Genomic DNA, 271,970 nt, shown 5'->3' with positions numbered 1-271,970 from the left:
TTGTAAGTGCCTTTGTGTCTTCAGGTTTATTTGTTTATCTGTTTGTCCTTCAGTCTATCTGTCCTCCTGCCTACCTAATGTTTATCCTCCACAGTTGTCTCTCTCTGCTTGAATCTCTACATGGCTTGCCTGTCTGTCTCTCTGTCTTTTTGCTTATCTGCAAGACTATTAAGTGTGTGTGTGTGTGTGTGTGTGTGTGTACTGAATGGATTTGCATGAGAGCCAGTGGGGGTGACCATGCTCTCTCACGCTAAGGCTTCTGTGGAACAAATAGGACTAGTCGGATGTCGTGACAGCACTCACATCAGTTTAAATAAGAGTGCTGTGCTGCAGCCGTGTGTGTGCGTCTGTGTGCGTGTGTGTGTTTAAGCAAGCAGCCAGGCACGCATTTAGTCAGAAAAGCTTTGGGAGGCTCTGTATGTGTGTATGCAAGTGTGTCTGTGTGTGTATATGCAGGACTGTGCGTTTCAGCCATTGCATTTCAGCGAATAAGTGTGCAATATCTTGTTAGGTTTGAGGTTTTGTGAAGAAGAAAACAGACATTAACAGTTTAATGAGCTCAGTGTGGTTCACACACATCGACACATGCAAAATGCTCCACAGAGTTCCTTTGAAAAAGGTTTGTCCTGGCTAACCTGCCTTCTAAATAAATGAACACTGTCAAGGGGTTAAACAGAGTTCACATCAACATACACTGCTGCAATATAAATGAGTGCCAACCACAATTATGAATTTAAACACTTCATTAAAGGTATGATGCCTGAAAATATAAATGGCTGGGCTGTTTAGCAGGTGCAGTAAGGGACTGCTAAATGCTAGATCCAATTAAGTTAATTATTTTTAGATTGTTTACCTAAACAAGGGTTGATTATACATGTTGCATCCTTATCTTCATGCTCCCATTCTGTCATAGAAAATTACTTTAATTGAATTTCCTTGAGTTTGCCACAGAGCTGTGAATGTGAAACATTAACACACTTTAACACAAGTGAAAATGTATTTTATCAGCTTCCAAGAAAAGTCATGGAAAAACAATAAAGTTCAAAAGACAGCATGTTTTTGAGGAATGATTTCCTGAAGAAGATTTTCATTTAGTTCAGTATGTTAGGTGATGCACAGTAAGGACACAAACTAATGCTCACACTGATATAAAAAAAATGTCATTCTACCAGAGTTAAATAATGATACGATTAAACAAAGCCATATTCATGTTTACTGCATATTTAATGTGATGGATTATGTATGTGAGGTTACTCGAAACTTTGCAGAAGGTTTCTTAATATTATACAGAAAGAAGGAACCCTGATATATTTAACAATCCTGTATACTGAGAGTGTTAATCTGAGGGTGTCATCAGTATGTGTTTGCATCATAACTGTTGTTTACTATGCTTTACGACTGCTGGAAAAATGTGCACTTAAATGCTTAACGATGATTACAGTTTTTGTCCTTGTGGTACTGTTGCTACATTTTCTAGTTTTAGATTTATTGTACTACGTGTTTTTGTGGCAAAACCAAACATAAACATTTTATGTGCTGTTGGTTAGGCAGAAGGAGTGGTTAAAGGGAGTGTTGCATGAAAACAATGAAGCTGGCAATTGCAGAGTCAGTTGTTCATCATCAAAGGAATTCATGGTCATTTTTTTTATTATGATGATAGGTTCTTACTATCACGCAAAAGCCTGGGATCATCTGAAACAATATAATGTGTGAGGGAAAGGGGAGAAGGGGAAAAGTAAAGTAAAGAAAAATAATTAAAGTCACATAGTCATAAACTCAAGATTGCAAAGGATAATTCCAGTTTATTAGAATGGGCCATTTACAATAACAATGTATTCACCAAAATAATTGAATTGCTGGAACAAACTACATATTTGAAGGTAAAACCAAAAGCAGAAGCACCCAGAATGTTAGTAATATTCCTTCATTGCACTGAAAAATTGGATTTGTGCGCAAGTATGGTAAGTACAGTAAATCTTAGTTAAATAAGTTGAAGCACAAAGTCAGCTATAAACTGTGATGTATGCTTGTAATAGACAATTTAGGCAACTATTTGATTCTACATTGTTTTTCACTCCTGAATCTATGTAACAAAAAATCTGTATAATTTTTAATCAATCATCTTTCTAACCTTATTTGACTATGTTTTTGGGTGTTGCTGCTTGGTAATTGTTTTTTTCTTTTGCTACAAAGTGTAGCAAATATGAATATGAATGAATGAATAGGAATATATCCATTATCTTTCTTATCAATCATATATTATACTATACATATAAAATATCTAATCATTTACATATTTTGAGACAGAGACACATTCATGTATGTAACACATAACTATAGGTATGTACATACTATAGGTAAGTACTGTACACTATACTTCTGCACATTTTTTGTATAATACATAGATTTAGATTATTGTTTTTTGTATACAGTGGGTACGGAAAGTATTCAGACCCCATGTGATATTTCAGTTTTTCTTTTTTAATAACAAAAATTTCTACATTTCTGTTTTTTTCTGTCAAGATGGGGTGCTGAGTGTACATTAATGAGAAATAAAATGAACTTTTTTGATTTTGGCAAATGGCTGCAATGACACAAAGAGCGAAAAATTTAAAGGGGTCTGAATACTTTCCGTACCCACTGTAAGTCATGGTCTTTTATAATTAATTGAATTAATGTCCTTAGTGTTACGTGTTCTCGTTTACTGTCCTGCATTATTGTTTTGCACAGCCTGGGAGTGTTGCAATCACATTTCACTGCTGTGCATGTGACAAATAAAGGATCTTGAATCAAATATTTGACAAACCTATATAATATAATATATTACTTTTTGTTTTTGTTTTGTTGCATTGGAACATAAATATCTAAATAATATACTGTATAATAAGAATCTAATGGTAATAAATCCCAATAAACATTTAAGTTTAACTGATTATTGAATCACTTTATAGTCTGCAACTTATTAATCAATGTCTATATCTTAAAAACATTAATTTGGGTTTCCACATAGCCAAAGAAATAAAATTGGTCAAGTCTTTCAGTGAGGACCTCTTAAATTGACCCACACGAATCCAATCGGGTAGTCTGGATTTAGGATGCCCACCATGCGTCACAACACTCACTCTGAGTCGTGATGATTGTTGAAATACAAGGAAGACATGCGTCACTGTGACAAGATGGGGCAGATGCGTGCGAGGAGTGCAGAGGATGACTCTCTCTTTCACTATATGGTGAGTCATGAAAGCATTTACGTCTTTTTTCACCCTGAAGCTGTGAAGGGAATCCTTTGAGCTGTGTGTCTGAAGGGTAGTAGCCCCAGTGCATTTTAGCAACATGTCTCACACACACGCAGTCAGCCATGCTGAGACAATCACGACTCTGGTGTTTTGAAGAAAAATGAGAGAAAGAGAACTAAGGAGACAGGGAGACAGGGAGTCAGTGTGTGTGTGTGTGTCTGTGAGTAGGCTGGCATTGGGACATAATTATGGCAGATTAGTGAAGCCACACTGAGAACCTGAGTTGGAACTGTCTGGACCCAGAGACAATAGGTGCTTTTCCACCAGAAGTTCCAGGAACTTTAATTTCACAGGGGGAAAAATGTCATAAACAAACATTTCTTCAGCATGTTGTGATATATATTAAGAGCAGAGGCAAAGCTGTGGGACAGTTTGGTCAATTAGCCTACAATCAATCAAATTCCCTCTGCAAAAATCATAAAGCCTGGAATTAATTGTCAGCCATTGGCTAAAAAATCTCTTGGGCTGATCCATCCTGATAATTGTCAGCCAAGCAAAACAACATGTTTGCACTTGTGGGTTTTTAAAAATGGCTGTTGTACAACAGTGCTGCAGAAAGTGCTAGCGCAACATTCAGCAATGCCAGCCTCAGCACTGAAGCTCCCAAACTTTCGCAGAAACACGACTGCATCAGCAGGGAGTAAAAGAACATTATTTAGACCCTAGTTACTATAGTGGAAATATAGGTAGGAGATAGGGGTTTCTCAAAAGGTTGCTTTTCCCAGGGAAAAGCTCCTGCAGCAAAAACTGAAAAAGTTTGGATAACTTAATTTTCTTCATTCATTTTATGCTTGTAAATTGCCATTTGTTTTCACTTTGTCTGCAAGGCTGCTTACACATGAAACCTAGAGGTATAACAAAGTTGCAACATCAATATCAGTAAAGCAATAAAAAACATTATGCTACTGAATCATCAAACAAATGGCACAATTTGTTATTAATTTATGAAATGAGTAAAAAATTAACAGGTCATGTTACATACATATGTTACACATTGTAGCGTCCATGTTGCAAATGTACTTGTCATGTACATGTCACCTGCAACACTGCAATACTAATGATACTGTCAGTGCCTTCCTCCAAGTGCAGTCAATATTTCACATCTGAAGAAGAATACAATGCCAAAGATTGGCATGTACAGGTCTGAGACCTTGCCTGACACCACCCAGCTTTAATTACATTATTTGCACCTGACCCTAATTGCTATTACTCCATCTGAATTGAAGTCTACTCTGTTTACTGCAGTATGTTGGAAGTTCAATAGACAGTTCTGGTAAGTTCAGGTTATGGCGATGTGTTTGTTTGAAAGAACAAAGAACTTCCAACCTTTTGTTTTCACTCACTTCTTCTCCCTCCATGAAAGACAAACAACAAAGAATGCAGATTTTTCTTCCTTTCCTTTCCACAGAATGCCTTTTTAATTTCCTCCTCATTACTTTGTGTGTATAGGTGTATGTGTGTGTGTGTGTGTGTGTGTGTGTGTGTGTGTGTGTGTGTCTGGGCAGCACTCCAGTCTGTCATCTCAATCTGATCTCTATCACCCTTGGCTGTCTGGCTGGGATTATCTAGCCAGAGGACCACCCTGACTGAAGGAAAGAGGAGTGCAACACTGGAGCACCACTCATCCTGCCCGCATTTTTACGTAATCCTTCCTACTTCCTCTTTTACTTCTTTCTTTTTGTTCATCTACCATCAACATCACTCTCCTCAGCTGTTCACCCTGCGTTTATTTTCCTACTTCAACTCCATTTTTCATCTATACACGTTCTTCTTGAAGGTTTGATGGAAAGATCAGTAAGACTCTTAACATCTGTTACTTAGATATGAAACTACATCCAGGAAATGTTGGTTTAGTATCACAAACGTGTTTAATATCTTGTTGTTTAATCTTTGCAAAAGTCCAGTCTTTTTTTTTTTTTCCTCATTACTCCAGGTCTCTATGCAAAGCTAAGCTAAGCTAACACTCTTTTGGCTGTTCATCGTTTAGGTGTGATAGATAAATACCATAGTTTCTATTTAGTATGGTATCATAGTCTGGAACTTAGGCCTCAGAATTACTAATGATGTTTTTAATATAAGGAAAAAAAGTGAGATTCTTATATTAATTTATAGTTTATGTTACACAAACATTTAGATTTATCTTTACAAACTGGGTGAAATAAAAGCAGTAGACTTTTTAAACTAATAAAATACTTTGATTTTTGATTAGATTTGATAAGGGATTTAAAACAATTTTGGTGACTGGATTAATATTTCCCAAATCTGGAATGACCTACAGTGAATTGCATAAATTTAATTGTAAACCCTACAGTTAATGGAAAACTGCATAAACCAAAACACGGGTAGGTCACGTCACAAGTGGCCCACCCTTTGTGTCAGCGTTGATGGTTCCTTCCTCACGTCCTTGCTGTGAGATAAGGAGGTGGTCTGGCCCTTTTGAGGGGCGTGTGTCTTAATCAAAATCACTCGGAAACAGAAACACAAGCAGACTTGGCAGCAGGACTGATTTAGTACATGGTTATGGCCGCCTGCTTATATAAAAACTATCCATTTTAATTTCACTAGTTACATTGTTTTGTCTGTTGATTGTGTTGTGGCTGCCAACATTCAGGCATAGCATTTCCTTTCTTGATAGAGTAAAGACAACATGTAAAAGTAAGGGAGAAAAAGACCAAATGAATTCCTTATAAGAAAAAAGTTAAGGTCAACTTAAAATACACACTTCAGTTTCTTTATATTTGCCTTTTTAAAACTGCCTATTTCATTCTTTGCAGTTAACATCTGGTAAATTAACCTTAAATTTATCTCAGGCTATGATCCAAGATAAGATTATAATCCTTTGATCATTAAATCTACCAGTGGAAGCTGAAATTGACAATTGTCAAACTGATCTTTTGCATGGCTGAGCAAGGTGTTTGCATTCTAGCTGTCCCAGAGCCATTTTCCCTTTGGGAAGGCTTACTGCATATCATAGTTAATCAACACACACAGCTAAACACACATAAGTAATTGGCTGATGTTGCATGCACACACTGGGGTGAGCACTGCCTTTTATACAAACATACACAAAACCCCTTTAGCCAGCCATGAATGTGTCTCTGTCTCTGTACCAGAAAGTTCACATTAATGCATATTTGAAACCTGACATTTATCTCACTCCATCTCTCAACTCCCCTTCTCAAAACTGTTTACTATATTGGCTGTGGTGTTGTTGACTCCATTTTAATCTCCAGCTACTAATTAGGCATTTGTTTTGAATTTTTCTCTTGATTTTGCCTGGTCATTACTTTTCCCACATTTGCATGTGAAGCACAGGCACACCCAGCCATTAAAAGTATCTCAGGGCTCTTGGGGACAATGACACATGAAAGATACATGGGAAATAAATACAGAGAAAGAGAGACAACAGATTATCAAAGCCACATTCTTTGGAGGTTAAGAGGAGGAGCAACATAATGATAAACATCTTATAATTTAGAATAGAAGGCGCTGCTCACAACAGACGTTCACATAATCACAAAAATTTGTTATAAGATGAAAGACAGATCAATATGATCTTAATATAAATTCTATTTGAAGTTATGGTTTTCAGGTTTAATGGGTACACTGAGTGATACATCATTTCCATTTTTCTGAAGTCTGTGTTAAAGTAGGACACTAGCTGTGAGACTAAAGATATAGCATTGCATAAATAAAACTCGTGACACAGTGCCAACTTTAGATTCCCACTCATCAACTGAAGTCGTGAAAGGTTCCTCAGCTCCAGCCTACAAACTCGCTCATGCTGCAAACAACTATGGTGACGTATTCATCACACATCTGAGCATGTGTACGCACAACAAACCGCACACTTCACCTGTGTGTGTGTGTGTGTGTGTGTGTGTGTGTGTGTGTGTGTGTGTGTGTGTGTGTGTGTGTGTGTGTGTGTGTGTGTGTGTGTGTGTGTGCGTGCGTAGCTCCTGTGTTGCCTTGACAACCTGCTGCCGTTTCCCTTTTTGTTTGCCCTTGGAGCCGAGAGCAGACTCCCACCAACGCAGGAGCAGAAATCGGAACAGAGGTAGGATGGAGAGCGACATCAGCACAGGCTTTTCATCTCACCTCTCGAGTGAGCAACACCCACGGCTCTCCCACCTGCTCTCACCTGTCAAGCAGCAAATGTAGGCTGATCGTGCTGATATGTCTACAGAGGGGAATGAGAGAAATGTGTCTCATCTGTGAACTCTGTGTTCTTGAGAAGTGGTTGAACTGTTAAACTGTATCCAACAGTAAATCCAGGTTTGAGATGAATCTTTGTATCTGGCTTTGGCTTAAAGTAAATATGTGATCCAGTTCAACATTGTGGAAAAAATAAGCTTATTCACTATTCATTGCTTTAGAAACGATGATAGATAGCCCTCTCATATCTGTCCGGTAAAAGGTAAGAACCCAGCTTTTTAGATTAGTATAAAAATGAGAAAACAGGCCTGAGCAGCAAACCTGCTCCTCTCTGGTGGTAACAAAATCCACCAACCCTTATCCTGAGACAAATAAAAAGTCATTTGTTTAATCTCCACAAACACAGGCAGGACTACTTCTTGGAACTTCAGATGTTGCATGAACTAAAGATATAACGTCATATATGAGCTGTAGAGGTGCTGCTAATTATATTAATTAGGGACAGAGCCAAACTAGCTGTTTCTCCTATTATTATGCCAAGCTAAGCTAACGAGCTGCTGGATTCAGCCTTAATATTTATCAGCCAGAGAGGAGAGTGCTATTGATTTTCTCATCCAACTCTCACTGAGAAAATGAATAAGGTTATTTCCCAAAATACTGAGTGCCTTAGAATTTAATAAAGGCAATGTATTTTATTCTTTCATTGTCATGTAATGACAGCAATGAAATGAAAGCAATATATTTCAAAAGGTGCCAAAATCCTCTGACTAACAAACTATGCAGTGATGAGAATGTATATTTTGCCAGTTACGCTGCTTTGTGTCGGAGCATACAATCTCCATCTTACCAAGCAGCTGTGTTTGATAGTAAACAGCAGTTGGCTAGTGACTACAAACAGCTTAATACTGAGTCAATGAAAATGACCTGAAGCCATCACCATCCACCACAATAGAAGTGCTGAAAAAAGTTTGGAATAGAAACAAAGCAGAACAGAGCCAAGCAGGTAAACCTGTCCCTGCTGAATACAAGGATCTGTTCTTTTAGGTCTGGTGTTTATCTCTTTCCATCTCCCTTGTGTAGCGTGTGTGTAGGATATTTACCAGAGTACCAGACATTATAGCTGTGCCATGTCCTGTAGCCCCTCCCCCCCCGGCACCTTGGCAAACTACAATGTGTGCACATATGTGACGTTCAATCAGGCGGGACGTCGTGAAAAACAGTATCAGATGACTGGGGACCATGACGGCCTCAAGCCTTGTTGCCAAGGTTATGAGAGAAAAGAAACAACAAACATTTAATAAAAATGCTGCAGTCAAATGACAGATCCAGGCTGTCAGTGCAGTGCAACCGCCTTTTGTTTTCAGCTAATGCTGAAAGTGTCAGTGACAAAGTCTTCATCTTGAACCCAAGTGTTAGGATGTTTTCTTCCAGGGCACTTGGACAATAAATCTGATGATCATTTTCTCAATTAAGTGTTTTAGTCTATAAAATATCAGTAATATACAGTCATGTACAAAAAATGGTCTTGACAATTTAATATAAATATCAAATAATGAAGTAATAAAAATTGACAACCAAAAATAAGTGAATCTGTTAGTTGCTGCTCCAGTTGACACTGATGATCAAACTTAGAACTTATCTCTATAACTCATTTATAATAGAGTCTGTGACCGTCATCACTAGCAGAGCTGAAGCTTGGTTGGCCTTCTTAAAAACTCTTTTTTCTGTCTTCTAATTGGGAGAAAGTAAAACATTGAGCAACCCTGAAAACTGAATGTTGACATTTTTGTAACTCTTTAGAGTGTATCAGAAATGATATGGATCAAAAAAACAACAGCCACCCGGGCAGATACCATTCTGGTCTCCTGTCTGCTTTCAGACAAAGTGCCTGGAGGTGGTGAAAGTCAATCGAAAATAAAGAAATTATAAGCAGAGCCTGACAGCAGAAAAAAAACTTGTGCTAATATATGACTTTTGCTCTAAACACTGCAATTATTATTATGCATCATGTGTCCATTTCAAACCCAGGACTTAGTGAGTAGTTTTCATGAAGGAAGTCACTCTTGTGACCCTTTTACATTAAATCTGATGAAGAAACTATTCAATACAAGATGTCGGTATGGGGCATCACACAGAGTCACACAGTAGGTTAAAAAGGCAGTCACTGTTCACAGGCTCTGACATTTCAACAACTACTAGTTTCTCTGCAAAATATTTTGAGTTTATTGTTTTACTCCTTAAATTAAAAAACACATCTACAGTATTAAAGATAAAATGTTCTTGGTTCCAATTACATGTGGCCTTTGACAATGGCCACATGTAATATTTCTTTTTTCACTGAACAGTCATTATAACACTGTTGCTCTGTAGGTCAGTAGGTAGTTGGCAAAAAAAAAAAAAAAAATCCAAGCATCCATTGCAGCTCATGAAACTACTGGATGGGCACATGAAAGGTGAGTCATTGTAGCTACAAATTGCAGCAGGGCACAGAGTTTGCAGGGCTGACTGCAGAGGGTTGGAATGCAGGCCTGCTGCGGCTAGTTAGCCAGCCAGAGCTAAGGAGCGTGCAGCTCAGTAAATAAGGTCTGTTCTGTTCTGTTACGTGGTCTATTCTGTTCTGGTCTCCAGGATAATCAGGATGAATGGGGAGCAGCTGGGTTTTTTTTGTTTTTTTGGGAAGGAGGGTGCAAAAGCGAAATAGAGGAGGCAGAATTTTTACATGGGAAAAGAATGTGGATGAAATGAATGAGAAAGGCCCACGCCTGAGGCAACATGTCAACAAACAGATCTGGTCTAATGCATAGGGGCTGCAGTGATACATAAGGAAAAAATCCAGGTGTAATGCAAAAGATACACTTGCAAGTCAGATGTGGAGGATGTGGATTATTTTTATGTGCTTGAATGCCCCCGAGATTCTTTGGTCTGTGACATCCAGCACTAACCTGTGGAATCACCGGCTTTGACTTGTTACTGGGAGTTTGATAACGTGAATGTTCTCTCTTGCTTCGATCATTCGCCTTTCCAAGGCAAACTCTGACCTTTTTATTGCCCCAGTTCTCAAAGGCCCTTCCTCTCCTCTCTTCCTGTTACCAGTCTCTTTTATTTACGTCCTCTGTCCTTTAATTTTCCTCACTATCTCACTTTACAGATCTCCGTCTAGCTGCCTGTGTGCCTGACGTCCCATACAGAGAGGGAAGAGACAGCAGGAACAGAGGAGACTGAGGGAAGGAAAGAGGGAGAAAAGAAAGAGGTTTAGAGCCAGGAGGGAGGGATGAGTTTCACAGACATGCCACCAGGCTGTACACATTCCTCAAAGGCTATGCATCCTGTTCTTTCGTCCCCACCTCCATCAAGGCCCACACACACCATGCTGCACGTACGCACGCCTCACACACTCTCAAACACGTACAGTGGTGCCCACTCTTCTTCCGGCATGGTCTGTACATATCATGAGGACTTATTTCTTTCACCAATATGCTGCATTTTCATCTTTGCCCCGTGAGCTGTTTTCCATTTTACCTACATATTCTAGCCTGGGTGATGGGGTATAAAACAGTTTGATAAGCTGAGCCTTTACAGCATCTGTGTCTGGATTAATGACATCTGAGTTTGGAATATTTAATTGATGTGTGGCATTAAATGGTTTCCAGCCTTAAACCAGTAATTCTGCCCCATTAATTGTTTAACACGAGCAAGCCATATGTGGACCTCCATATCATCAGAGGAGATGAAAGTGCACATTTAACAATGTCCCGGTTACTTTGGTACATTTTTCAATAGGACTGTTTCTCTGGCAGAAAGTATTTCCGATGAAAAATGTTCACAGTGAGATCTGAAGATTATGGATAGACAAGTTGTTTTGTTTTTTCTTTTCAAAATGCTGTGGGCACCAGCCATTTTATTTTATACACAATATATTGAGGATGGGAGGTGTGAGTAAGGGACCTTTTTTTTTAGTTTAACCATAATTAATGACACTAAAATCAACCACTATTTAATCTTCACTAAAAATATTTCTTGATTGTTCCAATGCTGACTTTAGATAAAGTAGTTCTAATATATCTTTATCTGTTTATTAACAGTAATCAGGCTATTGAGAACATACACCTCCTTTCTTTCTTTGATTAGTGAATGTGGCCATTGTCACTTAATGCTGTTTCAAACCAAAGAAAGCTTTCTGTAAATCTATCAAGGAAACAGGAAGTTAGTTCCAGTGTCTTGTACATCTGTAACTTGTTGCTGAATTTTAAAATAAAGCACACAGTGCTTTTATTTAAAATAAAAGCTTGTGGACATATTGTTCCTTCAGCAGGGCAGAAGAGCTTCTGTTCCTTTCAGGGACAAAAATAGGCTCTAACACATTTAACCTCAATTGCCAACTTGGATGGGTGAACGAGACATACAAGTTCATTTATCATGCTGGGAACAGCCAGACACATTTTGAGCCTCAGCCCATTATATTAAGAACATGAAAATAGGATGGATGGGTACACTGATTCATAGCCAGTCATCATTTGGCAACAGCTGGAATTTAGTCATAATGTAGTCCAAAGGTGTATACATATCAGATTAAATAAGAGGTGGAGAGGGTGTGAGACTTGCAAAACCAAAGGTTTTGTGTGTTTGTGTGCACAAATTATAATCCTTGAGGCCTTGGGGAGGTGCACACACATTCAGTCTTTTCCTGTTGCTTTCCATTAATTCCACCTGTATACACTGAGAATGAGCCCCTGCTGGCCCTCAACCTTCCTGCCTCCTCCTTCCTTCCACTCCTCCCTGACTCTAAATCCCCCGTAGGCTTACTGAACACCCAGAGCGGCCAGGCTGCTTTCTTCTGTTGCACGTTGTTCCTCACCACACACTGTGTTCTCAGCCACAGCTCCACATATTACACTATGAACGGATAGGATGAGCATTTTTATTCAAATCAACATTTTGCTGGAACATACAAGACAGCTGCCACATGGCTGCTGAACTTATGATAATGTTGCCATGGGAATGAGCACTGGCACAGTGTGCAAGGTTCAGAGAGCTGAGGTGTTGCCAGCTGCATTGTGTCTGCCTGACACACAGAGACAGAGACAGAGACAGAGACAGAGACAGAGACAGAGACAGAGACAGAGACAGAGACAGAGACAGAGACAGAGACAGAGACAGAGACAGAGACAGAGACAGAGACAGAGACAGAGACAGAGACAGAGACAGACACAGAGACAGAGAGACACACAGAGACAGACACAGACACAGACAGAGACAGAGACACAGACAGAGACACAGACAGAGACACAGACAGAGACACAGACACAGACACAGACACAGACACAGACACAGACACAGACACAGACACAGACACACACACACACACGTTTTTATTTGTCTCAGGGACTTTACACTGACATTCATTTCCTGGTGACTTGTACCAACTTTAGCCGGAACTGCTATTTGCCTAAGTCTAAGGGTAGGATAAACTGGTCCATCACTGTAAAGCTCAACAGCTTCTCTTCCCCACCAGGAAGCCAAATCCTCACAACATCGGTGTGTAAACAGGTTTTAGTAACCACAATGTCCATAATACAAAACACACACGTTCATATGCTCAAGGAAACTATAACATACTGCTCATTTAAATGGCAGCCAGGTTGGGTATAGCTGACTTTAATCTATTTTCCATTACAGTTACATCATCTGTGTTGTAATTAGGTCACAATTGCCACAGCAGTCTGAATATTCTGGCTTTCTTCCAGGTAGTATATTCAGTTTGGCAGATTTCAGATATAAAGCTGTATGACTAATTATTGTTTTTATATTCGTAACCTATAAACCATGCAATGCTTTCTGGTAATACGTGGCCTCAAGAAGATCTCAAACAATGAAAGAATCCAAGAGTGATGCTAATAAAACATCATGTTAAGAGCTGTGTTTCCATTTTACATTTAAGTGTCTACAAACTGGCAACAGTGACCATATCCATACAGTACAATTAAAACCCTACCTTCTAACTTGTTTCTCTTGCCCTTACTGCTGCTGTCTCCAGATAAAGTAATGCTGGATGACATTTACCTATTTTGAATTTGCTACCTTTCACTGAAGAAGTAGCCTAAGTCTGACACAGTCTGAAAATACCTTTAAAAACTACTTATTATTCATTAGATGCAATCCAGCACAAAAAAAGATAAATATTGCAAATAGTGTTATCCAACATGTGAAGTGGATAATGATGGCTGCTACAATCATGTCCAAATAGAACTAGAAAGCGATCTGAAATGTTATTACCAATATTACTGACTTTCACATCCCTTTGAATCTCTGGTTGTGCCGACTAGTGACTAGGACAGAAATTTATCAAGATGCCACTATTTGCAGATAAAAAGTGTGTAGTCATGCTATGAACATGACATCAGCCTTATAGTTTTCTAGGTGAGTTGAAAGAAATTTTATACCTTCCCTGTGAGGAATATGTGGGTGATGACTAGGAGGTGATCAAGCAAGTGTGTTCCTCCTTCTGTACTTTTTGACCTTTTAAAATATACCAAATACAATAAAAAAAAGGTTTATAAAAAACATAAAAATACCCAGTAATCACCACTGAAGATGACCTATACTAGGTAAGTGTTAAGCTGTGGGGCTTTTCTTTATTTTGTTCTGCTCTCATGTCAGAGCCATGACTAAGTCTGAGAGGCGATCACGACGTGCATGTTAAACTTCAATTATTAAGGGAAGTTGCACAGCACTGTAGCACAGCTAACCTTTTGAACTCAGCACAGACAAGCTCAGTTTGCATGCATACTAGCATACACCAGTTTGCATGCACCCACACTCCCTATAACCTTTTGAATTTCAGACACACATTCAGATGGATGCAAATGAACATACATAGATACACACACATGAAAGGATATTTAGACTTTGTGTGAAAGATCCTAAAATGAATGCCCAGTGCCACAGACAGAAAGGGTGGTCTTGGGAGTTGCAATATATGTAAATAGATGGCGCTTAGTAGGGTTGTCATAACTATTCTACGTTTTTAAAAAGGTTTTTCTAATTCATGTTATCAGATGGATAGTATACATGTAAACATTTGCTTTAATGTTTAGTACCTTACATACCTTGCAGGCCTTGGGTGCTCAAGAAGCTCTGCCCTCAGATGTATAACGTGAATGATGATTCAATCTCCAACCACCACATCTAAAAATTCAACAAAACAAAATACAATGAGACACACTAAAGGTTACGTTCCGAAATGTGTTTTAAATATATTTTAGGTTTATTTTCCATTCACTTAAAGAAGTGAAATAGGTGATTTACTGAATATACTGTCTTACCCATTACACTACTAGTCTTTATCCAGGACCAAAGAACGCTTTTCCATGCAAAGCTCACATGTTAATGGTAATTGCTAGTTGAACCTCCTTTCTTAGCAACAAAAAAAACAAGGCTAATGCTGCCCAATATACACCAACACTGCCTTTGTTCTGTCTGACTCCATGATTAGCAACAGGTGAGTGGTGTCAGAGTGAAACTACATAGCTAACAGGTGAGGTGTGCATGTGTGCAACTATTCTATCACTTTCAAGGCATTTATTGTTAACTCACCAGAAAGCACAAATAAGGAGTTTTAAAACATCCCTGAAGGCAAACATTTCTATACAACATCTTCATCACTGTCTCTTATATAAACCAGGTGACAGTCACATGACCCTCACATCTCATCACATGATCATTGGCCTGTCAGATATTTCCAAAAAAGGAAGAAACACAAAACTATACATCCCTCACCCCAATATAAGATACTATCTATCTGCTAAAAAGTCGGCATTTAACATATTAAACTTTAGTGTTGCAGCTGGTAAAGGTGGACCTAATGTTTACTATTGTATATATTTTACATACTGTTGGATAGTGTGTGAACTCATCAGTAAAGTTGTATGATTGTACTGTATTTATTGTTACTGTTTGGAAATCCTCAAGAAAGCGCAAATGTCTTAAATTGATGTTGAGTACATGATTTGATTAAAGGTATCACTAACATTTTAATTAAATGTGGCAAAAGCAGACTGCTCAGAACGAACTAACAAAATCACAACCTAAATATTTAAATGTACATCACTTAAAGAGCAGGTGGTTTTTAAATCAATTTTAGAGCCACTTAGTGACTAGATTACCCTGCTAATGTGTGTTTTCCCCCTTGATTCTTACAATATCTGTATTCTGAATAATGTAGTGCTAGCACGTCCATCAAGCCCTGATTCATTACTGGACTCAAAAGTAAACATGGGCACCAAGAATCATTCAGTAGGTTTAATATTGCAGATGTCCTCCTGCACTCCCAGACCCTAATGGTGCTGACCAGAACTCTAAACACATTCGTACACTTTAATTTGAATTTTACCATGTGCTCAGACTCCAAATAGGCCTGCTCCTGAAGCCTCTTCATCTCTTTGTCGCTCCCTGCCTCCTCCTCCTCACCATCTCCTGTCACCCTCCCTGCCAGACACAAGTCCCCTGAACCCCAATTAGATAAACAAGAGATGACAGCAGGACTGGTGGAGCACAGGCAGAGAGATAGAAGATGATAAAAGAGAGAGGTAGAAAGAGAGATAGAACTGGGCATCTAAACAGATACAGGGGGCCTTGATTTGGTATCTGTTCAGCTCAAACATGATGAGAGGTCACAACTATTGTTTTCTTTTTATCAGAGGTGGATTTTTCACTAAACCTCCACTTTTGGTACTTCCATGCCTACTCATGACATTGCTTGCCACAACTTGAGAAGGGAATGCACTAGAAAGAAATGTCAATAAAACTCAGGAGGCTCAGAGGAATTTTGGTGTGATTATGGTATCCACCTCACATGCCAAATCTTGGTGCAGGCTATGGTGTTAGCTGATATTTACTGTGGTTTCAGGTGGCAAAAAAACAAGATGTAGCTCTTGTCTGCGGCCTTTGGGAAATTTCAAAGTTCCATCTTCACTTTTCAAAATAATCAGCCAAATTGTGGTGAACCATTACCACTTATGGATGATCATACTGTATATTTGTTTGGCTTGTTAGCTGTCAGGTTGCAGCACCTGTTGGAAAATAAAACTCAGTGGCTAGGGGGAATTACCCACTGCAACACAGTTCCACATTGAGGGGAAGTAATAAACCGTCAGAGAAAAAAAAAGAATGAGAAAACAAAAATAAATGCTGGAGATAATTAAAAAGCCATAAACCAAGGGTGCAGAAACAACAAAATGAGCCACTAAATGGTCAGAAATATTTAGTAAGACACAGGTCATGAACTCTGCCTCAGACCCTCAGCAGTGTGTACACACACATGCATATATCTGACTGCTTTCCATGGTCATGCAAACGGTGCCTAAAGCTCACCCTCAGGCAGGGTCTTAAAGGTCATGATCTCGATGCAGCTTTAGAAGGTCACACAAAGTTCATGACTCGAGCCGTACCATATTTGGCTGCTAGCTCTCAAAGACTTAGGGTTGAAATTTGAAATGATGGAGAGGGAGGGGGGAAAAATGGTAACTGGAATGTTCATTGGTTGCAGCTGGGTATCGTTGGAGCAATATGGTCATGGGTTTAGTGCAGGAAGTGTGTGTGTGTGTATGTGTGCCTAAGGGTCAATGTGCATACATATGTGCATGCATGTCAGTGTGTTTATGCGTGCATGCGTGCCAGAGAAGAGAAACAAGATATTTGGTTAATACAGACCACAGCTTAGGCATTTCCAGATACATGTGTCTGCGTGAGCGTGCTCCTGCGTGTCTACATGCATGTCGGCATGTGTGTGAGTGAAAAAGCATAAGCAAGGGGCCAAAGAGGCCAGAGAAGATGTGAACAGAGCAAAGACATGTGATTCTTTTAAATAAGTAATCAGCTAATTTTGAAATATAATCACTAAAGTGACATTTCAACACCAATAAATTTCAACATGACACTCAGAAGTGATTACTTTTTATAATTAGCTGCTCAGCTGTGTATAAAATGTTACCGTGGTTGTACGGTAGTTGTATGAGCTTCCTGTGTAACTGTGAAATAATGTGTCTGGTTGGTTCACTGTGTGTAGCAGATTAACAGCAGTAATGTTCTGCTTTCCTCTGTAACACCATCGTTTATTAGAAGCTAAAATAGCACAAGTCTATTACAACCTTTGATTGAAAAATCAGCAAAGGCAATTTTGCACACATTCAATCATCACAAAACAGTGTGTTACAAATCAGTGTGGGAGTGTTTAACTGTCTAATGTCTCTACCAAGCAAACCCCGTTTTACACACTGAATAATTTAGATGGGAAAGTTTATAAGCTTGATTCAAAGTGATGCCTGTGTGTGTGTTGGAGCATCATTGAACCTAATGCACAATGTGACTCAAATAAATTATAAATCCATCCAAAATTATTTAGATGTGTTTGAGATGCCTGGTCCTCATTTGGTCTTACACACACAAATATATGGCAGCAGTGGGGCTACATCAAATATCACACACAATAATCTTGACTCTTCTGAATAATTCAAAGCTCTGTCAGTCCTTCTATGAAGGCTGCACTTTACCTTTCTCTGCCACATACACACAGTCCTCTCATCTCTCCTTTCCCCCTCATTATTTTCCTTTGTTTGTATCTCTACCCTGTGTTTCCATTGCCTCTCATCCCCTACACCCTCCCTCCACATCTGCTCCTTGCATTCCTCCTCTTCCTCTTCTTCTTCTGTCTGTCCTCTACTAACTCCACCCAGCAGGTCTAAAAGGGAGTGTGGCCACTTTCTGTGTGCCGGCAGCAATTCCTGGAGGGCAGTCAGGCAAATAGACCTAGCCAGTGCCTGCTGCATGACTCACAGAGACACAGAAACTGAAAGAGAAGAGGGTACAGTCATTAAGATGAGAGGGCGAACGTATTTTAAGCTGTTAAGAGCTGATGAGGGGTGGAGGGGGTGGGGGCAGGTTGGAGGAGGAGATTGAAAAAAAAGTAGAACGAGAACGAAAGGCTGTAAGAGAGATTAAGAGGGGGAAGCTGGGAGAGAGAGACTGGAGATAGAGAAAAAGAGATGAGGGCAAATAGAGGGCAACCCGTGCGATCTTGCATGCACACGAGAAGAGCAGACAGGCACGCAGCTGAGCCAGGAGGCACAAAGAGGGCAAAATAACTCTACCTCCCTCTCTCTCCCTCTTCCCCTCCCATCTCTCTATCTCTCCGATCCCCCCTCCTCTGCCATAAAGCAACTCTCTGACAGTGTACATGACACACTGACTGAGGCTGAGCAGAGAGCAACACTAAGGGACGCAGAGACTGAAGAGTGCAGTGGTGGAGAAAGAAAGTAGAGAGGAGCCCAGAAAACGTGCTGATGGATGAGGATTATCACATAAAGCTGTCACTCCATGTAAGGATGTCTTCTGTCTGATGACGTTCTGACACAGGTTGCATCACATACTCCCAAAAGCGAGCAAATCAAAAGCTAAAGTCATCAGAGTTTCGTGGTCCACAGTAAATTTTCATGTTCCATAGAAATTCTTGTCACATACCCATCACCCTCAGATACATTTGACCAGAGACATCAACTGTACCTCTATTCTTCCAACAGACTTCATGAATGATGACATTGTAAGTTTTCCAGGTAACAAGTTCAGACATCACAACCTTGGTGCATCCACTGATGAAACACATAACCAGCCACAGAACCTCAAGTAGACATTTCTACACTTTGTTTATGTGCAGATTAAATACGCACTATACAACGTGTAAGCTAGTCCTCTATAGGTACTGCAAGCAGACTGTTAACATTACAAAGATCCAGGCTGGCTGCGCCTCCCTTTCATACTAAACTAACAGCTGCTTCCTGTAGTTTCATGTTAAGGGTAGTGACATGAGAGTGATATCAATCGTTCCATCTAACTCTCAGCTGGAAAATGAATCAAATCAAATGAGTCAAATGATTCCATTAATAAGAAACACTGAGAACATGACCTCATTGTCCTCATTGGTAGATATGACCCTGGAAACAAATACCTGCAAATAAGACAAGCATGGGTTAGAGAAAGGAAAGCCAGATAAAAGGATTAGGCATTTAAGGACAGCTGATGAAGCCACCGCACAGGAGGGAGAGGTTCGTTCAAAGAATGGTTGAGGTTGAGAAGGTGAAGGTGGGGAGGGGAGCAGAGCTCTGCTGTTTGCTCCATATGAACTGTCACTGGGCTGAGATAGACAGCTACCTCTGCCAGCTTACCTCTGGACTGCATTAGACATGGCGCTCAGATGACACACTTATTGCTGGAGAGGGTGAGCATGGGACATTTATTTTGTGATACTGGATCAAGACAATAAACAAGCAGGACATAGCTGAAAGTTACACCAAACTACTACTTTCACTGCCCTTTGTATTGGCCAGTTCTGTAACACAATGTGAAGCTAGAGGCAGGAAACAGAAGGGTATCAATTTTCTTATCTAAATCTTGGCGAGAAATCTTATTTTCCCAATCAACTGCCAAAAGAGCAAAATATTAAAATTCTTTTTGGAAACATTTTGTAGAAGAGTGGGATTAAAGTGGCTGCTGTAATGGATTCTCTATATTAGTTTCTAATGAATAAAGTCTACATTATGCTAATTTTTCAGTGATCTAACTAAATGTCCATTTGACAGCCCTGAACCTTTAGGAATAATTACTAATTCATCTGAATTGACATGAATAAAGCACAAGTTGGTCAATTAATCATTTTCACTTTTAGATTCTTTATTTAATCAATGTTACATTAAGCTAACATAAATAAACATTTTTATGAACAAAAGGCACACAGTTCAAATATAAACAAAGAGAACATTTGTACAATTTGTCTGAATAAAATGTCTACTGTCTCTGAGCGAGAGAACGGTCCAAGAGAGATGAGTTTCAGGGAGTTTTTGACAAAACGCCACAGCACTGCCACTGCTGCAGCAGCAGCATCGAGCCTCAGCGTGAAACTGTACACTTTTTTTTTTAAATCCCACATGAGGAACCAAAGTAAGGGCAAAAAAAAAAAAAAACGCCAACCGGGAACAGCGCTGGCTTCATGTGAAACATCTGCCTGGAGGTTTACAGTGTGCAGAAGAAAAGTGGAAAAGTCCCACTGAAACTCATGTCCATTGTTGGGTTGAAGAGGCCACAAGACTCGTGTCCACTAAATTAAAAGATTCAAACACGCATTACTTAGACTTAAAAAAAAAAAAAAAAAAAAAATGCATGGGTAAACACTAAGATGTTTTTAAGAGAATGATGGAGGGATTCAGTATTGCCATGGTATTTCTATGGAAGCCTCTAATTCACAGATGTCAAACTTTAGTCCTGGACGGCCACTGTCCTGCTTGTTTTCGAGATATCACAGCACTACCCAATGCTGATTACCTCGATCAGGTGTGTTCATCCACTCTGAAACTGCAAGGGCAGTGGCCCTCGAGGATTACACTTTGACACTCCTGCTTTAATTGGTTGGTCGCTGCTTCCACAGAATAAAACGGCCAGTTGGTCATTCACAGTAACGGCAGGACAATAACCATCTACTACAGCTTTTGTCCTGTTGTGAAGTTCTTATACAGCCATAGAACTAAGTCAAAATGATAAAAAGGAGTAGGTTTGGATTTTCTGCATCTTCTTCCGAATATTAATGTAGATAAAATCCTCTTGTGTCTGATGGTCACTAGACTCCTGTTTATGCTAGATGACAAAGTGTGGTCTATTAGTCCTGTCCGGTCTGTTGTAGCTGTCATCCATCTTTGAACATTAGATGAAGCAGATGTTGTCCTTTACTAGTCCAGTTCTGTCCAGTTCCAGTCTGCTCCACTCTGCTGTTTCTTTCTGCAGTCCAGTCTGGACCATGAGATATTTCAAAAATATTTCACAAACTTTGTTTTAAACTGTTCAGAGCAGCAGGTAGGTGGAGTTCAGTTTACCATAGAGTTGGTTAAAGCAACAGTGTCTAGTACTCTAAATTTCAACTTGTTATTGGTCTACTTACTTTTCAGCTTAAGTGGTAAACTCCAGCCATCTACCACATTAACAGGTTAAACCAAAGTATGAGTAAGTATTGGCAAATACAGATAGATCCAAGTCTGACCCAGGGCCTAGACAGCGACAATGCTGGGTACCTCCTCGTAGTGAATGATAAAATAAGGGTAGCTCTGGTCATCGTTGAAAATGACATATATCTGGGGGTCCACCCAGTTGTCCACACAGGAGTCATAAAGGTCACTGGAGGGGTCACGAGGATTAATGGGTGGAGGTCGCCGCAATGAGGGATTTCCTACAGTGAACCTGTACAGACAACACAAAGAAGACAAAGTCTGGGTTGGTTATGTGGTTTGTATTATGTATATTCACACAGGAGAACAACTGTTTTGACATTTTCATGAGGAAACATGTTAACAGATTCCCATTCAGGTCAGAAAGAAGAAGGTATGATAAAACAAAAGACTGCTGCCCCACTGCGTGTTGCAGGTTACCTTAAAAAACATGTATCAATGGTCTGTAAATATATGACATGAGCCAGTTCACAATCAACAGTTTATTTTTCCTTTCTTAATTATTCATGTCAAACCTTAAAGATGCTTAAGCTGTCAGTCTTTGTACCATTTTCTCTAGGGCCATAAATAAACATTTTAAAGTAAGAACACTTTTAGCTACAAACAAAGTGAGAGATAAGAGTCTGTATGCCAAATTTAAGACAGGAGAATAAACCACACTGTACAGAAAACTTCTTCATTAGTGGATATTCCTCCTCAGGTCTGCAAGCAATGTGTCCATCTGTGTTGTGGAACACATTAAACCCAGGTTTGGAGTGGAGGGGGTTTATGTGTGGCTTGTTTCCAGAACACCACACTATCCTCTGGGCACACCACCGACTGTCTTCTGCAGCATAACAAAGCTGTTGATAGATGATTCAGCCAAATCAGCTGTTTTACATGTGTGGCTCTAGATTTGCTCTTTAAGGAATGGGAGTAGTACGATTACATAGCATGACCTAATGACAGTTTATAAAAAAAGCACCTCAGGATTTCCATCATCCAAATTAATGCTGATGTGTTCTTTGTATGTAATGTGTAAAGCAAAAAGAGTTCAGGGGGAGAAAGAGATCTCGTTTTAGCCGAGGTGTATGAAAGAGAGAACTTACTTGTCAAACACACCATAAAGTAGATGACGGAACACAAAAACATGTAACCACAACAAAAAAATAGATGCATAAGGCTTTAATTTACCATTTACCAAAAAGTATTCTTCCCTGCTAACACCTCAAACCAATCTACCTCTGAAGGACAGCCTATAACACAAATACAAGAAAATGGTGGCTTTAGAAAATAATTAATCTGATTACGCAGGGAAAAAATAAAGTAGAGGTCAATAAAGTAAATAACCCATATGTAAGTGTACTGGAACATCTAGATACAAGTGATTATGTGCAAAAGTTGTAAGTACACACACACACACACACACACACACACACACCTGCCAGTGAGGACTTTGGCCAGGAACATGCAGTGGACTCCTTTGGGCGAGCGCTTAGAGAAGTTGTGGGAGTAGACAGCCTTCCGAGCAAAATAGGAGCCTTGGCCAAACATAGTGGCGTGTTTGCCGCTGACTCGTGGGTCGAAGTTGTGTTTGCAAATGCCTTCCACCACATCGGCTGAGGTACCATGGAAGAGGTGGCGCTCACTCAGTAGCTGGTCCATCTCTGACATACGCCGGGACATGTACTCCTTTTTCCTGTTACAGAAAATAAAGACAAATGGTGAGATGGGACATCAATGAAATTATGAGACATTCTGCTTTTCAGAGAAGATATTTCTTAATTTTAGTATACTCATAAAAAATGTAACTAGAAATCAAAATAAAACATTCTTTATGGAAACTGATGTAGAAACACAGATCAACATCTGATGAATTACTAAACATCTGATTGTGGTTTTGTTTTCCATTTAAAAGTTTTGATCACAATCTTGTTTGAACTACGTTTTCTGGTGGGAAATTTACAATGACATACATTTACTCCCTGAAGACCTACCCTAACTTTAACCATAACCACCCTAACCCTTACCTTCCTCTAACCTCATGGGGACCCACATCTTGCCCCAACAATATGTCTAAACAGGTTTTGGTTCCTACAGGACTGTAATACCAAGCATGTGCATTTGTGTGTGCGCATATGCGTACTTGTATAATACTTTATAATAACCATCACAACTAAATGGCTAAAAATAACTGATAACATACTCCAACATTATAATGCTCAAACTGGTCCTCACAAAGATAGAAGTACAATCACAGATACGCAGACACGCAGCTTGTTTGATGTGAGCAGATCAATCAGGCTTGCACAGTTTCGAGCCAGAGAAGCTCTGACCCAGGCATGACCTTCTGTGTCCCAGCAGCTTGTGGCCTGACACAGACTGACACTGCACACATCCAATCATGCGCACACAAGCAAACGCACACTTTAATTTCCTCCTATCCAATTTTAGGATGAAGCTGCTCAACTTCTTTTGACACACACCAGCCAGCCTTTCCCATGGCAATGCACACACACAGACACGCAAACAAGCAGTTATAGTTTCCCTGTCATAACTGGAGTGTGGGAAGAGGAAATCAACTGACATTCAGAGAGGGCATCACTTTCAGAGTTTTTACACACACATACTTAAACACATACTCTCAGTCATTGTGAAACCGTGTGGTACCAGTCAGTGTGGGAGAGTTTAACTGTCACAGCTGATAAGACCTGCCCTGCTCTAACCACAGTGGTTAGCCCAGTGTGTTTGCGACAGGAACGCCATCATCACCAAACATCTCTCCATCCGCTGTGTTCACACACCACTGAGGATAGGTTCTCACGAAGTCCCACACAGCTGGTCCCATTTGCCCTATTTTTCTCTTTTCTTCCTCTTCTCACGTTTCTTATTCTCCCTGTGTTTGTTGTTAAGACATGTTTTTATTCATGTTTCTGTCTGCAGAAACATATGCAGCTGTGTCTGAAACTTTTTGAGTTCAACATCACAGATCAGGATAAAAAAAAAAAAAACGGTTAGAACTGCGTTTTATGCTTCAACAGCAAAATATGTGAAACTTGGAAAAAAGAGGAACCAAAAAATGTTAACACGACTGAAACCACACTGCACTAATATTTGGGTACAATTTTAGTATCCCTTCGGGTTTGTAATATCATGCAGGTACATATATGACAGATTTGTTTGTTTTTTGGGTCTCCAAGTGAAGTTTTGACTGTTGAAAAAGTATTGACAAACCGACTCAATCCACCACTTTATACCATAGCACTGTAATGACACACTGGTGGTAATCATTTCATCAATTCATAAGATTTATGTTCATTGAAACAACCACAAAGGCATCAGTCAGATGCCACAGCTGCACCAAAAACTATTTAAAGAAAAAAAAAAAATCATGCAGAAGTACTGAAGACATCTAAAACTGAAGACAATATACTTTCCTGCATTGTACCCTGGTACCATCTATTTCCAGCAGTGTAAAAGCAGGTTATGATTATTGGAAATGATTCATGATTTGTGGGTAGACAAAGATTATATCTCTAGCAACAAGGAAGTGTTTTAAAAAATGCTTCTATTCTCACCTTTTGTACTTCTCCCAGAGAAAGGGGTTCTGCACACGCAGGATCTTGATTATCCTGAACTTGGTCTCTGACACGGTCTTGTGGAAAAGGCTGTACACTGTGCGGTAGCTGCGGTCTTCACGTGACACTGGCACCTGCAGGAAGTCCTGGCTCATCGTCATGGGCAACCATGTTTCGGGAAAAAGGCTCGGTGGGTTGGTGGTCGACGGCAAGAGGGTCTGTGGCGCTGAGAGATCCATGGATGAGGAGGACGAGGAAGGGGAACAGGGAAGGGGAGATGAAGAGAGGCCACCCAAAGTCCTAGTGAGAAAAAGAGAATGCAAAGGAGGCACAAAGCATTAGAGCCTTTATGATTTTTTACTTGCTACAGACAAGTACATGTGTAGAAATACTGTACAGTGACCTGTTTTCAACAAGGTGATTAGTCATTTACTGAACCATCAGCAATTTCTGATAACTATTTTCACACTTCTGAGTCCCATTTACTCAAATGTGAGGATTTACTGCATCTCAGTGTTTTTATAAGAGTTGATTAGAAGTAATAGTAAAAAGATTAATACATTTTTAAAATTGGAAATTACCATCCTAACTTTATGTGCGTAAATCTTTTATGGGTTATGTATCCACAATGCTGAAAATTACAATGTGGATCAATACTTTAGCACAATAGAGACAATATTCAATGAACACACGTTCAATGAACTATTTTCTTCCATTTAATAAAAAGGAATCTAACATTTCTTCTGTTGACTAACACACTTCAACATTTAGCATAGGGACTATTTTGGTTGAAATAGAGGAAATTTCTCAGAAAATCAGTGACCATAACTATTTCCTATAATTACTATCCATAGCAACAAAATTAAGAATTACCAACAATGCATTTACGTTTCCTGTCAACTCTGTGACAACCACAAGTTGTGATCAACTATATCTGTACTATATTTATTTCTTAGCTAGCAGCAAAAGCAATGCAGCATGCTGACTGTCCCAAATCCATCCTACAGTTTTATTCTCATGTGTTTTCAATTAAGGCTGCATCTTAATGTGAAACAAAACTGACACATCTGCGCTTCCAAAATCATATCCCACCAACTGTCAACAATGACATCACTGCACTGCAGAGCGGAGCCGCTCCACAGCAGCCGTCACCAACCAAACAAAACAGCAGGGCTGCGTGAAAATGAAACCCAGACACTAAACAACACAACGGGGAGGCAGAGTGAAGGAGAGACAGCAGCGAGAGCGAGAGAGGGGTGAGAATAAAATGCCAATTGTGGAGCTGTCATGGAAGTGACAAAAAAAAAAAAAAAAACAAACAAAAGAAAAAAAAAACAACTATTGTGTCTGATATTTGAGTCAATAACGGTGGTTTGGCTGTCAAGTTATGGTGCTCTGAGTGTAAATACTGTTAGTCCTATCAGCCATAAGAAAGCACACGTGTGTTAAGAGACTCTGATCACTGTGACTCTGAATCAGCGCGACAGTTTTTCTCATCTCTTTTCTATGTTTATCTCTCGCTCTCTCTTTCATCTCTTCCGTCCTGTGTTGATCTCTCCCTGCAATCGATGTCTCTATTCCCCATGTGCTTTGAAGAGACACACAGACGGCCTGCTGCAGAAAACAAGTGTGAAATGAAAAGAGGCAGATAACAAGAGTTTGATGGGTTTGGGGGAGAGGAGGAGTGCAAAGGAGAAAGATTAGGACAGATAACAAGGGAGGGAGACAGGGAGGAGATGGCTGAAAATAACATGAGGAGAGAGAGATGACAGAAGGAGAGAGGTGGGGAGGGAGTAAGGGAGAGTGTCAATCAAGCTAATAACCTCAACCTCTAAGCCTAGCACAGACTGTTCCTGACACACACACAAACACATGCTTCCTTTGCAGAGTCACTTGGGAGGACACTGCATTGATTTACATTCACACCCATGGAACAAAGAAGTAAAAGTAGGCAAAAACCAACTGTAAACATTAAGAATTTAAAGGTTTGCCTCGTTTGGGCTGTTTTTTTCTCCCCAAAATAAGACTTCGATATCATGTTTGCCCCAACTAAGTGATTAATAGAAGTACACACACACAACAAAGGGACAAATCCCTCAATCCAGATTCCAGCTGCACACAGTCACTTTTCACACTTGTTCACTCACCAGCTCTACTCTGCTGTGCACCCAGTCTGGAAACCATTTAGACCTTTCCCACTTCCTCCCACTCTGCTCTCCATCTCATTCACACTCTATTGCTATCTTTTTGTCCATTATTCTTTCTGTTTCCTGCTTCCTCCATCTAATTTTCTCTCTCCTTCGTCCTCCATCTCCTGCTCTCCATTTTGTCTTGTCTTGACAGTCTGGGCCCTGCAGGAACAGCTCGTACTAGCATTCGCTCTGTGTGGGACATTAGCAGGACACCGCTAGTGCAGCCTGCTCTGCAAAGGAAGTGAAAAAAAAAAAAATCTGTACAGGGGATGAGATGACTACATTTGTTTCAGGAATATCACTGTGCAGCAGGGAAAGTTACCCCAAATGACTGTGCAGAAATGAAAATTCCTGAAAAAAGTGAGTCACCAATTATATAAAAAAAAAAAGAATTTAAGCCCAATTTAAATGACTTTTTTCTGTCTGTCCTTTCAGTTCACTTTCCCCTCTGTGTATTTCTTGTCATTCTTCTCATTTGTTCCCGACTTACTATCACATTTTACATCTGGCCTGTATCTCTTTGACTCTGATTTGCTTAAAATCTGAGAATGCTAATATGGATTTCAAGCTTAGCTCAGGCTGCCAATACGCCACAATCTTGCAGTGGATTAAAAGGTGATGTGACTTTCAGAGGATTTTAAATATTCAGGCCTGGGTATGACATTGAGTACCGAACTCTGTGTGCCTGCCTGTCTCTAAACAGGAACACGGGACACAGAGCCATGAGGAGACAGTGTATCACATACTGAAGAGCCAACTTGAGTGTGTTACTGTGGACATATTGCCAGACACTTCATGTAAAATTTATGACTTTGTTCCAATAAGCAATGTAGGCTCATATCCAAAACACTAAACATTCTCTAAGAGAGATGAGGTGCTAAGGGTTGTCCAGTACAAAGGCAACTTTGGATGACCTCTAACTCGCAATCAAGAACTGACTGTTCCTTCTTCTTTGCCCCACAAATAACTGTAATTTTTAACCTCCAGTGCTTATCACAATGTGTTATTATCTGTCCCAGAAATCTAGATACTACTTGGACATAATACTCGATGGTGATCAGATCAGAAGTTAGGGAATCACCTCCACTTTGTCACAGCACAGGTAGCAGTTACTTTAAGTGCTAAATGTTTTTACTTACTGTAGGTGGGGTGTAAGCATCACAGATGACATGAACATAGGCCGCTTCTTGATCTGACGTCTGAAGCCGAAGACAGCGTTTTGCTGGAAGCCCTCCCTGATGTTGAGGATATACTGGTTCTGGAGTGTAATGAATCGGACCTCCTTAAGACCCCTCGAACTCGCCTCCTCTATGAGTTTCACGACTGGCTGTGAAGGGGGAGGTGGAAGAAGGCAGAAAAAAAGAAGTAGGAAAAGAAGAGGAGGTCAAAGACATAAACTAGAGTTCAGACTGATTTATAAACTAATTTAATGTTTCCTTTAACAAAGGAAGGAGGAAGGAACAGTTCTGAGAAAAAAAAAAATATCACTGAGGTGCGGAGCATTGTTCTGATAACAAAAAGTGTCATTATGGGGCACAGCCACACAGACACACACAAAGAAAACAATCTTTTCTGACTTGGTGGAATGAATTAAAATTGGCTGTGGACAGCTGTGTCACAAAGGTTCATTGAACCAATCACTGTAGCCAGACAACTGCTTGGTGAGGGCAGAGTTAATGCATCTGGCCTCATGTTCATAGAGTATGCACACAAACAAATCTATAAACACATGCATAAATGCACCAGCTCATGCAGTGGCTCACCTCAGAGTATTCCCTCCAGCCAAAGTTGTCTCTGCAGTAGTACTTCCACACTGTGTGACAGCTGGGGGTTGGGTTTGGGTTGGTTGTGGGTATGGGTAGAGGGCTGGGGGGTGTGCTCAGTCGTCGGACACGGTCAAACTCTAGGTCACACACCCGCATCGTCCCAAAGTCTAAGGAAAACACTCGTCCCCTGAAACATAAAATTAAAAAATTAAAGCCAATGTAAAAAAAAAAAAAAAAAGTAACTGCTACAGTCCTCATGGAAAAACATAACAGACTTTCATACTCCGCTAATATGTGGCTGTGACATTCTGACCTTGCTGTTAAATGGTCACAGTTTATATTTTCATCAGCAGCCGCATGACCAGACATGAGGTTGCTGATGGAAGCTTAGTTCAAACCCAAGTGCCCTGGAGCAAGACAACCAAACCTCTAACTGCTCACTCAGTATGAGTCACACAGGGTGACTGCATCAGTTGACTTACGTTCTACATACAAACATGCATGGATGAAAAAGATGAAATTTAAACATTACATTTACACATCCTGAAACAATTTTTTTTATTAAAAGATAAACCATAGCAGATTCTGTCAAGATTTAAACCAGAATTACAAAACGGAACCATCTAAGTAATCTACTGTTTCAGTATGTAGCGTGATGGATGGTCTTTGGACGAGTTTTGGGAATTCCCTTTTGGCTTCTTGCTGAGAGTTAGATGAGAAAATTGACTTTATACTCTTTATATGAAGCTGACTAGATAAACTTATATTGCGTTAAACGATCTTTAGAGGTTCTGGTATGGTAAATGTATTACCCATAGACAGAGCTAGGCATGCAGTTTCTCCCTGTTTCCAGTCTTTATTCTATGTTAAGCTAACTGGCTTCTCGCTGTGGCTTCATGCTTACTGCATGACAGGGTTATCGATTTTACATTTATCTAGAAAAACAACAAGCTATTCCTTTACAGGTCTGTCTCTAACTTTGATATACTGACACTGGTCAGAGGTGAGGTTCAGCTAGAGAACAGTGACACATCACATGATTAGCAAAAGTTCAACCCTGATTATGGTGACGTCCATTTACAGTTACACTATCCACTAAATACAAAAATACTAGCTTATGAAAACATACATAGTGAAAACAATTTATCATCCGCATACATGTAACCACATTTAACCCCTCTGTCTTGACAAAGAGGGGTCAAAATCCTGCTGTGTGTGTGTGTGTGTGTGTGTGTGTGTGTGCGTGCGTGTGTGCGTGCGTGTGTGCGTGCGTGTGTGTGCATTAGTCTCTCCACATTAGTCCTCCATAGGCCCTGTGGCAAATCATTTCTGGGTCAGACATACAACTCACAAATGTGGGCATCAAACACTGGCACGCTATGCCATGGACAGCAGACAGACACATAGGCACACACTCACGCACACAGGCACTCCGACCAACAAAACACACAAAAAAAACATAGCCTATCGTTGTTAATGGCTCATTGATTTTTGACAGGAAACTAATTGGATGTAATGTCAAAGGTTAGACATTGTGAGTGTGTGTGCGTATAAGGCCAAGGTTGTGTTCTGGTAATTTGGGTCTGTTCTATATTAAGCACACAAACTTAGATGTTCACTGTTTAAAACACAGAGAACCTGAGAGAACCTGATGAGTTATTAGCTCAGCTCACACAGGTAAAACCTCATGATATAATTGGGACAATGGATGTTGCATAGGGCAGCATGGTGGATGAGTGGTTAGCAAGAAGGTCACAACAAGAAGGTCGTGGGTTCGCAACCCAGCCTTTCTGTGTGGAGTTTGCATGTTCTCTCTGTGCTTGTGTGGGTTTTCTCCAGGTACTCTGGTTTCCTCCCACAGTCCAAAAACATGTATGTCAGATTGATTGGTGACTCTAAATTGCCCATAGGAGTGAGTGTGAGTGTGTGAGGTTGTTTGTCTCTATGTGGCCCTGTGATGGACTGGGGACCTGTCCAGGGTGGACCCCTGCCTTTCACCCAAAGAGAGCTGGGATAGGCTCCAGCAGATCTCTGTGACCCTGGTTAAGGAATAAACAGTTATAGATGATGTATGGATGGATGTTGCATAAGGATTCAGTTTCATCTACTGTTGAGTTTTACAGACACACAGATGTGCATCGGTTTTGATTATGGTAGTGATACCAAGAGGTGCTGACTCAATTTTCTAATTGCACACGCACTGATAAAAATACTAATTATACACTATTTACAGCCTGTACTTCTGCTAAGTCATACTGTGACTGCATTTCTGTAAGAGGAAGTGAAAAAAAAAAGAAAACAGAGTTCACTCACTGAGCACATGCAGAAACAAAACAGTAACCGTGGAGTAAGTCTGGTTATCAGATGACCAGATTACCGGAAAGAAGACGCAGATACCGCAGATGTCCACGTGAGTTACTGCTTTCTGAAATGTTTTCATGCATTCAAATGACTAACAAGAAACTCAAAAGCGTTGCGATTTACCTCAAAAGAATTTAACATTAAGAAAATAAGCAGAAAAGCTGAAAAAGAATGATGGGAATAGTCGCTAAAAGAAAGATGTAAACAGAAGGATGAGAAAAACTATAAATTTAACACTAAAAACATTGCAGCTTGTTTTTTTACAGACAGACTGCTCTCTTCTGCTCACTTGGATTTCTTAATTTTTTCGTCCTTTGTTCTGACATATCTGTTTTGTTCCCTGTTTCGCTGCTTCTTTCTGTCTCGCTGCACATCTCTGTTCTCTGTTTTTTCTGTCTAAAAGGAAAGTGCACTATATGCAACTGCAGGATCCTCTCTCTCTTTTATTTACTGTCTCTCAGTACAGAACACACATCGCCTGCAACTGTATGTTGCGATGACAAGAGATTCTGTGTGTTTTTGTGAACTCAAGTGTGACTTGATGCACACACTCACATTTTTTAAGTATTGATATGAGGAAGTTAAGTGAACCTTTATCGCACTTACAGGCAGCCTCCCCACGTCACTGATTACCTCTCAGTATCTGTGTGTCTCTCTAGCTCTTTCACACACTCAGATGAAAACAGGTCTCCAGAGAGGTCAGTCAATGATTTTCAAAGTCTTTCACAGAGTCATTTTCCCTCCCCTGCTCCCACACTAGTTTGTGCTGTTCTAAAAATAAAATTCCACCGGTTAAATTAAGTGCACTGACATTCAGTGCTTTCAACATGGAGGCCAATCAAAAGTTGGAGAGAGACATAAGGCACACCCTCCCTGGCAAGGTCGACGCTTTCAAGACCGCGCCTGAAATGCTGCAGTGCTCCAGGTTTACGCAACTGAACATACAAATTGAAAGAGAAGATTTGAAAGTGGAATATTTAGATTTAATAGATTTAACAAAAAAGAAATTTAAATGCTGATTTGGGAAGGATGTTAGTTTGCTAAAGGTGATCGCCCTTGAGCAAAGTACGTGGTGCTGAAAAGGCACCAGACCTGCTCTTGTTCTTGTACTGGGCAGCTCCCAGGTGTGAATGTGTGTGTCAGCGGTGAATGTGAGAGGAGGCTGTTCCTGGAAAAAAAAAATAAAGAGAAAGCCTGTTCAGCAAAACCTTTCCCTAGATAAATAAAGGTTAGAAAAACTCACTGCAATGTTAAAATGGCTGTTAATACCCAGGACAGTCACACGCACACACCTTCAAACTTTCTCACAGCTACACACGCACACAGGTTTCTGCATACCAGCATCCGTCAAGCTTCTGTGAACGTCACAGACTAGGAAAAAAACAAAAAACAAAAATAACACATACACAGACAAGTTTTTGATAGATGTACACACACGCAAACTTCGTCCAGTCACGCCTAGATAACTCAGTCAACCAAATCTGCTGATGGAGGCTTTTTACACACACACACTACCTTGATGTCATGAGTTTATTTCCTCATTTTAGAGCTGTTCACTTTCAGTGTATCTATTTTTGCTTTATTTGACTTTGTTTTTTTACCTCTATAGGCTTTAAAAAACATGAAGTCAGCCCCACACATGCACACACACACACAAACAATTGGAAAAAATGTACACCGTCACCATGTCCTAGATTAGTCCTATAAGAGTGGATCGCCCTGTTCTCCTTTACACTGCATCATTAAAGCTCATAGTTCAGAGTGTCCTGTCTCTCAGGCCTTTTAAGCTTCTCCTTTTAAAACTACTCACTCAGGTTTAAAACATGAGAGAAAAGGGCGAAGCTGGGAAAAATAAATGAGTCTAACATTTAAAATTATACTTGAAAAAGATTAGAGCTGACTGAAGAAGAAGGGAGAAAAACACAAAGAGTGAAAAAGGATACTGCATGAGTGGAGTGATGAAGCCCATGCGCATTTTCACATCTCTTACATTTCTTAAGGCCCTCAAGGGACAATTGAGGAAAGAAAAAAATTATACAGAGAGAAAAGAGGGTGAGACCTTGATGAAGACAGACCCAGCAAGGACCGATTACAGACAAAAAGAAAGACGGGTTAGAGAAATATAAAAGATTGGTGAATATAGGAAAACTGAGTAATAAGAGGCAGAGCGACCCAGACCTCGCCTCTCTGATTCATGGCATAGTCTGCCTGACACGCTAAAGGCACACGCATACGCACACACACTCATAGCCTGATTATTTGACGACAACGCCTCTTTTCACAAACACAATCACCCCCATGCAAACAAGCTCTCATAGCCAGAACCATCCTCAATTTTCTTTGATTTGTGATACAATGAGGTAACATGGAATCCCCAACAATGTAAACACACAGACACACACGCAAATGCACACACACATACACAGAAATGCATGCACACACCTTGGTGTCAGGTCGCTCTGCCCTTGGTACTCAGTGACTCTTTATGTCAGTTAATGACAAGTAAGGCTTTTATCACCTGGCCAACAAAAGACTCTCTCTATTGCTCTCTCTCACACACACACACATGAAAAATGTGTGCTACATCATGGTTACGCAAAAACACAAATATGTTTTTTAAGTCCTCTCTTACACACATATTACAGGAAACTGATCTAATTATGAGAGATTTGCTTGCTGATGTGTTTTCCTGTAAATAACCAATGTCACGCAACTCTCTTAAAATAAGTCAAGGACAAATAATAGTAGAGATTATTTTTTTCATATTTTCTCTCCCCCCACACACACACACACTGCAGCACTGTATAAATCTTTTAACAAGCAACTGTACAGCAGAGGATCATTACACTATAACTTTCAGAAGTGATGACTGAGGCGATTGCTCGTCGCTGCTGAGTTCATGACTGGGGTGGATTAACCGGACTTTCATTCCTGCTTATCATATGGATGGGATTAACCTGCGCTATGATCACACACATGGGAAAAGTTCAGTACAGAACGCACATTCACACACACATACAGTACAATAGGCTGCATAGCACATAATCAGATGCAGACACACACAAAAAACACACACATTTTCTTTTGTGTCTGCTCTGTCTCTTCCGCACACATTCATTTGGCAGAAGGCAAAACAGGCCTGGGTTACAATACCAATAGTAGAGGTTCTTAAGTCACTCACGATGTGATCATTTGACTGTGGTAACCACGGTAATACCTTCGGCCTGTGATGTGTGTGCAAGAAGAGACAGGCTGGACTGCAGCTCTAAAGAGCAGTATCAAAAGAGCCCTCACACACACCCAGCACGACACAAAGCTTTGAGCGAATGTCTGAATAACGTGATCACTGAACACATTTTACTGACTTGTCTCTCATCGTGCGACAGGCTGCTCGGCTCTCATAGCCCCAAAGTGACCAGTTTTCCCCAGCGTCAACAAATCTCTGAAACTATTTAATAATGTTCACGTCCATCAGGGGAATGTCGGCCATGCATTTTCTAACCTGTGCTGTAAACAAAACACTGGATTAGAAGAGCGAGTGATTGCAAAACCATGTGTTTCAGGAATGAAAATGTTTAACGTCACGTCAAATATTTTAAATTACGTTTTCATCCTACCATTCTCAAACAGTCAAACCTGATTACAGGGTCACGGTGAGAAAAACTGCAAATGCATTCTTGAGAGATTTATTCCTTTGATGCTTGAAAGAAAATGTAGAAATGCACAATGGCAAGGGTTAAAACAATTAATACCTGCTATGAAAACATATTTGGCAGTTACTGGCCTCTAATCCTAAACAAACCCACAAAAAAAAAATAAATAAATAATATATATATATGTGGTATGTCAGTAAAAAATTAACATAAATATATTGTATTTAAGTTAATCTAATTGTAAATTAAGCAGAGTGTCAAGGTGCCTTAAACTAACAAAATACTTGTAAAACACAGACAAGTAAAAGAATTATCTCTAATAGTCTATGTTCTATTCAATACATGAATTAATACAAATGTTTGTGCTGGGCTAAGTGCACATTAAAAATGAATCTGCTCAGTAACTAAAGTCACTATAATGACAGCAGATATATGTCAAACATACTAACACAATTAATGTTGCATTTCTAGTTTCTACTGAAGTTTCAGTCAAAATGAACCAGATGGTCCTGTCTGACTGTATGAGAGTGTAGCACAATCAAAATGCTGCTGAAGAATTAGGGTTGACACCACCAGGTGCATATCCTGCTTGTGGAGCAATATGCACTTTGCATAGAATTTCAGTTGAAAACATGAGTCAACAAGTCAAACACAGACGCAGACAAACGTTTTTACACACACCCAAACCCGTGTGTTCATATATATGCGTGTGTGTCTACTGTTCACACAGATGTAAACAAAGATGACCACTCAAAGACCTCAGTCACGCTAAGGGTCTCAGGATGTAATTGGGGGTGTGGATGTGCTTGATGGTTCGAGGCTACAATGCTGTATCAGTGACTGAGTTCACATGCACTACATTTTTAGCTCCAGGCAATAATGTGACTAAGAAAGTGACTAAGCAAGTACTCAAATTTTCTGATTGCATTATAACACATTATAGGGGTATAAAATTATTAAAACATGTCATTTTACAACATGGACTGAGTTTTAGATGTGTCTACACCTTAATCAAACAATGATTACCCATGTTTTTTAATTTTAGAATAAGTAAAACAGTTTAACTGCTTGACAATGTCTGTTTTTTGCAAGTACAAATGTTAAAGCCTAAATGATGAGTCAATGAAAAAAAGAAAATGTATTAATATTTCAAGCAAACAGGCCAAAGGTTATCTTTCCAGCTTCTCAACTGTGACGAGCTATTGCAGGGAATACTATGGAGGGTATAAATAGAATAAACATTAAGCAACCTTTGTTTAGAATAAGGTCAACAAAGTCCATGTAGATGTACTCTGTGTATGAGTACTCATGTGTAAATGTGCCTGAATACAGTACAGTTTCACAGGAAGGAGTACATGCTCATTTATGTCACCCCCTGGGGCTTGCCAAGTGCTTGCATGTGTGTATATCTTTGTGGGTGTGTGAGAGTGAAAGAGACGTCTATCTCCGTCTGCTAAAAGGCGTGCGTGTGAGCAGTGCAAGCCACTGAGCTGCTCAGCGCAGCTGATTCGTGCGAGCGTCTGCGTGCCAAGCACTGTGTGTGTTTGTGTGTACACAGCAGTGTGCGTGTCTATGACCGATGGAAGGAGAGAAGCTGCCAAGTACGCCTGTGTCAGTGACTGCACAAGGCAACTGAGGGTCATGGAAGTTCACAGCTTTCTGCCATGCCTGCTGTAAAGTCCAGTCAATCACTGGGCAGGGTTTGGGAGCAGGGAAATACAGGAATTAGATAACCAATATCAGCGCTCGGTGATGGCGTGCCATGCCTCCACAAGGGCACAATATCTGATATGATAGTTCCTATAAAGTGATACAGGTGGGGTACACATTAACTAGAAGACACGTGAAGGCCAAACTCACAAACGCAGGGTATAAAAGCACTAATACACACTTTCACACATGCATAAATAAACCATGTTTGCTGTATTAAGAGTTGTGAAAGTCACATTCACTTGGCCACAGTCCATCAGCTACACATGTACAGAACAGCTGGCGAGTCAAAGCTTTCAGTTAGTCACTGATGGTGAAACCAAAGAGGAAGCTCAGGCCGAGGTCTACTGTTTCCAACACACTGAACCAGAAGTGGCTTAGCTTTCACCAGGAGCCTATCAGCTTACTGCACCATTGTTGCCATATCACAAGTACCTATCAGTTTACCACACAGTAGCCTTCTCAGCAGTACTTACAGCACAACAATGTACTGGTGCAGCTGCAATGCAGTGTACTTTCCAACTCTATTGATTCTGTAAGAGGATATTTGTCAGGATTTGAGATCTGTGCTGCTGTTATTAAAAGATCTATATTGTTATTGATAAATGATCATAATGTGTAGTTTTCCACAATAAACAGAGATGTTGAAAAGTGATGCCCTTCAACAAGTGCACGAATTATCGTTTCTGTTCCCATTTTGAATTGATTGAATTGAAAGTGAACTGACCCAATACCCAGAGGCACAGACACAAAACAGAAATACAGAAGAGCCATGTACTGCTTCTCCTCACAGGATCCTGTATGTAACCAGGGGCACACACAAACAGTACAGAATAAAACAGCCTGCAGGTTGCAGAAAACACTACTTACTGAAACTTGAGCTTGACTTGCTCATTGTCCGGGTTGCAGTACAGCCTCTCCAGATGTTCCTGGGAGTCGTCTGCTATGCTCTGCCACTTCTGACTACTGGTCCTGCAGATCTGCCAGTGGTAGGGCAGGACAGTGTGGTGGTGGGCACAATCACTGCCATAAACACATTGTCCTTGGAGGAAATCCACACAAATGTCCACTGAGTCTGACTGGTGTGTGTGATACTGGAGCTGAGTGAGCAGCTCAAAAACCAGGTCCAGGGAAGCCTCTTCACTCTTGTCCTGAAACAGCACCCCTTTGTCTGGCTGCAGGAGGAGGGGAAGAGGGTCTTGGACTCCAGTGCTGTCTTTAACTGGAAGGTTTTTCACCCCAGGGGTTAAGAGGTCATTGGCTTTGATGGGCCCCTCTTGATGAGAAGCCTGGGGTGTGACTATGGGAGGTATATCCCTGCTAGGGGTTGTTATTGTCATTGTGCTGCCAGCTGCCCTGAGGCCAGGTTTCAGTTGAAAGCAGCGGCTGTCAGGGGTCGGATCAGTGATCTTGGGGCGCTCCCCTCGCCGCTCGGTCTCCTCCAGCTCCGCAGTAGTATCAGCTATTTCCACATCGCCCTCCCGGGTCATCATACCCGGTACCCCAGTCGCAGTTGTGGCATCATCAGCAGCTCCCTGGTCTTTGAGACATACCTGGCCCATGCAGCTCTGTTTCGCCACGGCTGCTGCGCACAGGTTGCTCGGAGTCCGACCAGGCTGGTTCCGGGGAACAAACACCCCATCCCCGGAGACTAGCGTATCCGTGCTGAGTAAAGTAGTCAGTATAGGGTCCTCCAAGGCTCGGTGGAGGCACTTAGCGTCCAATTTCCTCTGCTTCTTTTTGAAATAAGGTTTCACCAGAGGTATTTTGTCCGAGAGCCCCACGATCTGCTGTTCCCGGAAATCTTCCCCTTCGTCCACATTTAAACTCATATCCAGGGAGATCCCAGTCGGTACGCCGTCTGCGGATTTCTGGAGAATGTGCAAAGTTTTATCCATGATCCCCTCCTAAACCCCGACAGTCCTGAGAGAAAGAAAAAGAGAGAAAGAAAGGAGGTAGTCATCGGGGATAACACCTATAATCCTATAATCTCAGTTTCCAATGTGAAGTCATCCTGGCGCATAAAACGCCGATTAATATGTTGCTTAAACGAGCTATTATGCCATAGAAATAGCTGAACCCTCGCCTTTCCTTTCCTGGAAAGGGAAACCCTCGCCCCACTGAAACGAAACCTGCTCAACCCTGTCCGATAAAAACTACAGATCTGATCTGATCCCACCATGACCCTGCAGACAGGACGCGCACAGCGACTGCAAACACAATGATAATGACAATCTGCTGTCTCAGGCGCATTACTGGTCATTTTACACACCGGCTGTGGTTTGGAAAGGAGACAAAGCTTCACGCAGCCTGAAAAAATGTTACCTAATCCTGCTGAAGGAGCTCAAGCACGTAGTCACCAGCCCCAGATTAGTCATAGAAATAATGAACAAAAAAAAAAAAAAAAAAAAAAGAGAGTATCTACATAATTGGACAGTCTTTTGTTTTATTTTCTGGTGTCTTTGGTCTCTCGCTAACGTCATGGCTGCAATTACAGCTGCGTCTCGGAGCAGGAGCGATAAAATCATCGCTGTAACAAAACCTCTCTCTCTCGGGACCATATATTTTGATCACGGGAGTCCGATACGCTGCCCCTGCCGTCTACGTGCCGCTCACATATCGCCGCCCGAGCAAGTTTGCACGTAGGCTACAGTCGACACACACACACACACACACACGCACACACACTACACACACGCACCTACACACAGACACAGACACAGACACAGACACACGCACACACACGCACACACACACAGACACACACACACACACACACATACAGGGCAATGCGGCGGAGCAGCGACAAAGAGACAAACTGGGCATCCCGGAGCTTATTTCACCGTAAAACTGGTTTTCTCTCCACTTCTTCAGCGGAGCCGGCGCCTCTCCGGCGGCGGAGTTGCAAAGCTTACACAAAACAAGACAGACCGAAGCACTGCAGTTTAGCCAGCAGGGCTCAGCTTTTCTCGGGAAAAGACGGGAAAAGCATAGAAACACTGAGACGACAAAACCGTACCTGCGCGACAAAGTCCGCCCTGTCCCCCGGGTGTCTAGACTCTTTGGTGGGTAAAATCCAACGCGCACATCGGCGGACAGCTTCGTATCCAGTCTGGAAACAATAGTATCCGTGTGTGCACTAAACTGTAATCCGGTTAGGTTGGTCGTGTCCCTCCTCTGCCCCCGCCGCTCTCATGCCCTGTCTCTATTTCATGCTGTCTGTCCCTCTCTTTGTATCCTTCTGCCGGATAGAAAGGCGCAGGGAAGCACAGACCTCCGCAGTCCGGAGCACAGCTGTGGCGAGAGACGCTCTGAATGCATCCCGCCTCCGCACACCCAGACCCCGCCCCGTAACCCGGTCACAGGCGGAGCTTCAGGGCCTTTATCTCTGGCCCCGGAAGTAATAAACACTGGCCGGTATCAGCTTGGGACCCAAACTAGAGAGCAAATTACACTTTGGACCTGCAACTAAAGTGTCATATAACATCAATTTAAAAACCTCACTAACATTCAAATGCTTTTAAACATGGATGTTAGATTTTAGAGCCTTTTTAGGGGTGTTCAAGCACACCCAAACTTCATCTCAGCACCCTTACAAATGATCAGAATAATTATCATTAAGATATGCATTTTATTCTTTTTAGTTTATAAATTAGAGATTAAATACCAAAGCCGAGCAGTATTATTATTCTTCATCAACAAATAAATGAAATTTATGTTCAGTTTTATGCTTACATTAAAGGTAGGATATTTTTTTTCCAAAGAAAACAACCAGGTTCAGATGTCAAAGTGAGGTCAAAATGACATTACCTGACTGCATTACCCATAACAACCCAATTAGAGGAATATAAATCTGTACGGTTCTATTTAGGCCTTTATAGGTTTTGTGACTAGGTGTTATGTTTTCTACTTATCTGACAGCACAGAGAAGGAGAGAGGAGGACAGTGATGGAGACAAGGGGAGAGACCCCTGGGCATAAGGTCCTATATAAATGCACATTCTTCTTTGTTTTTTGTGTGTCAGTCAGTTTGGCTTTTGTAGAAATAGATGTGAGCCCAAATCTTAACATTAGATTTAGACAGGACCTCCTCTACTGAGGAGATGGCGAACTGCCATAGTTGTGTAGTTTTGTGGTGACAAGTCATTAAATCACCAAAGCATCCTGACGTGCAGAGAACTGGAGTTTTAGACCCATAGGGCCCTGAGAACCTGGGGGAGCTGCTCCCTTCAACTGGTTGGTAATCTGCATTTAAGTAGAGTAAAAGTACTACTCACCTACTAATTAAACCTTTCACAACTAGCAATCCAAACCTTGTTCATATTTTTGGCCCATAATTACATTAATTCATAAATAAACAATTTAATCAATATTATCAATTGAATTAGTATTTGTATCTGATTAAGTGAAACTGAAAAAGTAGCATAAAATGTCAACACTTGAAGAGGGGAACAACATAAATGCCTGAGCAAATGCGCTCATTCATTTTTTCCATCACTTAAAATATGCAAATAAGTGTTTTATAAATAACCTGCTTCACACATGAGATCATTTGAGCATACAAGAAATTTGGTAACTCAAATAATCTGTTAATTAGGTTTTGTTTGAAGATGATTATCACGTCTCTTCTGACAGTTCCTGCAAAGAGGTAAAACTATGCTGCTCAAAAGTTATGGGAACATTTAAATCACGCTTTGGATCTTGATGAAAGTCTTTACTAATGTACACTGTATAATTTGTTCAGAGCAAAATGACATTACAACACTCAGTAGAAACCAAAATCATCTGCACATGGAGGTCTGTATTAAAAATTACCCCATTAATCAAAGTGAAAAATTGAGATCACAGGCTCATCCAAGCTGCGTCAATTTCATGACAGCAACTCATAATGGCCCCCACATGTCTGTACGCTCAGGCATGCTCCTGATGAATCAACACATGGTGTCCATTGGGGATCTGCTCCTATTCCTGGATCAGGGCATCAGTCTGTGGCGGTGGTTGGTGGCTTCAGACTGAGACATAATACTCCATAGGTGCTCAACTGGGTTTAGGTGAGGGAAACATAGCAGCAGATACTGGGTTGTTGCTCTTCAGGGGCCCTGCCCAGCTCTCCTGGTGTAGCGGTCAGTCTCTTGGTATCTCCTCCATGCCATGGAAACTGTGCTGGTTGATACAGTAAATCTTCTTGCGACTGCACATCTGGCATGTGTCACCTTGGACTAACTGGGCTACATGTGCAAATTGATTGTTCTGCAGGTGCTGTCTCATTCTACTGGGAGTGACAATTACAGTTGCATAACACAAAACCTGAGAAGAATGAGTCAGGATATCCCTGAAGTTGACCTGACTTGATGCTATACTGTGATGATTAAGTGTTCCCCTATTGTTTGAGCAGTTTGGATTTTTTTATCACACCAGATTATTTTACAAAATACTGTCATGATACCTCATGAGGCTTCAGTAGAATTCTGCCAAAGCAGATACAAAGGGGATTAGTCATTTTTATTGTGCTCATGTAGTATCAATTCCTTATAGTATTTAGAAGGCCTGGCTGTCCTGTTTAGCTGATTTGTCACATTTCCATAAGGGAGTGTAATGTTTACTGACTGCGCATTGAGTCAGCTTCCCTCACCTCCCTGTTTTATCAGAAGTAGTTTTTAGGAACCGGCTGGGCTTCACTGCCTCCCTGCATGAGTTTCATTATTTGCAGATGAGCCTGCTCAACCAAGTGGTTTCTAGTTTCTAAAGAGTGGACTTCTCCAAAGAACTAGACTTTAGAACAAAATGCAAACTTCTTCCGTAGTTGTATATGCCAGAATGTAATGGAGAAACTCATGAGGGATTCTTGTCTATTATGTAATAGAGGTATTACTTTATGCAATCGCTTTCCAAATATCTACTACTTACAGTATGTGACGTTAGATGAGTGCCTTTAAAGATAAGCCTGCTGTGACAGTCACAAGCTCCACTGTATTGTTCCCTTTCAACTGGAATAACAGACTGAAAAAACAACTTTAAGGGCACCCTACAATATACATGCATTTAACGCATTAAGGTTTAGTGCAGTGTTTGTCTCTATAAGGAGAAGCATTCAGTCTTGTACATTTCCTATTGTTCCGGAAAGTGAAATAACAGGAAATTAAAGCAACCCTCATTTCCCACTCAAGATCCCTGTGGGAGACACCATAGAGGAAACACTAAATTTAATTTATTATTCATAAGATTATCTTTTAATACCACTTTCAGCATCTCTCCATTAACCTCCTAAACTTTAGTGACAATGGTCAAATGGACAAATCTCCTACCAATGTGCCACAGCTATTTACATGCAACCCTTCTATAACACCCACAAACCATCAGTGGCTCTCTTCACTTAGTGATTTACTTTGCCATGTACAGGCCACAGGTTGAGGCTCAAGAGGCCAGAGATTACCAGAGATGTGTACAACCATCTTCCAGACAAACACTGATGCCGTCAAAGTCGTTCCAATGACGGTTAGTAATTTGGAAATTACAGGCCTGCAGCTGAAGACACAGGAGAGCTGACGTATATGAGAGTAATTGCCTGGTTGCATACCAACAGATCTCGAGCATTCCTCCTTGGCTGACATGCATAACGATGTCCTATTGTTCAAGTTTGGACTTGTCTCAGAGGACGCCCTATAAAAGACATACCTGCCTGCCAACTCCAGTTTGCTTGTTGTCTCGCAAAAGTCAGTGAGTGATCGTAACACATGAAACAACAAGTTCTCTGATGATCCTCTAATACATTTGGGAAAGAATGCTGCTTTGAAGGGTAAAGAAACATTGCAATAATATTTTGGTCATATCGCTGTAGAATAAAGGTAATATTTGTACCATATGGTGTAGCTGTTTCTGTACTGGGAGTATTATTTTGCTTGCTTTTTTTGAGTATTTGTTTGACAAAATTAATGCATTATTAATCCATGTAGGCACATTTCTCTTCCCTCACCTTCATGATAAGTAGGTCAAAGGTCAGAGCAGCAGGGTGGATGCATTGAATAGAAGGAGCATAAATTCAGATGTGTTTCTGAAGCCATGGCAGGCATGCTCGGCCCCAAATAAAACAGCCAGTAAACAAATTCTATGAACCACATCAGATGAAAGGGCATTAGGTAGGTCTTTGTAAGTGACAAGGTAAGGGGTGCTGCGTTTCAGCCCCCACCCTTTGAATTTTATCGATTCACATGCCAGCACACAGCACACTTACTGGAGGCAGATTAGTTAACCCCAGTGACAGGCCTTCAGCCTTGACATGCCTGTTTTATACACTAAACAGTTCCACAGCATGGAAACATAAAAATACATTTTATGGAGATTGGTGTTGGACTGGAAGTGGAACCCATGGGTGCCATAAACAATGATGAAAGTCATGCTGTATAATTATTGCCATTATGGCCAGTAATTTTGTGTCTTTCATGTTAATCATAAGAGGAAAATTTGAGTTTTACACAGCTTTGCAGAATGTGTTGTGTTGTATGCTTTAGAGGTGGAAAGTAACACATTTTCTTATGCATTACATTCTCCATACAAAGTACTTGAAACTAGTTTTGTTGCTTGTAGTTCTCCACTTTTGCAGAAGTAAAACTTTGAATGCAGAACATGCAATGGAGTGTTTTGCATTGCTGTTAAGGACTGTAAAGTAAAAGATCTGAATGTTTCATCCATCACTGGTAAGCTTTGCTGATATGATAGAAAGCAGTGTCTTGAAACTATTTGCTTTACATGACTAAAAGTACAGATATGTGTAACTTCCAACGCCCATAACAGGTGCCTTATTTTGTGAGTCTGTGACACAGCTTTCAGAATGAAACTGGTTCTGTATGAGTCTTATGCTACCATTGGGCTGTGCCAAGACCTCTTTTTATGACTAATTGTTTTCTTATGACAGATGGAACACAATGCAAATAAAAGAGTTAATGGGCTGTTTAAAATTTCCACATGAATACTGAAAAATTCCCAGTAATTATGGTATATAAGCAGGTGTAATATCTATTTTAATGATCTATTTTCTCTCTTTAAGAATAGCCAAGTACAGAACACAACACATGAAAAGACAAGACCAGATGAGATATGTAAAAGTGGCACTGATAAAAACATGCCTGCAAACACTTGCCTTACACTGGTTGCTTTCCACTACGTTTCCAGTTCAGTGGTTTAGTGAATACACCTCCTTTGTATTGCTTGTAGTATGACTCATCTGACTATACTCATTGAGTCACTGAGCTGTCAAATTAGTTTTTAAATGAAATTAATTAATGACTTTTAAATGGAAACAGCCTTTAAGAGAGACAGTATCAGCAGTGAGCTACATGCAGCCAGGTAGACCTAATGCAATTTCTCTTTGACACATAATTTTGTAATATAAATTTACAATTTTCCACAAAGGAGGTACACAAAATACATTTTGCAGGACAATTGCAACGTGTGAATGAACACACAGAGCTATTTGAGGTACTGTAAGTGCACATGTAAACTTTATGTAGTCCTCTGTATTGGTCTGTTGTCTTAGTCTTAGTGTATTTTTTATGTGTGTAAATATATGATCTATGTAGCACCTTGGTCCTGAAAAAACATTTTGTTTCACGGTATATGGTTACAGTCGCCACGTGGCTTGACTTAATCTATGACAAAATGTTTTGAAATGATTTTGTCTTCTGTGTTTTTTTTGTTTTGTTTTTATTTTTACAATTGCACACATATAAACAAACAGGAATCCACAGGAAGAAAGATATATTTGCAAATATTGGTGAGTTGGAAAAAGGCACTGTGATGATGTATCCAGGTAACTAAAAGAGTTCAATGGGATGCTAATGACCCAAAGTGCCACAGGGAATGTCTGTGTGGCACTGACCCATAATGGGACTTCTATCTTTGTAGGAGTATAAAGTGACACCAGGAATTTCTCACATCTATTCAGCCTTCCTTTGACACAGCTTGGGATCACTCTGCACACTGAAACACACACACCAGACCACACCAAACCACACACTCACACTATTGTTATCACCTTATATCCATCACAGACACCACTCTTTAAACAATCTAACCAGTTAGGTTACCTGTAAATTTGTTTCTCATTCTGACCACATGGAGCTCGAAATAGCTAGAAACGCTGTGACAAGCATGTTATTTTCAATGGATTGAGTGGAATCCTAAACACCTTTTAGTTTTAGTGTGTTTGTGTGTGTGATTGGTTTTGCACGTACATTCCCACGTGTTGTCTGCACATGGAGCAGTCCATCAGCTTGCAGACATCAACTGTTGTACACAGTGAACTAATGTCTATGTACTTGTATACAGCTGAGTCAGTAGCATGTGTGTTAGGGATGTAGGTTAAATGCATGTTGTTTCAGAAGTTTACACTTTGGTATTAAATCTTTATGATATCATTTTATGGGAAAAATATTAAACAAAGCTCAGTCGTAAGCACCTTTATGTTATCTAGTAGAGCTATAAAATACATGAACTTGAACAAGAGTCTTTATAAATTGAAATCCGGCTAATAATAATTGCTGAAGTACTTAAATCTGTTTAGATTTATTAAAAGTGATGGACTGACAACCAGACAGAGACTAAAATTATGAAATCTGAAACCTGAAGCCTGAAGTCATTAACATGGCTTAAATACTCCCATGTCTCTCTGTGTTGATCACTGACTAGATAATTCACCCTTTTCTTTAACTAAAATGTCAGTGAGTAGAATGCATGCTGCCTTTTCTTAAGACTTTTCAGGCTCCTAACCATACATTAACCTTTAGAAGGAACCATCTCAGTGTCACGTCTGATCTGTCTGAGTGGACCCCTAAAGGTGAGAATGACCTACTCGCATACAGGCTCAAAGCATGGTATCAGGGACTGGTGCTGCTATGGCAACATAACAGGAATGCAGTGTGTGTGTGTGTGTATGCGAGAGTGAAACAGAGTGTGTGTGTTTGTGTGAGTGTGTGGTCTATCTGATGATCAATTCCAAGGCTTAGACATTATTGTATGTTTGAGGTTCAAGGAGAGAGGGGAAAAAAGGTTGAGAAGAAAGAAAGAGGCTGACGGGGAGATGGGGAGGGGCAGAGGAGAGGTTGAGGGTCAGCTACACAAAAGGCTCTTTGGCCCTGGTTCACCCAGGTCAGGGCTTAGAGGGCAAGAAGTAGCGCAACAATATCCGGCACTTCAGGTTAGGACCTCCCACCCCAACAAACTTCAGAGTCTCCACCTCACACACACACAGGTCACCCAGTGTGCCTTGACAATGTATGTTGATCAAAGGCATGCTCTGCTGAGGGGGAAGGCAGTATAGGAGATTAGTCTGGGAGGGAGTGTGAACTTGTGTGTGTGTGTTCATTCATGGGTACTGTGGGTCAGCAGGTTTCTCCAGAGAAGTAGGCGTTTTTAGTCTTATACAGCCAGAAATACAGGGACGTTTACTTTCCTTAAGAAGCACAGAAAGAATTAGTGGTAGATACTGTGGTTAGATACTGTAGGAAGTACTGGGTTTTCAGTTGCCATATAGAATGATTTGCCCTTTATCAAAGCCAAATGGACTAGACAGAGATTTTTTTAATTTTCAGAATTAAAAAATATAGTATATACATTATTTGTTATTGCTGAGTCTGAATCCAGTATGTTACCTGAGTATACTAATATTTAGCAGTAAATAAAATAGGAAATATTTAGCAGTAAAATGGATAGTTCATTGTCACAATTTGACTCTTAAGTTGCTGGGTTTCTGAGTGTATTTAAGGGTTATGGTAAAGTTGTAGTATAGTATAGATATTTGTCAACATCATTTCAACATGGAGCCTAATTGCTTCTCTTGGAAAGCCAGAGCTGTTTTCATAGTACTTATTTTCTCTGTAGGTGACATTTAGAAGTGTTTGGAAGCTCAGGTTGCCTGTACATATTTTAGTCGGGTCATGGATGTTTTTGTTGTGGTTGTTGTTGGCAGGGGGTACTTAAACAAGAGGTAAGGAGTCTGGGCAGGTTTGATGTTTACTTTGTTTGCTTCATCATCTCAGATTTGAACAGAGGTGACACTCCAGAGAAAACCACCTTATGCGCTTCAGTGGAGAGAGGGCGAGCAGACACCGTGGAAAGAAGAAAGTGAGGGGAGACAAAGATGAGGCCCGACTGTCTAGATCTGCGCCATCAAAGAGGATTTATTATGCTCACATCTGGATGTGGAAGAACGAAGGAAGGAGTGACAGGGAGAGGGAAATGCAAGGTAGTCAGAAAATCACCAAAAGAAAACTTCTTGAGAAATTTGTCTTTCTGGCAGATGGAGACGTCAGCGTGCTCTGCAACAGCTTGATAACAGAGAGAGAAAATGGAAGTGAGGAGGCGAGGCCGAACAGGTGGACATGAGCCAACGTGTTGCTGGAGACAGAAACTGTGGCTCCTGAAGGGAGAAGTGAGTAGAAGTGAGGAAAGGAGAGGAGGAATTTTAATGACCCAGAAACCAGCCTGGCAGGTCTTGAGGGGTGAAATGCCACAGATACCTCCCTTGTCCTCCTCTAAATCTCCTCCTACACTTTGGACACATTGTTGACTTAAAAAGCAGTATTATTTTCAGGGATCATTATCATTATCATTTTTACCCACACCTTTATATTTAACCCTGTTAGGCTTTTAATTAGCTGTTAACCTTTAATGCTGTAGTAGTGACACTGCATAGTTTCTGTCTAACTCTATTTTGAATCCCAGAGGCCTGTTTCTGTTTGTTTAAAAATTAGTTAATGATTCTTTAAGTTTCTGTTTACTAGTGTCTTTCCCTTTCCTTCTTCCCTCCCTCTGAAGCTTAACTTTGACCTGTGTGTTGATGTGATGTGTGATTTGTTTTTTTCATTAGACTCTGTTTCACTCAAGCCTCAGGAATCTTTCTTTCTCTTATTCTAATGACTAAGAGCTGATGACTGTCCTGCTGTAGTTTTTGAGGACTCTTGTGTGCATGTGACTTATGTATGTTTGTGTGTGCTGGGTGGAAAGGGGGTGGGTAGAGGTTTTGATTTTCATTCTCTGTCCTCGTTTTGGTCCTAGGTGTGGTTGTAGCCAATGTTATGTAAGCTTAATGTGCAAGTATTTGATGTTATTTACACACTTCTGTAATTTAGCACTATCATTTTAGTCAAGAACAGTCTAGAAAATATGTTATTGTTTTACTTTTAGAGCTTAAGATTTTTTTAAGTCGTGATTCTTTTCACCATATTTTCTCCTTATCTGGTTACACATATAAAATCAGCATTAAATATTTCATTGTACAATTAGTTACACTGAATTTAATTATCTTGGGAATGAGGTTTATTCTGTTGCTGCACCAGGTTGCTCTGCATATCATACTCAGCTCTGTATTTTTTGGAAATCATTAAATAAAAAATTTTTATTTGGCTCTTTCTCTAAGTCAGTCTGAAGGTCAGTTTCAGTGTCAGTAGTCTGGTTAGCTATTACCATTGTGTCTAAGACACTGTTCCAACTCTTGACCAGGGAATGAACTGGACCAAGTGGTGCCATCAGTTCCATAGTAACCAACCAGCACCTCCTATGGCGTGCAGGTTTTAGCCACAGAAACTTGAGGTCCCAGGAAACAGACAAGAAAAGAGGACATTAAAGATCTCTTTTTGTTCAGGAAGTGGCAACAGTTGCTTTGCTTGCAACTCTAAAAATGGCATAAATTGTGGCATTTGACAAGAACTTCAAGAATTTCTGTTTAACTGTGCAAGCCATCACATATTGCAATCAGTAACTGTGTGGAAACATGTAATCTGTATCTATATTTGGTTAACTTTGGGACATATTCTATTTATTCCAGTTTAGAAAGAGCAACTTGAACTATACCTTAGTCTTTACAGCATGTGTCATCCCCTAAGAGTGATTCCCATTGGTTTTGTTGACCCTTTGACTTTTTTTTTTTTTTTTTTTTTTACTTTGAATATTTTGATTATTTTGTGACCTCTTTCTACCATCAAGCCACACTTAAGTACTTCATTTGTGCTCTTCTTGTGCCTAACTGCGAACTTATTGCAGCAGAAATGACACTTTTTAGGTAAATTACAGCAAATTCACACTCCCAAGAAAGAAAGATTACAGTAGCACTTTGCTCAGTGTAATTGCACTACTTGTATATTTCTCCACATTATTATTTTTACCATATACTTTTTTTTCGTTTTCAACCTCTGTGTCAATTATCATCTCATCTCCTACTGATCTGTGATACTCCTTTAGCCTGTCATATTATGTTTCCTTGTTCTCCTCCCTCACTGACCATCCATCACTACAAATGACAAGTATACAAAGACATCAGAGGACTGGAGAGAGCAACAGAAAAAAACAATGAAAAAGAAAGCTAAGGGGCTAGTGTTAAGATTTCATCTATAGTGACTGATGGAGTGGTGGGGGATGATAGAAAGAATGACACACCACCATTTCCTGACTGGAAAAACAGCTTGGCAGAAGCACACACACACACACACACACACACACTCATGCAGAGATACAGCACTGTTGACAGGAAAACAACTTGTTGCCAGGACGGAGGATTCATTTATTGTTTCCCCTCTCTCTCTCTCTACATGCACCATACGGTACTGACACACACACACACACACACACACACACACACACAGTTGTACTTCTGTCTTTGTGAGGACACTCATTGACATAACACATTCCCTAGACCCTTACCCCTAACCATCACAACTAATTGCCTAACCTGAATCCTTCCCATCCTTAAGGTACACATGCATTTCTGTCTGTGTTCATACTGTTCATGGCAACCACAGTATTTGTGCAGTAAAGCAGCAAAGAATGTCAGAGATGACCTATGAAGTAATGGAGCTAAAGGTGAAAGGTTTGTGTGTGTCTGTACAATATGCACGTGTTTTCTGTTTTATGTGTGTGGACCCTCAACACAGCAGTGTGCTTGTGTGTGCATTTGTGTGTGGGTTGTACAACAACTGACTCACATTGAGGATGAACTTTAGCCCCTGTACATTCTTCACAGGAAGCATGTGTACAGCAGCTGCCTTTGTGTTGCAGCAGGGTTTGAAATGGAGTCAATCACCTCATTTCCTGGCAAAGAGGCAAAGTGGCATGAGAGGAGAGGAAGAATCAGAGTAGAACAGTAGACAGAAAATAAATCAGCCTTTTATGACATAAAGCCCAGGAAGAATAGGCAGCAGGGTGGTGTTTTGAACAACAAGGCGTTCTCCGTCCATAGTTCATGACCTTCTGAGGATAAACACACTCCTTGCTGAAGTGTCCTTGAGCAAGTCTCTGAGTCCCTAACAGCTCTCTAGAACTGTTATGCTGTACCTGACCCTAAGCTCTAACGTCCAGGTGAAAGGAAGCACAACAAGAGACAGCTTCTCTACAGGGACCAACCAGCTTTCTGATTCATTTTATTAATATTATCACTAAATTGTGCTTCTAATAGAGAAATATGAAACTTTTAGCTCCACCTCCTGGTCTATTGCTTTTATACATCAGTTGCATCAAGGGAGACAGAAGGAAAAGATTGTGTCAAAACCAGATCTGAGTGACTCAGTTCCTGTTAAAGTTCGAAGGTCTTACAGACACACACACGCAGTCATAAAGTTCTGCATTCTGTAGTCTAAACATGTGGGTATGAGGCTATTCCCTTCCCAGAAATTATACTCCATACTAATCTGGACCAGTTGGATTGTTTCTTACTATTAGAACATACGCATATGTAGACTGTCTCTGTCCAAACAGACAAACATACTGTTGCAGACACATGAGTTAAAAGGATAGTTTGGCTGTCTGGGAAATATGATCATTTGCTTTCTGTCCTAGCTTTATATAAGAAGGTAATATAGGTAATTTTGTAATGGTCCACTGCCACGACCAAGAAAATGATTAAATAATTCCCAAAACAATGAACTATGCCTTTAATAGAGTATAAAACAAAAAAGAATGGAACACTGTTGGAAAGTAAAATGTAACACCAGAAAGTGTAATAGAAAGTAGAGAAAGTGAGATACAGAGGGGGACAGAGAAAGTGTTAATCAGTTAGAGTGAAGCAAATGTGTGAGGGGAAAACTAAAATACAGGCCTAGGTGGGAGCAGTAGGGAGGTGGTAATATGGAAAATGTGCTGCTTGCTACTGATTTTGTGTGAAGGTTGATACTGTGTGATTTCACTGAAAGTCTCCAGACCCATCTGGAACACAGCTGCAAGTGCACTGGGTGTGTGTACATGTACACGTGCCTGTGCACACATTAGTGTCTGTACTGCCTATGTGAAGGGAGATAAAGCCACCATGTGTAAAAACTGAGTTTGAAAGGGTTTATCCCACCCACCTTTTTATAGAAGTCCTCTAGATACACATACACTCACTACAATCAACCAATGGGCCCGCAGCCTCAGACGACACCAGCAGTCAAGCTGTCATTGACAGGAAGACCATCCTAATCCTAAACTTTCATATGACTTCACCGGAAAAGTAATGAGCAGATTACTCTGTTTTGTGCCCTTAATGGCTGTTTTCTTCACACAGGCAATTGCTCATGCCTTTTTCTTAAAATGCAAACTCAAAGAATAACATCTCAGTGAGGGGCTATGGTAGGATTGGACAATAATGGTTTTAGAGAGAGCCTTAGGTAAAAATCACCTGTTAAAAATGTAAAATGCACATTTACTTACACATTTTAACGTTTTTAAATATATTTCAACATATGTACAACTAAACCTAAACCTGCCCACATACACACACAGATATTGCAGTCATAGTGAAACACACACACACCATTGTCCTGGCAAGGGAGCATGTCACTGTCTGCTGGTGTCAGACACATCTGCCCTTCACGCCGACAGCTTCATGGCCTACTGCTTAGCCTGTGTATGTGTATGTGTGAGTGTGTGTGTGTGTGTGTGTGTGTGTGTGTGTGTGTGTGTGTGTGTGTGTGTGACCAGAAGGTAGCCCAGCTGCCAGCTGTACTATCTACATGCTCAGGAAGATAGAGGATAGAGAAGGCAGGAGTGGGGATGGGGCAGAAGTAACTTGGAGGGTCACTTCTGGGAACATGTTTCATCTTGTGTTGACAGAGACAAGGAGAGACTGATGTACCAAAAGCCAGATGCAGTTCTGAGCGTCAGTGTTAAACACTACAGTGAAAAAAACACAAAAGATGAAGAAAATATTCCTTTTAGTGAGTTATTAATCTTGGCATTTACATGGTTTATTTACATAAACCAAGTATTCAGCTTCAAATGAGTTATTATTATGAAACAAACATGACTATATCTAGTGATATAATACCTTAAAATAACACAGCAGACTGTTATGAAGTCTAATATATTGCTTTTCTTGTTTTATTAAACAATATACATTTATGATATGATACCTTTTGACACATGCAGTAACACTTTTACAAACTAAAATCTTAGCTGCCAAACTATAAATCTCCCTTTTAAGACAATCAGATGAGACTGAACCTCTCATCAGGATCAGCACTACCTTAAAAGACCCCCCTTGACCAAAACATAACAGTGAGAATTGCACCCAGCACCCAAGTAGAGCTGTCTACAGTAGTGCTCTGAAATATCAAACAGTAAGCTAATAAACCCCTCATCTCCTGAATGGCAACTAGACCAGGAGACAGATCCTGCCACCTTTGATGCCATAAACCCTTGATGAGGATCAACATACTATTTGCTGCCACAGTGAAAATTTGGTACATACACACAAATGACATGCATTTTCAGTAAGACAAAGAAGAACAATGAAAGTAAATCCATGCTCTCTTACATGTAGAAGCAAGTGTTAATGTGGTTTATTATCATGTCATGTTTAGTATCAAACTTCAAAATGCTTAACCTAAAAATATAACTTTCAGATGTAAATGTTACCTGTCAATGACAAAGTATATGAACCAGGACAATCTATCAATTGTTAGGAGAAGTTAAAGTTTAAAGGCCCAGTCTGTATTTTCCTGAGATAATTACCATGTGTGAAAAAGTCCAGCTAGATACTAGTTGAAATTTTCCCAGTCAAGTCTTTAAGCACATACAGTATGTGACACCATAAAACAAGTAGGATTTCTCAGACACGTCTTTTATCTACATCACTGCACATTTCCACTACTTAACAGGACTGACACATGTATTTGTTGTCTGCTGTTGTGATATATTTTTGCATTCATTGATAACATTTTAGCAATGAACATGGTAAAGTGGCTACTGAGTGAATTATTGCATAGTCTCTTAAAAAAAATCCCACATTTAGTCACAAGTCACAAGGTCTCTGCACCCTTTACTTCTTCTGCACTTTGCGCAGCGCAACTAAAAATAAACTGTATTTTAGAATTGTCCAATAAAACGTAATTGTGAGATCATGTTTAATAAGAGAGAAGGAAAATGAATATTGAAAAGGATATGCCAAAAGATACCTCAAACAGTCCAGAACAGGGAACAAGACAAATAGTAGTTGAAATGCAAATCTAAAATCTGACAGAGTCAGACTTTGTTCCAGAAAAGAGCTGGTCTTTAACAAAATCTAAATGTGATGATAACTGTAGCAGAACCAGACAATCTGCAGCAGCAGCCGTGCAGCTTTGATCCTGGTTTTTATATGGAGTAGGTCAGACATGCAGTGTCTAAGAAGAATTCCTGTTATCTCACACATGTTCTCCAAATGCACCATCTGATCACTCATACTACCCATATGGTGTGTTGTACACATCAAAAAACATTACCCAAACACACCAGGGATGTTCTCAAAGGCACATCCCACTGCATATGCTCCTCAGTTAACACTTCATTTACTAAAAATCTTTATTATTTGAGGTGTAGCAGGCACCTAACTAACATTCAGTCTTACAGTCCCTGTTACCACTATTCTTTCACTGGTGTGCAGTTACCCACTTTCCAATTGAAAGACTTAAGCTAATGCCCCCTTTTCACTTTCACATTTGGAAGGAGCAAAGTGTTCCAGGTTAGGATCCAGAAGGATATTATCATGTACAAACAAACATGATGCTATTCTAATGCCACTAAACTGGACACTTTCCAGACCTTTCTGGCATCTTGATTCCTCATCCATGACCATCATAAACGCATCTGACACCCCAGCAAGAAACAGCTTGATATAAGTCCAAGAATGCAAACTCAGCCGTCACACCTTGTGTACAAAAACTGGTTAAATTCTTCTCTTACATACTTGTCAGTGGATACCTTTTTTTTTTAGTCTTTGACAAATAAAACCTGGCTACACACATAATTTATCTCTGAGAATGTGAAAAGCTGGTCTGTGGTTAAATGACTCGGCTTACTCTATGCCATCATTATGAACCTGACGTTCTGCACTTGGTCTGAATCGTGAGTACACAGTGACCACCAGGCCGTGAGGTCCTCATTTACGCAGATGCCTGGGTCACCACTATGACATAGCTTCCCGCAGCTGCTTTCACAATAACAGATGAACTGCCAGACCTTCTCGTCAACCTCCTCCGTCACATATTAAAGCATTCCCAGAATATCCTCGCACTATGTTTGTGCATAGGAGGCCTGTTATGCTTCCTGCCATTTGGTTCCTTATATCTGTTGCTATGGTCTTTGTACACAGTGTCCAAATTTGCATCTCTTTATTCCAGCCATTAGATAATTGGAGACTGTGAGGCATCTCATCCCTACTCCAATTTAAAACCACAGGGTAGGTCCATTACAAAACTGGAATAATTGTTGACTATCTTAATGGTACACAGTCATATTTCAATAATGGATCAAATGTGTAATGTGTAGGAAGTCACTGACAGTGTGTGAATTAGCGCCTGAAATGTAGTTCACCTCACCTCTATGGAGCATTTTAGCATCTTTCAGCACATTGTTTTGATTTGGCACTACACAGTTTTACTCTCACAGTTCTTATCAACTACTTTCAACCACAGCAGTCAGCTGTTTACAGCAAAAAGGCTCTATAATAAAAACTGTGTCTGTGCTACTTGCCAAGAATCACACAGAAAACAATCAACTTGCTATAGAACATAGTGGATGTGTTAGCAGCTAAAAAAGCAGGTATTTCATTCAGAAGTTGAATAGAGTAGAAGCAAAATTCCAAATTAATGCAGTGGTCCACATTTGGTAACTACTAAGCCAAGTCAACTTTAAAGCTGATAGTATGTCATTAGTATGTGCATAGCTTGTGTCCTCTGCCCACTGTACACCATAAAAGCTTATATGTTAAGACTAAAAACAAAAAAACTTATCTGTACCGTTGGAACAATGCCTTTTAGTTTTACTGAAAGTTAGTAGATCTCCCAGCTTTTAGTGGCAAACAAGATTAAACAAGTCAGATATTTTATTCATTTCCCAAGATGTTCGAATTTTCTTATAGGTCTGTTTTACTAAAAATATGTGGTGTTTGCTGCTACCCTGTTCCTACATAGCCAATAAACCTCTTCCAGGATGCATTTGTGTGTACAACTGTATGTGTGTGTTTGTGTGAGAGAAATGTGTGTGTGTGTGTGTGTGTGTGTGTGTGTTGGGATGAGGATTCCTGCTATTTTGTTTGTGCTGTGCCCAACACTTCCAGCATCTTTGTTTATAGCTCTCCTCTGCTCTTTTCACACAGAATTGATGAGAAAGACACACACATTAAACGCACTGTTTTTGGCAGGCACTGGGGCGCACACACACACACACACACACACACACACACACACACACACACACACACACACACACAATACAGTGACCTTTCAGATGCAGATGGAACAGCAGCTTCCCTCCACTGCCAAAATGTCAACATCTTCTGCTCTCTCTCTGCTTCTAAGACAAGCCAAGTTGGCAGCAGGTTAGCCTTCATGTCCCTGCACATCAGCTAAACACTCACAAACACACAGTGTCCTGTGCACAGAGTTCTCATTATTAGATTTGTTGAAGGATATAAATTCCCACGCAATTCATTCAAGAGCAAACAGCTCTTCAAGCAAACGACCAGGCTACGATTCACTCTCTCTGTAGCCACACATTGAAACAGAGAAGTACAATCTTATCTATTTGTTTCTCTTTGAGTACACTCTGAAATCTGGGGTTTGTTGAAGTAGAGGAATGGGACCACGTGAGCGTTTGTTTTGGGACTGAGCTCTGCCTGGAGGGTCACCATAACTGTGCCAAGGGAAGCTTAGCCTGTGTCATCGCAGTCCGCATACTTATAAATCTGTGCCTGGGACTAGGTGACCCGATAAATATCGTCTGTGATCATAGTTACACCCCCACATGGTATCAGTGCCATCACTGTGGGAAACATATACATGCATTGCAAAAGAAAAATAATCTACTGACACAAGACAAACACAGATTTCTTCATTATAACTGTATCTGCCTCCTATTTTCAAGACTTCAGTAAATTATAATTGATAATAAATGATAACATTGATAAACTGTTCAAACACTGTATTTGCACAGAAACAAAGCAAATCTGATCTGGATATAATGTTATAATGTTAAATGATTGCTTAGTTTGAAGCTTAGGCTTTTGTATAATCAATGACTATTTTTGGTAGCTGTATGTAGAAGAAGAAGAAGTGTATGTACGCTGCTTTGTAAACAGCTAAACTCTCTAAAACCCATATTTATTTATAAAGAAGCAAATAATCTTTTGTTCTGGTTTCATGTGTACATTCATGGTGTTTGTGTGTGGCATGCACACATTTAATAACTTTAACACCATCACGTTTTCCAACAGACGATGAGGAAAGAGAGTGGAGAAAATACATCAAAGTTCAATTTTGATCTCTGGGGTCTCTGCCTTTTTTTCCTGTCTCTGTCTCAAACACACACAGACACACACAGACACAGAGTCATATGGTTGCATGCAGGTTCACATGCAAGTGCTCAACCCCGAGGGTGAGGAAACTATTTATGGTGAAAGTGGGCACAAAGTGTAAACACATGTCTGGCATCCTTTAAAACGACAAATATTTCACTGCTTTTCCTCCTTATTTGTCTCTGAGGGATCCGTCCTCCACCCTCTTTCTCTACCATATCACATTCTCCTTCATGTTTTTGAGCCGAAAGGGGAACATGAATCATAGGACATGGTTAAGATAAGAAGTGAGAAGCACATGCAATCATTTGAGCAAATGCCTGTGACAGGGAAAGACATTATGGCTGAGGGTATAAGCAGGGTGTGACTAGCTATGACAGTGTCATCAGACACTGAAAGAGTTTCATGGTGACTCCATTGCCATCACACAGGTGCTTCTGTCTGTCAATCCTCTCTTTGACTAATCTGTTCATTTTACAACATCTGTTCATCCCAAACCCTGACACAAGAAAACTGTTGTCATTTTCGGTATTGCTGTATCATTCACAGTGGCCTGAGCTGTGATGGTATGTTAAAAAAGGTAGAAGCCACCAGTGTTCTCTCCCCTTCTATATTTCCTCCTTCTGTTTCAATTTTCTTTTAAGTTGTAACGCAGAATGTAACACACACTTTCTTGGAAGACAGCTGTTTCTTCCCATTCTTTTTGTTTTTTTTGAGAAATTTCATTTAGGGTCAGTGGATGTCACATGGTCTGCAGTTCTGTCTGTGGTCACTCTGCTAAAACTGTCTAAGTGCTCTGTGCTGTTCTTGGGGGCTTGATCCATACAGTGTAAATAATAAACTGAGACCTAAAACCAGGGAAATAAAAACAACAGGCTATTCCTTAGCTGTATCAAAACTGTGAATTCCACCTATTCTCTCATTTATGCCAACACTTTCAGTCAAGACTAAATCACACTACCTCAAAACACTTCTGTTCCTCTCTCTCTTTCTACCATTTAGGACTGCAATATTGTTTTGTGGATTGCACCTTGTTTAATTTAATAGTTACTAAAAAGGATGGAAAAGAACAGACAAATATATTCTCAGAACGTGCTAGTTTTCTATCAAACTCTCAGTTCGCAAGCTCACAAATTGGTCGCTAATGTTAAAATTTCACAAAAGTTAAAGGTGCAATAGCAAGGATCTCTACAGTCTCATCTAGTGGTGAGAATGTAGAATGCAGCCCCCATTTCTAAGCACAAGGGAGGGTACAATAATCATTACATTTAAAACAAAATAAAACCCAATTCCCTGTGTACAGCCAGTGTTTGGTTTGTTCGTTCTGAGCTATCCTACAAACATAGTGGCCCAACATGGCTGCCCCTGTGAAAGGAGACCCACTCACTAGTTAGATTTGCAGATTTCTGTTAATAGATCACTCTGAATATTACACATTGAACATTTAAGCAACTTTTACTGTTCATGCTTGTCTCAAAACGGTCTGTATGCACCTCTGTGTGGAGCAGTTTATACTGAGACAGAGGAAGGTAAATAAAGGTGTATGGCGTGGTGCAGTGGGAGTGCTGGGATGTTTTGTATATAACATTTCACTGCAGTCAAACAGCTTTTTCAGCTGTAGTTTGCAGCATAAAGAGTGTGTGGTGAATTGCTAACTTGGAACCATCACCAAAAGGAAATTGAGAACTCAAGGTTTTCCATCTGAAGAAAAAAAAAAACCTATAAATCAATGAACTCCCACTCTGTATCCTCTAACTTACATACACGCTACATACCACTGAAAAAACATTAATAAACGCTGTTCCTCTTTTACCACCAGAAGACAGAGGATGTTGTGTGACCACACTGAGTCATACTTTGTACCATTTGTGAATTATTTTTGCAGCAACAGGAGACTTCCATCATGTCCAACACTGTGGAACATTAACAAGTTCTGTGTCCATTTTTAGACTTTAGGTACTTTTTTAAATCCAATAAGCAAAGACCCAAGAAATACACACATAAATGACTGTCACACTTGCTTCATCAACTTCCTTGTCATCCCTTCCCTGTTTTTCTCTTGAGCCTGTGAGTTCATATTATACATTTGTGCAGGAATTAAATGGCTGTATATTACAAGTAGCACTTGAAATAAAAGACATTTAAAGACCATGTGCTAAGAGATTCAGTTTGCCTCGACACATTACAGCTATTTGTGTACTGGGTCATTACTACACAAGCTCAAACATATAACGTTGAGGCATGCAGATAAAGGAGACGTAGGGCTTTTAGAGCTTAGCTTTTGGCAAGGGAGAAAAGAATAACTCAAAAAGAATTTGTCACTGTGATGGGTGATATGTCATATATACTTAGGGTACGATCAGTGTGAGCTAAAACATACCAGCGCTGCCAGGCAAACTGCCCAAGTGAAGTACAGCAAGTACCAGTATGTGTGTGTGTTTTAAACTTATTCTCTGTTGCCTGTGGCTGGTCAGTATATGTGTGTTTGCCTATGTGGCTATGTCTGTGGTGTCACCAAAGCCAAAGTAATTTGGCACAAACATACGCACTCACACACGAGGGAGAGAGAGACAGAGATCACCAGCCTTGCCTGGTGTTGTGCTGGCAGGCCTTGTGGAATCAACCGCCTCCCTCCTGCTGCTCCTCCTCCTCATTGCCTCTTTCCTGCACCCCTGAAGTGCACGCTTAATCCCTAAGCTCTATCCCCATTTAAAGACATGGACATCACGCAAACCTGCCGGTCTGCATTGCAGTCCTGACACACACACACACACACATACACACAAACCATACACTCAGTCAGTCACACGCACATGCTGCTTGCTTCTGCAAACAGAAAGAAAGAACAGCTCAGCAGAGGGTTAAGCACTGCAGGGGCAGCAGCAGTCGGCTGAATAGCCGTCTGGTTTTTCCACAGTCCTAAAATGTCTCCTGTAGAAGGAGTGTGACAGGCTTGGATGACAAGATAAGGAAGAGAAGGCACTTCTGCAGATGCTCATCCTCTGCTAATGGGTTATGCATCTGTAGCTGCTCAGTCACACTCTCATGCACACCATGCACTGTGGCATGCTTGTCAGTTGAGGATGTGTAGAAGAGTTTTAAATAGACCTTGAATATCTTTGAGAAATTTGCTCGTGAAAACTGAAAGCAGGCAGTGGTTAGACAGAAATCATATTGACTTACATTTGTAAGGAGATTTGAGTTGTCCTTATGCTTTTAAGGTATATATATATATATTGCTCACTTATATCTGTCATTAAGAGACAACTTCCCAAACTTCTGCTGCCAGAGAAAACACGGTTCTCATTAAATAATATCCAGCTCTCTGCACAATGTAATTAGTGTTTAAAAACCCTAAAATACTAAATAAATACCATTTTATGTGTCACTATAAACTCCATATTCACTGTGATGGTTTATGATACTGGTCTTTAAAGACCTGCAGAGCTACACTGCATCTATTACCAGTGCCTCAGGAAATGTGGTGAGCTGAAAACATAAACTGACAGGTAAATATTGACCTCTAGTGGGCATATTGTGAATCTAGCAAGTAAACCTGCATTCTGCTGGAGCCACTTCAAAAGATCCTCTCATTCTTCAGACTTTCACAAACATTTGCCTGTGGCAGTATCTGGTTCTTTAAGTTGTACTTCTTTAACTGGCTGTGAGCGATATGAGAGAAGTACTTGGTACAAAGTCAAAGACAAAGAGGAAGGTGGAGATGAGAAGGAAAATAAAACCATTGATAACAATTTTGACAGAGGCAGGAAGGAACCTGCACTACAAGAAAAAGCGTTAACTTCACTAAAGTAATTAAGTGTAGGTTGTTCAAAGGTTCATGTGGTTCAAAGAAGTGCACTAATGTGGCTGTAAATAAGACGGGATGTGGGGGAGCAGTGAGCCTGGGTATTGAAGAACTAAGGATTCTACAGAAAAGAGGAACAACCCATTTGATTTTTATATCTTTCTTTAAATTAGCAGCTAAAATAATACTTTTTTTCTTCACTTTGACCTTCAGCTGTATTAAGATGTGTAAAAACACAAGACAGGCAGCAAAAGGCCCCAAATATAACTCACATAGGGTTGGCAGGCTAGCAGTTACGGACAAACTGTTTATTATATTATGACGAAAAAACGAAATCCTTACATTTCATTCAGGCAGGCCAGATGAGTTAGGCCGGTCAGAGGCAGAACAAGAGTCCAAACTTGGGTTAAAGGCAGGCAGGCAGTCCAATCCAAACAATACATCCAAGGAAACAGGCAGGAGACATCCAAAGGTATGGAAGCTCCAAAGAGCACATGAGACAATCTGGCTAGGAACAAATAAAACAGACAAGACATTTTACTATGGGAGATAATCAGGGGCAGTGGGTGTGGCCAGGACACAAGAGCACTGAGGAAACAAGAAGCAGGTGAGCAGTGAAACATCAGAGGGACTGGATGGGGAATGACATTTTCTAGAAAAGCCTGACAAATGACAGGGTCAAGAAAGCATGAATAACATTCAGAATTTTGATTTTTGTTGCCCACATTTTTAAGATCCATAAAATATAGGCCACAATAAGCTTTGATAGGGACCAAGTTTTTTTTCTTCATCTTGAGATACAGTATTAAATACCCAAATAAACTGAACCACGAACTAAATTGACTAACATACTTAGGGTTTTGGGAGTAAAGAGGAGTTTTGTGACTATTTTTTGAGAACTGATTAAACTTTCATGTATGTATTATATAGACACAGACATCCAAAAGCACCCCACCTCTCCACAGATTGAGCCAACTGCCATATCATTCTGTGTCTTTTGATCTCTTTTTATTGTGCATCTATTTTTATTTATTTTGTGTATTTTGTAGCTATTTTGGTTGTATTTGTTTTTTGTCACTTTATATTCATCCATCCATCCATCATCTATACCTGCTTATTCCTTAACCAGGGTCACAGGGATCTGCTGGAGCCTATCCCAGCTCTCTTTGGGTGAAAGGCAGGGGTCCACCCTGGACAGGTCACCAGTCCATCACAGGGCCACATAGAGACAAACAACCTCACACACTCACACTCACTCCTATGGGCAATTTAGAGTCACCAATCAACCTGACATACATGTTTTTGGACTGTGGGAGGAAACCAGAGGACCTGGAGAAAACCCACACAAGCACAGGGAGAACATGCAAACTCCACACAGAAAGGCCCCTGCTGGGTTTCAAACCAGGAACCTTCTTGAGGCACTTTATAGTCATTTTGTTTTGTAACTCTTTGTAGCTGTCCTGTCTCCTTTCTATTGGCTTTGGTTCTCAATGTGGACATTTTCCATCTGTTTTTACTCATTTTGTGTCTCTTTGTATTTGATCAGTTGTTTGATTGAGATTTCAACAATAAATACTGACCTCATACTGAGCCTCTGGTCCAGCAGCCTCCTGACCTCTGGGGCCTCTTTGATAAATTTCAGTGAAGAGCAGTTTCTTTAGCCTCCTGTTGAGGGCAGCCCTGAGCTGCAGCGTCTCCTTCTTCGTCTCATGGAGGAGGAAGAAGAAGAAGAAGAAGTCGTGTATTTCCGAGTTTATGCTGACGCGTCTCTCTTCTTCTCCTGTACCGACGTGTCAGTCCTCTTCTGTTCCCGGAGCAGAGCAGCAGACAGCCCGGTCAGTCCACAGACATGCCTCCTAAAGGCAGCAGCAAACAGCAGTCAGAGGAAGACCTTCTCCTCCAGGACTTCAGCAGAAACCTTTCAGCAAAATCTACCGCGCTGTTCTACGGAAATGCGCTCATCGTCTCTGCCATCCCCATCTGTGAGTAGCTGGCTGCAGCTAACTAGCTTAGCCACCGTTAGCACGGGATAGATGAAAAGCTGACTTCAAATATCAAAGTTTCAGAGTCGCTACAATGAGCCTGAACAGCACAGACTGTTTCTCTGAGACAATAATAAAATGATGTTAGGGCAAGAAAGCTGTGTTATCGCAACACTGGTTGTGGTGGAAATGCATGGTAGGACAAAAGTAAAAATGTTTAAGTTACATAGTTGTATTTCTCTCATAAAGTATGTGTTGAAATGCAAAGTAGAAAACAAGTAACTCCCAAATGATCAATTTTCTGATCGTAGTTACTGGAGAAGAGTAAGAGGGATTTAGCACACTGCACACACACACACACACACACACATGCACATATGAGTTGAATTGATTTTGAAAATATTTGTAACTTTGTGATTCATGCCCTTTCTAGGGTTGTTTTGGAGGATCTGGCACATGGATCTTGCCCAGTCTGCAGTTCTGTACGCTGTGATGACTCTGGTCAGTACCTACCTGGTGGCCTTTGCCTACAAGAACGTCAAGTTTGTTCTCAAACACAAGTAAGTTGGGCTGACTTTGCTTCTGGTGGTTAAAAAGTATGAAGTTTTGACAAACTTGCACATATGTTGTATTTTTGATTATTAAAAAAAAAAAATCAATATGGATGTTAAACATCTGTTAGACGTCAAATAGGTGGATTACTTCTTGATAACTTACAGAACCATGTACATCTCTGGTGTAATGTCTATCAGCTTTTTGACAGTACTCAGCTTTTTTAAGTTTGAGAATAATATCTTCCTGACACGGTTTTCTCCTACAGAGTTGCCCAGAAACGAGAGGATGCTGTTTCCAAGGAGGTAACCAGAAAGTTGTCTGAAGCAGACAACCGCAAGATGTCCCGGAAAGAGAAAGATGAGAGGTGAGATTTCCCTCATCTTACAAGGCCATATCTCTATACAGTGTGTTGTGCTGGAGGATCTGACAGACTAATTGAGTCAGTTGTTTTGGTTGGGAAAACCTAAATGTAATCTTCAAGCTTGACCTCTTTTTAAACAAAGGCAAAAGTGTAAGAGGCTCTCCATGTGTTTCCACTTTTGCTGTTGCAGAATAAGTCAGATTTTTTTTTTTTTTTTTTTCTTTCTAGGATCCTGTGGAAGAAGAATGAGGTTGCAGACTATGAGGCCACCACCTTCTCCATCTTCTACAACAACACTCTTTTCCTGGTCCTCGTCATCATCGCTTCCTTCTTCTTGCTCAAGAACTTCAACCCCACCGTGTATCCTTTTAGTCAGACATGTCACTAAATGCTGATCGTTCAACGTTTTCTGAATGTGTTTTTGCCTTAATTCAATCTTTCCAGCAACTACATTCTGTCCATCAGTGCTTCCTCAGGACTCATCGCTCTGCTGTCCACTGGTTCCAAGTGAACGAAGAAAAGGGTGTTGGGTTGGGGTAGACTTGGGTTGGAGTAATGGGTTTATTAAAGTTGTACGCTGTTGTTTTTCACTTGAGGTAGCAATGAGGGTTTAAAGGGGGGGGACTGAAATATTTCAGCTTCATGAAATTCATGATAAAATGTCTGGAAGATGTTTCTCCAGGTCTGTTTTCAGTTTTTTTGTAACAAATAAAGAATCCAGGTATACTTGTCCTCTTTGTTTATCTAGTATGTTTATGATTTAGTCTGCCTCACAGCCCTTTAAAACCAGATAACCGTTGTAGGTTGATGGGCGATTTACACACATTTTAACACAAGATTAGTAACCTAACAAGCGAAGGGGAGACAGAAGTTTCCATTGGCAATGCATTTATTTATATTCACACTTTCATAGGGACTATTTACAGAGAAACCAATTCAGGAAAGGAGTTATTACACTTACGAGGTGAATCCCAATTCCCTAATTTTATTGCTTCTCAGTCGACCTAAAAGTCGTCCCAGTCTGCCATAATAAAGGACAGCCCAAAGCTCTTATTTCCTGTCTCAGGCTCAAGGGGGCTGTGTGTAGAAGTTTTAACTGAGGATACACGTGTGATAGTGCAACCACACATCACATTAGAATGAGATAGCAGCTCAAGTGTTGTGCGCATTTTTTTTTCACAATAATTCAGACAAGCCAACATTAAATATGTCTAAGAGCAATAATATACATGCAAGACATTACTCCTAAATATGGTCATATTAACGTCTATTTCAACAATTTAATCATAGCCTGTTACCAGTCTCTGTTTAGTCTTGTTCATGTGTTAATGCAGGCTCCAGCTGTGCTGACATCATCAGAAACAGACATTGCCTGAGATTATGGATTGGATGCCTCATGTCAATTAAAATGTTTCCTCAGCTCCTCTGCCCTTGCATCTTTGCTTTGGAAACTCACGAGTGTAACCACATGCAAGGAAAAGAAACGAGGGAAATGTGGATTCAGTTAGTGGAATTGGGATTCACCCATGGTCTGCATGTCATTTAAACATAAGAAGTAAACTCAATGTCATTCAAGTCCTTTCCATCCACAAATTCACATGTAGAAAACAGCATTGATCTGTAGAATAGATTACTTTCACAGCTTTATCAGAGCTGATAATGCTTTTTATACCACAACAGGATCTTGGGTTAAAGTTTATGTGACACATTGCAACTTATGTGACTTTAATGTGATCTGAATCAGAGCTGAAAAGTTGAGCCACAGATTAATTCCTCTTGTATTTTATTGTATTGCTTGTTTCCCTCTTGAGAGCAGTCCGGAGTTTGTTGTAGAGCCTGTGGAGTTGGTAAAGTCCAGCTGGCTCAGTTTGAACTAATGTTGGATGAAACCAATGTCTGGTTGCAGGAGCAGCCATTTGTTTTCACGAAAAGAAGTAACAGATTAGGCAATAATGTAGTAATACAATAACCTGCATAAATATTTTCTTCTCACATTTTATTACAGTATCCAAACACCATTTAACAACTAATAATGAAAGATGTCCCTGAATATTTTTATTCCTGTAGCAGGACTCACGTCAAGGCACTCTGTCTGGTGGAGAAGTCTCCACACTCACCAGCAGCTGTGGTTCAGCATGATCACTGACTTACACTGATGTGCAACATGTTGACTTGAACACAAACCAAAAGTCCCACCATGATGTATGATATTGCACCTATTCAAATTTGCTTTGATCTGCAGGGCATTTGTGCTACATGTGTACAACAAATGTGCACCGAGAACAAGACAGTGACAGCTGGAACCTGGCCAACATTGCTGATCTCTGTGATGGCTTGTTTTCCAGATGAACAAGAACAACGATGCAAGAACGCGAGGACCGTGAATTATAAGCGCTGAGCCACCTGGTCTAGTCATAAGACAATGCAAAGCTCATTGTCGGTTTCTCATAACAGAGACTCATACTTTAAAAATGCCATAATTAATACAGATTTTATAATCTAACCTCACAATGCAAAATAAAATAAATTAACCTTTGTTTGTTACACGTATTTAAAAATCCTTCAGGAGACGGAAATGAATTTTGCGACAATGTAGAGTCAGGTTGTAGGAGGAGGAGGACATGTTGAAGAATGGATTCAAACACACCAACTGATGCAGTAACACTGCAGAGGAGCAGCAAACACTATTTACATATTATTTATATATTAGCCATACAGTACAGTGAAGTCCTTCTATGCAAGAGAGACTTAATGGTTTTACTTATGTTACAAGGTATACTTTAACATTTTATGTACATTTAACATTTTCAAAGAATGTCTCAAATTTAAAAATAAATTTACTATCTATTAACTACACTAGAATAACTACTGTAATCTTTGCCACATCCCAAATAACTCACCTATATGCCCATTGTGCAATTAACAAGCAGATTTTGCAGTTATAACCATTACTAGCCAGGAAGTCAGTTGTCCTGTCAATACATAGATTTCTTATACGCCTTAGTCCATATCTCCAAGGTTCATTGATTTAATCAGTGATGCAGGTTCAGTTCACAGGCTGAGACAACTGTCTTCAAAATGTACCTAAACAAAGAGAATGCTAGTCCACTCTTTTTGCAAAGTGCTATTTCTCTCTTCTGTAAACTAATGAAGCAGGGCAGCAGCTCCATAAAATGAGCACATGGGGGCGACATGCTTCAATCTCTCTCCCCTAACAGCCACAGTCTTACTATCACTCAATGTCCCAAAATCCTCTGCTTCACAGGCTGTCACAGACAGTAAACAAGCTTGGAGTACTTTCAATCAAAGTCCTTTTTGTTGTTTGTGCTTTGCAGAAAAAAAGAGAGGCACACTGTAGCAGGAAAACATGCATCTGTTGGTTAATATGCTCAGGATTTGCAGCCCATAATATTTTCTGAATATTGTTCTGTGCTAAATAAATATGGGACTGGATACATTTAGTAGGTAGTTAATTCTAGTAGTAAACTGGTTCATTGAGTTATATGTAAAGCTCTTACTTCAAGAGTCAACTTGTGATTGCTAAACCTCACGTTTCAGTACATCCTGTGAGTTCAACATGCAGTGCCGGCACAAGAGGTATTAGCATTGAGCTCATATGCTGATTTTGTTTTCTGCACCACATAATTTAATGAAAGCATTGCCTAACTGACTGGGAGTGTTCATGCAACTGAAGCTTCTCAATGTCCACTATCCAGGGGTAGCTATAACCTGTGTATATATATATATATATATATGTGCTGATGCATTCAGCTGTGGTACAGTAATTCTCATAAATAAAAAGTGCTCAATATGAATTTTGTGCTCAAATTAAATTGCTTGTGGGTGGAAGTCTGGACATTAGAGAGGAAGGCTTGAGGTTCTGAGTCATGAGCTGAGCTGGATGACATGAGTGGGAAGGTGAGTAAGTAAAAGAGCCATCAAAAATGACTTCCAAGATACCCTTAAGCAAGGCACTTTTACTTCAATTACTCCTGCAGTGCTTCTCCATGGTCATCTAAAGATGTGCATAAAGGTGGATTAATGAGGAGCTGAAGTTGAGTAGCTTCCCATATAATTAAAATATTTAACTAATTCAAATCAAATAACGCAAATCAACTAACTGCATATGATGCTGCAAAAAGCTGAGTTTGTTTAGCGTTTCTTGGCTGAGCTGGACTACACCTGAGATGAACCTGGTAGAGCTGATCAGAGCAGGCCAAGTCTCAAATGCAGATGCAATGCTGGGCTTAGCAAAGCTCTTTGTCCCAGTCTGACGTGGGCTGGAGCTGGAGATGAGTGGGGCCCAAGAAGAGAACCATGGACTTAATGAATGGTGTTTCCATGGTGGAAGTGTGGATAAGTAGCTAGATGCAGCGAGCCTCTCCGTAGTCCACCAGCCTGGTCTAAGAGCGGTAGTCCTTCTTACCGTATGGTCTGTTGCCCAAGATGTGGTCAATTTCAGACACCACATGAGAGGTCATCTTGGGAAGGACCTGGGGACAACAAAGCAAAAACTGAACATGCCTGATAGGAAGGAAGTGACAAATACAGGAAGGTAAAATAAAATCCACACACATGTAAAGAGAGAGTCAGATAAAATCAAAGACAGTGGAAACAGCAGTGTGTGATATGTGTTTCTGCATGTTCCCACCTGTATAGCTCCAAGGTTCTCCGTAAGCTGTTCAGGGTTGGATGTTCCCAGAAGGACTGAGCTCACGCCTTCATTTCTTAGGCACCAAGCTGTAGAGAAACAGACACTGACATTCAAAGACCACTTGATGGCGCACTGCTGCCTATTATTGTCTTAGCATTAAAAGTCACTTGTACTCCTTACATTATTGCCAGACACCTTTTAGACTCTCAATGCAACACTGATTTTTTTAATTTAAAGTTTTAAACACATTCACCTCTACTGCCCAGGAGCTCAAACAGATCTGGAGAGTCTCTGTGTTTATGTGTCATTGAAAAACTGAAGGGGAAATCAAATAATAATCCAACACAGACCCTGCATCCAAGGGTGTTGTGAGTGTGGTCATGTTTGACATTAAATAGATCAATGCATGACAGCCCTGCTGCTTCCATAGTATTTGTCATAAGCACAGGCAGGCAGGCATATCTTACCCACAGCCAGTTGAGGCAGAGTGCAGCCTAGCTTCTCTGCAATGTGATTGAGCTCTTTCAACTTGGCTTGTTGCTTCCTTCCATCCTCGCTAATTATTTTCTCCTTCAACCACTGATATGACTGTCAGGAGAGAGGAGGACATGGAGCAAATCAGAGAGTGAGGAAGGAAATGAGAGGTTATAAGAAAGACAGATTGGACAAAGAAGAAAATAATCACTTCTAATCACAGAAAAATCACGTATGTATGTAAGTATCTTATCTGGGTGTAAGAGATAAAAACGGGAACAGGTGGGGAAGTGAAAGAGAAAAGTCAAGGAGAAGGCAATACATGGAGTCATAGAGAAATAATAAAGTGCACACAAGGGACTTGTTGTATAATGTAAAATGGTCAATTGCACAAAAACAGGAAGCTAAAGTCCTGACCTCATTTAATCCTTAATTTTTAATTCTGTTTATTCTATAGACAGCAGGGACACTGCCATACTAGTCCACAACCTTGGAGTTTTTTCTACAGTCACATCAGGCTGCAAGGCGTGTTCAAGCAGGTTGGAACGGGTGGAGAAAAGTGTCAGGTGTGATGTGGGACAAAAGAGTGTCAGCAAGAATGAAAGGAAAGGTGGACAAGACAGTGGTGAGACCAGCAATGTTGTCTGGTTTAGAGACAGTGGCACTGAGACAAAGACAGGAGGCAGAGCTGGAGGTAGCAGAGCTGAAGATGTTGAGGTTCTCTCTGGGAGTGACGAGGATGGATAGGATCAGGAATGAGGACATCAGAGGGACAGCTCATGTTAGATGTTTTGGAGAAAAAGCCAGGGAAGCCAGATTGAGATGGTTTGGACATGTTCAGAGGAGGGACAGTGAATACACTGGTAAAAGGATGCTGAGGTTAGAGCTGCCAGGAAGGAGGCCTAGAGGAAGACCAAAGAGGAGGTTCTTGGATGTAGTGAAGGAGGACATGAGGATAGTTGGTGTGGGTGAGGACGATACAGAGGATAGGGTTAAATGGAGGCAGATGATTCACTGTGGTGACCCCTGAAGGGAGCAGCTGAAAGGAAAAGACGACATCAGGCTGCACCTGCTGCACCTGCTGCACCTGCTGCTGACTGTCAGATCCAAACTATGTGGTTTAAACTGTTGTTCATTCTTGCTTCTGTGTGTGATGTGCTGGACTGCCAGTTGTTGTTCTGCATAATAACCTGTTTACTTGATGGTGGACTGCTGCAGACAGACACAGCTGAAGCTAAAAACCTGCAGTTTATATATTTTCATATGTATAATATATACACATAAATGCTCCTACAGTATATACCCAGTTGCTGGTTCTGCAAGCTACTGAAACATTTTGGCTTCAATATATGTTTTACAAGTTTAATGGTTTAGAACCAAGGGTCTACTTCTGACGCTTGTCACAAGGTACAACCTTAGTTTGTGAGTTTTTTGGACTCTTTAACTTAAGTGTCAACTATATGACCATAAAAAAGAACAAATTCAATAATTCTTCGTCCTATTTATTATCACTGTTACAAATCTAATTTTATGAAGCTTTTACTGTTTATAATTAAATTGCAACAAAATAATTTCTCCTAAAACAACAAAAACTTGTAAAAGTGAGGCAGGTACAGTAAAAAGAAATTTGTATTAAAAACTTTCTAGAAATGAATGTCAGGTTTCTTCTATTGTATGAAGAAAATAAACATATACTGAAAAAAGCGTAACTGTTACTACCCCACTGTAGTAATATACTGTGACTTATGGGTTATGCTGGAGTTTCACAAAAAGCAGTTCAGTACACAGTAACTCTTCACAAACCAGCACCTATAGAAACAGGCACATATGTTGTTTGCCTGTCAGCCATAGAAACTAGTTGTGTCATTTAGAAAAGCCTACCTTCATGGATGCCCTAGAAGTTTCAGGAATGCCATTTTCATATTTTCCAGTGATGATGCCACAAGCCAGTGGTGACCACGTCATTGCGCCAACACCTGTCACCACAGAAACCATAGGGAGTTAAATGTGTTGACGGAAGAGGTGTGAGAAAAATGTGTGAGAACAGGCCAGGAAAGTGAAAACGCTTGACAAGTTAAGATTTAAAAAGACAAATTGTTTAAAACTTCCTAGAAAACCGGAAACAGAGAATGATAGAGATTGTTTATCTGCTTAATTTGTTACTTTCTTGCTCATTCACGATAAACTGAGTGGAGGAACGTCATGCTTGTGTTAACTTTTTCTTTGACCAGGGGACAGAAAAACAGTATTTCAGCATCAAGCATATCTTTGAATAATAAAAAAAGCACACATACACAAAAACAAAAAATACTTGCCTATTTTGTGGTAAAGTTCAGGCAATTGCACTTCTACTTTCTCCCTCTGGAAGAGATGATACTCTGCCTGCTCACACACTGGAGGGATCAGATTGAACTGTCTTGCAACCGAATACGCCTCCTAGAGTGAAAAAAAAAAAAAAAAAGTAAAACCAGAGAGGAGAGGTCAAAATGAAGTATTAAGTTATGTTAGATCTCAAAAAGAAGTGGTAGACTGTGGTGGGATGAACTCAGATGGGAAAAGGGTTGTGTTAATCAGCTTGCGAGTGTGGCACAAATTCAAATGCGCAGTGCACATCTTATCAGTATTCCAATTTACAACTCTCGAGGCATAAAATTCAAATTTGCTGTTATCTGAAATTCCATGTTTCTTTTACAAACACACGAGAAAACACACACACACACAAATGCGTTGTGCCTGTTGCTTCTTTAAACACTCTTATTTTGACAGTTTCCTGCTGTGAACACTTGCTACGATTAGAGTAGTAGGAGGGGGAATCTATTCAGTGTGACTCAAAGATAATGGCGGTACCATCACTCAACATACAAATTACAAGTTGCCCTCCTGTACTGCCACCTGTGACATGCGCCTCCAGCCTGTTTGTTGGCATTGCATGTGTGTGTGTGTGTGTGTGTGTGTGTGTGTGTGTGTGTGTGTGTGTGTGTGTGTGTTTGTGTGGATACTGCAGTGCTGCCTTGTCACGTACACTGAAAACCCGTGTTTACCCCTCCTTCATTATTGATGCTATCTAAATTACATGGCTTTTATCTGGGCTTGTGTTCTATGACGATATCTGCTCCCTTTCCGTGTGATCACAGACAGAGGATGTCAACACATCGTGCTGCACTTAGATGGGGGTGGGGAGGGGTGATAAAGAGACCAGAGAGACAGATGAGAGAATGGGTGTTAGGCCTTTGAATATCATTTTAGTCATGCGCTTCCTTAAAAACTCTGCTGTATTTTTTCATTAATGTAGTGAGGGTTCAAACATATGGTAGATTATTTCTGACAGGAAGAGTCAATAACACCAGAGCAAACCAATGTACCTCTGTGGGAACTGTTCCTAACAAAGATGTTTGTTCTCAAACTCAAAGTCCATTTTCCCATTCCCCTCCAATTTCCTCTTTAGTTTCTCTTTAAATATCATGACTACGCATGAGCAATCTGTCCAAGATGGCACAAGATACTAAGCCACTAAAAATGGATCATAAAGTTGGTGGTGTTTTTCATAATTAGTGCGTCTTTCTTGACAGTTTATTCTATGGATCACTGAATCAACAGTCCTCGTAGGACAAATAAAAAGGTGTTCCTGCCAGTGTCTATAAACCACAATGGCTTTCCTCTGCTATGCTCTTCTGAAATCTAATCTGTCGAAACAGCATGAAACTTTCCACAGAAACTATAATACAGGAAAGAACTGACTTTCACAGCTCACTTTTTACTAGGTGTGGAAGACCGTGCACAAATGTGGTCAAAGTCAAGACAAAAGAAATATACCAACTATGAACTTAAAATTTATCTGAAATTAAACTGCTCCTTATGCCTTGTTCAGGCACAAATTTGTTGGGCTTGACTTATAGACCTACTTTGTTACATACAAAATTATAAATAGTAACTAAATTATCAACTTAAATATTTTCACTTTTCTATTTTACTGACCCCAGTTATTATAAGTGTTAATAAGGTTTATAACAGACATTACACTAAAAGGTCCTTGTTTCTTACCATGATCTCCATGGCCGTCCACCGAGACGTCCCCCAGTACATCGCCATGCCTTGGTTGATCACGTAGGTCATAGCCCGAACAATCTCTGTAGGTACATAAACAAATGGCCACATTATGTCAATCAACTAGATTAACGCTGCAGAATTAAATAAAGATTTTTCCCACTGTATACTGCACTAAAAACAAGACACATGATACAAAATATCATGTTTTGCCTTGACAGCTCTCAAGTGAGATGGGTGAAACCCACAAAACAAACAGTCAAAGAGAAAAGAACAATGGAAAAGGCCCCCCTGAGTCTTCCAGTCTCGCTTACCTGCTGACGGCTCATCATCCATCCCCAGGGACAAACCACCAAGTTCACATGCTAAAACTGCTCTGATCACGTTCAAGCCTCTGTATTTTTAATGATGCAATTAGCTCCAGCACTGCTGACTATGTGAGCCAACAGCAGTAAGGGCCAACAAAAATTCAGATTAGAACTGTCATTAGGGTTATTCATCACTGCCCTCCACTCACTCCAATTATAATGCAATCGTTCACTGTGGCAGGACCCTTGTACTTCAGTCTGCTTCAGTTTCTTGGCAAAAGAACAAGACATAAGTGATAAGATGGTTGGAAATATTAGCAGGCTCTCACAGATGATGTAGAAGCAGGTGGAAGAAAAGGGGAGTAGATAGCAACAATAATATATAATCAAAAAGACCTAAAAAGCAGGTTTTTATTTTCCTTTCAATTTGATAAGCAATAATTAGCAACCTGAGACATAAATGCCTTACTAATACCATCCTGACAAGGGAAATAATACAGTATTAAGACAAGTAAACAATTGTCTCTCTACTGCCACATGTTACTTCTGTCTTCCTCTCTATCCCTAACCCCACCCTCCTGCCAAGGCTTCAGCAAAATGCTGTGCTTACATTTAAATGCTACTTTCATCAACGTCTGGCGAATATACCAAGAGGAGAAAGAAGAGGGAGTGCAAAGCAAGTTTAAAGAAGTAAGGATAATAGATCTACAGTAATAGTTAAAGGAATTCAATAGGAAATAAACAGTAAGTGCAGAAGGTAAAGAACAGTAAGCTCAGTTTGCAGCACAATGGAAACCTATGAAGAGGCAGGGATAAAGAATCAAGACCTTTGTTTTTGGTCATTTTGGCATTTTGATAAAGAATTCTTCACCATTCATTCTGCAGCAATAATACGCCAACTATCATGTAAATATTAGAAAATACATTATCAATGGCACCTTCTTCATTCATTCATGTTAATCATATAGTGACAAAGGAATGTTCTTTAGACTTTATTGTAAGTTACTGGGCCATTGCACACACTCATAATTTAAAGTGAATTGAATTGAACTAATAGAGCGCCTTGCTAAGCCTAATTAAATATGTTCAAAATCACCACTGAAGAAAGAAAAAAATAGAGAATAAAACGAGAAAAATCCAGAGCCTACTTTCCATACAACGTCCCGACTGATTAGTTCTTAGGACTAATTAATAAGGTATCGTGAGAAACCCCACAGATAATTGCCTATACCTAAATCAATTTATAATCAAAGGAGCCATTACACTTCTAAAACTCTTGATAATAAAGTACAGACCCTGATGATGAACAATATAAAATTCAAATGGTAAGTTTTCAGAGTTTCAAGGTGTCCTAGGTATTTGTTATTTTGGTATTTTCTGATTCTAACATGTCTTTCAAGTATATTGTTGCCTCCTGGCCACTGAATTTCTTATCAAGCAACCCTCTTGCCCTAATCAAAATCAGATCAATCAGGAAAGAGGTTTTAAATTAAAAAAATCACTGATAAACACGGCCTAGTCTGTTGTTTCTGTTTTATAAGCAATAAGCAGCCATTCTCTATAGTGCTCCTATTCATGGGGGGCTGGAGCCAGTCTCAGCTCACACTGAGTGAGAGGGGTGGTACACCACTGACATATTGTTAGTTTGTCACAGAGCTGACACTCACTCACATTCACACCTACAGGCCAATTAGAGCCACCAATTAAGCCCACCTGCATGTCTTTGGACTGTGGGAGGAAGTCAGAGTACCTGGAGAAAACCCATGGAGGCACAGGGAGAACATGCAAATTCCTCACAGGAAGGCTTCAGGTTTGCACAGGGATTCAAACCCCAAACCTTCTCACTGTTAGGTAGTAGCGCTAACCACTGTAGTGCTGTGCTGCATTCAGTGTAAAGTTTAAAAACCAAAATGCCAACAACTTGCTTCGCTCTGCTTAGTTTAAATGAACCTGTGTGTTGTGCAGTTGGCACAAAAATACCACAGAGAGTGCAGAGAGGATTTCAGGATGCACCAGCACCTCTTCATCATCATTAATGGCAAATGCTGGTCACTCAGGTATAAAGCTGAAAGTTGAGTGACTGACTCACCCTCCATGGGAGTGTTGCTGTCTGGGCGATTGGCAAAAACAACATCTACATATTCCAACTGCATCCTCTGTAGAGAGCCTTTCAGACCTAGAAGACCAGAGATACAAGACACAAAGCAGAAGCCAATCAGCTAACATAATGAAGCACTGTGAACAACTAGAGTATAATGTTGTTGCTGCTGTTGTCTGGTGTGTCTCAGTGTGTCTCTGTGTTTACCTTCAATAATGTGTTTCCTTGACAGTCCTCTCTCTGTCTCTGCTCTGATGAGACAAAACATACATCAATGACCAGCTGTAAATCCTTGTGTGTTTTTGTGCACAATTTTACTTCCTTTAGTTCACTTTTGGGTCTTAAAAATTAAACATAAAAAATTAAAAATTGTCCACTTTCTACAATTTCTCAGTGGATATTCTATTTCTGAAAAATGCTGCAGCAGCAGTAAGTGACATCAACATTATGTGAACTTTCTTGCATTTAATCAGTTTCTTGAAAATACTACAAGACACTTTCTATCCCATTTTTAAAATCCCAGTCTGGTGACAAAGTACAAAAGATCAGAATGTGCATATAAGGCTGTTTTCTATAAATGGGTCAGCGTGGTTTCAAATGTTCAGCATCATTATGCCTCCAAACTCTGGAAGAGAGAAATGAAGCGCTGAATCTTCCTTGCAGGAATGCTTAGGAATAGAGAAAAACTTCATTCTTATCAACAGACCCAGTTGGACAGTCTCTGCAGAGCCTCTGACAGTCTGTGTGTGTGTGCGCGCGCGCATTATGAAACAGATTTCTTTATCCCTTTTCTCTCCCTTGACACATACTCAGGAATTTGTTGTTGCCTGTTGGTTGTTACTATATGTGACATGATGTTGCTCAAACTTTTAACAGAGAAAAATGACCAGGAAAAAAAAACAAAACAAAAATAAAAACATTGGTGTTGGCCAGAGTTTATATTTTCTAAAATACAGCTGAATGCCCCAAGAGACATAAAGACATAACCTGTTTGTCTACATGCCATTTGGTATTTACCTCTTATCGCTGATTGATTTTAGCTAATTGGTTTACTACTTGAATAAAGCTTAACTAAGTATTCACAACCTGCCTCCTAGTATGGAAATAATAGTTTAGAGAGTTTTTTTACTCACTTTCCTCCCCAGTAGAGTTTAGTTGTAATGACCAAACTGGATCGCCTGAGAAAGTGCAGGAAAGATACAGAAAGACAGTATGAAAGATGCAGCAAAGAAAGTCAATACATATTGCATTGTAGTGGTGTTTTCAGGGTTTCTGGAAATGTATCACCTCTTTCTTTCCTACCACATCTGATCCCATCATGGACGTCTTTCGTTCCTGCACTACTGGTCCTGCTCACTCTGCTAAGTTGTGCATTAACAAGCACATTCAGTTGCTCTTGCTGTCACTGAAGTCCATTAATTTCCAATCTAAATTAGTTGCATGTCACACTTTTTGGTACATACAAAAGGTGTTAATGTGCCACCTACATGTTGGGGAAGAAATCTGCTGACACCCTGTCATTACTGGGGCCTGTTAAATCATTAAATCAGCTCTGCATATTCCCCAGTACAACAAAAGTAATCAAGCAAATATGATTTTTGTTCTTACAGCATTAAAGGATAAATTCAACAGATTATTCTCAATCAGGTGACTGTTTCAGAGTTTTGTATTTAACGTGGTAGATGTGCTGCAGTCTGCGGGCTTGAGACACGTGACGAATCAATACAGGTATTCCTGCTGTGTATTCAGCACAGAGTTGTGTGTTACATAACCCATTTTTCATTTCACACAGAAACTGGATTAGTAGTAAAATGTGGATCATCATCCCTCAGTGTTGCCTGTTCTTTTGTCTGCCTATAAATCTGCTCTATGTCAAAACTCAGCCTTAGGTGTCAGGAATAATGCGTCTTTACTGCCCCAGCGTCAAACCGCCTCGAGGTGTAATGTAGTCAGCTCAGTACGTGACACTAAACTGCATAATGGTGGAAGCACTAGCCAATGCAGCGAGACTGTTACCACAGAGAGGTTCAATCAACAATATCTATTACTTTTGATTAAATTCATTTGGGTTTACACCTAATATCATGCTTTTACATCATAAGTAGTAAGTCACCATCTCTCCTCTGTTTCCTACAGAGGTGATCAATAATAAAAACTGTTTTAATAACTCCATGAAGGGAATATCTGAAATCTGTGGAAAATGAGAATATCTGCAGGCAGTAATTATTTCATGCTGCTCTATTGCGATACAGTGCGTACAATGTGTGTGATGCAATTAGTGAAAATTAGAAATGTGGTCTGATTTGAAGAATTGTCAGTATTATGTTTGACTCAAAGATCAAACACAGTTTTCTATTGCACACACACCACATAAAAACAACACCTCAATCACACCGCATTTTGTTCATTCATGCCCCTCTCTCTCTCTCTCTCTCACACACACACACTTATCTTGCAATATACACACATTGACCATCTCCATATTTCTCTCACACAGAAGTGATGAAGCAATCATGCACATTAATGTCACCATTACCTCCAGCATTTCTTCTTGATAATGTTTCCTAGGATGATTTCGGCCCTGCAAGCAAATACAAATGAGGTGGCATTTTAAATTACAGTTTGAATAAACATTTCTGCCACAATATCAACCCTGCTATTCATTGAACACTGCACTGAACATATCCTAAAGAAAGCAAACCAACTGGTTGAAGCATGAGCCGATATATTAAACAAGTGGTGCCAGTTTTTAGTGATTCTTGTTGGAATTAATTTGCAATGAAGAATCATGAGTAACTAAATAATTGGAACAATTTGGGAACATGGATGTATGGAAATGATAAAAACACTTTCTGAAACCAAAGAGAGGCCTTTCCCTGATCACAATAAAACAAAAATAGGTTAAAAGCTCAACACACCTGCCACCTGCGTAGACCTCAGCTGTGTCGAACAGGTTGACTCCACTCTCATAGGCAATACTCATTAACTGCTCTGCAACCTGGTTAGAAGACACACACACACACACACACGCACGCACGCACGCACGCACACGCACACGCAGTAACATTATTTGTGTTGCACTATTTCATTTGTTGTTTGAGGGGTTGAATAATTCTGAGTGCCACTGCACATGCAAGATAATCAAGACAGTGACTAATTCAATACAGACAAACACACCAAAGTCTCAGACAGCCACTAGAGACGACTCGAGGGACAGGAGACAGACTCAGCCCAGGCAACTCAATAATCCACAAATCACAGCCAAAACAACAGAATTACAGCAATATAACCACATTATTCATTAAACTGGTTTAACAGTGAAGTGGTTTTTAATGTCTGTTCCGTTTTTCACTTGATTTTGAATGTCTTTTTTTATTGTAATCAAATATTTCTGCAGAACATAACTAATTTACACAACACTGCAATGCACTATATTTTTTACTGATCTATCTAGCATATGGCACTTATATCACCACATATGCAAAAGGGATTATTACATGTCAGCACAACTGTGCTTAGTAAGTAATGACAAGAACGTCTGGCATGGAGGAACTTAAGGAAACCTCCTCCCCAGCTTTTAAATGTTGAAATAGGGGTTTTTTGTAGGTTTTTCTAAAACAATGTGACAATCACACCCAGGACACTGGGTGAAACTCTCCTTTTTCTGTGTAACACAATAAATATCCCCCTTGAGAGACTGAACATTTTGAGTCATACAAACTAATCTTGATCAAGCATAACTTGCCCCTTAGAGCCTTGAGGTGGATGCAGGGATGGAGGTGCCTTACTGCAAAAGAAGTGTTATACAGTGTTAACACTGCAGCAGCATAATCAACTTGTCTGCTTAAACTTGCAGAGCTTCTGTGGTGCTGTTGATGCACAGACTTTACTGAGCAGCGGGATCACAGTGTAATTATAGTAACTGTGAAAAATCATTTGACTCTATGATGTATGGTAGAGTCATCTCATTCCTCTTTAGTTAGTAAGTGTTCACGCTTTCTAAGTGTTTGTGTGTGACATATGTGCAGATACTCCTGCACATTATTGCAGACACAGTGATGATAAATCATCAGATGGAAATCCAATTTCCCAGTGATGACTTTATTACATGGGAACTCTAAATGAATTTGCCATCATTTCCCTGTAGAGTTTTGTGTGTTTGTGTTCAGATGTGCATGTCTTTTCCCCTGCTTTAGTGTATATGCCTGCAATGTGTGTGTGTGTGTGTTTTAGTGGTGGCAGACAGAGATGGGGGTTTTTCTAGAAGGATTAGATAATCACTCGTCTAAGAATCTGCCTCAACCTCCTCTCTGCAACTAACACACACTGGCCAGCAATTAGCCTCTTTGTGATGATGAGACAATAATAAAATAAAATCCAAACAATGTAATAAAACAAGGGTAGAGAAAATTGTGTAATATAGCAAATAATATGAAAAGAGCTTAAAAAATTATCTTAAAACATAAAAATAAGCACAAAAAAATGAAATGGAGAAAAAGTTCATAAAAATGAGCTTTAAAAAGTAATTTAAGAATGTTATTGCAGCTGGGGGAGGGCTCCCATGTGATGGTACTGTCTGAACATGATCAGTGATATCTTAAAATCAACTTTAATAGACAGTCAAAAAAGAGATGCTTTTATTGAGGTGATGTGATATCACCTGTTTGCAACAATAGCTGTCCAGCATAAACACTTAAAACAACATATTTATGTTACATACATTTAGTAGTAAAATTTTCACAGCATTGAACAAGCATTTCCCTAAAACACAATGGAGATGTTTCCTGGATCTTAACCAAGTAGTTTTAATTGCCAAAACTAGAAAAGAAGACAAAGATGCAGCACCAGATTATTGTGTCCAATCACCATAATGCAGCTGCTGCAGTCAGAACCAGTGGGGGAAACTTTGGCTCATATGGCAGCAAGGAGAAATGGATTTACATTTTCTGTTAACAAAAAGTGCAAATGTATTGGCAGCAGGGCCACTTTAGACACAATAAGCATCCATCCATACTCTACACTGCTGGAGACAAGCAGGTTAGAGGTTATGTTTGAAAACAAAGGACAGAATGAACAGTATCCACATTTTAAAATGGCTCATTCAGCCTATGAGCCCCAGACTGCCCATAAGGCAAACAAGAATTAAAAGAGATGGATACTGGAAAGGTTTGAGAAAAGAGGGGTCAGTTAGGGAGAAAGAGAAAAAATGGACAGTATGTTCTCTCTCTCTAACTAATCTCTGATGAGAGCAGAAACAATCTCCGTAACAACTGTTGGGGGCACCAGAGGGTAATTTTCAATAAAGCGAGAGAATGATGGAAATTTTCTTTCTCTCTTTTATAGGTGAGAAAACTGAAAAATGTCAGAGAAAAGTTGGTGATAAAGTGCTTAATAGGTGAAAAAGTAGCAGGAATTCAACTTTTTGCTGGTGAGAAACAAAGCTGACGAGATTGAGACAGACAGAGAGCCAAGAGGGTGACAGTGTGCGTTTTTAATGGGTGACTGGCCTTTGGTGACTGCTCATTCATGATAACTCTCAGGGTAGGAAAGGTCAGTCACTGTGACATTCACAAGGTCAGAAAGTTTTGTGTTGGTGATGAGGCATTGCTGATTAGTCAGATTTCTGACTATTTCTGACTTCTGCTTATTTCAGATGAACTGAATGTGACAGACGGTCTTCAAAAGGAGGAGCAACATCTGAAAAAGAAGCACAAACTGCAGAAACACTGCACCTCTACCTACAGAAAAGCACATTATAAACTGGCAGAAATACTTGGGCAGCTACGCTTCAGGGTTTCTTTCTTTCTGTCTGTCTTTTCTTTTTTTTTTCTCTGAGGCTATAAGACAATTGACTTTCCATACATGGAACAGACATAATTAGAAAAAAGTGTTTCTCTCTCAAAACCCCAGACTCAAGGCCGCAGTAACTTCCCACAGACTACCCACACAGCCTTGAGATGGTTTTATGACTGCAATGCTACCTCCCATCCATACTCACAACATGAAAGTTAATATCGACAGGAGGCACTTTTCTTCAAATTCACTGCATTGCTTATGGATCCACTTTTGACCTTTTTGAATGAATAAGTAGTGTTAAGCTGCATCCCACCATCACTCGTGATCGTTCTGTCTGCTCAGACAAGACAAAAGTGAAACTAACCTGACTGCACTTTGAACAAATGTCCTGTAGGGGTTTAGAAATGGTATATACCTGTGTCTGTTAGTCACGGATGGAAAACAACTGTGTGTATGTGAGCAGCCCTCACTCAGATTTTATGTAATACCTGTGTTCGTGTGCCAAAGTACTTGTACATTTCTTAACCAGGACAAGGACACTGAACATTTCTCAGGACATGTAATATATTTAGGATCCTTGTGATAACAGTGACATTGAACATGGGGCATTCAGGACAGCAGAGGGCTTTTCAACCCGACAGCAGTACATGTGATGGCAGTACTTTAGCTTCTGTGGAATCGCTTGCATGTCCACTGAGATGCTCATTCTCACACCAGCTTCTTTTTCTGGTTGTTTCAAAAGCAAGTTACGTGCATTTTCAAACATTTTCCTCCAAAACAAGTCAAAAGCTGTATGTCAAACTGACTTTTCTGTGAGGAGCATATGAAAGACTGCTGAGTTAAAGGTCTGAGTGACTGAAGTGCGGACATTCTGGATAATGGATGAAAAAAAGAGGTGCTGAGCTTTGAGCGCACCATGCGAGTTGATGGCACTAAGCCCTAAGGTAAGAAAAATAATCCTGTTATATAAGCTTACTGTTTCTGCATCCCACAGGGTGAGCTTTGTTCTCTTCTCCCTAAGAGTCACTCCAACTGTGTGTCTGTGCGTGTGACGACCAAGGTCATGACCCAAACAGCACACACCCAACATTTGAGCACGTAAGAGGACGTAAGGAAATGTACACACAATGTGTTCTTCAGTCCCATTTAGAAATGAGTAAAAACTCAGTCAGTCCAAAAATGTGAATCATTCCACCTAAGGAAGGCTGGGACTTTGGCCATTTTAAAAATGTCCTTGTTCTTTAATTTTAGCATGAATAAAGAGCAATAGCTGAGTCTGTAGGTAGTTGAACTCTGTTAGTCACTCAACTCTATGGCATAACTGAGGTTAACCATGACATCATGGATGACAGACGCTCCACAGTCACACTGACGGCGTTTGTGTTCATGTGTCATGTGGAGTGGTCATGTGCTGCTACAGACTTTGAAACGAAAAAAAGCCTGTTTATTATCAAAGAAGAAATTAGGCATCAAAACAAAAGCAGTTTTCAGATTTAATATTAATTTCTACTGTACACACAGTACAATAAGATCAGTCAACCAATAAGCTGAGTCCATGAAAATCAGATGATATGGGAAAATGTTTCCTACCTCGTCTGTTATCTGTCCTCCAAATGTCACCCATGTACCTGGAGGGAAGCAAGACACAGACACATTTTACCATTAGGAAACATTTAGACTCTGTCAGTCTTTTCCGTCAGTGTCTGTATTTCTGTGTGTGTTTGACATCCTGAGGTAAAAACTGTTAATCCCTGGGCTGTGACACCAGTCGAGGGAGGATTTCAAGTTCCCAAGAGAAAATCCTGTCCTGTTCAAGGTCACAGCACTGAAGAATCCCATTTGTGAGTGCCTGTTAGCACTTGCTGTTCTCATTGGTCACTGTTTGTGCTTGCTATGATCATCATGCATATTTGGAAGACTTTGTGTCCCCTGTCCTTATGTTGGTCTGTGTGCACATGTGTATATGCACCTCCATGCTCCTGACTGCTAATGAGACAGACAAAAGGTTAAGTCACACTGAAGAGGACACACTAAATCCTCTGCACTTTCCCTCACTGATCTATGCAGCTTTAAGTTTAGATAGTGTCAAAGCAGTTTTCACTAAATAATGTCAGTCTGGTCCAAACCTTTGAACAAAAAAAAATGACTTCACTGTTTTCAGCAGAAAACAACCGAAGTAGAAAAAGCCAGAGCCTTCCTTGTATTAGCATTCAGAACATTGTTTTTGAAAATGCAACACCTCCGCCACCTAAGTATTTCCACCTCTTTGCTGACGCTCTGTTCAAACTTGTCTGTGTTTCACCCACCTTGTGCCTTTTTGCCTACAATTTCACATCAAATGAAACAAAAATTCTTCTTCTCACTCTGGTGACCTCCATTCCTTGACTGCAATAAAACCAGTGATATACCTCAGACAGACCACTTAACCACCTCCTCATTTCACAGACAGGGTGTTAGATTCCAACAGAGCTCATTGCACCAAACACTGAAATGCCATAGACTCCACTGAGGTTTCACTTACAGATGAGACCCTGTGGGTAAATTGAATCTGTTGGTGCATAAAGATATTGTGTTTAGTAAAGGAGCACCAAGGTGCGGTTCTCAACCTGCATCACCAGCCGAGCCGTAATCAAAGTTTGCTCAGCAGAGATGGTTGGGCTGCTGCTGGGGGAAATAATCATCAGAGAAAAATTTGTTTTTCTGCATTCTTAACATCAGTAACTATGGTAACCTCACTTAGGCTTAACTACATTTATTGCATTTGTTGTACAGTATGTGCAAGATTTTTTGCTTTATTGTTACCTGTTTTGTCTTAGTGTTTATATATTGCATATTGTCTGTGTGTGCACGTTCAATCAGAGTTTAAGCAGTCTCCAGCATGGTGGCAGTTTAATTGCAGTGGACAATATCCAGTCAAAGTGCTGAGGTTTGTGCCTGAACAGGAGACGCAGCATGGGACTAACGCCCTGCAGCGCTCTAATGTCAAGGCCATGGCTCTTATAGAGTAGGTCCAACTGAACTTCCAGTTTGATTGAAATTAAGGCCTTGCCAATGATAAACGGCTCTTTTTTACTGGCAGCTGCTGGGGGAAAGTGCCAAAAGTGGCACTTGATGTTGCTATGCAACAACAGTAAATCTGACAACCTTGCAGAGCTTTTTCTGAATCTGAAAGGTATTCAATTCAAAAAGCGACCCCATACCAAGTTATTAAGAGGTCTTTGTTTGACTAAATTCAGATTTAGTATGAATAGTAATATTTCTGCTGTCTCCGTGTCCGCTCAAATGAGATGACAAAGTGAGAGAAGCCAAGCTGTATAAAACGCTGGAGAGAAGAAATAAAAGGGAAAGAAAATGGGCAGCATCACAAGCAATAGGACGAAGAGACAGAGTTTTAAATTTGGCAAGAGGTGTCATGCTTTCTTTCAGCTTTGTGAGTCCTTTTAACCTGATTTTTGAGACCTAAATCCAGTCCTGTGCCTGGCAGCACAGATTTAGATAAAACATTTCTCTCTGGAGTCTCCTTTTAACTGACCCCTGACTCTCTTTTACAGCATTTTTCAATTTTCTTCCTGCAGTTCAGTATTAATTTGCAGCTCCAATAACACAGCACAATATAGGACTCAGCTGGTTAAGTTTGCAGAATTTCACACAAACTCGGATTATTTAAAAAAAAAAAAAAAAAAAAAAAAAAAAAAATTGTATCACCTTTATTTGTATAATTTGTTTTGTAAGTTTTGTAACAATTTTTTTTAAATGGACAGAAAATTTAAATTTAGTGAATTGTATGGAAAGTAGCTTGAAGATCCTGTATGGCCACCTCATATATTTTGTAGAGCATATGCACACAAGCTAAAAGAAAAACTGCCTTTCACTAACACACAGACACCTATTTTTTATATTTGGTGCATGTCCCAGCGGCCTCTTGTATTGATTTCTTTAAAATTATTCCACTTGAATTACTTTTGTGTTCTGTTACAGCATAGCTGTTTCCGTCTGGTCTACTTTTTCGGATACAGACCTTCAAACAGAAAGTGGTTGTTGTTTTGAGGTCTAGTGCTTCTTGGGTTATGTCAAAGTAGGAAACAGGTAAGAGGAATGCAAGTGCTGCAGAATCAGAGTGAGAGAGGCTGCAGTACATCGTGATACATTTGGTTTCTTTAAAAAAAAAAAAAAAAAAAAAAAGACAATGACAACATGTAAAGGTTTATCCTCCTGGTGCCTTTTATACACTGCAGGGCTGCAGGAGAACCATTATTGGAATTCATCAGTCAGTTACATCAGTGCTGCAAGCATTTAGAAAAAATATGGACCTGCTTCACTCAGTTCACAGTGAAGTGCTGATGGTTTAGATGAACTCCTGCATGGTTATGCTTGCACATGCAAATACACACCAGTGATCTGTTTTCCATTTTCCCATCAATTTGCACCACTGGAATCAGTGTGTGTGCTGATGGCATAGAGAAGCCACTGCAGACGTCCCTGTGGTCACTCTAGGGACAACAAATTATCTACAGGAGCAGATGGTCTGTGTGAGAGGCTAAGATGAATTGACTAGTCATATCATTTATCAATGAATCCACCCTTCATTCCTCCATCCTGAGAATGTTTTTTAAATCAATTTCATTTTAATTAACTGGGAGAAGGTTTTTAAATTGCAGACAGACAAAACACATTAACCATTTAGATGCATGCAAACTGAACCAATATTGAATCATCTTCTGCCTGAATGTGAAATAATGTAAGTGGAATAGAAATAATTGATATTAAATTGAATTTATTTCTGTCATTTATGACAATGAACATAAAACTGAATTGTAAGACGTATGTGAAAGGTTTCTCAGTTTGGACTGCTGAGAGCAAAAACGTGGATTACATGCAGTGTATTACAGTACGAGTGTGAACTGGCATTTTTTCTAAAACTGAAAAATTAATGTAATCTGAATAAAATGTAAAAAAGTATATCCACAGAGAAAGGCACATTGTGGATTATGTAGTAGTTGCATCCATAGTGCGAATGGGATCTCCAACTGTGTAGTTTTATAGATAAGTAGCAGAACTAGTTAACCTAGCTCTGCACAGGCTGAACGAGACAGACTGTAACTGTGATTTTGACTGTAGCTACGGGATGATGCCGTCAATCTGACTGTGGCTGTAGCCATGCCTGTGCTTCACTTGTTATGATTCTGGCTATGACATATTATTGGTAACATAGGAGCATGGATACCACAGCCTCAGCCAGAGCTTCAGCCAGCACAGCCAGGCCGAGCAGCTGCAGCTGTGCTCACAGCCAGTGGCTGTTTACTGCTGGAGATCTGCCCTTTTGACAGGATCATCACTCCTCTCTGGAGAGTGTTTCCCTTAACTGGCAGTATATTATAACTGAACTGGACCTACACACTAACCATTCCTATGGATCACAGGGAATGAAAAAATATTGACAGGGAATGAAAAACTAACTGTTATTTAAGCACAAAAGAATGCCGTGTCTGAAAAATCCCTCTGAGTCTTACATCACTGCCTCTGAAATGAAAATATATGGCAGGGCAAGGGCAATGCTGCATATGCATTATATAATATATAATTTTTTTTTATTATAGACGGTATTATAAACAGTCAAGTAACCCCTAAAATTCAAAACTATATTTACCCTAATGGGATCACTTATTCAGACACTTTATTTCAGATGTTGCAGTTCATCAAATGAATTTCAGTTACTGAAACTGACATTAACACTAAATATAGGACTACATGGTCAATTTCACAAAATAATGTACAACTTACAGTATCATCTTCCTGAACAAGAAAGTTTTACATACATGATATAAAAAGGTTTTGCTGCCTTGCTCAAGTGCAAGTTAAGCATTGTTGCTCTAATTTTTAAATGGCATAGGATTCATTTATTAAAGGAAGCCCCATATCAATATGCTACGTTAATGTTACACAAATTTTATATATTTCATCTCAAACACATCTCAGTTGTGATGAAGTTTGCCACTTTAAGTTTTAAAAGCAGCCATGAGTCACAAAGCAAAGACCAAATTTTCAGGAATTTTAATGAAGAGCAACTAGTTAAACTACAGTGTCTATTTTCATCTAATGCTTTGACGTAAAAACTATACTTAGTTACAGCTTGAAACCAGCATAAAATTTGAATAATGTAGGTGGGAAACCTGAATGTTAAAACACTGATTTTCTATGAAAAAGAGGTCTTCAACTCATTAAACCATTACGTAAATGAGGCCGGGGCTGGTGAGATGCCGTTTCTCTCAGTGCATCATCATGCAGCTGCACACTGGCTCTTTAAAGAGTCTGACTCCCGAGACAGTTACATCTTCTGGATGTGATTCCAACCAATGATGAATAAACAGAAATGACTAAATCATGATTTAACATGAGTGAATGTGTGTTTTATGAATTGTTTACATCTACAGGCATAGTAGTCTGTTCTCAACTGTGCTTTAAAAATTGGATTGTTAGAGTATTTGCACACATGCACACCCACATATGGTACATATTATATCCACCTCTATCTTGGCAACACTTCTTGAAATGAAATGGTGAAATCATCCTGCTCTTTGCCCTTTCTTTTCCTCCTCTCCCTGCCAGCATCATGTCCGCCTTAGGCGCAGCATGTGGCAGGCAGCTGGAACTATGCTGACCTTTTCTGCACCGTGTAGCCCAGCCAGTCTGAGTCAGATTTCTCAGTCTGCTCTGAGCCACCTGGGGCAGTAGCGCTCAGAGGTGGACTGGATCCAGACATTATATGCTGAAAAACAACTGTTTCACATGACACCCACGAGCATCTTTCAAAGTAATCTACCAGTGACACCAGAAAAAATCTTTTCCAATATGGGTGCATCCCAATTCCCTTAACTAATCCTCTCTCGCTCTTCAGTCGTTTGTCCCAGATGTCACATTGACCTGCTATCTTACAGCCCATCCCAAAGCTGTTACCCCTGCTCTGAGGAGACAAGACAGCATCCCTTGCAGATGTCTTATAAGCCAACATACCCACTTATCAGAAAACAGTTAATAGACCAGAGAAAAGGATGTGTCTTGTCCCTAGATTCCGCTTTCCTCTTTTCCTTTGCATCCTTGGTGTGAGACACAAGTGAAGGAAATGTGGAGTGAGGCAATCGAGAACAGTGAATTGGGCCAAGCTGAAATCCATGCATGGGAAATCCTTGCATCTGATATCAGCAGGAGCTCCTGGATAAATATGAGGAAGCTTAGCAGCTGCAGAATTACAACTTAGGTATAATACAGGGATTTGTAGCATTAAAGGGGAGATACACAGGGCCGGGAGGAAGCCTAAAATTGAGAGAGCTGAAAAATCAACAAAATCAGGGGTGGAAGATTGGCCAAAATTACAACCACCGTGAGTGCAGAAAGCACACTTACAACACCAACTTTGATATTTTTTCCTGTCTCTTCTACCACTGCTAAACAAAAATCCCCAATCTCCAAGCTGTGATTAAAGCATCTCCTACCTGTGAACACGCTCCCATCCTTCCTCCTATGAAAATATTTAGAAATGTAGGTATACTTATACTGTTAGCCCAAATAACCTGAGTTACCTTCTTTTTGTATAAATAAAAAAGACTGGTCAAACATTTTCTTTCTGGAGGCACAACCCTCTGTTGTTTGAGAGCTCTTCATGGTGGCAAAAATGTGTGTTGTCGTCTCCTTCCCACTCTGAAGCTAAATACTGAAGTTGGGGGTGGGTTTGACACCTTGTGCAAGTGAAGAACCTTTACCAGCAACCCACACTAACATGGCAACGCACACACACGCACTAAGGTTTACACTACAAATGATTCTACTCTGTATTCTGGTGGAAAACCTCATGAATAGACTGCAGAGTAATTTTATCGGAAACAACGCTGGTATGTTTTCATGTTTGTGCAACACTTTGAGCGCACCACAACGAACCACAGTAGATTTTCTGGTGTGAGGAAAAAAAAAAAAAACGTCTGAACTTAATTCCAACCAATAATGAATAAACACAAATGACAATTCTCAGAGTATTTTGTGTAAGTACTTTTGCGTAAGACACTTTAATTGTGTAAATCACTTAATGCAAAGCTCCTCTATCACTACACACAGAGTGATGCCACGGAACAGAAAGAAACATCACATATTTGTTTAGTGCATGTCAGTAAAGGCTTGTAGTTAAGCCGGATACAAACAACATATGACAGAGAGTGAAGAGGAGTGCAGGATTTACTCACCCAGTCCTAAGCAAGACACTCTGAGTCCTGATTTTCCAAGATTCCTGCAAAAACACACACACACAAACAAAAGAATCAAATCTCAACCACTTCACCAGAAGATAAGTACCGATGATTCTACAAAACTCTGGATTATGTGGACAACACTTAAAGAGTAACAATCTAAACCATTACAAACAGCATTTACCACATCAAGAGTTGTATTTTGATGGCCATTAACTCTGTAGCAGACAAAATATTGTGCATGTAACATGACAGCAAGTAGATTGACAGTCAAGTGAATAACAAGCAGGCCTGTCATTCTCACAAGACGCTAGATGTGGCTTGGCTTCAGATCCTCACATGACAGCTTGACAGCAGTTCTGTCTGCCTGATTTCTTCAAGACAGGAAACCAAATTCCTCTTTTCTGGACCTCCAGTTAGGTGCTGTGACGCTGTACGCACTATAAGTGGCATGGAGCGGTTAGTGTTAAATGAACATTATCTGGCCTCTACCGTTACTTTCCAGTCAGTGACACAGAGAGAAATACTAAGCTATCAATAACAGAATGATGGAGGAACGACAGACAAGATGCAAAGAATGAAACAAACACACTAATAAAATAATATGCAAAACACTAATCACTATCTCAAAGAGAAGGATGAGGAACATTGGCAGTAGCAATAGTTACAACTTCTGTCCTTTAGGACGGAGGAAAAAAGAAATGTGTGCGTTATACCGACCACATATTATAAGCTATTAGCCTAATTAGCTGTCATTAACACTACAATCAGCTGTTTGTTTTTCTCTGCACAGTGCAGTATATTTTGTGCATGCATAGAGTAATCAGCCAATCCATTTACAATATACACCCACGTGCTGTCTTTGCAACCTCATTAGGTCATAAATCAAGGACTTGCTGACTATAGCGTCTGTAGCAGATGACAGTGAGTTACTGTCCTTGGCCGTCTGCATCTGAAGCTCCCCTATGGAATGAAGAACTCCAATTATAATTATTACTAGTCTTATTATGCCATTTACATTTTATGTGAGCCTCAATTTGTTTTCTATGACCACTTGGGGGCAGCACAACAAGCTGCAAATACTATACTGAAATATTAGAACCTTGTAAATTTTGCAAAAGTGTAAATTACATCTACTGCCTAATCTTTGTCTGACTGCCACTTAGTGTTGGTCAAGTAGTGTCAAATGGGTTTTTAGAGCTTTTCACTGAAGGTGATCCACATGACAGCAGTGACACTGAACCAAAACAGTAAAGCTGTGGGCTTGATCAGAAGTATCACTTTTTACCTGACACATTTAATACGAAAACACATTAATGTGACTAGAACTATGAATATTCATGGATGAGCCAAAAAGTTATGAGTGAATAACGATTATGGCTTAGAATATTAAAGTGACATATTGATTGCTGTAGTAATTGTGTTAAATGTGGAGAAAAGCAGACAGGTGTAAAGTGTTAAGGACTAAATCCTTATTTTTCTCTGTATAGCACAGGCTGTTCTTTCATTCTGCTTTAGCACTGTGGGTAGACTGGCAGACCCTTGAGGAACAATTATTCTGTCATTATTCTGTCATGTCAGTGTCCTGAGCGAGTGTCCACTGGACTGATGACTAAACTGATGCAACAAGACACACAGATACACACAAGTTTAAAGATATTTCAGTGTTTTGAGCAGGTGCAAAGTAAAACTGCTGCTCCAATTTATCAACTTGTACTCAATACAGGGGGCACAGGTTTCCTCAGGGAGGATTTAACAATATGTTATGTCAGCACTTTTATACTTCCTAGGAAACCTTATTTAGAGAGAATACTTTAGGTCTGGAGTTAAAACCTGCGTCATCATATTTATTTAAAAATTGCTATCTTTATCACAATTTCACAAAGTGTAGAAGAACGTCTGTGCTTCTCATTGTGTATACAACCTGAACAAAACTAAATTATTACTGATCTGACAATATGACAACATGCTTTGTTAATTATGGAATTATTCATGAAACATTTAATACAATACTTATTTACGTGTTCATTATATACATTAATAAATAGTATAGCTCTATGTTCTGCTGAACCAGAAGATAACTAAAACTTTGACCACCTCACTGTATGCAGCAGAAACACAACATACTGTATAATGCACATATAGTACTTATATTAACACTATAATGAAGTTCATGTAAATTACATAAATAAATGTAAAACAAATAAATGGGAATTTAAAATTTGGTTTATGCATTAACCCATTACACCATATTTTTGGATTTGATTTTTGGAGTTGCAATATTTCGTTGGAGCATTTCTATCTTCTCCCCTTATTTTCGTGCTCTGATTTCCTCCCACAGATTGGTACTGTGGAAGGTATTTAGCTGGCCACAGGTATTAATTAGTGTGACTGATACTCCATGTTGAGGCAGCGTGGAAACCGGTTCATTTTACTGCCCTCCATCAAATATTCACAGGACCAGGATCCAGCCCTCCCAATGACCCTGAACAGGAATGTGGAGGTCATGTGAAGTTATGTGAAGTAGCAATTCTTGCCCAAAAAAAAAGAAACATTTTTAAAGTTCAAAAGTTAAGGCCTGTCTCCAGTCAGAGTAACCTGCTGAATTTAGATCATCAGGACTAGATGTAGTGAGTCAGGCTATGGAGAGCCAGACGGCGATTAATGATTATGTTGCTGTTTTCAGGCCATGGCCAGGAATAATGATGATACAGATGCACTCTACTTCCAGTCTAAGAAGAAAAGACTTGGTTGCAGCCTAATGAGACACATCATCTAATCAAGCAAAAAGCTGCAGTGTGTCAAGTTACGTGAGAGCTGACAATCCACTTAGAGCACCTTTGCTCAAAATGGAGTCATGCCAAAGCACATGCTTATATCAACAAATGCATATGGTCTAATACATAAGAATTACAGTACTGGATTCTTCTTTTAAAACAATCTTACGAAGAGGAGATTCACAAAAACTGTGAGTGCAGCTGAAAACACACATGGACTCACTGCTTGTTCTGCTATAAAAGGGAGCAGTGGAAAGAAGCTAAAGTCATCTTCAAAAGGGGCTGGGAATGATTTTTATTCCCATGTATTTGATTTTCTCTCCCATGTTGATTGGAGTAACAAAACTTTTCTTTGATCAGCGTGGTTAGCCCAGGTATTGCTGAAAGCACACAGCACATCTCCTCATGCAGGTTCAGAGGGACAGATTGTGAGATGAGTTGAATAATGGCAGTGAAGAGGATAACAGGAAATGGAGAGAATGATGCAGAGAGGAGGAAATTAAGATTTCCCCATGTGGGAGAAAGTGATCACTCATTTAAAACCTCTTTCAAATGGCTCTTCATAGATATGCAAACGCTTATAGACATACATATGAATACTGTAATATAGCCGTCCTTGCCCATCAAATATTTATTGAAATATAAGCCCACCTGTAGCTGTTTTCCCAGATCTACCATAACAAGCCTTCTCCATCAATATGGCTATTCACCTCCACTTAAACATGTCTTTATTGCCCTGATGATGGGCAGTAATGAGCTCCTCTAATACCACTGGCAATATTATCCTCTCTTCATTTGTCAAAACACACACACTCACTCCTGCATGTCAACAGTCATCATCTGTCACTGATTATCTCCTTCATTACAGCAGTGAAGGGAGATGCTCAGTATTTAGGGGGGGAAAAGTATCTATCCCTCATTTAAGCAGGTATATCCCACTGAGGTTAGCAACCTCTTTTTCAAGCTAGTTTGACAAAGGACAATACACCACAAAACAAATAAGTAATACTATAATACTACAATATTCACTGTGAAGAGGGTCAGAGTGAGCATGTGGTATCTTGGCATTTTAGTAATGGTTAAAAAATTAATTATTATTTGTTTTGTCATCTTATCTCAAGACCAGTTCTTTTCATCCACCCATCCATCATGTACAGTTTATCCTGGTACATCCATGGTCACAGGGGGTCTGGAGCCAAGGGGGCAAGAGGCTGGGAACAGCCTGGGCAGGTCACCTATCACAGGGCTGACAGAGACAGACACTCACATTCACACCTACAGGATGGACACTTTAGAGTCTCCAGTGATCCAAACCCCAAACTGCATGTCTTTGGACTGAGGCTGGAGTACCCGGAGATATCCCACACAGACACAGGGAGAACATAAAAACTCCACACCGAAAGACCCCAGAGTCGAACAGGACTTGAACCGGGAACCTTTTTGCTGGGAGCTGACAGTGTTAACCACCAAACTACACTGCCATCTCACTTTATAAAAGGCTTTTTATTGATTCTTCCATGATTGTCTGAGTAGATTCTTCCATTATGTTTCTTTATGTCTCTTTTTCTTCATAACTGTGAAGTACTTTGTAAGGTTGTGCTATATAATCAAATATCAAACTTTGGGGATCACTTTATTTTGACGTGAGCAGACAGAAATGCAATATATGATATATGACAACATGGCTAGACAATAGTCAACATTTCTGGGTGTACTTTGCTTTAATGATTTTGTGGCTTTCTTCCCAGAGGGACTGGTTTCACTATTATGACTGATTTGAAAATGAAAATTGAATTGCTGTTTACAATACAGAAAAATAATTATGAACCACAAGAGACCTCCTGACATACTTTTCCATGGAGTGTCTGTGTGTGTGAGAGAGAGACAGAGAGAGAGAGAGAGAGGAGCATGCCTAACGCCACCTGAGGTCCTGCTAAAGTAGGCTAAAAGGTTACAGTAATCACCCAAATTCTGGCAACACAGACTCTTTGTCTTTGGCAACATCACATTAGCAGTTTGCTCGTCCTCCTGTTCTTCCAGAGTTGCCATTATAACTTACTTTGACAAGTTTTACTTCTTTTAGAACAGTAATGTATGTTACTGCCTTTCAGCCTGCCTCTGTTTCTTAGTTCCGGTTATTTTCTGGCTCTTTGTGATAAGAACCCAATGCAGCACAGGCGTCATAAACACCACTGTCACATGACTGCACCAGGATGTTCAGCAGAGGTCACTTAGGGACTTCATGAGGTAAGGTCAAGGATAAAGCTGTATAAGGAACTATATTTAAAGGGTTTGTGACAACTCTGCTACCACAGACTGTTATGGGTAAAAGTTAGTCTGTCTGTGTCTGCCCTCTCTGTCTTCCCTTCTTATAATTCAATGTAGAAATCAAATATGCAGTTTTGTGAGTCATTCCAAAGTGTACATTGACAGTGTAACCACTAAACCATTTGTGCATCCCTCTACGTCCCATCTTCACTCTCTTCTCTTGCCTTCCACTTATTCACTCTCTAGTCAACACACCCATGACTCCTCCACTTTTCATCATCTGTAACTTTTAAGGTGCCAAATTTATGCAGCAATTTGTCAACAACCTTGGAACATGGACTGCATTCAGAAATAAGCTACAACTGCAACTGGCTTGTTTTTCTCCTCTAAAAACCTTTAACCACAGATTCCTCCAACTCCTTGACACGTCTCTGCTGACTTTGTATCACCCAAGGGGATAACTAGGCCAAGTCCTGTTAGAGGTCTGCTCATGTGACAAGACTGTAGAGAAGGAGAGAGAGGCTGTAGGAAGCCAATGTAATCTAAACAGTGATGTGTGTAATAGCAACTTGTAAAAATATATTTGCATAAAACTTTTATTTGTAAAAAGGCTGCAGACTAATGACTTCATTTGAAACCATTTGTGGATGATTATGATGCTGTGTGGACTAATTATCACATATATAATTACCACGCCATATTTAATTGAATGGCTAATTACTGTAAGAGGAAGATAGTTGCAATGAGTAATTTAAAAAAAAAAAAAATCCTGAACAGATCAGCTGAAATAAACAGACATTTCAGTCATCCATGCAAAAAATTATAATTCAACACAATCTCTGTAATCTCTTATAAAATGTCACAAATTTCAACTCATTTAAGTTGTGAAGGTTTTTTGTAAATACATGTTCCAAGCTAAGTGATGATAAACTGCACATGAGATCCACAGATTAAATAGAAACTGTTGTCTTGACATTGGTTTACGGTCCCAAAGTGAGACACTAAAAACTGATCCATTGAAACTCTAAATCAACATGTACATACATAAGGACTCACGTCACATATAAGCAAACCATGTTTTTTTTAGGTTATTTTCTTTTACTTTGTTAGCACCTGCTATATTTAACACTAGAATCTGAAAGAAATACACAAGAAGAGAAACAGAGGCAGAGAAAATACAGACGGGCTGTAGCTGATTGTGATTTATGGTGACACTGTCTTCACATGTCTTCCTGCAATTTCTGACATTGCCATGACCTTTCCCTGACCCTGTTACACATGTCCCTCCATGCTTACTGTCAGTTCGAGGGAAATGGGGGATAAAAAGCAATAGAAACTGTGGATGCTGTTCTCTTCTATGGTCTTTTAATAGACGCAGTTATAACATGGCTGTGAAATAACGTTTGATAATGACTTCAGCGAAACCACTCCAATCTTGATCAGTCATTATGCCTTTCTCCCTTTCTTACCTGTTGTATCACTTACACCAGAAGGTATTGAGAACGACTGAACTGAAGCTATCAGGGCAATCAAGCATTATATCAACACTAAAGAGAATTATATTTAATAAAAGCATAATGTGATATTCTATGTAGTTTCTTATTGTCAGAAAATCCTATAAAAACACCAGAGTCCAATGATCCTATTAAGCATCATCAATGTGCCACAGTGTTGCACTGGGTGACATGTATGTCATTACAATTAAAATTGCACATGCTTAGCTATGCATGTGCATGCACCTGCAGGCATGTTGTGCCTGTATGTTCGAGTCCATATGAGCAAAACAGTTTCTGTGAACTAAAGAGCAATCTCAGCAGTGGGGCTGTTTATGCCTATCAAAACCTGAGCATGAGTGGGTGCGAGAAGAAGTGAGGGGGGCACTTCTCAAAACCAACATCCAGGGAGAGTAACACAGCCGCCTGTGTATTGGAAGTAATATAAAAGCTGTCACCAAAGCAAGTGAAGCGAGATAACACTGCCATTGGGACTGGTAAGAAGCACACTTTCAACCAGTCAGTCTTTTGACACCTTCACAGTTTCAGCTGCAATATACTGTACACTGAGATGAGAGCAGTAATTGTAAGTTTGGACTATGGAGAGATTTGTGATGGTGCCTGTGCGTACGAGTGTGCATATGATCTTGTGTTAGAGCACACAAAGTTGGATTGTTGGACAATAATTGTATATATATATATATATATATATATACTGTGCAACTATTGAATGACTGGAGTGTATGAAGTATTTATCAAAATTGTGTTGAGTCAGCGTTCAAAACAGTTACAGTCACCTCCTTTTTTACTTGTTTCTGAATAAAGATAGGAGAGCTCTACATCTATCTCTATGAAACAACCCCCAACTGAAAAACAACAAGAAAATATGACATTTGTTCCTTCAATTTGGTCTTGACTTTCTACAACCTACAACCAACACTAACGCTTCACCAACCCACAGCAAATTTTTATTTAAATGTACCTAACCTACAGTACATCAGTAAACATATTACCTCTGTTACATGTACATATGTCTCCTGCTGTACTTTGTTCAGTTCATAAATCTGTATTTAATTAACATCCAGATCTATGACAGCTGTATGTGATTATTGTTATAGCCTCCTTTTGACTTTTTTGGGTAAAAGAGAAGTAAAACATATTGACATTTTCTGTCTCTATTATACATAAAATCAATTCATTATTTTAGCAAAAATAAGCCTTCAACATCAACAACTCTGCTGAGGTCTGGAGAGAATCCATGTGGCTGAGGCTCACAGGAGCTGTAGTAATTTTTGGCTTGAATGCCAAATAGAATAATTATTTCCCATTTACTGCTTAAAGCTGCTTAAATTGTACTGCCCACTGTAGAAACAGATAATGACTTATCTTAAATGTTTTATTACAACTTTTTAGAAAGACTGACTGATGAAAAATATCTGCTAGGGGAAAATAGACTGAGAAATTAGTACTTAAAAAAAAAAAAAGCTTAACTTGACACAAGGGATGAATCCAGCTGTTTTACAATGTACTGTAATTCAACCCCCTGGTACAAACGTACCGCTGTTAGTCATAACGGATCACTATGTAGCCATGTCAAACCTTTCTGCTCTGTTAGAACTAGATTGCTGTTCTGATAGTCCCATAGTTAGGAAAATATACACATACCTCTTGATTTTTCTCCTGAGTTAAATTTGCACAGGGTTAGATGCTCAAAATGCTAATTACCCACAATTAGCATCAGAATAAAGAGAGACAAGTGCAGCATATTATATGTATATACACAGTATATTTACAACTCTACAATAGAGTTCCTGTAGTGAATTTGCTCATGACAAGAAAGGCACTGAGTGAATGTTTAGAACAACACGATTCACATGCAACCATGTAATGTGTGTAGGTCAGTAGGCACTAGTAACTGTGTGTGCATGTTACAGGCACAGCTGAATGGTTGCAGAAGGACACATCCAAGCTCAACCCCATGTACGCCTGCAGTGACTCAGAGTGGCTGCGTGGGCAAGAGATCCTCACATTGCTGGCCTGAATCATTCTGCCACTCTCATCTATTTGTCGTCAAGTGGCCTTACTGTTCAGCAACAGAGCCTGACTGCTTTCCAAAGCTAAGTACACCCAGTACATCTGAAAAAGGATAAGCAATTTCCCCAAACCAAGATCCATAGCACTATATAATGTCCTTTGGCAGACAGTCAGATAATTCTGTCATCTATAGTCCAATTATTTCTGTTATGTGATGCAGCTGTTGAGCCAGGCTGGCATCAATCATCCTATAACGGAGCCCCATCTGTCTTTCACACACGCACACATATACACACATACACAAATCAATTTCCCTCCAATTTTCAGAGATGCTGATGGAAATATGGGGCTTTTCAGACTATTGTCAAACACTGTACTGCCAGGCCATACTGTAGAAGATTATGAAACTGTTCTGAGGATGTGTAGTAACTTCAACTGCAAACTAAGGCCAGACAGAGGGACGTGCTGACGACAGAAGTGATGAAAGAAACCACTTTCTTGCTGAATTGCTTTTTCGCAGGCTACATGGATTGAGCATACTGAACAAAAAGTGTTTCAGAAGGATGAATGACACCGTTTGGTGTTCTTTCTTTAAATCTCTGCATCCGTCATAATTGTGAGAGCAACTAGCTATGGTTTAATTTTCCCAAAACTCCCCCAGCTGTGGACCAGCAGGACTGAGTGCCTAGAGGCAAGACAAAACAAATACCAAATGAGATTCTTAGAAAATCGCAGATCCACCTTTACCAAAGATCGCACTTGCACAAAGAAGCACACACATTTATTTCTGTCCCTTGATGAAAACTTTACCTTGATTTACACACATTTCCTGGAGATTTACTGTATATTTAACCATAAACACTACTTGCTAAACCCTCACCCTAATTTTAAAGTCAACACTCTGAAATTCAGCAATTAAATGGTTGAGATACCCACAGAATGAGTGTGTAAAGAGGTTTTGGTCCCCACAACATGACACACACACACGCACACACACACACACTATAAAGTGTATTAAGATTCTGCACCACAATCATTCTTATGATAAAAATGGAACTGTGTTCCCTTCTGAACAAGGGAAAGAGAGATGGACAGAGAGACTGACTATCATGTAGTGCATAATGTGAAAATGTCATCAAGCAACACATGAATACAAATGTTACTTACTAAAGAAATAGTGTTAAATATCAATAGGTTTGCAGTAAATGTGCTGTTAAGTAAATAACTATTGCTACATGTCAGATTGATATCATATAAACATATTGGATTCATTGACAACACTGCAGATTTGAGGTCAGTGTTATAACTCAGTCCAAATCTTACACCATCTACATGAATCTGATGTATGAGAGAGTGATGCCCTGATTTTATACATATAAATTGCACTACACATTACACAATGTGTACTTGTCAATTACATGGCTTTGCATTTGGTAGTGACCACTTTCACTATTGGACATGAGCAGGTGATCAGACAATCTGCTGAATGAGAAAAGCAAAATGTAGTAAGATTTTACGTCAGACCGAATCAGACTGCATGTGTTAACCGAGAATTCAAATTATGGGGGGGAGATTTGCAACACTTACATGTTCTTTCTGCTTGTATTTCTCTTCCATGGAATGAAGAGATTAAAAGCTGCTAAAAAATAATTTGGACACTGTAATAAAAAGATACGTGCTGTACAAGACGTAAAAGACTATTCTCAAAGATCCGTCTATATACGCATAGAGTGTCTCACTCTGCCAAACACATACACCCACAAAATCACACACAAGGCACACAAACAGGTGAACTTAAGCCTTAAGTTCAAAGGTCTGCTAGCAGTAAGTAAAGACATCACATTAATGCAGACAGACTGGAGTTCAGCTGCCAGTGGTGACTTTGCATTGTGTACAATTTGCAAATTAAGAGGAGAGACAAGCCAATGACTGAAATTAAACTCAGCACAATTTTCTGTCTGATGTCCAAAATTCTGTCTGCCTACTGTTGCCACCTGAGCAGCATCTCTTGTAAATGGGAAAACAAGGTTGATTTGTTGACCTGCGTTCAGAGTCACTGCAGAGCTCTGGCCAGGGATAGAAGGAGGTGGGGAAACAGACTGCAGGAAACTCAGACACTGTTAATAAGCAGTGGTGTAGCTGGGAAATTGTAGGTTTATATTCCTGAAGAGCAGCTGTAAACGGTAGCATCTCAATTCCCTCAACAACCTCTGCAAAGATACAAGGCAAAGTGTACAATTATCTGAATGCGAAGAGGGGAATATTTATGTTTATTTTAAACCAATAAGCCAATTGAGTTTTCAATCAATAAAGGAAATGACTGCACGGACACCCACGAGTCACATTCACACACAGACAGAAAAAACACATTCGCACACAAAACCATTTTCATCAAATGTCCAATCTCTTTTTTCATTCTCACTTGTCTCGATCTCAGGAAATTATTTGGAGTTGTGATCACAAACTAATCATGTTTGAGAAAAATCAAACAATTTCACTGCACCATTTACTTTGCTGAAATGGGAAAAAAAACAAACAAAAAAAAAACTGGAGACCTCAATTCTAGAAAGAATTTTCCCACAGTAAACAACAAATGGTATTTGTATGATGACAAATGACATGAATACCATCCATAAAAATAGTACAAGTCTTTTAGGAATTGTTTGGCACACAGGCTACATCCCTATCATTGAGCTGCTCGAATACATGCAGCCTATAACAAGGAAACAATGATGATCCAATGACGACCCAACAATGAGACCTAGGCTTCTACTTAATTATTTAAAGAGACAAATACTTCTTTCACCTTCTGGGTCATGGTCTTTCCATGAAGCACAATCTCAAACTAGCCTTTTAAATAAAGGGAAGAGTCAAGAGTGTTTTAAGAGATTCATCATTAGTAATGAGCAAATGTTAAGAGAAACAAATATTTAACCAAGGCAGCACTGGTCATTACTCTTACCTGTATAACCAAACCAAACTAAAAGACTAAGTCTTTGTATGCCTGACCCAAGACCCAAGGGAAAAAAACTACTTAGTATGGCCATGAAACATTATTTTCTATCTTGGAGCAGGCATGGATTTTAGGTAATTAGTTTTGCATTTCTCTCAATCTAGTCCCAGAAAAAAAAGAATATAAATCTTTGGTTGTGCCTTTTAAATAAATGATAACCCCTTTTTCCTTAAAACACAGTGACACTGTTACTGTTGAAGCGAGCAGACACACAGAGTCGTCGTCTAGATTAAAGGAGAACATATTTGGTCTCATACTGTTTAGGGGCCTTTCATCATGGGTAAAGCTTTAACTAAGCTGAAACAACTTTGACACACACTGAAACACATCCAAACACACACAACAGGCAAACACTTATATTTGCTGAAACACACACACACACACAAACCATAGCACAAAGACATACAAACCTGATTATTTGACTGGAGTTGTATAAACACTCACAGTAAGCAGAAAAATATATTGTTAAAGTCATACATACTAATGCATCATAGTACTGACACACTCATACACCCAAGTGAAGAGGATTAATTCATTAATTCGTTTTACTCATTGGTATGTAGAGAGAAGTCTCAGTGAGCAGATATTATGGCCATCAGGATCTATGTAGGGAGCTAAAGTGTGGGCCAACATATCCTACAGAACAGCAGACTAGGAATACTCCAAAGAATTCCCACTAAATTACTGCTTTATGGACACACACACACACACACACCCCACTAGCATGGTTCCAGGCACAGCACATGTGGATGTACACACAGAGAAGAGTCCTGCTGAGTCTCCAGCGTGTTATTATTACATTCTGATATATATTGTGTTCGTTACTGATTTGAGACTAAGCAGCCATGATTTAATTTTGTATTGGATTTTTCACCTACACCTGGTCTTTCTCAAGGCAAGCTGAATACTATTGTCAGAAAACCTTATGTGAAAACATATCTCGCATGTCAGATCAATCCCATTCAACAACGTTTTATAACATATGCACATCAAGACACACGACAAAAACAATATGTTCAAATATCTAATATCTAAATAACAACCAGCTCAAAAAAAGATAATCCACAGAAATGGCTACACTGTAGCTGTTTGTTATCAATAAATTGTCTCTGTATTTATTTAGCCATCACAAAAATCTTAAATCAGGCCAGAAACTAAACAATACCTCAACACCTTAAAAACGTCTGTGGTGATCACTCCTCAACAGGGAAAAGCATTTGATATAGTATTTAACTGTTGGATCCAAGACGATTCCTGTCTTAGTCACAGATTATCCAGATTACCACCACGTCTCAGGAAAAAGATCTATTCAGTGCCTCAACAGCAAAGATGAAATAAAGGTGATTGAGGTCGAGGAAATGAGCACCCAAGGAAGAATTCATATGTTGCGTTGTGCATTCACCACACTACTCTTCCGATTGGAAATGTCTTTTCAGGGGCAAATGAAAGCTGTGTAATTCAGTGCTGACTCCTAAAGGGCCATCAGAGGAAGAGAGAGTTTCTTCTTCCATAAAGGAAAAAGCAGCTGCAGCCTTTCAAAGAGGAGAAGGTCACAGAGTTCAGACTTATGTAAAACAACGTTGTTACTTTTCATGCCGAAACCTTGACATGTCTTTGATGATATGAACAATAAACATACAGATAGCCTGTCTTTATCTAATGAAAATGTTGGTATGTTTCATTATTATTTCAATGTTTTCCAACACTCTATATTACAATGACTAATGTGATTGTTTGACATTTAGAAAGCAGCATCAATCAAAGTGGAAGCTGAATCTGTGTGACAACTAAAGCCCTTCAGGGATCAACAAATGTCTGCAGCTCTTTGATTCACCTCAAAAGTAAATAAAGGTTAATGAAACAAAGCAAAACTTAAACACATTTTAACAAGATGACCTTTAACTGAATTACAATTATATTCCACAGTAAATTTTGGCGGTTTAGTGAACTTTAACGCATGTACATGGAATCACTAATCATCAGTACACTCATATGTGAAAAAAGAAAAATCTTATACAACCAGTACAGTATCTGCATGTTTTCCTGCTATAGTAAACCAGGAAAAAGGAACTGTTGTGTGAAGAGGCAACCACATGTTTTTTACGTTTAGTAAGTCCTCCAAACAAATAGACTGTAGTCCTTACCCTCAGATTCTGATACAATCACTTAAAATATTTCCTGAAACAGCACCCCCTCTCTTGGCACAGGACATGTACAACAAATCAGAGATGAATGATTAACAACTAACCTATTTATGATGTGATGATGTTATGTTGAAGAAATGAACAGGGTTGTGTAGGTTGAGATCTTTGAACAATTAAAGGACTAAGCGTTCTTACACACATTCACTGACCTTGTTAGGATGCGAAAAGATGAGCATTGTTACCTTTGTCCTAGTTTACTCTATAAACAGGCTACTGTCATCAATTTTATATGAGCTTACACTCAAAGAAAAGGATTAGCATGATACTGGAGCATCAAAATATATCAGGCCAACAGCTTTATCTTTAATAAATTCAGTTGAAATTCTCTTGCTTACCACAGCACAACTGCTTACCATTAAACCACATCATGGATGAAATTCATTATTTCTACTTTTCCCATTGCACCCAGCAGCACCTGCACATGGTCCTGTCAGGGATATGGACATTAATGTACTCCAGATTTATGTAGACAGAGGTCCCTAGGTGTGTTTGGCTTTGCCAGGTGTTTATTTAATATCTTTATTATATTCTCAAGGAGTGAATGTGATGCATTAAGCTTCTGTTAGAAAGTGCTTGCTAAGTGAAATAAAGTGATCACTACTGTGCCGGCTGGCTAAGCACCAGTGAACTCAAAAATCTTTTTCCTACAAGAAACACATCATTAAAAACTGAATCTGTGTTGAGTCTCTCGACCTCTTTGCTTCATTATTTCCTCTCTCTTTGTCTTCCAAAAAGTGCCATTTAAAATGGATTTTCACTGGGGTTAGATAGCAATGGGCAACAGGAAAATAAGGATGGAAGTGGGGAAACGAGGACATTTATCAAAGAAATACAGGAGCAGGAGAAAGGAAGGAGTCATTAGGCTGATTGCTACTAACCCAGAAATTAGCCTTTGCACATTTATAACGCATAAATCAGAAAAGTATCCACATACTGTGTACTATTTTAATACCTTTATCATAGAACTACGGTTTGCACCAACTGAAAACACAATCCACTTTTAAATAGAGCAGGGGGGCTCTGTGTGTGTGTGTGTGTGTGTGTGTGTATGTGTGTGTGTGGTGGGGGGGGTTATGTCTTTATGTCTCTTGGGGCATTCAGCTGTATTTCAGAAAATATAAAATCTTGCCAACACCAATGTTTTTATTTTTGTTTTGTTTTTTTTCCTGGTCATTTTTCTGTTAAAAGTTTGAGCAACATCATGTCACATATAGTAACAACCAACAGGCAACAACAAATTCCTGAGTATGCTGAGTATGTGTCAAGGGAGAGAAAAGGGATAAAGAAATCTGTTTTATAATGCGCACACACACACACACACACACACACACACACACTAGACAAACTCACACAACAGAGACTCGCTTGTAGCGTTTGCCATCGTTCACATCTCCATGGAGACGGAAGTCAATTATATAGCCTTCATATGGATACAAACTCATGGTCTTAATGTTTTTCACTTAGTACAGATGCCAGGGTCAAACTCCTTCTGTTTTTTTGAGAAACAATCCAATCACACAGTAGGAACAGTCGAGAGTTACATACTGCTGCTGGGAGCTAAGCCCAGGTCACTCAGATGTTTATTCAAAGTCAGAAATTTGTGATGACTATATACAGGAATTTACTCTGTATTGCTAACAGCACTGCACAATGGGCTTCAGTTTCTAGTCAGTCACCCATTTTTATTGATGAATAATATGCAGATTGTTTTCTTGATTATAACGTTTCAAAAAGTCCAAGTGATGTCATGGAATTACATTGATAGTTTATTTAACATAAAGAAAATCTCAAAAATGGAGAAATCAGAACTAAAGAAAATTAGGCATTTTCACTTAAAAAATAACTAATACCTTAAGGAATATTTCCTTTCGATTGACTAATCAATTCCAGTTCTATTTCACAGTGTAACCTTTCATGACTTTGTTCACTGACACAACAATAAAAGTTTCACCTGATCACTCAATTCATCAGCTAAGTGTGTAAAATGTAAATGAAATGTGATGAGCAGGCGGTCATGCGTCTGTATTTTGTGTGTGTGTCGTACAGGTCTGTAAAAGTCAGCCTGCCGTGCAGAATAAATGGCATCAGTCCACAGTTATGCAATTTTCTACGATATGGACCAAAGGACACAGCACAGCATTTAGTATGCCACTGTCATGTGTGGAGGGAAGGTAACGGGAGGAAATGTGAGAGAGGTTAAAAAAGGAAAAGGCATAAATAGAGTAAAAGAGAGAATGATGAGGTGTAATCTGAGGAAGAAAGAAAAAGATTGAAAAAGAACAGGAAGGAATAGTGTGTGTGTGTGTGTTTGTGTGTGTGAGAGAGAGAGTGTGCGTGCATATGTACATAAATGAATCTTCATCCACTGCTGTTTGGAGAGCCTTGGTAACTAAGATGTCATTTGCCATATTTCACACAGATACAAAGAAGTAATTCTCACACACACACACACCTCTCACTTTCTGTCTATTTTTTCATATGTCACTGCATCACGATTGGACAGGTAATTCCGCGATTATCTCCTCAGTAAAAGATAATGCAGAGAAGAAATCAAACACTCCAGTAGTCGGCAGTAAAATTGTCTTCATCAAGCTAGATGCTAATATTTTTGTTACGTAACGCCAAAGATCAAAGCACAGTCATGTTAAATTACAGCACAGTGAAGTCAGAGGTTGTCATGAGCTTTGATTTCTGACACCTATTTCAGAGCAAACAGGTAACATTTCCCAAGGATTTCTGAATCTACAGGGGGATGAAAAGAATAGATCACACACACAACATATGAAAACACCTGGCTGAGACCGGTTCATGAACATCGGTAAAAATGTCAACTGTATGTCAGAAATGATGTAATCCTAGCTTCTTGCTTTTGTTTTGTGTTCAGTAAAAACCTGCTCACTGGCAATAAAACAGACTGATGTGGTTATTAGATCAAGATGGATGGATAGATACAGTAGATCAAACAGATCAAAGCACAATATTTCACAAATGATCCACATTCTGTGGCGTTTTCATTTCTGTCTTATTTAGTCAAGTTAAATTAAACTCAGGTTTGTCTTCTCCCTTGTTCTGTTGTGTATTCGCCTATTTTCACGATCTTTGTACTCAAAAACAAATAAAATTGTAAGTGGAGAAAAGTTGTCATTTTTGGTTAAGGATCCCGTCACATCCAAGGGTGTGAAGAACAGTTGAGCTGATAAACATCCTCTAAGTCATTATCTATCTGCAGTCTAGTCACAGCTGCAGTTAAGAGAACACTGTGCTGCTGTTAAGTTTCTAATAAATAAAAAAGTGTTGCACTATGAAGTCAGTGTTTTTCCAGTGACACTGCTTCCATGATGAAGGATTACAGTGTAGAGTAATTACCAGCCTAAGAACAGGAAGAACGGATGTTCTTGGGAGGACAGCTGGAGAAAAATCTGCTATTTCAGAGGATCAACATGCATGGAAACCACAAATAACACAGTTGGGGTAAATGCCTTCCTTATTTCATGTGATCCATCTGTTTCATTTACTTTTGCATGTTCTCGCTTTCTTGTTTGGTCAGAGAGCCACAAATCTAGACATTAGCAACTCTTGCAATAAAATCTGTGATTATCAATTAGCTCATAGAGCTCTAAGGCCAATGACATATCTCTCTTGTCACACCATCAACCAAACCTAACAAGCCATCCTGACAATTCATTTAATTAAGAGCAAGTAAGTGCATTGAAGAAAGCCCTGAGTTTGAATGGGGATGATCCCATTATCCTTAACTTCACCATGAGACAAAGCTTCACAGTAAACCAGAAGAGCTGAAACAATGAAAAACTGGCAAATAACTTGTAGTAAGAGTTGTACTTAGTCTTGAATCCAGCTATGCGCTGAAAGGTATTCCTCTTATCAACTCCTGTCACAGATGATAAAAGAGGCTTGAACTCAGGGATGGTTTCAGCTGCAAACATGTCACTATAATTAATAACCGTATCAGTGTCTGTCAGGACAGCCAAGGGCACAGAAACAGTTCAGACACAAATTGGCCAACAACCAGCAACAATCGCTGTTTGTTATTTGCCCCGCAGTATAATCTGATCGGTATCATCATTTCTGAAAATTCTAACACACAAACTTTACTGTCCTTCGTATCCTGGTTCTTTCTCATTTGCTAAATTTGCTAGTGGTCCCCTGAAATAAGAAAATATAGTCACAAGAGTTCTAAACCTGTTTTTCTGAAATTCATGCAACAAAATCAGTTTGTTTAAATTGATTATCTAGCATAACATCTTGACAATGAAAACAATGATCAAAATCCAGAAAAAGGTGGAAAAGTGGGTACATTGAAGCACAACGCAGCAAATTAATACATGCAACATGTACATATGCCATAGTTTCACCATGTTTTCCAGTGTCTGAGGTTAGACACACACTGCACAATGTAGTTATAGATCATTATTAATAGCTCCTGACTGCACAATTACTCTCCTGAGTTTATTTTGATTATCCTACTCCTGATATACCTGAAAATGTTATGAAATCACAGCTTTGATCGCATTTTGCATCACATTTGGAGAGAAACCAAACTATAGATGGACTCAAAGGTAACATGATTCTTCTTTCATCACGCCACCATCCCTTTTTCCAACCACATTACTCCTGTCATTCTTTAGTTCAGCTGCCATTTAACTTTACCCCAATGGTTTCAAGCTATGTAGTGTTGAGTTATACTCAAATGTTTGTTTTGTTTGTGTGTCTGTTACAGATTGAACGATGCCACTACAGAGCTGTGGACACAATTACCATAGCAACAAGCAGAGACAATGTGTTATTTGTTGTGTGGTGGTTTGGAGCACAACCAACAGGAAAAAAGGATTCCTTCCTTGTTTCCCCATTACCATCTTTCTCATTCTATCCCATTTTTCCAGATATAATTGAGAACAAAGAAGAGTTTCCATGTTTCTGTGACAAATACACACATGCACAGACAGTTTATGGTATCAGTATCTCCCCAGCCTATAGCAAAATAAACTGTTCAAAAAGATTAAGGAAACACTTGATCATCCCTGTATAACACCATGTCAGTGATTTCAATCAGTCCATCTAAGAAGAGCAAGGGTTGTTTATCAGTTTAACCTGCTTTGGTGCAAATGAAAGTGGCAATAGGTGCAATAGAGAAGCAAAAGCAAGACAACCCTCTAACCAAACATGTGCTGTGTGAAAAGTCAGTGCCCCAGTAAGGTTAACTAATAGATCAGAGCACTTATGCAACTAAAACCACCATCTTAATGCTACACATATTTATGTGGGGGTTCTACTGACACACACACACGCACGCACGCACGCACGCACGCACTACTGATTTATTCATAGATTTGATATTAAGTATAGCACAGTCCCATGCCTCTGAATACTTCCCTCTATCAATTATACCTTCCTCCTGCTCCCTCTGTAGTCTTTCTCATCTCTACTCTTGCTCTCCCCCCCCTGCTATTTCAATAAAGGAAACATGCATAAAATTTCAATTCAACAAGGAGGCAATGCAAAAATCCCCACTGCTCCGACTTAGTTCAAATGCTGCCGAGCTACAAACTGATTCATAGCTCATTATCATAACTCACTGAAACATGGGGAAGGAGTGTCAGAGAGCAAGTTACATCCTGGTGTGACAGTGTGTACAAGCATATAGGAAGGTTTGAATCCTTTCCTGAGAGACATCCAAGTCTATTCCATCTCTCTCTGCTTCCTCTGTATCTGCTTTTCTATCTGATTGACTGATGCAAATGTTGTTTACTGGCCCAACTGAATGAATTCTCACTCACATCAGTGTGACTGTGCACGTTCTTGTAACAGACTCAAACAGAAGGCAAGTGTACCTTTTTTCTGCTGTATGGTTGGGCTGTTTGTAAACCCACCATTATCCAGCATTACTTACTGTATTCATATGTGCAGTCATTCACCACCCACACCATCCACACATACTCTCCCTCTACTGGTCTGTTGTGGTCGGAGAATATTAAAATTTCAATCATTTCTACTCAGTCAAGCTTGCATGGGGCACCAGTAAACAACATATTATATAAGCCTATCAATTAATGAGCCAAGTACTATAAAACTGTTAATGCAGTTACAGTGAAGGCTTCAACAAAACAGGGCATCAAAACTAAGCACAGATTTTCATCCATTATTCACTACTCTGAAGATTGTTCCTGTTAATACAAACAAATACAAGCTGTGCCATGCTGGTGCTTCTTTAAAATGTTATCAGGTATAATTAGTAATGTGCTGTCTTATCATTTTTGACATCAACAGGGTCTGTTCTTATGAAACACACATCATTGTTTAAAAAGGATAAGTAGTTTAAAAGTCTGATCTCACTAGTAACCTGTGTGTGTGTGTGTGTGGTGTGTGTTAGAGAGATGAAAGCCACTGTAACACACACACACACACACACACACACACACACACACACACACACACACCCTCTCTTGTCTCACCTACACTGCAGTGCCAGAGCAGATGGTTTGTGCAACCCTAGGATCACTAAATAAAAAGAGACAGGGTGAAACAGGACAGATTGTCCATCTTGTCTCATACTGCCTGTTTCAAAACGTTACTGTTACAGAAGACAACGCACCAGTCAATTCCTGATTTCCAGTCATGGTCAATAGGTCTAAAGCTGATCTAAAGTCTTTTCCAAACCTACATTGCAGTTGCACTCAGCTGTGATATGTTGATACCTCATCTCACACTACAGAAAAAAGATCTGCAATAATCTTTTTCTGGTTTGGGGCTATCCATTAGGACGTGTCTGGCACTTCACAATACAATCTGTTAGCTGCTAGTAGGACAATTTCCACTTCAGTAAATGTCACCTGCCAGGTGTAGCTCTGTAAATTTCACTTTTGGTTCAGAAATGTGTACTAGCTGTCCCCAACCACTCGGGATTTTGGTTTCCAACAACACTGTGACATGGCACAGTGCCACAGTTAGAATGCTGCTCACCTGTCTCCCAGCTCTCATTACTGGTCAAGCCACGTCACATTACATTACAGTCTAGACATATTGTCCAGACTGCTGCACAGTCTAGACAATATGTAATGTTAAAAAGAATCCACAGCAACTAGTGTACAGTTCTGAAAGCCCAAGCCAACCTATGATGTAATATTACTTGTATTATTTGGTAAATGACCATAAAATTAAAATTATGAATTAGCCTTTAAATGAGGGAGGGAAATCTATTTCCTTGCAAACACTTTTGCATCAATAACCTATTTAACATACCTGGACCACGGCAAGCAGGCAGTTTGCAGAACCTTCATTTGGCATCAACTGCTGTACTGCAAAAGAAAATCCAACAACAAAACAAAAATTTGCCTGAAGAAGCAAAACTGTTGCCAGGTTGAGACCTCAAAGTGATTTGATGCTAAAGAGTTTTATAAAGTGGCTTTATATATTAACAGCATCATATGTGCTGAAGAGGAAAGCACTACTTTTAGCCTGCAAACTGTCCCTGTCTTCTCTGTGCACCCACAAAACTTGTCTTCACACACACCTCAGTCTGATTTCACAGCGATGTGCAGAGCTTGGAAAGAAAGTAATGGCGCCATATTTTACGTAAGATTCACAGCTTGAGGCTATGAGAGTCAAACACACAAGTCAGCTGAGCAGCAGCACTGCTGAGGTCAAATCCGACACAGACACTCTGCCCACACTGCAAAGCTGTCTCACTGAACCACAGAGAGGCAGAGAGAAGAGAAAGAGGCAGAAATAAAGGTGTTTAAATGTGTGTGCATTTGAAAGGATCAGAACTTGGGTGTTTGAGTATTTATGAGGAAGACTAAAAAAACAGAGTGGTTTAACATTTGTGTGAGACAGTAAGTAAATGTGAGAATTATGTGAGTGTAAATGAAGTGCTGGGAACGAAACATGGTGTGAGGAGAGATAGTGACAGACCAGACAAAGAAACGTCAGTAAACTCTCACCAGGTAGCAGACAGCAAACCAGACAGGGTTTATTCATAAATCCTGCCAGGTGTGCTGGTGACATCCAGCCTGAATGAGCTACTACTGTAGAAGTTTAGAGACTGAGGGTGAAATTCAAAATGCATAGTGCAGGATCACTAAAAACATACTGCAGGCTTGACAGAAGGTGCTTTAGATGGTGCTGGCAAGAAAAGCTTTTTGAAATGACACAATATGACAACAACACAAGGCACATGAGGAAAAAAATGACAAAAAAGGGGGATTTTATGGATTTTAATGAGGCAGTGGATTATTCTAAAAGATTTAGAGAGGTCTAATTTACATAAATAATTCCATAGCAATACAAAACTTCCTCTGGGTTAAAAAATTCATGAGCAACAGTTGAGATATATAGATTTTTCTGATATTTGCATACATATGTATAAAAATATTCAAATGTTTAATGGAGTTAACAGTAGACAAAACTTTATCCTGTGTGTAAAACAAAAATTTAATTTGTATTTTTTATATTGCTATGACACAATTCCACTAAAAGTTGACTAACAATATTAATTATTGTCAAGCCATCAACATAAGTGCCTTCCTATGTAGAGTAATGACAGAATAATGGACGTGGTAGATTAAAGGTACCCTATAGCATAATACACACACACACACACACACACACGCTCTTCCAACTCTGACACACACCTGTACTTCATGCCCGTGTGTTTCCCCGTAGACTCCTTGAGTGAGATGTGGCGTGGAGTGAAGGAGCCGAAGCTGCGAGCGATGATGGCCACGGTACGGAACTTGGCCCTGGCTTGGTTCACCACGTTGGGGCTGGTGGTACTCTGCTTGCTGTGGTCCCCATTGCCCCTCTTCAGGTTGTGGTCCGTACAGGCGATGGACACCTGCATGGCTGAGCTTCAGCTGAGGGAGCAGAGCCCAAGACGTAGTGGAGAACTCCAGATGGGACAGAGAGAACAGAAAGAGACTGGCAGGGGAGCCTGAAGTCTCCAGGAGTGAGTTTGTCGTGAATCAGCGTCTCGTCCTCTTGTATTCAAACTTTAATCCATTACAAAATTAAAGCTGCAAGAAGCATGTCCTCTGTATCTTGCTCTCACATCAAATCTTCCATTTTCAGTCTTTCCTTGTAGAAAACAGGCAAAACCTGAAAAGAACAAAGATTCTCAGGAATTCACAGTTTATTCCTCTACAGGTCTTCTCTTCTCCTGTGCCCTGCCTCTGGTGCTGAGGAATTTTCTAACAGGGTCACAGCTGCAGAATGACAATCGGAGTGCAGGGAATAGCAGAGTGAAGCAAAAAGGGATGGAGAGGCAACCCAGGCGCTGCGCTCTCTCTGGTCTGAGTGTGGCAATAGAGCGAGTATTAGTGTGAGAGAGAGAAAGGAGAGGAGGGTGAAGGAGGAGGGGACAGGGTCTGAGAAAGGATAAGAACACAGAGGGGCAGAGAGGAAGGAGAAAACAAGATGGGGGGGGTGGAGGTGGGGGAAGTCACTGGCAAGTCCTAGCAGGGTGCACCAATACACTTCTGCGGTCAGCACTTTATCCCGTCTTGTCGCCTCTTCCTCTCCTCTCTTCTTGTACCCGTCTGCCGCCTGTTACTAATGTGCTTGTGCCCCAGTTTTCCCCTGTGTCTGTCCTCTCCCTTTCTCTTTCCCTGCCTTTGTGATATTTGTTCTCTATCTCTTATTATTTTGATGCTCTACTCTTTTCTACTCATTCCTGTTTTTTTTGGGGTTTTTTTTTCCAGCAGAGCAGCTTCATCGCCAACAGCGCACCTGCAGGGAACTGAGAGGCATGTGGTGCAACACAGCTTTCTCTCTCACTCTCTTTTTGTCACTCCCACTCTGTCTCTCTCCCTCTCTCAATCACTTTATCTCCCAACCTAACTGTCTCACCCACCCTGTCACTATGTTTATTCACCTGCCAATTGTTGAAGGTTCTTTCTTCCCCAGTCAGTTGTAGTAACCAGCAGTTGTAAGAGGATCCTATCCTGCCGCTGTGACTATGCCTCCTCTCGGCAGTTTTCTAAATAAAAAGCTTTGTCTAAAAATGCATTACGTATTGAAAGACACCTTACTTAGACACAGACTATAAAAGTCTCATTTAAGAAGCACTGTATTGGCCCATTTTTCTGAACACATGCAAAAACTATGCAAAAGCTACAGCTTCTGCAAGACGGAAACATATATTTGCTAGTATGAAGTCCCCAAATCCCATCACACACTGTACATGGAATCTGAGGCAGTTACTAATCAAGGGAACAAGAGAATGGACGAAGGAGATGGGGGAGGTGCAGAGAGATTGGAGAAAAAAACAACTAAAAACAGTGCACTGAGGCGTAACACAGCTGAGAGGGAATTAATGCATATGTTTGAACACATCCAAGTGTCTTCCTGTTTGTGGACAAATTTTAGTCCGATACTGTCAGGACAGCCCTGACAGCCAACTTCAAACACCTGTTCAAGGGTTAAGACTTGGCTTTAGGGTTAAGGTTGAGTTAGATTAAGAGTAGGGTAAGTGTTGGGGTCAAGCATGTAGTTGTGATGGTTAAAGTTAGGGAGTACAAATATTTGTTTGCAAGTACCAACACAGGATCTCCATTGGTTTGTACAAAACCTTGATCCATACTGAAACATCTGAATAACTATTGTATGCACTGCTGTGAAACCTGGTGTCAAGAAGATGAAGCCTACCTGACATGCATTTTTGATTTCATGTGAAATGTCTCAAGAATTATTGTACTGACATGCCATGAAATTTTATACACATATCATGTTGCACTCCAGGTGACAAATTAAAACTTTGACCTACATCAGATACCTGTAAAACTAACCCTCAGCATCAGCTGTACTGTATTTAGTCCCAATTAGCAAATGTTGGCATGTATAAATGCATGTTATGATAAACAAATTATCACCACATCAGTTCGCTTACATTGCAACTGTGATAGCATGTTAAAAAAGGCTCAGTATAGAAATTGCTAAAGAAAAAAATGTCTCAACATAAGCAACCAGACGATTCAATTATTTCAATACAACAAAATACTATATAAAACTTTATATAATAAATCATTGTATTATAAAGTACAAAATAAGTAAACAGAGTATAAGTTTGACCACCAGATATGTGACAATTTAATACTCAGTGCTAATGACATACTTCAGGGCCAAGGAAGTATCACTGATATTCAACCATACCCAGAAACTCTGCCAAAATTGTAATGAAGTATAAGGTACATTAAGGGCAGCATGGTGGTTAAGTGGTAGCATTGTTGCCTCACAGCAAGAAGGTTCCTGGTTTGAAACCCATCAGGGGCCTTTCTTTGTGGAGTTTGCATGTTCTCCCTGTGCTTGTGTGGGTTTTCTCCAGGTACTCTGGTTTCCTTCCACAGTCCAAAAACATGTATGTCAGGTTGATTGGTGACTCTAAATTGCCCATAGGAGTGAGTGTGAGTGTGTGAGGTTGTTTGTCTCTATGTGGCCCTGTGATGGACTGGTGACCTGTCCAGGGTGGACCCCTGCCTTTCACCCAAAGAGAGCTGGGATAGGCTCCAGCTGATCCCCCTAAATAGGTAAAAGTGGGTATAGATAATGGATGGATGAATATAAGGTATATTAGTTTAAGCTTGAACTAGTCACTCAGACAAATCTGTAACAGCTCTATAAATAACTTTGCAGGTTAAAAGAATAAAAAAGCAATCTATAAACGTGACATGATGAATTCATTCATGCTACTAACCCCATTATTGGAGCTCCTCCTGTTAACAGTCTTTTCTAAATGGGGCTGTGAAATCAAGAGTCTTTTGGGATGAACAGGCTAATGGAGCTAGAGTCACCTGTTATGGCAGTTGGTTATATCCCCCTGTGACTGAGCTGAAGATGGTCCATTTTTAAAACTGCCGTTTTACTACTGTGATCTAAATGTGATTTTATGCAGTACCCACTGTTTATTGTGTATAAAGGGCTGAGTCTAAGAGTACGTTTTATTTTTAATATTATATCATAATACCCCACCTCTCCTGTCGAATCTCTTCCACCTTACCAAGAAGATGCACACAGCCTCAGATCAATCTCTCACTTAATGGAAAAGCTATTCTTCTACAGCTCATTCCAGATCGATACTGTCCACCTCCTCGGGGGAACCGTAGATTCCTGACCAATTCCACATATGAAACTGGAGATGTCTTAAATCCACTAACCCTTAATCAGAAGTGTAGAAGTGGTGAGTGAAGAACTATGTGCAAGGTGTGTTACTGGTCCTACTGACCACATCTGTCTTCATTTATCAAACTAAAGTTTCTGGATTTAATTTCTGTAACTAAACAAGTAATTGTCATATGAATGTATATGTCCATTATTATGACACAGTAGCTATGTGGCACAATGGAGGCAATCCCTTCATCAGTAGGTCAACCACTGAAATATAATTACACAACTTTATTTCTGGTTGTTCTCTGAACATGACTACACAACTGGACAGAGCAAACACTCCAGACTGATTTGGCTGCAGATTAACGAAAGAGAAATGTGTTTCTAACTGGTCACTACATACAGGGGGAAAACATGAAACTCCACAAACAGAAGCCCCTGATCGAACAAACCTACAACAATCTTGCTGTGCTACAACAGTGCTAACCACTGCAGCACCATCTCACCGCATTTAAAAATTACTACATGATTTATCAGAGCTAGTATGCTCATTTTCCCACACCTGTGCCTGTGGAAGTCTGAAGCTTCCTGAATATACGAATTTTCTGCTTTTATTTGTCATACATGTCAGTAAACTGAGTTTCTTTGAGATATAAACTGATGGTGAGATATATATATATATATATATATATATATATATATATAGGAGACATCACTTTGGGCCGTGGGAAACTACCACCGGAGTTTTCACTACTTGACATTTTATAGACAAAATGAGTACTCAAAAACACTTCTGCCTGATAAGTGATCAAAATAATCAGCCCTAAAGTCAAACTATGTGTTTGGATTTCTGAGGTCTGGCGACGTTTGCTATCTCCTATACTTTAGCACACCCGTCATCTTTCTACTTTTATGACATATATATTTGAGATGCAGCGTGTAGGAGCACAGACCGCATAGGGAAAAAAATGCCCTGGACAAGCATAACCACACTGCATGTGGACACACGCTGTGGGAAGGAGGCAACAATTCAGTGACGATCAATACAAGCTTCACAAATTATTGCAAGTTTTGCAGCTTCACTGGTTCTCCTAGGGAAGAGAATTGAAGCTGAGCTCATAGAGCTGCTGAGAAACTGTATTTGTTGAGGAGAATCATAATGACAGCAACTTTTCTGGTCTTTAAATTACTGCTGAGTATTGTGTACTGTAAGTCTTCCAGCTTAGTGTCATTCTGCAATAGCCAATATATCTTTGCACTTGACATATTTCTCTTGATTGTGCATTCTGATCTGCATTGGATGCTGATGATTTCTAGTATTTAACTATGATGAAATATCTATAATATATAATTATACACACAGATCATATACACGTACCACTAAAGTGACTCGTTACCCTTTCAACCTGGGATGTCTGTCTCCTCAACCAAATTAAACTGATGCAGCACCCACTCTGAGTCTTTGCAGCTGCATCCAATAAATGGCAAATAGACTGTAGATCTGTGTAGAGATTTTAGAGCTGACCATCTAATGTTAGTAGCTGGTTTTATCAAAGTAAAATCTAGGTTTAAAATACACCCCAATTTCTATGACCTACTGTATTTTTCAGATTGCATATGCTGCAAGGAATTATTATGTCTGTTTTGCTCCTGTTTTCTGAGCAGCTGCCCCATAAGCAGCAAATGATGACATATAAGTCTGAACAAAAGGCAGTGACTGTGTCCTACTTTTGCACCTGGGTGTGTATGTTTGTGTGTTCCACTTCATGCTAGGTTGTGTGTTTTGTCAGAAAGAGTCAGCACATATTGAACTTGGCGTACTGCATATGTATATCTGTATGTACATGCATGACTGCACAGTTTGCGTACTGGAATCATCCAACCATGCCTACAAAACAGTCTCAAAGATAAAGAAATTGACAATTGTAGTAAAAAAACAACACTGTTGAGTTACAAAAAGGGTTGAAACACTCAACCAATGATTCTTGACAACCATGTTAACACAAGACTGCTGAAATGTCTTTATGGATATGTTTCATAAATGCTCATACACAACAGACATGCTGTGCAAGAAACTGTTCAGTAAAGTGAAAAGTCTGTAGTGCATTATTATATTTTTATTTTGTAACAAAGCACATTACTGCTTACTATACAGTATATTATTTGCAGCTGCTGTATGTACTGTCTTTACCTTATGCCTTTACCATATGTCACTAAACGCAGACAATGTGCTAGAATCACACCTGATCTCTCTACTGTCAGTATACTGTAACATACACAGCTGGTTTTCAAAAGCATTGCATCTCATTTTTATACTCTTCACATATTTTTCTATGTATTTCATATAAGAATGACAAGTGGGGGTTGCAGCTTCACTACATAAATGTATAGGACCCAGGTATTTGTATAGGTTGCAGTGACTTCATAAACCTGTGATCACTCTGCAAGTTACAGACACACTCATATTGTATACATATGTCTTTGCCTGCCTGCAGCTCTGCTCAGTGTCATGCTGTTCCACAGGGCAGCATCAGGGATGTCAGCTTTTCTTATTACTTTAAGCTCCTCTTCTCCTGAACAGCTCATAGCAGAGTTGTTACCAGGACTGAACTATTTGTGGCAGCTATAGGGGGGTTGTTATCAGAGAGATACAACAGTGTTGGAGAAAAACCTGACTGGTTTGTCTCCACCTAATTGTGCCAAAAGTGTGTGGTAAGCAAAACAAGAGAAGAATACACTATGTAGAAAAAAGGCATGATCAATATTGGGGTTAGGTTAAAAAGAAAACAATTTAAGACCTTATTTGGTCTTCACACCACCTAATGGCAATCCATGGAGAGTCAGGTACTTTAATAAGCTTCTCTCGGTGTAAGAATTAGGTTAGAAGAACTGTTATTCACAAAAATCTATGGGTTGAACAAAGCCTCAAGTGAAGACTTACACATTCCCTACACGCAGCAGTGTGGGTGCCTGCATGAACAACTATATCTGCATCATTTATTTACTCAATGCTTAACCCTAAAACAAAGTCTGAACCCTCAGACCGACCTTTGAAGACCACATTAAAATATGTGCATACACACACTCAGTCACATTATCATTAAATCTTTCCCAGTGCAGACCATGATGGAGTCCACAGCTCAAAAGGGCAGAAAGACAAAGAAAGTGGGAGAGCACCAATGCTTCAATAATCAATCATAGCCATTAAGAGCCATAAAAGCACCATTTTAATTTCACCCCTGTCAATGTAGTGGGCTCATTCTCAGTATTAATGGTGACACCATGAAGAGTAACCCCCCCCATCACATGCAAACTCTGCCTGAGGTTCTGGTCATCGTCACACAGCTTACAGTACATGCTATATTTTGTCTTTATTATTTCACATGTGATATTCATTTTTTTTCCTGTGGAATTATTTTGCATTAGTAGATCACCTTTTCCATGCACTGCCAAATACTGAATGATGTTATTCCTGTATCATTTCTGTCATTAAAGCAGTCAAGGATACTACAGCCAGGACCATTTTATAGTGATGAATCTTGGCCTTTAGATCACCCTAATAGCATCCTCAGGGTTTATACTTGGACAAGTTATGCATTCTGTATATGTTAGTCTGCGTCTTCAGCACAAAGCTTTATAAACTCAATTCCATCCATATAAAGGTGGGTGAACTGGGTTGCTTTACTTTTCAGTAGGGGCAAATCAGCAGAAGAACAATTCCTCTCAATAATTCCCCACTCTGCGTAACAGCATCCATTCTCTGAGCACTGAGGTGTGTCACAGTGGAAACATGCCTGACCCTCTGCAGCTGCCACCTCCACACACACTCAGACATTACCCCTTAAAATTAAACCACATCTCCTCTATGCCAATTGCAGCTTATGTAACAGAGTGATTAACTGCTGCAGTAAATGACTACTCATCGTAAAGAAGATTTCACCTTTAGGAGACCTTATAATTAGGCTTTTTGACATACTGTGATATAACTTCTACACCTTCTACAGTGGTATCAAATCCAAAATCATGAACACAACATCACGTATTATTTCTAGAAATTCACTGAGTGAGTGAATATATCTTTTAGAAACTGTTAGGTACTTAATGATATGAATCTAACTCTTTGTGATTTTACATCAAAACCAGACAGCTTAACAATAGTGTTCTTTACTATACCCAAGCAAACACACACAGGTCACCACTGGGTCATAAACTTGAGTGTATCAATTTCTGTGCTGGCCTTGTTCACAGTGAAGCATTAAATTACAAATAGTTACAGACTGTTTGTTAAGATAAGAACGGTCAAAGTGTCACAACCACCCCTGTGCTGAAAACTGGACCACAGTAGATTTTCTTTTCTCAAAAGAGTAAAAGCAATAAAGTCAAGGACTGTTAGAGTAAAACACATGTTGTAAATTTAGTATTTAGATATCCTAATACCGGGAGTCTCCTTTTATAATTAATGAAATAAATTTTAATTAACACTTTAAAAGGCCCGTTCTGGAATAAAGTTAATTAATGGGAGGACACTAGTAGTAGGTACAATGGAGACTGTATGGCTTTCCATTCAATCACACAATGTTGTTTTAAAAAAAAAAAAAAAAAAAAAAAAAAGTAAATAACCACAAATGTCACTAGTATAGAAAAACAAACAGAAAAACCTACTGATTTGTCACACATTTCATTATCAACAAAGATATTGTATTTTATTTTACAACTTACCCAAATTTAATGCACTAGTAAAATACAGTTTCATTTCAAATTACATTTAAATTTAGCTCAGACTTGTAGAAAAAGCAATAATGTCAATGGAAATTGCAGCATGTATGCTTCACCTGCAGTACAGGTATGTGCAACCACTGGCATACGAACTCTACTTCTTTCACTTGCATACTATTACTTTAAAAAAAAAAAAAAAAAATCTTTACTTTAGTCACCATGGTAATATCTGTGCATAAAACAATATGTGGTGTTAACACTATATATTGTATGTCTGAGGTGAAATGTTGTGCATCCACTAACAACAAAGGACCTCATTACAAAGTGCCTGCAAGCAAGGCACTGTGCTCTCACACTTTACCAGGAGCACTTTAGCAGTTCTGTGTTTGTACCTAGTGTTGTTATTCTCCTCTGTGTGTGTGTGTATACACGAGTGTGTAGGTTAATGCTTCCTCCCACTGCAGCTCAGGGCATTCCTGCATCCATTCAGGGTCACAGAAAACATGAACGTGTTCTAGGGGAATTATTAAAAAAAAAAAAAAAAGGGGAAATATTTTCATTTTTCTGTCCATCTCTGTATTTGCTCTCAAATAAATCAGCATAGAAAATTATTTCCTCTGCATATGAGAGAAATCATCTGTCCTAGATTCATAATTCTTCAAATGTTATGCTCTTGAAATTCTATCAAGATTTTTACACCCAAAATTCAGGACAGTGTGAAACTAAATGCAGCATTGGCAGGGATTTTCTGAGAGCAATAAGTCCCAACTTTGTTGTAAACCTTTGGCTGTTGTTCCTCCGTACGTGACATAATGAGGCTGTTCTCCAACTTGCACGGTGTAATAAGCACATACACCTACACTACCTGCACCACAATTAGCTATTTGTTGCAAAGAGCAGCGTACCTGACTGCTAGAGAGTCTCCAGATATGGACACTTGATAGTCAAGAGTGGTAACAAGAGAAAATCGTCATCTCAGTAATAGCATTGCTATGGAAACAGTATGGAGGCGTTATGTGTGTGGGATAAAGCAGCAATAAAATAACACCAGGAAAAAAAAAAAAAAAAAAAAAAAAAAAAGATGCCAGATGGCAGCCAGGCAGCATCTGGAGGAATGAAAGATACATGCATACTGGTTACCTTACTTGACAAGAAGGTAAATAGTGTGATGAAACAGGATTTTTTTTTTCTTTTACTATACAAGTGATCAATTCACTTCTATAGTAAGGAAGAAAATGAAGGTAACACTGGTTTGGTAGATCATTTATCCAATCACACTAAAACTTTCTCAAAAAAGTCTGACTTTTCATTAACGCATTAGCCAACATTGATTTTTATTATACTGCATTTTTCACCTTCAGAATGATATTTCCTTCAGTCACACATTCTCACTCTTTCCCTCTTACATGGAAACACTTCTGCTGCAGCTCTACCTCAGTTGCAGTTTTCTGTAAATGTATTGTACAGAATGTGTGTGAGGTGCCTGTGTACATATTTTAGACAATGCTGTAATCAGGAAAAAATTACAGTGGCAGTGTAATGTAATAAAAGGCTAAAACACAACATGTAACCTGCTGAACCTAATTCAAGTAATTATATGTTCCTGAAATATCGGAGTTGGATTAAGTGTAGCATTTTCACACACACAGATACACAAACTCACACAGTAAAGGTCACAGCATGGGTTATGCACATCAAATTAATTCTAAAGATTTCATGTAAGCTACAGTATTATTTGTAGCTTTACATGTCACCAATTTATTTTTTATACATATATACATGTTAAATTATAAACTAGTAACAATGACACTAAAATATTTATATATGAAAAGCAGAGAATACACACTATATTCATTCAGCATAATAGCCCATTGAAGAGAGAATTATTGGATTGTAATTGTTGACAGAAATGTATACAAGTTGCAAATGTTGCATTGTTATATACTGTACTGCTGGGTAGCTGCTGAATTTCCCATTGCAGATCAATAAACTCAAACTATTATTCACCTGAATCTCCAAACCTCCACTACAGACTTTACTCTAAGTTGTCAAATACTGTATTGATGGTATTTGCTTATGAACTGTCCAAGTAGAATTATGAAGTAGCAGAGAATGGAAATATTCAAGTGAGTATTTGGGTGAATGTATTTAAACTTACTTTGCATCACTGCAAAAATGGATATGCTTACAGTATGTATGAAACAAATTAACACAGCCCTGAGACAAGAGAACAAGAATCCTATTGCATACAGCATAGTTTCGATCTAGACTAATTGAGGCAAATCTCAGGTACAAGGAAAGGAGTTTCACATAAATCAGTATTGTCCAGTTTGATTTAATTCATATGAGCTCATTACAGTCATGTTGCTTTTCATCTACTAACAATGAAAGCTGGTGGACAGCGAGTGTCAGCAGTATATTAACCTAGGAACTCAGCCTGAAAATAGGCTTAAGCTGGTTGGCTGAGAAAGTGCATGCAGTCTACGCATTTCCTGGCATTTATGTAGCTAATCATGTAATAGTCATACAGAAGAGTATTACATCTTCTGGCAGTGTTTTAGCTACTTATTGCAGTGTTTAAACACTGGCAAACACTGCACTCAACTCCACAGTGTGTGTGTGTACACACAGGATCCACATTACACTAGTTTTTATTATGATGGCAACCTTTCATTTCCCACACTTTGTCCCTCTTCTCTGACCTCTCCGCTTTAAATAGGTCTCGAGGGAGACCAGTGTATCTCTTTCTCACACATGTGCACATGCACACACAGAGTCCAGCTCCACTTCTTAATATTACTAGACACATATTCACACAAAAGAAAAGTGCTGACCCAAGGAATCACAAACTTTGCTTGCATCACTGTATCTGCTTAGTGCTGTAAAACGGACATTTATGGTGACAATAAAAGTGGCCATTTAAAGTGTGATTGTCCAAAAATGTATATGGAGCATTAAAATTAATGACTGATATGAGGGAGAAGGTAGAGCAATGTAAGGAATGAAAGGAGGAATGTCTAAAGAAAACTACAAGAAGGATAAATGCATTTGGGTAAGTCAAACAGCAGCATGAAAACAGACAAAAAGGAGATCAGAGAAAATGGGTTTGGTGAAAGAAGGGAAATGAGAGGGGACTAAAGATGAGAAGGAAAAGGAGATGCACTGTAAGTGTTTATCATCTAAAGGAGCTGGGATGATGTTTTATTGCCCCCTCTTGAGCTGTGGTTCAAAAGGTCTCTTTACAAGCCACAGCAGGTGACAGACTGACTCCACTGCTGCACGAGCAGTGCAGCCCCTCTTAAAGCAACATTTCACTTAGGTCAAGCATTTTCCCTTCTCTGTGGCAAACACACTGAATCTCTAGGAACTCAGTTTACTGTCATCAAGGTGCACAAGTTTTAGCTTCTGATCTGGAGTCGATAAATACAACAAGGAATGTTGGTGCACAACAAGGAAAGTATGCAGAGATAAGACAATATCCACAACTGTGCTATGGTGCTACTGTTGGTCTTTTCAAATTAAAAAGTGGAAGTGACTGCAGACACTCATTGCTGTTCAATGTACTGTTCACATGCATAGATGGATAACTGAAAGGCCCTTGGGGCATCAGGGGGCCCTAGAGGAGATCCATGACGGGACTGTTAACCTCTCCACTGAAAAGTCTAAAAACAAAAATGTAAAGAAAAATAATGATGCAGAACAGCTACAGATACAAAACAGCTAAAATAGACAACGACTAGAGTGAAAACAACCCCAAAACAATACAAAACACGAAGACCGACAAAAATACAGATGCAAAATTACTAATGTAGGAGACCAATTTCTAATGATGCATCAAGGCTGAAAGTGTTTGCCATACTCAGAAACACACTAGCAGCCCCATGGGTTCATGTCTATTATCAAAGTGACAGCAGGTGCACAGCTCCCCCTAGTGGTTACACAACCAGTACCATCAAACAAATTACAGGACACTTCCTGAGTAGCTCCTGAGTTTGATATCTTTGTCTCCTAAGACTCTTATGTGGCATTTATTTGCCACTAAACACTGCACTTGTCTTGTACTATGAAACTGTTACACAGGTTTTACAAAAAGTGCATCCATTTCCCTTCAAAAGACATGAATAACCTACAGCATCACCCCTCCAGTGTTCTGTATCATAATTACACATTAAGCTTCAACTTAATTGCTGCTCTTATCTCAAATTATCTAAAGCAACTGAACAGAAAACAGTATCAGTGTTATCCTTGTTAAAAACAGACAGACATTAGTGGTTTCTAATTGAGTTACATGAACATGTGCTCTCACAGAATCTTTCTGACTCGTGGTACTTTGGCTGTGATCTGATTTGCCAAAGGTGGTAGAGACACCTTTATCATCAGTTAACAGATTTAAAGAAAGGGGATGTGAGGCACAGCCCTTTTCCTTTTTCTGTATGTGAAGCAGAGTGGGAGAGTAAGATGAAGCTCTACTGGGGCGTTATCCTCAAGCGACCTCACTGAGAACGAAGGAGAGCACTGCCTCTTAAATAACAGCTTATCAGTCCTCATCAATAATGGACAAATACCAAGAGAGAGGAGGAGCGAGGCAGTGATACCTAAAGACCAGAGTGAAGAGGGAGAATGACTAGCAGAGGGAAAGACAGATGAGTCATTTGTGTGACATATGAAGACATTCTGTCCTAATTGTAACAAACTGTAAAACAAGAATAAGTTACAAACATTTTAAAAAGCAAAGAAAAACAGGAAATGTGGGAAAAAAATTTTAATTTTTCTTAAACTATGATCATTTGTAAAGCTGAGTGTTTTAGGCACTAGCCCCCTAAACACTGTGATTCACAGTGACTGGTCCACACACAGGGCAAACTGATGCCCTATTGATTTACACTGTCAGCTCATGCTGACACAGGTCAAATACCAGACATCTGTGCATGTGTGAGTGTAAGTGCAGAGACTGACAAAGAGGCAGGGGAGAAAGAGACCGCAAAGAGATCATTCATTGATGAGAGTCATGTTAAGAACATGTATTATCTCACTCAATAGCTGAATAGCACACTAGTGTGTATCTATGTTAGTGTAGGTGCTGACTCTTGCTGCTGAACCTTTGCACCGCATTTATATCATCAATAAAATATACTGCAGTACATGTACCAAACACAGCATAAACTACATCCTCACAATGATCATAAAGTTGAATCAACACCCTCTATAGCTTAAAAAACCTCAACATTATGACCTTCATGAAGGGAGGATTTATTACACTCCATTAGTTTGACAAAATGAACTGGCAGTTGAGCTATGGAGGCTGTGCACCATGTGTATGAGTGTTTGTGCCTACAGGTGCACTGAGCTATAAACAGGCAGAGCAACTATAAACACCTGTGAAGGTGTGAGAGCCATAGTACTAAGTCTTTAAGGAGGAGATTAGAAACTCTGAAATGAAACAAATTTCAGTGGAGGCATGGCTCAGAAAAAAAAAAAAAATCTGTGAGGAAGCTAAGTGAGACAGAACTGGGATAATTTTGACAAAAAAGATTAAGCTATTATATCAATATATGAAACAAAGATATCTAACCTTTTGAGAGGTGCTGCATAAGTAAAGGTTATTATTATATTCAGATGATAAAAGCATGGCATCTGGCATCTGTTGTACCTTATGTTGGAAAATACTTTATGCTCACATCAAAAACCATCAGTACATGCATCAAACACAACTAACACATTTTAATTACCTAAAGCTAATAATAACCCACTGCCAGACCTTCAGTACAGATAAACTAATTAGAAATTTCACAGTGAATAAATGGCTTTACTAATAAAATTGCAAACTGAACAAATTAATATTAAAAGCTCCAACAGGTTCAGCTCTAACTACTGTGTCTTAATGTCAACACAACAGCTTTACTGCTCGAGCCAACCAGTCACAGTAGTTAGTTTGTAATGTGGCAGCTTTTCAACCAGCACACAAAATTTAGACAGGCTATGAAATAAAAGTGGATTTTTCTACTCACTCGTCTGTCTGTCCATGTGGTGTTGCCTCTGTCCATTTTACTGGGATGACACTGTGAGTGTTTTTTGTTTCAGAATGCTGCTGGTTGTAAAGTTACTACAGAGCGACACTGAAAATTACCTGCAAGATGTTTAACTTCAGAAACGAAGCTGTTTGGTTTGTAAGAGTCACACAGTCTCTACTAAACATTGCGACATCTCACCAGTTACAGCTTGATATTTTATTAAGCCAATTAAAACTTATTAACTTCACCTGGATTCCCCTTAGCAGGCAATGACATCTCTGTCCACAGGGGGTGCTGTTTTACCAGAAATAATTTTAAAAATGCCTGATAAAAAAACGAATAGGTTTAATTACTGATATTTGCTAGTTTAATAGAGAAACAAGGGGTAACTCAAAGAGTTACAGGGTCACAAGAGCATTGGCCAGTCCAGGCCCACCTGGGAAATACCCACAGTTTCCTGGAGTCTGGTGATTAAACCAGTGGTGGAGGAATTATTCAGATAGCCAAAAGCCAATACCCTCCATCCATCCATTATCTACTGATTATTCCTGCCATCCAGGGTCATGGGGGGAGCTGGAGCTGACTGGAGCTCATTGTCAGACTAGCACAGGGACGACACCGAGACAAACACTCACAGGCAAATCTAGGGGCAATTTAGAGTCACCAGAAAAGACCCAGGCACACACACACACAGAGAACATGTCAACTCCACACAGAAATGATCTGGGTCAAGGGGGATCCAAACCTGAAACTTTCTTGCTGTGATGCAAGAGTGCTACCCACTTCCCCACCATGTGGCCCACCAGTGTTAAAACACCCCCTTTAAGAGTAAAACTACACTGCATTGAAAATATTACTTACAGAATACATCCTCAAAAAAAGTATAATTAGCAAAATGTACCTAAAGTATCAAAAGTAGTCAGTGCGAGTCACATGGCTGTTGTGATTGTCATACTATCATTAGGATTTGATTATTATTAGGCCTTTTTATGCTTTAATGTGTTAATGTGTTGTGGATTAAAAACCTCATTGGTTTCTTGATGACTTGATTGCTTTTTATTGGTTTGTAAAAATGAAAGAGACTTCTATCCAAGAGCCCAAAGTGACATCTTTACAATGCTTGGATGTTTCAGTTAAATATTTTATTTGCATTTTTTATTTATCAATCTCTTTGGTGTATTACCGATAAGATATACTATTTAATAAGATTGTTTAATCACATATAATATTTCTTTCTGAAGTAGAAAAGCATTAAATGCATTTTAGTATAGTGAAGGCACTTAGTAACATTCCTCCACTTGTCTTTATGGAATTAACTGAATCATAAAACTCCTGGTAAAGGGATTTGCCTATTGGGTAAATACAAAATGAGGCGCTCTCTTTCTCTCTCTCTCTGGAGCAATTTATTACATGACTGCCTGTAAACCAAAGGAAAACCAGAGGAGCTATCACAGCAGCCTTAAAGCATTCATAATAAAAAGGGCTCTTTGCCGGGACATATACATACAGTTAAATACAGGTGGTTATTGGGCACAAAAGAAATTTGTGCAACAAAATGTACTTAAATATATTCAACATCACTTTGAGGTGTTGGCATATGATCACACTGATGTGAGCACAGACACTACTGAATATGTATCTTGAAGCTAATAGTTACACAATAAAACAAGAAAAGCTCACACATATACATGCATGCCCGGTTCAAACTGCAATGTCCTGACGTTTCTAATACTAATACTAATATAAAGGTAAGATTGTAGTGCAATACACAGACACACACGCACACACACGCACAGTGTCCTCTGGAGCAATTAAGTATTTAGTGAGAATACAGCTCCAATGTTAAATATTCACTTGTTTTCCAAGATGAATAAAGCATGAGCAATTGACGCATTTATCTGCACACGTATGTGTATGTCTGATTGTGTGTCTGTCTATGTGTGTGACATGCAAATTCTTGCTCTGAATCATTTTAACAAATTAGCTCATCGCTGCAGCTTCGTCTGACTAAGGACACACACACACAAACTACCTCACACACAAAAAGCGTATAAATGTTTTCTATTTTCTTTTTTCATTTGAAATGCTTCTTATTTGTTCTTTACCTCTCTTCACCATTTCATCTCCATTTACTCTCCACCAATTTTTCACTAGCTGTTTCTGTACCTAGCGAAGCTGCTCCGTAATAAATAACCTTGCATGCCTGGACAGCCTTTCCTTACATAGGCAGATGCCAGAGTCTAAACACTGTTAGTGAACACATGGCTTCTGTCCAGAGAGGACAGCTCTGTGACAGGCTGTAGACAATAAACTTTTAGTGTTTCACCCTTTTCTTTTACTGGGGCTTCAAACAGTCCTGTTGTGCTCATTGTGCTGGAGCTCACAGTCACAGAACAAAGTTTAGAGAACAAGATTGAAATCGCTGCCCAAACATATATTTGTATCCACATGTTTTTCACATATAGACGCATAATCCAACATAACACCTGGAGCAAATAATGATTAAACATGATTGATAAAATGATTCCAAAATGTGTTAGGGCATTTGTGTTGTGTTTCCTGCTGCAAGAGGTTTTTTTTTTAAATTACATTTAACTGTATCTTCCTCTTGTGGCAAAATTCTGTGGTTGAAAGCAAAGATGCAATGATTGTTTCTTATTCTGCTACACATTAGCCTCTCATAACATACCTCAACAATAATTCAGCTGTAAAACTATAGAGGGTTGATTTAATAGTGCAGCTCACACACATTTTGAATTAATTGAGCTTTTGCATCTATTTCTCACATTTTAAATAAAACTGCAGTAGTTATCTGAAAAAAAAATGGTTAAAACACAAAAACAATGACTGATGTACCAAAACAACAATATAGAAGAGAGGCACAAAAAAGTGAGTGACAGAGCAGTAGAGAAATAACTGTGGGGACACTGTAACTGTCACCTTCACACCACAGCTTATCAGCAGGCTGAGCTCATTTAATCAGATGGACTGACAAACATCCAGACTGTCTGCACACACACACTCTGGTACACCCAAGAGCACATGGCATATGTTTCATAATGTGGCCTTCTGCCCCCTGGAGGTCTAAATGCCCCTTCACTTTCACCCCCTTGCCCAGCATTCCCTGCTCTGCATCTAATAATATCACAGGCTTTTGATTAATCTGGTTCCCCACAGGGATTATTGAATTAATGTCCATTTTAATTTAGTGTCTGTGATCAAAAATCAGCAGAGTGCATTGGCCCAAGTAGTTTCACATTCAGGTTAAAAAGGGATGTACTAGATTTATGCTTTTAATTCTTTAGAGAAAAACGTCATTAAACAATTTGAATCGGTACAATGCAGCATTTAAATGTATCAAAAGAGCAGTAACCAAATCAATAAAACAATGACAATAAAATGAAAATTGTGTATCTGATCCTGTGTGATTTTCTGTAGAGTTTATTTCTGCTACAAATCAAGTGTTTCAACCAAAGAAGGAAAAACACATCCTCACAGTGACGTGAGTCAGAACTGTACCAGCTGTAGTCTCTTTAATGCAGTGAAAAAAGACTTGACAGAGAAATTATTAAGGAGAAACATTAAGAAGAAGAAAGACAGAGCCAAGAGAAACACCTGAAGGAATCTGTGTTGGATGTTCATACAGTGGTGACACCAATATCCACTGACTGACAGAATACATTTTTAAAACTTTCTTTAAATCAGGTCCTCTGATCTTTATTTTTCTAACATAGACAATATCTGGCCCGGGCTAGATAAATAGTGCTAACATTCTCCACATTATCCCCAAGGAAATGCTGAATGCACATGATCTGCACTGAACACAGTCATCAATGGCTACATGGCCCAGATGCACATTAACAATACATGAATATGCACACATATAAAAGCAACACATATAGACACTCCCTCACAATTGAAAACACACACTCATGACCTGCACTGACACACACACTCATGACCTGCACGGACACACACACTCATGACCTGCACGGACACACACACTCACATATAATAAGCTGTAGGGCATGGGAGGGCACAGCGTGAAACCAAGGCTCCTAAGTTTGTCTCATCTTACTCTGCCCATCACTCCCCTTTGTATAAATTAGAATTAACGTTACGGTATGTGCATGGACTAACAACACAGAACAGCCAGATAATCTAAGTTTTATTCAATAACTTATTTTTCCAATCTTTAGCTTTTTTTCTTGAAGAATGCTTTGGTGGAGAGACATTTCTTTATATTAAGGGGTTCCAAGCCTCTGCTTCCACAGAGCCAGAGCAGCTTTAAAGGAAGTTGTAAGGCCACTGAGGGCACTGTACTTATTTGCATTTCTCCCTTTGGGGAGTTCATATGTTCATAAGAGTATTTTGTTATAGACTCTTTATTTCAACACAGTCATTGCAAGTTTTGCCTGTTAAATAATTGCTGCTATAGAAAAGATTTCCATTTCAGAAGTTCATTCAAAACATTTTCTTTCCTCTGTGTGTGTGCCCAGCACTGATCTGGACCACTGATACATGGTCACCTGGAAAAAGATGTGGACCAGCTGTATTTTTGTTGTTTTGGGGTTTTTTTTAGGTTACCATGGCAATAACCACAAACTTTCAAACACACACATACACACACGCCCATGTACATATGTTAAAGTCCCAAGGCAAAATGCTGACAGCAAATGACCATATGAGCTCCCACAGCCTGGTTGACCCAACTATGATACAGACTGCCATCTCACTCCCTGCTCTCCACTTCTCCCTCTCTATTGGTGGACACAGAGGGGTGATGAAATGTCCCACTTTGTGCAGTCATTTCCTCTGTGCCAACAACAGAATATCTATAAGCCGTGTTATTATTACACTGGTTGTTGCACAGTCAAATATCTTAGCAGAATATACCCACAGAATCAGTGACCAGGGAGCCTGGGGAATGGACGGGCTGTTCAAATGACCAAAATACAGTTCATGGAAATGCTAAGCCAGCAGGCTCTCCAAATATAAAACACGTGTAGAGCCACATTTTTTAACCCACTCTGTGTAGACATTGGTAGACAATTCTTTTATTTGTTAAATGGCAAGATTAAATGATTAATGACTAATGGTGTGTTAGCTCCGTTCAAACAATAGGGAGCTTGGATTTTTGGTGGTTTTCCTTGTAGCTCAGAACTATGCAGATAAACAACACAACGCACAATGAGCTATTAATATATGTGGTTCCTGTGGTGCTGTAAAGTGCCTAACAATGTTTGTAGAGGACAGACAGTAGGTGAAAAAAGTATTTAGATAAATAAAGGTTTAACAATAATGACAAGCTACAGTCAACAACAGATATAAAATATTAAATTCTTTATTCTGGATCATTATTCTACTTTTTCTACACTAGAGACAACAACACAATGACTTTGGAGCAGATACATAATGCTTTCAACCCTGAGGGCTGAGCAGTGATCCACAATGTCCCAATCACACTCACTCCAACCGCTCACCAACATGATGCTTATTCACAGATGACAAACTAGAAGAAAAACAGCACATTTGTGGGTCATTTAGTGCATTAAACTCTGCAGGAAAATCATTTAATATTTAACATGAGCTATGTGAAGGATGACTTAACCCATATTTTGTATAAGATATTGCGCATGTATACATTCTGATAATGCATGGTGTGGTGCGCAAACATTTGCTGATACATTATATGTTTTAAAAATCTATAATGCACAGACAAGGCAGACAAGTGCTTCAGCTGTTGTTTATTTTGGACTTTATGCAATTTGTTGACATTTTGAGGTGTTTAACTTTAATTTAATTTGCCACGCCACCTGTAATACAGTTCAGAACGAAACATATGGCACTTCATAACATGAATTTAAAAAATGTAAATTTCATCTCTATTACTATTTCTATTTATTTTTTTACTGATTGTGAGAGTAATATTTAAATAATGAGACTGTCATAACTCATTGAGTAATAGATCAGATCAGAGTTACTGAGCTCTCTAAACAAGCACTGGTAGAGTTGAGAGTAGAGAGTTCAGTCTGTCACTGAGATCAATATACCCCATGATGTCAATGGGCATTGCATAATATAAAAAGGGTCACCTTAAAATAGTTATAAATAGAGATGCAGTCCATTGGACAATAGGTGTGCCATCTTTTTGTTCTGCGATTATAGACTTGAACTACAAGCCCCTCAAACAACAACCACCAACCCAAGCAACAAGTTCCTCTCCCACAACATGTAGAACTCTGTCAGCAAATAATTAAAAGTAGCCTATACCAACAAGACAGAACAATCCAGCACGCGGTGAAACATGTGAGCAACAACAGCCAGTCCACTCCTCAATAGTGATGCTGTTTGGGTTGCCATGACAACCAATTAGCATGAAACCGCGAGCCTCTGAGTATTAAGGAGCTACTATAAAATACAATACAACACAACACATTGACACAAACAAGAAATGTTACCTGTAAACCATGCTTGTCTGACTCTTCACTGTGTCGTGCAGCGACAACGAGTGGAAGTTAAGAAACTCCTCCAGCTGCTTGAGCTCCAACACACTGTTGGGTTTGTTTGACGTCCACAACATGAGAGGGGGGTAGAGCTGAGGCCCTGTCCCCATGGATGTCTGTCTGACGAGCCTCCCCTGGCCAGGGCCTTGGGCTTGGAGCCCGCCATGACCTCCGCCCTGACCCCTGGACCCCTTCTGCTTCGGGTTGGGGATCTCCGGGCACGTTGCTTTGTACAGGTACATCTTCCAGCTTTCTTCCTCACTTTATCCTCTCTTTTTGTCTGTCCCTTCTCCTGTGAGTCTGTCCCACTAACATGCAGAGAAATCCAGGTAGGCCCCTCGCCCACACAGCGCTACATTGGAGCAGAGCACCCCTTGTATGAGTGTGTGATTAAAGCTCAAAGGAAAGTATTCCACTGGATGAAGCGCCAAATAAAACATTCCACTTATTTAAAAGGAAAGAACAAATGGAGCAAAATTCAATTTGGAAAAATAAAATCTGAAAGATAAAAAACTGAAATCTATAGTCCATCATTAAACATGAGTCCAGTCTGAAGGCTGCACATCCACATAGGCTTTTTCCTTACATGTACTCCTCCACTGGCAGTGCCACATATGTTCTCGTTACACAAACACACATGCAGATACACACAAACACTCTATATCTATGTCTCTCCCTCTTTCCTCCTTTGCTCTGTCACACACTCGTGCTGTCACTTTGCCCTCTGCTCAGCCAGTCTACATTATAAGCTCAGTTTGGTTTTGCTCCCTGCTAAATGGCATGGGAATCTGGGACATTTTTCCCGCCCTCCCTCTCCTCTCTCTCCCTGTTTGTTTCTCTCTCTCCATCTTCATCTCTCCCTGCTTTTTTTCTCCAGCTCCCTCTTACCCTCTGCCCTATTCTTACTTTCCCCATCATCCCTCCTTTGTTTCTCAGTATTCCCTCTGTCACAATCCCTTTCACTTACTCCTGGTTTCCTCTTGCCACTCTTGCAGTATTTATGTCACCCGCTTATCCTTTTCTTCAACACACACACATAAAACTAGTTATGTGTACCTTATGTGTTTTAGTGCTCGCTTTTCCATCCCTGGCCCCTCCAATAAGCTTTTTGTTTTATTTTTATTTTATTTCATCTCTTTTGTCTTCCAGCTCTTACACTGCCCTCCCTTTCTGTTCAGTCTCTAAACAAAGTGTACTCTGGAGTTTTGCCCATAACAAACACCTAAACTAAACACACACTGTTTCACACACACACACACATACACACACACGCACGCAGCCCACAGCATGTTATGCTCAATTGCACGTAGTCCGAGGGCAGTGTTTTTGTAATGACATGCACCACAAAATAAAACGAGGAAACCTCTTTCTCTGCCCAGTTCTCTCTCTCTCTCTCTCTCTCTCTCTCTCTCAAACACACCCACACCAAACACACACACACACACACACACACACACACAGTACATAATCTCTCACCTCTGGCCTCCTCATGGGAGTTTTCAATGACATCATGTCTGGTCTTCCAGTAGATGGTGGGAATCATGAGGAATGCCATTCTCCCATATCAGGAAATTTGAGTTTAGACACAGTGTCACTGCATAAACACAGCAAATAATTTTGCAATTGCCATGTACACACATTCACCTTTTCGAAACAAATATAATCCCACTATATTCAACATGGAAGCATTAATTCACTAACTCATATCTTTAACCAGTTGTGAATACACTGTTGGCATCAAAATATAAATCCATCCATTTAGTTTCATTTTGCCTCTACTATATGTTCAACTTGTCCACGTATATATATATACACACATATATAGAGATTAATGTTGGATTAAGGTTCTTTATTTTCCTCACATAATTTGTAAAAAAAGACTGTGCAAATGAAAGATTTGCAACAGTAATGTTCTAACACAGTTTTTAAAAAACTTTGTTCAAGAGGGACCAGAGCTGCACCAGAGGTAACATGAATATATGTTCAGCTATTTGTGCTAAAATATCAAATTTAAAGTGACTGTACTATTAAAACACACACACACACGCGCAGACACACACACACACCAGTGTGATGGGTTTGTAAAGGAGCAGCTGTGTCCATTGTCCAGCAGTATTGGTGGAAAAACAGATCCTGCCTGGCAGCAGGAATGTCAGCTGAGTTTATGTAATGCCAGAGTGTGTTTACAGTGTATTTAGAGACGAACACACATGGAGTCTATTCATGCACACACGTGTAATGGATACACCATCTATTTTAATATCGGCACAATAAACAATTAGTGCTGTATTGCAACCATTTCTTTTCTTGTTTTTTTTATTTCTTTGTCTCACTGTTTGTTTTTCTTTCTCTTTTTTTCTGGCTGTGTTATTCTCTCTTTTATTTTGGCCTCAGGTGTTAACTACAGTCACATTCTCTTTGAGCCGCTCAGCAGGTGAGTCACAGGTTAAAAAAAAAAAAAGCGAGTGGAGGTAAAGAGGCAGAAAAGGGGGAGAGGCCATGGTGAGGACAGTTGGTGGTGGGGGGGGGGGTCCTAGCTGGGAGCTGTGGCAGTAAACCTTAGGAGAGACAAAAGTAACAGACATTTATTTCTATTCCTCCCCCCTTATCCACCTTCCTTAGTTGGCAGTTTTATTCCTAATTTCATTATTAATTTTCTCCATCAGGTTTCCTGAGACTAATTACTTGTCTTTTTCAGTCCCTTTCATTTTGCCCCCACCACCCCCCCATGCACTCTCTCCAGTGAGTGAATCCCTATATAATGATTGCATATGTCTGATAATTATCTAATGAGAACAGCAGGTAGAAACAGAATAAGTAGAGCAGCAAACAACAATACAACACTTTATGCCACTATTGCAGATGAACTGTAAAAGATTAGTCCACACTGTGACTTGTCACTACTGACATGCAGTGTTTAGAACAATAATTCTGTGCTGTTTACTTGAATGAGGAAGCTTTTTCTCTGCTGTCTGACTGTGTGGCAGCGATAATTATGCCACTGATCAGTCTCCTGCCCTCAGGGACTGTCCTGCTTCTGTTTAACACTAATGTGATGGCCTACATTCTTCACTAAATCACATTATTATTATGAAGTGCGAGGGGCTTATAGATTACATTGACTACATAGACTGTATGAAAAATATACTACGTGATGTGTTGCATAACCCACATTTCAGCTGTCCTAAGACTTCTCTGGTTTTCTTATCTTCTAAATTACTGAATGGGAGACGAACAAAGAGAACAAACTATTCAAATTCACTTTGGGAACCCAAGGAAAAATGGCATCTAGTTTAATATAAAAAATATTTCAGGCGTGGATACCTTCGACATGTTCTTCTGTAAGTGTAAAAAATGTCTGCTGTGTGAACCAAACATTAATCTTAGTAGCATCACCATGCTTCATTCATCAAGCTCTACTGGATCATGTGTTTTTGTTCTCCATGCAAAAGTATCATGTTACCACACCTTTGTCTCTGGTGTTATGAGGAAATATAACCCTAATACTGTTGGCTGTCATTATCATTTGAACCAGTCAGGTTTTACTGGAGAGAAACTGGGGCTTAGTGTTCTGGAAGAAAGGCTGAAGGCTGAAGAAGCTGTTTGATGTTAAATGTTCTCAACAATAGCAAATTTTCTGTGTTGCAAATACTAATGCGAGGCTTGTTAAAATCATTGCAGCATGAAGGCGTCATCAAGACAAGTGTCTCTTTCAGTTACAGTTAGTGGTGGTGGTAACGCCTGCGCATGAGGACTTGGACCATGGACTTAAGTCGCACTTACTGTAAATCTTACACACGGTGACTTCAAACTTGACTTGGACTTGTCTTCAGAAGACTTGGGACTTAACCAGATTTGGGATTTGTGTCAAGTACAGAACAATAAAGTAGGCACTGAACAGTGCAGTCCAAACACAGCATAAGTATCGTGGCAATAGCAATACACCCATTAAAGTCAGATTTATGATGTCTTAATACTCGTTTGTGACAGAAAAGTCAATACAGTTTACCTTTGGTAGAAAAAAATTATTTAAATTCTTGCACAAAAATAATTATGAGGGAATATTGTCCAAATATTTTGCCTTCATAGAAAGCAAGTTAGCATTAGTCTGTGGTATGAAAAATAATAGATATTTAAGGGAGAAACAAGGCTATTTTTAGCTCTGGTATAAAAGTCTGGGAATGCTGTGGTTATATTCTGCCCTGGTTTTTATGTAAAATCATTGGAGAGCTAAAGATCACAGCAATTGTTCTGATTCAAATTAGAGAGACGATATCCAGTCATGTTTGGCATTCACATCAAGGTTTCGGAGGGGAGCTGGCAGTCAGCATGTGCGTGTGCATGTGTGTGTGCACAAGGCACAAGTTGTCTGATTGGTAGGAAGGGAATTTTGGAGGGGGTTCATCTCATCCTCATGGCTTTTCTAGGTCAGAATCTGGAGTGTGCTGTTCTTTCAACTAGAAGACCGCACTCCACATTAAATAATGGATTCACACTCAGTCCAAAAATCAAAAGATCAATATTGATTCTCCACAGGGAATGAATTACAATATGTGGTTTTCTGTGATTGTGGTGGTGATGTGTGAAGGTGATGCTAATTTTATATTTATTTCCTGAGTGTAGTGCTTTTTTATTGGTGCTACAGGGAGCTCTTAACCTCTCTTACTCCACGTGCACCTGTCAGGCTCTCAGTAAAGCCACGAGTCTTTCATCGCATCTTCAGGACCCAGTAAATGAAAAGCATGTGAAGTGTGTAGCCACCAAAATGTCATCAAGCCAAGTCTTAAATATTTTTAGAGCCACATATGCAATAATAATCTAATACAGCAGTCAACCTGGGTTTTGATTTGACATGAGAGGTGATTTTCCTACATTTTTAGTTAAAATACACTACACAATATTCATTTTTGAGATAAACTTGCTAATGGGGGAAACCTACAGCTTTTTACCTTTTGGATGATTTTGTGGCAATTACATTAACAGGCTATTATTATTAACAAATTTTGCTGGAAAACAATGACTTGTCATGTAGACTTAAAGTAATTAACAGGAAAGTCTCTGATGAGTTACTATTAACATCCTCATCCTGCAGATTAATTTCAGACTATATAAGCAACAGCCAAATATTGTGATATTTACCATGTGTTCTGTTACTTCTCAAATACATAACACCAAAATGACATCACTCAGCATAGCTCAGCTGCCAAACATTTTTGCTACTACAAATGGAAAGCAGAATTACATGAAGCCTGTTTACATAAATAATGTATTATAAATATACATATTTGGAAGAAAAACCTCATCATTTTTCCACCACATTGTGCCCTTGCTTCTTTATAATCCACATCCCTTGTCACTACTCTGCTTTGTTTTCATAAATTAGAACAAGAGCAGAGCCAAAGCCAAGTGGGAAGTTAGAGAATAAAGGGAGAGGCATGAGGAGAAGATAAGAGGAAAGGAGAAAAGCTCAACTAAAGACCAAAGGATGTGGAGCATGAGACTTGAATGACTGGAATGGGACTCAGAAGGATTAGACATTAATGACAAGAAAGAAAATAGAGTGATGAGAGGGAAGAGTCGGCAAAGGATGGGGAGGGGTAACCCAATACTGAAAATATCCATGTGTGAGAAACAAGGAAAGGAGAGGGAGACGGGGAGAGATGAGAAAAAAAGATTAACAACATTTGCTGCACTAATAGTCTGACTTCCAAAAGTGGAGACAATGGAGCGGATCATAACCTGAGAACCAACGCTATTGGTGCTTTCTGTCTGCTATCACACAAACAAGAATCAAAATACTCCCTCCAGCCTCCTTATGTTTTGTCACCATGGTGTTAGATGATGTCAACACAGTCTAATGCAGCAAGACAGATGCTGGCTATTAGCATTACAGCCAGATCAGGTGACAACTGTTAGCTAAAGATCCTTATGACCAGCAATGACACACAACCGTTACAAATGAAATGATAGGGCAGGAGTGGAACCACTTGTCATCTGACAGGACTGTTGGTCCAGACAAATTATAGTTGAATAATCTGTCAGTGATAATGACGTGCAGAGATGCAAAAAGCCCTGAGTACTTGTGTGCATGTCTGTAAAGGAGCGTGTGAGAATTTGTGAGATTAATTGATCAGGCCAAATTATTTTGTGTATCAGCAAGCACACAAGCTGTAAAATACTTAGGCCTTCAGGGTCTTTGCACTGTGCTGAATACAGCCTGTGGTGGTTATTTAAACTCTGTCTCCCCGACACACATGCTCATGGGGCTTAACTGACCTGTAGGGCATGCCAGTCTTATGTGCAACTGTCTCCTCTTTTCCCAATCCAAACATTTTCAGGTACCAGTTGGTCTCCATCTCTCTGATCAACGCAGCCTTGTGTCTGTGCTGCGCCCCATGCTTCACAGAGGAGGAACTGCGCTTGGCATCCTGAGAGTTGCTGCGGTGGACTTTGGCTCCACTGAGAGAGGCCACAGAGTGTTTGCGATGCACGTGGGATGGCTGGTGTCCACCACCAACACCCCCGCCACTGCTCCGGGCAGCCAGCATGGTCCCAGAGGGTACCCACTCCCCTCAGGTTTAGAGCTCAGGGAGCAAGGTAAAGAGGAGGTTTCCAAGTGTTTGTAAGTCCTTTGTCCCCTTTTGAGTTTTGATCACTCCAAAATCATGTATGTGTAAGGAAGCTCGTTTTGTCTGGCCGTCAAAGTTCAGTCAGCGAGCTCTGTCTCACTTCTGTTTGGCTTTATTCTGCAACCCTCAATTTCCTGAACTTTGTTCTTCCAAGGCTGTTTTCTATTGTTACTAATTGTTCCAAGCTTTTTTTTCTTCTCTTTCTTTCTGTGTGTCTGAGCAGTGTGCTCTCTGCTCTCTTATAGCCTCATCCAGCCTGAAACAGGATCCTCGTCACGGACTGCCCTAGCCTAAAAAGACATGCCAGGGTGTCAACAATGCATACACAGTCTGTCACACACACTGAATACATGATACATCCAGGTGCTAAAACAATACATAAGAAATGATATACACTGTACACAGTAACTGCATACTGTAAATGTGACACAGTGACATGTAGGTAGTCAAAAATTAAACAAAGAAATACACTGTGGATTTAGACAATTAACATAGTGGAAATAGTTTCCAGGAGACCTATAAACAATTATTAAACACAACATGTGCACTGGCACACACAGTTTGCTTCTTTTATCTTTAGGGCTGGTATCAGCGAAAAGCTATATTTATGCACCTCCTGGACTCTACAGAGTCTTGAAGTCTTAACACCATTCTTTGTGTCATAAGACTCCACACTGGTGTGGGGAGACACAAAATTACCAGGCTTAACGATGTGGAAACAGACATTTGGCTGCAGCACAGATTAAAATGTGAGCACAGAGACATGCACTATGTTACATATTTGTAGTATTTCAAATGTCTTCCACAAACATCTGACTGGATAATTTGACAGTGTGACTTATAAAGCAAATATGGCATTGCAGTCTTACTTGAACGCATATTCACATATAAAAGCTTTAAGGTTTAGTTTTTCACTGTTTGCATCTGAGTCTGTTTTTTCTACTGGAAGTTTATAATTCAAGTACAGACAAGCACCAAACAGCCTTTACAGATTTGCTCATGACAACCTTCACGTACACTTTAAATTCTCCTCCACTTGCTACCAACAGACACAGACATAGAGGTACAGGTATTTTGAATAAATGTTACTTTGCATGTGACAGACAACTACAGACACCAGGTTTAGAAGAAACCAATACAACTAACATTTAGGTAAGTTCTTTCAGTCCACATTGCATCAGTACATGGAGCAGACTAAAGTGGAGTACAGGGCAGAAACAATTCAAAGCCAGTTAGGCAAAGATCAGGCTACCTACCAGGGGGAAATAAACTCATACATAAATACTGTAAACTGTACTGTATGTACTTTATGTACATATGTACTGTAAACTGTATTTAATACCCGAATGCACCAGAAACCATCACAACAGCACTTTTCAAAGCAAGGATAAGTATATGAACTGAAGGTTACTACAAGGAACCAGGAAACACATTGTTTGTGTGGCGAAGAGGAATTGGATACCTATGAGATTCTGGACTGCTTCAAGTACTGCAGGAAAGCAGAGGAACCATGTGGCCCTTTAACACATGATTCAAGACAAGTTGAATCAAACACATGCAGACGTTCAGTCAGCCTGTTAAAAGTATAACAGGAGGTTGAGGAAATGACGAAGAAGAGTGAGGGCCTCTCACAACTTTGGGATCAATAGGTCCTTGATTTTGTCAGAAGCTGACAAAGGTTGTCTGTTGTTTTTACTATGGAAATGACAGCTCTCACTGGCAGATTTTACCAGACCTAGATGTCTGTGTACTCATCCATTAAATGCCTCCTTATGGTTAAGCTCAGTGGTCTGAATATCCTCCTGATATCTAAGCCGTTACCCAGAGATTGGTGTCCTTAGAGGTCAAGTGAACAGATTAGTGATGGAGTGTCAGTCCTGAATTATTCAGCTAGTAATCAACCTAACCTGCATGTCTTCGGACTGTAATAATGTTTTTTTATTGAGTTAGTGTATCACAAGATAACAGTGGGACTGATACTGTGATTTTGCCAAAGCATACAAGCACTGGAACTAAAGAAGTTTACATTAACATCATTATTAGTAGCAGCATTTGTAGGAAGAGTAGTATGCATTATATTTGTTGTTAGAATATCAGAGCTTCCATGCTACCAGGGTTAGGGCTTATATACTGGGAACCTAATGTAGGTCTGTTTGGGTAAAGTGGTATATGGCATATTTGACACTGCATCACACAGGCCTGTGCACAGCACTTCAACTTGTCCCTCAGGTTTTCTGGCTGTGGAGATTCATCAGACAAAGTGAACCCAATCTGACTTCTCTGTAATGTCATTGTGACGAAGAGGGAAATTCTAGCAAGGACAAAATCCGTCATTCAAGTCCTTTATCCTGGAACCCTACGCAAACTGATACAGTGTGCAATGCAGACTTGCACTCCACAGGAACACACACGTACACAGGATGCATGGTACACCCAGCTCTTTCTCTTAATATTCTTTTCAATTAGTCTAATTATCACGGGCAGTTTGCCTTGTGTCGTAACTGCCTTTATCTTTTATCAGTAATGTGGCTATTTCCTTACAGTGCAATGGAAAGACTGTAATTATAATGTGTGGTACTACAGTAAAGTTGTACACAGTAGAGGTGGTATCATGCAAAAAAGTCAACCTATCACACAGGGTTTGAAATAAATACTGCATAGACATAAATAGATAAGTTCTAGGACCCTTCAGTAGCCAAATGCCTAATTATTGATGGAGCCTTTTTTATAAAGTATGGACTCAAATAAGACCAAACCAACATTAGTAGGTGCAGATCTATGCAAATTCAAACACAACCTCTTAACTTCAAGGTCAAAGGCCTAAATGTTTATTGGGCGTCTGTGTTTCCATGTCTCATCATCTTCATATATACTAATCAACTTTGTATGTTGTCTCTATAGAAAACATATTTTATCCCTACACTCAGCTCAGTGAAAATATTTCAACTATATTTTTTTCTCATTGAATCTTAAATATTTCAAGCCATATTATCATGGAAATTAAAATTAAACTCCTGGCACAAATAAATAAAAGAAGGGAGGGTTATAAAAAGAGGGAAGTAGAAGAGCTTAGAGATATTGAGTGAATATATAGATGCACGAGAGAGAGGCAGCGAAGGAATGGTGAGACGAGGTGAGAGGGTGACAAGGGATTTAAGAATTTAAGAGCGAGCGGGAAACTCGGTGGCGTCAGAGAGTTAAAGCTGATAAATGCACACAAACATACACAAGCAGACACAACCACACAAGCACCAAACTATATGGAGCAAAAAAGAACAGCTGCTATCAGCGGGAGCAAACTTGAGTCTCAGCAGCTCTCCTCAGTCTCCTTTTACACCCACAACCTGTTCAGTAATTATTTTAAAGCGTAGCAGCTATGCACACCGTTAATAAAAAATAAGCTCAACAAGAGGCTGGATGCATCAGTAAGGATTTGCCAACAATGTAATCATTCATTTTCTTAGCTATCACATAAGTGCAATACTATAAACAATAAAAATGCATTTTTGTAATGTTTCTCTAACTAGTCACATATTGCCACAGTAAATAAGTGGGGCTAAGGAGATAGTTTAGTAAATCTATTACTACTACCTGGGGTCTTTCAGCTCACACCTAAAACTGAAGTTGTGCAATTTATAGAAAAAGAAAGCAGTTTTTCATAATTTTGTGATAATGGTGCTGATGTCAGATGTCGGTAATTCAGCTGTGAAATAAGTCGGCTTCTACAAATTTAAATAACAGATTTAGGTCAGTTTTCAAAAAGTTTGTGCAAACTTAAAAACATTTTGAGGGCAGATCTTTCCTTGTTTCATAGCAAGAATTAAGCACATCATAGTTACTGACAGTTTATCCCTTCCATTAAACTCTGCATATCAAGAACAATACTGTGATCGTCTTTTATCCCAGTCCTCAAAGTAATTACCAGTCTGTATATCTAATGCTGGGGATGTGTATAATAAGGAAAATGGCAAGTACATTTGTCTTCAGAGCACAGAAAGTGTCTCTCTGAATAAAATGAAGTCATTCACACAACCTTATGATGTACGTACATACACACTTCACACTCTTCATGAGCTCAAAGATCCTTCACACTCCTTCACAAGGGCCAGATGATCAGACTGTGGGAATTTATTAAATGTATGAAACTAGCGAGGGAAATAAAGGACTGGACATCAATTCAACTTCCATGAATAAATAGAAATATAGTAGCACAGGAAGACATTTTCTGTCTGTTTAACTTAAAAATCCTGATTATGTCACTGATCTATGATTAGTATAAGGCTCTGGTGTGATGTTCTATTCTTATTGTAGCAGCATTAGTATCATTTAGCACCTCCCTCTGCTGGTGTATGTTGTACCTACACATTTTATTTCAGGCTGGCAGTAAAAAAAAAAAAAAAAAAAAAAGCAATACACACACAATTGTATGCACACTAAGCAGGGACACCGTGCAGGGCGGTCGCTGTCATTTTCAGTAACTACTCCTGCACACAACCACACATGCAATGATTAATGTTGAGGTCAGGACAGTGATTAATGAGGGTCCTCTATGCATCTCTTGAGTTTTTGTCTCCAGGGATGGAAAGTTGATTAGTTCCTGTGTTTCCGTTCATTAGGGCCCTGCCAGCAGTAAACAGTTCATTTGGAAAAGACACAAATGACATTAGTGCTTAGTGTCATTTTGAAGAAGACAGATGATGTTTTACATAAAAGTTCATTTGGGAATAGATTAACACAATTTTCCATTTTTGCATTTAAAGCAAAGAAAAAAATAAATATTTTAAAACAAAGGCTGTTTACAGAGATCATTGGAGTGAATATTATAAAAGTGTTAAGTGACAGTAACTTGCAGGTTACCATTACCATTAGTGTAAAACCAACACACACAGGCTACTGCACAAATGCAGTGATGCACGTGCATTTTGTCTTGATTTAGCATTAGTGTTCCTGTCTGCTCTCATCAGCTGACAATAAATTATCAACGCATTCCTCACTACCCGTCATCTGGAGATTTTATTATTGTCCACATTGACTGGACACAGTTCACATCGCAACAAATTCTTGGAAAGCCTCATGCTCACACATTCACTGCACCAGCACAAACACCATCTCAACCTCACAAGCACGGCCGTGGATAACAGGGGCAAGGAAATATTGCTTCATTGTATTTAGCATGATGGAGGTAACGAAGCCTGCTTTGATACATGAGGCAGTCAGCACACCCACACATTAATATCATCACTCTCTGGGCCTTGTTAGACTTCAGCATTGCACTACTATCATACTGTTTCAGTTGCTTCTTTTCATCTTATGTTGTCAACATTATCATCATCCATCACATGGTCTCCAACATAATCAATTTCAAAATTGTCGTTTTTAAACACATATTATTATTGTTATATTTTCTCAACCTCACATTAGTCTTTATGCTTGTTGAACATATGATTAGCCTGAACAACTGTTGGATAGAGCATCAGTTTGGAAATGTTGATTTGAAAAACCATAAAGAAGATTTTTGTCATAAATATACTACCTCCTTTATTAATGAATAGATTTTTTGGTGGAATCAAGTTATAAACACATCACACCATTGTCTTCTTGCCTTATAAAGTTATTCATTAGCAAGCAGTTTACTTTTTGCACATCCAGTAGGTAAAACTGGCAAACTGGTCATTCATTTACTATGTTTCTGTCCACCTGGTAAATGTAAGTCAAATATTCACTGTTTTTGCTTTGTTTTGGTCTCCATCAACTTCTGAGGGAAGACTCAGTCTCTTTAGTTGCTAAATGTGTCACTATCTTCCCCAATTAGCTGCTTAATTTGTTGTCTGATCCTGGTCAGAGAGTAGATGCACAATGTGGCATTTATCGGTGCTGAAAGGGTTTGAAAAGGATGCTAAGATTAAACAGATAACAGACACATATGGTAAAAGAAAGTTTACAGTGTAAACATTTTATACAAATATGTGAATATGCAGGACATATGCTAAAGGATGTAATTTTACAGTCAAATGTGTTTGTAACTGATTTGCAACTAGAGTAACAGCAGAAAGGTATTAGAGGTCATTTTAATTCCTGAAATGACTGAAACAACAGCAGCTTGTTAAAATGTGCTTCAGCAGGACGTTGAAGGCAGCGTAGTAAAGTAAGTAAAACTTACTAAGATCATCCATTTTATTTTCTGAAATAGTAATGTTTCTAAAAATGTATCCTTCAGATGTTTAGTAGTCACTGACGTAACACTTTTCTTTCCTCATGGATATTGTTTAATAAACTCAATCCTATATAATATGAAAATAAGCACTTGGGCTTGACACACACACACAGTATAAATATAAATATTTTGTAAATAATATATATTGTTTATCATTTAAGACCAAATATGATGTTTGCAAAAGGTGAATAACAAGATGAGGAAACCTAATCAGCTGGATCAGTCGGCCAATAAATCAGTGGCACATCTGCCATCTACATTATGTACATTTTCAATTTTGTGGCTCAGATAACTTCTTAGTGCTACTAACCCTAACCCTAACCCTAACCCTAATTATCAATAGCAGTGGTTGCAGTTGTAGCAAGTGAGGCTGAAGTCCCAGTCGAGACTCCGCCACGTGGTTTGGTGTGAGGCCTTAGCATCTCCTCTGTGTTGTGCTCAGGTTTGACCAACAGAACGTAGCACTTGGGCAGGAAGATGCAGGCCAGCAGGCCGAAGCTAGAAGCCAGGATGGCAAAAATCTGGACAGCGACCATGAACTTCCCACGTGTGCTGAGGTAAGCCGGGACAAAAGAGATCCATACAATGAAGAAAACCAGCATGCCGAAGGTCATACACTTCCCCTCACTGGAAGATAAAAAAAAAAAACGTACATTATGCCCCTGAAATATACAGAAAGGGCTTTTCAAATTCAGTGGTGGATCAATTTTACATTGTCTATTCCGTACTTTATGGAATGATGTAGATACATACTACATTCAAAATAAATGAGCTATACATGCACCTACAAGGCAGAGGTTTTCTATAAGATGTTATTTCCTTTCCCCACTGGCTGTGGAGATATTAATATACAGTAACTTCTTCACTAATGGCTGAAACCTTTGTGTTTCCTACCTCCAGTTGTCCTCCAGTTTGCGTGCTATGAAGGCAAAGACGAAGGCCAGCAAAGCCAGCAGGATGTCATAGCCGAATATACAACAGATGAAGACCACAGAGCCTACATCACATTCGAGAATGATCTTTACATTCTGGGCAGAGGTGTTTTTGACTGGGTGTGGAGGGACAATGATGAGCCACACTGTGCATGCTATAGCCTGGGTAGAAGGGTGATAGTGCCAGTAATTTTACTATGTAATATCTGACTGTTACTATTAAAAGGGTCAGAGTTAGATTCAAATTTGTTTTTACAAAGTATTTACCTGTATCAATGTTCCCACAGCAGCTATCGCCCTCTGGTGGGCACAGGTGAGAATGTCAACATCAGGGTTAGCACTGGCACTGGTGTCGTTGTTATTGGTGCTGGTTACAATGACATCAGGATTGCCGCTGTTTGCTGCTGCTTCAGCTGCTGCTTTTGCAGCCTTGGCAGCTGCTTTGGCTTTGGCTCTGGCCGCTTTTAAAGCCTGAGCTCTCAGCATCAACACTGCTGCCTTACCTGAAGCAAAGAAAGATCTTTAAAAGTGTACAATGAATTAACCCTTGTACAAATATATACCTCTATTGACAGTGTACCTACCCATGATGGAGGAGAGGCAGAGAGCGAAACCCAGAGCCAGGGCTACATTGCTGGTCATACAGCTCCAGTCTTGAGGCTTTCCGAGGAAGACGATGGAGCAGAGGAAGGTCACCACCAGCGAGAAGAGAAGCGTGAAACTCAACAGAACATCATTGGCACTCACTAGAGGGGTGCCGATACGCACAACAAACAACGCCTGGATAAAGAAGAGCACAGACACTGAAACACTGCATTTGACGTTACAGACTATTTACAGACTTTCCACAATAAGAATCACAAGGTTTTCCCTGTGGGAATCTCACCCCGACAGCGATGGTGGCTAGAGCACCAAAGGCAGAGATGGCTATAAGGGTGATCCCCAGTGGCTCTTCAAAGGCCAGGAACTCAATGATTTTTGGTACACAGATGTCATGGGCATCATTGGACCAGTAGTCCCCACTGCACAGGATACATTCACGTGCATCTGTCAGAGAGTAAAGGGGAGGGCAGTAAGAGGCCAACAGCATTATCTAATGTGATGGGTGTCAGTGACTCCCACTGATTTTCTGTTGGTAGCGTGAACATCACAGGCAAATGCATGATTGTATTCATTCTGAATCAAACTTGAACCTTGATGGATTAAAACATCATTTATCAGCAAAAATAAGATGGCTCTGAACTGATTCTGATGGCTTTTGAAGCAGTCAAGCAGATCTTATTATCACCTGTCTAAAGTTATCAATAAATGAATTAAACAGATTCCAGTATATCGGTGCTACAGAAAATACAAATGTGTCTGAACAGTATGTTTTTGTCTTTAAAGGTTGAGTTTCAAAGTTGAGTACTGACTGGTGGTGTTGCTGATCTCTCCATCAGCACATGGGATACAGTCAAAGCAGCAGACCGGCTCTCCCTGACGGATCCCCTTCCTGGTGCCGGGCTGACAATTCTCACTGCACACTGACCGAGGAGGCTGCAAAGCAACACATGCACATGCACACACACACAGACACAGACACAGACACACACAGAAATCACAAAGTAAACTTGGACACATGTGTATTAATTATTCTGACACATCTTGATGAGTGTGTGATAAATTGTTGTCTTTGTCAACATGATACTGACCTCCAACAATTCACTGTTCCATATAATGGAATCATTCTTTAAGCTCATCCTGTTTTCAAGAGCTCCTGAGGCATTATATTGTCCCACAGTGATGTAGGAGAGCTCCCCGTTACTATTCAGCTGCCAGTTAATGATGTCATAATATCCCTCCACATCCCCTTCAGTAAAATAGACGTCTTCATTTGTGTTTGGCATTTTAAAACGTACATTCTTCATGTAGTACATGAGCTAAGGAAGAGAGAGGCGGAGCCAGATTAAGGTCATATACATGTAAACAAATGGTTGCACACACACATACACAGACACACATGTATGTTTATTTTTATTCCCCATCAAGACTTCTTTACATTGACTTACACTAATTTCCTGGACACTTACCCTAACCTTACCCATAACCATTCCGCCCATAATCATAATGCATAGCCTAACCTTAAATCTCAAAGTTATCACCTTAAAATTCTGGGGAAACAGGGAAACTGAGTTCCCACAATGCAGTACAGTACAGTAGGAACACAGTGGACATATGTGCACAAACACACAGAGTTACCTGCCATGGCTCAAAGTTTGTGATGTCAGCACAGGTGTTCCCAACAAACGGCCCCTTTCCGTTCACACAATACTCCAGGTTGTGCAAGGCGTGGGCCACAGCATACACGGCTTTGTACACACTGTAGGGAGACATCACTTTGTGTTGCAGACACTTGTTTGTGGTGCTTAAAGCAACAACAACACTAGCAATACCTATCAGAAACTACTTTCTATCACCTTGCATTGTGTGAATAATTCTCAATATCAGCTGCTGACACACATCACTCCAGTTTTTCAAATACAATTTTACACTTAGAGTGGGAGCTAAACGTTGAGAGGCAGATATCTCATAAGCACATATAATCAAAACTACTAACATGGTTGTGCATCAATAATAGCCTACCTGTAGTGTGACTTGTGAGAACTGACCTGTAAGTGATTCGTAACTGGGAAACATCAGAGTAGGTGTTATTGAGCTTTGCCAGAGGCTCTTTTCCTGTACAGAGCCCGGCAGGAACCCCCCTCACTGCCCCAGACATGGTGCCATTAACATCCTGAGCCATCTGTTTGGCCATTTCCAGAGCTCTGCCATAGTTCAGTGTGCAGTTAAACAACTGTGAAACAAAAGTATTGTCAAACAGTTTACATCTATTCAGCTTTTAATACTGTCATTGAAAGTTTTTAGTTAATTGTCATGGGGACCCGCCAGTCCAAACAGAATGTGGGGGTACCGGCTGCATTTTAATTTAAATCTGATTTATGTGGCTAATAAGTGTCGCCCTGATAAACTCACCGTTTCCCAGAATTCCTCAGTGAGCGGGTCAGTGTAGGGGTCGATGCTCAGGAGGTGCTCCTGAAGACCAGGGATGTTAGCCCTCTTCACGCCGAAGCCAATGGTACCTCCCAGCAATGAAGTCACCTGATGAAAACATGCACATTATCAGTCTCCATTTAAACTGTGAAACAGTTTTTATTCGGACTGGACAGAACCTCTGGAACGTCTGTAACTGTTTTAACACCAGTCAGTCAGTGTGTTTTCACCATCAACCATCACTCGACTGAGCACTCACTCCAGGCTGGTTGATCAGGGCAGAGGTGACCCAGGCCTCGCTGGCGATCCAGGTGCGGTTGGTCACATTGTGCTGGACCAGCTCGAGGATGAGAGGGCTAAGGTCTACATCTGATGAGAAGACCACAATGATTTTGGCTGTGGACTCCACCACTGTTTTAACAATGCGCTGGATGTCCGCGTAGGAAGCCACCTGAATATTATACAAAGGGTATACATTTTTTTCAACAGGAATGAAAACACAGAAACGACACTGTATTGATGTGTTTCAGACAACTGGTGAGGTAGTGACATACTGACTGGAAAGATGATGTGATTACCTTGGGCAGTGTCTCAGAGAAGGAGATGCAAACACCAGCTTCCTCCACCTGCTGCTTGAAGTCCTTGATGCCATATTTCCCATAATCATCATCAGCCGCTATGGTGCCCACCCAGGTCCAGCCAAAGCGCAGTACCAGCTGGGCCATGGCTGTAGACTGGTGCCTGTCATTGGGAATGGTCCTCTGGAAGGTGGGGAACTGGAACTTACTTTCCAGGGCAGAGCAAGTTGAACAATAGCTGACCTAAAGATGAGAGGATGAACGTGTTGCCTCATTTTGTTCATTTTCCTTGTCTTTAATGACTTTGATATCACTCACTACTGGCCTACCTGTGGGAAATGATAGAGACCCAGTATCCTAGCAGTGGCGATGGACAGATCAGAGCCCCCAGCACCCACTAGAGCAGCCAGAGGTGGCCCAGTCCCACAGCGGTAGTTGGGCACAGCCTCATCTTGGCCCGTCAGGTAAGTGAGTGTTCCCTCCACAGCTTTGGAGATGGTGAAGCAGGAATCGTAGATGACATAGCCAAGGTCAGTGTTGGGCAGTAGGTCTTTGTTTTTGTTAATTTCATTGATGGCAAACAGCATGGTCTGGGTCCAGCGGAATGTACGGAAATTAAACCTGAAGGATAATGGGAGACTGATGAACAAGCACTATACATTATATTTCTAAAGATCAGTCTTCTTTTACTGTTTTGTCTTTCACAGCCTCAACACCTTCTGCAAAACCGTGTCTTTAGAAAGAAAGAAAGCTGAGAATCATTTACTTAATGAAACCTCAGCCCACCTTCACTATCCGTGCAAAATGTGTATCCTTGATGATTCAATGTATGTTATTTTAGTCTTTTCATGTTGTTACCAAAATTAGCCACAAGAGGACAGTTCACAGTCTTGTTGATTACTGTTGCACACTGCACTGTGAAGCCTGCCTGAACAATAATATGGCTTCTGTAGCTAATTGGACCCAGGGGTGCTGCTCTGCTCTGTCTTGATTTCTGTACTAAAATCATGAGGTTAAGCAATTTCATAGGCTGCTCATGAGCAACACTTACATGAAAACTGGTTTTCATTTCAGCAAATATGAAATAATTTAGGTTTGCTGGGTTTATTATCTGTGATAAATTAAAATCATTCTAACAATGTAAAAGAGACTAAAACAACAGTCGTGAAGATTAATAGATGTACATGAACAGTTCATAAGTGGCTCAACTCACCCCTCACACCCAGAGGAAATGGGCACTCCTGAAGTGTTGCCACTGCTTGAAATAATCCTCTTGTGAACAGGAAACATCCCTCCAATAACAACCTTCTTCTTTTCTACATTTTTGTAGCCACTCAGGTTGAACTTGGCCTTCAGCTTGCACGTGGACTCTCCTGATAGATATCCATAAAAGCAGAAAAAGGTCCATAATCCCACCAAGAGACGATTGATTTCCATGCTTTGAGGATGCTGAAAAGATTCAGGAGAGCTCTGTCTGTGGTAGAAAGCAAAGTGTGACAGGTGTCTTATCTTCTCTCAAGGGAGATATTCTGCATGAGGTAACTTGAGAACAGAGTCATTCGTGCAAAAGTGAAGAGGAGGATGTTGAATTACAGTGAGAAGCTAAGGGCATAAAAATTAAAATTAAAATTAAAAGTGAAACAAGAAAGATTTTGTTTAGTGAATGTTAGTAAAGCATCATTTTCTCATTACTGCTGCATAATATTAAGGTGTTACAGTGGTGTTGCATCCCTCCAAAAGCCCACACTTGGACCCCCAAGCAGACATAAATACACTTCTGCATAAAATAAATTCAAAGAAACATCAAATAATTAAATCTGTGCTCCCGTAGTTTTCTGACTCTCAATCGTTCTGTAAATACCAATCGGTTCATTAGTCTGTGCATGGGTCAACTGCAGAAGACAAACTGCCACAGGCCAAGAGTTAATTGGCAGCTGCATGTGGTAACTTGTACAGTCTTTACACAACATGATGGCATGGCTACTGTTCCAAAATTGTATCTTGTCCCCTGGGTATGGGTCTGTGGTGTGTTGATGGGTGACTGAACTTGTCTGCACTTGTCTCTCAGTCAGTGGGGACAGACACACCTGAACCCCCCACCATGCAGAGGAACATCTGCAGGGTAACAAAGGCCAGCTGCCCATAAACAGGCTCTAAACGTCTTTCAACAGTATGGTTACTTACTGTAGTTTTACAAATATGACATCAAACTGTGCTAAATGGAAGTTTTCACCCAAAGCAGCAATCTAATAAAAAAGGAAGAGGTCGAGATATCTCGCTCGTACAGGGACTGATAATTGATTACTTTCAGTGTGTGAGAGAGCATGTGAGTGATTAAGCCCTTGTGACCTGTCTAAGGCACATGAGAGACATCTGACTAATACTGAGTTCTTCAGGAAATCAATTATGTATCGCAATTTACAGAAAGTCTCATTTCAAAGGCCAGCTCTGTACAGAGGCACATGGGGGAATGAAAGAAGGGCACTCTTGTCCAACACACCCCAGAAAGTTGTGTGTCTGCTCTACTCTAGATCTGCACAACATTTGAACTAAGTTGAGCAAACTGCATGTTTTCCACTCAGGTGAGGTATGCTACATGGATCCAGTTTTAAATTGTGAAATTAAAGTAGAAAAATTATCAGACCTGATTTAAAAATGTGATTTTTGGTGCAGCACAGTTGAGATTTGAAGTCATTCACCTACATCCATATTAAATAAAACATAAAACAGTGCATTTCTTCACATTCTGCATTTTGCAACCTTTCTATCATTTTGGGGTTTAAACATTTTGGTGTTCCACTTCATTAGCAAGATATCAGTTCAAAACAAAACAAAACTTGAGATGCCAGCTTTATGCTTCCAACTCTGCTTTTGAGACAAAATATGCTGAAATATGACTGAAAAAAAGATAAAACAAAAACACATGGTAATATCTTAGACATAAAGTATGAGTAGAGAGTAGAGTTAGAAGCACGTAAGAGTTTAATGACAGAAGTGAGAAGTTTCAACATGGAGATCTTTATTAAAGCTCAGGTTTCCATTGTACAAATGTCATCATAGTTGAAACTGCATGCAGTGGCTTGGTTTGAGGCACATTACTAAGGAGAATGAGCATCGTTGAACAAAAATGAGAAAAGTAAAACAGACATAAAATTGCATAACTTAATCTTATCAATATTGCAATTAAATCCAACTAAAAAATTATATGTTTGTCATTATCAAGCTGTTGCTTTCTATGGAGATGTAGAACATTGTAACATAAAATACGCACATATAAAAGGCAGAACAGAGGGAGAAACACTGGTAGCAGTTAAGACAAGTTAGGAAAACCATTCATTTTGCATTAGGAGTATTTTGCCACTAAATGTTAGGGATATAACGGAGGATGAGAGGCACAAAGACAAATTCTGGAGGCAAGAGAAGAACCACATCCGAATGAAATGTTTCTAATGAGATACAATACACTTTTTAAAACTCAGTTAAACCTGAGCACTGTATTCAGTGACGTCTGAATAACAAGACTGAAGACTAGAGGTTATGATGTGCTGAATGTGTAGAGAAGTGAAACGAAGCAGTAATGTCTTTCTGAAACAGTGAATTTCTGTTAGAGATGGCAACAGACAGTGATCTTGTCCTGAACTTTGACACTACAGAGCGACACACTCAATAAGGAGAAGTTCCCACTGGATGTATGTTAATAAAGCCCCAATGCTTTATAAGTGGAAAAATAACAAAATGTGCAAAAGCTTTCCCCTGCACAACAAAACAGCAGCCAAATGATGAAGTGACAACAGCAATTTACACACCGTGATTATAAACTCTACTGTATAATTTTGTATTATTAGTCCTCTTGCCTGTTTATACTTCATAAAAAGCATACATATTGCAGCACGAGGAGAAACAGTGCTATATCCTCCTTTCTGGAAACAGAGTCCAGGGTCAGGTCATACCAAAGGTAGCAAAAACAAACAAACAAACAAACAAAAAAAAAAACAAAAAAAAAACAGAACAGGCACATAAAATTGCCTATCACATTGGCCTCCTGCTCAGCTGCACATCAGCCATCATACTGAAGCAAATCTTGGCCTGACTGCTGTCCACGATGGTTAGAGCAACAAGTCAGCAGATCTTGTCAACAAATGTAACTCAGATCGTCAGGAGCCCAAAATATATATATCACCACAGCATATTGTAGTTTTGGCAAAACAAAAAGCTTAAAAATTGGTGATTGGTCTCACTGGTTGTCTTTTCAGGTTTACTTCTGCACAGACAACCTTCATAGCACAGTATACAGGCAGAAAGTAAAAAATGAGAAATAGAGAGGATAGTCTTAGGCTGAGAACATTCTGACCTACAACAGTAAAATAAAAACATCTGACGAAGAAGGAAGGAAACACCTGCTGACAATTTTAAAACCCTCATTCTGCTGTTCGGTCTTTTTGTGACACTATTGTTTGCTTTCTTTTATATTTAGCTGATCCTGTAATGCAACCTCAGGCACAACATCAAGTCCACGTTCTGAACTTTCACAGCTTCTCACCACTTTCCTTTAATGGTTGACCTCAAAAAAGGAAGCAGCAATTTACCTTTTCTTCATAGAAAGGAAAATACATTGTTGTACATGGATCAAAAAAATGGCAATATATTATCAATAACCAACATTAATCAATTTCTATCGCCAAAAATATTAAGACCAGGAAGGAGTGGTGGGGAGAGCAGAGCGGTAGCACCTCTGCATGTGTGCCAGTCACAGTACGGTCTGCCTTCCAAGGGAATGTTGAAGAAAGCATTGGGTGAGAGGGGGAGGAGGAGGGGGGGGGGTGAGGGTGGGAAAAGGCTTGAAGGGAGGAAGGACAGAGTAGGGAGAGAGGAGTTCACCAGCCCTCTCTGATATCTGTTGAGTGTGTTTGTGCATTGCGTGAGTGTGTGTCTTAATATGGTGTGATGTGTTTTATTCCCACTCTGTTGTACCAGGTGGTTTGGAGGTCAGATCATACATGACTCTGGAGATGCCTGGGATCTTCTTGATCTCATTTACCATCTTCAGCACCACCTGATAAAAATAAAAAAGACAAATAATTCTTGAAATGCTGAACAAGTACAAAGAACAATTTACATAAATTAACCCATGACTGTAGGATTGCTGCAAAGCACAAAGAAACACTAAGACAGAGTTGAGAAATTGGATCACGGTATACCTCCTCTGGGATATGGTTGCCTGGCATGGCAGGGATGCCAGTCATGAAGTCACTGGTAATAAAGGTACGGACCACGACTGAGCGCCGGCAGGACGGCTGCTTTTGCAGAGGGTCCCGGTCAAAGTGCAGCGGGGTCAGGATTACTGGCATCTGGCTAATCTTACCAGAGTATCCTGAAAGAGATTAAAGTTCCAAATCTGATTTTTTTTTTTTTAAATTAATGCATCAGCTCTATCTATATGGGAAAACATGGCAGTCACAAAAAAAATATGAAAATTTCTCCCTGTATTTAGAAATATTTATGAAGTTAGGTTTGGTACTGTGACATATAGAACTTTGACTTAAATTGGCACCAACAGAAACCAGAGCAACAGTCAGGAGAGTATAGGCATATTTATTAAAGAAAAATCTTCTCACTAGACAGTACAGAAAATTGCTCAAATATTTGGCAAGTCTCTGGCAACATATGAGAGTACTTGTGTGGATGCAAGTATGCAAAAGTTTGGTTCTGTAAGTGGGTATATTTATGGCAGGCTTGGAGAAAGCAGAGATCAGCTTTTAGAAACTGTTAACTTGCCCTGTGGTTGGATCCTTGTTGTATTTACTTGGGTTGCTCACACACACTCACCAAACATAAACTCTCCCCTTTACACACACGCACTTACCAGACTCTCTAAGGATAGAGTGAGCTACGAAGTCAGCCTGTCTGAGTGTGCTCAGAACGCCTGTGGTCAGGAAGGTTGGGGTAATGTCTGTTGGTGGCTCCTTCACATGGGACCCAAATATATACACAACTCTGGACAAAGGAGAAACATGAATAGATGAACATGTATCAAATATATTATATTAATGAGAAGAGATGAAGAGTAAAGCAGTGGGCAAAGACGTGTGAAATACCTATTGATGTTATGGCACATGCGAGGGATGAGTCTGGCCAGGAACATGAGCGATTCCCAGTGTGGAGATTCTTTACTTGTAACCCCACATACGTAACTATAGGATCGACAATCACCCTGAGACAGACACCAAAAATTACTTTAATGTATTTTTAAGTATTTTTAACAAAACATCCTTATGATAAAGTCATTACATAGGAAAAAGAAAATAAACATGAAAACCTTAAGAAATGTCAGATTAGTGTATAGTTCAAGCAAAAAATGTTAGGAATGTGTGCCATTCCTAACATTTTTTGCTTTAATTTCCCTAAATAAGAGACGGCATTATTGTTTTTTTCTTCCTAAAATAAATTGCCCTCGCAGTGAAAGCTGCCTGTGTCTGTCTAACATTTCCTGTCTGCCCCACAGTTTGAGGTTTAGGCCAAATTTAAAACTCAAGCAAGAAGTAATAGGACACACCCTCCCACAGATGCATACAATCAGTATAGTCTGCGGTGTCTAGGTAAGGGCAGCAGACATGACCATCATCCTCTCCAGACAACACTCAAGGTTACTATGAACTTCTGTAATGTTTTGTTGCCATGTTTAACTGTTTCTACAGGGTACACCCTTCACAGGTCAGAGACGCATTACTCAACAAGGGGAAAAAAACAATAAAAACAAAAGTTGCTACAGATTTCTCCCTAGAATAGGAAAAGTAAAAGAAGTAAGAAAACTGAGAAGTGTTTTGTGTGTGGGTGTGTCTGGTGGTTAACCACTAAATTACAGTTAAAATAGAAGGAGACAAACAGGAATGCCACACTGTTTAAAGACCTAACTGCCCTTGAGGTATTTACTAGCAGTCTAAAGGATTCTCCACATACTGACAAGTCAGACACTCAACAAACAAACAAGCTGCATGGACAAAGCTTTAAAACAGAAACTTAATGTTTACTTGACCTTTTATGGGGGGAAAAAATGTCAGATGACTACATTTAGGCTCCACATCACTGTGTGGACGGTGAAAATGTGTAGATTTTAAATAGGTGTTTTTAGACGGTGTGCAGTTGCCATCCCCGACTCCACTGTTTTCATGGTAGGTGCCAGTGGCACAAAGAGATGGAGTGAAGCGGCCGCTCTTGTGAATACACACAGCTCTGTGCTGCTGCTGTCAGAGTTCACAATAGTTCAATGTTTTCAATTTTCTGCCACAGATGGCTGTGTGACCATGGCAACCACAAAGACTACAGAGAGGGAAACAATAACTTACAGCAGCATAATTTATACAGTGCAGCAACATCAGCTTCAAAGTCTGGTTACTTGCTCTGAGACAACAACGTTTATAATACTAGTTAGAAAAACCTGTTATAACCTTGTGTCATACTGTGCTGTGTCACTGTGTGATGAGATTAGGACTAGGTGGACAGCAGTAGTCTGGTGTAAAGCTTGGTGGGATCAGTACAAAAACCTCAAAATCCAAACTTGCTTACCTGGACGCCAACAGTTTTGATGGGCAGCAGGAAGGCATTGAGTGAATGAAGGCTGGTGATCTGCATGAGCTTCTCCTCCTCCTCATCTGATATGCAAGACTTGACTCTCTGCAGCAAGGCATGGGGCTGGAGGGGAGGCAGATTTTAAAGCAATATGTACAAGTGGAAAAGACCGATGTTTCTGATGTATATGGGCTATAAAGCCATTCCTTCAGTAGCAAAGTGGTAAAACGTGTGCTACGATACAAACTAGAAAGAAACTAACAACAAACTAGAAAACTCAGTTCTTTAGGCTGTTGGTTCAATATGGCCAAGCAAAGCAAAACGGCCTTCTCATTTGGTGTTTGAGCAAAGGTACTGGTATGGTTACTTGGCTACAGACAAACACTGCTGTTAACTTGGCAGTTTTATTGCTGGACTATTTGTTGACTTTATGACTAAGTTTTTATATATTTATGCTATACTGATTTAATGACTAAATATTTCATCAGTAGTTTGTGATGCTTAGTAGTGATATACTCTATAGTTTCTGATGGAGAGCAGCTGTGAAGAAAGAAACTTTCCAGAAAAACAGAAGGAGCATACTGTATCAGATGGGCTTATTCTGGCTATTGGTAGCAACTATATGAATGGGAATCAAGTTAGTCAACAAATGTTTAATAGCTCCACACATGTAGAACATAAGACAACCAGTCATTAAATTTTTTTAAACATATCTGTATCTATAGCGTTCCTACTTTTTTGACGCTTGCAGAGAAGTCTGTGATGATTTTCAGAATGTTGTTTGTTTCAGCAAAATCCTTACAGATGTAAGGTTCCTCAGCACAAATCACTCTGATAGATAAACCAGGACCTACAGCCAAAAAAAGAGAGGAGGAGCACTGAGAGGAGTGATGTGTTATAAATCAGGAATGTTTAGAGTCTTTCTGTTTAAATAAGCAACTGTGTACAAACGCTAAAGAGACAACAACACAGGAGATTATAGTAGTAGAGAGATCAAAAGCCAACATCACTGAGCATCATGCTAATGCAAATCCCTGCATAGTTTTGTCAGAGCAGTCACATCACAGGTGTGTATGTTAATGTACTTGCCAGGGAAGGGGTGTCGAGACACAATCTCTTCTGGTAGGCCCAGCTCTCTCCCCAGCGCTCTGACCTCATCTTTATGGAAATCCTTCAGTGGTTCGATTACTTTTCCCTGGACGATCACAAAAAAGTGGAATCAGCATTCCACCAGTGAGACAGTGAGCAACAGCCATAGATGTGCACAGTTTTGTATTTATTCAAAAGAGCTGAGCAAAACAGCGAAAACAACAAATAATATATGCGCACTAAACTGCAAATTATAAGGAATGTTAGTCACTCATAGGAGCCTCAGTTTGACTTTGAGTGTGGTAAAATACTGAGTGGAATATTAAGGACATATAGATCCACTTTTAATAGAAGGGGCTTCCTCATTTTCCATTGAAAGCAACACAGGATACAGAGGAATGGCACAGTTTGATTAGTACAACTGAAGTATCCAATTGTTTATCTGTTGTAGCTTGATACAGAAAGTTTTGGGGTCCCTTTATCTCTCAAAGTAGCAGTGCTATTAAGAGACACTGCTCACATTGTCTGTTCAAAATTATTGTTTTTATCTCATCACAGAAAGTTCAGAGTAGTTCTGGTTGAACACTAAGAAGACATGTTTTGTTAAGGCATGAAACTTAGCTGTTAGGATGACCTGTTGTGTTAGGATGACCTGTTGTGTTAGGATGACCTGTTGTGTTAGGATGACCTGTTGTGTACCTCTATGCATTTACAATTCTAAAGGCACAGTGGGTTTAACTATCTCCTGAATATCATGTATGTTCTCTGAAGCAGTGGAATGTATCAGAGAAATGAAAGACCTTCAATATGTGCAGGCATGTGCACAATACCTGATCTCTGAGTTTGCGGATGAGTTCAGTGTCATTGTGGTGAGTTTTGATGACCTCTGCCTTGCCGCTGGCCATATGAGAGGCACTCTCAATAAGATCAGGTCTCAAGGTACCCTGGGCCAAGAAAACCTCCTCTGGCTTCAAATTCATCTCTCCTATTACTTCATTTGCCACCTGCAAAGTAACACAGTTCAGAAAGTCAGATAAACTAACAAACTAACTAACAAATAAAGGGCAAATAATACAGCAAAGCATTGGTATTGGCAGAAATAAAATACTATAGTGCAAAAGCATAAATTAAACACTTTTCTTATAAGAATCATTTAAAAGCTAGTACTCACTTTGACAAATGTGTCTCCAATGATTTTCCTTTTCTCTTCTGGGTTGGTGGTCATGTTCAAGGTCTTACTGATGCGTTTCCGTGGTGTCCTGTCCTCCTCAGAGATGGGAAGAGTTGTTGTTCCGTTGTAAAATGTATGAGCTGCATTTACCACTGAAACGAGCAATGTTTTACAGGAGAAAAAAAGAATGGCACAAGACACAATGTGAGAAACATAAAAATTGTGACCTTCTTAAAGACAACATCTACCTAAACTGGCTTATTAATTCATTAGAGACTCCTACAATATCATCTACGCAGTAACTGTGTATAGCAAGAGCTTCATTCCTTCAATATGATATGACCCTATCTTTAAGTCATTCATTACGATCCCTACCTTTGAGTTTAATGCCCAACTTGGTGAGGGCCTCTTCCACACTCTGACTCTCTCTTTTTCTCATAAACCCATTGTCGATGTGAACCGCTATCACCTGGTCCTGGTTGAGAGCTTTGTTCAGGAGAGCTGTGCACACAGTGGAGTCAACCCCACCACTCAGGAGCACCTGAGATAACCATCAGAAACCAAGTAGATCCAGGTCAATTTTTAATCTTGTCAAACTAGGATCAAATCAGCCAGGTAAGAACAGCTGTCACCAGTGTAGCACAAAGCCAAATCTAAGGTATGTGTGAATTCTCTCATTTTATTAGTCATGTTATCTTTAACATCACAAGAGCGTTTGGTGTTCAATCTGTTGGCAGGCCTAAATATTAACACTTGACCCTGCTTTGCTTCTAATTAACTGACCAGCTCTTGGGAATCACACACCCAAAGTGTCACTGGCCAAAGGCTACGGTAAGAACAACCTACAACCTAAGAGAACAGTAACAAATAGTGAAGGCTGTAGCCCTGAACGTGATTGAAGAACAAGAAACAGTGGCTTCATGTACTCTATAGATCTAAATCCTCTCCTTTGAGCCTGTTTCCTACACTCCTTTATCCAACACTCCCCCGAGATGAAGCCCAGTTTGAAACCACTGAGGGAGTCGACTACGTCTTTCTAGACAGAACAGGGTTTAATTTGAGAGTTTAATTGGTTCTACTTAACTTCCCACCACTGCTGCTGCTGTCACCACTTCCTGGGCAGCTACCACACTTCACATTAGCGAAAAGCTTTAGAGATTCAGCCAAATGATCATGATCAAGTGAAAATACACTAAGAAACCATTACACTGTTTTTGTCTTTTTTAAAGTCATCTCTATGCAATAAAAAGGGTTTGGACACTAATCCCACACTCAGGAAAATGCAAACTTCACTTACCAGTACTTTAGATTTATCTACTTTTTCTTTGACCTCATTGATGCAGGCCTGCTGGCGGTTCTGCACAGTGAAGTTACTCGTGCATCCTGCAATCTCAAAGAGGAAGTTACGCAGCATATCCATGCCTCGCTCTGTCAGGTCGACTTCAGGGTGAAACTGGGTCCCATACAGCTTCTTCTGTTCATTGGCAATCCCTGATGGTGAATACACAGGATATGATAAGGGGATGCCTTTTTAAGAAAACCCTAAAGCTAAAGTAATAACAAACCAAAAGATTTTTTTCCTCAGAGGCTACATCAGATAAAACATACAGTCTGAGAAAAAACAAATACAGCTGTTTTCAGGGCATGGATATCAGTCTATAACCTAATCTGCAATTTAATTGTAGATTATACTAATCATGAAAATCTCTATCTCACACGCTGCTCACCTGCAATGATGTTCCCTGACTGAGCCACCACTTTAAAGCCATCAGCCACTTTATCCACACTGTCTCCATGGGTCAGCAAAACCATTTCCTCCTTCTGAAGGCCTCTGATAAGATAAACACACACACGTCAGAGGAAGATGTGTTCAAAAACGTAGCTGAATGTGTGCAGCTACTGTTTTCAGTGTGTGCATTTGAGTTAGTGTGAGAAGCAGACGCCTGCAGCCTTCTATTTTAGACTCTGCAGTGTTTGTGTAAAAAGCAGGGGAAATATGTGACTGCTGGAACGCTTCTGCAGTTTATATAGTAAATATGGCACAGGGACAAACCCACTTAGCAGCAGCTGTATTTTACATACTATCCACAGCACTTTGTACTCAGCTCTTTGGGAGATGGCACTGTAAGTTTGCTAGCTGAAGTGACTTTTTGAATTTGTGCTCACCTACTAGTGACAGCTACCACAAGGCAATACATAACCATGTAAAAATGTGTAGAGTAAAAATAAAAGAGAAATTTCTTACACAAATAATCTGGTGGGTTGGAGAATATTGTAACAATGTGGGCCTTCAGTCAGTGAGAGCAAATGGCTGCACAATGTCTTACACTCCATAAAACAGCTCACCAACAGCGTTCCACTGTGGCTTTACAATAGATATCGGATGTTCCATTGAAAAGCTTTGCATTGCTGTAGTAAATTGCAGTGTAGTAGATGCACCATACAGGCTGGCCACAAGAACACTATTGTCCTCTCTGCATTTACACACTGGAAAAAACTAGCCGAAGAGCCGATGCTGACCAATAAGGACGTTTTGCTCCACTGCCCAACACCCATACATTTCTCTACAATGTGTCTTCAAGAAAACAATCTGAACTATGGTTTATTTGGCCAGATATTTATAATATACTACCACACAAAAGACAAATTTTCATTTTGTCCAAATGAAAAACCATATTACCTGAATAGGGAACAAGTGTTGTCCAGTCCAATATTGAACACACCATCTTCCCTCACACTCTTTTTGTGTACAGTGCCACCAAAAACTTTATTCATCATCTGTAACACAAACAACGCACATAAAGGCAGAATTAATACTTGACCCAGGCTACATTTAGTGCAAGGCTACAACTGCATGCTATTTAGTGAAAGGTTCTAGAGAATGGATAGCTGCACATTTTAATATCCAGGCTATTTTGGAAAATTGAGCAATTAATGCTCTCATCTCCCTCAGCTAGTGTCAAAGTGCCCTTGAAGAAGGCGGTGAAGTCCCAGCTGGCCCAGTAGAGCTGCACAGCAGTCTGGTGTAGAGTGATAGTAGAGTAAATGATTGTAATGAAAAAGCTACCTTGAACAAAGGCGTTGTAGAAGAAGGATGGGTCTACCTAATCATTATAAGAGCCCCCCCTTGGTTTAATTTTGCTGTGTGTATGCATACATGTGCACAGTTACCTGCATCCCATAACAAATCCCAAGAACAGGCTTTCCCATAGTGAATATGGCAGGGTCAAACCAGGGAGCATCCTCTGCATACACAGAGGCTGGACCCCCTGATATAATGATTGCCCTAAGGAGTAAAAGAGAGTGAGAACAATTAAGTTATGACACAGTTAAAATACGTTTACATGGATAGAATAGTGTTATGATGTTTCTATGTGTAAAAAAAAAAAAAAAAGAAACAATTGGTTTTCGTTCTCACCTGTAGCCCTGTTCTCTGATAGCAAAGGCTGGGGTCTCTAAAGGAAGGATCTCGGAGCGTACACACAGCTCCCGCACCCGCCTGTCAATCACCTTGCCATACTGGGCCCCAGCATCCAAGATCGCCACTGCTCCCTCATAAGACCCATTCTGCTCTGCACTGCTGAACTCCAGCTGTGGACACACACAGTCATGTTTATAGTGCTAGCAGAGTTTGTACTGAGCTGAACAGACTAATAAGGACACAGAGAAAGTCTTGCACACTAGTGTGTATTTTAGTGAGGGGGACTGACTATCATACAAAAAATACAGACTTAACACTGGTCTCAGCATCTCAAGTGCAACACACTTCTTATAGATTTTCATGTGCTCCACCTCTGACTCAATTAGGCCTAACATAATTATAAACATGTGAGCTGCAATACAGTCACTTTTGTGAGTAGAATCACATGAAACTCACATGTTAGTCTGTGGTTATTATTAAATGCTGTTTAAACGGTATGCTCTCTATGGCTCTGACACAACGCCAGGATGGTTTTGCTGAAATATATCCGCAGATCAGAGGTTGGAAAACTAGTAACTGTTAATTCTGTGCAAGAACTAGGGGTAAGTCACATCTCTGACAGCTGATAAACGACAAAACTGGGTGGACAAGAAGAGAAACGCGATCCCACGTGGTTTCAATAAACAACTTGCGTTAGGCATCACCCACGATTTGTTACCTCGCTAAAGTAACATTTTAGAGTTTGACCGCTAAAACACAACCACAGCAGCTCTGGTAGTAAAATCATTAAGACAAATACGGGGCAATTTCACAGCAAACTTTACCAGAGCAGCTGGTTAACACATTAGTAGTTACTTCCCCCTGTTGTCAGACCGGTAACTCAAGTTGGCTCCAACTAGTTAGCATCGTGACGACGTTAGCAAAGCTGTCAGTTAACGCCAACTCAAAGTGCGTGACAGCAACCGAATGAAATAAACTAGTTTGCCACAAGCGCAATGTCACTTTCTAAAATCAACACCAGAGCTATCATAATGCAAGACTTAGGGTTAGCAGTGCTGTCATTACAAATACTGCCTGCCAGGCTAATGCTAGCTAGACTTAACCGTTCCAGCATGCTAGCTCACGAATAGTATAAACAGTAGTAATTAGCATTAGCCTGTTAGCAGCTGGCTAAGTTAGCGGGGCTATGCTAAAACCCACGCGGTGCTCGGAGGCAAAGGGTCTCGGGGTCGGCCACAAGAAGACTGCCACCACGTTTATTGGCGAAATATGTCAAAGGTTAGATTTGTGCTAAGCATCACCAAGACAGCTAATTAGCCGCTACGAGCAACACGTTAATGCAACACTGCAACAGGCATACACCAGCACAGTCGGTGCTCCTCAGCGGTAACGTTGATGCTCTCTAACTTTCCCCCCGACACACACACAGGCCGTGTTAAAACAGGAGAGGACTACACCGGCCACCGGGGTACTAACACGAAGTGACCCGGGCTGCCCGATACCGGAGCAGCGGATAGATCCAGCTGCACTGACCTTGCTGTCTCCGTTGCACAGAGCCATGGATGACTGCCGTGTTGAGGAATGAGCTCTCCCCTTCGCCTCGGTGTCCCCGGTCTGAGAGAGAGGGAGAGAGAGAGAGAGAGAGCTGCTGCTGCTGATTAGCTCCTGGCTCAGCACGCCGACTACTGTTACCAAAGCAGATTGGGTTGTTGGTTTGGAAATAGGATGTCTCTTCTGTAACAGACTAAAATAAATGTCTGTTTTCACATGGGTGGAGCGCAAAGTTAAACCTCCCAAAAAAAAAGAAGAAAAAAATGAAAGTGTGGAAGAGGGGCTCACAGGGCTGGGCTGACACAGCATAGTGGAATTTGACTGGACATGGTTAAATATGTGTAACTACTGCGTGATTATTTGGTTTTAAATTGTTTTGAGTTGAAGTTTGATAATGAGGTGGATCTCACAGGATTCGTTACTAATCCCAACTCATAATAGTTTTAGGTTTCAAATGCAAAATGAGAATATGCATCATTTTTAATTATTAATAGTGTATAGAAGTCTGTCCTGGCCCATTGTTCCTTTTTTCACAAAACAATACGGACAAATATTCGTTTCATAAAACAAAACTGTGGGTTAGAATAGGGGCACAGAGTAAAGCGGACAAGCTCTTGGAATAAGCTACGTTATTGTTACTATTATATGTTGGTATAAATATTTATTCTAAAACATTTTGTTCCAGCTCAATTGTGAGAAAATAAAACAAAAGACAAACAGATAGGTGTTGCCTGTTTTTGGCTTATCCACTGAAATATCTGGCAAATTATATTCTTAGCAGTACTTAATCCTTTGAATTCAGTATTAGCAATTATTATTTACAATTTTAACAGTGTTAACAGTGTCTTAATATAAATAATGTTTTTAAAGGAAGAATAATCATACCCTAGTGCATACCATACTCAGTCAAGTAGAAACCATTGGTTTGTGTGAGGAACTCCCTGTTCTTTCACACATGTATAGACTGTGTGTTCCAGCAGTGGATTGCATGGACTTGTCGTCCCATCAATTTTCATCAACATAAATAACAGCATGCCTCACCTTAATTCCCTCAGTGCTTGATAGCTTTCTTTGTTTGTTTATTCCCTGAAACATAAAGAAGATCACTATCACAGCAAAGAGGCAAATGACATTAAAACAAACAGAGACAGATATCCAATTCCACTTTCTGCTGTGCAGGTTTGTAGTATTTAAGAATCTTTAATCATATTTTTTTTTCAAACCTTGATAGTGTATGATTTGTCTGAGATAGATTAGATTAGATTAGATGAATATGTCACTGAAACGTAAGTTTAACACATTTTTCAAATCAGGCCTAGTCACACACAGGTTGAAACACACATAACTACTATGAATTGGAGCACAACTATGCAGTATTTTTAGGGACATAGCCATCATCAACATTATTCTACATGTGAATTTTGCTATACGTTAAATGTGAAAAATGGTCTTTATATGGGAACAATAAAAAAACTGGCTTGGAGGCTAAGAAAGTTATCTGGTTCTAAAGAATTGTTTCCGAAAGCTTTGGGAACCACTCGTCTTGGAGATCATAAGATCTTTTTCAGGAGTTGTTCACATGAGTCACATGGAAGAAAACACCAATTATACATGCCTGTGAAGGGATTTTGCAACATTTTTACACTTAGAAAAAGACAGAAGAAGCTCAGATAAGCAGATGTGATGAAATCAGCGCCATCCTGTGGAGAATGTAATGAATAACACTTTAAAACACAGGCAGTCATTATCATGGTACCCAAAAAATATTAATCTCTAGTCGGCGTGTATGTGTGTGGGAAAATCAGTTAAACTATAACCACGGTTGCAAGTCAGTGCACAGAGAATACAGTAAGCATAGCAGCAGTAGGTAGCAGTGGTGAAACAGACTGAACCATGAACACTGACTGATGTACTTATGGACTACAAAGTAATCATGATCTGCGGACTGTGCTGTTCACTCCTAGTTTCTGGTAATTTATTTAAGTATTATGTACAATGTATCTACAGGAAAAGTAATCAAGGCAGGTAATTAGTCTATATTGGTGTGTATTCACAAAAAAAAAAGTTAAATCTGTCGGAGTACCATGACTGAGATGTATAAATATTGACTTGTTGTTGGCCTTATTAAACATTTAAATTATTTTTTAAGCAAAAATAGAAAAAAGAAAAATAAATCATGATTTGCTAGTTTCCAAGTTTTGATGATAGTAAAACCAACATTTTTTTGACTGACATTTGAACATTTAAATGTTAACTTGCACTTCATGAAATAATTCTGAACAGTAGGCTAGCTACTATTTTTTTTTTCGACATTTTACAAACTGAAGTACCAATGAGTTACTGACAAAAAAAAAACATACCTGACATTTACCAGGTTTTAATCGCCTTATAACTGAAAGTCCAGTTTCAACCTTTAGATAACTACGTCTGCACACTGAGAATCTTCACTGTCACTCATTATGTCTAACTCAAATGTAATGTAACATGTGCGCCATGACGCTTTCCAAAAGACTGACTGATCCAGGAGAAGGTTTCAGCACAGTTTCTGTGCAAACATTGTTTTGGATCCATTATTTTCTCCCTGTATTTGATTTCACAGTGTTTTTATTTTAGGAATTATTTTTTATCCTCAGAGTTAAAAGTCAACAAGTCACAAATTACATTTTAGTGCATCACTGATCTGAATCCTGCTGATTATCTAGTATTTATTCATACCATATAGTACACTAGTGTGTACTTGCTCCGAAGCGGAACAGTTTTCACTTTTGTTTTGACACGTCAGCTGTAGGTGGCGGATACATTTAGATGTTGCACATGCTACGCTTCCTTCTTCTGTGTTGATGTTCGCCGATGTCACCTGTTTTAAGTCCAAGGGTAGTTGCTTTCTTGTCTTACTGTCTCTGTTCAAAGGCAATAATTCACTAAGAGTCTGTCTTCATTTCCTGCTATGTCGCTCAGTGGTTCGTTTCTTGATTTAGCATGCTGTCATCATCACCAGGTATGCGTGGATCTGCTGCTCGTGTAATTTCACTTGACTTTAGTCTGCATATCATTTAGACGTGTTTGGTTTTTACCGAAATTGTTTGTCCAATACCGTAATACCTGGTAAATTGAGGTAACATCTTCTAATCTAATTTAGCACGCGCATTCATGGATCTGATTTGTGATGATTTAATCAATGAATTCATTATTTACTGCTTTGTGTCAGTGTGGGTACAATACATTTGTTTATAATTCATTTTACACAGTCTGGCTCTTTTACTTTGTAGTACGCGAACCAGAAAGTTAATTAAATTCTCGGCCCTTGTTTTTCATTCATTACATGTCCAGAGTCCATGTCAACCTTGACCATCTTCACTTTTCACCCCAATAATGATTGATTGCTATCATTTCTGATTTCTTTACACTGTTTTCACAAATTCAGCCAAAATGATTTTTAATGTCGATGAATCTAAATGACCGAAAATATTCCTAGTAGTTTCAGAGGCTTTGAGTTGATTAGCAGTTTGTTATCTGTCGTCTTTTTTGCAGATTTGCTGAGGGCACAGCAGCTTTGATGCCTGTTGCTTCAACATGGAGCCCTCAGATATGATCACATACAAGAACGGGAGGCAGAGGAAGCCAGCAGGTGCCACCCTCCCACCTGAAAACATGGAGAGAGGAGAGATGAGTTCCTCTGAGCGAGACACAGAAGAGGAGGGAGAGGGTCTTATTAGAGGATCGGACTCGGAGGATAGGAGACACAGAGTCCGGCCCGGGATACGTGGAGAGTTGGGGAATGTGTTACTACTTCTTTTTCTCTATGTGCTGCAAGGGATTCCTCTGGGACTGGCTGGGAGCATTCCTCTGATCTTACAGAGTAAGAGTGTCAGCTACAAAGACCAGGCCTTTTTCAGCTTTGTCTTTTGGCCGTTTAGTCTCAAGCTTCTCTGGGCGCCGCTGGTTGATGCGCTTTACTTCAGCAGGTTTGGTAGAAGGTAAGAAAGATTCATCGACACTGTTTATGTTCATGTTTTAGTGTGTGTAGATTTTCTTGCTTGTCCTTTCTTCTCTCTTGTATCTGTTTTTTCTGATCATTTCTCCCTTTCAAACTTTTCTTTGCAGAAAGTCTTGGCTGGTTCCAACACAGTACCTGCTGGGTCTCTTCATGCTCTATCTTTCTGTAACGGTCAATTCGCTACTACAGAGTGAAGAAGGACCGAATGTGGTAAAACTTACTGCAGTCTTCTTTATGCTCGCCTTCCTGGCAGCCACACAGGTAGGCTCTATTCAGATAGATGATACATCTACACTGATTTCTGTTGCATCGCCCTAATTGCTCTGATCTCTCTGTATCAAAGGACATAGCTGTGGATGGCTGGGCTCTGACCATGTTATCCAGAGAGAATGTGGGTTATGCATCTACATGCAACTCTGTTGGCCAGACAGCTGGCTACTTCCTGGGGAATGTGCTCTTTCTAGCTCTGGAGTCTGCTGAGTTCTGTAACAAGTACCTCAGAGTGGAGCCCAAGGACACAGGCATTGTTACCTTGCCAGGTATTTTCTGCCCCTGACCTATGAAGTGTAACTAGATGAATCATTTTTATTAGCATTTATAATGGAACACTAATTTGTTGATCACTTGAATAAAGCGTATTTTCTGATGTTTTCTATTCCTCTGCTGCAGACTTCTTGTTTTTTTGGGGGGTGGTGTTCCTAGTTTCCACAACACTGGTAGCCGTCTTTAAAAGGGAAAATGAACACAGCAAAGGAAAAAGGAGAGTCCAGGAGGAGACAGACGGCGTCATGGAAACTTACAAGTTGCTGTTCTCTATTGTCAAGATGCCCACTGTCCTCACCTTTTGTGTCCTGCTTCTGACGGCTAAAGTACTTGATCATTATTTGATTTACTATTGAAATAAAAAAGTGGCATCCTGGAATTTTTGTTGCTTAACATCAATATCTTTTATGAATTTGAAGTTTAGCTGCACGTCCTCCCTATGTGTTTCAGATTGGTTTCTCTGCAGCAGATGCAGTGACAGGTCTGAAGCTGGTGGAGGCTGGAGTTCCCAAAGAACAGCTGGCACTGTTGGCAGTGCCCATGGTGCCACTGCAGATTCTTTTACCAGTGATCATCAGTAAATATACAGCTGGGCCTAAACCTCTGGATGTCTTCTACAAGGCCTTCCCTTTTAGGTTGTAACACACACTCACGCATATATACATTCAGTAAACTAAAAGCTAAGTGTTATTATTGTGTGTTGTAGGTTGCTTATAGGTCTGGAGTATGCTCTGCTAGTCTGGTGGACCCCAAGTGTAAAACAAGGAGGAGGGTTCCCTGTTTACTACTATGCCATAGTGCTGCTTAGCTATGCAGTGCATCAGGTTTGGTATTTTTCTTATCACCTCCTTTTTCTCTTCATTTCTTTCTGCCAAACTCCTCCATAAAATGCTTTCAACTGGTCCAGAACACTGCAGCCAGAATCCTTGTTAAGGTTGGGAAATATGATCATGTCATCCCCATCATTGCACTGGATGACTATCTGCTCTGAGACGATTTTAACATCTTAAACGGTCTTTGCCCTTCCTATCACATTCCTCTACGTCAGCACTAACTCACACCTCACATAAGAACCAGTACTGGGATGGTCATTGTTACCTTGACAATTGTTCAGCTGTAAAACACGATTCCACTGTGTTTATACCAGGTGGCATTGTACAGTATGTACGTTGCCTGTATGGCATTCCATGCTAAAGTGAGTGACCCAGTCATCGGAGGGACATACATGACCCTGTTGAACACAGTCACTAACCTCGGAGGAAACTGGCCCTCCACTGTGGCGTTGTGGATGGTGGATCCACTGACCTCTAAGGAGTGCCAGGGGGCTGTCGGGCAGAGCTGTGGCTCTCCAGAAGAGGCAGGGGTAAGTGATAAAGGAGGAGGTAGAGGAAGACAATGTTTATGTTCTCATCTAGAACCTATACACTGATACTAACCTTCTTTTGTCCTGGTCCCCATCTCCAGTTGTGTGTTAAGGAGGGTGGCGCTTGTGTGACGACGCTGGACGGCTACTATGTGGAATCTGTTGTGTGTGTCGTGATTGGGTTAGCCTGGTGGATTTGGTTAGGGAAGAAAATGAGGCAGCTGCAAGAACAGAGCCCTGCTGCATGGAGATGCAGAGCTAATAAGTGATGATGCTCAATTCTACAGACTTTTGTTTGGCATCCTGGAACTCTGCATATGCTGCTCCAAAAACAGCTAAATGCTGGACATACTGTTTCCATTCTCATCCACCTGATAGACAGGTGCTGCTCTGTCTGTTAGGTTCTGAAAACAGTCACACTTTGTCATCCTCTCCATCGTCACCTTGAAGTGCATAAATCTGAGGAAATGTACCATTGGTATCTTCTGTGGAGGTAAAAATCCTTATCATTAGTCATGTTACTGTACAGTGTCCTCCTAAAACCTGAAAAAACTGTTTGTATAGGAACTATTGTAGAAAATTAGTTTTTTCATCTTTCAAACCGTATTCTGCTGCTTCAAATAGCTTAGCCAACCCAGAGCTGGGTCAAAGAGTAGTTTCTTACAATCCTCTGGGTTTGTTTTAATTTGAATGGATCAGCAGATGGTCATCATCCAAAGAAAAAATATTAGTCAAAAATAACTTTCACCAAACCAAATTGTCACCCTTTAACATTCAGAAATTAGTAAAGTTATTTAGTGAAGATATTTTCATCTATCTTTGTTTACCTTCCCAGTTTATTTATTTTTTTTATGCTAGAGGGAAAAGTAGGGAAAACAAGTTCATTTGCTGGGATCTTTACATGGACATACTTAGTATAGTGTCATTAATGGGGATGTTACTTTGGTGTTTAGGCCAAAGTAACAGGAGTACTTAAGTCATTTTCCCCCTATACAGATCATGGTGCCTTGCTTAGCTTATCAGTCTCTTGACTTTGAAGACTACTATGAGTAGTAGTTAAATAATGAATGCAGGGTATGTTGAGATGCAGTTACTAAACTGACAGTTATTGTGTAAAGCAGGTATTGGTAATGTACTATATTTTGATTTTTGAGTACACAAACATGGTTCCTTTTGTAAATTCTGTTTTTTATTTTGCATACTCCATGAAACTGAGTACACATTCCTAATGAAGAATTACATTTGCACAGTAATTTATGCATATCAAACTAATATCATCAAAAGTTATATGAAGCAAGTGTGATGTGTAAAATGTAACTTTTTTTTGTTGGTACATTGTTTTTCCAAACTGATTGATCAGTTTTATGCATTATATTAGTTATCAATAGGGCCTTGCTGCTAATTGATTTTTATTAAGTTGCAAGATGAAAACTCATAGCCAGAAAAAAAACCCTATTTCTGCACTTTTTCAACCAGATCATAGTAGAATTGTGCAGCATTTTCTGTAGTTTTATGGTTGTATTTAGACACATTATATAAGAAAGGCCAATATACTGTACACTAACTCTTAATGTGACATTTTATTATGAGGGTCCTTTCAGTAATACAGGCTGTCAGAATTTGTGGTGATGGCATATCCCACCTGAGTGGGACATAAACACCTAGCCATCAGCGAACTATAATAGGTTTATCCACTTGGCAGGCTGCCCCCAGAATCCTCATCTTGACAGATAATTTTGTCAACACTTCACATCCGGGAGCAGCAGTGAAGCCGATGACAGGCTTTATCTTTAAAGCATGCACTGGAAGTTCAATTGCTGTCAGATATAATTGTGGAGTACATAATCAGGGTTTTAAGACAAGCGTTTATCTCATTTTGCATTCCCGTTATTTCTTTTGCATACTTTCTGAACCACAGGAACAAGGTTAAACACTTTTCCATTACAACAGTAGCTCCTCTTTTTTTCATCTAGCAACCGATTCATCTGAATTACACAGAGGTTTCTCATACATTAAACTCACATTGTGAGCAGCCTCTTAAACATACAGGTTTTAACTTCATACATAGCTCCAACGTGATGTTTTTGGCCTTTCATGTTCATGGTGCCAGACCGTCAGAAGTTTATGCTGAGAGCCTTTTTGCCATTAACAGGATGTACACTGTGTGACTTTTCTTTTTAGGAACCTATGCGTTATTTTAGATTGGGCTTCACATCAATTACTTGAGTCTGTTTAGCTGGTGCTTATGTAGTGGTGAGTGTTTTCTACAGCTGAAATTACCAATGTTTTTATCTTCCACTGTTACCTCATAAATCTTTTAACTGATTTTAGTAATGCAAATTTTGTCTTTTTTTTTTTACTTTTCCCAAATGTTTAGAATGAGTTGAAATCCCCAACCACATAAAAGCAAAGGATAGCACAGGGTGACTGTATCGCAAGACATTCAAATATGTTAGCAGCAGTGTTCTATAATGTTAAAATGAACTTTGACATTCATAGGATGCAATATTGAGATTTGAAACAAATCCTGTATGTAAATTAGAAAAAAATATATATGCCCATGTAAAGTCTGGTTGTTTTTTGTGAAATTTTGAATACAGATGATTATGGACAAAAGAAACACAATGCACCCTGTGTGTATGTCTATATTATAATTTTCCTTGCTTTTTAAGAATTCTGCAATTTCTTTACTCAACAAGTGAGCACTGATGCAAGAGGCTGTATATGTCACCCCAGGTCTTTGGAGCAGTAAACCTATTGGTGCAGACAGTGTCCACAGTCTCCAATATGGATAAAACCCATAGAGAAATACGCCTGTAGAGCAAATAGCTGAAGTATGGATCCCACATCAAATAAGACTATCCACAAGTTATCCACAATGCCAATGCTGAAAGAATGTAATGATTAAACATGTTTTTTTCCCCTTAAATTTAGGCTCCGTTTCATGATTAATGATTAACACAGTTGATGCATTCATTTCATTTCATAAAACATAAGACATAAAGCTATATTCATCAATACTGGAACCTCTGTTTGTCCACAGCTCACAATGAGTTTTGTGATTTTTTTTTTTTCAATAATAAACCTAATTCACATTATTCAGAGCCAGGAAGCGTGTTTTCTCTAGGGAGACTTACTGTCAACATGTTTCCAATGAAAACAATTTCCTTACTGGCATTCATTCAAATAGCACAAAGCACTTTGGACGTCATATCCTACAATAGACAAAGTGTATTGCCTGCATTCTGCTTGCCTGCATTATCACCTTTGACTGCCAGATCACACAAAGCCTTTAAGCCCCTCCTAGAATTTCCAATCCTATTAGTCCAGGTCACAAAGGAGGGGAAGGGGGTCAGACAAAGGCCATGAGACCTGAAGTGACAGAAGTGGTGGCGAGACGGTGATTTTGTCTGTAGCTCTTAACTGTAGGATGCTGGAGTCCCAGAACCACACATAAACTCCAGGTTGTGACAGTGTAGTGTGTCTGTGTTTGGATGTGCAATTTTTGATTTTCACTGTCTGTAGTATCCATATTGTTTTGCTTTGTTTCTTAAAAAATATCAACAAAGGAAGAAAATAGTCAAATAAACTTTCCTAAACAGACGTAGTACGTCATAGGTTCATACGTAGATGTTCGGGCCGTTTGGCCACGATGGGATAGGCTTGCTGTTTCATCTGAGCCAGGTTAACTCCAGCAGGCTGACGAATAGGAAGAGGGGCTGAGGCTTCAGAGCTTGTTGTAACGTCCATCTGCTCTGGGGTGGACAGTTCCATGGCCTGGTCCTGAGGTGACTGGAGGACGCTTGGTCCTCTGCTGAGGGGGCTCCGAGACCAACAGTCCATCCCTGAAAACTTGACTGGGCTGAAAGGACATAAGAAATGTAGATTTGTGTTCATGTGTCTTTTTGCTCTTCACTTGACCAGTTTCACCCAGCAAAGGCCGACATACCTGAGAGGTGTTCTTGGGCTGCCCATGATCCGTCGCGGTGAGCGGATTTTTGGCTCAAACGAGAACCTTTCTTTTATGTTTTCCAGGACTGATGGTGCGACATAGGTGAAACCCTAAAGGAACACAGTAAAGATACCAAAGGTAAACACAGGTACACTTGGTGCACACTCAAACTCTAGGGGTGGGTTGTACAGAGAGCACAAGACAAAAAATCTGTTAGTGAGCTAGAAGCAGCAGGTGTGATCCAGGTGTGACTTTAAATTGGCCATATGTTGCTCCACATAACTTGCCTTCTTGTTTTGGACATTTCAGTACAACCTCCCTGTTGCTACTGGTTTGTGTTCATAAAAACCTAAACTTTTAAAGACAGAAGTTACCAGAAATGCTTGGTTGGCGCTCTCACTGAGGGTTGAGTCATCAGGGCTATCAATTGGTGTCTGACTCGTGAACTTTGAATCAAACTGACTCACATCTTCAGCAGATTGCTGCAAAAACACAAAGACAAACACAAGTGAGGAAGTGCAGTGGATATGTCTAACAATATGAGTAGGACAAGGTGTGAAACACGAGAAGACCTGCGTTAGTAACCGACACTAATTCAACCGGTTTCATCAAGGCATGTAACCAGAACTGCACTTCCCATGAAAAACTTGATCTTGAGCCACTCGAGTAGGATTATTTGTGAAGACAAAGAGGCGATGTCAACATTAAACATTCTCAAATGTCCCACCTTAAACTACAGGAAGTAGCATCCAACACTGAGTTCCCTGTAGTCTTCACCTCTGATACTCACCAGGAAAGGTTTGAAAGGAGGCTCCACTTTCCGAGCCAACAAATCTTCCCAGTTGATGTGTCGAAAGAAAGGATGAGCCTACGGATCATCAAATACAAACAGAAAGCCATGACACACAGCTTCTCAGTCTGGTAAAATTTAAACAGACTGCTTTTCATTCAGCCTTAGGGCACTGGAATTTCTTTATGTGATAAAAACAGTATTGTGCTTGTTAGTGCTCATTGTTGTATCATGTTCTCACCTGCACCTCCGTGGCATCTCCTGTTCCTGCTCCCAGCCGCGATGAGGCATTTCTCTTCAGCAACTGTGCAACCAGTAGTCATATGTTAAAACACTGCTAATACGACAACGCCACACTTAATTCACACTGAGTTTATTGTTAACCTTGTAATGGTTTCAAATTCTGGATTTTTCAGTTCCTAAAATAGGCATCACTTTTAACTCTGAGGCAGTCATTGTGAAAATTAACCCGCTTGGGCTTCTCTGTCAAGCCTCAAAGATCTGTCTTACCCGCTTTCATTTCCTCATTCGTTTAGTCAAAACCAAAGCCCATACTGGATTGCATGAATTTGCAGATGTTTAATTTTGGGAAAAAAACATTACCCCTGGCCATTCTTTATTAATGTTAGGACTGAGCCACTGTAGCAGAGTCAAATTTCTTGTGTGTCCAACATAAATAAATAAACCTGATTCTGATTTATCATGTAACAGACACACAGTCTCAAATATTCTCAACTCTCCTGCACTAACACATGTACTGCACTGTAGTAATCAGAGTGAATTAAATAAAAGCTTAAGAGTCAGGAAAATTCCAAGACATTATCATCCACTACAGAAATTCAAGTCTGGTAAATAATGCATGGATGGATTCTGTTGAATAAAACTTGAGGTTAACTTAAAGACGTATTTGTCAGGCTTTTACATTAATGCTGTGTTTTATAAAGATAAATGTTCACTGTCACGTTAATATTTCTATCTCTACTGGACTAAAATGATCCAGTGCCAGCTCTTCACTCCAAGTGAAGACACCTAAAGTTGACTGAACTAACTCTGATTAAATAGTCAGAAACCGAAAAACACAGTTTCCCATCTCAGGTTTAGTCAGGTCAACTGGAATAGGACCTTGAAGTAGAATAAGCTATGAAAGAGCCAATGCATACCTTTTTGAGGAGATCTCTAGCTTCTATTGTGAGGTAGGGAGGGAGGCTGAGCTTGCACTTCAAGATCTTGTCGATCGTCTTTTTGCGGTTTTCACCTGTGAACGGTGGCTATGATGAAAAGAGAGAGAATAAGGTTATTCCAATATTCCAAATTATGATTCATATTTTATGACAGCACATTAATAAGAGTGACAAAGAAAGAATGTCTGTCGTAAATTTTTAACTGACCGCTCCTGTGAGCATGTCGTACATCAGAGCGCCCAGACTCCACCAGTCCACTGCTCTATTGTGTCCACTTCTCATCAAGATCTCTGGGGCCCTATAATAATTTGAGTGCACATTTCTTACTAATGCATTCAAGTTAATCATCAAAGATCATGTGTGACAGGAGGAGAGTAAGTGTAAGTATGAGAAAATACATGAATGCAACTGGATGAAACAGCAACGGTCGGATTGAAAGCATGGGAAAGGAATTGATAAGAGCATGACTTACATGTACTCGATGGTACCACAGAAAGTGTGGGTGACGGTACCATCATGAATGGACTCTTTACACAGTCCAAAGTCTGTCAACTTTACATGGCCTGGAAGGAAAACATAATATAACTACAAACAATCATTTGTGGTGGATCTACACATCTGCATTTAAATAACCTCACAGGTAAAGAGAACTGATCGCTATATAGTGTGCCTGGTTAGATGTGAATATGGATCTATTTTAAGGCCAAATATAAACACAAACACACACACACACCTTGGCTGCTGAGCATGATGTTCTCAGGTTTCAGGTCTCTATAGATGATGCCCTTCTGGTGCAGGTGGCCCAGAGCCATGGAGATCTCTGCCAGGTAAAAACTATAGAGAAAAACAATGAGAAACCTTCACACAATACAATCAACATCATGTTTTATATACCTCATGCATTGCTTCAGAATATGAAGCAATGCATAATGTAAAAATATAATGTTGAACTATATTTCATTTCTGAATACTGCCTCAACCTTCACTACAGATGTACATTTAGTTCAAGCTACATAAAAGGAAAAATAAACGATGCTTACCAGGCTGTATCTTCCATGAAGATGCCCTCCCTCTCCAGCTGCATGAAAAGTTCTCCTCCTGCACAAATGAACACACAGTATACTGTTAACATGGGTGAAGTGTCAGCTCCAAAGGCTGGTTCTGTAGTTGACCTTCATTTGCAGTCTCTAATTGCTGTCAGTTGATGACGATTAAAGGAGGTCTATCTTATCTCACACTGTTCCTATCCCATTTGGGAATCTGAATTGGACCTGGATTATAATAAAGTTAGAGTGTAATCATACCAAAAAATGTCTACAGCAAAAATTAGACAGACATTTTTAGGCATCCTTTCCTGCGGAGTGGGTGTTTGTGTGTGCTGCTTGTACTGACCGCTCAGGTACTCCAGGATGAGGTACAGCTTTCCTCCTGTCTGAAAGGCGTAGATGAGATCAACAATAAAGGGATGCTTCACCTCCTCCAAGATATTCCTCTCTGCCTTGGTATGGGCTGTGTCCTTAGCATTGCGTACAATCATAGCCTGGTGCCCCCAACCCCAAAAAATTGACGACCATTAGTCAGAATACAGATGCGTCTCTCACCACATATCACACATCACATCGCGTCACACATCACTTTATGTTATGTCACATGACATCTTAAATAAATGTCAGCTTTATGACACTTGAGAAACATGAGGATTTTTTTTTTATTTCCTTTTTACTAAATACTCTACTAAATACTGGAGAAGACAGGAATCACTTCTTCGGTTGAGAAAGTTGATGCTGTCCTCTCAATTTAAATGGACTGCATATATGCGTAAGAAATATGGGCATTCCCCTACACTACAGGCCTGCACATAAATGCTTGCCACTTTGATGCTTAATGACTGAAACAACTGGATGAAATCTGGCAGGTCTTCCAATATGTCACTGGGGTCATTTTAGCCAATCAAGCAGAAGCAGTTTGACTGTGGAGTGGAATCTAATGGGCTGAGGCAGAGTGTTTTAAGTGCCAAGGCTGCAGCAACGCAGCACAGATGGCAATCTACTCGCAGTGAAACCTTACCCCACCACTGGCTTCAAGGACAGCCAGTATTTGCAGAAAGGAACACAGCAATGTTCATTTGTAGCAACAAGCATGCAATTAAGTTCTTAAGAGACTGACTGAGAACTGCTGTACATCAGGATTGTGTTTCGACTTTGATGAAAGAAAATAAGTACCTTTTTCAAAACTTTCATGGCAAATATTTTTCCTGATGCAGCACCAACAACTTTTCGAACTTGAAAAACCTGCACAGAAAGAAAAGTTATTTGCATGTTTAGAATAGTCACGTGAAAAGATGAATGAAATGAGTCAAAATAACCCAGTGCTTTATGTTACATGTACATTGAAATGAGAAGTCCCAAAGCCTTTCTGGGTACCACAAGTACCTTTCCATAACCACCTTTCCCCAGGACGCGCAGCAGCTCAAAGCACTCCGGTCTGATGTTCTCTGTCCCCTGATTGACATTGTCCTCTGATATCTCAATCTTCTCACAGTCATCCATATTGCTGCAGAGACATGTTCAAAGCCCAGCGTTCACACTTTGTCTTTACTAGCATGCAGCTCAAGCACAAAATCACACAGGGACACGAGCTCAGGCCGATATATTAAATACTTACAATTCAAACCCACTGCACTGGTCCATGATATCACTGATCTGAACCTAAAAAGGAAAAGTATAAAACAAACGTTCATCAGATGTGTTTTATTCTAATAAGAAACAGAGATGTCTGCAGTAGAGAAACCATGAGTGATAACACACAACACAGCATCAGGAATAACTGTCTGACCTAATGACCTCACACACACAAAGGAGCTGTGATGTGATTACTGACAAACAGGCTCTTGTCATCTAAAATTTTCCCAGCCTATAATAAAACACTATGTACACATCTTCAAGAAAATATGTGTATATGTGTGCAGATAATTACTGCACACTGTACCGTTTGCAGTCACTGCACTACTACAACCTGAGATGATGATGCACCATAAACTGGCACGTGCATGAAGACATACGTACGCATAATTTTAATTACACATAATTTATTATTGTTGCTATTTATATTATATAAAATGCATAATGTAGAGCTGCAGGAGTGTTGTGTTGCCGTTTTTTGTCCACGGTAATTCAGTTTAGCGTGAACAGAAACTGACACCAGCTTTCAGCCCACACAGTCGATCACAGTCTTGCCAAAATAAACTGTTGCACACGCAGCCACATTTATCACTGCAGCACCTTTGGCCAAGTAAGGCTTTGGTTGCACAACTCCAACATGACAGTGATGTTTTTGTCACGCAACAACACATGCATTTAATCATTTACGTTCCCAGCAAAATAAAAACACAGGGACTGACAGCGGTGTCAATAGCTTTGGCCGGTTAAGCGCTAGCATTAGCTTGTGCTATACCTGCTAAAATAAGGCCTGGCCTGCGGTGGCTAACAGCTAAAGGCTAACAGCTAACAGCTAGCTCCTGTGTAGCAAGAGTTTCTACCGTGACAACTAATAACGTTTAACATCTTCCACTCAAGTACCTCCTCATTCTCATCGTCGGAGACATTTTCCTCCGGCTGGTCCAAGTCAATATCAAACACTCCAGCCATGGCAGAGTGTCGCTCGGTTAGCTCCGTGACAGACCGCAAAAATAGTAGGCGTCCCCCACCTCATGGACAAACACAGACCGCCGCCATAACCGGCTACTACACTGAGCATGCGCATTGCACCTCTCCACAGAAGGGGCGGTGACCTGAGTGACGTCATGACGCTCAGACATGTTTTCCCTACAAATTAAATAAAAGAAGAAAAAGAAGTACTTCATTAATCCCCAAAGGGAAATTCAATTGTTACAGTATTTATTCTAATTAAAAGTTATTAAATTTAGTATTATTTAAATTATATAAATTAATAGTAATTAATAAAGTAATTAATAAAGTAATAAAGTAATTAACTTGTATGTAGAAAAGTAATAAAGTAATTATTTATTTTTTAGGGTTTGTGTGTGTGTATGTATGTGTGTGTGTGTGTGTGTGTGTGTGTGTGTGTTATTGTTTATATTGTGATATAATAAATAAATAAATAATATAAAAAATAAACAATAAATCAACCTCCTCAGAGATTCTCACTGTTCTACAGAACAAAACCTTACAATAACTTTCTCATAGTCTAATAGATGCATATTTCAATGGCGTGCAACAATGAGGTAAAATTAATAAAGCATAGGAACAAGAAAGTTAATGCATGTTGTGGCCAGTGATCCTTTCCAGACCGTCTGTGCAGTCTATGCAATTGGCAGTGTTTCATGGGTTGTAAATATTAAAATAGCACAACCATACACTGTATGCTTTAGAAATATTGTTTTTAAATAAAGTAAAATAACATACAAATAAGAAAAATATTAATATTTCACCAAAATGGCCCGCCAACAATGTAGCTACGCTATTAGATAAAACATTAAAAAAAAATACTTTTCTCAGTTATTAACAAGTGAAAATGATCTTATTTATTTTAGAAACATTAGTGTTTAATGTATTTTTAATGTAGCCAAGTATCCAAGTAATTCTATTATAAATAGAATTCAAATTTCCATTTTTTTATATTTTGGGTGGGATCTGTCCCCCCGGCCCCAATGGAAATTACGCTCTTGTATATGTTACCACGTATAAATAGAAGTTTTATTTTGAAAGTTTTGACTGTTTTGGCCGGAAATGTTGTTCCCACCGCTTGTGGCGGCAGCAGCACAGCCTCTAAACACACAGACAGATCCGAGGTAACATTTCTCCTCCTGGGTGAATTTACCGATGGATTTCATACTGGACTCTCTCATCCTCTGACTAGAGATCCTTCCAATGAAAGTCTTAGTTTGTGCACAATGTCTGTAGTGACAGTTCAGCTCGGTCAGTGCGGGAATCAGGTGGGTCAGGAGCTGTTCGACGTCCTCTGCAGTGACGAGGGGCACAGGACGACGTACAGGGCAGCCAGCTGTGAGCGCTTCTTCCACCAAAACACACATGGAGGTAAAGTGTTAATTCCCTTGATGTGGATTAAAATACATTTTGTGCGTGGATGCAGTATTCAGATCCTTTACACTGTAAAAATACGTCATTAAGAGTAATATGCTTAACAGAAGTACTGTACGTATCATCAGCAAAAATGCCCTCATGTAATTTGATATATTATACATTTTATCGTTATATTATTACTCATGTAGCTGCTCATTTGTCTTGAAGGCCTGTAAGATTAATGTTTATTGCCATTAATAAGTAAAGAGTATTTTCCTGATTGATCTGTTGTTTGTTTGTTTGACCTTTTTGTACAATCAATAATCTATATAAAAAATAAATTAAATTATGTAAACAGTTAAATAAGAAAAGAGGTTCCTGGTTTGAAACCCATCAGGGGCCTTTCTGTGTGGAGTTTGCATGTTCTCCCTGTGCTTGTGTGGGTTTTCTCCAGGTACTCTGGTTTCCTCCCACAGTCCAAAAACATGTATGTCAGGTTGATTGGTGACTCTAAATTGCCCATAGGAGTGAGTGTGAGTGTGTGAGGTTGTTTGTCTCTATGTGGCCCTGTGATGGACTGGGGACCTGTCCAGGGTGGACCCCTGCCTTTCACCCAAAGAGAGCTGGGATAGGCTCCAGCTGATCCCTGTGACCCTAAATAGGAATAAGCAGGTATAGATAATGGATGGATGGAGTAAAAAGCATGAAAACACACAGGTTAAGTACAAGTACCTCAAATTTGGCTTAAATGCAGTTGCAGCCTGAATTATACTCGAGGACACTTCAGTTAATGTACATAATTACATTCCTCTTGCTGTTGTTGATGTTGTTGTTGATGTTGATCAATGTTGTTGATTAATCAGTAGACAGAAATATAATTAACATACTTCTGATCATGAGGAATAGAATATCTTTGAGGCCAACTGGGAGACATCATCATGGGCTCTGAGAAACTTGTAATTTCCACGTCTTGTTTTTTTTTCTTCTTTCTTCTTTCTTTTTCTTCATTTTATAGACAGAGCGATTGAAAAAAATAACTAGTTAAATCAGTAAATAAAGTCATTGTTTGCAATTTAGTGTGTGCTATGTGTTTCTCTTTATTCACCAGATCTTCGGGCCAGGGCGGTGCTGATAGACATGGAGCCTAAAGTGATTAACCAGAGCATGACCAAGGCTGCGAAGTCTGGCAGGTGGAGATATGGAGACACCTCATACTTTAGCCAGAAGCAGGGATCTGGAAACAACTGGGCCAATGGGTGAGGTTTTATTGCTCATAATCCTCTTGTAACAGAAATACCTTTACAGCATTTTTAGTACTTTTCTTTTGGACTTAGTAGGGCTCATTTTTGATTATTATGGATATATGTGCAGATAAATTTCTCAGTCAGTTAATCCTTTGGTCTAAAGCATGTTAACAGTGTATTCTGCCTGAGCCCTAAAAGGGCTAACTTTCTACATTTTTACACTGACAACACAAAAACAAAAGAAAATGTTTTTCTATCTTTAGAAATAAATAAAACTGGAGCAGAAAGCTGATATTGTGCTTCATGTATATCACTAGGTATTGTGTCCATGGCCCCCGTCACAGAGAGGTGGTGGAGGAGCTGGTGAGGCGTGAGGTGGAGTGCTGTGACAGACTAGCTGGGCTCATGGCCATGATGAGTGTGGCAGGGGGAACAGGGTCCGGTGTCGGTACCTACGTTACTCAGTGTCTGCGAGACATCTATCCAAAGGCCTTCATCCTCAACCACCTCACCTGGCCGTACGGGACTGGAGAGGTATGGGGGCTGTGGCCAAGTCCTTATTCATTTACAGTCAATATAAATCTAAAAATATATAATATAAAAAAGACTAGCTTTAATGTTAGTATAGAGTAATGTGCTATTAAAATCTTTTTTTTCTTTCTTTGACCTGTCCTTTCAGGTTATTGTTCAGAACTATAACTCAGTGTTGACGCTGGCTCACCTGTACCAGCTCTCAGACGCCATCCTTGTCCATGAGAATGACACCGTTCACAGGATCTGCAGTCAGCTGCTCAACATCAAACACATCTCCTTCAGTGACGTCAACAGGGTGATCGCTCACCAGCTGGGCAGTGTGCTGCAGCCCGCACTCACTGCTGACTCCTATGGAGTCTACAGCAGAAACCCTCTGGGTTAGAGAGCCCAACACACACAGACAGACAGACACACGCACACACACACACAGGTTGAATTTCTGGAATATGACTGAATTAAGAGACATGTAGTTTACTAAGGAAAATCTTAGGAATGTTATAAACTCTTAGGAGGTTCCTTTGCAGGCATACATGTTTTTTGTTTTGATCCAGTTGCGGTTGAAACCAGATGGTAAAACTCATGAAAAAAAAAAACTCAGATCTCAGCTTTGTCTTTTATGTACACATGGCAGTCTAGTGAATGCCCTGTGCATTTGTAAAGTTACCCACATTCACACCTGGCAGCTCCACAGTACAAATAAACCATTTGTCCCACGCAAACATAATCCTGCTGATCTGTGGACTGAACCGCCCTTCTGGTCACAAACTTGCCACAGCCCCGTCATGACACTATTGTCATTTCTGTTATTGTAAAACAGTAAAATGTCCATATCATCTCTAAAAAAGAAAAGTGTCAAGACAAATGTCATCATCTTGACATCAAACCCTTGTGCTACTAATTCAGCCACATTATCAGAGAGAAAAAAGAGGAAATGCTTAAAATTACTGACATCCCAAGGTCAAACTTTTCTACATTCAACTATTGCGTTACTTGTACTTTATGTTGTCTTTACTAACAAGCCTGTCTTTAACCCTTGTGTTGAATATTTTTTCTCTCAGGTGAGATGGTGAGTGCTCTTGCATGTCACCCAGAGTACAAGCTGCTCAGTGTGTTTACTATCCCTCAGATGCCTAGTTCCTCCATAGCCTACAGCACGTTCAGCTGGCCAGGGCTGCTCAAACACCTACGACAGATGCTCATCTCTAACAGCAAGATGGAGGAAGGCAAGTTTAGTCGAAACCAGATCTGGGGCTTTTGCACTTCAGTTTCAGATAGCAGTATGATTCTTCAGCTAGTATATGGATTAGAAGTAGATTTGAAGTTTATCCACACGGTAACCTACATTTGAGGATCCTTGTTGTTTGTCCTGTGTCAGGTATAGACTGGCAGGTCCATCCACCTACCAGCTCTGAGAAAACCAGGAGTCTCACAGGTGCCAACTTCAACACCTCTGTGGCCAATCTGCTCATACTGAGAGGGAAAGATGTCTACAGTGCAGAGACAGGTCAGAGAAGAGTCATGAAGAAGATGATGTTTTTGAAAGACTGTACATATTTGAGTACAGACTGTTGTGATGCACATAACAGAAAATGGTTTACACTAGCATCAGCAGCTTTGCTATTTTAAAATTTAGCTCTTTAGTATGAGCAGAACAAGGGATGTGAACTATAAACCATCCACAGGTGGCTTTGAGGACCCAGCTCTGTACACCTCCTGGCTTTCATCAGCAGAAGCTTTCAACTTGTGGAAATCCCCAGTGCTGTTTAATAAGTACGAAAAATCTGCTACGCTGGTCAGTAACAGTCAGGCTCTGCTCAGACCTCTGGATAACATGGTTGGAAAAGCATGGAATATGTTTGCCTCCAGGTGAGTCAGTCCTGTTACTTTGAAAAATGCATAAACATTGTTTTCAGGGAAAGATTTGTCCAATAAATGTGAAGTCCATGCAGGGTAGTGCTCCATAGAAAGTATATATACATATTGTCTTTTTAACATTAAGTTGGATGAAGACGAGTTGATCTGTAAACCAGCATTTGGTTTTGGTTTTGTTTCTTGATTTAGTCTTTTATTTATGTTACTTCCCCATTTTGTTTTTCTATATTACAGGGCCTATATCCATCAGTACATCAAATTTGGGATCTCAGAGGAGGACTTTCTGGACAGCTTTACATCTCTTGAACAAGTTATCTCCAGCTATAGTCAAATGTGATTGAACTGGAAAGAACTAAGGAGCAGCCAGGCGGCGTTAGAGTATGTTTGTTACACTGGACGTTGTTTTGCATGACATCTGCTGTCGTGGCAGGTGATTATGCGATTTAAGGGGAAAACTAAACTTTACAGGAAGTGACTACCTTTAATGTAGGTATAGATGCGAACATGGAAGAAGTACTCAGATCTTGAAAGCTTATGCACATGATAATTTACACTCAAGGAAAAATTTTTTTTATGTACCTATGGGTGAATTTTGCACGTTTTAGTGCACGATGACTTCATGCAACTCCACCCAAAGCACCCCCCACCCCCAGTAATTTAATGTTAATGCATTGTAATGAGTCGACCATACTTTTTTTATGTAAATTAAAAATAACTACCAGAACTAAATAATGCATTGGAGTTAAAAGTGAAGTAAAAAGGGGCATCAGTTGACTTGTTTTTTGTAACTTTATTCATTTATTTTCCATCACAGTATTTCCAGGACAGGGGTAATTAGCATAAAATCAGTGTCACTAAAGACAGGTCGTATCCAAAAAAACCCCCAAAAAACAAAAAAACAAACAAAAAAAAAAAGAACCAGCTCGTGTAGACATGACTCGTGTACAATCAACTCAAGGCCCACAACTTCAGCCAGCCTACAGACTGTTGTTGCCGTGCTAATTTAACAGCCAACACCAGTCTGATAAGCTAGCTGATGGGGTGGAAAGGGGTGTTGAAGAGTACACTACTGCAAATACCAAAGGGGGAGTTGATTCACAATCTGGCATTGACCCAGAATTTAGCATGTTTTGGACGGAACAGATCAACACAGGCAGCATTTGGAAGACAGGATGGTGGTGAAATTGCAAAGCCTGAACCAGCACAGAAAAACGGATAGAACATCCAGATGAAGATCACTAGAAAGCAAATTCATCTGCAACTACTAAGGACATAATTCCACTCCTAAGATTTACTAAAAATATGTAAAATGTAGTACTGCCAAACTCTTCACTTACCTTAAAGATGATCATTTCTAAGGGAAAATTCTGCATTAGCCGTCATGATGGTTATAAAGTTCTTAAATATCACAAGATTATAATAGAGCTTCTCAGGATAAAAAAAAAAAAAAAAAAAAAAAGTTAGTTTCTTCCTACAAGAGAATATAAAAAAGACAGACTCAGACTTGAAAAGCAGTGCCATGATTTACATATTTTATATATGATCTGATCAAACCGTTAGCCTAAATGTACAGAGTAAAAATGGGACTACTTAGCTGAGAGTACAATGTCACTTTACAAATGATATCACCTTTTCTTTTGTGTTTTGGTTCAAGTTGACTCATGTCCACACAGACTATTAGAATAGAAATACATCTGCACATATTTTCAAAAAGATATTAAGATATTTACACAATGTGCAAACCATCAATACCACACTGTTAAGTTGATATTGCTTTTTTCTCCACCATTTAAAAATAACAGTTCCACAAACAAAATAAGACAAATTGGTCTTACTGTTTAACTGGACCAAAAACATGAGGAAAATTAAACCCTGAAAAGAAAGACCATCCATAGCAGTTATCTTGGCAGCACACTGTACAAACAAATAAGCTTCCATCAATACATAAATGTTACAAAATTAAATAAAAATCAAGTCTATAAGTCAATAACTATATTCAAGGGAAGTTGGGCCTTCCCAGCTTGCATAAGGCATAGCATGATGGGTGCTGCCGGTACGCAGCTGTCACCACCAAACCACTGCTTTACTTCTGAGGTCAATGAATGGGTTAATTTAAACGTTAAAGTAACATGTTAAGATCAACAGCATCAATCGCACTACACACACTTAGAGTGAGATGAGAAGGGGAACTACAAAACCTAAAGAAGGACAAACAGTAAACAGCACATACATCCTTAAAAGCACACACACTATCACACAGTGCCTTTTAATTTTTTTTTGGAGGCTTCAGCCTCTGAGAATGGATGAAGGTTAGGTTTATTGTTAAGTTGTGAGTGGCTGGGGCTGAGTGGAGAGCTCTCAGCAGCAGCAGAAACACAGTCACTGTGACGCTTTTGTACCACTTTGTCTCGCCATCACTTGGTTTTCTCCTCAGAGTGCTTCTGCTGCTGCAGCCTCTTAGCATAGCTCTGAGCCATGGAATTGACGATAGAGATGACAAAGTAGCAGACCATGACCAGCACCACCTTCTCAAACACCCATGACAGCCAGTTCTCATCCTGGAAATCCAAAATTGGGGTGGATGCACTATTAATTACCATCACACAAGCACAATGTAAAACAAATCCTGGCATCACAATAAAAAGAAAAAACTCTGCCTATTTGCAGAATTAATCCCAGACTGTGCTAAAACTAACCAGAAGAAGACAGATAAAACCAACTGCTTCATATTTACTGTGAATATATTAGCATCATTGGCTCCTAAGGCTTAAGGTTTTTTGAGTTAGTCTGGAAATAGGTTATCAATGACATAGTTTGTCCACCAGAGAGCAATGACAATTACTTGGTATATATCCTAATAATGAATTAAATATAATAACGTTCTTACTGCTGGTGCACTTCCTCCAGCATGGTGCAGCTTGTTCCTCTGTGCTTCCAGGTACTGCCTGAAGGGCTTCTGGAGTGCTGGTCCTACTTTAGGCACAGACCTGGCATCACATCCACACAACATGGCAAAGGAAAGAGACAAAGGCGAGAGGGAAGAACAACATTAAATCACTTACCCTTATAAACATCCTTCCAAAATTGTAGCCTTTTGACTTAGAATAATTATTCCCTATAAGAGGCTCAGAGAGCAGTTCATGAAGTCTTCTCTTTCCCTGAACACTACTGAAGGTCCTCAGTGAAACACCAGTCTACTGGCATCCTTGTTAACTGCTGCTGAAGGCCACATCCTACATGTGGGTCCTATGGTGGAGCTTCCACCTCCTCTGCTTGTCACTGTGTACAACAGCAGGCAGCAGAGAGGAATGAAACACAAAGTCCTCAGTCCTCCTTTTATAGTGCTTAGCTCTCTATAGGCGCCTCTGTCAGCCCCTTCAATCAGGAAATGAGTCGACATGACATGATGTCATCACCTTTACCACCACACTGCCTTCTGGGTGGAAAGACGTCTAATCAGGGCGTGCTTATGTCCATATTAGGTAGCGTGGATTAGCTCACCAGGGGGTTAATCATAATGAATACCATTTTATCAATTCATGCCACATACATGTAGAGTTTTACCATTTGGTAAGCAGCAGTAGCACAGTTTGGAGGAAATTTCTACATGATGCTAAACTTATCATTATCATGAAAAGAAAAATATACTGCAGGCTGCAGACATTCACACACCCTACCCACTGTATAAATTCAATTCCATCCCCAGTCAGGACATAAACATCTTGTCTAGACTTGACAAGACTAAGCAAACTCATGAGAGACAAAACTCAAGAGAGACAATACTCATGCGAGACAATTTACCCAGTCACTTTAAAAAAAAAGTGACTGGGTAAATGCTGATTAAAAATAAACAACCAGTTTTTACTGACTCATTCCTGTTATCTCCCAACTTACATGCAAACATGTATACACACACAGCAAATCCCCCAAAAACATCCTGTATCAGCAATGAAGCATCATTTGCACGCATCACAGCGAGTCACCAAGGGCTGCCTGAATTTCATGGGAAAGAACATTGAACCTTTTTGTTTTTATCGAGAAGAAAAGGACTGATTCAGGTCTAAACATGGTGCGGACGTTACCAACTACATGTAAGTGAACATTTGACAGCCAATACATCAGTTTAAAAAGAAAAAAAAAGCACAAATTATATTGTGTAGCCAATTCCACCACATAAATATTTTAATTAAAGCTAACATTTGGGGTGCTATCTAAAGCACCTATAAATTACTTAAAGATGACAGTCACAGAAAGATCGTGCCTCCCGCCTCGCTGGGCGAACGCTCAGTCACAGCTGAACATGCTGAGTCAGATCAACATGTTCGAATGGGACCTCACATGCCTGACCACCAATGCTGCAGAGATGGGTTTCATGTGGTGGGAAAGAAATACCTTTGTGTGGAAAAATGTAAAATGCGTGCACGTACACCGACGCAATGAAAGCATTTGTTCATACAGGATTCCCAATCAGTGGTCAAAATGCATCTGAAAATGTTTACAAATGCACTGAAAACCACAAGACCAGGGGAAAGACAATGGCTCCACAAAGTACCTGATTAATGCAGGCTTTCAAACACAAACACACACCACACACACACACACACTTACCCAATGAGTGACACCATTTGCTCCACTATATGCTTGCTGAAAGTGATGATAACGAATAGTTTCTGTAGGAAAATCAGAAAGAAATTGATAAGTTTTATAACCCAATAATTCACATTCAAAGGTATATGACAAAGCACACCTGAGAAAAATTTTTATGCATAAATAATTCATAGCTTTTCAAAGTGTCTTTAAGAAACACATGGCAGACACTGATATGCAGATACAAATTTTGATTCTTAATTTTAGCAGCACAACTGGAGGAACTTAAAGCCACATCTGTCAGTGTCTACAGACACACTAATTACTAAACTCAAACCTGGCAGTAAGCTACATTTTGGACTGCGAGGGGCTTTGTGTGGTTTGCAAAGCACCTAAGTGGTGGGATCGTGGGGGCAAAACCACAATATTCTTCTCCGGTCCTGAAACCGGTCAGATTTAAAAAGCATGACACATGGCCCCCTGGACAAAATCAGACAGGATGTGACACGTGATGTCCAAGGGGTTCAAAGTACAAGAAAGAAAATGGAAAAGAGAGAAAAAGTCCCCCCTACAGCCTCTTACTGTCTGCTTAATTTCCTTCTCTCAGATCTTATGTCTTAAGTCCACTCTACATCCGCCATAACCCTGCTGCCCGACAGGCCCCTTTATCTCAAAGGTCTCATAGTGAGATCACTGGTCGTACCACCAAGAGATGGATATTTTGTTAAGATACTCAGGAACTCACACACACTCAGAGACAGTTTCCTCCAGTCTAGGCTTATATTAGTCACTGGTGCGGCAGACTCAACAATACACTTCGTAATTAACAGCTTTTTTTGATCTAGTAGCTTCTTTGAGATCTAAACTCTTTTTTACAGACTAATAAGCTTCTTCCATTTCATCCGGAGCTTGTTTATATGGTCTGGATTCATCCCAAAGCTCAAACCAGAATAAGGAATCTCCCAGTGCACAGAGCACAGTCAGAAAGAGTTAACCATAAGTGTACAATTAAGAGTTTCTCACAGTCACCAGCTCATGATCTAAGCGCTAGGTTTGATTTCTCCCACACATTCTGAGGTTGTGGGGATTGCTTAAAGGTAATTAGTCAGCACTGTGTACCTATTTTTTTAATATGAGTGGATTTTTCACATGCTTTAATACACCGTGGACAGAGAATAGTGACATGAAACAAAAGATGAGTAATGTTCAAAGCCAAGTTGCTGCTAAGTATGTGGTATGTGCCAGCATGGTTCATATTAAAAATGAAAGAACATAGTGTACTTTGAGGTGAACTGCTTCTCTGCAAGAGCTGAATAAACCTTTTAGCTTAACTACCAACCTGTATATGCATTTTGATGATGGCTTTCCCAATTAGAGTCGCTCCAAAGAAGGTCCAGAAAGGGACTAGGAAATGGCCGCAGGTTATTCCAGCAAGGTCGAAGAGAGGGTTTGGAATCTGAAAGACAAACACGAGACAATCTTCCTGATTCATAATCTTGACATAAATGACATAGATTTCCCTTATTACAGGTGTCAGTAACTTTTACTATGATGCAGATCTAAATTAGTTGCAACAAATATATAGCGAGAAATATAAAATGCTAATGTTTAATTGCACATCAAATACAGAGTGCTGCTTTACCCAAGGCATATTTCAACTTACTGAAGCACAAGCCAGGATCCCAAAGAATCCCACTTTCTGTACCATATGTTGAACTCCCAGTTTTGCTCTTGTCACAAAATCCTGCAAAAAACATTTGTAAAAACCATTTTAAACACAGCATTGCTGTCAGATATGGATGCATAGATTAGGATATGATTATATTTCTTATTTAAAAAAATCAAATAGTCAGTTAGGTACATTACACTCCTTTGCATCACAGATTTTACATAACACACAGATCTACCTGAACCCATAATTAGGCCTTTCTAAAATAACTACGATGTACTTCTTGCAGATGTGTGGCCCTTAACCAAACAGCAGTGCTGTCTGTAGTCCCTTATAAGAAACAAGAGCCTTGGTGAGAGTAGTGTGGTGAAGTACCAGCTATTTCTGAGCACTGTAACATTTTTGTTTGTTTTGGTGACTGGTGGCATTACAACAAAAAGCCATGTGGTACAAAAGTATCAGGGAACTTTAGATCCATCTCCATCCCTGTGGGAGTGTAATGTCTATGGTTATATGAAGATCATAGCAGATGCAGGAGAGAAAAAAAAGAAAAATAGCAACTCATCAATGTCAAGGTTAAAAGCACTTTAAATGTTAGGTTCAGTTTTGAGAAATAAAGTTCATATTTATTTTAAAATCCTATTTCATTTACTTTTGTATTTAGAAATTTGTGGTGCACATCTGTATTCAGAATTTAGATTTCCTCAGATAAATAAAGTCCTATATGACACAGCATCAAAATTTACAAGTGTTTATTCTTTGCACTGTGTAACCCAATATAGGCTAAGATCACTAAGAATAGTAATATTTTTTCAAATTTAGTGATTAGTGATAGTGTAATTACAAAAATCTCTCCATTTGGTTATATTGTAAACACCTTTCCCCTTTTTGGCTGCTGAAATTCTGTTGGCCTTACTCATTTTTTCTTGACTTGAGAATGACTACAGCAAAGCTTTTAGTTAACAATGGACATGTCCAAGTGATGTCTCTTCACATGTTTAGTGTGACATTCATTCCCATGGTTCAAGTGTCAGAACTTAACAAAAGTGCCTCTGACTCGCCAGTGACACTGCTGCTTAGAGAGCTTCACAACAAATGAACATGTAGGTACAACCTGAATACACTCTCATGATGAAAGACGCGATGTGAGGCTGCCCTCTCCTCAGTCTATTCAACTGTGAACCTGTGAAATGTGAATAAGTGACAGAAACAATGTACACAACTTCTCTGATTTCTGTTCTGTTGACTCAGCATCTGATCTCAGCAGTCTCCAGTCATGTGAACTTAGTTCCTGACAGAACTGTCTGTCATTCAAATTAAAGGCCGGTGAAACAAGGGAAGGAGGGAGGTGGGGAGGGCAGCAGAGAGAGCTAAGCCCGAGGGATGATTAAAGGGGGAGCTGTGCTCAGGGTGACTCACCCACAAACAGACAGATTTACTGGAAGCGTCAGGAGGGAGGTGCTTCACTTAAATCACATGGTACTTTAGGACCAATCACTTGAAAGTGGCTCTATGGTCAGTTGTGTATTATGAAGATGACACCAGATCAGATAAAGCTATATCACACTGAGTGGGTGGGCAAAGTGTAAACAGCTGAGCTAATATGAAACCAGCCTAAGGCATACATACTTCAAGATTCAAGTAGCTGCTGTGAGTTTTCAATGGTAGGTAGATGGTTGACTATGTTACCTAGGTTACCTTTAACACTAAATAAGACAAATTTGGGTTTTTTTTTTTTTTTTTTTAAACCAGTTTGCTTCATGTGTATTATGTGAAGATTCTTCAGTTTATTTAAGGGAAAAATGATCTTATATGTTCAAGTGTCACCATCCAACTTCTAATCAAATGAAAAACACAACTCAGAAAAATATTCTCTGTGTCTCGCCTGCAGACAAAAGAATTCATATTGGAAATGTGTATGTCAGCAGATATGAGTATATATATGTGTGTAGCACTGACCTGAGCCCCCTCAGTCTGCTCAAGCATCTCCTCAAACTCCTCATAGTCTTCATCATCTGGATCAGCTCCTGACTGACGCGCTGCTCTGGCCATGAAATATGGAGGCAGCTCTCCGATGGCAGTGCCTGCACCCTAGACACACACATTTAAAATAGTACTTTTATTTCCCACATTCAAACAGATACAACTATTGAGGTCACCAGCATCATTTTGGATTTGAGACATTCAGTTTGTTTCTGTAAAATAATGAAGTCATGGGCTGTGTATAAATCAAGGTTGGCTTTAGTGTCGAAATGATAAATAATAAAATCTTGAAACTATCCACTCATTCCTTTGCCATTTGCTGCTGGCACGGCCAAATATTCTTTCCATTCTTTAGTGTTGCTCACTGTACTGTCTCTTTATTCAAACTAATACTCACCCACATGCAGGCCTCTAGGCGGACCTTTGACATGATCGAAAAGATGGAGATGCTGCCTTCCACTGCTTCATCTTGGGGACAGACAATCTGATCTGGGTATGGAGGCTCTGGAAAGTCTGTAGAGCCACACTCATATGCTGCCAGGGTTACTGATGCTATGTGAGGACCCTAAGACAGGGATAGGAAAGATGGCCAGGATGAGCTGTGGCAAACACTGTAACTTGATGCAGCCAAGCAGTGGGAAACACAATTCAAAAATCACTCTCATATGGTCACAGGTAAAAAGATATTTTGCATTTAGCTATATATGTATTGTATTTCAACATCCTGAATATTCTTAGCAGCAAACAGAGACTTTTAACTAAATTTAACCTATGCTTGTATGGTTAAACACAACTCATGTGCTAACAGTCATCTGCCCACAAGTACAGACACACAGGAGCTCCAACAGGAGCTGAGTCAGTCTCTCTCTGACAGGCAGGTGATGCCGGGCCAGGTGGCTCTGGTTTGACCGACTCACCTGGCCCACCTGTAACTACATCACAGCTAAGCCATTATGCCCCTATAATGTGAAATGGGCAACACTGTCAGTAGATGGACAGAAGACAATTAGTTGTGTTGACTGCAACTGCTCCCCCACAGAAACTCTCCACCCCACTCTGAGCCTGGGCACACAGAACACAGTCTCTTTCAAACCAAACAGGACTCCACTTTTTTCATGACACAACAAGTCAGTGTTGGAAAGGCTAAGCTCTGTAACCAAAATCTGACAGTCAATACAGTGGCCCTGCAGTGAACTTCTTTGTTCACTCATGTTTTCGCAAGTGGATTTCATCATATACTTACAAGTCTACTTGGCAAAAACACTGTTACTGAACCTGTGAAGGCCCAAACTTCATGACAGTGCACAATAGGAAACTGTTAATGCAACAAACCACATGCTGAGATTTTCTCTGTTTTTACAGCCTTACCAGGAACAGGTCTAAATATGTAAAGGTTACTGGGAATGCGACACAACAGGAAGGGCCACTGGGTAATTAGCATCCCCTTAGCAGCATGAATGAGCTCAGTAAATTTCACGGCCATCTGCACAAACATTTTTACCCGTGGATGGTACAAGAAGAAAGTTATTGGCTGTGTTTCATGTATGTTATGGTTATTGTTAGGTCAGCTCCATCATCACCATAGGGGAAATAGGCTTTAAATAATTGATCTGATCATGGTCAAATCTATGAATAAAGGCAACAATCTCTCTCTTTCTTTAGTCTCAAGTTTAATAATATTCTGATAAAAATCAGGCAACTGGGTTACATGGCAATGACCACCAAAACATCATGATGAATCATAAGATCATACTGGTGAATGAAACCCCCTTTCCCAATAAGCACAGTGATCTCATTCTCTCTATGGGAGTATCTATTAATGCTTCAGGCTTGAGGTGACTGCAACACTGCTGGGTGAGTGTTGCATGAGTGTTGCCAACACTGCTGGTGCTACATGTGAGTTTTCCTTCAAAACTAACATAGGGAGTTTCCTGACTAAGTCTGACCACAACACTGAGTAGGCAGTAGTGATGGGAGCTGCTGTACTGTGTGAACATGAACTAAGCTTTAGTGAGCAAGGGACCAGGAAATAGTCTCCGTATGAGAAAAGGGCTTACATCATGGGGCTAACAATGTAAAGAAGGTGTTTACTTCTCTGTGGAAACGTTAAGAGAAGGTTGCTGTGGAGCTGATCACTATATGCAATGAGGATCACAAAAATTGAGCTATTACTCCATGTACCCACTTTTGTTTGGGAAACACCATTCTGACCAAAGTGGTATGCTGCTTCCTAAACACAACATCCTGAGTAAGCCTCAACTTAAATGGCCTTCTGGATAAGAAACATACAATTATGACATGGGACCTAAAATGGAAGCTGGAAGAAGCCGGAGGCTCCAGCATGAAGGATGCCAGAATATAAATGAGTGAAGAATTAGATCAATGATGCCTGCACTGGTGTGACAGACATTAATGCCATTGGGAAGATGTGGTGTAACAGAGAGGAAGTCAGAAAGGGTACATTAAGTGAGTTGAGCCAGGTTTTAGGTCACAAAATGGATTCTATTGGTGATCAAGTAAAGTTGTTTTAGGTATGTGTCACCACTGCAAAAAGTAAAAGCTGGTGATCATTAAAAACGAATGAGTGTGTGCACCCGGGGAGTTACTGGGACATTGTCTACTCAGAAAGACACCTCCCTCACACAGAAAAGGGAGATATGACGTCACACTCTCAGCAAATCTGCACACTAGTACTCCTACACCCACAATACAAGCCACCGCTAAGGTTTCAAAAACTACCTGGCAGTAGAATATAGTGAAACTACTCAAACCGACACTCTGAGTTCTAAACCCATAAAGGAAGGAATACATGACAATACTGAAAAACAAGAAAGTCACATCTTTTCCCATTATTTCATTATAATGGAAATGGCTGAGTCAGCCGGCCCACATCTGCACAAGTTCTACAGAACAGAAGCCACATCATCAGCCTAAAGTGAACTATTGTGCAGAATTTCTTCCCCTCTTTCATTTTGCTAAATTCTCCTTTTTAACCACAACCAACATAAATGACACATTTCTTTGTGACTCAGTCATACAGTCATTCTGTGACTGAACGTGATGGAAAAATGACACTTAGCTCAGCTTAGACACACGTCTGACAAAAAGGAAAGAGCATGAAGTAAAAGACAGCGAACGTGGAGTACAATGCCATCCTCTGGCAACCAACGGAACAGACACACAAACTTTGACGACACACACTAAAATAAGTACAATACTGCTGGGTATATCTAGAAGAAAACAGCTTGAGGCTAATTTACATATTTTTAAAAACAGCCTGTATTGTAGATAGACATAGAACATCCTGACAAATAATGAAGACAGCTGACCAGATCATGAGTGTTGCCAATTTCTTTTTATGCCCATTATCACTTAGGGACCTTTTGACTGTTGAGATAAGCACAACATGTGTGCTAACTGTCATTTCGCTAGAAATATGGAAATATAGACATACTAGTATCCTTATGACAAAAAGATATGTAGATAATTCAACCTGGATGTAGTTTAAGTAGAAACGTACACAAATTTATTGTGCCTGTTTTGTATATTGCTATTTTGTCTGCATTACATACATGTGCATCAACATATGCTCAAGTGGATGTAAACTTTTTATTTGAAAACAGTATTGTACACAACCTTACACTGTACAAAACATATTAGTTTTGTAGATTCCTCACTTGACCCTTTTTCTGTGTTGCTCAATTTAAAATGGACCTTTCCCTCAAGAGTGACATGGCTTTCTTCTGTTTGAGTATCTTATCACCATCGACACGCTTTCTTAATACAGTACAGCCTCACACTTTTTTCATAGTGGTGACAATTTAAACTGCATTTTCACATGTCGATTGTCTATTGTCCAGGCACACAAAGACATTTTGTGAGAACACATTTCCAGACTGTTAATGTTCTCTTACCAGATAAAGAAGGAAGGTGTGCAGGCCAGTCCCAAGACCTACTGAAGACAGGATCCCAAGGCCTACCCAGTAGGCACACCATAGGAATTTCTTCTCAAGGTACTGAACATACTACAGTGAAAGAAAACATACATCTTCAGTTTTATAAGTTATTTTCAAATATTCTTAACAGTCAGTAGTAATTTTGTTTAGTAAAATTGCATTATACTGATATTTATTACACTTTCAACTAAAGGACTATTTTAAATCTATTTCTAGTATTACAATTTCATATACTTTTATGTTTGTATGTTTCCATGTCATCTCTTGGTGTTTCCTAAACAGTAATGTGATATACCACTACACAGAAGAATTTGTCAACATAACCTTCAGCCATCTGACTCTGATCAAGGGTTACTTGACAACAGTGCAGACAGATTTAAAATGAAGCAACAGTGTTGATTATTAACATCCATAAAACTAATCAGTCAAGCCTTACTTGTTGGTGTGCTCCCTCAGTGGAGTATGCAATGTAGAAGAGAGAACCTAACACCAAAAATAAAAAGACTGTGCCACGTCGCTGCCAAAGCCTGAAGAGGGAGACATGAAAACAAAATTTTCATTATGAAAAACTAAAAAAACAAAAAAAAAAACAAAATAAAAGCTTTCTTATTTCTGTATAATTTCATTAACTTGTTAAATAAACTTTCAGATCATAGTATACACCAGCTTTAGCAATTGGTGTGCAGTACAGTTACAAGACAAATGGGAAAAAAAGTCACTAGCACATGTGAATACAAACACTGTGACCAAACGGATGCACCAGCGAAGGCACACTAGAAAAACCTGTTTTTAACTTCTTACTTAAAAGTCAACTCCTTTAGCTTGATGAGGGTTTCCAGGAGAAAGTAATGCAGTGTGGTGACAGGCTTCCTCCATAACACAAGAGATAGACGCTCCTCTTTAGCCTTCTGTCTCCTCTCTCTTATGGACGAGTCTGAAGAACAAACTGAACTGGAGTCACACTGACATATCGAAACACTTATAACTGCATCAATTATTGGATCCTGTTGAATAGGTGATGCCAAATACATGATACATATGCCATCAATGAGTCTGTGTCTGGTTTTGTTCTAGTTCCAGTGTAGGTCAAACTGTTTGGACCTTTAAAAACTGAAAGGAGCCTAGATGAACCAGCTTGAATGTTTTTATGACTTGAGGTGGTAATTATCATTCTGTGTCATCAGCAATTACACAATCTGAACCTTCAGAGATGGTGTCAGCGTCTCTGCTGTACATGGAAAAAGTTAAAGTTGACCCAAACTAACCTGGGGACTTGCCATTGAGTTTGTCTTTAGCTCTTGCACGTTTCTGAGGCTGTTCACAGCTGGCTCCATTTGCTGCCATGTCAGTCAGCGTTTAGCAGGTCAGGCAGTCTAGGACAAAAGAGACACAATGACAAGCTGACGTTTCCTTCCCTCCGTTGTTTCCCGTCCTATTGGTCTAAGAGAGACAATAACAGACACCGTGAGACTTGGACCATGAAATCCTAATCAGCGCTTCTTAAGCGATAAAATATCTGCTGTCATCAGCATGCCGGGTAACTGAACCTCCAACTAAAGTCGATTATGAAGAGAAATATTATATAAATCAGTCAGACTATGAGAGACTTTCTCACGACAACAACGCACGTATTTAGGAGGAATATCCGTCCTACTGTAGGTCAGTGTGTAATAAGATAGCATGGCAAATGGGTGCACTGTATCATCCACATGCTAGCCGGTTAGCAACATGCTAACAGCTAAGCCTGAGACGCTGGCAGTATCAACATCAAAATAAGGGTTGTTCATTCAGTAACGAGTCGCCTTACGTGTGGGGAAAGATATAAAACAGTTCCTTACCGCTGTGGGGTTACAATAATGACAAAACATAGTATATAACCACAGGAAAATTAAATGAAAATCGTACCTCTTTCCTGTTCTCTTCACCCGGAAACAAACACCGGACGTGTCAAAATAAAATTGTGTGGCGGTTCACCAGGAAAAACTTTTTTCAGTGGGGTTTTAGTAACTCATTAGGGTGAAACAGTCAGTTGTCTATACATGAAAGCGAGGTGCGGCGCAAATATTATATGTGTTTACCTTCAGATTCAATCCACGTGTTTCAACTCGCAAGTGGAATGCTTGTATTGTGAAACACTTGTGAAAACGTATTTCCGTAAGTTGTGTTTTGTGGTCCAATCGGAGGTTGCCAGATTTGCCAACAAAATGTGACAAACGACATCGATACAGTCTGTGCATCAATCACCACACAAATTATATACTTTGTTTTACCACCCAGGTCTCGAGATTTACAACTTGCTGTAAATTACTTATCCGCAGTCTTCCATATTACTATGAGAGGGAAACTGAATTGCAGGGGTAAATGGCTCATTTTCAGACTTTAATTTATTCGAGTCTTTTACGTCCAACAGAGCTTATGACTTTTCAACTATGAAAAACGCAAATATGCTTTTTGAGCTAGTAATTTTGCAAATTTAAAGGAAATTACATTCAGTGAACAACTTGAGCTACATATGCCACAGAAATTCCTCATACCCAGAGTGGTGCCCCATTGTTCATACAGCATATTTACCCTCTTGCATCAGTCAACATATTTTAACAAAGCACACCTGATGTTAAATAAAGCCTCTAAGAGTTAAATGTGTATAGGCTAAAATGTACATTTGAATAGGAACAATAATATATACACACAAGACAGAACAGCTGTTTTTTTAAATTTTATTATAACATTAAATGAAGCCTGTATGTAATTTTTAACACTTGCAGCACTTTTTCACAATGCAGATTTCTGATTCTAGATATTTATATTTACACCACCAGGTAATATCCACATTCCTTTTTTATTTTTTAATTAGCTAGTCTTTTCTGAACATAAAAATCTAATATTGATGAGAGGTCTTCATTCAGTGTTACTAAAATGGTATACATATTACAAAACATGTTTTATGTACCAACCTGGCAGCTGGATTTATACAGAAATCAAGATTTAACTAAAGTCAAATATTGACCAAGGAAATGCTTTGAGTTATTCATTTAAGCAACATGCACCAATTGTGTAGAGGTGCCCCAAAACAAATGTGCAATTCTTTTGTAGTAGTACAAAACAATGATGGTTAAAACAAAATTGAACACAAGGATTACAAAAAAAAAAACTATATCAAAGTGCCATGGTTTCCCTCTGTCTGCTGCATATAACAAGACTTGGTTCAGATAACCCACGCTGGAAAATAAATCAGTAAGCCAAACCAGTCTGTCATTAGCTGAAGGAGACATTGCAGCTTATAAGGTCGTGGGCAAAGTTACTAACACCGGTTTAGCAGATGGCTTGTTCTATTCCTGGAGAGTAACCTAAACCGGTAGTTGTATTGTAGTCTTTCCCCATTGCTGTGTCTGGTTTCACTCATCATAGTGAAGTGAAGACAGGAACTTATCCACATCCAAGTCATGGGGAAAGCAATCCATAAGTTTCTTCCTTTCCTGGAGATATAAACCAAAAGTCAGAATTACATGAAAAAAATACCTACTCTTACCTCTGCCACTTAATTTAATGGCATGGGTATTTATTCCTTGCCATCTAACTAAAAAGTACTGATAAAATCAATACTATCTGATGGACATAATAAAAACTCCACGTTTGTGGCCCGATGTGGCTGTGATGGTGCAACATAGTAAAACACACAAATCTTTGAAAAGAAACAACTCAATTGTTGTTAGTTCTTTATGAGTAGGGTAAAAGTAAAGGCCATATTGCTACCTAAGTTCTTCCATCCAATTTCTAAATTGCTTATCTTCTGCAGGGTGAGCACTGCTTAGTCAGTTTTGGAATATTACTGGAATGCTTAAAAGACAAAAAGAGAGCACATTAAGTCTTATAGTATTCTACCCTAACACTGCACTTACACTTGCAAGTCATCACCAGAGAGAGCTAAAACAATTCCTCAATTCGAAAGACAGATAATCTTCAACTACTCTGATTACTGATTGAGTGCACTTTTCCACAACCCCTGTTGCTGGACATAGCTTTACCCTGCTGTAAAGCTATGCTGCTTTCCTATACCATTTATCATATTAAGTTGAACATATTTAAAGTTTAAACAAAACAGGCACCTTGGCCTTTACAAAACTAACAAAAAATCTCCACTATTTGTTTGAGAAGACAAACATTTTCATAGTTTTCTTACTAACCATAATTTGTATTATACTCACTCTGTCTTTCTTTTTGCCAGGAGATCGTTTTGACTCTTTCTTTGCAGGTGGGCTGCCTGTGGGAGAAGACTGCTTGCGTTTCTTAGCGTTCTTTGAGCTTGTAGGTGACTTTTCTGCTACTCCCTCCTGACGCAAACTGTCCTTCAGTGGAGTGCCTGTCCTTGCAATGGCAGCACGTGAAAGTATCATGAGTGTGTGAGCTGCCATGTTAATACTGTTTTCACTGCCAGCTTCACTGGCAGGGCTGCAGTTGGGGACATCTTGAGCGTTTGGAGGCATTAGATGCTTTGGAGTCCCCTCTCCGTCTTTACACTTCTTCTGTTGGGAAGGGGTCCTCTGACAATCAGCAGACTCCTCTTGTGTCTGGCCAGCTCCAGCAGTCCGAGGAAGACTACATTCTGAACTGCATGCTCCAGGCCTCCTGACTGGGGTGGAAGGACAGTTGAGTCCCTGGATGTCCTGCAGCATCTCAGCTGCCTGTTTGACCAGAGAGCTGGTCTTTGACGGGGCTTTTGTAGCCATGCACTGGGTATTCGCTGAAGACTGTGTGACAGTTGGAGAACCAAAATCTCTTGATGCTATGGCTGAAAGCGTTGATTTAATTTCATTTTCCTTGTTAGCTGTCACATTTGGCATCTCTTGCGAGGTAGTCCTCTTATCTGCTCGCCCCTCACGTGATTTGGCAAGAGGTTTTTCTGTACTTTCTTTCCTGCTGCTCTCCTCTTTGTCATTATTACTTCCTGATTTCAGTGCAGAATCAGAGGACAATGGCCTAGAAGTATATGAATCCTGAGCTTTTACTTCATCATTTCTCTTATCATGAGCGGGTTTCCTGTTTACAAATTTTGACATGTCTCCAGATTCTGGTATTTTTGAAGTCTCAGTCTGTGAGATGTCAACCCTGCTAGCACTCGTGTTTTGAAACTCTCTGTTATGGATGTTATGGTCTTGTTTGCGAGAGTTCTTTTTAAGAGGATCTTTCTGGTGCTGTTGTGAAGAGATGGACTTTTCCACCTCCTTCACCAAACCTCCTCCAGTCTGAGGATCTGCTGAACATCTGACAATCTCCACCCTTCTCTTTGGTTTGTTGCCACCCAATATAGTAGGCTTTCTTCGATAAGCTGGCTGTGTATTGTCTTTTTCAGTTGGTTCGAAAGATTGTGACGTAGATGTATTCGCAGGTGGGGGTGTGGTGGTTCTTGTGGTTGTAGCAGTCTGTGGTTGAACCTCTGCAGAAGAGTCAAAAACTAAAATTCTCCTGTGATTAGAACCCTTCACTGCATCCTGCTGCCCTGTGTTTTCAGACAGCACAGGTGAAATCACCTTATCAACCTGTTTTTGTTCAGTGCCTGAAATTCATAAAATAAAGTCAGGGGTGTAAGGTAATGACATAAGAGCATTAAGTAGAGCAATACTAAGGACACTCTTTGGTAAAAGTTCTTTTTCAGCCATTAGAGCTTCAGGATATATACTTTATATACTTTCACTTACCAGTAGTTGTAGACTGACCGACTGCCACTGTAAGAGGTTTGGGCTTCACAGTTTCTGACTGTGGTACCAGTACTGGGTTTTGTATGGCAACAAGCTGCAATATAATGCAATATCACATTGTTGGTAAGTATTATTGATCTGGACAGCAGACAGTCGACAGCAAATTATCCCCCCTTTATAGAGTAAATCTCAAAATATTCTGATATAATGATAAATGAAAGTTATGTCAGAAAAATCATCAAGAATTGTCTTATTGTGTTAAAAATGTTAGAAAGTAAATACTGGACTGTACTGTACACTTTATTTCTAACTTAACTGCAGATAAAGTGATAGTACCTGATTGGACACCAACTGGACATTACCCACAGTATTCTGTCCCATAACAGAAACAGGAAGCATCATGGGCTTAACAGGTGAGGGGTAGATGACAGCTGACTCTGCGTGTAAAGAACACATTTTTTTTTTTTTTAAAAATACTGACAACCATTAAAGATAATAAATTGATGGGCTAAGTGGTAAAGTGCAAAGTGCCAGAGTGATTCATTGTTAAAACATTTTATGTCTCTTATGTCTCATCTCTTACCAGCGGAGTAGCCTTGAGAACAAGGTGGCGTGGTCACCCCATACTGGTTGGTGGGCAAAGGCTGTTCCTTTGAGACACCAGTAGGTAGCAGTACTTGTCTGCTTTGAGCGTCTGTGGTCGGGGGTTCAGTCACAAAGAAATAACTGGCTGTGGCTCCTTGTAGGGCAGGGTTAGTTGTGTCCAGAGGTAGTTGAATTATGTAACTTTGCTGGGCCTGAGATGTCCCTGTTAAAGGAGATGTGACTAATGCACCAGCTTTACTGCTGCTGAGAGGACTGGCATGTGCCTCAGAACTTTGCAAGCCACTAACCGCCTGTGCTACCTCATCTAAGGTGGTCTTTGGTGTACCAGGGACTCCGAAAGACTTAGCTGGAGAGGAAAGATAGATGGTGGGTATCTTGTCCCCAGAAATGCTGGAAATTGCCTGATTCAAGGCCACATCATTGGATGAATCCTCATCCTGGTTATCACTGATGATGATCTTCAAAGAAACTACATTACCGGAATCAGCTGCAGCCTTGTTTGCTGGGGCACCTGAGTTGGTGGTTGAAAGGTCAGGTGCTGCTGTCACTGGAGCACAGGAGGAGGACGCAGCTGAGGCAGGTGCAGGTGTAACAGTTGCGGAGGCAGAAGCGAATGGAGGCAAGCTAGGTGCTGCTGTGAAGGGTGCAGCAGTGTAAGCTGATGAGGCAGGTGCAGCTATAACTGAGGAATTACTAGAAGCCAATGTGGAGGGGGCAGATTCGAGTGTTACTGAGACAGTAGACACCGACTGAGAGTCTCCACCACTGCATGAAATTGATGTATGAGGTAGGACAGTAGATGGCACTGTGGTGTTGTTCATTTCAACTTGCAAAGGAGACAAAAAAGGAGGTTGATTAACTGAAGAGAATGTAGTAGCAGCTTGCTCTTTAGATTGTTCTGCTTGTTTACACTCCTGTTTTTTGTCCACAGTAGAGGCTGATGTCACTGCTGGAGCAGTAAATGCAGCAGAAACTCCTGATGAGGGAACTGCGGTTGGTTCACTGAGGGAAGTTGGGGTGGACGTGCTGTCCTTTGTGGGAAGCTCCTGAGCAGCAATAATGTCCATAGAAGGGGAAGGTGTATGCAGTTGTCCAATATCCATCTGTGTTACACCAACATGGTTACTGTTGTCTTTCCTGTTGACGTTCACTGGAGTGGTGGAGATACTTCGAGGTTCCTCATGTCTTACTAATAATTTAGCTGAACTATTTTCAATTCTGGATGCTCTGCCACTGGGCCCAAGAGCTGTTTTCTTTAACAAAATGGGAGCAGCAGATTTCCTGGTCTTACGATCTTGCCCAGCTCTTGTTTTCATTGTCTGCTGTGTTGTATCCGAAACATTAGCATCTCTGGGCATAGTGCCTGGAAAAGAAAATAGAAAGTTTAATGATTCAGTTGTTCCTGCTTTTAGCTTTTTTTAATTGTTAACATAATTGTAATGTGAACAACAACAGTTTTCTGCACATTGGTAGGGAAAAAACCCTAAATGGAGTCCAATATGTCTTCCAGGAAAGACTGTCTGAAAATGTGTGCAAATCTCCCCATAACTATCATCTTGACCTATGCAAGACAGAAGCAATAATCAAAGGGGACATCTGCATCTGTCACTGAATTGGAAAAATACCTGGATCATCAATCGGAAAGGGTCTAATTGTAGATGAGGGACCAGCTGTGTCACTCTCTTCTGGGCTACTGCTAACATCTCCATCCCCTGTTTCTCCATCAGCAAATCTGGTTTTATCTGCAAACACAAAACAAAAATGAAAAGACTTTCAGTTGTGCCTTATAATACAAAACTGATAAGAATTGTAATTAAGAAGTCCCACAAAAACAGAATAAGCATAGTAGGTCACAGTAGTTACTGTAATCAAAGAGGTCAAAGAGGGCCTGAAAAGCTGGGTCAGATTCAGTTTGCTCCAAAATGTCGTGGATGGCATCATCACTCATATGTATTTCCCCCTGTGTCAGAAGATTAATGTCATAAAAAAATAATAGTACAACACACAGGAAGATAAGGACAGCTTATTTAACATTTTTTGAGGGAAAAATTAATTATCTTGTTGTATGTTGTTACACTGAAGTTTGTATTGATAGTTCTTCCATACCTGTAAACCCAGGATTTCATCTATAGACTGCTCTGCCTCTACTGTACTTGACTTTGATGTCTGGGGTGTTGGCTCACTGATAGCAAAACAAAGAAAATATTAAAAACCATGTTATATCATGCTCATGTCACAAGTTTGTTACTGGTCAAATGATAAATTACCTATCATATCACCTTAATACACACACACTGAGATGATGCGGACGTCTGACTCAGCACTTACTTTGCAAGGATTTTGTTGATGTTTTCAGCAAGCTTCTCTTGTAATGATCTGTCCCCCAGTATCTTGTCACGTGCATTTTGTATCACAAGTTGCTGTGGAGATTGACATGCATGAATGTATAATTCAATAATCTGCAAAATATGAGTACTTTTAAAAGACCATGCTATTTGTGATTATCTCAGAATACAGATGATATAAAAAGATTCCCATTTCTGGGTGATGACACTTTCTTTTAATATTACTACCCCTGAACTTATGGCATGGAATTCACCATACTTAATCAAAAATGAAAACAGATTTACTTCAGGTATCCTTGTGTAATTCAGCCCTAATGTGCTAAACAAGGTATTTCAAGGGACGAGTGAAACCACTGTCTTTTGTCAAAATGTACTGATATTAAAGACCCAACACAAAGATCTGCTTACAGGGAAGTTCTCATCGACAACCTCTTCAGGTTGGGGTTCTGCATTGAGGCTACTGACAGCCGTAGTGGATCTGCCAGTGCCAGTGGACCCACCCAGAGCACCACTTCTTTTCCTGGGGGTGTCCCTAAAAGCAGCAGTAAAAATTATACAGTTGGCAGGCATTTCACAACAGTGGGCAGATAATAACTAATGTAGCAATAAATCATCATTACCATTTCCGTCGTCCAGGAGACAGTGGGCCTGGATTTAGCCGATTTTCTGAAATAACTATTTGTACAGGTGTATCCTCTGTAATGAACAAAACATTTCATAGCATTTTTGGCTATCAAAACATTCCTTCTAACAAATAACAGGGGCTTTAAAGTTTTGCTTTGGCATAATTTCTGCATGCAGTTTAGTTATATGTTTTATGATACTGACTGGGTGTATTTAGTAATCTGTTGCCATCATGGAGTTGCTGGTGCGTGCCACTGCCAGGAACTGGTCTGAGGGGCAGAGCAGTGTAGCTCACAGGAGTGGAGGTGCCGAGTATACTGGATGAGGTGTGTGCTGAGCTGATGACAGAGCTCGTTTCAGAAACTGAGGAGCAGACCATGCCGCCACCTGAAGCCACAGTCAGGACTCGCTGTCTTGCCATGTTTGCCACTCCAATGCGTGAACGTGCTGCAGTGGACAGAGTCGAGTTCACATAAAAGACCAAAGTAAACCTTGAGCTAAAAGAGAACTATGAACTTTGATTCATAAAATATTTCTGGTTACATGTTACATCAATTTAATTTTAAGAGATAGTGATGCTGATTATTTCCACACTTATAAACTCCACTACAAACAACATATTGACAATTTATTTCAGTTGGTTGGCACATATTAACTGATGTTAGAAATACCAACATTCAACACTTGATTTAACTACAAACTAGCAAGGTAATTACACTATGTTTCTGATAAAGAAAGCAGTTTTTCATGAGGTCAGGTTTTTTTTCCTGCAAATGCATAGAGCTGCACATAAATGCATCACTGCAGCAATTACCTGACACATTTATCTGCATTTTCATACAGACATTTGAAATATGGCCCTTTACTGCTGGTTGTCAAAAATGGCAAACAGTGCTACAGATGTTTATATAGTACTTATGTTCCTTTTGTCACTTATGGATTTTTGTAAATGTAAACTGAATACTAAATGAAAATGGGAAAAAAATAAATAAATAAATAACAGACTTACTTCTCTGACATGCTGAAATAGCAGGTGAATTCTGCATTGACCTAAGAAAAGGTATAGAATTTAACAGAATTGGTGATAAAGGTCTTTCGCAGAAAAAAAGCACTAAAATAGTTTTGTAGTGATTAGGTGATGAAATATAAAAATTGTTACTTGATCTGGTTGAGTGTAAAATCCAGCTTTTTCCACAAGGAGGTCATCACTACTGGTACCTCAAGACAAGACTCTATTGAAAAAAAATGTACATATTAACAACACAAACTGACAAAGGTCTACATGTACAACAAATTTGTTAAATGGACTAATAAGGACAATGTCAGACAGTTTACCTTTTGCTTTTACAGCCACGTACTCATTTAAAATAGTTGTTAGGCTCTTCCCAAAGACAGACTGCGTGGGGAGGGGAAAAACAATGAATCATAAACCAGACACCATCTGTACATTTTTGCACATGACAGCAGTCACAGCTTGTCCTGTCAGAGAAAAAGACACACTTACAAATACACAAGCAGGAATAGTCCCATCTCCTGTGGTGTGTTCAGCATACTCCTTTAGGTTTGGGCTCTCACGGATGAAAGCCTGGCTTGTTGCTGACAGCCCCTCTTCTTGGAGATACCCTGGAGAAGGTTATTCACCAAAACCCAATTAGACACAAACTACAAGAGAACAAAGCTGAAACCGCAAAAGCAAAGATTACCTTCAATATATTATTTATTTAGTGTTGACTGTTAAGAGCTAACGGCTACTGAAGGTTGTTTACGGTTTAGTGTCACTGTTTGCTAACGCGACAGCTAAAGCTTTGCTGCGTCTGAATAGACTTACCCAAAACGAGCCGAGCAACGTCGGAAGGCAGCAACATGACTGCCTGCTGTTGATATCAAAGGCGTAGTAGTGAAGATTTAGCTACATGTTTAGGCAAAAATCTCTCAGAAATCAGTTACAGGGCGTCAAATAAGAAAACAAACGTCGATGACATTATTGTGAGGGCGAACTGCTGCTTACTCAAAAGGCGGGGAACTCAAGCAATGACAACCCGGAAGCATCGAAATAATCCGTCGATTGGAATCTTGGTAGTTGTAGTCCAATCCAAAACGTCTAACTCCACTTTATACTACACGTTGCCGCATACATTTGCAGGACTGCGCTATGTGAAACATGAATTGTACATGATTCTTATTACAGAAATATCACAGCACACATAAAACAGTAAGTTTGTTTTAACATTGATGACAAAAAGTTAATGGACTCACTCAATACTAGCGGTGACCCGGGTGGAATACAGCCTCCTCGCCATTGTTTTTGGGGCGGGAATTTCTTGCGTGTTGAGCATGAGCGTGCGTGATCGCACGTCAAGATGGCCAAGTCAGAGTCAGTGTGGCGGTGTTGTATTGCTAAGGTGGTTGTTTCGGACAGGCTTTACAGTGATTATGAGTAGTTGCGTTTCATGATACTAGTTTGTCATTAGTGCTTTGGAGGAGAGGACTGACACCAAAAGGTATCACAAGTAGTTGAAGTGTTATTTGGTTGAGAATAACATCCTGTTTCTGCAGGTGAAAAAGTATTTTCGACACTAATGAAAACTGTGTCCTCATCCACTGTGAAGCACAATGAGTCTGGTTCTTCATGATCTCCTGGCCTGCTGCAGGGGGCTGGACAATGACAAAGCTACAGAGAGAAAGGTAATCACACTTGAATATACAATATTTTGGCAAATTTTAGCCACGTGGACCTACTAACAGAGTGTAAATGGCGAAATAAGGTATATTGCACCAAAGCATTGTCTGTCTCTCTGTAGTAGAGAGTTTAACCAGCAAGTGCAATATAAATCCTACACCATGGTAGTTGTGTCATCTCTTTGTGCCTCCAGAAAGAGGCTGAACGCTTCAGACGACTCCTACAAAACCCAGAGATTGTGCAGGAGTTAGATCGGACCTCCGGACCTAAAGCTAAAGGCTCCAAGCAGCTCACCTGGGATGCTGTTTTCAGGTGATCTGCTTCAGGTTGTTTGTAATTTGTACATGTGCAACAAAATGTCTCATGTAATTCTGGTCACATCTTTTTACTGTGTGTGTTTGTTTCTATACTGTCAGTTTAGTTTCACTTTCAATTCGTTCACAAATAAATCCCAGTATTCAAATGGAAACGTGATATGAAATACTAAACAGTTCGATGACTATGAAGGCTTTTGTATCTAGAATTGCTGATTTAATTCATGTTGTCACAAGAATCTGTTGTTTTTTCATCTGCATCAGATTTTTACAGCGCTATGTCCAGAAAGAGACAGAAAGCATGCAGTCAAGTAAATCTGTCACAGCAACAACGATGGCCACGCGGAAGAAGAAGATGGCTGATATGTGCAGTTTGATGAAATACTTCATTGTCTCTGCAAATAAACGTAAGGCCTTTGTGAGATCGAGTGCATATATAACAATATACATTTAGCCAAAAGATTCATATCAGATCACAGTGAGGGGAGTTTTCGAGCAAATGTTATGATCATATTTCTCTGGCTAATTCATTTGAGTAGTGAAGAGCAAAGCCAGAAACAAACTGTTCAGTCTGTTTGCTGTTTACTGTAGGAGCTGCAGTCATAATGCCCATCCCTCTCTCTGCAGGCGGGCCTCGTCTGAAGTGCAGTGAGCTGCTGAAACATGTGATGGAGGTGCTGCATAATTCGTACAGCTGTTCAGCTTGTGGAGAATATTACAGCAACTTCCTAATCAAGGACATCCTCTCTGTACGCAAATACTGGTGTGACATCACCCCACAGCAGTGGCACAGTCAGTGATCCATTTGTCTAAATTTGACTTCATTTGCATATAAAAGTGAGAATGGAGTTGTACTCACCAGTGTATTGGTGTACCTCTGGTATTTTTTGTGGTTTGTAGATCTTTTGGACCTGTACTGCAGCTTGTTCAACTCTTCAATCAAATCCCTCAACCATGTTTTGGTGAGCAGAGTCATCCACACAGTGGTGCGAGGCTGCTGCATGCAGACTGATGGATTCAACAACACTCTGTTCAGCTTCTTCTCCAAAGCACTGCTTAATGCTAGGTGAATACCTTTACTAACCTTTTTAAATGGACTTTTGATAATTTTTCCCAAAACTATATATTTTTTTTCTATTCAACAGCATTTTAACCTGCTGTTACTTGTAACTAAAAATCAACATGAGTTATTGCAATGTAAAAAGTAAACCTGTACTGGTTTTCTTTTTCTGTCATCCCGTTAGGCATGAGAAACACTTGACTGTTTTGGAGCACCTTGTTTCATCTCTCAACATCTTCCTGAGATCTGCGGCCATGAACTGTCGGATGAAAGTGTGTCACCTGGGAGAGGAACTCCTGCCTTCCATACTGTATGTCTGGGTGGATATGAGACCCAGTGCTGCTCTCAAAGAGGAAATAGTGGAGTTCTTCAATCTGCAGATTTGTGTTCACCATCCTAATGGAGCTAAGACACAGGACACAGGTACATTCTGACTAATCAATAAACAGAAGTATTAATAAGATTGTGTGATAATGTTAGTATTCTTTAAAGTTTTTTTTTTTTTTTTTATTTCAGTGTCGGCTTTATATGATTTCACACGTTTGACTGGTTCTAGCAACTAAATAGAAGGAAAAAACCGATCTCTGACAAGTAGTAGTTTCTTTCTCGAAAACTTTAAACCAATCAACATATGAAAGTTTTTCTCCAATCCTGGACTAGAAAGAATGTAGTTGTCCTTCCAATTTTTAAAGAAACGTGATCAGATATATTCCCATTGATCTTAACTCGTTAAAGCAAGTTGAACGTCTTTCATTGCTGAATAGATATTTCACCACCAAGGTGACTACAGCCCCTAAACTTCGTCATAAAACAGTGCCAAAAAAGTTGACTAAGTTATCATTTAAGGCTATTGAACTAAAACATTTTAAACTACAGTTATGTGTTCTACAGTTATGTGTTCAAACCAAAAATCAATAAGTTCCCTCTCCTTATATATTAGGTGCACATGCTGAGGACTGGGCTAAGTGGCGCAGTCTGCTGTACAACTTGTATGATGCCTTGGTCAGAGAAATTAGTAGTATAGGCAGCAGAGGGAAGTATGTCACAGGAACGAGACATATAGCTGTCAAAGACAATCTCATCGAGCTCACAGCTGATATCTGCCACCAGGTAATAAAGATTAAATCACCTTTACCTGCCTTTAATCACCATTTGTCTTGTCTTAAAAGGTTATGCCGTTATATAGCTTATTCTGTTAGCTTAATATTTTAAATGTTGTGTTGGACAAGCTTATAAGAATGAAATGTCTTAACAAATGTATTCATCTTGTATTTCCTGCATGCCATAGCTGTTCACTGATGGCAATGACAACCATATATTAGAGATTACCCAGACCTCTCTCAGATCCACCCAGATGGGCAGTCCCACCCATGGAACAGCCAGCAAGAGGCGCCGCATCGAACTGGGCTGGGAGGTCCTCCGGGACCATCTGCAACCACAACACAGTGACTTTGATGTTATACCCTGGTACGGAAATCACTACAAATTTAATATAAAACCATTTTAAAGGCAGCCAACTTACTGCTGAATATGAGTTTGTATCCACGCAAAGTGGAAACATATTCATGCCCTCTTCTGGTTTCTTTTCTCAGGCTGCAGATCACTGCAGTGCTCATGTCTAAGTACCCATCCATGGTGCCCAGCCAGGAGCTGGTCCCACTGCTAGCAGTGTTGTACCAGTCCCTGGCAGAGCATCGGAAGGGAGAGAGGAGCTCCTATGTGCTGCGTTGTCTGAGGGAGGTGGCCCGGTGCCAGGCCCGCTACCCAGAGAGGGCCCAAGTCCACAGGGCAGAGCTTGAAAGGCTGTGGGGTCGTGTGTGGGCAGTTGCACTGCGAGGGGTCAGCTCACCCCAGACTGAAGCTTTCAGCCTGGACCTGCTCAGCTCCATTGTCCACGGTGGGCTGATTTATATGGACAGAGAGTTTTGGAAGATGTTCTCTGGATCTGCATGCAAACCATCCCAGTGAGACTCTGTTCTTTCTCATTGTGCAATGTTTAATTTAATCTTTAATTCTGAAAAAGCGCAATTATAATAATTTTGCATGTTAACATTTAACTCCCATCACCATTTTCACTGCTCTTTTTTTGTCTTTGTGCACAGAAATGCTGGACTCTGTCTCTCCCAGGCCCTGCTAAAATATCCACTTCCTAAAAGTGTAATTTCAAGCTCAGGCTGGGACTGTACAGGGGCCTTGGAGGGATCTGGGTCTTTGAGCCTGAAGGAGACCCTCATAGCCTGGCTGCTGATGACAGATCAGAGTGATGAGATGGAGGATACCTCCAGACCTCATCCTATTATCTGCAGGTTGCCACTGCTTTCTTTCTCCATGTTTACTACGGATGTATTGGCTTTCTGTACATGGTCTGCCTTCAATATGCTACATTTAAATTACAGTGACTGTGTTCTTCAGTGGATGCACTGGAGGCTCTACGCTGCCACTCGTGATCTTCAACATAAAATACATTTTCTTTCACAGCCTCTTTATTGTTTATACTTTTCTGTTTGTTGCTTTTAATTTTGTGCTAAATTTTTTTTTGTGCAGAGACTTTCCCTTCAATCTCATAGCCAACATCCTGGTTTCCCTGATTTTGAAAGACACCAGAGCTGGCTTGAAATTTCTGCTCGGTGCTGAAAGTATAGAGAGGTGAGGCACCACCATTTAGCATAATCCATGCTTATGTAATTTTTGTTATATACAGCCATTTATACCTCATTTAAATCTCACACCTCATTGGTATCAACACTTTCTGTGGTCTGTGTACTTAGTGGTATGGCATCTTAGAATAAAAATAAATCTGTTTATGATCACTTTTTTTTTTAAAGTGTCTTTTTCCAGGAACAAGCATCTCTTGATGCCAGAAACAAGCTGGAAGAGATTGAGAGGCTGTACTTGCAGTTCATCTTCAACACATTGCCCACAGAGATCCAAGAGACTGACGAGTCATCGAAGTCACCAGCTAGCAGCCAATTCCCTGTTGTCCCCGTCCTCAGAAAAAAGTTGGAGCAGTCCCTTCTTTGTGTGGCTGAGAACCTACTCAACTGCTACTCTCCTGATGTGAGTGAAAGACAATAAATATGGGTTTTTGTAGCACTGGCATCATAATGAGAAACTGGTATTTGTTTTATCCACGGTCCACAGTCTCAGTCCACCCCTCCGGAATGTCTTGTTCGCTGTTTCAGTCTGTTGACTGGTGTTCTGGCAGGATACGTCTCCATTGGGTTTCTGACTGAAGAGGAGGCGTGTCGCTTACAGCTCTTCTCTAAAGCAAAGGTATACATTCAGGCCACATAAAAATGTGTATTATTCTGTCCCTTATATTTTACTCATCAGCTAATAATACACAGCATAATATACAGCTAATAATATAGTGTTTTTTGTTCATAAATGGCAGTTGATTTATTCCTTTAGCATCCTCTTGTTTTCAGGCTCTGACCCAGGACCTTAGTGGTTTTGTTTCTAGTGTGAAAGTGAAGATGACAGAAGAAGGGACCATGACCACACTGAGATCCACCATGAAGCTCTGCACACAGTCAGCCAGCGGAAGAAACAAGGTGAAGCAAGGCCCTTTATCACGTTCTTGCACTCTCAAAATATAGTCTGGTATCAGGATCCTGTTTTGGAGTCATTTCAGTCATCTGTCTATCTTTCCACAGGATAACATTTGTCCCATCGCCTCCACTCTTTTTGTTATGGTTTTGCCGGCTAGTCTGCTCAATGAACTGGCAGAGATCTGCAAACTATTGGTAGGAAACCTGAGACAAAATGTTTGTGTCCTGAGTATAAAAACATAAAAACTTTCAAGAAAGGGACCAATTTGCTGAATAAATCTTACTGCCCTGTCTCTTCAGTTAAACAGTGGTTCTAAGAGACACAGTGTGGTGGATAACGATGATCATATGGATGATGATTGGGAAATTAGCCGAACTCAGCAAGGGGATGACATTGACCTGTTTGAAGATGGTGAAGAGTCTCATGGCAGCACTAATGGGACCCAGAGACAGAAGGGAGACAACATGGATGCTTCCTGTGGGCCAGGTGAGAATAGATCAGCTAGTATCTAAATTAGTGCCTTTGTTGTGATTAGAAAAATTGGTGTAACATATATTTAAACTCATTCAAAAATGTTTCTGTTACACAACATAGACAGTTTCTTGAAAAACCTACGCTGCTAGACATTACAATTAAGATAAATAAGTAAGAAATCAGTTTAAGCTTATGTTGTCTCTCATTCTCTGTATGGATATCAGGTAAAACAATCATGGTTCTGTCCTCCATTAGGTGCAAAAAGCTTGTTAACAGAGGATCTTCTGGCCCAGCAGGACCTGGCTCTCCTTGCAGTCTTGGAGTTTTTGTGTAAGTGCGGCTCTGTGCGGCCCGTCCATGGCCTCCTTTTCAAGCCACAGGAGGTGCGACGTAGGCTGTTGCTGCTGCTGGAGCAGATAGACTTCAGCAGAGCCCTACACCTCAATATTGTGAGTAGCAGCTGCTGTGGAGTGTCATGGTGGCAATGGCAACGATATTGTAGGTGCTACACATTAATATCCGGTTCTCCTTCAGTATCTTGTCCTGCTGAAGAAGCTTCCTGCTGAGGACTCACTCTCTCCAGAGGAATTTGATTTGCTGCTCCGTCCTCTAGCGTACGGAAACCTGTGTGACATTAATTGCTTTTTTTAAAAATGTATTTATTTTTGGTCATAGAGGACTTGTTAGTGATACTGATGCTGTGTTTTCAGTGACCTGTGTAACCAGTACCGTCAGGACCAAGAGATCTGTGCTGCTGTGCTGCTGGCTTTGTTACCCTCCATCAGGAGCCTGGGTAAAACCCCCCACATGCCAGAGGAGATGAGACATGTTCAGGGATCCTTGCTGCAAGTGGTGTCTGGATTCTGGTTAGTGGCATGTTTAAACCATGAGCACATGCAGGGCTGCTCTGTGAAGGGATGCCCTCTGTCAAGTCTTTGAAAACATTTTCTTTCTCAGAATCTGGTTCTGCATAAACATCAGTCATATTTGAATGCCACCTATAGTTTTTATGAATCAGTTTTTGGTAATTGCTATGCCACTGTTTTTGTTTTTAGTTTCCTGAGCCAGACGGGGAAGTGCATGGCAACTGTACGAGCTGCTTTAGTGCGATGTCTGGTTGCTTTGCTGCAGGTAAGCGCTCACAGAGGTTCTCTTGCCTACGCTTTGGAAATACAGTGTTGTTTCAGACTTTTATGCCACTCAAATATTAGATTTGAGATCATTGCATCTTGTTCTGAGTATATAAAGCATGGAGATGCTATAACAGTTTATCAAACAAAAAAGGTTTTGTGGCCAAAAAAGGTTTTGTTTGGAAACCCTAGTAAAAGATGTTTCCCAGATGCCAAAAAACACATGTTGACAATTTTGTCCCTCTTCTTTTATTGAACGTTAATTTTATGCTTCAGTTGCCTCATCATTTTTTTTGTTATTTTGGACATCTCTCTCCCCTCTGACAGGCTGATCCCTGTTGTAAGTGGGCAGTCCTGAGCCTCAAAAGTCCTGGCCAACAGGAGGACCTTCCAGTGTCTGCCATCCTTCCATCTCACCTCGCAGATACCCACCACCAGGTCCGCATGCTGGTGGCCACATCATTGGAAAGGTGGGCGTTAGCTGGGACCTAAATTATCACTCATTGTATCAGAATAAGTTTTGAAGTCAGACAGTTGTACATTATACAAACAGTGTGATATTAGATCTAAACATGAAACATAAGAATCAACTTTGTCACCAATATTCAATTTTGTATAAAGGTTGTTTCTGGAGATGAAAGAAGAGCATCCAGAAAAAAGGAAGATGTTGCCATTAAAACACCAGCAGAAAGCTTTTGAGAATGTTTACCTGAAAGCTCAAGAAGGAATGAGACTCCCAGTAAGTTTAATCACTGTTGCCACAGATCAGAAAGTTTTTATTTTGCATGTTACTATCCAAACTCTTTTTGTTTCTGTGTGTACATACAGAGAAGCAGTTCTTCAGAGGACCAGCAGGACGAGGCGTTCAACCGGAAGGCCACCCTGCTGAAGAGTTTGTCCGTTGTGCTGTGTTGCAGCCCCGTGTGTGAAAAACAGTGTCTGTTTGCCCTTTTCCAGTCCTACAAGGAAAACGATATTGAGGAGCAGCTCATCAAAAAGGTAAAGATTTCAGGGTCACACGTTGCGGAAATAGAGGCTCAAACTGCAGCTTTAAAAATAAAAACTAGACAATCCAATAAAATGATGAAAAAAATAAGCTTGCATTACTTCACTTTTCACGTTTTCATTTCGATCTTAAGCATCACTGTGTAACCTAAAAACCAGTCAAGAGATTGTTCTTTTCCGTGTAAAATAGTGAACTTCAGAAACACAGGATTAAGATGAACTGTGTTTTTCCTTCTTTTCATGGCAGATGTTGTGTAATGTATCCAGAGCACTGGGCTACAGGAATGTAAAAATGTTTGTCAGTTCTCACCTCTACTACTTGGTGGCAGAGTGGCTTTCACAGCGTCAGTCAGATGACCGCTACACTCTGGGATCTTTCCCCTACACCTTGCTAGACCACAGCACAGTCAAAGAGTTTTATAAGTGAGGCAAACTTTTTTGTTACTTCTTCCACAGTTTCAGTATCATACAATTATCACTGACTGAAATCAGAGCATTTTTAGGTTTTTGAAGAAACTGTGAGTTTCTTGTACACAGTGAATAGATGGTTTATGGTTAACTTTTGTCTTGTCTTCCTGTAGCTCTTCCTACCAGGTGCTGATCCCCCACTTGGTGTTCCTGGATGACTTTGAACAGGTGAAGTCTATCGGCATGTATCTCGAGAAGGACTGGAGACAGCTTTTGGCTGACTGCTTCCCCAAGATTATGGTCAACATCCTGCCGTACTTTGCTTTGCCTGGTCAGGACACACAAGTTACGCAGCAGAGGGAGAAGGCCCACAGGGTGTACGACCTGCTCAAGGATGCCAGCTGTCTTGGCAAACAGGTGAATATAGATGGATAACATCATCCTGCAGGGTCAGACTTACCATCTCTTGCAGCTATTAGAGTTTGATTGTTATGATCTGGGCACAACTTTCTCATGTGTCTTGTATTTTGAGAATGTGGTATCCAGTCTGAGTAAGTTGCTGCATCAGTGTTTGCCACATATGACTAAAGAAATTTTAGTTCAATGGCAAATGTGTTTGATCGCGCTACATGTCTTGTGTCCATGTCTGTGCAGCAAATTGACAGCCTGATCCACAATAACCTGGCGGACATAGTAGTGGAACTGCTGATGACTCTGTATGAAGGAAGTGGAACTGAGGGGGAGAGAGGTGACCTGAATCGCTTTATAGGGTAATGATCATTTTAGACTTATTAATTTTATTTTCTTGTCATGACTCATTTTATTTGTTGGTTCCATTATTATTCTTGTACTTATTTATTCTTTGCACATGATGGCTAATTGTGTTTTTTGTTCTAAACATAAAAAAAGATGAAAATATGACTTAACTCTTTACCACCCCAAAGGGAATTGGACCCTGTACCCAACCCACCATATTTCAGCTCCTATGTCATCAAAGCTACTCTGGATTACCTCAGCAAGTGCCACAGTGCAAACCACAAGTCTTTGGTAGCCATTCTGTCTAAAACCCCGGTAAGATGTTGTGCTTATGTTGGTTTTCTTGGCCTTTCTCATTATGTATCAGTAAAGTTTCTTGTCTTGCCATTACCTGTTCTGTGAAATAATGTTTTACCTTTCTTCTGTTTTTGCACTGTAGATTTCTATCCAGAGGATTCTGCTGGCGGTGTGTGAAAGGGCAGCAGAGACGACCAACAGTTACGAACGCCATCGTATCCTCCTCATGTATCACCTGTTTGTCAGCCTGCTGCTCAAAGAAGTGAAAGACGGTCTGGGAGGAGCCTGGGCCTTTGTCCTCAGAGATGTCATATATACTCTCATACACCATATCAACAGCAGGTTAGTGCAAACATGTTGTATCACACGCACACACACTCACCCTGCACACACTGCACACAAGCATAGAATTTAACCAGTTTATTTTTGTGTCACCCACAGACCTGTTCGTTGTGACGAGGTTTCTAACAGAAGCCTCTCTCTGTGCTGCGACCTGCTGAGCTCTGTGTGTCAGGCAGCTCTGCGGTTCTGTGATGACGCTCTAGACTGCCACCTACAGGTCATTGTGGGGACTCTCACGGCTCAGGTGACGAGCCAGACCGCCATCTCACAGCAGGTAAGCAGGGAGTTTATTCAACAAGCTTGCAGTCTTAAGGTATATTGTAGTGCATTAGAACAAACACTATGCATAGGCACATGCAGCAAAATTTAGCATATTTGTAAACGCACACTGATGTCATTTTATAGATGACCTGCCAAAGATTGGGTTTTAATACATGGATGAAGTAATTGCTACTTTTGTAATAAAGCTCTGCTTTTGTTTCAACATTATGTCCTCAGTTACCAGAATTTTCTCAATTATGTTTGTCATTTATTAAGTCTAATTAAGACAGTTTCATTTTTTATGTGTGACAGAAATGACTCCATCTTCTTTTAGCATGTGTGAGCAAAACGTTTTCTACTGTTACTTCTCTCTGGTGCTGCAGGTGCTCAGTCTGTTGCAGTTTCTTGTGATAGAGAACCAACAGAAATTGAAGGGAGCCATCAGCAGATTAGAGCCTTTTCCCAACCTGCCTGAGTTTAAAGAGCTGCGGTCGGTACAACAGAGACTCAAATATAACACTGGGAACTTTACACTTAGACAGGTAATGGCAACAAATATAAACTCACAGCCATATACAGCACACATACACAGCCCTGTCACTGTTGTCCACTCATGATGTCAATGCAAAAATCCAAGTTGAATGAAATTGAAAACGTTTAGAATAGTCCCACATAGACTGCAGTTAATAATGGTCTACCTAATATACACGCACCCTTTTATCAATGAAAATTAAACTTAAAATTAAAAAAAAAAAAAAAAATTAAATTTTATTTTGCCCCACGTTCACCGGGTTTCCCATTTACAGGAGATAACCCATTTCCTGTCAGTGACGTCCTGCGACTCCTTACCTCTCACCAGACTGGAGGGACTGAAGGAGCTGACCAGACAGCTGCATGATCAAAAGGAGCAGATCAGAGAGCTGCTCAAAGAGTGCCATGGTATGATGCCAAATTAGAAAAGGTCAATGTATCAAACACTGTGGAGTGTTAAATGTGTAATGAGCTTAATTGAATGTTCTCTGTTGTCACTGTAGCCAACCCCAGTGAAAGTGTGTTGGTGAAGCTGGTTCTCAGTCTGCTGCAGCTCTGCAAGCTTGCAGCCAACCATCCTGAAGGAGCTGACATTCTAGGTATAATATCTGTTGTTTAGGTAGTTTGTACAGCCAGCACGTGTTGTTGACTTTGTTTCCTAAAACTTAAATTATTTTTATAATTTTGAAAGTTATAGAGTTACAACCAGAATTTTGTCTTGCAGAGGCAGCAGGAAGCTGTCTGGGAGAACTGGGTCCGGTGGATTTCTCCACCATTGCCCTGCTCCATGGCAGGGACCACCTCTATGAAAAGTCTGTCTCTCTTTTCACCTCCACTGAGTCTCAGCATCTTTACGTGATCTTCAGTTGCATGAACGATGCACTTACTCATCAACGGTACAGTGACTCCAGCACCTCAGTAATCAGACTTTTATTGTACGTGATTGCGGATGAGCCAGTTGTTTTAACTGATGTGCTGTACGCTGTGATTGTCTGTCAGTATTGAGGTGAGGAGGGCAGCAGCTCAGTGTGTGAAAAACATCCTTGCTACTCAGTTGGGACTGGACTTCTGGGAGCAACACAAAGACAGCAGAGACCCCATGCTGGCTTACCTCAATCCATTCAGAAAGGCCAAGAGGAAGGTGGGTCAGGGATGGGTTTTTATCTTAACATTGATTTATGTTCTATGTTTATAGTATGTATTGTCTCTGTGTACTTCACAAAAACATCATTTTTACAAACAGTTTTATCTCTGCCTAATTAGTATGTTGTCAGTGTAAGTATGAATGTGCAGAAGCAATCTGGATTCTCATCAGGTGGCAGCTGTGAGTGCTGAAGAGAGTTTGGAGGTCAAGAAAAGACTGGAGAGTCAGGAGATCTGGATTCCTCAGGCAGGGGGACACAAAACCTGGCTTAAAGCTCTGTGCACCACCCTGCTGGACAGTGGAGGTGTCAGGAGTGAGGCTCTGCTGCTGTCACGACCACTGTGCCTGGTGAGCATGTAAACATTTTCTTAAGTACTCTGACCCTGCGCAACCAGATTGTCCAACTTTATTTGTTCCACCTGTCTCCAGGTGAGGGTGGACTGCTGTCAGAGGTTGCTGCCTCTCATCATCCACTCCATTCTTCTGGCTGACACAGATGGTTCATGGAGGGAGCTACTCTCATCCCACATCCAGGTCTTCTTCAGCTTTTGTTCCAGAAATGCTCAGGCCGCCAGTCGGTCTGCCACACCTCTGAACTCTGACTCCGGTAATTGTGGGGTATGATTATCTTAGAATAATCATCCGTTTTTTTTTTTGTTTTTTTTGTTTTTTTTTTGTCGTCTTCAACTGCTTATCCTTGTTCAGGATCAGGAAATGAGCTGTAGGTTGTCAGTTCCTCGTCCAACATCCTCCTTCTCCATATTTCCTCTCTCTCTACACTGTCAGCTGTCAAATAAAGGCAAAATGGCAAAAAAAACTTTTAAAAAGTCTGTTGTTTACACAAATTGTTCATCAGGATATTATACTTTTAACTTGTGTCCTACTGTTTCTTTTTAATATTCTCTCACACCATTGTTGTTATTTCTGGTTGAATATTATATTATTATTATTATGAAAATAATTATAAAACTTCTAAGTTGTTATCCTACTTTCTCAAGTTTGTTTGCTGTTTGAGATAAACATCTGTTATTCTTACAGAGTCGGACACCGCCAGTCAGGGCTTGTATGACAAAACGTCCTTGCGTACGATGCTGGCAGTTATTGATTACCTAAGGCAACAACAGAGACCACGGGAATCTGATAGGTTTGTACTTTATTTATAATTAATTTTTTTAAGCCAATGTAAAATATTTGAGGACTGTTTGTGGGTTTTGCATGAATTTTTTGGTCTTGTCTTGATGTCTCTTTACTACTGTAGGTGCTTGTAAATTGAAATGCAATAAAACTTTGCATCCTTCTTCCAGTAACTCCTGCGGCACAGTGTGTGACTCAAACTTCTGGCTGGAGCTGAACTACCTAGAGGTGGCCAAAGCTGCACAGTCCTGCTCGGCTCACTTCACCGCTCTGCTTTACACTGAGATATATGTCGATAAAATCAAAGCTAACATGGAGGAGAGTCGCAGGTATGTAAGGAGTTTCGTCCACAAGACATTGTTCAACATGACATATGAATGAATATATTGCGCAACTTTGAGTTGATGATGTGCTTCTATTATTATTATTATTATTATCTAAGCAACAATCACAGTGATATGGCAAACTTTCCAAATACTATGTCAAAATTGCGTTTAGATTTTTCTTGTGTTTTGGGAGTTCTCTCTTTTTGATACATGTTTTTACCAAATCTGAAGAACCAAGTCCACAGCAACACGTAAGCTGAATTTTGAAGAGAGCAGCCAGACCTTCACTATCTCCAGCCTGACTGAGACGAGCATGGAAGACACCAACATCAGTCTGCAGGTCAGTCCCCCATTTTATATGTTGGCTTTAAAATGTATGTTTTGATGCAGTACCAAAATAAAACAAGTACTGATTCAAGTGTGTCAATACTTGAAAATGCTAGCTTCACAATTAAAAAACTGTTTGTTTGCATATAGCCCAGTGCATCTCATGTTTAAGAACTGTGAACTTTACAACCTGATATGTGTTTTCACACATCCATATTTTAAGTGTATATTAAACACAAAAATGATTCCCATATTTCTTGTTTAATACTGTTATTGACCATCTTACGTGTGTGAAGGAGCTGCTAATTGAGGTGTATCGGAGCATAGGGGAGCCTGATAGTCTGTATGGCTGTGGAGGGGAGACAATGACCAGTCCACTGACCAGGTAATCAATAAGTACTTGATCTTGGAATCTGATGTAGCTGGTTGCGTGCACTGTTTAATCAGCATAAGCACACATTTGTATTGTCATATCACTTTCATTTGTAGGATTCGAACCTATGAGCATGAGGCTATGTGGGGGAAGGCCCTGACCTCATATGACCTTCACTCTACTCTGCCTGAGGTCATTCGACAAGTGGGAATAGTCGAGGTAAGACAGTCTATACTCCATTTATCGACAGTATTAATACTTGTAAGTCTAATTCCTCCACATTAACACCAATTTAATTCTTTATTTAATTTTAATGTTCTTTCTCGCTAATGTGCCAACAGGGCCTGCAGAACTTTGGCCTGAGCAGCATCCTCACCACCTACATGAGGGGTCTGGAGAGTGAAGGGGTAGAGTGGGGAGCTGAGCTGAGAGAGCTCCGCTTCCAGGCCGCCTGGAGGAACACTCAGTGGGACTGTGAGCTGTCAGAAAGGTGAGCGAAGTGTGCTCGCATATCAGAAAGAGCCCTGTTTGTTTACAAAAAAAATGTATGCATTTTTTTTTCTTTAAATATCTGTTGTTGTGTCAGGAGTGAGAAATCCAGACCTGGCTTCCATGAATCAGTGTTTTGTTCCCTGCAAGCGCTGAGGGACAAAGAGTTCTCTGTATTTGATGAAATGCTGAAACAGGCCAGGTAAGTTGCGAGAACAGTATTTAGACATTTAGTCACTCATGAAATGTTTTAACTCACAACTCATTTCTCCCGTGGAATGATTATTTGTTCACCTGTGTGCTTGTGTGTGTCCACAGGGGCGCAGAGGTGGAAGAGTTGTGCAGAGGAAGCCTAGAGGCTGTGTCTTCTCTGTACCCAGCCCTCAGGAACCTGCAGAGCATCAGGGAGCTGGAGAGTGTTAAGCAGCTCTTCTCCAGGTGATGGCAGCAGTTCCACAACAACGTACAGTACAACACAGTCGGTGACAAGACTTTATTGGGATTATAAAACCTAATTCATGTTATTATTGTTTTATGTGCTTCTATACCAGATCCTTTTCAGATGTCAGTCTCAGGGAGGTTTGCAGCCAGTGGTGTCAGCACTCCCAGCTGCTTGCTGACAGTGACTTTGGTTTAGTGGAGCCTATTCTGGCTGTCCGCTCTGTGGCCCAGCACACACTCATGTCCACGGTGGGAGACCCTGAATGCGTTCAGTACCTCAGCTCTGTGCTCACTGACCACCTGATGGAGATTTGCCGGTTGGCTCGTAAGGCCGGGAACACACAGGTAGTATCTGAAAGTGTGTGTGGGCAAATTCAAGGCACATCAGTATGTAACGAGAATAGAAAACTAATTATAGTGTCAGCTAAATGAGCAATAATGCATCCTGAATCCACCGTTCCAGCTGGCAGAACGGGCAGTCTTCCAAATGAAGCAGCACAATGGTGGTGGGTCCTGGTTGTCATCCCCTGTGTCATCATGCCAACTGGAGGAGGCCCAGGTGTTCTGGGCAAAGGGAGAGCAGGGTTTGGCTCTGGGCCTGCTGAGACAGTTGATAAATAACCTAGAAGAAAAGGTCAGACACAAGTACACATATATTGTAAAATGAAATAAATTTTCACTGTTACTAAAAAGACAGTAATGGTCTGATAACAATGAATCGTTTTCTTAAACTGTTTATAAAAAAAAAAACAAGTCTACATCTCCGTAGACATATCTCTCTCCATCATGAAGTCAAAAATGTTTTACTTCATAATTCGGCAGGTGTGCTTCAATCCTGCTCTGGCCCCAGTGTACACTGCGTGTCTCAGGCTTTGTGGCAAATGGCTGGCTGAGACGTGCTTGGAAAGTCCTGGAGTCATACTGGAGAAGTACCTTGAGAGGGTAACAATAAGCTCAGGTCCTAACTTAAATACTAACCCTTTTGTAAAGTTATACTTCATCATTCACATGCTTGTGTGCATGTGTCTGTGTTACATTTAAGGTTAAGGTCACATTTTCTTAAAGTTTGAGATTTCTTTCAAGTAACCCTCTGCTTTGTTTTGGAACTGTTCCTATTTTCTTTTATAATTAGTTTTTTCTGCGCTTGCTGTCAGTATTATTTTGACTGTAACTTCCTTGTGTGGGAGAACCTGTTACCTTTTCAGATTAGTAAAAGTCTATCCTGTGCTGTTCTTTCAGGCGGTGGAGGTGATCGAGGGGGAATCAGGATTGCAGGACCCCAGGCTGCAGAGTCAGCGGAATGAGGCTTTCCTGTCTCTGGCCCGCTTCTCTGATGCTCAGTACCAGAGCATCGACAAATACATGAACTCCTCAGAGTTTGAGAACAAGCAGGCCCTGCTGAAGAAGGCTAAAGAAGAAGTCGACTTGATAAAGGAGAGCAAAGTGTCCAACAGGTCTGTTCTTTTTTTATTGTTTGTTTTTAGGTTTTCACATTTAAATAATTTCTGAAATGCACAGTGGGCAAAGAGTTGTTTTTTTTTTTTTTTCACTCTTCTTAATCATCACTTACTTTGCAGGTACACAGTAAAGGTGGAAAAAGAGCTGCAGTTGGATGAGACAGCTCTGTCCAACCTGCAGTCAGACAGGCAGCGCTTCTTGTGTAAGGCAGTGGAGAATTACATCCAGTGTTTGAAAGAAGGTGAGGAGCACGACAACTGGGTGTTCCGCCTTGCTTCACTCTGGCTGAAGAATGCTGGAGTTAAGGCTGTAAATGACATAATGAGGGTCAGTAACATACCTAAAATTAATGAAAAAAAATTATGAACACTATTATTTGAATGTGTAAATTCTCATGCACACACACACAGTTCTCAGAAGCATTTGTAACAAAAGCCATTTAGTTAAATGTAAAATCAGTGCTTATAATCTTCTGAGAGAGCCCACTTGTGTTATTGTGTTTTTAGATGGAGGTGAAGCACATCCCCTCCTACAAGTTCCTGCCTCTCATGTATCAGCTGGCTGCACGCATGGGAACCAAAATGGCAACTGGCATTGCAGAGGATGCAGGCTTCCATGATGTCCTCAACAACGTAATACACGAATAGTTTATTTGTACATTATAACAACTTCTCATGTCTCAACACCTTTCTTTTATTTGCTATAAAGTCAGAGTTTAAGGCTTTAAATCTAATAACTTTTACTTAATGGACTTCTTGTATTGCGAGTACAAGATTTTTGCTGCATTCAGAAAGTGGCAAAAATACAGTATTTAACACAATTGCCTCTGCTGCATTTGTTCTCTCTTTTCATAGCTGATCTGCCAAGCATCTCTGGAGCACCCTCACCACACTCTCTTCATCATCTTTGCCCTGGTGAACGCCAACAAAGATGAGAAATTCTGCAGGACCCGACTGGCTAAGAGTGTTCCACGACAGCCATCCTCACTCGACCTGGTGAAACTTCCATTAAATAATGTTTAAGGCCTGTTAACTGACAGCTGTAGATCATTATTCCTATTAGTACTTGAGGCTCTTTCTCTGTGTTGTTTGCAAAATCTCCAGTTGCAAAGGCAACATGCTGAGTACATTTCATCACCAATGTCGCTCTTAAAGTCAGTGACAATTTCAAAATGAAATGTATAATATAGAATCAAAACCGCTAGTCCTGTTTTTTTTACAAGCAAAGTTTTTCTCATGCAGGAGCGTTCAGATGTAGCCCGGAAGATCATTAGTGCAATACGGAAAAAACGAGGTGAAATGGTGCGAGGGATTGAGAATCTGTGTGAAGCCTACATCACTATGGCTTACATGGATGCCAGCAAGCACAAAAATGAGAAGAGTGAGTAGTCAGAGCACAGTTCTTCCCTTACAATGTCAGTAACTTCCACCAAATTTATCCTGAAGTTACATATTTTGACAGTTAATTTGCTAATATAAAAAATCATATGTGCATACATGCTTACTCCTCTTTTGTGGCTTTGGTTCATTGTAGAGGCGATTCCCATCCCTGCTGATCAGCCCATTGTGAATATCAAAAACCTGGATGAAGTTGTCATTCCCACAATGGAGATCAAGGTGAAGAATTATGCAGTGTCTCGACTTTGACCATCCTTAACGATTTTTGTTTGGAGCATGTTCTGGAAACACTTAAATATTTATGGATGCTAAGGAGTTAGTGGTTTACAGGTGATGATTGAGGTGGGGCGGTCAAATCAAAGAGGGGATTGATTTTTAGTTGTATGAGCGTTGTTGGCAGTAAGTTAATTCCTGGGCATGCATGTTTGTTTTTAACTAGGTGGATCCATCTGGTTGCTATGACAACGTGGTGACTATCAGGTCCTTCATGCCGCAGTATCACCTGGCCGGAGGAGTCAACCTGCCCAAGATCATAGACTGTGTCGGCTCTGACGGCAAGAGCAGGAGACAACTGGTCAAGGCGGGTGTCAACACTTACATAACAGACAGACTGCACAAAAATATATTCAAAAGAAGGAGAGAGAAAAGAATAAATTTCTTTCAGATGCACTTGGTGATGAAGCTTTAGGGCCTCAGCTGAGCATCATCTGATGGCTTGTAAAACTTAGACTGTAATAGCTGTGATATAAAAAAAACTGTTGCTGACTCTAAAGTTTAATGTACCTTTTTAGTGTAGTTAGAGCCCAGTGCCACTGTGTTTTAATTTTGTAATTATTCTAAAAGAGATGGGAGAATGGTATTCATTAGATTAACCCAAATGTTGCAATACATTGTTACTTCGATTCTGAGAGGAATGTTTTCTTAATTTGTACATATAGACATATATACATATAGACATATATAAGATATAGACAAATTATAAGACTTTTCTTGTGTCTATGTTCTCCCGTGACCTTTGCTGTCCCTGTGTGACCAGGGTCAGGACGACCTGCGGCAGGATGCGGTGATGCAGCAGGTCTTCAGCATGTGCTCCATGCTGCTGCAACGCAATTCAGACACTCGCAAGAGGAAGCTCAACATTAGACGATACAAGGTTATACTCTTGGTTTACTCACCCTTAAACTTTTACATTCAGCAAGACTAAGAAATCAGGACTGAGTCATTCTGTAGCCAATTTTTTTAAAGAAAGCTTCAGAATATCAGGAAGCACTGAGACTTTGTCAATCATGCATCACCTGCTTTCTGTCTCACTCGTACTTTATCCCAGGTGGTGCCATTCTCGCAGCGCAGCGGCGTGCTAGAGTGGTGCTCAGGCACCATGCCCATTGGAGAGTTTCTGGTGGATCCCAATAAAGGAGCTCACAAACGCTTCCGACCTCAAGACCTGACCAACTTCGCCTGCCGCAAGAAGATGCAGGTACTGCTTACAACACAATTATTGACTTTGTTTATCATGGGATCTGTTTTTGGGTCTCTTTCTTTTTTACTGTTTGTATTTTAAATTACAGTATTTGTCTAAACTGGTATTTGATCTGAAGATATGAATCTGTTTAAAATTAGTTTTATGTTCTTTATTAACAGAATGGGATGTTTAAAATGCACTGAACTACAAACCTGTCCTTTTAATCTTCTACCCTGCTGTCATTGTAGGATGCTCAGAGACTCGGATTTGATGAGAAGCTCCAGACCTACAGCGAGGTGTGCAAAAAGTTTAGGCCAGTCTTCAGGTATTTCTGCATGGAACGGTTCCTGGATCCTGCAGTGTGGATGGAGAAACGTCTAGCTTACACCCGCAGCGTGGCCACCTCCTCTATAGGTATAAACTGTACTGTGTGTTCACTCCAAGTCTCATGCTATAGAAACAATATGTTATAGTTAACAGTTTGGCCACTGAATTCCTTTTTAACTTTTCTGTTTTGTGCTACAGTTGGCTACATTGTAGGTCTGGGCGACAGACACATCCAGAACATCCTGATTGATGAGCAGAGCGCTGAGCTCGTTCACATTGATTTAGGTAAAATTAGTTCCATGTATGTGCACAGAAAAGTTGACTCTTCAGAAAATGTTGTGTAACTTGCTTGTGCAGGGTTTTTGATTAAAGTAGTCCTTTGATATGAGTAAATGAAATGAAATTATCTCTTGAGGCCTTCTCTATATTGCACTACAATACTTTAAAACTCTGAATACAAAAATTACGACACTGTGTCACAGTATGCATCGTAACCCAGCCCTGGTTTTGTGTCCTCTTCATACTTTTTGGTGATCAGGAGTGGCCTTTGAGCAGGGGAAGATCCTCCCAACCCCTGAGACCGTGCCTTTCAGACTCTCCAGAGACATTGTGGATGGCATGGGTATCACTGGAGTGGAGGGAGTTTTCAGGAGGTGAGGAGAAATCTGTGAAAGTTCCACTGTGGTGTTTGTCTCCATCATAGTTGTCATTTTTCTGAGTTGACATGACAGTTTCAGCTCCATGAACTAAAAATCCAGCTACCAATGTCCTTACAAATGAGCTAGCAAGTATTGTACATACCTCATATTACTCCTGACATTCCTTATTTCCTACCTAGTCTGCTGTTATTTCATATTCCTGTCACTACAGTGTCAAAATCAACCTCAGTTGAGTTATGCATTTAACTAGTGGTGTTTCCAGTAACACAAAACAAACTAAATTAACTAAACACAGCTATGTAAAAAAGAAGAGCAAATCTCAAGCCTTGGATTAAGATTTGACTCAGCTAGTTTTATTTGCTGAACCTCACCTGTTTTCTCTGTTCAGATGTTGTGAGAAGACGATGGAGGTGATGAGAAACTCTCAGGAAGCTCTGCTGACTATTGTGGAGGTACGAACATGGGACAACCTTACACACACAAATGCCTCTGTTATTAAATCACCTATAATGGTTCCTCCTAAACTTCATCTTAAGTATTGGATTTTTGCATTTTAATGTTTCTGTACTGATTCACATGCACAACAGGTGCTGCTGTACGACCCTTTGTTCGACTGGACCATGAACCCTCTGAAGGCCATCTACCTGCAGCACGACGAGCAGCAGGAGCTCAATGCAACACTCAGATCCACCATGGGGGGAGATGACATAGATAGCCATCATAAATCCAGGTGATCTAGAAGAAGATTTGTGTGTTTTTGTTTCTCTACAGGTCTGGACTGGGCTCAAAGTCAATACGATGCCATGTCTTTAAGAACTTGTTAGAAAGCCACTGATCATACTGTATAAATGGATATCTAAAATTTCAGCTGTTAATCCTTTAATTGAGAAATGAGAGCCATTTCACTGATATTCATGTTTACATCTCTCTTTAAGCTATTCTTCATCTCCTCATGCACTTCTTCCTACAGTGACAGCCAGAGCTTCAACAAGGTGGCAGAACGGGTGTTGCTGCGGCTGCAGGATAAGCTAAAGGGAGTGGAGGAGGGCACAGTGCTGAGCGTTGGGGGCCAGGTCAACCTCCTCATCCAACAAGCCATGGACCCCAAAAACCTCAGCAGACTTTTCCCAGGGTGGCAGGCCTGGGTGTAGATAAGAGCACCTTCCTAAAGGTACTGGGCACTTAAGCTGGTCAAAGTCCTGCTTCAGTCAACGAGAGGACACATTTTATTCTCCTCTATTTAAGTAAAGTCAGTTATTCGATTGAAACTCCTATTGAACGTCAAACCATTTTCATAATTGTCACAGATGTTATTCCCAAATAATACTGTAGATCCAAGATGTCATCACACAGAGAAAATGAAGTCTGAAAATAGACACTATGCAAATAGTCACTATGCTTAATTATATAAATACAGTTTATTTTTGGGTTGAACCTAGTGCAGGTATTTATTCCTTCTTCACAGCCAGTAAAATGTTGTGTATCCAGAGTTTTAAGAACAGACTACACAGAGCTCACCACTGTATTGTCATTAATTTTGGAAAATGTTTAATACAAAACAAGTCACTTTGGAAAATCGGTAAATGAAAGAGACCAATATACTGTGGTGTCCCGGTTTTGGGGATGACATGTTTATTGAAAAGGATAAAATTAATGTTTTCTGTTGAGTTAAATTATTAATATGATAATATGCCTTATGAATGTGCCATGCAGTTTTAAATGAATTATACTTAAAATACCATTTAAATTCTTAATCCGACAGGGTTTTTTTTTTTTTTTTTTTTCTTCAATTCAGTTCAGTTCTTTTTGGATTCAATTAAAGGTTATTTTGTAAGCTTTATGCAGTATTTTTCATTTAACAATGTACAATTTGTGTATAGTAAAGTATTTTATTTGAAGCATTAGTTAGAAAATGCTGTTCTTCAGTGTGATTATAAAAGAAACAGAAATAAAAGCAAATCGTTTTTATTTTAAGTTCAGTGTGTAATGTTTATAGAGTGATCTATTAGCAGAAATTAAATACAGTATTCATAAATATGTTGTCATTGGTGTGTAATCACCAGGAAATACCAACCGCTGTGTTTTCCTTATCTTAAAATGAGCCTTTTAAATCTATATAGGGAGCGGGTCTCCTTTCACAGAGGCAGCCATGTTGTTCTGCCATGTTTCTACAGTAGTCCAGAATGGACACACCAAACCCTGGCTCTACACAGGTAATCACCATACCCTTCCTCACACCTAGAAATGGGGATGTGGGATCTGAGGGATGCTCAGAGGGTTGTATTCTGCAATCTCACCACAGGATGCTACTACATCTTTCACTTTTAACACATTGCACCTTAAATTGCCTCTTTGGCTATTCATAAGTTACAAGTTTATTTACAGATGTGTTTGTATGTCTACATCATTGAGTTGAATAGTTAACGGTACTACTTCATTACCCTGTGGGTTCAGTAGATGACACCTATGGGACATTTAGGCTAAAGTGACAGTTCTTGTGCAACTTGTCATCTGCTGAAGAGGAAACCTTTAAATCCATGCAGATGAATTGTAAGGATCACTCACATGATCATGCAGACTGTTTATGTAATGGCTGTGTTGCAAGAATGTGGAAAGCAGAAGTGGACGATTGTGAGAGGAGCTGCTGAGCGACTGAATTTTTATTGCTGTTACTTAGTGTAATCTTAATAATGTAATAGTTATGAAAAGTGTGGGGAGTGTTTGCATGTTCTCCCTGTGCTTGTGTGGGTTTTCTCCAGGTACTCTGGTTTCCTCCCACAGTCCAAAAACATGTATGTCAGGTTGATTGTCTATTTTGCCCTCTTTTATGCAGAGAATAAAACAAAAACACATTTTATTACTCTGAAATAGTTTAGTCGTAACAAATTGAAAAGACCAGAAATGAGTTAAGTCTTTTTGTAATGCTGCCACTTGATGGCACCAAAGGGTATATTTTCTAATTTAATACTTAGAGGCTTTACTTTCCAATGCCTTATCTATTACCATATACAATATATACTTTAAAGAGATGACAACATGGAGAGGATTTGGTGGAGATGTGAGATTTCTGTTAATTTCTTTTTGACAAATGTGAGTTTTCACATTTCTGTTTACTGTCTGACAAACTGGATTTGGAGCTGATCCACTGCTGTCATGGTTAGTAATACTTTTACACTCAAATGATCCTGTAGAATTTGTCAACGTGTAAGCAGCAAGTTTTTTTCTGACACAATTTACTTTTTATGGCACCATCACCTTTTTTTCTGGACTGAACTCCAGTTATACACATCTGCAGAGCTGTTATGACAGTGTCTCATCAATTTAGCAATAGTACTGGAACAATTTTATTAAGATCTTAAGCTCAAAATGATGTTTCCATCTTGAGTATAAAATTTCCTGTCATCTTTATATAGCATTCATAAATATAATTTAAATTGTTCATACTACCAGTAGTTACATTTGAACCAAGAATACAAATGTATCAGTCAAGTGTGTGTTCATACTAACTCCAAAAATATAATTTGGTTCAGAGAAATATTTCACAACAACTTAACGAATATTTATTAGTTTGAAATTATTTACATATTTGAATTAAGTAGTTTTATTTAAGCACAAGTTTGGCACAGAATCATTTAAATATGTTAACACTTAAAGGTTCAAGTGTACCTTGACAATTTTACATTTTGGCAGAAAGTGACATTGCTGCAGCTTAAATCATTTAACACATACTGAACAAACTAGTTTCAGTCACAGCAAAGGAGCTTGTTTAATGTACTGAATCACAGGAAGCTGTGATTAGTGTCAAGACAGTAAAATGGCACTTATTGCTAACAGGTCATTGAGCTTTGCTAGAAAGTGAAATGGAGTCTACAGCTATCCAGGTGATGCATGTGTTTCCAATGAGTCTCTAAGAAAAATTCTTTGGCTTCAGATTTAGAGAAGAAGAGGCTGGAATATTAATACAATTACATTCAAATAAATCTAAAGACAAACATATACAGAATTAGTAAAATTACATTAATACAACAAACTGCTTAACCAACTTAGAAATATTGATCTTTAGCCTTATATTACACTTTTGATCAACTTTAGGAACAAAGTGCAATTCAGCAGAGAAAGTCTCAAACCACTATATTATTTATAGTGTATTAGCAGTGAGCTGAGACTTAAAGGCACTATAGGCGTTGTAAACAAAGGTGTAATATTCCTCCAATTAGTAGTGATCATTGCACCAGCTCTTCCCATTAATTTCAATAAACACATTTGACTCAGACTGGAGCTTAACTTTAAAATATAAGACTAAACAAAAATACCAATTATAAAGCCATATTTTTATAAGTGATGTGTGTCCATCGAAAACAGTTGCAGTATTCCTAGAACTGACAGTAACTTGTATAATTTTTAAGAATACATGTACTTTTCATGTCCTGTGATTGTCTGTAACTCCATCCTTGATATTATGCTGGTATGATATTTGGTTGTTTTGTGACATACTGTTTTATAATTTGGTTCACCTTTCTGTTTGTGTCAGTCAGTCATGTCCTATGAAAGAATATCTTCTGATCAGCCTCAGATTTAAAGTGTGCTCTCAAATGCACCTGATTTCAGTGGGTGTAAGTGGAGAGCAATACTGATAGCATACGAGGCTTTCCAGTTGAGCTAAAGCAGGTTTTTCTTTGTCACAGTGTTTACATATGAAATGACATGACCAATTATCAGTGAGAATAAGAAAGCTACACCAACAAACAAGAATTTGGAACTATAAATACATCAACAGCTGTTAAAAGATGTGGAGTTTCCCTTTAAGAGGCAGGTGACCTGTCAGTGTCTGCCTCCGTGGGCCAAGCTGATGTGTGCTGTCTAGAGTCAGTCAGACATTCAATTGTTCACTGCTGCAGATGTGCTCTGATTGCTGTTCACCTGCTCATTCACCATTTTTTCTCAGTCACTTGATGCGGTGGCGGACCAGCGAGGACTCGTCCGTTATCTCTCCGGAGTGGTCTCTGCATCGACAGGGTACAATCAGCAGCAGCAACAGGATGATGAGAACCACGGCGCAGACCGCCATCAGAGTGTAGGAGATGACCCACAGAAGAGGCTCCTTCAGCACCCCGCCAGAGCAGTTGGACGCCACATCTGCTGCCGAGAAGGGTCCTGCGATCTCTGACACAGCCACTCCGCCACTCACTGCAGAGAGATACAAGATGGAGGGTTGCAGACTTCACTTCTAACTGGCTGAGTCACATCTAAAATCAAAAGTAAACTGAAAAACTCCACACACAAATACAAAATGGACCTCACCATCCCCATAAAGTAACAAGTTATTTATCCATCCCTAAATATCTCTAAAATAAATGTATCAAACATTTATTTATGCATACTTTTTTACTACAACATGCTAAATAAAAACAGTAAATCTATGAACATGTGAATGAGAAAAGCTGGAGAAATGTGTACAGAGGTTCTGTTGAAATCAATTTCAGATGCATGTGAAAAGGCCTATAAAGGGATACTGAATAAATGATTATTACAAATATAAAATATCATTGCATCAACTATATTGCTATTAAGGTAAGATGTTGATTCACTTGTAGCTGCTTCTTAAAACTGTCTTACTGAGGAGCGTTGCTTAAGTTCTTTGAGAGATTTCTCAAATTACATCTAGCAGCCCTCCCGTCACAAGCCTGCACCCCTAACATTAAGCCTCAACTTTTAGCCTCTTTGCCAAACACAGAACAAAAGTGATCTTTGTACTTTAAGATCAGACTCAGACGCCCTGCCCAAGGAACATTTACACAGAATGTCAGGGAAGTACCACTGTGTAGGTTTAAACTGTGGCTGTTGATTATTAAGTCAAAGCTCAGTGAACCTGAAAGGATTATTAAATAGTACATTGCACAGTTGGTTTTTCTTTAAATTATTAATTAATCTTCAGCACCTTTACAGGCTGTAGTTATATTCTTGTTACATTTTAACTCTTGAAGCAAATATATATACATATATTTGGACTGTGTGTGGGCTCAAAAGTTATTGGGTAAATTTGTGTGTGTGTCTATATATATATAGATACCCTCCATACATCATACATATGGCCCTGAGACGGGCCATATGTATGAAAATTAATTAGTGATAGAAGAATTTGTGAACAAATATGACACATTGACATCTGCTATGATATTCTAAGTTTTGTATACTTATCAGTAATGGTCTTATATGAACCCTCACCTGCACAGTTGCTGAGTGCAAAGCCCAGCCTCTTTTGGGCACGGTCAAACACCACGTAGAAGCCTTCCATTACAGTAGCACCGATCACTAGACCATTAGTTGACGGAGACACTCCGAAACGAAAGCAGTCCAGAGTGCCGTCCACATCTGTGATTGGCTGGATGTAGAGCTGCAGGAAGACAGACAAAGGAAGTTAGTAAGTAAGATGCATGCCAAGTGTATAGGTGTCTTCAGTTGATGGAAAAGTCCTGGAAAAGGGATGATTTCGTTTTCTGTAAGGCAAGGCAAGTTTATTTATATAGCACAATTCATACACAGAGTAATTCCAAGTGCTTTACAGAAATAAAAGGTTAAAAATACATAAGCAGGAATAAAAATAAAAAGGCATGCCACAGCTTTGTCACCATATTTTCCCCTTATGATATCGACTATCAGACCACGCTGACCCATATTTGTGGGTCCCCTACTTTCAGTTTGTCCCATCCCTGATGGACTAAAAGTACCTCAACACAGACTATCTGTGGAGACGATCCTGAGTCCTGAATTCTTACGTCTAGGATCGAGTAGACAAGCCCCTTATTTAAGTCTACAGCTGTTTAGACCCGTATTCCAAGGATAACACTGTATTGTATGTTTATACCGGTACCTGAGGCAAGATGGTGATACGGAAGGACTGGGTGGTGTTTGTGGCCCTCAGATAGATGGACAGTTTGGGGAAAAACCTCCAGGGGGTCTCTCCCTTCATCCAGCAGGCAAGCTTGGTGCCATCCCAGAATCCTGAAGAGAACTCCTGGATATGAAGCCCAGTGGTAAAATAGATAATAGACAAACAAAGGAGAAACATACCAGAACAGAAGATCAGTGCAACCATAAAAAAGGTTTTGCTGTTCTTCATATTTTCTCACTTGGGCTTAATGTGTAACAGGCTTCTTGGTATATTAACTAAAAATGTTGCTTGGGTGAAGCAGAATAAGAAAAACATGACACACACATTTTTATAGAAGAACTACTCCTGATCCTTCCTCTCACAGCTACCATGCCTTTGAACAGTGAATGTGTGCTATCCTCCCCTGCATCTCCTAGCTCTGACAACATATTTCATCATTGTCTGTGGAGAAGCGGCAGCTTACCAGAGAGCTGCGTGTGATGGCTTCCACCACTGCATTGAAGACGTTGACAGGAAGTCGCAGCATTGTCGTTCCACTGTCAACTATAGCCTTATCCATGTTATACTGAAAGATAAGGAGAAAGAGTGAAGTGCAGTAGTTTTTCTCAACTCAACAGACTCTTATAGCAAGAAGACAAACCATCCCTTGTTGTGGTCAGATTCAGTATCATTCCTGTCATAACCTTCACACCAACTGCTCATCAGGCAGAATGCAGTTTTTCTCTTTTGCATACTTTACTGGCATTAAACGACCATGGTGGTGAGTGTTTAAATGAAGTTTACCTCTCTACAGTTCAGGTTCAGATTCTGGTCCCCAACCTCGAACTTCAAAACCTCCACTTGGTAGTACCATTCCTCTAGTATGGGGGTGTACCATATGGACCCCCGATACAGAGTTGGTTCAGCCCCTCCTATGACCTGAGGAGGAAAAACAAATTACCCATGGGTCAACTATGGCCACAACACACTGAACATGCAGGAAAAAAAAAGTACACTCTAGGAAAAGTTTATCCATCCACATTTTCGCTAAACACGCACATGCACAAAGACACAAGACCCCCCACATCTATTCCATCTGTCTGTATCAGTGGGTCACATGATGGAGTTGCAGTGAGTGAGGCACCAAGACCAGTGCAATAACAGTGACAGGCCTGCTCTCAGCAGGATGCTATATTAGCTTAATTAGCGCCACTCTTAACTAGACTGGGCCCCTGATGGAAAAAGCAGATTGACGAGGAGGATACCAACAATTACGTTTCTGAAATGCACCAAGCTTCTCTGTCTGATCCACTACTGAAGAATAGCATTTAGTCTGAGAAGAGGAGTGCTCAATCCAGTTGTTCCTGATCAACTCTAGACACAAATTATATTTATGAAAATACAGAACTTAAGGCAGAGGTCACATCAATTAAAAAGTTAAAAATAAATAAAGTACAAATTCTGTTTTCCTTTAAACAAACTCTACAAGTGAATGCTATGTGATATGTTTTTTCAGGCTGCCCCTCCTGACGACTCACAAGACTGCCACCCGCGGGGTCTGCCATGCTGCTGGCTGACAGTCCGGCACCGCACATCTGGAGGGAGAAGATGTCAGGAATTCCCAGCTGTCGCACCACAGAGTTGAAGAAGGGCTCCACAGATGAGTCAGGCTGATCAAGAGATAAGAGAGTGGAATCATTCATCCCTTTCACGAATTTGAGCTTTAACATCTGTACTTTGAGATTTAAGTTTGTTGTAGAGTGAGTTTATTTTCATTGTTTGTGATATTACAAGCAGTAATCAACCTAAAGCTAATAAATTAAGGAACATTTTTTTTTTTTTTTGCACCAAAAATGTAAAGTGAATGTGAAATTTGGAAAAACGGAACAGAAATGAAAAACTCATTTTGTGATGGATTTTGCTAAATATTCTGTATCCCAGCTCCGATTATATGGGACAATAGATTTTAAATGAATAATAATAATAATAAGGGAGAAGGAAAGAGGAGAATAGTAGTTGTGTAGTTAATAATAGAACATATTTTGGGGAAGAATCCATGAATGTTAAATTACTTAAGCCTTTATCTCTCTCTCTGTGGAGATGAACACAGTTACACTTACAACATGGGAGATATGCAAAGTGAACTGCTAGCAGCTAAAGGCTTTTTTGTCAGGGCTGCGTGACCCTGTGATGCATGACAAACATTCCTCACTTGAGATCAACCTGTCCTCTCAGGAGACACCAGCAGCACTGTGCGGTCAGTGTGAGCATATCTGCCCCTCAGTCACTGGCATTTGATGCCAAAGGCTGCTGTAGTCGGTGCAGAATGAAAGACCGCATTGTGCCGATTTACAGTGGCATCATTTTGTCTCATTAGCATCTAATTTTCATGTTATAGAAAGGTGACAGGAGAAGCACCTGGGTTTTCTACTTATTTATTTGCGGTCTTAGAACAGGACACTTGCAATAGGATAAGTTTCATTCACTTACTGAAAGGAGATTCTACCTGTGAATCGCTTAACAAGCAAAAACCGTAATAAAAAAATGGTTCTGTTGATCTATTGAGGAATTTAACCTTTTTCTGCTAACTGTGCGACTTAAGGTTTAAAGTAAAATTGAAGATTATTTCTCTCACCCGTGCCAACATAGGATAGGCCAGTCCCAGGATGCCCTGCCAGTTGACCCCAAGAAGGAAGAAGCCGTCAGATGATAGGATGGCAGCTATGTTGATGATGATAGTCCCATTTGGGCCTTTAGGAATGGAGACATGATCTACACCCAGTTCACCTTCCCAGTTGCCCTGGGTGTACCTGACAGCTACAGTGCGACCTGATGACCGGTAGGTACTGGAGCTAAACACAGAGGAAGCCAAAAAGTGAGAACAGTTACCACTACTGAGAGGCGGCCACACTCACAAGCAAGCATGTTGTTGGATTAGATATATAGATAAATATCTTGCTATTAAATAAATAGCAAGATTGGTGTTAAATTAGGATTGGGATTATAATAAAAAGGGATAGAACAAAATAGAAATGGAAGGAAACTATGAAAGAAATCTATTAGAAGCACTATTCATCCATTATATCCATTCTGGGAATAAGCTACACCCTCATAAAGGAATTCTGCTTCTGTCATCACACACTGTGGGTGACAGAGAGCAGAAAAGGTCAATCAAGACCCGAACTAAAACACAATATTGGTGTGGCATTTCCAGGAGTTTGTGGATCACATTACACAACATGGTGTGGCCACTCACAGAGCAGTGTTGAAGTAGTGAGTAATGAACGGGTGTGGAGCCGCAGCCACGGCAAAGTTACTGCTGCCTGTATCCACCAGGATGTTCAACTGAAAAACAAGGAAGAGTTTGCTTTAACAACCATCAGAGTTATCTACTACAAGCTAGCCCCACCCTAACTTACACAGCTCCAGTCACAGGGTGAAAGAAAAACCAGCTGAGGCACAGTGGTACATTTGGTGAAACTTTTAAAATGCAGCTAAGACATTCAAGTTTCTGTTTGTATTGATAAATAGAGGAGGGACAAACAGAAGAACGGAGTACGAAGAGAAAGAACAGAAACTCCTTACAGTGATTTATAGCACGATATGGCAACACAAAAAGGAAGGAAGGAAATTACAGAGAAATCGGTCTGAAAATTCTGAAAAGAATATAAGCAGCATTTAATGAAGAGCTTTCTGACCGTCACAAATATTTCAGTCAAACTCTAGTAGTGTGCATTACAGTATTATATTATATATACAGTGTGTAAAGATAATTTTGACACTGAACATGAGCAGAAAGTATCAGAATGCTTTTTTTTTTTTTTTTTAAGATTCCAGCGTCACACAACATTTTTGCCACTGAGCAGAAACTTCAATCCAACTCTGATATAATTACTCTCTAATGTGTGAACTATGAGTCATTCTGGATGTGTCATGTGAACAGTGGGGAGCAGCTAACAACAGCTGAGATGATGTTGTCTTCCAGGCATTGAGTCAATGAGCAGGAGCTAATTATGCAGCAGACCTTTGTCCGTTCCACTACTGAGCGGCGGCCACACTCACAAGCAAGTGTTCCTCCCCATGATGGGCTCATAAACCTAATGCTCCAGTGCCACCTGATGACTCAACAACAAAGGGGCCTATACAGTGGATCTCCAATGAAGCCACATGATACAGTCTATAAAAGTCCTCAGCATTTTCAGCTGCACAGGAAGAAACTGTAACTAGAATGAGCTGTCCATCTTTCTTCTGTGGCTGCCTGGTTGACAGACCAGAACCTTTAGAAGTACCTTTAGTATTAGTATTTAATTTGTTTAACAGCCATACAAGTCCTTTCTAACATAAAGAAGATATCAACTGCTTCAAGCTTTGCTCAAGCTCTGAAGCCGATCACACGTCTAACTACAGCATGTTCGTCATTACACTGCAATATTTACTCAGAAAATAGACACATTAAAAAATTCCTTATTGCAACACCCTGCTGTCACACTAAGGAGCGCGTGAAGTTGTTATGACAATTCTGTAATGATCAGCCATGTGTTAACAGGTTGAATCAGCCACAGGAAGCCCCTGTTGGCCTGTCTGTAGGAGTGGGGCTTATCAGTTCCTCCTCATTGGACTGGCCTGGGTCCCATCATTGTGACTGTGCCATCTAAAACCCCTGTGCCACATTGCAGATGGCATCAGGCCAATCACACAAGGTTTAAGCCAGCCAAACAGGCCAGTCTGGAAAATACTGGAACCTTGTGGTAAAGGATGGGGAGCAGGGGTATTTCCTTGCCCCCACACTGTCTATCCCTTATGGTTACAACATTCTGTCTCAGCTCAGCTCCTGAGCCTCAGGCAAATCTCGTCCCCCTCTGCTGCGCCAGCCTGCAGTCGCCTATAGTTGAGCGTTCGCAGTCTAATTGGCAGTGGCTCCATGGCGGCATCGTGCATCTGCTACCTGTTTGTACCAATTAGCAGATGTGAGGCTCTCCAGCCGACACCTCAGCCTGGATGTGCCACATGCTAACAGATGTGACAATTAGTGGCTCATTTGAATAGTGCCTCATTTAACACCACGTCCCTGTAATCACATCATCATTTAGTTAGAATAATATTGAGAGTATAACTCAATGGTATTGAATAACAGGACATTTTACAATGTATAATAAACCAAAGTAGACTAAGCTCTGCTGATGGAGACGTTCCACTGTCACTGTGGACAGAGGTCTATGGCTGGTTTATGCTTTCTGTGAGCATTTATAGTTGTGCACTGGTGACTAGTTGGTGGAGGGTTGGTCCATGTTCTGTGTTGAGTTTCTTCACCTCTGTGCTGAGTACTTTGTAGGAGACTGCAAGCAATGGCAAGTAAAAGTAAACAGATCATGTTGGATTTGGAGCTGATCTATGTTGAACAGCTATTACTTTTACCGAAACTGCTTCAATGCAGGAACATGTTCTGTATGACCGTTGAACTGACTGAGGCAAAAGCAGGTTGAATGCTCTGGATCAAGTAGACTAATCACACTTGCTGCCGTCTGCATCCATGCGACCTGTAGTTATGTTTCCAGGGAGAGACGAGTCAGGCTCTGCGCAGATTCAACAGAAATAAAATTGGCCTTAAGGACTATCACAGGAGAACAAAGTAATAATGAGTAACTGTTCCTACTATTTACTGTATCTATACTGCACATTATAACTCCAGCCATATTCAAGCCATTAAAGTGGTGCTAATGAAACACATCTGATGATGTGCTATCTCTGTAACTCCCATATCTATAGTATTAATTAGAAATAAATGAAAGTGCATTCTAACACATCTGACACAATGCTAACACAGAATGAAAGGTACTTCCCTCAAAGACCTTCAACACTTGGTGAAACATTAAAACCAATATTTGTTCATTAAACAATGTATTCAAGTCGCTGCTTACTTCCCCTCAATTCTCCTGGTTACTTGTGTGTAGAGCACAAGTAGCAAACAGGTTTAAAAGAGAAACACACACAGGTGTACCTGTGTTAATATTAATAAGGACTGTCATGGCATCCGTACAGGTGAGCTGGTTTCAGGGACCGGGTATTATGTTTGCTACTAGCTCACTAGAATGGTTTACTGGGAGACAGTGGAATGAGCCACCATTAGTGTTACTAGGTGCAGATTGGACAAGTCAAAATATCTACTGTGAAAAGATGCATCATCATCGCTGTTACTGTTCCTTCTGTAAAAGGGAATCGCAAGGTGCTATAAAAACAAAATAGTGATGCCCGAATACCGTAGCAATAAAAGCTTAATTCAAGCCCTAGTAGAATAAATGAAAATCAATAATTTAGTCACTTTCTGTAACATACTATAAAGCTTTTGATTACTAATCAGGAACCACACCTGTGTTTGGTAATGAAGCAGGTAAAGTTTAAGTATACCATTTGCCCTTGGTGTAGCCTGGGGAGAGATGACGGAGGTGAAACGCTGCTTTGAATAAATGCAAGAAATAAATTCTAATCTCAAGTCTGGGGAGTTTCATCCTTCGCTGTGTTCATCAGAACGGCAGATATTAAGCATCTTTTCCTAAAGTGAAACAAAGACTGGTTGTAAATGTGTGAGGAAAATGTACTCTGGCAAGTGGTGCAGCATTATCCTCGTGCTGTGACATGGCAGGCAGCACTGATAAGTCTCTGTGAGCCTGAGAAAGTGAGCTGTGCCACCCAAGACTCTTAAAAGCTCTGATCTATTTAACTTGAGAGGTCTAGGAACAAGGGGTCAATGAGATAAATCACCTTTGGATTAAGCTCCATTTCAAACACATGTACTTCCAACAGAAAGGCAGAGCATAGCCGTAAACCTACAACACCCTCAAGTATCATGTATTTTTAATAGCAATGGAAGAATTCACTGTTCCAACTCCTCTGGGACCATTTAGTCCTCCTTAATCATTAATATGATCTCGTTAGGCGCTTTACATAACGAGCAGTATGAAATGTTGACAATAAATTACAGAGGCACATTTTAATGCAACCAAAAAAATATGCCTTGTGCTGCTTTGCACAACTCTGGGGCTGCTCTTTGCTCCCTGGGAGCCTCATAATCCCTGTCAGCTGCCTGGTAAGAAACACTGGTCCTCACAGGCTGCATCATGTGAGCGCATGTGAGCGGGTGTTTTGTCTACCTACAGACCCCAGGGCTGTAAAGACTAGAGCCAGCTGCTGCATCCCACAGCTGTGGGCATGGTGCTCCCAGACTGGCCTGGAAATAAACAGCAGATTATATTATTATTATTATTATTATTATTATTGTAAATATTAAGATGAGGCATATCTTCCTACAACCCATATATTGCTATCAACATAATCTTAAACATGAACCTGTGTTTAAAAAAAAAAAAAGAAATGAAAGAAAAGTGATCAGTCAGGCCAAAAAGCTTAAACATGCAAATATTAAAAATTAAAATTAAAACTAGAAAAAGTAAGGGTGACGTTAATTATTTGTGAAAGCACCTGTTAACATGATACAACTCTCAGACCAAAACAATGAAGTTAAACACACAGTGCCTGTTAGGAAACATCACCTTTTGACCGGGAGTACCAATTGACATTTCTATGTAGTATCCTCTTCCAGAGTCCCCCTGCAGGTTATTAACCATGTCCAGAAAGCGCACGGTACCAGTCGGATCCGAGGCCAGAGAGAGGCCGGTCCCATCAGACTTCAACGCCACTAGCTGCAGGGAAGTCGCGTCCAAAGTCGAGGACACATTGTACTTCCCTGGGTGTATTTTCAGTGGTATGGAGAAATAACACACGGACACGCCGAAGTATAAACTAAACGCAAATGCCCAAATCGAAGTAGAAGCAGCGTTTGCCATGGTGGCGTTAGTTTCTCAGTATTCAGAGGGAAAGTCTGGGAAGAGACTGCAACTCCTCGTCCAAAGTTTGTTCCTTAAGTTTTCAGTTTGGCCATCATGGAAACGCCTGCACCACGGTAACCGCCATCATGGAAACGCTTCCTGCCCAATGTCAAAAATAAGACGAGCATTGTGACATGGTAAGACAGTCTGACTGACACAGAAACAAGAGTTTGTCTGAAGCTGATTGACTTTTACAAGATGTTTCGCCTTTACCCGCAGCCCTAACCGCGATAAAGCTAGTTAAAATACAGGGTGTCACTTCCGGTGGTCACTTTCAAATTAATGTTTCACCATGGGTTTATAAAAATATATTTACGCGTATATATTTTACGCCGAAATTAGTATGAATCTCTATCACTTTTTTCCCGTTTTAATTTTTTGGTTATCAAGTGACATGATCAGACAGCGATACAATTTTTTTTCTCGTTTCCATTCGAAATGAGACCATCTTTTATTTTGAAGGCAAACAGGCTTAACCGGAGTGTGACAAATACCTTCACTGGTTTTTGTTTTTCCTTAAGGTGCAAGTTTTTAAATTTTCCCTAGTTCTCTAAAATCAGATATCTACTTGATGTTACGGTAGTCTATGGAAAAGCTGTAAAATCTATATTACTTTCAAAAGTTAGTGGGGAAGTTAAAGTTATTTAGGGTATTAATCAAGTTGCAAAATGTTTTCCAGGCCAAATGTTTACCACGTGTATTCCTATGATTTTCTGTGTATTCTTAATAGATTACTTTATATGATTGCTGTGCTTCAGGTTTTTTTAGACATTTTAGAAATAATGCCACCAGGACTCTTCATGTGTCAAATTGTGCCTTGTTTTTGTAGATGGGTGCTGTGTTTTTTTAATATTTTTGTAATTGTATTTTAACAACAATCCAATACAGTAGGCTATAGACTCAATTCACATTTCAGAATAGTCTGTACATCAATTTATAAAAATATGTCAAGTTTATGAATTCTGATTAAGAAAATGCTTTTCTATTTCATTCTGTCCGAGCACTAACTTCAGGTCTATGACTCTCCACTACAATATCATGGATTATACCAGTTCTTGAATAGACCTTGGCTATTTTCGCAAGAAAACAATACTTTGCCATATTGAGAGCGCAGAAAAAGATGAAGAAGATAGCAAGGCAGGATCAATGTCACAGGCCTTCTCTATGCTTTTTGTTTCACACAGAGACAACCACTGTCTTCACTGAATTCCTCATGAGTTTGCTGTTACACTGTCACATGTTCACCCCATCCCCCTTGCACGCTCTTTCTCTTTCATTGAAGTTAATCACTGTCATTACTATAACCTGTATAAAGTGCAGAAAGGCTGTGACCACAAAAATTCATCTTTCCGCTGAATTGCTTGTCATGCACTGGGTCTTGTGAATGACCCATTTAAGCACAGTCCCTGTTTCTTCTTCAGTGTGACTTTACTTCCTTAGCCTGAGAGTATAAAAACAAGGGAAAGCTATAATGTGTTGTTGACTTGTGTATCACTAATCACGAACCACTGTGTGAATCCAGCGGTTGATCGTAGGTGATATACTTTATCTACTAGGATGTTTCTCAATCATGATCTCATTTTTAGGCCAGTTACAAAGTTAATCAATTAATCTGATCTAATTAATAATGAACACAGCAATTGGAGCCCTGTAAAGTTCTCATACAAAGTTCATTATGAGTATACATTTGTTTCCTTTTAGAAAACAGAACTACAAATAGATATCAAATAGATTTAATGTTTTATCATCCTTTATAAAGGATCAGATAGATCAAAATCTTGTCAAATTTAATGCAATAATAATAATAACAATCCATTTTTATCAAACAAAGCATTATTGTTGAATGCAGCTGCTCCAGAGTGATTTGTCCAGGAGTAATGTCACAATTGCCCCTGCTTAACTTTCATTTACTTAGTTGCATTTGTGATGGTTGTAGTTTAATAATGTGCTTGTGTTGCATGTTGATTCAGTCTTCATGCAGCTTCCCCCTGCAGTGCTACAGCTGGCCACAGCAAGGCACTCTACACTATTCCTCTGCATCTAATCCAATCTGAGGGCACTGTAGCATCTTCTGTGTGAACAAATTAGTCAGCTTAGGAGAGCCAATGGTCCTACATTTGGCAATGCAAAGCTCCTTTACTGGGACATTGGTAATTAATCCTCCACAGGTCTGATCATTATAGTTGCTGAGAGAGAAGGAGAGTGTTTTTCATTATGTGTCATAAGCACCCAATCCCTAACAACGCACCAACATCTCCACCTCATCACAGATGTAAGCTACAGATCTCTAGGGTTTTTACTTTCTGGTCACTAGTTAAATGTATGGATTTAAAGTAGTGTACGCTGATTTTAAAGCTGCTCAGTGAGTTTCTGCATCTTGGTGCAATATCTGTTTTTGTATTGATAAAGAAATAAGAACACGATTTCTACTAAATACAACATCTTCCCCTACTATATTGTAACTGTAAAAGTTCAACACAGATAATAGGAAAGTAGTAAAAAGTCACCTTAATTATTGCGCTGAAAACCTGCTCACTAGGGCTACACCTAATGGTGATTTTCATTATTGATTAAGCTGTCAATTTGTTTTATTAATTCATTAATTATGTAGTCTGTAAAAGATTATAAAATAGGGAAATGTTCATTACAATGTTCCAGAGTCCAAGGTGGCATTTCAGAAACATCTTATTTTGTCTGAGCAGTCCAAAACCAATCATTTTCAGTTTACAGTGATATACAGGAGAAAATCAACAAATACTCTATTTAAAAGGTGTTTTGTGTTTTTTCACAGCTGTTGGTGTTCAATCAATTAATTGATTCAGCATTCCTGCTGATGAACTTAGGCAGTGGGTGAATGAGTGAATTATGTTCTTAAATGGCATGTTATGCATTCTAGCAAACAGTGAGTCTGTCCACTTGTGATAAACAAAGACCAAATTAAACAGTAAAATAAGGCCACGTAATTAAATAAAAATGAGAACATCAACAACTTATTACAAAAGCAACATATCAGTGAAAATGCGCTATAATGAAGTTTTGAATTTGTAATATTTCCTGTTTAGTGATCCCAGCCATCAGCCCTTTGTCGAATCACACAGGGCTGCATCAAGTAGACCCATAGATGACCCAATCAATGGGAGTCTATAATGCTAATCGGAGATTTGCTGAATCTGTTAACATTTCCCTGTTATATTGGATGCAGTGTAGTTACAGCACAGGCATGACAGAACTGGATGAGCGACAAATGGGGATTGCAGTAGGGAAGGTCTTAATGATTAGGTTGGCCACATGTTTTTGTGGCAAATCTCATTTTGACATCCAGTCTGCCATTCTCTTTTATTAGCAAAGTAGCTGGGGTCAGTGAGCATTGTACATTCAAATCTTAAAACTGATATAATGTATCTTGCTTCATTAATTCATAAAACTGAGATGGAGAGGTGATTTTCATGTTTTGTATTTTAAAGATGTCTTTTTTATTCTTTCTGTTTGTGTGGGTGTTTCTTTTCTCAGCATAGCAGGGATTGACATATAGTTAGCTTGTTCCCCATAACAAGCCACTTTCCTGTCTCTCCTTCTGCCAGGACTGTCAACCTCCTAACAAGGTGTACATATTCACAGCTGCTACTGCAGGGAAGCAGCCCAAATGAGGAGAGTCTGGATAAGATGAGAGGGACAAGTCAGACAACAGATGCGTGGGTACATCACTCCTCTTTCACTGGTACCACACTGTATATTTCCAGCCATACAAAAGACAGCTGGTTTTGATTTATTTTGTTTTTTTTAGATCAATTACTTGTAACTGTATGGCAACTCTCCCTGTTCAGGCAGGCAGGAGTATGACTAAGGATGGCTCATGCTAGTCTCACAGACTATTCACACTTACTGTACCCCCTGTGGTGGTAGCGTTGCCTCTCTGCAGTGTATCTGTATCTATTTCTTCATTCATAGGAAAAGCATTAGTGACATGTAGATGAGTCATAGAGGCTACCGTCTAAACCAGCCACGGTAAGAGTCAGGAACCCTGCCACCCTTGTGCTCCTTGCCTAAAGGCACTACTCACACCCTCAGCAGTCTCCCTAGTTACTCTAATGCTTACATACACACACATATGTCGTCTGTGTTTGTCCAAATGCCACTGATCCCACCTAATGCGTGCCACAGAGCAGATGTTCCTGCAGTGGTAGGCAGTAGAGCGATGGGCTATGGCTCTCCTCATTATTGAGGTGCCGTTTGTCAACATAGTTAGGGTGTTCTTCTGTACTGGGATCAGTTTAAATGCAGTGGTAGTTATTTACTCCAAGACCCCCATAAGAATTGCAGTGTTTCTTTCAACCTGGAAAAATGAATGTCAATCCATCCAGAGCTAATATCTTGAATGGGTCAGACAATCTAGTAGTCTATTTATCCACTTTAATCGAAACAAGTGTAAATGTTTACTTGGATGAACAGAACAGAACAGAAGAAATACACAAATAAACCAAATTGAATATTTGGAGTTGATTTAACAAAATAAATTCCTGGCTCTGGTTTTCCTATGTAGAGTTAAATAAATGAGTTAGAGGCAGTTTGAAAATCTTTACTTTGACTTTGCTGTAAGAATCCTGACATATATCTTGGCCTGGCAATGTTAATTGTAGAGTAGGCAGATGGAGCAGGTGTGTATGTGCATTCAGTATGTGTCACACTCCCCCTGTGACTCCCAGAGGTTATATCAGGTGCAACACCTGGAGTTTGTTTCCTCATTAGGATGGGCCTCTCCAAGGTGATAGCCAATTAGAAAAGCTGAACCTGTCTCTTAGGTGTCATGAGTGGATAGAGATCAGATACATCTCATATTTCACAAGCAAATTGCTTTCACAAATACAACCATATTTGTGACGCTCATTGTGGGGTACTGTATGCTGATTGTATTGCTGTTATTTTTTCCTAAATAAGCACGCTTTGTCACATTCTGCCACGTCTCCTTTCTGCCACAGCAGAGCAGAAATTCCACTCTGAAGTAACATTCTTATGAAGGCTGGTGCACTGACTCACCTTGCGGTGTGGTATTGAGTCTCCTTTGCGCTTGACTGTGTCGCTCTGTTCTTACAGCTATCTATCAGTTTCATAGCATGCAATCTGCATCCACCCAGCCTCCCACTATCCACCCACCAGCGCTGTATCTGTTGTGCTCTGTGTGCATGTACTATGCACATACTGTGTGTACAACCGCATTGCATATTTGCAAAAGGCTGAAGTGTGTACATGTTTCCTGGCCCCCCTTTGTAATAAAATAGAGGGAAGCTCCTGGACAAATAACACCCACCACAGAGCTGCACTGGTAGGTGAGCATGGAGGGCACTTGCCCCCTTGCTAGATCCTCCCTAGAGAGAGGGAGATAAGGGCTATGAGGAGAGTAGTGTGGTTATAGGAAGGAGTGAATGAAGGCAGGCGGGGAGGAGGTTGGAAGACAAGGGGGTGTGGTGGTGGTGGGGGGTGGGGGGATTTCTTCATACATTTTTATGACCACATAGATAAGGTCAGTAGTGTGCCATCGTTACTAGGCAACGCTGCGACCCTGAGTTGGATTGAGTTGTGAAGCTGAGAAGTCAGATATTCTTATTACGACAGGCCTGCTTCAGTTCTGCTGTGTGCATTTGTTAACAAGCAGCCTGTCTCTGTGTGCCATTCTGAGAGTCATGGCTGAAAGGCTGCTTTAACTGGACGATTAACTGAGGTACTGAAATAATTAGAAGGCCATTGATTGGGTTATTACATTGTTACAGCCATTTTGGTGATATACTGGTATTCACGCCCGTTCAGATACGTGATGATGGTAATAGTGATGAAAAATGATGGTGGGCTGTTTGATTATATATTTTTAATGATCCAGTTCATGTGGGGATACACTAGACTGTGGATGTATTGATTTTTCCAGTTTTCAAGCAGAGAATGGAGGAGATGGAGACCAGGCAGATATGCAGCCAGAGTACAAATCACCATAACCCACCCTATTCTCTCCCTCCTTTTACTTGCACTATCTACCTTCATTCCTGTCCCTCTGCACTGCTCTTTTTTCTATCCCCTTTTCTATCACCCTCTCAGTTATCTTCCTTATTTCTGCCACTCCTCCAGCAGCCTTTCATTACATTTTTTCCCTCTCTCCTCCTTCCTCTTGCTCCCCTGCCTCTCCTCCTCTCTCCTCCCATTTCTGTCCCCTTCAGCGTCCTAGTTTAGCACGTCAAGGTTGGCTACAGATATGCTCCTCTCTGCCTTGGGGCTAACCAATGGGAAACTGGCTGGGGTTGCTGTAGTAGGCTGGGGTGTTAGTATCATGAAAGGTTACTGTGGTGCATGTGCTGTGGTCCAATCTGCAGCGAGGAATTGAAGTCTTATAAATTAAAACAGAGAATTCAGGAAATGTGGCTCTGTATTGCAGCCTTCCTTCTGAAATCCTGTCATAGCTGTTGATAATAATTTGAGTTATAGTCTAAATTAGAACTAGTAATTAAGAAGAAGAAAATAAACAGTTTGAAATGCTTCCTGCTTATTTCATTTCCTGCTGGGAGCTGAGAACATTGAAACCACTCTATAACGTGAAGCTTAAGACAGCAGCTGGTTAGCTTAGCATCAAGACTGGAAATGGAAACAGTGTCTGGCTCTTGTCTGAAGGTGAAAAAAAATGCCTACCAGGACCTCTAAAGCTCACCACTTAACACATTATGTTTTGTTTAATCCATAAAAAATGAACTAATTAGTGAACTTCACAGGTCCTGTTAGGCTATACTGGAAAGTTCTGAAGTCACATCTAAAGTCTTTGGACTATAGGAAATCAAACTGAGTAATCAAACGTTATCTAGCAGTGCTTTCAGCACGCCTGATGTGGGATGTCCACACAAAAGGCAATCAAACCTCTAACCTTTTGTCCTTTTGCTCTTACCACTGACCTCCACATAGGCACATGTCCTCTTTAGAATTTTATCACTGGCCCCTCTGACATGTCTTTGACACAGTTGGCGCATTCTTGAGTTATAGCATTCCTAATTTAAAGAACGTGCATGTGTCCTGAGGCTGATTGACCTGCAAGTGTCTTTTCATCCCAAGGGGTAATAGTACATTACCCTGAACTCTGTTTAGGAGCCACATTACTCCTGCCCTGGCGACTTGTAACCTTATACACGTTTCTATCAAGCCACGAGTGCAGCCTGTCTCTTATCAATGTCATTGTCTTAGCAAACAAAGAGGATCATTATATCGGTGCTGAGAATGTTTCTATTCTGAGTTAATGGGTTGCATAGCGTAAAGGCAACTTGATCCCCCTTTGGGTGATGAAGGAGTGAGCTGAGGGTTGACATTTTGCTGATGATAGGCCAGTCTGTGTTTTGTTGTAAGAGACAGTGGCCTTCGCAGGAGTTGTCAAAACAAGAGGCCCCATCCTAAGGGATTACCCAGCCTGTCTGTGCACACACCAGAGACAGGGTTGACCAGAGGGACAGTATCATCAAGAGGCACAGAGTCAACCAGAGGGACAGGGAGTGGCTGTGCAAGGAGATATACCTATAGGAGAATGTGCTCTACCTTCCAGTCATGGTTAATATTTTGGATTGGTTGTTTTTTTTTTTAGAAGGATTACATGTAGACTTGGTCACACTAGACCACAGCATTGGAATATGTTTCAATAAAACATAAAAGCTTCATGGGTTCAGCTCAGGATGTGATTAACATGACCAGTGAAGTGCACTATTAGTATTATTAGCTATTTTCATTTTATTACTAGACATGAGGACAGTGCATGATACTGTATGGCGGAAATGGCATGACTACAGTCTTATTAGTACTGTCTCTGATGTTTTATCTACTTTAATGTCCAGGAACATTTAACATGGAAATGTACAGTATTTGTCAAATTGGGCTATATTCTCATTTTTTATCCAGTATGACTACTGGTCATAATAATCACTAATTCACCACCTCAGTTGTGATTTAGACAAGCACATACAAGCATTAACTTATTAATGAAATCTCAAAGTTTGTGGCTCAAATACCACTTAATATTGAGTTCTGTGCAAAAAAGCAGCAATTCTTTAAACAACTTGCCCAGAAATTCAGTTAAATTTTCCACTTTACCTAGCAAGACTTTTTAAAAGAAATAAGTCAGGTCTTTCGTTTGGATTCACACATGCACGTATGGTGTATGTACGTATAGTGAGTGACTCCACATGTTAGTGATTTAACATTAACATTTAACATAAATTCTTGCATTGTTGTGTGGAGTGAACAAAATAATACTTCCACTGGTATAACTGTTACTGCTGCTCTAATGATCTTTCAGCTCTTATTTTACTTTACATTATGAAGTTGGGAGTAAAATAAAGAGCACCAAGCACAGATCCAATGCCAGTGTGAGTATTACAGTCTGAGGAGTCATGAGCTTGAGTGAGCAGTGTTCATGAGTTGTCTCATATGTGCTCTACTTCCTTTGTTGTATGCACACACAGACATGGTGGCACATGTGAACACACCCACAGACATGTATGCACGGCCACACACCAATGCCAAGACTGTCTGCAGCAGCCCAAGGGCCTCGTTGTCACATTCACTTACCAATGTTTAGGCATCATGCTGGGGAAGCTAAAATGAACTGTACCCTTTTTCTCCCACTACCCTTTCAGTAAACTCCACCCCCACCAAAAATCCTTTCTGCTCAAATTCATGGCTATAGAGATACTAAACACATAGTTTCATGGTCATTTTATGTCACATATCTTAATATGTTCATCTACATATGAAATAAGGACAGAATCACTTGTAGCCTACCACAGTACTTAATACATGGAGCATCAGGTTTAACTTCAGGAAGTAACTGGAAAAATTATTTACATTTACACTTTAAAGACATAAATATTGGTCTTGCAGTTAGAAAACATATATGCCTCCTCTACATGTCTCAATATAGTCTAGTAGGATTTACCACTAGATACCTCAGTCTGCTGGTTACAGGGTCATGGCTCTTGTGTTCAAAGTGAAAATCAGGGTATTGTCTTTCACATCATAAGTGCATTATTTAGTTGTACAGCTGTCTGCCTGGTATAAGTGATAAACACTAGCAGCTGTTTTCCTAGAGCCTATATTGCACAGAAACATCTGATCTGTGTTTGGTCATGCTCAGCTAGATATAAGATCTGTATCACTAACAACACTGAGATCTGTAAGTTTTCTGTTATTGATGCTTGCATCCCCATGTGCTAAATTGTGCCTTAGTGCATGTGGCATGAAGGTTCCCTCACAGAGTTGGACTTCTTAAATGGAGGCAATTATTTTTAATTACAGTTTTTAAGGTGAAAGAGCAATTAAACCTCACTAACCAAATATGAGAGACTATACTGTAAAGATCTACCATGAGTCATACATCAAGTATGACAAGTATTGAGACCTTTTATGATTTTATTTTTTCTCAACTTAGAATACCACCTACAATATTTTTCAAATGAATATAATGAACATTATCATACACACCAGCTGTATTTTGGACACTGTAATCTCATTGGTTAGTGTTGATGTCTTTGTTTGTGTCAAACACTCACTGTAAAACTGTGCTTACACTGGGCAACTCCCACCCTATGGATTGTGTGTAAGTGTGTATGTACAGTACATACACTATATAGCTATGCCTGAAAATGTTATCTTGGACTGTGTCCTCAGATGGAAACATCAGTACTCTTTTCTGTTTAAACGCGACCAATCTTGATTGCTCCATGTTAGTTAGTTTTCACATCCCAGGCACACAAATATAACCTTTTGATTTGCATGTCTTTATTTATTCCATTACTTTTTTCAAATTTTTAATTTTAGCTTCTCATAAAATCCTGTTTGCTGAGCTAGATTATACCAATGCCTCATTTCCCCTAAAATGTCAGATGGCACCCTCTAATTCCATGGTTCCCTTCTCCCAATCCCTTAAACCCACAGTCAGATTTTTCCCTCCTTCTTTGGGTTTTGTTTGTCTTTACTGTCTGTTAATGTCACCTTCAGTGAAGAAAAAATCTTCTGCCATTTAACATTACTGAAGGCTGCACCAAGAAAAACCTCATGCAGTTCAGGTCTGGTTAATTTTCTGTAGGGGATGGCTTTGCCTTTGGCATCACACACACACATGCAGTCCTTGAACTTTGTACAGAAATTAAATTAAAAATACAGAGATACCCTTGAGCAAACTTTACATCTCCTGTAAAATTGCTTAGTGGGAACACAAGACTTTGCAATTTGAATGTACAATAATAGGCTAGTGCTGAGAGGCAAAATGTGTAGTTTGTGAGGACAATGGTCTGATAAATTTGTAGCCAGGCTGATATCGCATCCTCCCTCTTAAATGATCATATCTCACAGGCTGCCATTTTGAACTTACTTAATGTCCATGCCAAGAATCCGGAAATCCTAATCCACTCTAAATGACAGTCAGAATCACTGACCGACTGCCGTGATTCAGCCATGTTTTCTTCATAGCACCACAAACATGGTTTATCTCATAGCTTAAGACGAAAGTAAAATGATCCTCTTACTTAATTAAACATTCATTTGGTGTAACAATAGTTCAAAAAGGGGGCATCATGAAAAAGAAAGAACAATTTCATTTGTGCAATTGTTGAATAAATGAAACAGAAGTAAAAAAAAGAGGAGAGCAATACCATTTTAAGGCGAGAGAGAACAGTGTGTTCTGGTACAGACATCAGCAAATGCAGAGCAGTGTTCGTGTTTGTCTGCTGCGCTGGAGTGAACACTGAGAGACAGGCAGACAAGTGGGCAGATACTGTAGACAAGCACACACTGAAAAGAAGACTGGACAACAGTAAAATGGGCTGATCAAAACACCTATAGTCAGAGTGGGGAAAGGTATAGAACCATGCCTCCATCTTTCCCAAATTAACATCTATTTAGTGTATATTGCCCTGAAAAAAAACAAGAAACAGGAGAGACAGAGCTGAGTATATGAGACACACACAGACACACACAAGCCCACACACACGCCATGTATTGTTAATTCAGTATACATCTTCCTTTGTACACATTCAGAATTGTAAGGATTCATTCCTCAGAGCTGATATAAGAAGAGAATGAGTATCCTGGGGTAAATAAACAGGATTTCATTTTCAGTATATTCTGTCATGTGGAATAGAGAATGAGATGCAGACTGCCCTGCTGGTTATATCACATTCAGTGTAACCCAGCTCTGTGGACAGGCCCACAGGCTTCTACAGCCTACTACAGCTACACCCTTGACTTCAAGGCAGGCATTAAAATGGAGGGGTGGTGGTGCTAGTGGTGGGTGGATTATGTGTGTGCGCCTTTGGGGTGGGGGGTGCTTTAGTTTAACCCACTATTTTCTGCAGCCACTGACAAAATGTTTTGTCTTTGAGTTTCCTTTCAAAGAATTTTTAAACCACTTCAATTAATTTAAACCCGTGATTCAATTAAACACTTTCCCCTCATGCAGTTAAATGAACACAAAATATGCGTCATTGAATGTCCTTGTAGATTTCAGTTACTACAGGGAACTCTCCTCTATTTTTATCCATGATAGAAACACTCTGTTGGCTTAATTCAAGCCAGGTCTAGCATATAGTGCTGTATACTGAGTGCACCTGCACACCAGCAGACAGCGCTTTCTGTTTTAGCTGGTACATCCCCGTGCGTAAAAATGTTGTGCCTCGGTGCGTCAGGTGCATTTCCTTAATGCAAATGCCCCACTCACTGCGTGCTCTCACACTCTCACCTCCACTAGTACCTTGCCCTCAGGACCGATGGGTAGCCGCCTCTGCTCCTTTAAGGCAATGAGGAATTAAAGCGTCTGCAGGGGCAGGGGAGAGGGTTATTCTGTGTAATGCTCAGAGAGTCAGAGTGGTGCGATTAGAGAGCGGCAGCGGGGAAGATGCGCTTGCTCGCCTCTTGCTGGACGCACAGAGGCGATGAAGATGATCTGACTTTGGAGTCCCAGAAAAAAACCCGTTTTTCATTCTTATTCTACGACCCTCTCCCCCACGTTTGCTACTCTGCTCTTTTAGTTATTTTAATTTAATAAAATAGATTTTCCCCACAAGGATGATTCGGCAGTCAATATTTTATTTAGGAAATCGGAGCTTCTGACAGTTTTTTTTAAAGATTTAGTTTAGCCAGTTTGGGCATTCATTTTTGTTTCGGGATTGCTCGCACCCCGCTCTGACTCAGCATCACACACACCTGGGCTTCACCCCTTCAGCATCCTTTTGAATAACAGGGAGAAGCAGCAAGACGCGGAGCAGAGGAGGACAGTCTGAGCGCAGCCCTCCTCAAGACAATCACAGAGCCTCGTTTATGTTCCAAGCGCTAAGAGAGGGCTCATAAAAAATCAGTGTGTAACGAAAAAGTAAGAAGGAAATATTAAAAGTAGAGACTTACACCGGCTTGCTTCAAGGCAGTGGCAAATGTTTAACCTTACCCGAAGCGCACAGAAGAGAAACCCAGGGAGGCACCGGTCGGAGGAAGAAGAGAAAGCATAGCTTGGGGGGATTGAACGGAGCAGGGCATGTGGATATTGGCTTTTATCTTTTTTCAGAGCATCTTGAATGGTAAGTTTAACTGCCTCATCTGTTTTATCAGTGTTCATTAGCTACTGCAGAAGGCATATCACTGGTAGACAGCTAGGTGACTGGAGAGGGAGGCTGGAGGTCACCTGTGACCCACAAGAAATGGATTTTATATGGTTGTCAGAAAGCTGACACCCTTGATAGAGGGAGAGAGACGGGCGAGGCATGAATTGCTTTTTAAAATCCTTCAAGCTCTCCTACAAACCATTAGACACATCTCTGGCCTTCAGAGGTAAATCCTGAGACAGATGAAATTAAATGAAAAAAATGATGTTTGTTTGGGCCTGTATTTAATTAATTGGCTTAATTGTATTGGTTAGATGTGATTTAATAGTTTCAGTTGTTTTTAATTTGCATCCCAATAATGTGATTTGTTTCTGTTGTTATTTAATGCCCAGTGACATTTATTCTGTCACAACCTTGTTCCACTGTGGCCCTTAGTAATAAGTGACGTATTACATATAATGGACATTTGGTTTAACCCCTTCCCCCTCCCCCATAATGTGCACATTTTCAAGTTCGAGGTGGGCAAGCCAAATATGAGTTAAAATCACCAAATTATATGTCCATGTGTTAATTTTCCACGTTTGATGAACATTATTCAATTGTATTTGTGGACCTGTCACAATGTTTCCGATGTCTATTTTCAATTTTATCATAAATCTTAATACACTTCATCTTTAAATGTAGCATGTAGATATAAAATTAACACTAAATATTCCTGGTGGTAATTATAAAAATAAAAAAAGTGTAATGTTATCAGTCAGACACATTGCACATACAAAATTTTGAGGAAATGCAACAATGGTTCACAATGTCCTTTAAAAAAAAAAAAAATTAAATTTTCTATTCAAATAGCTGAAAACCTCATTCAAATACTGTATTCAAACACCAGGATTTGGTTGTGCGTCTTGTCTATTTTTTTATACACGTGTATTTGCGTGAGTGCATTTGTACTAGTGCACAGATGCATGCGGCTGACACCGTGCACACATATTTCTGTGCTCATATAGTGTATCTATAATCAATAGCAGAAAATTGATACAGTTTATTGCATTCACTTATTTGCCAGAATCCCTTCTACAGGGAGGAATTATGGCTGACTGGGTGTGTACGAAAACAGGGAAAGAAAAAGGGTCGAAGAAGGAGAGGGAAAGAAAATGGAAACACATCTGTAAAAAACACATTGAGGCGATAAGATGTGTATTGTTCACATACTGAAAGAAAATCAAACCCACAGTTCGATGCATTTGTATCAAAGGGTCAAGAAAAGCTGAATTCACAAAGCAAAATTTGTGGAAGTGAGGATTTACAGGTATAAATATATTCAACCATATCGAGGGGCTGTGATATGATATGGTGTGTCCCCAAAATGGGTTTTCCCTTCTGGCCGGGATGATAAAATAAGGATTCAAAATAGATTTTTGTTTCTGTGTCGTCGCTTTTTCAGTGCTGAGGCACTGAGCTCGGTCGGTACCGTTTATTGACACCGACTCCATATAAAATGCTATCTCCCTCAGCCCAGCTTGTGCTGAAACTCATAAAGGAACAATAAGGAATCCTCATTAATCATAATCATCTGACTGACATTAGATCAACTGCCAGGCAAGATTGTGTCCGTTTATTGCATAAGGGATTATTGAGGGGGCCTGTGGCAAACTACTGATAGGGATTAAGCAGTAGACAGTGTTGGGTAAAGACATTACACTTTCTGTGTTCGTCATTTGCCCTGCAGAATAAAGAGTGTGTTTTTATCACTTGCAGTTTGCATTTTCATTTTTATTTAATTTCTCTATCACTGTACAGGAGCCTAGTTATGTGACTTTGTCCTCTGCGGTTGGATGTTTTGTTGATTATCATGAAAATGAGGTGTTCATCGGCTGAGCAGGCGTCGACAGAATGAATGAATGACCTTGTAGATAGAAGCCAGCACAGCGATTGAATTCCAGACAATTCTTGCTATTTCAGAGTTAGGCCTATCACATGCTCACTGGCCTGTCTCTATGGTAACCTCCTTAATGGGTGTCAGGGGCTGCGTCCGACAACGTTCACTCATTCATTCTTCACTACAGGGGGTAAAAAAACTATTTGTTATCTTATTGTCTGGTGGTGAAAACTATGAAGATCATTCAGAATTGATGATGACTGTTGGTTTGTGAATCCATGATGGTTGGCGGTCTGTGTCTGGAGCCTGTTTACTACTTTCTCTGTTGCATTGCAGGTTCATACAATAATGCTTCTAAGACATTTTGGATGCCATTAGAAAATGGCATATCCAGGAAACAGTGGACTATATAGTGAATGATTTTGAACATGAAATTGGGAGTTGGGCTGTTGCTGCAAACTGAGTTGACCCAAAATTCAGAGTTAATCACATCCTGTAACATCAGTGTAACAGTAACATCACTGACTTCAGGGTTTTTATGGGTTTTTTCAGCATTGCATTGTGGTCAGCCTGATGAACCGAGAAACTGATTAAAAAAAAGACAAATAGAAACAAAACTGCACATTTCACAAACCGTTCAATTTGTATCACCTTCTATCATGGAAATCATTTCAAGTTTTATTGAAAGGAAGCAGAAGACAGTGATGCTTCTTAGATTACTCTACTATCATATTCCAGACATTCAGAGAAATGTCATGTTCAACAGTTAACAGGCACATTTTTTATATTCTATTTAAGACATTATGCTTTTGCTATTTCCTGTGCCTATCAAAGTAGAATCTTTAATCTAGTCATCAGTACAGGAAAGGAAACTTATTAAATATCTGCCTCAAAGCAGCCTCAAGGCAAAACCACAGCAAGCTAAACTGGCCTATTCAAGTTCTCATTCCAAATGTATAATGAGACAAGTCTTCTTACAGAGTCACCATGAAGATTCCAATGATTTATAGACATACACACAGTTTAACCTGATGTTCATAACTTAAGAAGGACTTGTCTCTTATGGCTTCCGTAAATGAACATTTATGCAGAGGTTAAGAGATCAGACAATCAAAATTTGATCTCAATTAGCCATGACCTTTCTCAGGGTAAAGGCAGATCCACTTTAAAATAAGGAAACTCTTCTAGAGCATCTAGCCCAGTGTAGTGTATAGTACAGTAAATAGCTGCCAACATCAGTTAGCCTGCCAATTTTACATGATCCAATATTATTAGAAACCTGAAACCCTGGATGAAAATGCTACAGGGACCTGGGTGGATTGAGAGATTGAACTTGGCTACAAGTGGAAAGGAGGAGCTGTAATAAATCTACACGAAGACAATGAAAGCAGTGCACTGATGAGAGCCCCATTTGCTGGTACTGTGATGTGACTCTCAAGTCTGTTTGAAGATGGCCAAAAACCTGTGGCCTCCCAGAGGCCACAGTTGCTGGTGCATATGTTTCTGTTAAGCAGAGGAGTGAAACCTGACCATCCTTACAGCTGCACTCACAGCTATTAGTGTGTTTACAAATTACCAATTAGGGTTTGGTTGCAGAAGTGGTATCACAGCTCATGAAATTAAATTACCCCATGAAAACATGGAGCGTACAGTCAAGTGATAGATTATCTTCTGCAGTCTTACTATGAATATCTAATGGGCTAAATTAAGTTTACAAACCCACTTAACTCTTGCTCACTTGTGTGAGTTATAAGAAGGTTTGTTAGGTTACATTCTGAACTCTGTGTGTGATTCCAGTTGAAAGGGTTGCTAATATTGGGTAATGGATACCCTGATGTGTGATCATAATAGATATCCCCTAGTTCATACATCCTAGCTGTATAATGAGGGCTACTCTACTGTACCGTACCTCCTTGAGCCTGTCTAGTTCTCTAATTAGGAGCAAGCTTTGGCGACTGGCGTGTGTGTGTGTCTGTATGTGTGCTGCGTTTCGCCCAATGTAAAATCTAATTACCGATCACACTGTGTCTGTCTGGATTCCACTGAATCAAGAGGTGTAATTGCGCAATCCCACGTGTAAATGTCTTTTGCATTAAAATGTTAACGATATCATTTAGCATCTGCAGGGAAGAGCAGAAAAGCCCTCAGCACCCAGATGTAGGTGTTTGATCATGCGTGCAAAGTGAGGTTGTAGTACATCTGGCGGGGGTTTCCCTCTCAGACAGGCTTCTCAGTAGAGAGGATGTTTTTAATTCACTCAGCACCTGTCAAAGTGACATGTTATATTACTGTGCTGCACTGCACAGGTACTGTAGTAGAGGAACTGGTGTACAAGCTTTATTTGACAGTTTAAAACAGAGTAAGTCAAGAAATACTTTTGCGTTCCTATGCAGAAGTGCTTCTATCTGTGTTCGGTCTTAGATATTTCAGGGAGAAAAACCTATTCAGTTTCTTCATAGAGGGGGTTAATAAATGCTGCTAACTGACACCTACCTTAATGTGACAGTCCTATGGTGGTGTTTGCAAAAGTGATGAATGGACTTCAGAGTTTGGTTTATTCGCTGTATTTTGTGCATATTTACTGCATTTTTCTTGTACAAGAAAGTGCTTTCAATATACAATATTAGACACTGATGTGTAATGCTGCATGAACCTGTGTGATTAATCTCTCTCCTGCATGTTTACTTTATTTCCATAACATTAAACAAAAACCACAAACTTTTCCTAACGTCAACCAGAATCCTTTTGTTACCTATACCTAACTACATGCTGGATTTATACTGCCAAAGTGCACCATCCATTCAGCACTGCACATAAATAAAGCAGCTTATTGATTGGAAGAAATTAAAAAAAAGTCCACTGGCAATTTGTATAAAAATGCAACTCTGTCCTCCGTCTGTGTGTGCTGTCAGTTGTGCACTAGGCCCATAGTCCTTGTGGTAAGTGCCACACCAAAGCTTTTGTTCACTGTGGAAGACAGGTGGTGAAGATGTGATGAGTTTGTTATCCATTACCCACCAAGACAAACATTCACACTGGACCTCATAAATACTGCCTCTTAATCCAGTCCACCACATACTGGGGCCAGGCTTAAAACTCAACACTCTCTGTGGCCCAAGGCTGAATTGATCCCCCCAGCTTTTTCCAGGGCATGATGCATGTACCAGATGTATAGTGGCTAACATGTCTATCACTCTCTCTCTTCAGGATGCTTTTTTGAGCTTCACTTTTCTTCTCATCTTTCATGAATGTCTTATATCTTTACATCTTTGCTGTATTTTTCAAATAGGCATCTCAAAAAGATTCTTCGAGTCTGCATTTCCAGGAGATATTTCACCATCAAGTCTGCGCATGTGTCTGATGCTCCACAGTTCTAATATGAAAGTAGGCTAAGGGATAACGGAGGAGGCAAAGTTGGATAGACAGAGTGACAGAAAGACAAATGGGTCCAGCTTGGTTTCTCGACACTGCTCTTTATTTTTAAACCTGGCACAGATGCTAAGATTTAAGACCAAGTTAGTGGCGGTTATTTTTAGCCGGCCATTTTTAAAGTGCTGTCATCTTGTTGGTGTTGAGGTAAGGTGTGTAGTAGTGTGTGTATGTGAGATATGTAAAGTGGGTGCTTTATTTGTATGTTTGCTGGTGTTTACATGCATGTGCAAGTAGCTATACAAGTAGGAGGGTGTGTGGTTCACAGAGTATGTGTGTGTGTGCATATTATGTGTGTTTATTTGGGGAGCTGGGTGGGTGTGTTAGGGTGTGACATGGAGTGGAGCCACATGAGTCTGATTTATGTCCTTCTAGCCACTCATCGATCCCCCGACCCGGTGTGAGACTGAGTGCATTGTCAATAATCTTAGCACTTTGTGGTATTCCTAGAATTCCCAGAGCTCCTCTGCTCAGACCAAGTTGTGATGCTGCAGTAAGCCATCTTGTCCAAGGGCCTGGCAGCCATGCATTTGATTGCAGGGTGAATAGATTATTGTGCAGTGGAAGAGCTGTTGAAGAAAATAGAAAATTAGATGTACTGTTTGTTAAAAGGGAGGTAATTCGGACAGAGCTGGGGATGAGTCTCTAGAAGCATGTACATGTAGCTGTTTACATGTTGCTAAGTGCCCCTTTAGACTGTTGCCAGGATGAGGTCTATTATGTGTTGCTCTGTGTCTCTCTATCTAGACCATCCATCCCCACAAGTGATTATGCTAATTAGTGTTTGATCAGATGATTAAATTAAAACTCGATTCATCCAAAGTACTAAATGCTCAGAATACATTTGTGTCTGCTTGGCTGCCTGGCTTTACACGGTACGAGCCCCATGGTGCCCCATCCACTGGAGGAAAGGCTGACCAGAGAGGGCAGGAGTGGGAAAAATGCATAGAAATACCTCACTTTTTTATTCAGGCAGTGGCACATGGAGAAGGAAGGTTGTAATAAAGCAAGCTATGGGGCTGGGGGAGAGAGGAGGAGAGGAACAAGGAAAAGAAGAAAATAAGGATGTGTGTGCATTGTGGGGGTGGGGGGAGTGCTGAAAGGAGCTGTGCTGTGGTCCCCTAAGTGTTGAATAAACATGGTTGGTTTAGGGAAATGGCTGCGATAAATGTTTAATATGATAAGTCCATAAAGACGGTCAAATGAGTCTGGAGTATTAAAATGAGTGTTGCACACAGCAGCAGCAGCAGCAGCAGCTTTAGAGGAAGGAGAGGAGTGGGGCTGATAATGGCAGGCAGAGCTAACAGGATGAGAGCAGCCAGCTGCTGTGACATCAACATTAACACACTTCACCAGCTGCTGGTCACAGACGTCTGCTGGACAAAGCAGGGACTGTGATATATATTGAAAGGGTCGCCGTGGCCCTATAATGACATTATAACCCATACATGTTAATAATAAGTGAAGCATATTTGTATAGCACTTATCAAAATAAAGCTCAGAAGTACTGTAGAAACAACAATCAGCTAGAATCAAAGGAACTCTTGCACTGGTGGCACAATTCAAACCAATCAATCCAACACTGTTAATCCATGTATTTGAAAAGATGTTGATGCTCAAAATCTGTAAAATGTTGACTGATGATATGTTTATTTTGTTGGTCTCTAGGATCCCATCTGTGCAATATCTGTTTGGAGCACATAAACCATGTTTAAAGGTTGTTATGGTTGTTATGGCTTTTTCTCTTGGTTAGGTTTCGGCATGGTGACTTAGTTAACTTCTGAAATGTCAAAAGTGATTAAACCAAACCACAATCGTTCCCCAACCAAAGGGCATGTGATGCCAAAATTAAACTGCACATGGGACTGTAAGCAAATTCTGGTCTCTTGTGTTTTGTGATTTGTACATGCACAATCCCCCTTGATAACCAACTTCTGAGTAGTATAATATAGTAATTGCAACTGAACATAATCCTTCATTACTTTAAAAATGTACTTTGTAGTGTAATAATGCAGTTTTTAAGAGGCAGGCTGCTAATAGCTATTACAATACATAAGCTTAATTCTGTGATTGCTTGTTGTAGTTTGAAATTATTTTACGTTTTGAACGCCTCTAAGAATTTATAGATTGGCTGCTTTTGTTCATTTGACATTCATTTAGGTGTTGATTGCAGCTTGTAAACATGCAGTGGGATGTTGTCACCAATTGAAATGTGTCTCCACATGGTATTTATCATACAGAGGCAGGATGAAAAGTGAAAAGGGGTCTTTTGTCTACCATTTCACAAAGGTGTGCCATAGCTTCCTAACAGATTCAGGTAACACAAGTGAAATAAGATCCCTGAAGGCCAAATGTTGTCAGTGTCATGTTATTCTCTTCAGCAGCCGCTCATGTCGCAGTTTGTGTACACTGATGCCTCCGTGGACATTGTGCTACCTTAGCTGGCATACAGATGGACAGCAGTCATGTTAAGACACCATCAACAGCAACTTTTTCTGAGGGCCCTTAACCATAATGTTTGGTGACATAATAAGGTTGGTTGTCCAGTATGTGCCATGTCTACTTGTATAACTGTAGTAAGGCCTCTGCCAACAATCCGCACGAGAACGCTGGCTGCTGTTTAATCGTGTTATAAACAGAGATGATGTATGCTGACCATTAGATTAGTTTGGAAATGATTAGATTATATCCACTCAAGTCTCAATCAGACATAGTTAAGTATAATAGTAGAGAATATTAAAGGATATATATGTCTGATGTTCATTGCTTATCAGCAATTAGTATCAGTATCAATACATTGTCTGAGATGTGTTTCCATGTCATCCAAATCACAGAAAAACAAAAATACAGTATGTCATGATGATGTAGACTACTGGATTACTATGAGGGTGACTACAAGGAAACTCAACTTAAATCATAACCTGAAGGCAGCATGACTTTTTCCATTGTATCAATTGTTGGTCACTAGAAAAAGAGTAAATATATTTGTTGAAAAATGTTTTACCTACTTGAATGAGCACACGAGTGGGCGGCAACTTATGTTTGTAGTGTGTTGTCGACCTGGATATCATTTTAAAATGAAGTCTACACAGTTTTATCCATTCAGCACTAGATGATGCTTGACACGATGACACAATGATTCTGTATTATCATCTATTTTCCTTTTGTAGAATTATATTGGGATTTTGACATAATCTGCCTTTACTGGAGACTTAAACACTTGAACCTTTTTTAAAGATCTAAATTATGAAAATGTGAAATGAAATGAAATTTGTCTAACATTACAGACATTGAAACCCATCAGGGTCCTTTCTGTGTGGAGTTTGCATGTTCTCCCTGTGCTTGTGTGGGTTTTCTCCAGGTACTCTGGTTTCCTCCCACAGTCCAAAAACATGTATGTCAGGTTGATTGGTGACTCTAAATTGCCCATAGGAGTGAGTGTGAGTGTGTGAGGTTGTTTGTCTCTATGTGGCCCTGTGATGGACTGGTGACCTGTCCAGGGTGGACCCCTGCCTTTCACCCAAAGAGAGCTGGGATAGGCTCCAGCTGATCCCTGGGACCCTGGTTAGGAATAAGCAGCTATAGATAATGGATGGATGGATGGATGGATGGATGGATTACAGACTTTGATCTGACAGCAAATCGAATATCCCCATGCAGTTCAAAGTCTATCAGCTGGCTGATTTAATGTGATTTCACCAACATACATATTATTTGTGTTTGCTGTGATCGCCACCTTACGTACACCAGGTTGCAAACAGAAGCTTCTTTAGGCAGTTACTTTATGGGGTAAATCACCAGTGCTGCACCTCACTAGAATAAATCAACCATAAAATGTCTAGTACTGTTTGTCAAAAGGATTAACATTAGCTTTCTATAAATACATCTTTTTTTTTTTTTTTTTTTTTTTGTTAATTAGGTTGAGGAGAGGCAACATCACAGTACTGCTCTCAGTTCTTGGTAAAATTAGAAAATTATTTTAATTAATAGGTTAGATTGCAGGTTTTGAAATTTAAATAATCTGTAATAAATTATTTCTAATTGCAAAGGTGTTCACATGGTGAAACCAATCTCAATGAAAATATACAGTGAATGCAGATATAGTTTCCCTGTGCCTTCTCATGCACTTGTTACTTCATATATTCAAATATTAGATTTGTACCGGTGGAGGTTTTTATTCATCATCATCAGCAGCAGAGGGAGCTGCTATAGTTTGGTTCAGCATAATCCCTCATCAGATCCTCTCTCATGTACCCATCATCATCAGCAGCAGCATAATTTAGACATCAATGTCTTTATCGCTCTGTTTTCCTAACTGAGAAAGAGTCCAGGGTCTCTGGCTTCCCCTTGATGAGACAGGCAGCCACTCTGGCCCATTTAAGACATGAAAATAGACTGGGGAGGAGGAGGCTTTTCTGCTGTGGGGCCTCGTTCTAGTGTTGCCCGCCCCTCCTAGACATCAGAGGACAGATCTGTCGGTGTGGATCAGCAGCTTGCATACAGCCAACCCTTTCTACTGTCACAGCACTGCTTAATATTCATGAGAGCAAATTGGAAGACAGTCATTTAACTTCCGTGTATGGTATATTGCCTCTGGGCAGATCAGATCAGGGGGAATGCTTACTCACACTGTTCTGCCAGGCCCCGAATGCTTGTCGTCTGCCTTGCTCAGATATTTTAGGTACTATATGTTACTTTCAGGTTCATGGACTTTGATATACAGCTACATTTACAGGATTTTCAACCCATTTGCTTAGATTACATGTAAGAGAATATACCTATGCCCTGTATTTTAAATTTGGGTCATCCACAGGTCAAAGTCCTGTTTGTAGCTGCTGTGAACATAGCTGGAACACAGACTTTAGTGCTGTACACATTAAACCAATACTGTTATCCATAACCCCACAGAATAGAAATGGGAATTTGTTAAGGTAGAATATTGCTCTTTGGCTACTGTGAATCTTGAATGTGAGTGAGCCAGGTATGATCTCCATGTCCCAGGCAGACTTGCCCTGAGGGCACAGAGCAGAGAGCCGCTTTAATTACCCAAGGTTCCTGCTGTCACATTGTCACTGTGAAGCTCCCGGTGCCACGCTGCCGTGCAGTGCCGAGTCCCCCTGCCGTGGCAATGATGACAACTCAGACAATGGCTCTGCTCGCTCAACAGATGCAACATGAGTGCCCTCTGAAATATGGGAAGCTGAATGGATCCCACTGTCTCTCTGATTCTCACTTTGCCACCTCTTGTTTGCTCTGTGCTGTTCTCTTTTCTTCTCACGTCAGGGAGTGTTCATGAAAAAAGTCAGTGGTCGGATGAAAGACAGAATATGTAACTATATGAATATGAATGAGTAAAACAGGCTGTCACCTGCTTCTTTAAAAATACTGATGCTGTGAATATGAGACTGAAAATGTGGCAACTTCTTTGTTGTGATTGGGTAAGGAGCTAGTTAGTGACTCAACTTTACAGGCGTTAAGAAGTCTACCTGCCGTTTGTTCTCATCAGCACTGATTGCACGTTCACTTAAATGAAGCGCCCCAGTGGTTCTGAAAGCACATTGTCATGGTTGGTCCCCCCCCCCCCCATCAAATGATCAGCGCTAGTCTGAAGGTTCACTTTCCTGTGATCATATTGAACCACAGGTACTGTTTGTCATATTGTACAGTACTTTTGTGGGAAAATTTCTGAGTGCTTCTCTAAATCACTTTTTACATAATAAATCAAGTGTGATTCTGTAAGTAATGTGACAGTCATGTCAGTGGCCTTAACACATGATTTTTGCTACAAATTAACATGAATAATTGCTCGATAATCCCCAAATACTAAGGAGTTACACTATATATTTACTGCTCTGTACAGTTATATAACACATTGTAATGCAGCATTCGTGCTAACATTATGTAAACCCTAAAATTCATTGTCATAGAAAAATCATATGAAATTAATATAAAAATTGCTCCATTACAAAAATGTCAGGTTTGTGTCTTTAATAATAAAAACCATTTACATTAAAAACCATTTACATTAAAAACTGTGACATAAACAAATTCTTCACTGGTCTTTAAAAGCAGGTGTCAAAGTGCTTCTTCTTCTTGAACAAGTGAAACCTGAACCTTGGATGTGTGAGAGTACAGCACATAAATATGTAACATACATGCTTAATAATGTCCCAGACTGACCAGTTATGAGTGGCTTTAACAAGTCCACCTATGGTCTAATTTTTACCACAGTAAACTATGCACTTATGTCCTGGGTCACCGATATGACCATGAAAACCGCAGCTGTCGAAACCACAACTATGAGAATTCAGAATCTACAATGATGGCAGTGAGTGAAATCTTACAGTATGTTAATACACAAGTATACCAACCATTAAAAAATCATATAGATCCTAAAAATAGTAAATAGAAAAATTGACATATAGTACTTATTGTGCATATTCATTTTATTCTGAAAAGTTTTAAATGAAGAAGCTTTCTGTCATCTCTTACCACTGATGAAATCCCTTTGAAAAAATATCATAGTTAATTAATCATAAATGAATATAATTCATTATTGAACAGTGTCATTTATTTCACCTTTATGATTGAACTTATGAAAAATTATGCCAATTACTGATTTCCTCTTGGGCAGTGTAGTAAGTGGCTGAGCCCTGAGCCCGTTTGTTGGAGCATGACATGGTGCGCTTTGCGAGGTCTTAGGGGGTGATGTACCTGCGTCACCGGGCCATTTGTGGTCTGGCTCCTGAGCTTAGTCAATTAGGAAAACGAGTAGTGCAGTGATATGCACCCTTCCACCACAGTCCATTTCTTTTTTAATTAAATCAATCTCGCTATCACTCAGCCAGTCTAAATTGAGTTGCTCTCACGTACTTTTCATATGTGAAATAGACGAATATCAAAACAGCCATGACATAAATCCTAATCCAATTTCTCTGATGCTTGCACAGAATAGAAGCTTTCCAAGCAACCACACTTCTTTGATCTACTTCTCTCCAGCCATTTGCTATTGTAGCTCTTTAACGTTCAAAGTATCAATTAACTAAGTACCCAAACTGTATTTGCTGAAAACTTTGATGTCTGCCAGTTGTGTCTGTCTGATTGCATTTTTAAATCAAGAAAACATTTAGATTTTCAAACTACTTTTGCCAAGCAATCTTTGTTTTTCCTTATTTTACCAAAACCCTTCAAACTAAGCATAAAATCTTTAAAGTACTATTGAACAGTATTTTGTATCTGTTTGTAGTTTGTAGTTTTAAGTATTATCACCTGCACATTTCATACTTCAGACAAAGAAAACGTCTGCTTGATGTACCATCAATAGAGGCTGTGTAATTTAAAAATGTAGACATAAGTGATTTCAGAGTGTCTTCTCCTTCTCAGTAAGCTTGAGCCCCATTCATGAACAGGTGGGGTTTTGATCTCCTCCCCTCATGGCTCTAGTCTGTATTATCAACAAAACACTGAGAAGATTGATACTCCCTGTGCCAGCTTGAAAAAAGAGAATGAATCAGAATTTAATATGACTTTGATGTATTATTTTCATCCTGGCTGGTGCCACAGACCCACTGGGAACCCATCACAGTATCCCACCACATTTAAAGATTCAAATTGGCTAAAACGTATTAATGTAAGAGACTGCACAGCAGTGTATACAAACGTTCTCCTTCCGGAAACATAATGTACTTCTCTAACTGTTTAATAATATGGCTAACAAACTGTCTTATATCGAGACACCAAACCTCTAACATATGCACTGAAATATGTGCAGAACCAGAGATGCATTGTTAGTCATCATCTTGTACATTTCAGAGAAAAGTAACAAACAGTTCTGTACAGCACCGTGGCAGAAATTGTGCATTGTTGGCATTTACAAATACAATCAGCATAATGTAGATACAGAGACTGGAGGGACAGTGGTATATGCAGCTAAACAAATAGATGGATTCAGTCGTCAGACTCCCCTGCTGTGTTTGCTTCTTGCAGGCTGCCCTACAGGCCTCATCAGGGCTGGGATGGTAGAGATGATTATATTGCAGTACTAATTCTGATGTCTAATAATATCTAATAAAATATATTGAGTTATCTTTATAATTAATGTATGCATGGTTTCTTAAATACTGCCAATTCAAAACCTAGAACCCACCTGTCCCATGCACACAGATCAATTCTCTATTCTTTCAAAAGATTATTTTCTACTTTTGGAAAATGTTGTATTAAAGATGAATTATGGATTCATGGATCATGTGAGTTAGACTGTGAGCGAAGACGGGACCATTCTTTGAGCCTGTATTTATTCACATATAGGAAACTGAAATAAGCTGAATTAGTTATTTGCATTTCCTGTTCTCAAAAAAACCCAGGGATGTACAGATGTTACTGCAAAACTGGCACTGGAGGTTCACAATCAAGTTCTACAGTAACAAAGAATGCTTTTTTCCATTTATTTATAGTTATAGCATTAACGTTTATTTCTGTCTTCAAAATAAAAATCTGAAGTGATTTAAAAAGTATATTCCTGCCTAACCTCAGATCTTTAAGCCTTGGTGTGTTTTATACCATAACCTTATTGCGTCCAACACACATGTTTTTACTTATGGCTTATTTACCTGTCTTCAACACTAATTATGTCTATGGGCACAAAATAATCTATATGTATTTAGAACACCTTTTGGTCAAATATCAGTGGATTTGCTTTTCGCTGTCATGTGGTTGAAGCCAACATTTTCTGAGAAGGTTTACCAATACATTTGCCTGTAACACAGAGTTGTTTGTATCTTAGAAATGGAGCAAATGTCCAGATCTCCAATATGTCAACACATTCTTGTAGGAAAAATGCTGCAGTATTGATTTTTAGAGTGCTAATAATTTTGAATGAGTATTCCTAATTTGTAACAACAAATGAGTGTTGTATGTGTGTGTGTGTGTGTGTGTGTGTGTGTACATGAGCAGGTCGCTGGAGTGTCGCGTTGCTGGCTGAAAGCTGCTGGAGCAGAGAAAAGGATGGAAATGTCTGCAATTTGAAACGTTGTTAGGAATTTATGAAGTGCTAAAATGTTTTCTCTCCAGGGAGGGACCAAGCCAGCTGCCAGTGCCACTGTAAGCCATTTAGTGCGGAGCCTCTGGGCTCATCACTAGCCTGAGATGGCAAGGGAGATACAGTACACAAATACTGTATATACAAGTATTTTTGCCCAAAGTATGAAAATACAAACAGACTGTCTCAAACACAGAATGCAAACAAGCATCTGCAGGCTTCATCACTCAGAAATCAAACAGCTGTAGATTACTGTGGCACTAATTAGTCCAACACTGACATTTATTATCCTCCGCTCCTCCAGAGACTGCTTCAGCACAAACTGCATTTAACATCATTCCACTTACTGCGATGGTGGCTTAAATTGAAGCTTGAACATGATCAAGGCAGCTGACCTTATTTCATAATTGATGGTAGTTTATGTTAATTTAATATTCCTGAGATCCCAGGGATGGAAATACAATGATGAATTCAAAACAGCTCAATGTGTTTCAGAAATGGAGGGAAATCAATTTGTGATATGTTATTTTTGTCATTTAAAAAAATATTGTCAAGATAAAAATACATTTTTGCCAAAAGGACTGTTACCATCTCTAGGTCTGCAGTGCAGAGTCCATTTGAGAACTACATTCCAGGTGTTGTTTCCAGACATTTGCAGGAAAACAGAAAAGTGATCCATGTGCAAAATACCAATAAACAAATACCTGACCGCAGAAACTTAAAAACGGTACTGCAGCATGATAAAATTCAGTGCAAAGACATGGTTGTAACAACAAATGTCC

The 271,970-nt window shown here is 39.9% G+C and overlaps 12 protein-coding genes across 24 annotated transcripts; 4 read left to right on the top strand and 8 right to left on the bottom strand.

Moving 5' to 3' along the window:
- Positions 1–20,150: 20,150 nt before the first annotated feature.
- Positions 20,151–40,047, bottom strand: tiparp (TCDD-inducible poly(ADP-ribose) polymerase). The gene is made up of 7 exons (XM_026327558.2): positions 39,752–40,047; positions 37,603–38,655; positions 29,006–29,195; positions 28,382–28,569; positions 25,051–25,350; positions 22,914–23,171; positions 20,151–21,725 (listed from the first exon to the last, which is right to left on the bottom strand). The coding sequence occupies exons 2-7, from the start codon at positions 38,628–38,630 to the stop codon at positions 21,536–21,538; spliced, it is 2,154 nt and encodes a 717-aa protein (XP_026183343.1). The 5' UTR covers positions 38,631–38,655; positions 39,752–40,047; the 3' UTR covers positions 20,151–21,535.
- A 23,029-nt stretch (positions 40,048–63,076) lies between these two features.
- ssr3 (signal sequence receptor, gamma) lies at positions 63,077–64,960 on the top strand. Its single transcript, XM_026297007.2, has 5 exons — positions 63,077–63,312; positions 63,746–63,872; positions 64,133–64,231; positions 64,457–64,588; positions 64,673–64,960. The coding sequence occupies exons 1-5, from the start codon at positions 63,180–63,182 to the stop codon at positions 64,737–64,739; spliced, it is 558 nt and encodes a 185-aa protein (XP_026152792.1). The 5' UTR covers positions 63,077–63,179; the 3' UTR covers positions 64,740–64,960.
- A 287-nt stretch (positions 64,961–65,247) lies between these two features.
- Positions 65,248–133,501, bottom strand: kcnab1a (potassium voltage-gated channel subfamily A regulatory beta subunit 1a). Its single transcript, XM_026296994.2, has 14 exons — positions 132,928–133,501; positions 89,834–89,877; positions 83,193–83,230; positions 78,725–78,804; positions 78,343–78,387; positions 76,940–76,984; positions 76,014–76,057; positions 75,798–75,884; positions 73,398–73,483; positions 71,672–71,792; positions 71,238–71,332; positions 69,350–69,470; positions 68,880–68,968; positions 65,248–68,721 (listed from the first exon to the last, which is right to left on the bottom strand). The coding sequence occupies exons 1-14, from the start codon at positions 133,212–133,214 to the stop codon at positions 68,632–68,634; spliced, it is 1,272 nt and encodes a 423-aa protein (XP_026152779.1). The 5' UTR covers positions 133,215–133,501; the 3' UTR covers positions 65,248–68,631.
- A 12,643-nt stretch (positions 133,502–146,144) lies between these two features.
- On the bottom strand, positions 146,145–151,660 carry vmn2r1 (vomeronasal 2, receptor 1). The gene is made up of 14 exons (XM_026313332.1): positions 151,569–151,660; positions 150,685–150,976; positions 150,356–150,598; positions 150,037–150,228; positions 149,760–149,885; positions 149,396–149,580; positions 148,986–149,106; positions 148,439–148,666; positions 148,160–148,283; positions 147,634–147,794; positions 147,332–147,527; positions 147,015–147,250; positions 146,710–146,909; positions 146,145–146,442 (listed from the first exon to the last, which is right to left on the bottom strand). Exons 1-14 carry the CDS (start codon positions 151,643–151,645, stop codon positions 146,145–146,147), a joined length of 2,679 nt encoding a protein of 892 aa, XP_026169117.1. The 5' UTR covers positions 151,646–151,660.
- A 1,693-nt stretch (positions 151,661–153,353) lies between these two features.
- gmps (guanine monophosphate synthase) lies at positions 153,354–165,291 on the bottom strand. The gene is made up of 16 exons (XM_026297753.1): positions 165,136–165,291; positions 163,600–163,772; positions 163,353–163,467; positions 162,862–162,959; positions 161,909–162,012; positions 161,479–161,672; positions 160,557–160,722; positions 160,182–160,333; positions 159,841–160,014; positions 159,011–159,116; positions 158,656–158,771; positions 157,919–158,044; positions 156,451–156,566; positions 156,219–156,349; positions 155,554–155,726; positions 153,354–155,408 (listed from the first exon to the last, which is right to left on the bottom strand). Exons 1-16 carry the CDS (start codon positions 165,160–165,162, stop codon positions 155,307–155,309), a joined length of 2,073 nt encoding a protein of 690 aa, XP_026153538.1. The 5' UTR covers positions 165,163–165,291; the 3' UTR covers positions 153,354–155,306.
- Positions 165,292–167,033: 1,742 nt separating this feature from the next.
- slc33a1 (solute carrier family 33 member 1) lies at positions 167,034–173,676 on the top strand. 3 transcript variants are annotated; one of them, XM_026327533.1, is made up of 9 exons: positions 167,034–167,123; positions 168,685–169,130; positions 169,258–169,411; positions 169,494–169,689; positions 169,820–170,019; positions 170,144–170,328; positions 170,400–170,517; positions 170,841–171,056; positions 171,158–173,676. In XM_026327533.1, exons 2-9 carry the CDS (start codon positions 168,727–168,729, stop codon positions 171,323–171,325), a joined length of 1,641 nt encoding a protein of 546 aa, XP_026183318.1. In that variant the 5' UTR covers positions 167,034–167,123; positions 168,685–168,726; the 3' UTR covers positions 171,326–173,676. The 3 variants fall into 3 exon arrangements, with proteins under 3 accessions (XP_026183318.1, XP_026183311.1, XP_026183301.1); XM_026327526.1 differs by lacking the exon at positions 167,034–167,123 and adding an exon at positions 167,934–168,027; XM_026327516.1 differs by lacking the exon at positions 167,034–167,123 and adding an exon at positions 167,955–168,151.
- On the bottom strand, positions 172,866–180,733 carry rps6kb1b (ribosomal protein S6 kinase b, polypeptide 1b). Its single transcript, XM_026327545.2, has 15 exons — positions 180,558–180,733; positions 179,644–179,687; positions 179,412–179,532; positions 179,202–179,270; positions 178,372–178,519; positions 178,020–178,077; positions 177,713–177,813; positions 177,452–177,542; positions 177,187–177,277; positions 176,959–177,066; positions 176,040–176,102; positions 175,799–175,876; positions 175,383–175,490; positions 175,006–175,118; positions 172,866–174,918 (listed from the first exon to the last, which is right to left on the bottom strand). The coding sequence occupies exons 1-15, from the start codon at positions 180,624–180,626 to the stop codon at positions 174,669–174,671; spliced, it is 1,512 nt and encodes a 503-aa protein (XP_026183330.1). The 5' UTR covers positions 180,627–180,733; the 3' UTR covers positions 172,866–174,668.
- Positions 180,734–181,731: 998 nt separating this feature from the next.
- tubd1 (tubulin, delta 1) lies at positions 181,732–186,599 on the top strand. The gene is made up of 8 exons (XM_026314999.1): positions 181,732–182,036; positions 183,130–183,277; positions 183,583–183,799; positions 183,945–184,176; positions 184,858–185,022; positions 185,175–185,303; positions 185,482–185,665; positions 185,906–186,599. Exons 1-8 carry the CDS (start codon positions 181,892–181,894, stop codon positions 186,006–186,008), a joined length of 1,323 nt encoding a protein of 440 aa, XP_026170784.1. The 5' UTR covers positions 181,732–181,891; the 3' UTR covers positions 186,009–186,599.
- A 582-nt stretch (positions 186,600–187,181) lies between these two features.
- vmp1 (vacuole membrane protein 1) lies at positions 187,182–199,958 on the bottom strand. 8 transcript variants are annotated; one of them, XM_026298966.2, is made up of 12 exons: positions 199,772–199,958; positions 199,132–199,306; positions 198,668–198,812; positions 198,303–198,393; positions 197,825–197,935; positions 194,308–194,475; positions 193,887–194,018; positions 191,922–192,002; positions 191,598–191,714; positions 190,280–190,341; positions 188,559–188,658; positions 187,182–188,229 (listed from the first exon to the last, which is right to left on the bottom strand). In XM_026298966.2, exons 2-12 carry the CDS (start codon positions 199,208–199,210, stop codon positions 188,086–188,088), a joined length of 1,230 nt encoding a protein of 409 aa, XP_026154751.1. In that variant the 5' UTR covers positions 199,211–199,306; positions 199,772–199,958; the 3' UTR covers positions 187,182–188,085. The 8 variants fall into 8 exon arrangements, with proteins under 8 accessions (XP_026154751.1, XP_026154754.1, XP_026154757.1 ...); XM_026298969.2 differs by having other exon boundaries at positions 199,132–199,239; XM_026298972.2 differs by having other exon boundaries at positions 198,668–198,800; positions 199,132–199,239; positions 199,772–199,956.
- A 611-nt stretch (positions 199,959–200,569) lies between these two features.
- On the bottom strand, positions 200,570–209,155 carry npat (nuclear protein, ataxia-telangiectasia locus). The gene is made up of 17 exons (XM_026297967.1): positions 208,966–209,155; positions 208,642–208,760; positions 208,473–208,533; positions 208,297–208,369; positions 208,147–208,187; positions 207,342–207,584; positions 207,134–207,209; positions 206,922–207,045; positions 206,497–206,588; positions 206,275–206,350; positions 206,032–206,128; positions 205,794–205,910; positions 204,146–205,531; positions 203,899–203,999; positions 203,563–203,656; positions 202,072–203,420; positions 200,570–201,342 (listed from the first exon to the last, which is right to left on the bottom strand). Exons 1-17 carry the CDS (start codon positions 209,000–209,002, stop codon positions 201,262–201,264), a joined length of 4,167 nt encoding a protein of 1,388 aa, XP_026153752.1. The 5' UTR covers positions 209,003–209,155; the 3' UTR covers positions 200,570–201,261.
- A 336-nt stretch (positions 209,156–209,491) lies between these two features.
- atm (ATM serine/threonine kinase) lies at positions 209,492–231,099 on the top strand. Of its 4 annotated transcripts, none has more exons than XM_026329117.1 (63): positions 209,492–209,638; positions 209,747–209,822; positions 210,011–210,129; positions 210,396–210,538; positions 210,759–210,923; positions 211,032–211,197; positions 211,376–211,614; positions 212,132–212,301; positions 212,480–212,658; positions 212,784–213,155; positions 213,294–213,497; positions 213,736–213,837; positions 214,017–214,248; positions 214,333–214,464; positions 214,620–214,745; positions 214,848–214,937; positions 215,043–215,229; positions 215,473–215,666; positions 215,752–215,831; positions 215,928–216,083; positions 216,273–216,348; positions 216,675–216,817; positions 216,969–217,086; positions 217,176–217,346; positions 217,600–217,775; positions 217,934–218,177; positions 218,415–218,530; positions 218,705–218,831; positions 218,956–219,155; positions 219,255–219,429; positions 219,800–219,958; positions 220,223–220,355; positions 220,451–220,546; positions 220,672–220,843; positions 220,947–221,088; positions 221,263–221,439; positions 221,521–221,698; positions 222,130–222,235; positions 222,396–222,554; positions 222,783–222,891; positions 223,175–223,263; positions 223,368–223,470; positions 223,593–223,741; positions 223,838–223,942; positions 224,059–224,178; positions 224,292–224,526; positions 224,645–224,815; positions 225,004–225,123; positions 225,421–225,635; positions 225,759–225,966; positions 226,146–226,271; positions 226,494–226,634; positions 226,881–227,019; positions 227,173–227,255; positions 227,476–227,616; positions 228,073–228,189; positions 228,364–228,513; positions 228,747–228,912; positions 229,024–229,110; positions 229,364–229,478; positions 229,873–229,936; positions 230,072–230,214; positions 230,455–231,099. In XM_026329117.1, exons 2-63 carry the CDS (start codon positions 209,751–209,753, stop codon positions 230,633–230,635), a joined length of 9,273 nt encoding a protein of 3,090 aa, XP_026184902.1. In that variant the 5' UTR covers positions 209,492–209,638; positions 209,747–209,750; the 3' UTR covers positions 230,636–231,099. The 4 variants fall into 4 exon arrangements, 3 of the variants coding, with proteins under 3 accessions (XP_026184902.1, XP_026184910.1, XP_026184892.1); XM_026329107.1 differs by having other exon boundaries at positions 209,500–209,539; positions 209,694–209,822; XM_026329125.2 differs by lacking the exons at positions 217,600–217,775; positions 218,415–218,530; positions 218,705–218,831; ... (33 more) ...; positions 230,072–230,214; positions 230,455–231,099 and having other exon boundaries at positions 209,492–209,822; positions 217,934–218,122.
- A 1,918-nt stretch (positions 231,100–233,017) lies between these two features.
- On the bottom strand, positions 233,018–244,483 carry bace2 (beta-secretase 2). Its single transcript, XM_026298534.1, has 9 exons — positions 243,903–244,483; positions 239,612–239,700; positions 238,991–239,207; positions 237,894–238,025; positions 237,160–237,294; positions 236,840–236,941; positions 236,356–236,499; positions 235,710–235,878; positions 233,018–234,671 (listed from the first exon to the last, which is right to left on the bottom strand). Exons 1-9 carry the CDS (start codon positions 244,194–244,196, stop codon positions 234,430–234,432), a joined length of 1,524 nt encoding a protein of 507 aa, XP_026154319.1. The 5' UTR covers positions 244,197–244,483; the 3' UTR covers positions 233,018–234,429.
- Between the last annotated feature and the right edge of the window lie 27,487 nt (positions 244,484–271,970).

The sequence above is a fragment of the Mastacembelus armatus genome, chromosome 13 (assembly GCF_900324485.2).
Source record: "Mastacembelus armatus chromosome 13, fMasArm1.2, whole genome shotgun sequence".
NCBI lineage: Eukaryota > Metazoa > Chordata > Actinopteri > Synbranchiformes > Mastacembelidae > Mastacembelus > Mastacembelus armatus.
The sequence above is the reverse complement of the archived record's forward strand: the minus strand, read 5'-3'. Positions and strand labels throughout refer to the sequence as shown.

Bases quoted from the DNA above. Each gene is read 5' to 3' on its own strand.
- tiparp (XM_026327558.2), bottom strand. From the start codon at position 38,630: ATGGATAAAACTTTGCACATTCTCCAGAAATCCGCAGACGGCGTACCG. The intron at 25,351-28,381 runs GTAAGTAAAAAC...TTTTCTCACTAG, and splicing joins ATGCTTACACCCCACCTACA to GACTTTGGGTGGCCTCTCTT. The intron at 23,172-25,050 runs GTGAGAATAGAA...TTTCTGTAACAG, and splicing joins CTCTGGGAGAAGTACAAAAG to GAAAAAGGAGTACATGTCCC.
- ssr3 (XM_026297007.2), top strand. From the start codon at position 63,180: ATGCCTCCTAAAGGCAGCAGCAAACAGCAGTCAGAGGAAGACCTTCTC. The intron at 64,232-64,456 runs GTGAGATTTCCC...TTTTCTTTCTAG, and splicing joins CGGAAAGAGAAAGATGAGAG to GATCCTGTGGAAGAAGAATG. The intron at 64,589-64,672 runs GTATCCTTTTAG...CAATCTTTCCAG, and splicing joins AAGAACTTCAACCCCACCGT to CAACTACATTCTGTCCATCA.
- kcnab1a (XM_026296994.2), bottom strand. From the start codon at position 133,214: ATGTACCTGTACAAAGCAACGTGCCCGGAGATCCCCAACCCGAAGCAG. The intron at 76,058-76,939 runs GTGAGTAAAAAA...TTGTCTCATCAG, and splicing joins AAACTCTACTGGGGAGGAAA to AGCAGAGACAGAGAGAGGAC. The intron at 73,484-75,797 runs GTGAGTCAGTCA...ATGTACCTACAG, and splicing joins CAGCAACACTCCCATGGAGG to AGATTGTTCGGGCTATGACC.
- vmn2r1 (XM_026313332.1), bottom strand. From the start codon at position 151,645: ATGTTTCCTGTTCACAAGAGGATTATTTCAAGCAGTGGCAACACTTCA. The intron at 147,251-147,331 runs GTAGGTACACTG...TCTTTGCTTCAG, and splicing joins CTGCCTCTCCTCCATCATGG to GTAAGGCAGCAGTGTTGATG. The intron at 146,443-146,709 runs GTAGGAAACACA...TTTATCTTCCAG, and splicing joins AAACTGGAGGACAACTGGAG to TGAGGGGAAGTGTATGACCT.
- gmps (XM_026297753.1), bottom strand. From the start codon at position 165,162: ATGGCTCTGTGCAACGGAGACAGCAAG. The intron at 163,773-165,135 runs GTCAGTGCAGCT...GTGTGTCCACAG, and splicing joins TGTGCAACGGAGACAGCAAG to CTGGAGTTCAGCAGTGCAGA. The intron at 156,567-157,918 runs GTAAGCAAGTTT...TGTCTGTCTCAG, and splicing joins TCAAAACTGTTGGCGTCCAG to GGTGATTGTCGATCCTATAG.
- slc33a1 (XM_026327533.1), top strand. From the start codon at position 168,727: ATGGAGCCCTCAGATATGATCACATACAAGAACGGGAGGCAGAGGAAG. The intron at 169,412-169,493 runs GTAGGCTCTATT...TCTGTATCAAAG, and splicing joins CCTTCCTGGCAGCCACACAG to GACATAGCTGTGGATGGCTG. The intron at 170,020-170,143 runs GTACTTGATCAT...TATGTGTTTCAG, and splicing joins TCCTGCTTCTGACGGCTAAA to ATTGGTTTCTCTGCAGCAGA.
- rps6kb1b (XM_026327545.2), bottom strand. From the start codon at position 180,626: ATGGCTGGAGTGTTTGATATTGACTTGGACCAGCCGGAGGAAAATGTC. The intron at 177,067-177,186 runs GTCAGTTAAAAA...TTTTCATCATAG, and splicing joins ACGACATGCTCACAGGAGCG to CCACCGTTCACAGGTGAAAA. The intron at 174,919-175,005 runs GTATGTCGGCCT...ATGTCCTTTCAG, and splicing joins AGCCCAAGAACACCTCTCAG to CCCAGTCAAGTTTTCAGGGA.
- tubd1 (XM_026314999.1), top strand. From the start codon at position 181,892: ATGTCTGTAGTGACAGTTCAGCTCGGTCAGTGCGGGAATCAGGTGGGT. The intron at 183,800-183,944 runs GTATGGGGGCTG...CTGTCCTTTCAG, and splicing joins GGCCGTACGGGACTGGAGAG to GTTATTGTTCAGAACTATAA. The intron at 185,023-185,174 runs GCAAGTTTAGTC...GTCCTGTGTCAG, and splicing joins TAACAGCAAGATGGAGGAAG to GTATAGACTGGCAGGTCCAT.
- vmp1 (XM_026298966.2), bottom strand. From the start codon at position 199,210: ATGGCAGCAAATGGAGCCAGCTGTGAACAGCCTCAGAAACGTGCAAGA. The intron at 191,715-191,921 runs GTAAGTTGAAAT...TTTGTCTTTCAG, and splicing joins GGATCCTGGCTTGTGCTTCA to ATTCCAAACCCTCTCTTCGA. The intron at 188,230-188,558 runs GTAAGAACGTTA...TTGGATTTCCAG, and splicing joins CTGGAGGAAGTGCACCAGCA to GATGAGAACTGGCTGTCATG.
- npat (XM_026297967.1), bottom strand. From the start codon at position 209,002: ATGTTGCTGCCTTCCGACGTTGCTCGGCTCGTTTTGG. The intron at 206,589-206,921 runs GTAAGCAGATCT...CAATCTCCACAG, and splicing joins TTGTCGATGAGAACTTCCCT to CAACTTGTGATACAAAATGC. The intron at 203,421-203,562 runs GTAAGTGAAAGT...TATGAATTTCAG, and splicing joins CGGTCAGTCTACAACTACTG to GCACTGAACAAAAACAGGTT.
- atm (XM_026329117.1), top strand. From the start codon at position 209,751: ATGAGTCTGGTTCTTCATGATCTCCTGGCCTGCTGCAGGGGGCTGGAC. The intron at 211,198-211,375 runs GTGAATACCTTT...TCATCCCGTTAG, and splicing joins AAAGCACTGCTTAATGCTAG to GCATGAGAAACACTTGACTG. The intron at 217,087-217,175 runs GTAAGTTTAATC...GTGTACATACAG, and splicing joins AAGAAGGAATGAGACTCCCA to AGAAGCAGTTCTTCAGAGGA.
- bace2 (XM_026298534.1), bottom strand. From the start codon at position 244,196: ATGGCAAACGCTGCTTCTACTTCGATTTGGGCATTTGCGTTTAGTTTA. The intron at 235,879-236,355 runs GTACCGGTATAA...GTCTTCCTGCAG, and splicing joins GTATCACCATCTTGCCTCAG to CTCTACATCCAGCCAATCAC. The intron at 234,672-235,709 runs GTGAGGGTTCAT...ATCTCTCTGCAG, and splicing joins TGCACTCAGCAACTGTGCAG to TGAGTGGCGGAGTGGCTGTG.